A 288,358-nucleotide genomic window follows, 5' to 3' on the forward strand; every position below is an offset into this window, starting at 1 on the left:
ATCCCCCAAATATTGATTTGAAGAGTTATTTGACTGTAGTATTAGAAAGCGGAGATGCTCTAAATATTAAGTGACAAATGAGATCATTCTTCTTGATGACTTCAAAATGAATCAGCTGAACTGAAAAGCGACAAAGCAATTTCAGCGAAAGCACACCTGCGTTTCGTGAATCATCCATTCATAACTACTGCTCCCTCTGTTGTTCGTTTGTTACACAGACGATCCTTATCGATGACAATAAAAAATCTTTGCACTTATTTACTCATTTATTGTATTTCCATCGATATAACACTATACAATATGCCCGAACGTATTATTTGTAAGCTGAGCTACTACACAACCTCGAGTTGCTGTCTCCAAAACGAAAAACGCACACACTTAAATGGATATGCAAGTCAACACTGAGCGAATCTCACAAACAAACATGATATGCTTACAATATATTAAATGCAAATCGAATACTTTTGCCTAATATGTTAATAATATTATATTCACTCATTTGAAAACATCGTAGCCAGCTACAGATAACTTTGTAAAAAACTCGCCAAGGCCTAACAAATGTGATAAAGGAGACAACGCACTACGTAAATCTAATCTACAGATCATGTAAAATCTAATTATTACATAATGTCATACTCTTGAGGCTTATTCGGGTCGATCAGGTCCAGTGTGCGCAACTTCACTGTTCCGGACCAAAGAGGATAAACCCGAGAGAATCGCTGCTATAAACTAAAAATTCTACAAAGGCACAACGTGTCTTCTAAAAATTGTACGGATTCGCACCAGGAGGAAAAGTTGCGCACTTCTGCTAGTTGGGGTTTTGAACCAGTGTGCGTTTGTAGAATTTTCGGACTATGGCGAATAACAATTCTCTGGAAACGTTATTACAAACATTCGTTGCTCTAACAATCGATGAACAACCCACAATCTAACAATAAGTTGACGAAACGGTTACAGAGAGGAGTGCAGGAGCAGGATTACAATAATATTGTCATTTTACAATTGGTAAAAGTACTACTACAGAAGAGGGAAAGAGGATGTGTTCGCTTAGCCCCTTAATGTCTCACTCTATCCCATAACAAAACGTCTAATAACGAGTACACTGTTATACATCCAATTAACAACTAGGCTAAACATAACAAAGGTACTTCCCACAAGTACCTGGCCCTAGGCAGTGGAGTAACACACCTTTTATGCAGGTATATTGCTTTGACCTGTCTGCTTTTGACGATTCAAAAGCAAACAGTCGGTCTCTAGTCAGAGCGTTTACATGTCGCCAAATATACCAGCGAATGTTTTTCGTAAGTTCTTCATTGTGTCTTCGGTGTCTTCAGTTGTTGATTGCTGTTGACTGCCTTGGCGTTGGAATGGGCGAGGTGGAGGGTCTGGAAGACGGCCAGTGCTGGGACCGCTGCTGCTAACTGTACTGCTCTGAGATGCTGAAATAGTTTATTTGTTAAAAAATCATCAAGAAAAGGAAATAGACTACGAGGGAAAAAAACAAGGAAAAAAGATAACTGGCCATAGAAGACATAAGAAAATCAAGTGAAATATTACTTATATTATTAAATTATTGGAGAAAGAAAATTAGATAGAAATGAAAGAAGTGTAGTAGTAATTAAAAGGAAGACGTGAAGAATGAAAAGTCAATACAGGAAAGGTGCCTAAAGAGGACCCAATGGAAAACGAGAAGGGATATATGAGGGAGAAAAAGTAATAATAAAACATCGTTAAGTGCCCTACGAATATAATAGAATGGAGAAAAAGGAAAACAAAAACTGACTTCGAAGGAAAGAAGCGTAAGACAGGAAAATTGGACAAAGAGAAAATTACAAAATTTGATCTAATGAATTACTGGAGAGAGAAAATTAGGTCAGAATAAAAGAAATAATAAAATAATAGAAGATTTACTTGAAAATCATTAAAAAAGTAAAGAACGTAATGAAAAGACTAAAGGCAGGAAACGTGACTGAAGATGACGGAATGGGAAACGAGGATATATAACAGAGAAAAGATAATAATAAGAAAAGAAAACCATAGATGGAGGAGAAATTAAGTAAGGTCAACAGAAAAGCAGGTCAAGAAGTAAAGAATATACTAATAAGACTAAAATGGCTGAAGTGGACTGATTGGGAAACGACAAAGGATATTTGAAGGAGAAAAGATAATAATAATACGAAATCACCAAGTACCCTATAACAGAATGGATGGAAAGGAAAACGGAAACAGACTACAAAAGGAAGAATGGGGAGAAAAGAAAATTGGATGAAGGAGAAATTAAGCTAATGTCTACATAAAGGGAAGTCAAAATGATATTACGAAATTACTGCTAAAAAAAATTAGATAAGCATGAAAGAAGTAATAAAAGAATAAGAGATGTAGTTCAAAAAAAATTAGAAGGCTAATTGAAGAGGTCCGAATGGAAAACGAGGAGAGATACATGAAGGAAAAAAGATCATAATCAACCATCACCAAGTATTTTGCAACAAAATAAAGAGAAAAGAAAACAGAAACAGATTACGAAGGAAAATGGGAGAAACGAAAATTAGATTCAAATGAAAAAAGTAATGAATTAATAGAAAAGCTACTGGCAAACAATTAAAGGGAAAAGTAGAAAATGCAACAAAAGACAGAGGTCAAGAAAGGTGGCTGAAGAAAATGGAATGAAAAAGGAGGAATACATGAAGGAGAAAAAGTAAAAACGAAAAACATCCAAGTATCCTATAAGAGAATGGAAAGGAAAAAAAACGAAAACAAATTACTAAGGAAAGAAACGGGAGAAAAGATGTAAAAATTAAAACAATATCTACAGTAGAAATGTAGAAACGAATAGTAAGAGACGTAATGAAGTAGGTTCTTGTATTATGGAATTGGGTAGGTATCGAAAAAATTTAAAAAAAGAAGTAAAATTAGAATATTGAAGACAAGAAAGGCGGTCGTAGACAACAAATTATGTGGAAATTACGACTGGAAATGATGAGCAAAATAACAGAAATAAAATAGACAAAAAAAATTTAGATAAGAGGACAGGAAAATATAGTCTAAAAATGTATACAGGTGTGTGAAAATATAGATATAACAATTAGGTAGAAGCAAAAAATGTTCTACTGGGTAAAAGGTAGAAAATCAATTGTTTTGGGCTGTATTTGGCTTATTTATCTTTCTCCACCCTGACATTGAAGTCCTAAAATTCCTGTACAGTACTTTTTTCCTTCTTTCTCCTCTTTTTTCGAGATGTTTTTATCAAGCGAATGTTTCAGAATATAAACATTATTTGTTTGTAGTTTCTCTTCTACCCCTTTAGGACTTCAGTGTCAGGGTGGAGAAAGAAAAATACATTCTAAAGCAACTGATTTTCCGCTGGACTCAATAATAAAACCATTGTTTTCAAAACAAAGTTTAATTGTCAAATATCAAGGAATAAAGAAGAAAAAAACAAGAAATAAATTGGTGAGAGAGGCACTAGAAGCTATAGAAATGTTGGAAAGAAATTGTGCAAAAAAAACATTGTGAATAAAGAAGCAAAACATCATACACAAAAAAATATATTGGAAATGCTGAGGAAAAAAAGAGGTCAAGTCAGGTCACAAAATGGTTTTACAATATAATAAAAAACGAAAGACACAGAAGCACAGGGTAAACTGCCAACATACGAGGACCATGACAGGAAAAAAATGAGTGATAGCAAGCAAGTTAAAAACGTGAAATGAACTCGATGAAATGTTAAATGATAATAAAACCAAAAGGGTAAAATGTGCGGAAATAAGCAGAAGACAATTAAACACCTGCTAACTAAAAGTAACAAAATAGAAAAGAGGGCAGTGAAAGAGAGAGAATACTGACGAAACGAAGATACAGTGAATGACTCCTTTCAAGTGGAGGAAAACTAATTTTGTGAAGAATGAGTGTTATATTTTATAGTGTTCTTTATTTATACTGTTTTCGATGAAACCTTTGTAAAATATAAAACTAATAAATAAATGACACTACTTCTATATTAATATGTAGTGCTAAGCTAGTAGTATAGATATTCAGATAAACTGTAGACTTACGCACTTGGGAGAAATTTACATTTTACCACACTTTTAAGATTCTTTTTGAATCTTAACGTACTAAGTTACAAAAAGTGTTTTATGGTTATTTTTTTTAAAAGGGCCTATACCTACTGGTGTCAAAGTTGCCCAAAAAATCGTTAAGTGAATGGAAAATGGTAAAATGTTTGCCTTTTTCGAGCGTTTAAACATATCAAACTCAGACAATTTTTGTTAAAACGAAAAGCGCAAGCACTAAATTTGGTAAAAAACTATATTATTTTGCTAATTTTAATTACAAATACACCGAAACATTACAGTGTTATATCGAAAATTGTGTTATTTTTGCTTTTTGGTCTCACACGCAAAGTTTTATTATAATGGACCGACAAACTAAAGTCAAAAAATTCAATATTTTATTCTTTTTCGACCGTTTGGCACGTTTTTTAGCGAGAGAAACGAATTGTTTCAAAAATTTTCGTCTAAAATATAAATTTTGACTGATTCAAGCACAATACCTCGCTTTTTTAAAAAAGCAAATTTTTGCAAAATTTCTCAAAAATTATTGAAAAATAACTAACTTGGATGAAAAAATACACATTTTTTTCTTTTTCACTGTTTTAGTACTGTTTTAATTAGAAACGCGTTACTTAATTAATGAAATTTCGTCAAAATTAAACAAAAAATACCTAAATTGTTTAAAAACTTGAGCAAAATTTTATAAGCTTGTAAAAGAACATTATTGAAATGAAAATACAGATTTTGCAAAATATTGCTAAATCAAGCTATAATTTTACTATTTCTAGGTTAGCACGCTTTTGAAATAAAACCTCAGATTTTGCAAAACTAAATCAAAAATGATTTGTTTTGGCATTATGTATGAAAATTTTTCCATCCAAAAATTCCATTAGCAAAGTTTAAATAAAAATAAACCAAAAAATCGTTTAATTAAATCGAAAATGTTAGTTTTATTTTTTACAAACGGTCATCAACATTTTTCAGCCAGATACTAAGAAAAAGGAAAAGTAATCACTTTTATATTAGCTTTTTGGTGCATTTCTTGAGCCAGAAAGCAATTAGTTTCAAAATATTTTTTTCTTTTTTTTTATTAATACTTTTTCTTCATGAAGGTTTTTAATATGCTTAGAGCGACTTGTTTTAGAAGTTCTTGTAGGAGATTTGTAAAAGTAGGACTTTTTTACCTTGGCTGTCTCGTCTACCCACACTCGACAACGAAGGATGATCAGAAGCACTAGGTGGCGGAGTCTCTGAATGTGTCAAGCTGGTCAGGCTGCCCAAAATCCCTCTTGGCCCAACTGGGGGAGGTACCGGTTCCTCACTTGGCGGAGTCCTTGGTCTACAAATAGCCTGCATCCTTGACGCCACCAAATCGGCAATATGTCTCCGATCCTCCTCTTGTGAATCCCCCAGAAGAGTCAGTGCGCTGTCATTCACTTCGATTATGAACTCTCTCCCGTCTTTCCCCACCACGACCTCCAAAGCACAGATATCCAATCCTCCAAACAAATCAGAGACTTCATCAATCCAAGAACGGTAGCGTTCCGGCATCGAGATCTGTTCCAGCATAGCTGAGCCCGTGTTGGTCTTCCAACATCCGGAGATGGATTTGCGCATGAAGGCTTTGTAGTTGTTGCCGATTTTCTGGACATGGATGTCGTATTTGGAGTCGATGTAAGGTTCAACAGTGCAGTAGGTGTTCGCGACGGCGACGACGCTCGCCATGTCTTGGAAATCGTTGATGTTGTCCACTTTCACCTTGCCCAGACCGCCATGGGCGTGCCCGATTTTTAATACGACGGGAAAGCGAGGAGCGGTTATCTGAAAATGAAAGACAAGCATAAAATATTGAATAAACGGCTTTGTGCTATTTTTGTGTCATAATAACAAATTATGTTATTAGGAGTAAAAATGATGTGGTGAAGCTATGCCACATAAACTCACTTTTACTCCGAATAAAATATACAATTTTATCCAAATGAATTGATAAAAATTAGAATGATTACACTGCTACGGTCTTTGTCACATTACCATGACCTGACCTGAGCCAACCATGTCTAAACCTCCTTAAAAAAACATCGATCTTCAAAACTCTTATGTCTTAAAAGCAGATACTGTAATTTTCCCTTATAATTAGAGATCGGATTTTTATGAAGTTAAAAGTCTTGTTCAGGTGTCAAAAAAGGTTGTAGAATAACAAAAATTAGGTATTAAAATGTGGTAATTTATAGGATACATGTTTTATTAATTCCTACAACAGAAAAAATTAAAACATATTTTTACAAAAACAAACAAACAACACGCACTACGTTTTTCAAAATCTTAAAATTACCTATCACAAAAAAACTACAATGTGTTCAAAAATGGTTGTTCATCAAGTTGACTAAGGAATTCAAATTCATTGTGCCCTTCTTCTAAATAACTAATGTAGTTTCTCTGTCAAATTTTGAATTAGCTTTTTACTCACTTTTTACATTTTTCGGCAAAGTTCTTTCAAGGGTAATGTTTGTCATAATTTGTGTTTTATATTTTTGTGATTTTTTGTTGTGTAATCTTTCGTTTTTGGATTTGAAGCTTTTTCCATTATTTTGATGGATCTGCCACTTTGACGATATTCACAGTTTAAAGTAAGCGGCACATTACATTCAAAGTTCATTGGTGACTTGATGAACCACCATTTTTGTATAAACACATTGTATAAAAAAGTTAATAACTGTTGTTCTCAATCTGCTGTTGTAAAATTACTTCGTTTTTTTTTAAGAATTCATCACAACCTAGAAAATAAACTCTTAGTTAGGCACCTCTGCATTATTAGTATTTTTTTATTTAATTTACATTTTAATGTTCAGTAGATTTTTATTTAATTTTTTTTATAAAGTTTGTGATTTTTCCACAACTCCTAGAGTACATTTTACAAAAATTTACACTTTATTGACAAAATTAATTGTTTTAGCAAGTGACTGTTTCTAATTTTGTTATGCTATTTATTACAATTTCAGAGTGAGAAAGTAAGTCAATAGGTAAAATGAATAAAATGTAAGTCTATTTTTTACTACTACAAGTAAAAGCATTTACTTCAGTTTGTTTACACGTTGCTTTATTAAAATTGCATTTGGAAAGGCTTGTGTATTTTCAGAAGAAATCAGTAATAAAATGATATATGACATTCTAAAAAAATAAACAATACACTAAGACAGTGAAATGCTAAAAAAAATAAAAACTGGTATACAAAAAAAGTTTAAAAAATAGATTAAAATTTCTGTAGATCTAAAAGACTTAAAGGGTGATAAATTAAATTAAAAATCTATACTATTGCAAAGTAAGAACATTATGAAATTGGAAAACTGAAATTATATACAATGTGTTCAAAAATGGTTGTTCATCAAGTCACCAATTAAATTTAAACGTAATGTGGCGTTGAATTTAAATTGTGATTGTCGTCAAAGTGACAGATCCGTCAAAATATTGCTTCGAATCCAAAGATGAAAGAATACAGAACAACAAAATGCACGGAAATATAAAACACAAATCAAGACAAACCCTACATTTGAAACAACTTTTCCGAAAAATGCAAAAAAGTGAGTAAAAGGCTAATTCAAAGATTTGACAGGGAAACTACAGGGAAAACTTGCGAAATATTTGAGTTTAAACACAAACTAATTGCGAGAATGACTCTTTGTTAAAAATATTTTGATCCACAATTTATTTACGATTTTTGAACCCAAGTGTAATGGAAAACTTTAGATTTTTTTTGAAAACTGCGAAATTTCAAATTATCAAACATCTATTTTTTGTTCAGTTTTGAACGCCTTATGATAGGTCTGTTTTACAGTTGGTAGTGCAATGTTCCTCCGATAACCAATGGCAAACGCTTCAATCGTCTTAAAATTTTTTTTATGCACCAGATAAACAAGTGGGTGGTGATTCCTGAGACAAATGAGACACCAGTGATCCAGTTTTAGAGCTGGTCTTTCTCACAGAAGGAGATTTCTTCTTAGATGCAAATAACATAATCGATTCTGCTTACTTTTTGATCTTTTTTTTATTAAAACACACTTTTTTAAAAATTTACTACAAAAAAACTAAGAATAAAATCAAAATAATTAATATTTTTTAAATAAAAATTAGCAATTGACTAATACTACAATTTTGACACTCCTACATAAATTAATTTTTTTTTCTAAAATCAAGGCTAATACAAAAATTTTATAAGATACAAAAATTGCCAAAAATTAAAATATTATTTCATATTGGAATAGAGTATGCATATTTTCAATAATTAAATGTTCAAAAACTGACAAAGGAATTTTAACGCTGAGAAACTAAAAACACAAAAAACAAAAAATATTGAAACTGCAATTCTGAAGATCTAAGCGACTGAAAAACTAAATTTTTAACTGGAATAAAATTCATAATTTGAATATTACCGATTTTTGTAAAAATTTCTGAAACAGGTCGATTTTGGTTTTCTTTGCCTTATCATCTGGTGCATATGGTTTTTGCTTAACAGTTGTCAGAAATGCACAGCCACCTCTAACTTTGTTTCTCAAATTTAACCGTATGTCAAGTTACACCTCAGTGTTAAGCCACAGTGTTAAGTGTTAAACCACTTAACTAGCAATACACGCACTACTTGTTTTTTGAATATTTTTAAAGCCTACGTGATAAAAAACACAAAACAATTTTATAAGTTTGACAGTATTTAATGCAATAACGCAACAAATGTACAAAATGGATACCGCTCTTTTTTATTGCGTAGGCTTTAAATTTACAAATATTCAGAAAACAAATAGTGCGTTGCATTGTTTGCGAATTGGGCTTTTACAATAAGTATCATATTTGACATCCCATAAAATTGGAAAAAAAGTTAGAGGTGGCTGTGCATTTTAGACAGCATATTAACAAAAACCAGTTACACAAATGGGCAACGAAAAACAAAAATCGACCTGTTTCAGGATTTTTTACACAAATCGCTCACGTCCAAGTTATGAATTTTATTCCAGTCAAAGACTACACAATAGTAATATTTTTTTATCACATAGGTCTTGACAATATTCAGAAAACAAATAGTGTGGTTTACTGCTTTCAAAGTGCTCTTTAACACGTAGTGTTACTTGGCATAACGTTACATTTGAAAAAAAGCTATAGGTGGCTGTGCATTTTTAACAGCAGATACACAAAAATCATATTTTCTAAATAATAAAAAAATAAAGATCGGCTTGTTTCGGGAATTTTCACAAAAATCAACTATATCCAAGTTTTTTTCCAGTTAAAAATTCCACTCTGTATAATGGAAAGGCAAACTCGTAGGGAAAAAGTTAAACAGGCTGTGCAAATATAAATGGAAAAAAATCAAGAAGAAACGGCAACATAACTTATAAACATCATTTACCATTCGAGTGACAACAAAGTTTTGTTATTCTATCAGTGGGGCAAAACTTCACAGTACGTAAAAGATTTGCAATAGGCAATACATATTTCGTAATTTTTGACAAAGTTTACAAGTTGATAAAAAACTGTTCAAGAAATATTAATTTTACGATTTCACGACGGAATCAGGCTCGATATATTTGGGGAGTCATTCATTTTGCACCTGGCTGTACACTTGCTGACTTGAAAAAGGTAGGTAATGTGATTACAATTGTTCTTGTGTTTTTTTTTCCTAAAATTTATAAAGACTGAAATTTGTTTCTAGGTTTATATTTTATTTCTCAAACACTGAAGAGTTACTTGGAGTAGTTCCAAACTTGTAATTAATTAGTAAAAATTTCAGACAGACACTATGAATATTCAAATCACGTCGCAATATTATCGTTCATAATAACTCAAACATGAAGTAAACCCCTTTCAATTATTAAATTCCATTTGCCTTCTATGCTTATCATCGGAACTTCCTCCAAAGTTCCAATGAAGCCACATCGCGCCATGTTCTCAAGAATATTTAATAAAATTAAATTAAATTAGTTTTTTTTAAGAAATAAATCTATACCTACCTACTTTTCAAGCTTCACTAATTGATTCCAGTAACAAATTTTAATTATAAGTGGCTTTTCTATTAATAATCACGAAATGAGGAAAATATTTCAAGTAAAATCGTTTGAAATGTAAATATTTTAAGCGTAAAAACAGATGGAAATATTCAAGCTGAAGTGATGCAGCATGCAAATTGCTGGTATGCAGTGCATCATTTTTGACGCCCACAAAGCGTGATTTTTATCGCTTTATTAGGTGATTCAATAAGCGATTCATTACAGTTTTAAATGGCTACGACAAGTGCAATTTTGCACATTCCTACTGGTTTTCTATCTGAAATGAGATTTGTTTGTTACTGACAGCAATATATATTGCGTGGTTTGGGAATGACGCTGCTAATAAAACTTTACACCCCTTCGCTATTGAATATTGAAGTTTACTTTCGTTAAAACATTGCAAAACTTTGATCATTTCGAAGTTTTGGTATGTGACCGTGTAAGCAATGTAGCAAGGTTTGTTGTGTGGTTTCAGACATTTATTCCTCATATCTTAAAAAGCGAACATATTGTTAAATAAACCATCTCGTGTCAACACGATTTATTAGACGAACTTAAAGAACAGTCACCCTAAAATTTTATGGTTCTCTAAATCTCTAGAAACAAAGTTTTTCACAATGATTTAACCTTAATTTTGATATCTAAATCAAAGGGTAAACAATTTTGAAAAACTTTATTTCTAAAGCTTTAAAGAAACATCAAATTTTAGATACTTTTGTTATAGTTTACAAATCAGTATATATTCTAAAATAATAAGTTGAAAAACTATGGAGTTTGTTCGTTGTTGTTATCTTTATATTTTTCATTGAAATAAAGTCGTGTTTAAAGTTCCTTTCCTAGTGTTTTATGAGAAACAGACTGAAAAATCACTAAATTTAGCTGAATAGGATTAAACCTTTTTTTCCAAACTTTTGGATACAGTTGACAGCCAATAATAAAAAATTATCTGTCAAAATTTTGTAAAAAATGGAATTTCACTAAGCTCGAGCTCAAAATGTGTGAAACTTGCGTTTTTGAAGTTTTTAAACACGTTTTTCATATAAAAATACTTTTTTTTGAAAAAATTTGCTAAAAAAGGTTGAAAACTTTAGTATTGTAAACATCTCTAATGAAAATTGTTTTATTGAACAAAAACTTTACAACAATAGATCGTTTTTTTAAAGTAATTTTATTTCTGCTTTTCTTTTCTTTTCTTAATCACACTTTACATTTTACATTTTTTCTTTTTCCAAAATTTCACTAAAACAGACCGAAAAATGATTAGATATCTTATTTTTCGTACTAAAATCGGTGTTGGGTATTTTAGCTCTTTTTGTGCTTTGATGAGGTAAAAACATTTGTTTTTCAAAAAGCTTATCTAAGCTTGGCTAAAAATCATCGAATTAGATGGAAGATACTGCTCATCTTTATAAGCCGATTTTTTATTTTTTATTAATTTTTTTATTTTTTTAAATTTTTTATTTTTTTTATTTTTTATTTTTTTTTATTTTTTATTTTTTTTAATTTTTTATTTTTTTTTATTTTTTATTTTTATCTATTTATTTTTCAATGAAATAAACACGTGTAAGTTATTTTCTCAGTGTTTTATGAAAAACACACTAAAAAAATCAAAATTTTGCCGAATAAAACATTTTTCTCCAAATATTTGAATACAGTTGACCGCCAGTAAAGGGATTATTTGTCGTAATTAGATCGAAAACTATGTGGAAATTGCGTTCTTAAAATTTTTAAACACGTTGTTGAAATAAAAACAATTTTTTTTAGCAAAATATTGGTAACAGTAAGTGGGAATTTCATTATTTCAACCATCTCTTATTCAGATTTTTTTATTGGACAAAAACTCTTCACAACAATATATTTTTTTGAAAACTAATGTTATTTCTGTCATTTCTGAATATTTAATCATATTTTAGGGTTAAAAATTGACTGAAAAATATCAACAAATGTGAGTGAAAATATTAATTGACCTTATTTCAGGCAGTTTTGTTCATTTTTGAAACTGAAACTCCTCAAAGTGCTTGTTTCACTCGATTTCATTTGTCTTTGAACAAAATTTCGTCAAGAATAAGCTTATAAATAACAAAATTTGGTTTACTTTTTTTTCAACAGTTCAAACACATTTTTGAGTTTTTGACTAAATAAATCGAATTGAAGAGTCACCCAAAAATAAAATTTCTCAACTTTAAAAGAAGAGAAGAAACTTTAAAATTAAAACACTCCAGCGAAATTGTTATATCCCATTTCAGTTCATAGTTAAATTTTTTAACAGCATATTTGCATTTTTTTGAATGAAATGGAACACAAATTAAGAGTTTCTGGTGGGTCTTCTTAGCTCAAAGTGTGTCGCTGGAAATTAGTTTAACACAGTATTCTTTTCTTACAGAAACTTCCAATTTGTGCTTTATTTTTCACTCCAAAAAATTCAAATGCGCTGTTGCAATTCTACTATAAACTTAAAGGGATATAAATTCGAGGTTTTGGAAACACAAAAATCTGGACCAAATTGCTTTTGGTGTTTTTGTTTTTTAGTAGCCTTTAAATCAACTACATCATTTAATATAAAAATTTAATATGAAATTTTTTTAACATAAAAATGTATGATGCACCCAAAGTGCCAACAATAAAAAACAAAAATTAAAGAGGTTTTCTCAACTTCTCAACTTCTTCAAAGAATTAGTAATAAATTATTAATAATTTTTACAGAGTATATTAATTGCAGCTTGTTTATCGATTCGATTCCAATATGAAATAAAAAAATGTTATTCTTATTTATGACGTAAACAGGTGTGTCTTTTGTATTTTAAGCTTCTGAACAATTTCAATAATGCAAAGTGTAAAAAATTTACATAAGCTATCACGTTTGAAGCAAAAATAAAAAAAGAAACTTTTAGTAAATCTTTCAAATAATACAAAGACCATGAATCAGAATTTAATAGTTCAAATGAAATTTAATTTCATAATTGAATTAGGTAATAGGAAGGTAAGGTAATTCAATGTGAATCGGTGACCGAAATATTACGTCATTATGATTGACATCTTTCATTCCAGGAAAATAGATAGCAAACAGAGATTATCTTTCAATTCTTTATTGTTGTATGAGTCACATATTTTGTGATTTTGTGGCCATTTACACCGACTTGAAATTAAAGTGTGTCACAATGTAAAGGACCGTAGTCTGTGTTTAAGCAACAATTAATTTTCTGCATCACCTTGTAATTATCAAAAGTTCATTCCACTGGCTGGAGAAAAATTTGCAAACCAAATTAAAGTACTCCATCAAGTAAAAATGCATCAATAATGCAATATTTACGCGATGAAAACAACTCGTAATTGATCACCGGACATCGTAATTCAAGGAATGATTTATCGTGTGTCGATATAGTATACTTAAAATAGTGACCAACTGACTCACAATCTGCCAATAAAAACCAAAATATACTCCAAACGCCAACTGAAATTTCCTAAAAACTCGTTATTTTAAAAATGATTCGCATGTATTTGGAATGATGACGCATTGCGTTGTTATAAGGAAAATGTGGTCGTACAGCCCCTGCCTCGGAAAATGTAAACAACAAGTTATAATTATAGACGGAAAACAGAAATTGCTTAATCGGGTTTTGAAAAATACTAGGAGCAATTAAAATGTCATCAATATTCTGATATGGCATATTATAATTACTATCATTTTTATACTATGAGTAAGTAGTTGTAATTTTTAAATATTGGAATAACGGTCTTTCTCTTTTCAAATGTTTTGAAATCCAAGGTGAAAAGAAAAAATACCACAGTTTTAATTCAAACTGGTCTTTCTTACACAATTTTCTATGAGGAAAAATAATCTTTTTGGGTCAAGTGGGGAACGATTTAAGAAAAACACTGATCGAAATCACACCTGTTAAGCTTTTTTCGAGAGTTGGAGGATGCAGTAACAGTTATTGCATTTTCTAATAAAATTTTGTTAAAACTGCGTAAGTTTGTGTTTTATTGGCATTTTTATGTAGAAATTCAATTATTTCGCGAAAGGTCAAAAACTAATCGAAATTTGTCAAATTATTTTCTCATTTCTGGAACATCTAACCAGAATGGTAAATATTTTAAAAGTCAAAAGATCACAGATTGGTCAAAAATGGTGTAATTTTTTTTAATAGGTCTCAAAATCTTATCACCACCCCCCAAAAATTATTTATTACTTTTGATTATCTGATACACCTAGAAACCTAGAGTTTTTTGTATCCAAATGACACTAGGTGGATTGTGGATTAGATAAAACATTTATTTTTTGAAAGATTTTACTAAAACCGTTTGACAACTCATTGCCAACTTGCCAAGCATGTTCTTTAGCGACTTTGATTGTCTACACGACGTGTCAACAATTACATCGACAATGTCATAATTCATCAATAAGAATTTAAGGTTACGTTGTATTTTTCGTCACATTTTCTTTTGAAGAAAGTATTCTTTTGGGAATAAAGACGAAGAGAATAAAGGCTGAAGCGTAAAAAAAATGAAAAAAGAAAATAATTTGTTTTTTCTTACTGTTTTTTTAAAAGCTTATTTTTGTTTATTTTTTATACTTGTTTTATATCACATATTTTATATTTTCGAAAAGTTTTCTTCTACCCTTAAGTTTTAGTTTAAACAAATACACCAGTTTTGTAGTCCAGTACCGTCAATAAAATGTCAAATTTGATTATTTCTGTATTGTTGACATAGTTGACATTGTTGACAAGTGAACAACTGAATTGTCTACTTTGTATTGTTGACGTGCCCATCCCTGGATTTCGGTATTTAAACGTTTTTAAGAAAGAGCCGAAAAATTTACTAATTCACTGATTTACTAATCACGATAAAAATGACATATTATGAGTCTCTTGTAACGTCTTAGTACGTTTTCTTACGTTAGAAACACAATACTTATTACGAGTAATTTTGTCAGTGCCAAAGTAAATCCAAACACATCTTTTTTTACACTCACTTTTTACAATATTGGCAAAATTGCCCAAAATTATGTAAATTACTTCAAAAATGAAATCAATGTAGTTATTACCACATACAAATATTTTTCAGCCAGAATGGCAAATTTTTGATACAAATTTACTAAATTCGGTTAGAAATTATTCTCTTTTTGCGTTCATTTAAGAAAAAAAATCAGTGGTTTGTTACAAAAAATTCAAAAATTCGAAATATTAATTAGGTTAGATACTTGGTAACTTAAGTAATGTCCAAAAAATCGCTTAACTAAGTAGGAAATAAAATTACTGTTGCTTCTTCCGAGAGTTTTTGCACACAAAATTTCGTTAATGTTATTAAGTTGAAAAATCAAGAAATTTGTCCAAATACCTAAGAATTTCTTCATTTAAGTACACTTTTAAGCCAACACTTAGTTTTTCGTAGGACTAGAAAACTACTAATTTAAGTCCAAAATGACATTAGTGTTGACATAGGACTGTATTAAAAGTAAAAAGCACAATTATTGTAAAATAAATCTAAAATCGTTAAAATGGGTTGCAAATAAAAACAGAAACGCCATTATTTTAGAAATTTTAGTGAAAAATTTACTTAATTCGATTAGAAATTTGCTTCTTTTATCATTTTTTTTTCGGCGAGGTTTTACCAAAATTTTTTCGTACGTCGAAAAGTTTTTTTATTGTATAAGTCAAAAATTTGGAAAAATTAAGCTAGGTACTGTTTTAACTCAAATATTATAAAAACGTGTAAGGAAAAAACTGTTCCTTCAAGGAGATTGTGCCAAAATGGTCAGAAAATTCGCTAATTTAAGTCGAAAATAAATTTATTGTAGGTATTGTTGTCTTTTCCGAGCGATTTTGCACATTTGCACGTTTTTTTTGTTTTGTTTTTCAGCTAGAAACACAATTATGTGCTGGAAAATTGGTTATAGGTAAACGAAATTGTTTCTGCCTTTTTTAACCAGAAAAATTACCAAATTAAGTCGAATATAGCATTATTCTTGATAGTAGTAGTATACTTTTTTTAAGTTAGAAAGGCAGTGGCTCTGGAAAATTTTGTCAGCAATAAATCGCAAAATCTACAAATTGGGTTGCAAATAAAAAAACTTTTGCAAGCGTTTTCGAATTTGGAGCACCTTTTCGGCCAGTGACGCAATTATTCTGAAAATTTTCATCAATCAATGAATAAACGAGCAAATTGTTTCGTAATAGTTATTTATTGTATAATTGTTTTACAAAGCATTGTTTCCACGCAAGCCCGATCCTCGCGTCAGCCCGAGTGTTTAATATTCTTAAGTGGATAAAATGCGACTAAAACACGAATGCAGTACAACGTTTTATCCACAATCACCATACATACAAAATGGATTTAATCAAAGGCAAATTAAAAATATTCGTATTCGTAAAATGTAACTCGGCAAGTAAGTAATTTGAGATCTCATTATACTTCGGTCAATTTTCAAATTCCACGTATTTGCCACGACATTGCAAAACGTCTTGGACACTTTCAGAATACATTTGTACGAATAAGCTAAACACGGTCCAAATTATTAATTTCATTTCACTGTCTGCGCGCAAATGTTGTCAACAGCCACAAAATTTTCAAAATTTCGAAATTATTTTTTTTGGTACAAAAAGTGCGAAGTATAAAAAATACTGTATGATATCTCGTTTATAAGGCATTTTGTCATACTTACTCTATTATGGCTCTAAATTCGTGCGTGCGACAAAATGCGTCTTATAAGACTCGTCTCATAATATACTATTATTTTACTAGTGGATAATAGGTCACTTTATATGGTTCATAAGTGTGGTTAAAAATCCAATTATAATGTGATTGTTGATAAATAATATTGGTTTCTTCACGTTTAAAATATCACAAGATTAAGATCAAATTGAAATTTTCCGGATTTTAATCAAAACTAAGCGAAAAATGTTTTTAGTTTTTTCTAGCATATGAACATGATTTTTGTTTTTGTGGATTTCTTTACAGTTTCAATTTTCACTGAGATAGATTTTAGAGTATGAATTTCGCGTTGACATAACCGTGTATGGCAAACTCCTTATCCTTCATTATCTTGTGACAACGAAATGACAGAAGTGTCTAAAAATTTTTGCTCTACATTGTACAGTTGCAATAAAAACTGAAAATTGAGTTTTCTTGAGATTGAACCAGCTTTTGTTTATCAATTTGTCATTTGTCACATTCAAACAATGACGCAGTTAACTGCAATGTATAAGGCTGGAATGGTTCAATAATGTTATCTTAGGACCCTGATGAAAACTGTTGGCTCAGATAATTTGATGCTCTCGTAAAATTTGTAAAATTGTGATTAATTGTGAGTTCTAATGACCTTTTAGGCCCGTTATTTCAAAGTCGAGTTAGATGTAAATTTCAAGTTAAAGTCCAAAAACGTGTTTCCAACTTCGAAATAACTTAACTCTTTACTTAGCTTTCTTTAACCTTTTAACTTTAACTTACTCATACCTACCCAAGGTACCAATTAAGTTAGTTAGAAACATTAGTGTTAAAAGCTACATCCAAAAATGCATTAAATATAGGGTGTTCTATTTAATGTTTGAAAATAATTTAGTTGAGTCAGGGGGTTAGTATCTATGGTTTTCGTAAAAAAGTTATTAATTTTCTAAGATTTAAAGGGCAATAATGGACTTTTTCAAATCGCTGGGACATCCTGTATACAGGTATTTGCATGGTTAATTGGTCATGTAAGGTGTCTGTAAACCGAACGTGTTCGGGTTATTGATATCATTTATTATGAAATCTGCAGCGTGTTAGGGAATGGTTTAGGTAAAATTTAAAGGTAGTGAATGCTAAGGTAAATCGATTAAGCAAAATGTATGTAAATCAAAAATGCATAGTTTTCCCAAAAAATCGTTCTGAAATTAAAGTCCCAAATTTTGAGAACCGCTGAATTTGTATTATAAAAATTAGCGTAAATTTTAATATTATAAACTAAACAGCAGAGGTAAATTAAATTCTTGGTCGTTATTCTTCTATTTCAATTTGTTTTGTTATAAAATTTTACGAAAATTTTTTTTTTGCCAGGACCGGGGTTCGAACCTCCCACACAATTAAACATGTTAACCACAATTTTGAAAAATTCTCAAAACGATAACGCGTCGCTATCTCCATTTTGCCTAATGAAAAAATTAACTGCTACTAAACTACCATAAAGCACACAGTGGCTCTCGACAGAGGGGTTAATAAAATTTGTTGATGAAAGTACTTTTTGGAAAAATTATACAGCGTGAAATTTTTAACTGGAATAAAATTCATAACTTTGATTAAGACGACTTGGTGAAAATTCCCGAAAGAGGTCCATTTTTATTTTTTGTTGCCTACTATTTGGTGCATAAGGTTTTTGTTTACCTGTTGTCAGAAGTGCATAGCCATCTCTAACTTCTTTTTTTCAGTGTAATTGTATGTAAAGTTACACCTCGTATGAGAGCCTTTTTCGCAAGCAATACATCGCACTATTTGTTTTTTGAATTTTTTTAAAGCCTACGCGATGAAAAAATAAAAATCAATTTTATAAGTTTAACATTATTTAATGCAACAGTTGTTCAAATTGGGCACCGTTTCTCTCCTGGGAAATAATATCATGAATTTCTAACATTTTGCAACATTTCTAGTATGATTTGCATAATTTCAACTTAAAAAAATTGGTTTACATTTTTTTATCGGGTGGGCTTTGAAAATATTCAGAAAATATATAGTGCGTTGTATTCCTTGCAAAGTGCTTTTTCACATGAGTTGACACTTGACATATCGTTACATTTGAATTAAAAATTTAGAGGTGGATATGCATTTTTCAAAACAGATAAACAAAAACCGCATGCACCAAATAATGTAAAAATAATCAAAAATTGACTTGTTTTAGGATTTTTTACAAAAATCGCTTATATCCAAGTTACAAATTTTATTTTAGTCAATAATTCCACACTGCTTTAATTTTTTTATCACTTGGGCGTTGACAATATTAAGAAAACAAATAGTATGTTGTACTGCTTTTGAAGTGCTCTTTCACACGACATACCGTTACATTTGAAGAAAAAGTTGAAGGTGGCTGTGCAGTTTTGACAGCAGATAAACAAAAACCATATCCTCCAAATGATGAGCAAAAAAAAAACAAACAGCAACCTGTTTCTGAATTTTTTACAAAAATTGCCTGTGTCCAAGTTATGAATTTTATTCCAGTTAAAAATTCCACACTGTATAAGGGTTTTTAACTCGTCTGATCACGACAAATTTACATACGAAATATTGCTAAGCCATTCCCTAACACCCTGTATAATCCGAGCAGGCTTTGCAAACTTTCGGTTCCAATTATCCAACCATTACTATATAACTTACAACTTAATGTAAGTAAAAATTTCTCAAACTTAAAGAATTGTCACAAGAATGTTACTGTTTTGGTACAAAGTATTCGGAAATAAAATTAACTAGACGCCCTCTGGTGATGACTTTTGAACTATGTCGAAAACAGTAAAGAAATTTTCGTAATGCCACATTTAACTGACATTTAATGAATTGTTCAACAATTTTGCGTGTATAGTGTTAATTACTTACAATAGAAAGAATTACTTTAAAAGTACGTGGTGGTAAATACTAGCGTTCACTTTGGTTCTGTGGTTTTTCGTGGTATAAAGTGTTTATTGTTGGAACTTGAAAGTGGATAATAAGTGAAAAATATTTAAATTTTGATTACAAAGTGTTATCAAACAGTTGTCTAATTAAAGATTATAAGTAATGGATCACAGCGAACACAAAGTTTGGCTCAAGAAACCAATAAATTAGTGAAGTGTTATGAATTTTAGGTTAGAATTTTCCACTGAAAAAATCATGAAATGCTGCGGTAAATCTACAAAACTACAATAAAGATTAACAACTGCTGATACATTTAAACGTAAATTATGCCAAAAGGTAGGTTTTTCAATGTCTTTGTAATAATTTTCCAATAAAGAAAGTGAACCAAACAGTCATTCGTTATTCGTGTTTTCCTCGTCATCTCTCATTTGTCAACATAAGTTTCTTGCATCAAAGATGAAATAATCATTCCGCATAGGCAATGTAATAATTGTGAAGCCCCAAAATTCGTACAACGCTCAAAATATCCGAATAAATATTTTCCCGCCATTTATGGTTACTGTTTTCGACCTAGCTCAGTGGCGCCCCCAACGGTAATTTTACTTCCGAATTAATAGAAAATATTTGAGAAATGTCAATCTTATGGAACGGACCTCAACCAATTATTTTAACTGTAACCCAACCAACTCGACGTTAGATTTAACTTTGGGTACAGAAATTGGGAACATTTCAAAAAACGTTTTAAATTTTTGGTTGTCTTCCATACCAAAGTACAAACAGTAATAAAACTTTGAAACCGCAAAATTTTTAGGTGGGTCGATAACAAGTATAATTAAAATGTAAATTAATTAAATCTTGGACAAACTTACACAAGCAGATAACCGAACAAAAGGACTCAAAATTTCCAGGACGCGCTTTTGACAAATCATCCCAATGCATTAATCTTCTTCATCTCATAACACAAGCAGGGCGGTCTCGTTATCGACTTAATTAGCAAGGATGAGAGTGCCTTAAGACGCAACAAAAAAGGCGTTAAGAGTGCAAGTTCGGCAGATGAATCATCTCAATGTGCAATGTATATCAAGACATGATGCAATGAAATTCGGTCGGTGAAGAAACCAAAAAGCATACCGTGAGGTGGGATTGGTGTTTATAGTATATGTGAACTTCCCGTGGATAAAAGCGCCAGTCTGAAACGGTATTTGATCGGAGAGTACGTTATTTCAACGCCAACTGTGACCGCGCAACACGTGTGTTTGTGCCCATCAATTAATTAATTTTCTATTTAATTACAAGTGCCATAAAATTCTACAGTAAGTTTTTTTTTCGCTTAAATTGTGCCAATTATTTGTGCGGCCCAAAATAACTTGACCAAAAATTTCAGCCAATTTAAGTTTTCGTTTCGTTTCACACCTTGACTTATTTTATTAATGTTGACTTGATCTAAATATAAGATCTTGTTTCACTTTCATGTCGTAATTGAGTATACGATGTTGGCAAGTAGATTCGTTTGGCCATGTCAATATAAACAAAAATGAAGAAAAATTGTGCAAAACTTGGTCGTTTAACTCCGCCGAAACAAACATTAATGAATCTTAACTAAACGTTGTAAACAGTAAAGTACGCAAATATTTGTCTTGTGAGTAATCACAGATTCGGTAACTCAGTGGTTTGGAGTAAAATGACGTAGTGTCGGCATTTTCGTGTTTAAATTCATAGCTGTGACGTCACGACCATTTTACTATTTTTACAAGAGTTGGCTTAATTGGATGTGGTCAGAGCCGGCTTTAATAAACAATAGGGTTGTGATGTGTTTCTAACGCGGATCGTTATGTTTGGAGCACACTGTACATGTGAATATGCATACGAAATGAAATGCAAAATTTTCTACCCCTTTATTTTTCAGTGAAGTGATCAAATAATGCAAAAATTGCAATCTAATTTTACATTTTTTAATTTCGTTAAAATTAAACGGAAAAATCACACAAATGTGTATAATTGTCGTATTTGGCGAGCATTTAATGATAAACACAGTTTCTTGCAAAAATTTGCTAAACTGCGAAATTTTACAAAATAATTGGTGGAAAATGCAATTATCGTATTTTGGCGCTGTTTTATTGTTCCGTCGATTGGCACAGCTTGCACCCAGAAATGCAAATATTTGGCGAATGTTCGTCAAAAAATTGCCAAAAAATAGCCATAATGAGTGGGAAGTGTATGTCAAAAATTATTTAAGATATCGCTAAATGTGTATATTTAGTTTTCTCGAGCGTTTAAGGCTGTTTTCTTGGTACTTTTTTTTATATAAATAAAGCTTGAATCTACAGGATGGTCAGTTATTATTATTAATGTGGAAGTATTGATATTTTGTAGATATTATTTATACTCAAGGACACATTTCAGGAAAATATTTTGATTATACAGAGTGTCCCGCTCAACACGCCAACCTAACATGTTTTTAATGGCATGCTATTAGTTTTATTAGTTTTTTTGTGCTCATTAGGATGCCTTTTTGGCTTTTTACATGTCCCTAAAGTTTTTTTCCAATAGGTTCAAGGATTACTGTTAGAAAATAAAAATAAAAAAATCGGTTTTAAACATTTAGTTATAAAAATTAATAAAACGTAGAAACAGTGCTTTTTTGAAGGAATTATGAGTACGTACGTCTTGAACAGACTTATTAATTAATTTTAATTAATGTGAATTACTAAACGGTATTTACAATTGATTTCTAATTTTTTTTTAACCTTAGAGCAAATGCCAATCTTTGTTAATTTTTATATCATTCGATGCAGAATTAAAAAAGAACCATTTTTTCTTATTACAACCCTAATGCTAACACATTCGGAGTTATTTGGTCAACAACTTGTTTTGTCATGTATTTTACTAACAAATTTAATGAATAAAAATCGAAGATAATTATATGAAATTAAACGCAACAACCAAGACATACTATCTCTCATATCTTTGACTCATAATAGTCATAATAAAATTTTACAAGAGGTTCAAATCCCATTATTATAGTGATAATTACTTTACTTAGTTACGATATTATGTTGATTTTTAATTGAGAATAAATTTGTTAACGATTAAAATTCGTTGTAATTGTTATTATGATGTTACCTACAAATATGTAATCGGATTCAATAAATAACGATAAACAATAATAATTATAATAATAAATCGAAGATAGTCAACAGAAAACACACAAAAAATGTGTGTATAATTTGAGTGTCATGCTCCATTTAATTAATTTCTTAAAATGTCAAAAAAAAATTATTTTCAGTTGTCAGTTTCAACCTTATAGGTTAGCAATTGACTATTTGTGTTTTTTTTTGTGTGGCAGAATTTAAATTTAAATATTTGCTTTATAATTACTGTAGCATTTTGCAATACACTGTCTATAAAAATCAGAAAAGTTATTAAAGTAAGATGAAAATTGTGTTATTGAGTTTTTTTCGTAAAATTTTGATCCAGCGAGCCGAAGAAATACAAAAATTACAAGGTTAAAATAACTTTTTCTTTCTATCATCTCACTTAATTTTATGACAAGTTTGTAATTTTTTAATGTCAAAATGTGACTATGTTTTGTTAAAATTACCCTACACTATAAGTAAAAAAGTCAAAAATGATGCTTCGAAGGCTACGCAGCTACTGAATTTTACTCACACAAATAAATCGGTTTCTCTTTTACATATTTTGCAAATAGATATTTTGAAAATCAATTGTATTATTTTTAGTTAACGTCTCGTTACTAATTGTCGAATTTCGATTAAGTTAGGTGTGATTTTCTATAAACTACGTGCATTTTAGGCAGTGATGTTGTTAAATTGTAAAGTGTATTTTTTTGCAAAAAAATTGTAAGAATTTTTTTAAAATTGTATTTGTATTGTTAAAACAAAATTCTCTTGCTTATCAGCGTTTATGGTGTCATAGTGAATTTATAAATGCATTGTATGTGGTAGATAACAGTGATATTATCAAAGGTAAGGGTTTTGTGTACGTCGGGTTAGTTTAATACGTTATCTCTTATCAATTTTTGGAAGGCAACCAACTGCATCATATGCTTACACAAATCATGTTTTGGATTTTCTGATGACTCAGTTTTATATTATTACGAGTACCCATTTAAAAGTTGTTATATTGAGGATATATATGCTTTTATTTTATTTGTTTTTGTAAAGACACTAATTTGTTTACCTGCTATGACTATAAGCCACAAATTGGCCGGAATGTAACTCATAAGACTTTTCTGGAGTTCTAAATACTTATGATGACATTATGGAAATAATTAAAGTGTACAATTAAGATTACAGAAAAAACGTATTGTATGCCTACGCCTTTCATAATCGAATTTAAAGGAGCATTGAATAAATATATTCTTTATAATGTGCCGATTTGTTGACAAAACTAATATTCTTTATAATGTGCTGATTTGTTTACAAATTGCACCTATTCTAAATCAACATTAACATTAAAGTTTCCTTATTTCGATTATGAAACTGGCCAAACTGGCTTTTAGTTTTTAAATCTACAGAGGTTTGAGTCAAAGTCAACATTAAATTTAAATAAGGAATTAAATTTGTTTATGAAATCGGCCCTTAGTTCTTTTTGATCCAGAAATAGCGTAAAAACTTTCTAGTAGACTAGTCTTAGTAGAGGTAATATGTATGTTTATAGTTGGTTAACAGATCTGTTCTAAGAAAAATTCTTCACTATTTTAATCTGCTTGATCCAAAATTGTGTGTCCTCTACTATTATGCAGAGTCTAGAAAGGAATAAAAGTAATGGAAACATTTTACTTCTTTACAACTCAAAAATTCCGTCTTTACAAACTAGCAAACAATAACCTTGACTCAGAAATTTAGTTTACAGAGTCTTCCATTTTTATTGTTACAAATTTAAACGGGTGATGAACATTCCGTTTTAAGACAAAATTTTTATATAAACATGTATCGAAAAATGCTTCCTATGGAAGCTACACCCTTTGAAAGGGGTGATTTTTTAGTGAGTTTTTCTCAATATTTTAAAAACTAATCTAGATAAAATTACACAATTTGGCACAGTCAATAATCTTTACACGCTTAATCGAATTCGAGAATCAAATGTAGAAATTTTTAATCAGGGGCGTTCCAAACTGGGAGGGTGTAGGGTAAAACTACTCAAACCATTTTGGCTTTAGTTTTTTGACACTCCTTGCAAGAACTGGCAAAACGTCGACATTTTCTTACAAATTGATGCAGTTTAACCCCAAAAGACCCAGATTTCAATTGGTTCTAGTCATCCTTCCTAATTTTCATGTGGTTTATGGTCTGTTACATTAATTCTAAATCGCTTTTACTCAAAAACGGTGAGTTGTACCAAAACAACACAAGAGATGATTTTTGTGTAAAAAACTTGGAATACTGCCGAAAGTGTCAAAAAACTAAAGCCAAAGTTGTTAGGGTATTTTTCACCCTACTCCCTTCCAGTTTGGGACGCCCCTAATTAAAAATTTCTACATTTGATCCTCGACTTCGATTAGGCGTATAAAGATTACTAATTGTATCAAATTTTGTTATTTTATATGCAATGGTTTCGAAAATATTGAGAAAAACTCACTAAAAGAAGCACCCCTTTCAGGGCGTGTAGCTCCCTTACAAAGTATTTTTTGATACATGTTTATAAGAAACTTTTGTCTTTTAGAATGGAATATTTTGTCACTTGTTTAAATTTGTAACAATAAGAACGGAACACCCTGTAGAATGTAAATAATTCTTTTAGATTATGTAAATCAGGCTGGAAGTATCCAAGAATTATGTAAGAAACTTGACAGAAAAGAACTGTTTTTGTTTTACAAAAAATTGCCTTACTCCCAGATTTAGCATCGCCAGACCATTAGCTCTGTTTTTAAAACTCAAAAAGCAATAAAAAAAATAGATTTTCGACAATGACGAGTGATTTGCAAATCAGCACAGAGCACTTGATTGAAGAGTTTTGAATTATCTAATGAATACAGCATAAGTTGTTAACACCTCTTCATGTTTCTAGTTTCATTACTACAGTTTAAGAGTTGTAAAGTAGATATATTGTAGCTAATTATTAAAAAAAAGTTTTTATAAAATATCCATCTTGTAAAAAATATACTTTGGCAGTTGCGACCATAGTTTTAAAAACAAATGATACGAGATGATTTCAGATAGTGTCTGTCTATTCTTTGAATAATGGTTAGAGTATACTGAGATTAAGAGTGATCAATAATTTATCATTTTAAATCTCAACAGTAATATGGAGATCATGACAAATTTTTGTAAATAATTTTGAATAATATTTACCTTGATATTTACATTCATTTTTTTGTGAAATTACATAAAAATTCACTAACTTTTAGTTCTTTATATTATTGTTTCATCTTGAGGTTGGTACATATTTTTATATACCTACCTACAATAATTGTCCTGGACATAATTACTGTAAATAGAAAAAAAAAACTAGATATCAGATGAAAACATAGAGGTAGCTTGCTAATAATAATAAATACGAATAATAACGAATTAATAATCAGGAAGTTTTTATTTTATTATCATTGAATTTTCTACTGTAATTAGTACGCATTTTTAAATTTTAACAGCTACAGATCCCTATAAATAGATGTTCAAATTTCTACAAGGAACTGTTGAAAACTTTTTGTTTTTCTACTGAAGTATACAAGGTGTATCAGAAATACGTGGTTAATTTTATCACGTAATAAAACTCATCAAATAAAACAACTTTGCTGTATAACATTTTTTAAAATTCCTAATTATTATTTTTACTGTTTTCCTCCTTTTTTTGTCCGCTCAGTGTTTAATAATCAGTTTGTGTTCATATCAACAATTTTCATTGTTGTTTTAAATTGTTTAAATTGTCCGTTTCTATCACAACGAAATAGTACGTCTCTTTTATTTTGTACCCACAGGCGGGTACACGTTTCAGTATGTCTTCTTTTCCAGATTTTAAGTAAATTTGCATAAGTTTTACTGAAAAATTGCAAATAGAAAAAATGTTTTATTTGTTGAGTTCTGTTACCTGTGTTTAACACACGTATTTCTGATACACCTTGTATATTGTTTATTTTTTAGATATGTACATAAGTACATAAGTATTTCTATTACACGGAACATTTCAGTACATTTTTTTTAAAAAATCGTAAAATCTTCCTTAGAAAACTTATGTACTATACCTGTGGTTGAAAAAAATTAATCGGCAGTTTTGAGTAGAAAGTTTTTTTAAACTTAACGTAGAACTATTATGAATTTTTAAATCCAAAATTGTCGAGAATAAATTTTTCATTTAATTAAAGAGAGGGATTCAAAATAAATGTTGTTTTCACATTAATTGGAAATTATGCAGTGAATACAAGTAAAAAATTGTTTACGATTCTTCCTCACTGGATAAACAACAATTAATTATAGTAGCAAAATCCAGTATTGAATGAGTAGCGAAGCTGCTAACAAAAAAATTCCTTAAAATAATAATAATGAACGAAATTACTTTGCTTGTTTAAGTTAAACTTGTTTTGATAGTACTTTACCTACAGGGTGTTTCGCTTAAAGAGAGGCAACATAAAATTTTACTGTGGTAGCTTGTCAACAAGACTTATTTTCGGATTTTACGAAATTCTGAGTAGAGATACTGGAACATTTTATTAATCTTTAACTTTATTGCTGTTTAGCTTTTAAGACTTCTGGAATTACAGGATTTAGAGTGTCATCGAACTGAAAAATTGATATTTTTGGAAATATTGCTCTGTTTGTTTATGTTGTACTTAACTTGAAAGAGATTTCGCTTCCATTTGTTTATGAATCGTTATGGATTTTTTTATAAATGGAAGTCATAAAATTTGATACGTCATAAAAATGATACAAGAGTCTGCGGTTACTCAACACACAGAACAATTTCCGAATGGAATTCGCGGTCTCATAATTTATAAACAGTTTCATTTTCATCCTCATATGTCCATTCATTCCATAAAAGGTTGTTCACTTGAAATTTGACAAACTTTACGTGCGTATGTTGATTAAAAAACACATTTCTCTGTCAGGTTCCGAAAAGCCACAAATTTAATTAAAGCCTGTCAACATGTTCCATTTCAATACGATAAACTCAATTAAAATACCGAAAGTTCGCTTCGTTGAAAAAATAGTCACGTGCTTGTATGGCACAATACGTTTGAATGATCCGTTTATGATTTGCCTTTTAAATTTGCTCATTAAATAGCCGTAGAGAAACAGTGAAACTTGTCATTTGAATCGCCTCGTTTTTATGAAAAAACAATAAATGGATAAATCAACGTCTGTAATGTCCGTTTCGTATTGGACAAGCAATTAGTTTGTATTTCATGTCCATTATTTACTATTAGAAATGCCAAACGACGCTAAATTGACACGTACATGTGATTTATTGCGAAAATTCGACGATTTCCTGCCACAAGTGGTTTGAAAACCAACAGATCACAAGACTTGACGAGCTTTCAGGCTGTCGGTCGTGTTATCGTTTTCGGAAAAACCACAATTATTCAAACATCTTTTCCACAAATATTCGAATCAAGTCAAGTTAAATCACACATTAGCATGTTACTAGAATTCGCATTGGACAATAATGCAATAATGATATATTTGGTAATTTATCCGAGTAGGTACACCAACATAATGGATTTGTCAATATATCAGCTTGTATTTAGTGTGGTTTAATCTGTCCGGATGATATTTTGGTTTGAGTGTACTGCAATTTATAAGGAAATGTTCAAATTTACATTCTGCGGTTTGGAAAACTATTTAATATGTTGTTTTTGGTGGTTATTCGGAAAAATTTGTTTAGAATTTCACTGCTTGTTTGTTTTGTTTAATCAATCATTTCAAATAATATAAATGTCTATTTATAGATTTGGGAATAGCAGAGGTTTTTATTTGCTTATTTGATTAAGTACGTGGTTCCACTTCTGCGATATTAAGTCCTAAAATTTAAATTCGCTAGATTCAAGCTAAAATCTCGACAAACTAATATGTCTATTTAATTACTATATTTTCAGATTTGATCATTTTCGTAGTTTACTTAGAACTTAAAAGTTAAATTAACTACTTGTCAACTAAATTTGGCGAAAAAAAAAATAAATTCTTCGCTCAAAAATGTGTTCAATTTTCAAAGGGTAAAATAACAATATTTTAAGCATAATTTGAAAAATGGGGTTTCTGGCTAAAAAATTAACTAAAACCCAGAAAAGTGCAAAAATAGTGTAATTTTCGAACTTAATTTGGTAATTTTTCCAGTTTGTTTTGATTAATGTGGTCAAAAATTAAAAAGGTAAGAATAATACTTAGTGAAAGAATTTTGTCGTTTTTTGCTTACGTGTAACTAATGTAATTTGGTTCATTATTTTCGGTTTGTTTTAATAAACGTTCTGAAATCTTAAAAAAGCTTAACAAATATTGGTGCGCTGTTGGCATTTCTTCTATAGTTTTGAAACAGCAAGTAGTTTGTTAAAAGTTTTTTTTTCTCTTTAATGTTACAATGTCTGCTTGAAGTGTCAGACACTTTAACCAAAAATATTACTTTTAAAAAGTCTACAGGGTGAGTCTGTCAAAAGTACCTTTCACCATATCTCACAAACTGTACCAAATTTTGTAATTTTATCTCTAATGGCTTCTGAAATATTGAGAAAAACTCACTAAAAGAAGCACCCTTTTCAAGTATTTTTCGATACATGTGTGTAGGAAATTTTTGTCTTAGAATTAAATGTTCTATCACCTGTTTAAATTTGTAACAATAAAAACGGAACACCACGTAAATTTTATCAGAATTTTTCTATATTTTGTTATAATAAAAATAATTAATTAAAAATAATGATATCAATAAAATTAATTAAAAAATATGAAAACATTAATTAACTGAAATTTTATGATATAGTATAATGTTACAGTGGTATTCTAAAACAACGATGCTTAAATGATCTTTTCAAGCAAAAGAATCTTATAAACATTTTTATTACCAAAATTAATTAGGTACGTTTATGTGAATATTTAATTTTTCCTTAATTAATTATTTCGCATGTTCTTAGATGATACAAAAAATAACAATTGTTTTGTAGCTACTTGCTAGTAATTAATTAATTCATCTACTAATTAATTTTAATTATAAGGAATTGTAGAAAAATTCTGAAAAAATCACAGGCTTGGAGAAAAATGCAAAGTACCTATTTCTTTATCACTCCCTTTATCTCCCTTTATCACTCACTACCCGAGATAAGGTACGAGACTTTTGAATCATTATTGGGTTTCAGTTGTAATCACAGTTACACCAGTTTTTTTGTTCCCAAAAAATAACGATATTAGACTTTTTAATATTTCTTTATAAGATGATCACTGATCACATTAATTCTTATCATAACTTTCAGATCTGGTGAAATTTTATCAGACTTGGGTACACTGAAGATGTTAAGATTATGCATTACGAAAAGAAGGTCCAATAAGAAAAGGACCATTAGGCTATTTTAAAAAGTCATCTTGCAGTATTGTAATAGTTTCAGAAATATATTTTGAGAAATATCTAATTTCTAACTTTAAAATTAGATTCATATTCTTCCTAGTTGTGTGTCAGTTTTTGTTAAAACAAAAAAATTCCAGAAATATGAAGAACTTATTTTAAATTATGTTTTTTTTTATTTCAAATTATGTTTTTTTATTTCAGTAAACATAATACTTACAGTACTTAAGCGTAACATCTAAAAATATTTTTTATTAATGTATCACTCTGTCTGATGGCAGTTGATATGATCAAATTGTGTGTTAATCAAGCTCTTTCACAGATATTTAAAAACAATTGCGATTTATATTATCATATTTACACCTCATTTATTTTTCAAGGTTAAAATTCTTGTGTGTATGAATTCGTAGGATGGTTCTGACAAAGTAACGTTGGCCAACCTTAATTTGTGTTTCAAAACTACTCTGTATATTAAAATACAATACAGTACAGAAGAATTTTATCCACGAAAAAATAATTTTGGCGCACGAGACAAAGCCGAGTGCGTTAATATTTCTGCATGGATGATCAAATTCCTTTATTCACGTGTATCATACAATATTTTTTCCAATTCCCATTAATAATATGCTATTTTTTTATATCGGGTGATCGGTCTCAGGTAATTTTAGGAATATTAGGCAAGTCAAGGATAATTAGATTTTTTTTGATGAACAACCAGAGTTTACTTCGACAAAACGTTTTAACTGAAAACTAATAAAACATTCAACATTAAGAGTCGTTTAAAGGTATAGTATTCAATTCGTGTTTAATGGGCCATATTAGCACACGAATAATTTTAAACAATTCTTGTGTAATATGACCTACATTGTACTCTCATTTAATATTGTACTATTTTTTTCTTTATTCGTGTTTTCTATATGTCAGTAAGAGTGTTAATTTAAAAAATGAGCATTTTATTAATAGGAATTAAAAAAACAGTGTTTAAACGTAGGAAACATTGAACGTGAATTTTTGTAAGAAGTAAAAATATACAGAATAATCCAAAAGTAATGGGCAAACTGTCGAATGGTCTTTAATTTATTATCGGAATTCGCAAGTTTTTTAAGTGTTTTGTATATCGTTGGTGATTTTTTTCAATAGGTATCTGTTCAATGTTACAAGAGCTCTTGTTTTCGCTATTAATGTCAAAGAAATATGATCCGAAGCACTAAAAACTTGACTTAAATATTTAACTTTAATGAGATATATCTCCTGAAATAAGGCTCAAACAATTTTTTGTTAATTCAGTTTCTATTTCTCACCTCCCGAGAGATTGTCCGACACTTTTGAATCACCCTCTATAATAGTTCACTGCTACCAACTACTTTCCTTTATCACTAGATATTTAATACGTGTTTATGATTAAAATCTGCCATCAGAATTTTTGATTTATGATCACCTTATATTACAAACAACTGATAAAATTTCTCGATTAAAACGAGTTTTTTTCTAAAATAAACTAAAAGTCAGCATTAATACAGAAGTACTGAAAGTTCTAGTTAAAATATTTTTCTGAAAATTGGTACTCAGCCATAATCTGTTAAATTCTGGTTAGTGAAAATATTTTTAAGGTCGCGGAACTTTAAGTTACATCGGAAGTTGCTATCAACTTCAACTTTTAAATGAAAAATTATGTTTTTGGATTAGTTGATTTATTTTAAGTGAGCTTTCCCTTTACCTAAGTTTAACCGTTTTCCAGATATTTAAGATTTTTTGAAAATTTTTTGGATTTGCACCTGTCACTTAAAAAATCAGTAACTGTCTTAATTTTAGAGATTTCGAATTCATATTTGGAGAATTAAACAAGAAAGCCTATATCTGTTCTCCAGTGTGTTCAAAATTGGAAATGAAGTTATATTAACTTAACCCAAAAATTTTAAGATTAAGTTTGAACAACTTCAAGTCCCCATAACTTACTTTTTTCATATGGGATGACCCAATTTTTATTTTACTAGATGGAGAGAATCGTTTTCTGCATCGATCTGTATTAGCATGCCCTATACCTATCTGTGATTATTTTTTAAGTAATGTTAAATTTTTTGACATTGTGTAGGAAATTCCTAACTAACCATTGCTATTTTTGCATAGTTTGTCATAAAAACATTTTTGATAAAACAAACGACAAATTCTGTTCAAAATTGAACAATGGATAAATTCATTGGTAGAAAAAACTTTAATTTTTCAAATTTTAATTTTTCACATTTTTTTCTTTCGTTTTCATGGCAACCTATAAGAAAAGGTCTATGGCTAATCAATTTCTCAATTCCAACAAAAAGTTATTGTAACTTGAAAACTTTTAACATAAGTATAGGAAATGTTAATACAGATCGATGCAAAATTAAATTCTCTACGATTTAATGAAATAAAACTTCTGGTACTTCATTTGAAAAAATTGAGTTATGGGTGCTTAACGTTCTGAAAACTTAACTTTAAAAATTTGGAGTTTGTTATTCTTTTTTAGAAATTTGAAAACACCAAAGGAAAGATCTAGGCTTCGCTTTCTCTTTCAAATGAGTTGAAAAATATTTCAAAGTTTTTAAAAATGGCTGAGTTATCGATTTTTGAACTGGAAGGTGTAGATTAAAAAACCTAAATATTTCGTAAACGGCTAAATTTAGGTATAGGGAATGCTTATGAAAGTTACCTGAAAATAACTCTATTAATCCAAAAACTCATTAAAAATATAGCTTTCCATTTAGAATAAGGAAGATGATAGCGACTTCCGGTATAACCGGAATTGTCACCATCTTGACAATATTTTCATTGAGCTGGATTATTGTTGTATACAAATTTTCAGATGACAATTATTATTAAAGTTACCAATAATTCTAATTTGAGATTTAGACGGAACATTCTTTGTATTTCTCAAGAGCATTATTTAATTATTTAGGCTTTTGTCAACTTGTTACTTTTTATATATTTTATCAACTTTTTTAACAGAATTTTTAGTCTTTATCAGGTTTTGTGTACAAATATGGAAACAAATTTGTTGATTTACGTCCCCTATTCCAGGAGCTTGTTTGAAACATACCTATGTAATTTACTTTTGCAAGACTTTGCATTTTCACGGCTTTGAAATGCATCCAATCTGCTTATTTTAACGACATGAGTCATTTGGGACCTCAAAACGTTCCCCAAACAATGCGTTAAAGTGGTTTTATTTATTGCTTCTGGGCTTGTTTTGCCTGAGGTGCATTTAGAAAATTTATCGCTTACAGGTGATGCGTATTTTAAATGCCTCCAATCTTAAACAACATAATTAAATTCTTCCTTATCTACCCGTAAATAAAGAAGTTAAAAAATAAAAGTTGAGTTTGCATTTCAATTTGAAAACGCCAGTAAATTCTGGATTAACTCCCGCTATGCATAAATAACGTCTGACATCAGTTTGTCTTTCGAATTTACGACTACAGGAATACTCTCGCGTTTTACAACGTTGTCAATAAAATCAGCAATCGATAAAAGCGTGATTTTTAACAAGGGTGGTAGCCTTATTTGTTTAACTGTTTAAATAGCGAGGCGCCTCCGATTCGCACTTCACTCCTGGCCCAGATTACTCTCCTAGGTCAAACAGTGGCGTAACACAAGTAACAATCAGTTTAATAATTGACTAGACTTTGATGGACCACACCAGCTTTGTTCCTGAGGCTGAGGCGATTTCTTCGAAGCGATGTCTATTGGCAGATAGCATCGATAAATAATTAGGGACGGCGGACAGGCGTTACAAAATAAATTTTTAATGGTCCATCAAGTAAATTGCTGTAATTTTTTGGGCGGCTTTTTAGAGGGAATTCCTGTGGGGTTACTATGCTCCGAGTTTGGCTGATTTTATCGAGATGTTTGGAAGAGCCGCTTTGTGTTGTGTTATCAATTTATGCTCGTTGTGCTTCGAATTTGTTATTGTCCACAAAATACTTCACCAAACGTTTACTCTTTTACAAAGTGTTTCCCGGTTTCGCTTCTTTGAAATATATAGAATTTTCAAGGAGGTTTTCATTATTTTGCTTTGTATTTATTTGATTGAGAAAACAATAATTTCGCAGCTTCAAACTGTTAATAATCTCGTAAGGGTACAGTAGACCCTCTTTAATCCGAACTAATTATACAGGAGGACACAAATTTTTTCAATGAAAACGAGTAAATATAGGGTGTGTTATTACTGTATTACTGTATTACTGTACTCAAAAATTAATTAATAATCAAATAGACACTAAATTTTTTTCTGTATGCAAAGAATGTGTCAGAATTTTTCTATATATTAAGTAAAATTAATAAACTGAATAAACGTTATCCAGTTGATAAAAAATTAATTATTTCAAATTAAATACAAAGCAAACGATGCTTGAATGTTGTTTATTCGTTGTGTAGGTAGCTCACAATTAATTGTAATCTACTTCTAATTCGAGATTAATTAACTTAATTAGTTTAATTTTTTTAATATTTCTTTTGGGGCTATAACGACAATTTTTTTACGTTTGTTATAAGAAACACTAAAAAATCAGCGAGTTACTATTAAATTAATTAATTGTGAATCATAGGTAAATTAAAAAAAACATACTTTTAGTAGACTTACCCTGTGGATTTATTTAAAAAAATAATACCCATATACCTATTCGTTTTTTTATAAAAACTGTCAGTATCAAAATCGGATAATTGAGATATAAGATCTATATTTCATACCCCAATTTCAAAAGAGCAATACACGTTGTTCATAAAATTCTTCAATTAACGCCATACAACAAACATTTTTTCTGGTTTTAACACACTGCCAATTATTTATAAAAAACATGTGAGGTTTAGACTGATGGAACATCATGTATACAGGGCTGGTTCAAAAGTGTAGGACAAATTCTAGTATGGTGGTAAAAGGCGTTCAGTTAAACACAAAAATGAAGTACCAGATTTTTTTGAAGCAACTTAATTTTTGATTTTTAATATATTATATTTTTTAATTTGTTTTCCTTAACAACGATATCGATTGTTGCTCTTTTGTTTTTTATGATGTCAAATTTAATTTATTGTTGAATTTGTAAGTTTTTCAATTAATTAATTGTTGATTGCGCTAGCTAGTAAAAAAATATAATCTACAGTGCCAAAAATTTAATACAAAAATTTAATTTGAAGAACTATGTAAAGGCTTAGATATTTTTTGTCATAGAAACTTTTAATTTAATTTGATGTCCTTTATCACCACCTGAAAGGTTGTCCGGCCCTTTTGAGTCACCCTGTAAACAGAGTGAATTAGTCGAGATGGCTATTAGCTGTTTGAAAGCAATAAACCAGGTTGATAAAAATGTATAATACTTATTAATGGTTATAACTCTCATTGAAACTATAAATTACAGAAGTTATTAATTTTTTGAAGTGCTTAAATAATTTATAACAACAAATTTACGAGAAAATGCGACATTGGCGTTTACATAGTTTTGAAACAGCTAATAGCAATCTATTTTTTTAAATCTTAGGGTCGGTTTCACCAACGATAAATAAATCGTCAGTTAGCTATTTAACTAATTAAATTTACGTATTAGTTATTTAAGTATTAGTCACCAAATTTTTGTTAGTTATTAAGTTATTGTACAGTTAGTCAGCTGAATACGATGTTTTTAGTAGTAGCAGTACAAAAAGTGAAAATTGGGATTTCAATTTGTTAAGAAGAATAATACAATTCAACAGCAAAAGAGATAAAGCAAGAGGAGTTTAGCTTTTTTTAAAGAAGCAAAGGAATTTTTGTAATTCTAAAATAAGTGTCAAAAATGACAAGCGAATAAAATTTTGCTGCTCAATTTCGTCCAGTTAGTTTATTCGATGAATAAGTTCTAACTGAAATCGATGAAACAGTTAATACCACATTTATTTTACAGTTAACGCTATTGAATAGTTATCTTATTTAACTGACGTTGGTGAAACCTATCCTTAGTGTAAAATTTTGAAACTATTCAAAAACCTACATCATTTTGTTTTAATATGTACTTATTTAACCTCATAAAAAATACTAGAAAAACTATTCTACAATATAAAAAATATTTATTTATCAATAAACATAACCTGTTTACTGTCCATTAAAGTTTATTTTTGATATTATACAGGATTATACAGTTAATATGGCCATTTTTGAGAACAGTGTTTTTTGTTGAAGAATTTTTTATTAACTTGTAATTAAACAATTACATGGAACTAACTAATGACTTATCAACAAATTTGCCATTTTTTTAAACAGCGGAACGTAAACCAACCACCTTATGGTTAATATAATAATATAATATAATTTAGGATTAACTTTAATAGTTTTAAGAGAAAAAAAAAGTGAAAAATATTTGACAAAAATAATTCTTATGTAAAAGCTGTCTCTTGCTGAGTTATTCTGTACGAAATACGACAATTAGATGAAATCAAAAACTCAAGACATTCCAGAAATAACATTAATTTAAAAATTTTTGTTTTAATTTTATTTGTTAGACTTTCTTATAAAATAATTAAATTTCCATAAACTATGACCAATTTTCGTTAAAATAATTGTAAATAAATAATGCTTCTAAAGCAGAGGGTAAATTAGTTGAGACGGCAAGTATAATAGGTGCTAGATCTTTCTTTTAAAAAATAAATTGCAATTAGTTTCAATAACCCAAGAGTTAGAAAAACAAAAATATTTTAATGCAGCTACTATAGCGAATCATAATTCAATAAAATAATGAAACAATGAAAAGCTGAAGAATTCTTTTTAAATTGGCCATTTGAGAGCAATCCTACTTCTTGAATAATTCTGTATTGCATTGTATTTAATGAATTACAATAATCTAAAGTAATTATAAAAAAAAGTTAAAAGAATTCTTTTGCTGTTATCTGCAAAAGGCAACATACAATTAACCAAATTTTGATAGGTTCTTTCATTTAAGTCACGCATTTGTGTTCTAACATGTTTATTGAGATTTTCCATCAAATCTCACCAAACTATGGCCAACTTCTAGCAAGAATACTTTTAAAATGCACAGAGTGAATCATTTGGGATGACTGGACTAGCATTCCAGACTTTCCTAAACTGTAAAAAAATCTGAAAATTAGTTAATTTTTCTAACAAAAATTTTGTGCAGAATTTTTAAATTACTAAAAAATTGGAAAGGTAAAAAACAGATTTTGACATCTTCACTAAGTCACCCTAAACTATCCAAAAATTTAATTTAATTAATTTTAAATTAATGTGTCTAGTTTTAATTATTATTTAAACTAAATTGTGTCAATTTTTTTACTGTATAGATGTAATATACAGAGTGTCCCGTCTAAATACCACATTAAAAGTATTTGGACCTATAATAATGACATACATATGAAATTGTGTACGCAGCCATAATCCATTAGGTACCACCTTTCTTACTTTAAAGTTTTGTTTTTGTTTTGATTATTCGAATAATTTTAAGGGAGTTTTCATTGGTTTCCTCTATATTTAAGTACATAATACCTAATATAGCCGTTTTTCACATGATCTTATGTACTTAAGATTTTTTGAAAATTTTCCACTAAGTATTTTTAATGATTCTGAAATCGTATTTGGGCAATTAAAAAGAAGGCCTACTCGTATATCTTTCCTTCAGAATGTTAAAAATTGGAAAAAAGTTAACAAATTCCAAACTTTTAAGATCATGTTTGAGAAGTTCTAGTCAAGAACCTATCGATAATAAATGTTTTTCAAATTTTTTCAAGTTATTATTATTTATTTTGACATTGTTCGAAATGCCTTACTAGCCACAGCTATTTTTGCATAGTTTATTATAGGAACATTTCTCATTGCATAAAAAACAAATTCTCTTCAAAATTTTGTTGTACCTACAGTTGATACAAAATAAATTCATTGAATTTAGGTTTGAAAAATTTGGTTCCTCATATTTTTTCTTGTTTCCATGACATGCAAGAAAAACTTGCAAAAGTAGGAGGGAATGTTAATACAGATCTATATGCAGAATTTCTCATTTCTTATTGTTACCTTAAAAATTTGGAGTTTTTTAAGTATGTTTTTTTTTGAATTTGGAAACGCCAAAGCTTTTTTTTTTTAAAGCCCAATTACGATTTGAAACTCTTTAAAAATGACTTTATTACCAACTTTTGAAATTGAAGGTGTAAATTCAAAAATTAAATTAAAATTAAAAAGGCTAGATTTTGGTTTGGGAATAGCTCAGAATTTGAAAAATAAAAGGAAGAATCACCATATAGCTATATTGAAATATCTGTTGCATAAAAGCGGGATCAAACTAAAAAGGTTGTACTATATTTGTTGGCGCTTTATTATTTTTTAATGGTTTTAAGTAATTAACGCTTGCACCCTGACGTAATTAAAACTGACGTTAATTAAATATGTTTCATCAATTTAACACAGTGGTTAAAGCATGATATTACACTTTTTTTGCTGAAGTTGATCCAATTTACGGAAGCTGCAATAATCTGCTGCCAATTGAACTTCACATCGTTTGATGCGAAACAGAACCTTGCAATATCCATAATCCTCAGGGACTGCGGTATGACACTACTGCAGTATTCATTTCTTTTCACCACATTGCCAATCTTGCGATATTCCCACTTTTTTGACCCACATTTCTATTTATTCCTTGTGACAAGTGGTTAAAATAATGACTAGGTCGGGAATTTCAGGACAAAAACTAATTAAAAATTGTGTCCGCATAAGGTTTGTGACCGCATTTCACACATCTGCTTTGCATACGTCAGCCTGATATAGCTTTAGACATAACAAGGTTTTGATTTATTACCTACTTTTACAGGTATGAGGAGCAACGTGCTTATACTAACTTTGGCAGTAACGGTGGCGTACCTGCAATATTCAAATGCCTGTTCCTGTATGGGCTATCATCCGCAAACCCAGTATTGCAGAGCCGACTTCGGTAAGTGATTTATTTGCGGCCTCAGACGTCGATTTTTAATCAGTTTATCGGATCGACAGCGTAAACAAACAGACGCCAATTAAAAATTAATGATCGAACATTGTAATTGCAAATGATTCTGTCGTAAATTTATCTGCTAAGCGAATATACTCGTAATTTGACAGGTAAAGTCAATTATTGTTACTAAACCACCGATTACTTATTGGGTAGTATGAATATAATATGAATATGAAATGTAGCAAAAACTTTTACTATAGTTTTATCTCTTTCTCTCTCATGAACTATAAATTACGTTAATCTTTTACTATTACAAGTAAAAGCATTTACTTTATTTTATTTATACGCTCCATGGACTCGAAAGGTAGTAGGTACCGTCAAACAATTTGAAAATGACGTCTCAAAAATTAAAAAATAATGAAGTGGATTTTCATGTAGTATAACCTGATATTTTTTAAATTTTTCTAAATTTCATAGTGTATTTTGGGTTACATTTAACTTTTTATTTCAAACTGGGACCCTGCTCTTCTTTTCATAATTTGGAAGGCTTTAACTAAAATTTGTATTTTAAAAAATTAATAAAAGTTATTACAATCTTGTTAAAATAAAATCTACTTAACAGCTATGCTATGTTGCAATTATTTTTGATAAAATATGATTTTATCATTTTTTTTTATATTTTTTATTTGCTGCTTTTGACATAAAAATATTGGCATTGTCTTCTTTGATAGTAGACTAGATTTTATTAACTTCGGTTATTTTTATATCAATAATTTTTGTAAAATTGCGCATGTTAGTAGGTAGAAGGAAAGGAAAAATGTAGGAAAATTTTTAAAAATTTTTGATTATTGTTTTGCATAAAATTTAGTTCAAAACAAAGAACGTTTTGTACAAAAACTAAGTTGCTTTATTTTATTTTGAAAAGCAAAAAACTGGTATTAAGTTAACAATGATTTTTTTCGTTAAGTTCATCATCTTAATGCTTAATTTTCTTAAAAAAATGATTAGTTCACGCTTGGAATTTTAGTTAACGGTTAACCCAAAATAATTCTGGTTAAAAATCTATTTTCTAGTTTGCCGTATTTTAGTTTTTGGTTGCTTTTTCGTTGCCTGAGTTTTGGTGGCTTGTAATAATGCTATACGAAACATGAGTGCTATGGTTATCTTTTGTAATTTTAGGAAAATTCTACTTCTCCAATTGTCAGTTTTTTTTCATTGAAAAAGTTTTAACAGGTCTTTAAGTTTGCATAAATTTCTTCACTATTGGCCGGACCATTGAGAAAAGCAGTTAGTGAGCTGTAATAATTGTTTACAAATCGTTGTCATTATTTTAACATAAGATAAAAAATGCTTAACTGAATTTATGCAAACTAAAAAACAAAAAACAAATGTAGTTTAGTTTTGAATAAATCCATTTTAAGAATTTTTTAAAATATTTTTGTTTTACATAATAGTTATTTATTTAACGAGTTTCAGTGTAAACCGGACGTTTTATTTCACGAGTGAAAACGAGTAGTTTATCATCTACGACGTGAAATAAATGAATTGATTTACACGAAAACAGGTTTAATACATTTTATTCTTTTAATTGGATTCAACAAGGCTTAAAACTGCTGTAAATCTGTTAAAAATATTCTGACGTTTCGTATTGAGAAATCCCAATCTGTTGTCAAAGCTGTCTTACAAAGGAGAAAAACCGAAAATTTTGACAGTGTAAGAATAAAATATATTTTAAAACAGAGAAAGTTTAATTTGTACAAATATTCTGTTTATTTTATTTTGAAAAACAGTTTATCAAAAAACAGTGTACCTCTCAAATTAATAATGTTTTTTTTCGTCAAGTTCACCTCATTAATACACAATTTTCTTTAAGAAATGGTTAATTAACGCTTGGTATTTTAGTTGATAGTTAATCCAAAATATTCTGGCTACCAATTTATTTTCTAGTTTGGCGTATTCGAGTTTTTGGTGACTGTTTTTTACCTCTGGTTTCGGTGGATTGTAATTATTTATACGAAACAGGAATGCTATATCTTATATATTTGTATGAATAATACAATGTGTTTTAAAAGGATCCTCATCCAGTTAACTTTGATATCGGTTTATATGTAAAAAAAAATTTTGCCGATTGAATTTTCTATCGATAAATGTCAAAACTGTTTTAATTAATTTTAAAAATTTTGTTAAAATGCAACTAAATTGTTACACTGTGCAAAAAAATACTTTTATTGTTGAAGCTTATTTCCGAATGGAGAATTGTAATATTCGGAGTTTATCAAAAAACAAAATGTACTTATCACATTAATAATCATTTTTTTTTGTCAAGTTCATCTCATTATTGCATAATTTGCTTTAAGAAATAATTAGTTAACACTTGGTATTTTAGTTGACAGTTAACCCAAATAATTCCGGTTACCAATTTATTTTCTAGTTTGGCATATTTCACTTTTTGATTACCCTATTTTGCCTGTGTTTTGCTTGATTGTAATTATTTTATACGTAACATAAGTAGTATGGATATTCTTTGTATTTTTATGAAAAAAACTTCACCAAAAGTTGAGCAATTTAAACCATTTTTTTAACAAAAGTACTGAAATGTGCAATCTGAGTGAAAATGTCAGGTAAGATTTAACGACAATTAAATGCCTTGGATTGTAGCCGTGGGCGTAAATTTTTCACGAAAGAACTCAACACTTTTCTCTTAATTTAAGTGTTTTACAAATACCAAAAAAAATTGCAACTGAATTAAAAAAATTCAAATAATTTATTTTATTGAGGCATCATTTTCAAACTGTGTGACTGTACATGAAGGGTTTACGGAATATGTGGAGTATATTTTTAAGTGTTTTTGCAAAAAAGATACAATTATTACTTCCATTTGCAACTGCTACGTAACAGGAAAGGGCTTAACCTTTTTTACATTTTTTTCGCCGTTATGCAAATGATAATCTTGACTTGCAAACTGAAAGTTACAGTTCATTCATTATTTTTAACAGGAATGTTTGAGCCAGCAAAGGCGCAACGTAAAATTGCAAATTTGCAGAATGCATACTGAGAGCAATTAAAGTAATTAGTGCTGTGTGGACACTGTGTGCGTTTCTTTGATCTGGCAATTTCTGCATTATTTAAAACTTTTTCAAATTGGTTATAATTATAAAATTGTAGGTATCTTGTGATTGTAGGTAGTGGGTTACTGGGTTGCACTCTTGTGACAACAGAATAACAGATAATTGATTAGTCAGTTAAATAAATAGTGACTGATGTATTGGATGTATTGTGATCCAGATATAGGCGTGTAAGTTCGTGCATACATCACGTTACGTAATGTAGTGGAAAATAGAGAAGGATTTGTTGATTTCGTGTTTCTAGTATAAACAGAAATTCAATTAAAAAGTTACGGTTTGAATGGTTTGTTTTAGCGGATTTGCATTCCAAAGTGTTTGTTTGAATTTACAAAGTAGATAGTTAGATACGCGAAATGTGTCAGATCTGTAAAATTTTGTTGTGTTATGAAAATTAAACAAGCAAATCTAGATTATACATTTTATTCAGTGATTTTTTTTCGAAACGAACAGAAATGGACTTATAATAGTTTATACGGTGCGTTCAAAAAGTTTTTAGATCAATTCTTGCTGTGGAATTTATATTGACAGACTTGTTTTTGATAGATTATCCTTTTATTCTGTTGAAGTCTACTTGCGATTTTCTCCAACGCCAGTATTGTCCTAGGTAGTAATCGTAAGAAATCAACGTACATTCAAAATTTCACAGCAAGACATTTTGAACGCACTGTACGAAGTTTCATTATTATTTTTTTTAATATAATTTTGGTTCACTGTCCTGAACGTATATAATATACAGGGTGACTCTACAATAAGTATATTTTTACTTTATTTTACAAAATAATAACCGCATAGAATGCAGCATTTAAATAACAAGTGTTTAATAATTATTCTGGTCGTAGTTTGCTGTGATTTTCTCTTTCTAGCATGAATGTAGGTTGCGTGATAAGTTCATATGGTATAAATGTTGTTATATTTTTGCATTTAGGAGTTTTTAATAAAAATCACATTGAAAATCATAATAATTGTATGCAAACGTTTAAGAATTTACTTTGCAAGCTCAGTTGAATGTGTAAATTTTTGGCTGACACTGACAGCACTGACAGCTGTCATCTGTCATTGTTTTGTAATGTTAACCGAGACATACTTTTTTTGTAACAATTGCCATACATAGGCGATCTGACCAGAACAATTATTGAACACTTGTTACTTTGTAATTTTCGTTACGCCTGTGAATTTTTTCAGTATTTTTTCCAATATTCCTTATATTTAAAAAATGTCGCTAATTAAAAAAAAACGTAATTTTGTAGCAGCAAAAATTTTTATAGGGATTTTTGGTTCAAAGATATCATTTAAGCATTGTTGTTTTAGGATAACAATAGAGATTATAAAATTTCGATCAATTAATATTTCCATATTTTTTATTTTATTGATATTAATATTCTTAATTAATTAATTTTAGTCATAAGGAAACATTAGGTTGTAAGTAACTATTTCCCAGTTATTATAAAAAATATGTCAAAATAATTTTTAATTTTGTTGTTTTATTTTATGTTATTTTTTACAAAAACTGTTGTACCAAATTAATTAGGGAAACAATTTTCCATATTCGAAATTCAAACAAATTGGTCATGTGGGAGATTATACAATGTATTCAAAAATGCTTGTTCATCAAGTTGACCATTGAATTCAAATTCAATGTGCAGCTTCCTCCAAATGATTATTGTCGTTTCTCTGTCAAATCTTTGAATTAGCTTTTTATTCACTTTTTTGCATTTTCCGGCAAAAGTATTTTAAGTGTAGGCTTTGTTTTGATTTGTGTTTTATATTTCTGTGATTTTTGTTGTTGTGTAATTTTTCGTTTTTGTATTCGAAGCTTTTTTGCATTATCTTGACAGATCTGTCACTTTGACGGCATTCACAATTTAAATTAAGCGGCACATTACGTTCAAATTTCATAGGTGACTTGATGAACAACCATTTTTGGACACATTGTATTTTCAAACAGTTTAAGTAAATAATTATTTTATCACTACTTATAAGGAGAAACAACGAACTTTGTAATAAGTTTTTGTAAAGTTATAAGTTATTTTGGTTTAACAGAACTAACAAGCCAAACTTTTACTTTTTACTTTTTATTTTCCAAGCATTTATTTAATATACGTCACGATTTATTTAAAAAATCAATAACTAACATTGTACATGAAATGTCTTTCTAAAAGGGTGAAAAATTGATATAGGAAATGATGGCAATCCCACATTATTCGACTTTCGTAAACGGAGATAGAGCGGAAAATATCACATAATGCGTCTTTTGTGTGTGCCCAAAAGAACATAAAACTTGAAGACTAAGGGGAATTCCAGGCTTTAAACCTCTGGCAAACATGTACAAAGTGTTGTTCTTGTGTTGAATATTAACTAAATAAATGTACATTAAATTTTTATTCGCTTCATTGCATGTTTTTGTATTGATTGTAAAAACTCAATTTTTTTAACCGCAACGGGAAATTTTAAAATCGGAGCAGTGTCTAATAACACTAATTTTTTTTCGATCATTCTGAATTAGCTCAAAAATGGTGTTGTTACTGTCTACTTACTGAAAAATGCTTATTTAATTGATATTGTAAAAATGATTGTAACTGTTTTAACTCTTTTTCGTTCTTTCTTTTTGTAAATTTTTATTATTTTGTAAAACATAATATAGGTAACAATATTTTTATAAAATTCTAAACGGCAGAATCAGTGAGGGAAAAATTGTTTTGCAGACCTAAACAAAATACAAGAAAATGGAAACAAAGTGAGAAAAGAAGTATGAAAAAGAGCTGAGATATACGTTCCCACATGTAATAGACTAAACCTCACAGAAATATAAAATTACGATTTTTTAAACAAACATCTTCGGAATTCTTTTACCATATTTTAATTTTTAAAATACCTAAAAAATGGAAATCAACGGCGATTTTGATTAAATTGGGCACATATTTACTATATTTCCTGTTTTCTTTTTAATTTTCCCAATTTATTAGTGGATATTTTAAGTGATAGAGAAAAACTGTCTTGTGTTTGAAATAAATAGGCAAATAGAGTAAAAAACAATTTTTTTCACAGGCCTGGAAGGTTTGCGTTTTTACAATTTTCCTAGCTAATTTTTGTATATTTTACTATGCTTAAATTGATAAAAAATGTGAAAAAAGTTCATTAGGTACATACATTTTTTGCAAGTATGCGTTCTCAGCTCAAATTAGTAAAATGAAAACCAAGGAACAATATTATTTTGTTTATTATTGCTCTTTTGTGTATTTCTAAATAATGTTGAACATGTAAATAGAACAGTTTTTTTGCTGGAATAAAATAAGCCGAAATCGTCACACGGTTTGTGGTTTTTCATTTTGGTTCGTAAAACAAGGTCATTTTTTAAGTATTTATTTTGAAAGTATTTAATACTCTTATTCTAAACTTAAAATAACCTGAAATGTTTGGATTTTTGTGTGTTGTAAACTTTGAAAGTGTTGAAGCTTTTCATGTTATAGCGATGACTCGCTTACATTTCTCTCAACAAATCATTTAGTAATTAAATCATAATTCAAATATGCTTGTATTAATTTTTTTTAATCAGAATTCCTATGTAGAATTGAGCCACGAAACAATGACAAGATTTCCAAATATTTTCAGTTTTGATTGTAAATAAGAACGCGCTAAATATGGAAAAAATCTTGCTCATTGCCAAGGAATGGATGATGAAGTCGTCAACACATTCCTCCAAAATCTAAACATTTTTGTGCTATCACACTTTCGCCTAAGTATGCAGCTATTTGATTAAAAGTACAAAAATAGCTCGTTTTGTAATAGCAGTAAATGATTTAATGCGGCAATAAAGCTTTATTTATAAAAGAAAACAGGGTCTGTTATTTCGCAGCGCAAGATCAAACAGTTCAGTTCATTCATGACGCGATATTCGGCGCAAATGCATTGATTCTGAAAATATTTTAAGACATTACGTACATACATTATCTGACGTAACGTGGTCTAATCTAACCATATAAACGTAAGTTGTTTTCGAAACATCTCTCAGGATTAATTCCATCCGACGAAATTATTCCCATAGCCTATCATCGTAACAATAAACCGGCGTTTATTAACTGCAATAAGAGATTTCTTGTTGCGTAATGAATAGAGTCCGGATTTTAGTTTGTTTTGCCTTTTAATATTCCTTTCCGTATTGTACATGTTATGCATAAAAACTCAACTCAGTTGAGACTTTTGTTTTAATTATTACACGCTATCAGACGTGACGTCACATTTTCATTACGTTAGGTTAGTTATTTGAAACCAAACAAACACTATTTTGCACCTACTGTATACGTACATTTTTTTGGTTGTTTTAACGATCAGTTCAGGTTTAATTTTTAGAACGTTTAACAAGGAAAACATTGCATATCAAGCATTTAATTTTATATTTATAGTTTATTCTTGGAAGCAAATAAATATGCCAGCAAAATAGATTTTTTTGGTTCCTCCTTGTACAGATTTAGAGCAGATTGTGTTATGAATATGAAAGTGTAATTATTGTTTTTTTTTGCGTTACTTATGTTATTGTAAATGCTTCTTAGCGTCAATAACGTTATTATTATTATTATTATTATTATTATTATTATTATATTTTATAAACTTAAGTATATTTATATCTTATAAGTAAGTTTTTAATACAAAAAATGTACAACATTTGAAAGGCAAAACTAAGTTTTAAGGACAAATTTTGCAAAAAATTGAGCTAAATCTAGTGAAAAGAAACTGTTTTACAATTCCTAGTTTTGGAGATATTATACAAAATATGGTTTAATTTTTCCACTCTACTAAAATAAATTCAAATAAAAATAGAAATTGACGTAAAACGTCTTGTAGTCCTTTGTACTAGTTAATTATCTATTTTCGAGCAGGATTTTGTATGCCAATTGAGTCAAAATTTTACAAATATTTAATTCGTATGAAGAACTCTGTCAAAATTTATTATTCTATTTTATTTTATTATTTTCTTTATTATATTTATCTATCTATCAATAAAAAATCATAAAAGTCACATTAACCGTACATTTATGTCAAAATATGTCTATTTGGCATAAAATTGTCTAGGGATGTTTTTTGTTCAAGGATTCGTAGTTTTGGAGATATTAGACGAAATATTGCCGTTTTAAAAAAATAAAAATTAATTTAAAAGTAACTTATAGCTTTTTTACTAGTTAATTACCAATTTTTGAACAAAATTTTGTGTCAATCGAATTAAAATTGAACAAATAATTCGAATAAAATAATTTGGTCACAATTTCTACTTACGCACCAGCTACCATTAAAAATGATAAAAGTTGCAATATTCTAAAATTTATGTCAAAGGTATGCCTACTTGACGTAAAATTGTCTGAGCATTCAAAATCTGTCTTTGTTTTTGTTCTACGATTCTCAATTTTGAAAGTATTAGATGAAATTAATCATTTTTCCTACCTACCAAAAAAATAAAATATACTTAAAAAAACTGTAATTGATCTAAAACGACCTGTAGCTCTTTTCACTAGTTAATTGTCCATTTCTGAACAAAATTTAATCACACTCGAGCAAAAGTGGAAATAATCGAATAAACAACTTTGCCAAATTTTTTATTTACCTATCTATTAATTAAAAAATTATCAAGGTTACAATACTCAAAAATTAATGGCAAATGAATGCCTATTTGACGTAAAATTGTCCGAGGATTTCAAATCTGTCTCCATTTTTGTCTGAAAATTCGTACTTTATGGATATATTGGAAAAATATGGATGATTTTAATTTCTCAAAACTACCAAAAATTAAAAAAATTAAAAGAAAAAATTAAATTATTAAATTTAATTTAATTTAAATTTAATTATTAAATTGTGTGGTAATGGAGTCAAAATTGTGCTAATAATTCGAATAAAACAACTTGATCCAAATTGTTACTTACCCACCTTATTGTAAAAAAAATCATCAAGGTCACAATAATCAAAAATTTACGTCAGGAGGATGCCTATTTGACGTAAGAGTGTCTGAGGATTTCAAATCTGCCTTCGTTTTTGTGCTACGAGTTGTACTTTGAGATATATTTGAAAAAAGAGTTGTTTTTAATTTTGCAACTCTACTAAAAAATAGAAAAACAGAAAACAGAAAAAATTTAAGTTGATATAAAACGACCTGTAGCCCTACTAACAGTTAAGTGTTTATTTCTAAGCTATTTTTTTAAACATATAGTCAAAACCGTGAACATAATCTGAATAAAAGTTTTTTTCTTACCTATCTACCAATAAAATTATGCCAACATTTATGCCAAGAGGATGCCTGACAGAAAGTTGTCAGAGAATTTCAATTCAGTGTCGTCCATTTTGTTCTACGATTCGTAGTTTTGGAGATATTTAGTGCAATTTGAGCTAGTTTAATTTTTCCAATCTATACCAAAATTAAATAAAATATAAAAAAAACAAATTGCTTTAAAGTGACTTGCAGTAGATTGATTATCTACTTCTGAGAAAAAAATTGTAGTTGTTTAAATAATTCGAATAAAACTACTTGGTCATAATTTTTACTTATCTACCTATCAATAAAACATTCATCAAGGTCACAATTCTCAAAGAATGTATGTCTAAAGTACGCTTGTTTGTTCTACGATTCTTTAGTTTTGAAGATATTAGACGAAATATGGTCGGTTTAAACTTTTTCAAAATACCAACAATAAAAAAATTAAAACTGGTCTATAACGACTTGTTACCCATTTCAAATATCCTGACCTGACGATGATTTTGTTGCAGTTTAGTTAAAATTGTGCAACTAATCCAAATAAAACAACTTGATCAAAAATTTTATTTACTTATCTACCAATAAATAATCACCAAGGTCACAATAACCAAAAATTTCTAACAAAAGTATCTTAACATGAGATCAAAAATGAACTGAATTAAAGCAGGCCGTGCTTGCGGAATTTTAGCCCTATGTCAAAAACTGACCGATCAGGATATTAAAAATATTGATTTTTTGCCTAATTTAAATTATTCCGAAATGGTGTTTATCACTCAATGCCTAGCAGAATTTCGAAAGAAATTTCCCTAAGAATTTTTGAAATGTTTATTTGCTAAAATAGAACCAGTGGTTCTGGACACCACTTTAGTCTCCTTAGTCTCTTTCACTGTCTTGCAACACCATTTTTTGAAAAATAATCTGGTGAAAGTTATACAATGTGTTTTTAAATAATTCTCATCTAGTTAACTTTGAAATTGGTTTACATGTAAAAAATTGTGCCGCTCTGCACAATTGAATCCTCTGTCAATAAATGTCAAATCTGTCAGTTGAGGAATTTAATTCAATTTCTTTTAAAAATTTGTTAAAGTGCAACTAAATTGTTACACCGTGTAAGAAAACACTTTTATTATTGAAGCTTATTTTCAAATTGGAGACTTAATAAATGGAGATTGGTAATATTCGATGGCTAAATGCCTATCATTAGTTATATGAAGCGGCATTTTCAGATCTTACAGACGACTAGATGAGAATCATATAAAAACACATTGTACATCTCTTTCAAAGTTTGCTATAATTCAGTACCTTTTCGATCCCATGGTATTAATTTGACACAAAATTGTCTTAGGATTCCAGGTGTTGTTCATTTTTGTTCTGTAGGGTGTATCAGAAATACGTGTCTTAATTTTAACAGGTAACAGAACTCAACAAATAAAACGTATTTTCTACTTGTAATTTTTCATTAAAAAATTCACAAATTTACTTAAAACTTAAAACAACAATGAAAATTGTTGCTATGGAAATTATTAATAAGAATTTTGCAAAACCCTATATAGAAAAGTTGTTTTATTTGATGAGTTTTATTACGTGGTAAAATTAACACACGTATTTCTGATACACCCTGTATATGTAGTTCTGTAGATATTTGGCAAATATGGTTATTTTTATTTTTCCAATCCACAAAAAATAGATAAAATATAAAAAATATAAATTGATCTGCGTCTTGGGAAAGTAATGTTCCTACATTTGTCGCATTAAAAAAATAATAGAAATGATTAAGCACCCAATTTTTTTTAAGTTTTTTACGACCTTAAATCCGAACTTTTGTAATGAAACCTTAAACTCATCATTATTTTAAATTTCAGTGATCCTAGCGAGGGTAAAACGCTCAACGGTGCTGAACTCGCTAAAAGTTTACAAAGTCCGAATCCGGAAGACCTACAAGGGTTCAGACAAGGCCACAGTGGCTCTAAAATCCGGACGTTTGTTGACCGCATCTGAGGAAGCAATGTGTGGCGCTAATTTAGAAGCGGGAAGAGTTTATGCCATCTCAGGCCAAGTCAACAGTCTCAAAGCCCACATAAATCTGTGTGGAATGGCTATTCCGTGGAGGAATCTCACGAGGAGGCAACGCAAAGGCCTCAAATCGGTCTACAAGAAAGGATGCGATTGCCGTATTGAATACTGCGCGGGCAGGAAATGCCACAAAACGCCCGATACGTGCCTTCTAACCAACAGATTTTGTCATCCGAAACAAGTAAGTTTTAATTTTTTCTCTACGGACGACTGAAGGTTAGGAGACGAAACGAGATACAAATTTGCACCAAGAAAATATAGTACGGCGGAGTGACAATGAGGGCGCTTCGAGTGTTATTCTGCGCCAAATTGTTTCAATTTAATTTAAATTCAACTAATTCGCTATTTACTTGGGAAAATGTTAAGCTTTGCATTCTTAACAGACTGAGAAAAACTAACGACTAAAATTTTCATGAGAAACTTGAGAAAACATTATTTATGACTAAAAATTTTTGTTTGTTTCGTATTTTTCAAGACGCTGCGAATACGGTGAAAGATGTTAGGAAGAATTAAGTAGAGAATTAAATTATCTTTAAAAAAGTGCGCGAGACCATATTTCTATCTTCAATGGTTTAAGCCATAAAGACGTTTAAAGATTCTGCTCAAGCTTTATTTTACCACTGGTCAAGTATCGGAAATTTAATTTATACCTAAACCATTTAAGACAGAAATGTGGTGTCGCAACCTGTTTTATAAGAAATTTAATTCTCTACAACTTTGTTCCTAAGACTTTGTTGTATCTTTAACCGTATTCGCAGCGTTTTGACAAATATCACGAGGTTGGGCAAAGTAACTGAAAACATGAATTTTTTTATACTCTCAAAATTGACGACCGTGCTTTGGTAGTTTGATTCAGGGTGTTAACACAAATCGAAAATTAAGAGTAAACAATTTTCCAATTGTTTTTCGTTTTCGAGTTATTGATAAAATGTAAATAATAAGCTTTATGCTGTCTTTTCAATTATTTGTGCAACATAATTAATTAGTAAATATTAGCGATGTTAAAATTCTTTGAATTACTCTATCTAGATAGGAGTATTATTAATTTCCTTCGGTTTGTATGTCTAAATTGATACGACACTACTACATTAGTACATTCGAGATTTTGTCGATTGTTAAAAGCTTGGTTATAACTTAGAGGTGTGTATGATGACAATACCGCTGCAGAGGCTAGGGCATATGCGGAAAAGTTTCCAAATTGCATTATAGCACATTTTGTGACAACAAATTTGGTAAATTTGCTTTTAATAAAATTTAATGTTTAAATTTTAAATTTTAGTTTTTGATCAATAACTCGATAACGAAGCACAATCGGGGAATTTTCGATTTGTTTTAGTCTTCTGAAGCAAATCCTAAAAGCACGGGCACCCTGTATTGTTTTTGATAAAATGTTTACACTATTTATCATTATCACCGACTATGTATTAAGTTTTTAATTTAAAATTCTTACTTTCACTTTCAATGCAGTTTTTGTAGATGAAACTAAAGTATAAAGTTTACTTTAATAATTTCTGTTAAGTTAAGCTCCATAAACTTCTGTTACAACTACTTCTAAAATAAAACTTAAATATTATGAAATATTCAATATTCTTACAGATTTGTCTGACTATAAAATAAGATGCTTATTTAGTTAATATTATGTATTTTTTTATTCTACAAAGTTAAGACATTCGGAATAAACAGATTAATCTCACTAAAAAATAATCTGATAACTGTGTTTAATTAGTAATTACATTGTATAATTATTTTTTAATAAATATGAACGTCATTGAAGTCATCGAAAATTGGTATTTGGGCTTTTGCTACAAATTAACGGAACACGTATTTCATGCTTGTTAAAAATTTTACACCAAGGGGATAAGTATAAAAATCCGTCAGTTTTCAAGTTATATTATATATTTTTTCATTGATTTTTTAAAGTTGCACCACCTTCTTGGACAACTTGGATATAATTTACTTAAAAACGATGGATTTTTATACCTTTCCTTAGGGGTGGAATTCCAAAAATTCTAAAACATGCGTTTTTCAAGCACAAATACCAATGGATATAACTATAACTTCAAAAAAATACAGATATTTATATTTTAATAATTTCTGTTAATTTCCATGTTAGAACTACTTTTAAAATAAAACTTTAAACTATTATAAAACATTTAAAACTCTAACAAATTAAACACCTGTTTAACCCCCTTGGGGTGGAATTTTGAAAAAACATGTGTTTATTTTTTACCAAAAGTCCAAATGCTAACTTTTATGAAGATAATTTAAAAAACTAAAGATTTTAATTCAAACTATAACACCACATTTAACCTTTTTATAGGATAATTTTCCAAAATAATTTGTTATAATGTAATTTATGAATTATAATGTAACTGAACACAAAGTAATCAGATTACATTTTAATTAGATTATTATATTATTTATTGCATTATTAACTTAATTACATTAAAATCTGCTTGTGAATAAATAGAATTTTCTCATGTGCTCAACTAATCACGTTTGATTAAATTAGCAAAAAGTATCAGATGCTTTTGTAACACCTTATTGGAAAATTGGAATCAGCTTTCTTAAAGCATTTTGTTACAAGAAAAGGAGTAACTAGAGCATCCCAATGCCATTTGTTACGTAGTTGTCCAATTCTTGGTGAGTGTCTAACCGAAGCTGCACTAATTAGTTCTTCTCTTAATTCGTATTTTTTGGTAAAATTTTAAAGGAACTTCACAAAAAAGTAAAAAAGTTAAAGAAAGAATCTAAATTTCAGATTTAATAAAAAATATAGTTTTAGAATGTGATTTTACTTTTTTTACATTATAATTTTTTGATTTTTTTTTCAAGTAAAATGCGTCCATTTCAGTATATAATAAAAGAACTACTGAAATGGACGCATTTTACTTGACTGCAAAAAATTAGAAGCAATTATGAATTTACATCCTGCGTTATATTTTTGAGAATGCAAAGAATACAGTTGAAGGTACAAAGATAAGTAAAAAACAAAGTTGTAGAGAATCAAATTTCCTACGAAAAAGTCCGCGACACCACATTTTTATTTTCAACGGTTTAGGTTTAAAAGATTAGGGCTTTTTTGTAGAAAATTTAATCTCTAACATTTTTTATTGTAACCGTATTTAAGCTCTTTTAAAAATATGAGGCATAGTCAAATTCCTAAAGGTCTGAATTTTTTTATGTATAGTGTACTATACAGGGTGAGTCATTGATATGGACGTGCTCGATTGCTTCTGCACTGTTAAAGTTGAAGTGAACGTTCTAAAATTATTTTGCCATATACAGGGTCTTTTATTTTTACAGTGCAGACTTTGTCCATAGGTAAACAAATAGAGACCATACATTTATATTCTAGCATCACCTTGCTGTGACACAATCACTTTGGTAAATTTTAAGGGACTATAACTTGATTTTTTTAAATAGCACTCCCTGTATTTTTTTACTAATTATTATTCAGCGCCTCATTTTACATCTTATTTACCTCTTTAATTTTTTTCCAGAAGTGGGTAGTTAAGAAGATAATTTGGTATTTTTGAAAAATGGACACAAAATCTCTTGGATACTAATGTAGCGTGCTATGAAAAACAATAGGTTTTTTTGCCTTGTGCTATTTAAACACAATAATTTTTTTTTAAATCGTTGCTCTGAAAATTTAGACTGTAATCAACTGCGCTCTCTGGCGGCAGTAACAAAACTACTAAAAACGGGGACGTTTTATTTATACTATACGTTGTTTCGTATCCTAACCTTAAGTAATCCGTATTCTTTTTAATCTCTTTACCAAATATTATATGTTAAGTTTCATTTTGCCGTGATATACTAAATAAATTTTTAATTTACAACGGAATTAGAAAAAGGTTTATATAGCTCGCATAATTTTGCAGAACTTGTCCGCTGCGCTCATTCGTTTTGGCAAACATTGTGCTCGTTAAACAATTATTTTTTATAATTATTGTCTATAATTTTTTAAATATTTTTTCACAGGCGATCTGCCTCAGACAGAAGAGCAGAAAATGCATGTGGGGCCGAAACGACGACTTGAAAAAATGTCTCTTACCATTTCTCGGTGGTTCGGATAGAAGGTCTGTTCGATGAGTGGAAAGCTGTCTTTTCCAAGTCTTCTCTGGAGTTGGACTAAATGGCCAAAAACCCACGGTTTGTCCTAAATCGAGAGTTGTTGAGTGTTGTTATTTATTTTTAAATATTTTACGTACAGTAAGGAGAACAGATTGTTGCGAATTTAACTTACCTGGAAGTTGTAAATTGAGTTTAAATTATTGATGCTTGGGACGCCTCCAAATTTTAGTGCCAGTAACAGTTTCTTGTAGTTTTCGCCTGCGTCCTTCAAGTTTTGTCGAACCTGAAAATTGGATTTTTTTGTTGGAAATCAATCGAAACTCAATCACGCAAAGTGTGTCGTTGTTTTTATGTACTAAGATTTTTTACTTAAACCTATTTTTGTACCTAAACTTTATTGTTAAGTTATGTATACAAAAGTATTTTAATAATAAAACATGCCCAATGAAAATGTAACTTGTTTTATTAATTATTATTCCTATGGATTACCTACTACCTATAGAAAATTATCTTACCATTATAATTTACAATTCTAAAAATGCTGACTGAGACTTAGCTCTAAAGGACAAAGCAGAAAGAACAGTAAAGACAAGAGGCAGCAATTATTCTCTTTGAACTTTTTTTATTCGTTTCTTAATTTACGACACAAGACAAGTTATAACACAATTTTACGTCGGTGAGTTCATAAGAATAAAAAAACTCAAGCAGTTCTACTATTTAATTGGTGAAAAGTAAAGAGTTTAATGTAGTATTTCGTAACTGTGTTGTTACGTTAATATAACTGCTGAACCTTAGTTTTTAAAAAATTCGAAACAAATTATAAATGAAAAAGAGTTGCGAATATTTGTAGTAAAAAACAAATTGCTGAAATATTTTAAAATCGGAAAAATTTATTGAAAATGAGAGAAAGTTGGAGTAATTAATATAACGTGAAAATGAAAAAGAAACATGAGACAAAGCTTTAGGAAAAAATTAAACAAAAAAATCATTAAATAAAAGATCTGTTAGCTGTTTCAAAACCATAAAAAAACAACGTCGCATTTTCTCTCAAAATTAGCTGTTATAAATTGTTTATGCACTTCAAAAAATAATAGCTAATGTAATTTATACTTTCAATGAGAGATCATTGATAACTATTTTACAATTTTGTAACTTATTAAAAAATAATAATAATTAAATACGACGTTGTCGTTTTTATAGTTTGAAATAGCTAATAGACGCACTATATTTTTTACAGACACTAGTCAACTTTTTCGCATCATACTTTTAAAGTCATACGAGTAACTTGTAAAATATAAAATGAGATCGCAAATGAACTAATTTAGAGCAGAATTTTAGCAACGTGTCAAGAATTGATGACATTGATGAAAACTCCTATTTTGACTTTTCTCGTCATTATTATTTTGTAGTTCTTAAATGATAATTACTTGTTAAATCATTTTCAATTAAGTTTTTAAAATCTTTGCTTCTCGAAAGTACTGCAAAGAGTGTATAAAAACAGAAACGATTTCTTAATTTTCCCTTTTTTTAAACAATAGTTAGTAGATGCTCACACGTAGTAGTTGTGCTGTTGTGCACTTTTAAAAACCTAAATATCTTTATTAAAAATTTGATATGGTAAACCTACTGAATGGAACGAACTATTTAATGATGTTTGAATTATTGGGTAAAAAGCGTAATTCAAAAGAACTAGACGTTTTTAACTAAGACGTTCTTAAGACACTTTTTGACAAGGAGATTCTCATGGTGGAGCTCGAAAAATGGGCTCCTTGAATATGTAAAATTGCTTGTCCTGACTAACTGACTGATCGAAGAAACATGTGTTCAGTTTTTTAGAAATTCCATTCCAAGGGGGCTAAATACAAAGATCCATTATTTTTAAACTTATTTGTATACATGAAAATTAGCATTTGGTCAAAAATGACAAAACACGTGTTTTATAATTTCTAAAAATTTTGTCCCAAAAAGAGTTAAATATAACAATTCGCCATTTTTTAAGTACACTTATGAATATTGATATTTGAGCTTTCAGTTAAAAATAAAGAAAGGATTGTTTTTGGATTTTTGAAAGCTCTAGGTCCAAGGGGGTTAAATACTGGGTGACCCAGGTGTGCGTTCAAACTCCATAACCTCTAAAAGTATTTTGACTTGTATACAGAATGTTCCAAAATGAAATACACTACTATGGTCTGTTTCTTTTTAAATAAAAACCCCATATTTTGTTACTGTTTTCATTTCGCGACTAAATTGTCACTATAACACACCCGGTTTTTTAAGACTTATCTGTCATAGTTTTTGATTACATAGACCTATGCCAATAATCCGATTTTTTCAAATACAACACCCTATATTTTATTGTATCATTGTGTGGTCTACTTTGTAAATTTTGTGAGATTTTTGCAATAATAATAAATATTGATGTTTTTTTCGGTACAAATGTATCGAATAGGCCGTTGACATAACATTCTGAAAAGAATGTCTTTCAACAAATTGTACAGGTGTTCCGTTTTTATTGTTGCAAATTTAAACAGGTGATAGAACATTAAATTTTAAGCCAAAAGTTTTTTATAAACTTTGTAAGGGAGCTACATACCCTCAAAAGAGTGCTCTTTTTTTAGTAGGTTGTCCTCAATTTTTAAAAGATCTTTACAGGTAAAAACAAAATTTGTAAAAATGTAGGAACTTTTAATCAGGGGCGTTCCAAACTGGGTAGGGTAAAAAGTTATTAAACTATTTTGGTTTTAGTTTTCGGACTCTTTCAGCAACAAAATCGTAAATTCCATAGTTTTTTACACAAAAACGGTTTCTTGTATTGTTTCGATACAACTTACCGTTTTTGAGTAAAATTAATTTAAACGTTGTGTTACTCATAGACAGCATGGAATTCAGGGAGAACAGAGGCTTTCAGGACCAGAACCTGTCCTGAAGATACCCCTTAGAAGAACGGGCGAAACATTGACATTTTCTTACAAATTTATGTGGCCTAACCCAAAAAGACCAAGATTTCTATTTGGTTGTGGTCATCTTTCCTGATTATGAAAATCAGATGTTTCTGGTGTGTAACATAAATTTTAAATCGATTTTACTTAAGAACGGTGAGTTGTATCGAAAAAACACAAGAGAACATTTTTATGTTAAAAACTATGAAATTTAAGACTTAGTTGCTGAAATTGTCAAAAAACACAAGTCAAAATAGTTGGGGTATTTTTTACCTTCCAACCTCCCCCCCTCCTTTTTTGGGACACCCCTGATTAAAAATTTCTACATTTGATCTTCAAACTCGATTACGCGTACAAAGATTATGAACTGTATCAAATTTTGTAATTGGTTTCTGAGATATTGGGTGTAGCTCCTTTATGAAATATTTTTCGATACATGTTTATAAAAAACTTTTACTAAGAACTGAATGTTCTATCGCCTGTTTAAATTTGTAACACCCTGAATACTTATCGTTAAAAATATCTAAATAAGATATCTAGCATATAAGAAAAGTTATGAAATAAAGTTAGTATATCGCAGTTGAAGTTACAATTGTGAAAATTGATATTTGGATATTGAGTTTAAAAAAAGAGGCGCGAACTTTTCACCCAGACGAAGGTTAAATACAAAAATCCGTCACTTTTAACGTTATGTCGATGAGAAGTGGGGGTCACTTTTTATACCTTCGTTATTTTAAAGCGCATTGTTTATATAGCGTTATATTGGAGACACAAAAAATGCGTTTGATTTAATTGCCAAAAATAAATCTAAGTAAAAGTATTTTGTTTAAAGAAACTTTTGGCTATTTATTTAATGAAACAACTTTAGATTCGTAAAGACAAATCTTTGAGCCTATCTGTTAGCCCAGTCAAATTAGACAAATCGGTGGAATAAGTTCCTAGAGAATTGGAATTTGTTTTAAACGCTTTTTTTACACTTGTGTTGAAATATATTAAAAGTCCCCAAGGTGGGGGGCGAGCTCGAGGAGGGGAGGGAGTTAAAAATGCCATTTTAGTAAAAATAAGAGAGTTAAAAAATAAAGACGACTCTGAAGACTTCAGTGAACCTCATGTCTCCTCTTTTCTCCCGCAACGAAGTGTTGGACTCAATAAATTCAATTTATTGTTAGTTTTTCAAATCACAAGACATACATTTTTTTAAATGATTATATCTTTGCAGCCCTATAACTTGCCTATGGTTAGTCCTACAAGGACTTTTTTGTAGGAAATTTTGTCAGCTTTAATTTTGGTAAAATGCTAAAAACTGATAGGAGTGATCGTTTCCGAGATATAAGTAAAATAATAGAAAAAGTAATTTTTATCCCCCTTCCCCTTCTCGAGCTCAACCCCCACCCTAAGGGACCTTTGATATTTGTTTACACAAGTCTAAAGAAAGCGTTTAAAAAATCCAATTTTCAAGGAATTTTTTCCACCCATCCCCTTATTTTTGTCTAATTTGACTAGGCTATAAGTGAAACGTTTAAACTTAAATAAAAAGGTACACACTTATAAAAAAAACATTGCACATTATTTGATAAATACAGTGTGCTCAAAAACTGGCGCACCAACTCAATGGTGTGTGGTAGAGAACTGGTTACATATAAAGGTAAAAATAGTAAAAAAATTCTTTGTATTAAAGTTATTGATAAATAACGAATTTTAGATAAATGATATGTGGCAACGTTGTCTAACAGTCATGATCGCAATAGAATTTGAACAACAATAAAAATAAATTATTTTTGCAACGGTTTCCTAGGAAATAATTCTCAGTGTTGGCACATCTACACATTGTGATTTTTTTGATGAATTTTAATTTTGTTCAATTAAAAAAACTGCTAAAATCTGATAGTAAATTTAAAAATTATTATTCATCGTTTTGTGACGGAACAAATACCTGGTATGAAACATAAAAACATAAAAAAATAATGAAAACTAAAGAAGTTAACACAATAAGTTTGTAGTCCAGATTTTCTAAATTTTATGACTTTAGGAATTTTTTCAACATTTTTCCCATAATCTGCACTTGCTTCTCAATAATGTACCACTGAGTTGGTGCGCCAGTTTTTGAGCAGCCTGTATTTGTGTTTACTTATACAGGGTATCTCAGCTAAGACTTTCGAGCCTGATATGTTAGATATTTGTCAACGGATTTTTATGAAATTTAAAATGCAGATATTTTAGAATATAAAGATTAAAATCCAATTAATGCAAAAACTCAGGTTTTAAAAACGTAATTTTTACATGCCTTTTTAAAATGTTAAGCCTTTTAAACTTATATTAAAAAAATTATCGTCAGTGAAAAATGCTGTCAGAAAAAACTCTTTCGTGGAAAGCGTTTGTTTCGCGAGAAAAATGAGCAATACACTGTTAAACGTGGGTACAGATGCAAAAGCGTAGATCTCTATGAGACAAATGAGCACTACCATTGAATTTTGGTCAATCCTACTCGCAGAAACGTAACTGTCACGCAAGGGACATTTCACAATTACCTCTCACCCATACAAAGTTAAAAAAACAATATTTTTGACCTACTTTTGGTATTGGATGCTTTAATTCTTTCAAAAAGGACTAAAAGACTGAACAACAACTGAAAAATTCTAGACATCAGAACATTCAGGACTTTGGAAACGTTTCGTACACTGCTGATTGGATTCTCTTTAAAAGCTTGAATTACAGCTCCAACTATTGTTTCGTTTCCAGTGACGTGTTTTGTCCTCACTTGATTTAGTTCAGGTACGCTTCCTGTGTCTCCAAATTAATGACGATTCTTTGAACTTTAAATTTCATAAAAACATTTTACAAAAAGTCCAACGACACTTTCTATAGGCGAATATTGATTCCTTTTTCAACAGCACAGAAATTTCAGCCACTGTTGTTGGTAATTTCACCAAATTAAAACAATTTTACTTTTCTGACAGCGCGCACACTTTTGACAGTTTTTTAGTGGTACACAAAATGCCGCAAATGCCGCATAGAAATACTTCATCAATTGTTTCAAAAGGTGACTGCCCTAATTACTATCAAAATTTGGATTAAGTTTTTAACAACAAAATTTAATTTTTTTCTTGGATCAGCCGAGTGATTTGGTTATTTTTTTGTGTGGCCATTTGTTTTTCGGGGTTTATTGATCCAACGGTAATTTGGCTTAATTTTAAATAAAAGAAATGTGTTTTAAAATTTCATTTTTTTACTTTTTTTACTTTCCTAAAATATGTGCATTCTAAATTTCATAACATCCGTTGACAAATAACGGAGATATTAAGCTCGAAAGTCTTAGCTGAGACACGTTGTGTTTTACATTATTGGAAGGTGACTAGTTTATGTTGTTTTTTTTTGTGGGAAGTTGCTCTACAGGAAAAAATGTGAACATTACGCTAAAATTATGTGTCCCTACTTTTTTTTAAGTTTTGCTTTGTTTTTCTACGTTTCAAAATATTTGTGGACATGCGTGCAAGCTAGTAGTAATTAGGTTCGCAGTTTAATGTTTGGATTGTGTTTGAAAAAAGTCAATAATAAGTACTTAACTTACCAGCAAGAAATCGGGTCGGAATGACCTCCCAACTCTTGTCCCGCCTCTAAACACCGCCATTGACACATTAGCCCCCTCCGAATTGGCCGTGACCGTAATTTCCTTAAACTCGGCTTGCTCCACCCTAATGTCATAATCCCCAATCCTTTTCCCCCGGAAATACTTCGACCAGTCCGTGTTCTGGTCATCGACAACGAGCAAAGTGAGATATCTTCCAGAAACCGAGGATGTCACTCTAGTCGCACTAGAGACTGCAGCTCCTAAAATCGAAGCCCCTTGATCTCGAGCCTGTCCTGTCAAAGACTGCACTCTTTGTAGGAGAGACTCGCGGGACTTGGCAGGACTGCTTGGGGCACTCGTCGTCTTGGAGCCTGGTCGAAGATTGAGCGACAAATCACCGACGGTCGATGTCTGAGATGGGGGCGGTGGTGGAGGAGCCTGAAATTTTTCGTGAACGTAAAAAGCATGCTACCACTAATTTATCTTGTTTTCAATCGCGTGGGTCGAGTCACGCGACGTTTTAAGGGTGGAAGTAGGAAAAAATCGAACACGATGTCAACGAAGGGGTAATTAAAAAGAAGTTGGAGATATAAAGGCCATTTTCAGGCAGGTTGTTTTGTCACGAAGTTAAGTATTTAACGGACGGCTGAAAGGTGCATGAAATTAATGAGTATGCCACTATTTTTCATTGTGACAGTGATAAATTATAAATATTCAACGTGAAGTTACGTGCTAAGTTTTAAGTTTAATAAGTTTAACTAAGACGATTTGAAATTCTGAAGCCTCTGAACCTGAAAATTATTCACACTCGCATAAATGTTACTCAAAACCTAGGAGTTATTTTATATATACTTGAAAATAGCAATTAACAAAGACGTGTTATTTGGTTGGTAATAAATTTAACATTGATTTTTCGCCAGTCGGTTAAAAAGTCATTGAACACGACTAAATCTTTGAGTTTTAGGAGTTTGTTTGTAAATTATTAGTAACAGTGTTTTTAACTATCACAAAACTGACAATAGTACGATAGTACTGATAGTACTGATAGTAGTTACCTGTTTACGTGATCAGTTATAAAATTTCCGATTTTGTTTAACAAGAATAATGTTTGCCAAAACGAGTGAGCGCAGCAAATGAGTTTTGCATATCATAAGAGTTAAACAATAATAGGCTTTTCATAACGTATTACGTACAAAATTGTTTATAATTTTGACAAATTAATTAGCCTCGACCAATAAGGAGTAACGTAATAAGTTACTGTAGACATCATGTCAAAATTAAACATGATATCTAATATCTAGTGCATAAGATTAGGAAAATGTAATTACGCGATAATGTAATGTAATCATTTTTCAAAAATACATTTTTCGAAGATCTCCTTAATTTTTTCAATTTTTAGAGTTCTTTATTTTTTTAAAGGCTGCGATTGATTATTGACTTCTAAAATTTGATAATATTATTTAAAGTATTGTTTAAGTAATTCCAAAACAAAATGAGAACTTCTAATTAAATGAATAATATGATTTTCAAATTTTACTAACTAATTGCTAATTGTTAAAGTTGCATTCTGAGCTATACCGAAGATTTTCCGATACCGAAGATATTTTTTAAACAATTTAAGGCGGTCCTTGAGAACTGTCTTTATACTTTTATACATATCTCAAAAATAGACTACGGAGCAGTACCAAAGCAAAAACAAAATGATTAGAAATCAATTTTCTACAAAACTACACATTGTTTATTTAGTATTGAATCCGTTTTTTTGGTCTGCTGATCTGAGACTTGGGTGCAAAACGCAAGATACTGCACAGATCGGAAAAAAATACACCATTCATGCACAACATTATTCTAAATATGCTTGCAAAAATTGAAGCTCATACTAGCAATAGCAAGGAAAAAACAACCTTTAGAAATTTTTTTTGAAAATGAGATTTTTTAAAATTACCGTTTTCAAAATTTATTTGTCAGTTAAGTTAGAGGCGCCACAATGGATTCCGGTTGAAAATTGTTGTCGATTTTGATATACGTATAAAAGTAAAAAAGTGTAAAAACACATATTTTTTTGATTTGACAGTTTGATTTTGACAGTACTCGGGGGCCGCTTTAACCTTAGATAAATTTTATCGGTTGGATAGTTGCTAAGGTAAAAATGATCTAATTGATGTTTCTTTAGAAATTATGGAACCGATAAAATTTATCTATCGATAATTGGTTGAAGAAGTCAGGGGTTAAAACAGAAAAATTTTATGTAATGCTAATGTCGATGTGTAGTTCTTATTCCCTAATTATTGCTTTTAACAAAAAAAGTAGAAGGCTGCCATGGAAGCATAAAATGTTAACTTTTTTTCATAATTCAATATCAAAGCTTCAAATTGTAGCGTATTTAATCCACTATCGTTTATGCTTTTAATATCTTTTTTACTCAGCTGGAAATTTGTATTAGACACCGTGTACTTACTTGGGACATTAATTAACCTCCTCGATAATCCCTTTAAAAAAATCTTTAATTTGTTTTGTTGTGATTATTTTTACTTTGAAAGTAAACTCTTTTACATTTAATTAAAATCTTCATCGTTCTGCGGCTTATCACAAAGTTTGTTAATTATCGTATGTTTGAAGTAATAATACGCTTGTAAGAGTACGTTTTATAAAAAACACACGAAATTAAGATAAAAACTTTGTATGTAAAATTTTAATATGGCTATTTTCTTTAAGAAATAAATCATAATTGCTCCATTTCATCTTTTAATAAACTCTTTATAAGTGGACAAGAAATTTTAGGGATAAAAAAAGTTATGTTTAGAAGATTGCGGCTTTTTTTTAATGCAAATGAGATTTGTTTTATTTATTATGCAGACTACAAATGCAAAAAATTGCAAGGAATGGAAAATGGTTTTTGAAATTGGGAGTGCATTTTTTTGCAGAATTCTCAATTTACGTAAACATTTATGTAACAACTAAATGAGAATTGCTTTGAGATTAATATGAAAATTCTTACTCACCTATTATCTTACTATAGCAATGTGGTCGTGTGTCAAGGAACCAAATTTTTGAAACAGGTATCTGCTACTTTGTATTTTTTAATTCAACAAATTTTCAAAAACAAAAGACAAAACTTAATCGTCTTTCACTTTTAGTATAGTTAGCTTAAGACAACGTTATAGTACATATTTAGCCAAAGTGGTATTTATTAGAGTCCAACGCCGTTTGAAGCTATACAGGGTGAGTCTAATAAAAGTACATTTTTACTCAATCTCAAAAACTGATAATGGCACAGAATTCAGTGTTGCTATTAAATACTTCGTATTTCTCCTATGTCTGAACTTTTTCAGAAATTTTCTACAATTCCTTATAATTAAAATTAATTAATTAATTCCTATTAAAAAGTTGCAAAAAATTGTTAATTGTTATTTATCTGTGTCATCTGAGGACAAGAAGTGATGAAATGCTGTTTGTTCTGCAAAAAAGTCGTTATTTCCAGGAATTAATTACATAAAAATTTGAATTTGAAACAAACGTAATTTTATCACAAGCAACAATTTTTATAAAGATTTTTTGCTCAAAAAAAAAAACACTAGAATAATTGATTAAATAATATTTTCTAATTTTTAATTTGACTGATAGTTCAATTTAAAAAAGTTCAGAGGTGTTTAAACTACCGCATTTGTTTATATTATCCAGACCATACATACAGGCTGTTCCGTCTAAACCCCACATTTTTGGACTAGGTTATTTTAAGATAGTTTTCATAAGCTTACCCTAAATTTGGCCGTTTACGAAATATTTGGGGTCGGTTTACAGAAAGCAAAATTAAGATTTAATTAACAAATGTCAATTTAATCGCGATTAAAATTTAATTTTAATTGCAATCAAAATTTAATTGCGATTAACTTGACATTTGTCAATGCATTTTAAATGTAAACTTAATTCGAATTTGTTTAATTCGAAATTAAATTTTAATTTCGCTTTCTATAAATCGACTCTTAGGACCGGTTTATGGAAGCGACATTACTTTAATCTGCAATTAAATGCGTGATTAACTGACCACGTGACCAAATTGAAGCAATTTGACTGGTCCATTCGCGTTGTTAAGTTCTAATAACGAATTAAATTATAACAGAACTTTCTATAAACCGGACCTAAGAGAGTTATCAATTTTTTAAGTGTCAGTTGCAAATCCAAAACTTAAAAAAAATCCTATTTATCTCGAAAACGGTTAAACTTAGGTATAGGAAAAATGATATAACTCAACTAATCCAAGAACGCAACATAGCTTACCATTTAAAATAAGAAAGGTGATAGCGATTTCCGTTATAACCAGAAGTGCCGCCATCTTGAGAATATTTTCATTGAGCAGAACTCAACGGATTATGGCTGAGTACCAACTTTCAAATAAATATCTTTATTAGAACTTTTAATACTTCTAAAGTGGGGTTTAGTCGAAACAGCATGTATTGCTTTGAAATACTGTTTAATAAAATAATTAGGTTTTTATTATTTTTATTACAATAAGTTTTATTTCTCATTTTCGGGGAAATACGAAATAAATTTTGTCTAAACTAGTTCTTTTACAGAAGTATTTAATAAATTACTTTTTTATACATATTTTTAATAGCAGCAAATATAGACATAAGGTGTGTTAAAATGGTCTGTTTTATAGTTGGGAGTGCAATAATCGATATCCAGTGACAAACGCTTTAATCATCTTGGAATTTTTTGAGCGCTAAGTAACGAATTAGGAGGGAATTTTTATACTTTTATTGGTAAAATTATTTAGATAATGTAATACAGGATACGCTACATAATTAATTAATTACTTAATCAGGCTATTGTTCATACAGTATGTGCTCTATATCAATTATGTTGAAAATAATTATTATTTTGTGTATTATTTAATTAAAATGAATTGATTTATTGTTAGCATTTAAGTTGAAAGCTTTTTTCTTTTGGGTACATGGCCACTTTAACAAATTCTATAGGATAAACGAGTTAGCGGTCTTCCAATAACCCGCATTTAAGTTTCTTCAGACAATTTTCCACCCTATTTCGCCCGGTTGTGCAATTTGATAATGTTTGGAGCGTTTTTTCGCATAGTGTTCGTGTTTGATCTTTTTCAAGAAAAGATCTGCATACCGCTATAAAAATCAATGGCCTCTTTTAGATAAAAATTTTATCGCAGTGTTGTAAATGTATGTAAAGCAAATGCAGACATAGCAAATAAATTAATAAAATTGCACTTAAAAGGAGTAACAACGTATGATCAAGAGAGCGGTAGGAAAAGTATTCATGTTTCATGTTAATTCTTTAAGGAATTAAAAAATCTCTTTTGATTATTCATGTAATACGAACAGTATAAAGCGATTTCCTTGTCACCCTATTTTTTAGAATAAAGGGAAACCTTTCGATTCCTTTGCATGTCTGGTGAACCATAATTTAGGTTCATTAAAGGTTAAATCGAACCCCTCTATAAACGTCAAAGGTTGTAAATAATATGGGGCTTTAATTTTGCTTACATTAAAAATATTAAAAAATGGAACAGGTTGGACGAGCATTGATTTTTAGTGAGAGCCGCTAAATTATGCATAATAACCCCGTCAATACAATTGAAAATAAAACTGGTTGACTCACTACAAAAAATTTAGTTCATTTCGTTTACTTCCTCAAACACTAAAACAATTATTTCTACTATAAAATTACAACAGCGAATTTATGGCCTGACTGTGAAATAAATTAAACTCATCAACATTTTTTGTACCAAGCAATTAAGGGTACATGGCTTGAGCGCAAATAAGTTGCATTTTTTGTAATCCAGAGCTAATTTTGTTCCATATAAATTCAGAAAATTCCCAGTTAACAACAGACGTCAACTAAACTTATAAATGGGCCCAACGCAACATAAAGTAAAGGATTGTAATTTTTATTTGTGTTTATAAAGCTGGTGTTATTTTTGAAAACGTTTTAGCCTAAATAAAATTTATGTGTGTTTATCTTGTAATCGTTTATTAATTGCTTCTTCTGCTTTTGGATTTAATCCAAAGTAAGGTGATTCACTTTTAGATGGAAATAAGATAAGATAAACATTTTTTGGTGTTAATAAAACAAATCAGCATGTTCTACTAATTTGACTCATTCTTTGCGGTAATTTTCTGTTAATATAACTCGAGACGCGTCTACTATTGACTCATTTTCGATAAAAATTCATTAGGTATGATTATTGATCAGACTTGTTAAATGAAATGAGTAAATCACTGAAATGAGAGAAATAATTGCTCATTAGAGACCAACATAAAATTTATTTTTACTGACTGAAAAATATATTTGCTTTATTAATTATTATTATTATTAGTAAAATTTTAGTGAAAATAAGTATGTCCAAATAATGAATTACTACAATTTGTTTTAGAGTAAAAAAAGGTTTGTGGAATTATCGTAGATTATTAGGTATTTGGAAATGACTTACTGGTTGTATTATTCTGCCTGACAACCTGGATTTTCGCACTTAAAATGTACAATGTGTTTTTTAATGATCTTCATCTAGTTAACTGAAATTAGTTTACATGTAAAAAATTAATTTAAACTTCTGTCAATAAATGTCAAACCTGTTATGAAATTCAATAATTTTTTTTAATCTCGTTAAAAAGCAACTAAATTGTTACAATGTGCAGGAAACCATTTTTATTTCTAAAATTTATTTCTGAATTGGAGACTCAATATGGAGAATGGTAATATTTGATGTCTAAATGCCTGTCATTAGTTCTGTAAAGCGACATTTTCTGATTTTACATGATAAATTCACAGACGACCAAATGAAAATCTTTCCAACACACATTGTATAATGAGTTAATTATAATTATTAATCCTTTTTTTCTTAAAAAGGAGCAAGATCGTGTTATTTGGTCAAAAACGACAATTTTTGCAGTGGTTTGAAAAAATCACTTAGAGATAGTTCAGAACGTTTTATTTTGGTAAAAATTAAGATTTTTGCTGAATTAATTAATTATTAATTATTATTATTAATTCGTTAATACATTTTTGCAGTTTGAAAAAATCAGAAAAACATAATCACTTAGGCCTAACTGCACGGGTTCGGCTTATGAATAACGCTTAACAAAACTAGGCTTACAGATATAAGTGGAGTTTAAATAAGTCGAGCTGCACCGTGACATTTTATCTGTTAGTTAATCCTTATAATGTCTGTCAATTAGTTGTCAATAATTTACAAATACGTGAAAATGTTGTTTTTTTTTTGTTTTGTTATCAAGACTAAGATAATTTAACTACATTAAAATTAGTGAGTATTTATTTATTTTTTACTTTGAGCCAATTTTATTTAAAAAAATTTTTGCTGCAAGGATGACTGAAGCCAGAAATAGAGCCAAATGTGTAAGCTTTCTTGTTTAGATAGGGTAATGTACCAACAAAAAGATGCAAACGTAATAATTTTTCAGACCAAAAAGAAAAAAGCTTATTCTGCGACACTAATCCATTTTTTCAATAAAAAAAACAAAGAACATTACAACAATTTCAAAATTCAAAATTGTAATTAGACAAACTGAGTATAATCAAATAAATTTGAATCAGTCTGCTAATCCAAAATTATTTGGGAAAAGAGTGTGATATAGAAGAAGCCTAAAAATTCACACCAATTTCAAAGTAGTATTATGAAGTTACTGCCTTGAAAAAGCAACTATTTAGAATTCGAGAAGAAGAAGAAAGAAAGAATTCGAGCTAATGTCGGATGAACTCAAATTTATGAAAAGATCCGTGAAATTAAATATTCAGTTGAAAAAATTGAAATTAAAAAATCAGTTCAGTGCTACTACACACGTTTTTTTTAGTTAATTGGTAAATCTTGCTTTTATGTTCAACAATATTATTTATTAAAAAAAATAAAAACTATTAAAAAAGTTTCATAATTTAGCGCGATAATTATTATTTCGAAAATAAATAACTTTATTTTTATTTGGCTAAAATAAAATTTTACTATTTTCTGTTTGTTTATCTCATCTTCAGGTGTGTATTGAATTTTATTTTGCTGAAAATGTTTTTTGTAGCAATCGAATTCAGTTTATTATATTATATTCTTAAGTCAAGAATAACGCAATTTCTCATCGATCCCTTTACAAACCGTGCCTTTAAATTGTTTTTTTTTTTGGCGTTAAGCGCTATTTAAGCGGTACCCAAGGTACGGTTTAGTTTAATCCATGCTTTATACAATTTTAAGTTGCACTTATTTACGGTGCAGTTCACCTGACAAGCTTAAGCAGAGCTTATATTTTAAGCCATACCTGTGCAGTTAGGCCTTAGAAATAGTTCAGAACGATTTATGTTGGTAAAAAATGACGATTTTTGCTTAAGTGCATTAATTATTGATTTTTTTAAACAACATTAAAATGACTTTAAAACTAAAATGATTATTTTAAAACTTGTTTGACTAAAATACGGTGATTTTTAATGGTATGTTACTTAAATATCAACTAATTTTTGTGCTAGGTGGCTAAAAAGTATGATTAAGAGTTAAATATTTTCAGAATGGTTTAACAGAGCACTTTGAAGTTTGGGAAACAGTTAAAAATGTTTAATTTTTTTATAAGGCATGAAAGGTCAAATTTAATATTTTTTAAGAGAACATTTATCTTTCTGAATTCATTGATTTAACATAATACCCACCTTTATTTTTATTAAAAGGTAAAAACAAATAAAAATTCAAAAATTTAGTTATACATTTCTGGAATAGTAAAGCTAAGTTAGCTTTGAAAATACTGATATTAGCGATTTGCCTATTAGCCAAAAAATAAACTTGTGTGCAATAATTTGTTTAAGAATGGTGCATTTAAGTTAAACTGAACGATAAAAAAATCTCATATTGTTAGTCCTGACGACAGAAAGTCAAAACGTCAGTGGAAATCATCTTGAATATTTTTTGAAGTATAAAAATTATGTATTTCGTGTTTAAACTTTTTTTATTAAAATGTGTTCTTTTTCAGTTAAAAGTGTTGTTTTAGCAATTATAATTATTATTATTTGGTCCATGTGTAAGCAGCAAAAAGCTAACGATAGTAAAGACAACATTTTTATCACTAACAAAAATTGACATTTTTCAAAATTTGTTCGTTCGAATTTTTTTTTTAAATTTCGATTAAAATAAGATATGCATGTGTTACACCAGAGATCAGAAGCTCAAAAATGCTCTTCTTAAAAATGAACAGTTTGACTTCTTGCCATTTAAAAAAAATCAAGTTAGCCTTGTATCCTAAACATCTGAAACTATAAAATTTATATACTCTTAAGCATATAACAAATTTCAATAAGTTTTGATGAATAGTTTTTATAATGTTTAACTGTATCTATACTTTTTAGCGACCTGATATATTTTTGTTTGTTTGAAAGTAAAACAGAAAAATAAAACGTGGAACCTTTTTTGCAAAAGCCGTCAGTAAGGTTGTAAATATTTGTAAAACGTTTGTGAAGTTGAAACAGATGTTGACTCTGAATTATTTACACAGAAAAACACTTTTCATGCTGACAATTATCTAAGCTCTGCTGTAGAAACAGTTCATGGCTCATAAAAAATCTCAATCATTTTGTAATTGTGAATTATATGGAAAAGTTAAATCGCAGTCACAATTGGTGCTCACTTGAAAGTAATAAAATAGGAAAAAGTATGTTAGTGCAAGTGGTAGAAAATACGTCTAGAATAAGTTTTGAGAAAAGTTTTTGTTAATAATTTTATTAGAATTAAAGAATGTATTTTCTTTATCTGTTTAATTAAACGACACGTAATATTTTTTTCTCATACTTTTTTACTTTTTTATTGCTCAAGTTGAGCTTTAGAAACTCTTGGTAATTTCTCTTGTAAATTTGTTTTTAATGAAGAATCTATGGGAGTCTATTGCTTCAGGTGAAGAAAATGACTCCAAAGTTGTAAACAATAATAATAATTACTAAGTAAACATAAAAAATTAAGTGAAAAGATACAACAATGTGCTGAATTGTAATGTTATAATGTTAAATATTTATAAAAATTTATTTAAAAATTAGAAACTATTTCAATATCAATTAATCTTATCAAAAAATTACGCTTTTTATAGTTACAAAACAATCCGACTCTCAAACAGGCAACATTTACACAATTTTAAAGTAGTTCTTGGCTTTTCTGGTTATTTCTGATTAAATGCTTCAAAATAATTATGTTTCTTCTTGAACATCTTGCTAAAATCCTCGAAATAAGAAAAAATTATGTCGTTGTTTATTGATTTAGAGTTTTCTCGTTTTTGATTAAAAAAATTTTTGATGAAGGGTTCAAAAAAATAAAAATAAAAACCTAATGGTCATTATTGTCATTACCTTTGAAATTAGTTTTACAAATTTTTGGAAAAGTGCTAAGTTGTGTAAAATTAAGCAAAATTGCTTGAAGTTATTTGAAATTATTAAAATGACGTATTTTTGAAATTTACAAAATTACTTATGCAATTATTTTGCTGGAAATTTTTTCGGAATTACTAGAATTCTTACAAGTACTGGAATCATTATTGAAATTATCTGATACTACATGAAATGGAAATTACGTTGGAGTTTTTAGAACTATTAGAATTAATTTGGAAAAATAGGAATAATTTTAGAGTCACAAAAATTAACTTTGATTTACTATTAGATTTTTTTTTGTGACTACTGGATTTTTTTTAAATTATCTGAGATTACTTGGAACGGAAATTACATAGCATTTTTAATTAGGGCTCTCAGAAGTATTTTGAAATTGCAAAAATTAAGCTGGAGTTACGGGAACTAAATTAGAATTGCAAGATTTAATTCATAATGACTGAAATGAATTTGGAACTACTCTGAATTATTGGAATTTCTGTGAACGTTTATACAACTAGAATACCTACACATGTTTAGCAAGATTTGTTACAAAACATACGTTTTTATTTCAAAAACGTGCTCAAATGCGCGAAGAATTGATGTAATTTTTTGGGTTATTTTTGACGAAACATATAACTGCGTTTCTGGCTAAAATATGCGGTAAAAACGCTGGAATAGACAAAATAACGAAATGCCACAAAAACTTGGTTTAACGATCAGAAAAAAAAAATGAAATTTTGTGCAACTGAATAAAAAAAATATCTTGAACTATCTCTGCTGTTTTAATATTAAAAAAAAGAAATTTTAGGATTAATATCAACTGTACACTTTTACCCTATATTCTATATTTTCTATGTCAAAGTATTAATTTGTCTTAAAATGGCTCAATTTACCTAAAATTTTTGAACAATTATATTTTACTTTGGATTTAAGGCTGAAGGTGGCAATAAATCTTCTAAACCGTTTTAATAATAAAATGGCTTTGCCAGTATTATTTTATTATAGACTATGAGTAGATATGTGATTATTACGAAACAATATTCTGAAAGAAAAGAACTTTAAAGTTATTGTAAATAAAAATGGTTTCAGTAATTCAACGTAAAAAAATAATTATTTATTTGATTTTTAGTTTAGAAATTTATTTTTTTAAATGCGAAATTTTCGATTGAATTTCTGATTAAATAATATTAAAGAAACAAAGAAAAAACAACTAGTAAATATATTAAATTTATACGGCACATTTTTCTTTGATCGGAAATTTAATTGAATTAAAGTTTTAAACAATTGGTCCGACGTTTCTGGGTCATCCTACATTTGAATGTGCCAAACTCACACGTCCGTTATAAATTCCTAACAAACTTTTCTGATTACTTAGTACAAAAATCTAATCATCCAAAGACATAATAACGAGCGTCATAATTGTTACTTCATCATATTTATTTTCTCTTGAAGGTTGTAAGTTGTAAACAATATGGCTTAAGTTAACTAAAAACGTTAACTACGAGAACCAGTAAATACCTTATGAACTTGACCTAAGTTAACCTTCTCGAGCAAGATGCAGGTCAACGTTTTACTAACGGAGTTACAATTTTATTTAACGCCTAATTAAATCAATTGGCGCTGGACTTTGCAACAACTTTTTAGTAAATTAAAGATAAAGTCACTAAAAGACAACATATAATAAACATTTGACTATTTATTTATTCATTCATTTTTACGTTTTTATTCACAGAAAGTTCATAAATGTCTGGAGCTAGGTTAACCAAAATAAAATTTCAGTATGTAGTAATCGTAAGTAGGTGACAGACAGAATTTTTAATTATTGTTTGTTTCAAAATTTAATCCAGTTGCAAACTTCTGTTATTCAAAGTAATTTAAAACTTTGAGTTGAAAAAAAATCGATATCCGTCAAAGCATCAAACGTGACAAAAGTAAATCATTACGTTTCAATTAAATCTTGTTTAACGAAAGAGAAGCTTAAAAATATTTCTTTATTAAGCAAAATAAACACAACAGCATCGCTGTGTTCAAAGGATTTCTCGAAAGTAATTTAATCTCCGAGGTAACATCATTGAAAACGAAATGGCATAATTAAAAATAGATAAAAGAGAAACAGTTACAAAATTGGACGCTCGAACGTCTACATTTTAACCAATTTACGACGTTCTGTAACTACCAAAGCGTGTAATCCACGTTAATAAACAAGATTTAAATGTCTGTTAACTCCAGAATATCTATGCAGATAAGCTAAAGTGCATGTCACGAACAATAACAAAATCTTTTGTGTTCAGCAGGTGTCAGATATTTTGAAAATATCGTACAAGAAAAACGTACAATAGTGTTCTTGAGATTAAACGGCTTAAGCACACTGAAAGGAACTAATAACATGTTATTTACAGATACTTTATTGAGGCAATATTTTAGCCCCGATTTAATTAAATCTCAATTTACATAGCCATCTGCAGGTCTGTCTATTCGCCGGGTTTAATCACAGGTTTAATTAAAAGTTCTTCTTATTTTCTTCGCCTTCAAAAGGAATAAGTGATGCCCAAATATTATAGTAATTAAATGAATTAACATTGTTTCATTTGTTTATACAGTTTGCAATCATTGTCAAAAAAATTCAAATTTTTATTATTATAAAGAAGCAAATACAATGTGTTCAAAAATGGTTGTACATTAAGTTAACAATGTGCCGTTTCTTTCAAATAACTATTGTAGTATCCTTGTCAAATCTTTGAATTAGCTTATTACTCACTTTTTTGCATTTTTTGGTAAAGTTCTTTCAAGGGTAAGATTTGTTTTAATTTATGTTTTATATTTCCGTGATTTTTGTTGTTGTGTATTTTTTCATTTTTGGTTTCGAAGTCTTTTGCACTATTTTGACGGATCTGTCACTTCACGGCATCCACAATTAATTAAGCGGCACATTACGTTCAAATTTCATAGGTGACTTGACGAACAATCATTTTTGAACACACTGTACTTTTTAGGCTTAAAAATTTAGCAAATATGTTACTACACACTGCGGAACAGAATTTATCAATTTTCAATTATTATTTTGTTTGTTCAAAAACTGAATTGATTGATAATTTATACTCTTCTAGTAAATATTCTCTTTTATGGCCAACAATAATTATTAATTAAACGTGCTCTTACTATACAAGCAAATTAATTAAATTTGTAAAACCATTACATGGCTTCATAAAATTTTGTATATTAACAATTAATGATTTTGCGGATGCGCGTTTTACGATTTGTCGTAGATAATTAATTTTGTTTTTAATTTCATGTTAAAGCAATTATTAGAATTGAAAATACATTTTGTGGTGCACATTTTATTATGTTTTTGAGTTTTTTATTTGAGTGTAATGATAATGTCACCAGAAATTTAATCATGATAATTGCACAGTGGCATTACTGACTTTGGAAATGTTTGTCAAGCTTTTATTCGATATATTTTTTTACGAAATTAACCTTATAATCGTTTTTCAAGAGTTTAGTTTTTTTATTAATTTGTGATTTATCCGTTCACTTAAATCTAATTTTGTCTAAGCAAATATTTTTTTAATTTTATTGAACGTGTGTTTTTTCAGAGATTGTTGCATTTAATTTAATAAAACATTTAATATACTCGTATTCTGCAGAGTTCAGGTAGAACAATGTAATAATAAATGTAGCAATTCTGACCATTTGTTTTTGTTTTACACAAAATCGGTTTTAAACAATATTCAATATTGAAGACAAATATTGGAAAATTTGACACATAACTGACAGATGTATGATGTATTTTATACGTTTATGAACTGCAAAAGCACTTTTGATCACGTTATTATTTAACCATGATACTGATACTATTTTTATTTGTTTTACCTGCAGAAATAAATTAATAAACGTTTTTTTGATAGACTAGTTCTCACTGAACCAAATTTGAGTTAATAATTTGAATGATAAGTTCATGTGGATTTATGTGCACATATTTGCATTAATGACGATAATGAAAATTTCCTAAAAATGGAGTGTTATACTCAAAAGTAAAAGTTTTTAGAAATTGCAGATTCTGAAAGTAGACACAAAATGTTGTCTAGTAATATTGGTCTGAGTTATTTTAAATCGGTACTTTTTTAGTAATAATAGAAAATTTGCGCTGTGACGTAAGCAATGTTTCGACTAATGATTTGTCAGTTTTTCGCTGCATACAATTAACGCTACGACCTACGTTTGGGCAGCTAAACGTCAAATACAAACGTCAAAACCGTGCGTTGTCGATTGTGACTGTGTTGTGTGCTAATATTTTGCAGGAGTTTGTGTTTTGGTAAAATGACTACTCCTGTAGCATATCTGAATTCGTATGTAAAACAACAGAGGCAGAAGTAAAGAAAAGACGTACATCTTTCAAGCTATCTTTGTTGGCAAGTTTTCTATCTCTAGTTCTATGGCTGGCTGATTCAAAAAGGAACATTACTGACGTCAGATCAGTAATTTTCACCTTTTCAATTATTTTTCTCCAAAACGGTTGAGCTTTGGTTAAAATAAAAAAAAATATGGGTCGCCTATTTTGTTAAAAATCGACTTTTTTCCCTGACAATGGTATCGATTGTCAATAAAACAGAAAATTGTCGATTGTTGCTAGATTCTTATGGTAGTTACAACTGGTTTAGAAAAATGTAGTTACTTGTTATTCATGATTGAAAACAACTTTAAAGTAAATAAATATTCATTTACTCTTTCAGTTAGATTTATAGCAAGTGAAATAAATTTCATAAGTAAGTAATTAATCATTTTGGAAAAGGGTAAAGTATTTATGTATTAACAGCTTTTACTTAGCGATGTATTTATAATGTTACTCGTAGTAGAAAAATAAAAATTATGTTTCAGGATCAAATGGCTGTTAGAGATTAATAGTTTGTATACTGTTAATATATTGAGAGTCTAGTTTTACTTATTATGTGATAAGTTGATAAGACAGATGATGTGAGTGGCTACTTTTTAATACAAATATTTTACAAAATTCACATTTGACAATTGACAATTGACTCTGTATTCTTTTTTTTAACATTCTTTTAAACTTGCACATTCTGGCATTATGACATACAACTTTATTTTTGTGAAACATTTAATCAAAAATCAGTTGTGCAATAATTGTGTTGTAATAACTATTATCAGAATTGAGTGAAAATGCCTTCTATCATCATAAATAAAATCAACTGCAAATAAATTTATTTTTATATTTTAGTGGGTTGTAAACCCCTGAGCAAGAGTCCAAAAAGGTATTTTCGAGTGGTTTTGAGTGTCTTTATTAGCACTCAATTTCCTGTTTAAGAAAAAAAGAACGCTTAAAATGAGTGCCTTAATTCCATTTGTTGTTTTTGTGCGTTGTTTTTGTCGATTTTATTTTTTTCGTATAATTCATATCTTTCAAGCACTATTTTACTAAACTAGTTGTAATGCCGCAATTGTCTAGAAACCAAGGTGTAAAACGAACCTAGGTATAGGTTACATACAGTAAAACCCCAACTAATTAATGTAAGAGCTTCTCCGGATTATTGAATGTGTTATGGAATTAACTTATTCTCTTAGGTAAATTAAAGAAAGAAGAAAAATACATATTGCTACGTACATTTTTAAGTTTATACAAAAAATAATAGCTGTGACTATGAGCTGTGACGAGTATTAGATTTCGTATTATTGCATGGTATGTTCGTTGTCGAATTATAAATCGATGCATTTGTTTTTGAGATTCAGATTACAGAGAGTTGTTCGGATTAAAAAGGTCTTACTAACAATTCTCTCGACATTTTATGCATAACAAATGAAATAAAAACAATGTTTATTTATCAACATTTACTTTGAGTTGTGTGTTATATGTTATATGTACATTTCAATAAAAATTTGTTTAATTACCTGGAATGATTTTCGTCTGAGAGGAACTGCACTTATACTACGAACATAAAATTTTAGGTTCAAATACTTAATAAATTAATAATAAATTAAGTCAATAAGATTGATTTTTACCTCTTGTTTGCGTGTTTTACGAAGGGTAAAAATAAAAACCATTACTCAGTGCTTTTATAATGACGCATGATGAGTTACATGGGTTTTCTGGGTTGTATAAAAATGATAATTTTTACCTAATTTGCATCAAGATGGTTTTTTCCAACTTTTTCTTCCGGGTAGTAGTTTATTAGATGCGACGAACTTGCATCTCAACTCAGATTTTTTTACTTTTTGTTTTTTTTTTGTTACGTAAGTTCTTTATTTGATCTCGAACGCTTAGGAAATCTTGATACAATTTAAATGACTCGAAGTTTCTGATTTCAAGTTTGGTCGCAAAGTGCGTGGGGCGCAGTTGCATATCAGCAACCAATAACATTGCTAGATTTGAGCCGTTGCAATAACAATACCGACTTGCGTCGGTTGACTTACGACCGGCGCAAATCGGGATTGGCAAAGCAACGGCGCAAATCTAGCAATATCATTCGTTGCTACTATGCAACTGCGACCCGCGCAACTTTGCGTCCAAGCTTGAAATCGACCTCTTATTAGATGCGAAAATAAAAAAAGGGTGTTTTATTACCTTAATCCCAATAAACTAAAAGAATATATGCTTCAAGTTTCAACCATCTTCTTTAAAACGGTAAAAGCCCTACTTTTCCAGGTTTCTTAGTTTTTGTATAGTAACACATTTTCAAAAAGAATGAATTTTTGTCAAAAAATCAAATTATTTAAAAACTAAACAGAATCGGAAAACAACTTAACAAGCAAAAATGCAATAAAATATGGACCGTTTAATTAAAAAAAAATAATATAAGTTTATGTTGTTACTTATTTTTGAAACATCTTCTATAATTAAAAATAATTTTAGGTGAGGCAGAGAATTAGTAATTAGAATCTATGGCCTTTGAAAATATCAGGCACTGAAGATGAGACGGCCGTCGCGGAAGTGTGCTGCCACTCATATGTAAATTTTTTGTTATTAAACGTGTGGGATTGAAAAATTGTACTACCCCATGCTTTAAATTTTTTTTTGGGTTCAACTCAGCTCCCGTCTTCTGTAGCTCAATTATTATTTAAGTTCGAGTTTTGATAATTTGTAGTATATATACCCTAGGACACGTTTCAAGAAAATGTTTTTGATTATACATAGTTTCCCAAAAAAGTATGATGTCATAATAATAAATGTTTTTAGTGGCATACTGTTATTTTTTAGTGCTTATTAGGATGCCTTTCTAGCTTCTTACATACCCCTAAAGTTTTTTAAATTAGTTCAGAGATTACTGTTAAAAAAATAAAACCAAAAAAATTGGTTTTACACCTTTCGTTTAAAAAATTAATAAAAAATAGAAACTGTGCTTTTTAAAAAATTAATAAAAAATAGAAACTGTGCTTTTTGATAACATTATTAGTACATACGTCTTGAATAGGGTCTAGCAGACTCACTAATTAAGTTTGATTGATGTGAGTTACTACAGGGTGTTTACAATTTATTTTCAAACTGCGTAAACTTTAGAGCTTTTTATTGTGCTTATTTTAAATGGCAACCCCTGCTTATTTTTAAATTTTTTAATGTAGAATTAGAAAGGAAAAATTTTTCTTAGTACAATCCTAACACGTTCGGAGTATTCTCTAAAAGCTTGTTTTCTTAACTATTCTAATGACAAATTTAATGAATAAAAGTTGAAGATGGCTCCAACCCTATTTACTTTTATATATTTTGATGCGAATTTAAAAAAGCAACATTTTCTGTTATGTTATCACAACTTTATTGCAAATCCTAAAACATTTGCAAAAAAACTTTAAATCATTAGTCATTTTTTTATTGGCATAATAAGTTTTTAGCAAATAACTCCGAATGTATTAGGATTTGCAATAACATTGTAATAACAAAAAAAATTTGTATTTTAATGCTGCATCGATTGGCATAAAAAAACGGAGTTGAAATCATTTTCGATATGTGTTTATTAAATTTGTCATTAAAATACTTGGCAAAACAAGTTTTTATCAAATAACTCGAAATGTATTAAGATTTACGTTAGGGTTTATTAAGAAAAAAAGTTCATATCTTAATTCTCTATTGAATGGTGTAAAAATAAACAGGGTCTGCTATTTGAAATTAGCAAAAGGAAAAGGCTCTAAAGTGTAATAAATTTGGAAGTCAATTGTAAACACCCTGTAGTATACAGCGTGTTAGGGAATGGGTTAGCAAAAATTTAATGGTAGATAGAGAACGGCAAGACAAATCGATTAAGCAAAATTTATGTACATCAAAAATGTATAGTTTAATCAAAAAATGGATCTGAAATTAGTTCCAAATTTTGAGAACCACTGAACTAGAATTATAAAAATTTGCGTACATTTTAATATTATTAACAAAACGGCAGAGGTAAATTAACTTCTTGGTCTACTACGTTATTCTTCAATTGAATTTGTTTTATTATTAAATTGTACGAAAAAAAAACATTTTTTTTTTGGCAGGACTTGGTTTCAAACCTCTCACACCAGTGAATTAAAACTAAACGTGTTAAACCGATTTTTTCTGTTTTTATTTATTTTTTCAAAGTGATTTCTGAACCGATTTGAAAAAAACTTTAGGAACATGTAAGAAGCTAAAAACCTAATGATCACAAATAAATAATAGTTTGCCATTAAAAAAAGTAATTTATTATACAAGTAAAAAAAAGTTGTTCATTAACTGTGAGTGATGTGCAACAACATTATTAATACCTATAAGAAATAATGACTGTGTTGGCATTATACTTTTTTTGGGTCACTCTGTATTATCAAAAATATTTTCCTGAACTATGTTCTAGAGTATAAATAACGTCTACAAAATATCAAAAGTCTAACTTTGCTAATAAATTTTGTTTTTTTTACATTCCTCTTCTTGTGACTTGAAAAAATTGGCCCAATAAAAGGATGCTTCCTTCGAATTTACTAATGAACGTAATAAATGAGCTACAGAAAACGTTAGCTAGTTCCTGTTCCTACAGTTCCCTGTAGTTCTAATACACACTTTCACACACAACTAGAAAAAATATTTTTTTACTCAGCCTTTAGATAGCTTCTGTGGGAAACGGACTTTTCCGCACTGCGGTGTTTTTTACTTTATTTATTAGGTTGGTATCGCTACCATTGAGATGGAAACGATTATTTTTTTTAAGATACATCATAGTTCATGTCACTTTTTTGATTGTTTGACCTGCTACCAACCCATTAGCAAAAAAAACCAATTTTTTTTTGAGAAATTCGTTACAAAAAATATTTTACCTAACTTGTTTGGAAAGCAATTTTCCACATTTACACTTCTTGCGACCCTCGCTGCGTTCGTACCGCAAACAAAGTGCTCATGTGGGAAATTACACTTTCTAAACTCTGTAGGTAAGTAGGTAAGTAACTATTTCAAAATACATATCTATATTTAAAAAAATATATTAAATTTGTGTTGGTGGGAATGGATCCAGTTACATGGAGAAGAAATAAAAACAAAACTGCTTTGGTCGACTAGTTTCGTTCTGATTCGAACATCATCAGTGCTAAAGCATTAATTACATAATTTAAAACGTTTGAATATTGATATAGACATGTCACTGAGAGTGATGGTAAGGCAAGATTTAAATTTGTATATTTAGCACTCTAAAAAACATATCATACGTACTTTTTCGTCTAGAGGAACGAGAGTGACAATTTGTTAGACAGCGTTACACTTACGTCTCTTTGATACTTTGAATCTTTGATAAGTTAAAGATCATTTTCAAAGATTTATGATAATGTTACCTGTGGCTGCGCAGTGACGGGGGGCGCCTTCGAATACGGATCAACCGGCGCTTCGCCATCTTCACACTCCGAGGATAAATCCCCGGAGCTGAAACGTCTTTTCAGGTAATTGACATTAGAGGTGAAGGACTGTCTAAAGCTGCTGAACGAAATGGTGGGGCCGTTTGCGGTGGGGCCGCAGTATTTGCCGCACTCGGAAATTTTGCCGGCTCTCTTTAGCCGCCCCCGTTACACGCCGACGATCTAAAACAAAAAAAGAAATTGATCTTTCTGTCAATGCTGATAAAAGCTCTTAATAGAAAACACTAATCGCCCGAGCTTAATTGACGGCAAGCAATTCTTTTATATGGCATTTTTATCACACATAATCCTAGATGGAGTTTTTATGCGACTACAAATTACGATTAATCAGGATTGGATGAATTCTCTTAATTTATTTACTCTCATTGCACGAGATTGTAGACACAACCGTAAAAAACTAGAATTACACCGGATAATAGGATTTGTTGAGTTGTTACAACGTAACACATGGGAGCTTTTTAGCTGAAAATTCCGAGTTTCTGCGCTCTACTGACTTGATAATCACCGTTTAAAACCAGATTATTTGGGACAGGGGCGGATGGAGGTTTCTATTCTCATGCCAAATTACTAATTACAGTTTTAGGGCTGGCGTGAGGAAGTCCTTTATTGTCGTCATGTCGGAATAAAGGTCACGTTTGGTGTTTTCGGGTTTTTCTTAATTAATTCTTGAGTTAAGTCTTGTTATGTTTTTGAATTAAGAAGTTCTGAATGCGTACGGAAAAACTTTCCAACAAAAATAATGGAATCTTTGGAAAAATACTATTATAACTTCGTACAAGGGGAGAGAATGGATAAGAATAGCAAGAGTAACGACTTTTTCTTAGATATGTTTAAAATGTTAAGAGTAATATTTTCACAGCTTAGCGTTGTGTGGTGAAAGTATCGAACGCAAGGAACTGTTTTATTCGTTTTAGATTTATGTCGCAAAGTGTTTTCGACTAAAAAAAACATAACTAAAGACCAAATAAATTAAAAGACAAAATTCTTAGCGCGGAATTTTAACCAAAGTTTATATTATGAGTTTAAGTGGAATCCAAGAATAATTTGTGTTTTTAATACAAGATGTATCTTTTTTTACCAATTCTCTGACGAAGAGTTTGTAAAACATCTGTTTTTTCTCGATGTTTGATTAGTTTTTAAGGACTAACAAAACGTATATAACTTTGCTTTATTTTCTATCATCTCTCTCTCTTTTGATTCATATTTTTGAGAGGATGAGCATTTACACTGTGTTTTTTAATTTTTAGTTACAAAAAAGGTATAGATTTGCGTAGAACAAAATAATGCTTCTTTTGTTGTTCTAGAACAGGTAGGTATTTAATTACCAGTATCGAATGAACGAACCGGATTATTAATTTTAATTTAGTTAATTAATTTTAAAGGAAACGTCGAAATCCAATAATACACTAATTTGTTAATTTCTTCATTCGAAAATGAAAAGAAAATTTTCAAATACATTTAAAAAACCGAGTTTTTGAAAGCAACAAACATTTGAGTTGATGTATGAGTTTCGTTAACATTTTAAGACAATGTAATATTTGGAGTCCGGATTTATGTTTTTATATTTTCTTATTTCCTTAAGGCAAATTATTTTCTGAGATACTCGTATTATTTATGTCTATACGCCCCAAATGAAATAATTACTTCATTTTAAATTATTTTCTAAGCCCTACAATTTTTTTACAACGCAGAAAAATACAAAAATAAATTAAAAACAATTTTTAGTGGTATTGACAAAATAAAAATGGTTAAACTTCCTTTAATAAACAAATTAATAAAAATTGTAGTAGACATTTGTGTTTTATTATCTAATTCTAAGGTCAACTTCTGATAATATTTGCTTGCTACTTAAAATTTTGTGAAATTTAAGAAAGCAAATATAAGAAAGAACTTCAAAACAATAAAAACATTGGTCTTGAACTTGATCAACAAAATTACAAACAAAACAAATCTGATTTCTGGTAATATTTTAATCGCTTTCAATTATTTTTGTGGGAAATTGCATAAGAAATATACCAGAATTTTAAATCTTTTTATTGTTTAAAATGGTGTTATTCTAAATTTGTTAAAGTCTACTACCTGTAAATTTACGCAATTGTATCAAAATGTATTTATTTTAGTCTATTTTGCTCGACAAAGCCCGCTTTCAAACAAAAAATTTATTACACAAAATGTTTCAAAATAAATTTTGATAACAAAAGAGTTTTGCGAGATTTTGCCAGAAAAGACCAAAAAAGCACTTCTATTAAGTATTTTTAAGTGTATTATTGATATTATTATTAGAAACGTAATTATTCCGTGAAATTTCGTTAAAAGTAACATTTTCCAGATCAAAACAAAACTTTTTTGATTAATTTTATTAAAATTACACAATTTGATCCAAATTGATGTTATTTTAACTTATTTCGAGCGATTTAGTTGCGTTTAAACTTTATTTTGCAAAATCATGCCGAAGCTTTATTTGATTTGTTTGATTCGATTTAGCTCGTTTTGAGCGAAATTTCTTTATAAACCATTCAAGAAAATATAAACTTCGAAAAATGATATTTTTTTATATTATTCAAGTAAGTAAATACGTGTTTGGAATGTTTAAAATTTTTTTTACTAATGTTTAGTTACGTTTGCAAAAACCGAAGGTAAATTTTACTCAAGATGTGTTTAATTTCACTTTATTTCAATCACTTTTAGTTTATTTTTTACTCTTCAACATATACAGGCTGATTCTTTTGGGGTCTACATTAGAAACGTTTTATCTTCTAATATAACTAGAGCTTTAAAATTTTGTATACAAATTAAATCGACTATTCTGAGTTTAACTAACTTATTTTCAAAATTTCTGAGCTTTCGGAATTATGAAAAATTGGCGCCAAGTTTGAAATTTTAAATAGTAACCACACATTTTTATTGCATATTTGAACTCACCTTCTCAAATTGAGTAAAATTTACCTAAGTTGTTGGTATTTATCAGTTAGTTGTCTACATGTCATTTTTTTGTTAAAATTCTTATTTGCAAGAGTTTATCTAAGATTTCACAGCTCTTGAACTCTTTTCAATAAATGAATATTTTTTTCTGCATTCGACAACCGGGGTTTTAAAGAGTTTTCTAAAATTTTCAAAATTGTTATCTGTCAAAATTTATGGCTAGTATGATTTTTTCAAAATGGTTATAAAAAACTGTTGTAAGTCAGTTTTTTCAAATAAAATGGCCATATTTTTTTGACTGAAAACGAAAGAACTTTTACCAATAAGTCCTATCTATACAGGACTATCTATACAGGGTATTTGAAAAAAATCTCAAAAAACGGATTTAACTTTAGTCAAAATTTTTAATTAGTTTTAAGATGGTTTATTATTGAGTAAGCAGCAAAACAATAATATTTATTTATGGTTTATTATAACTTAGTGAATTATGTGAAGTAACTCACTTAGTCTGCCATCGAATTTTGAACTTTTTGAATGAAAATGGTAGACAAATCGAACAAAAACACCAAAACAAGGTCCTTCCATTAAAAAAACTGTTTTATGAACATTTTTTAATCATCATTTTCAAAAAATCATAGTAGTCTTACAATTTGAAATGCAAATGAAAATTTGTATAAAATATTGACATACGTCAAATTGTATGACAGATAAGTACTAACAACGGGGGTACATTTTATTCAGTTTCTAGAGGCTAATTCAAAAAATGCTATAAAACTGAGTGGTTGCTATTTGAAATTTCAAAGTTGGCACCAATTTCTTGTAGTTCCGAAGTTCAGCTATTTACAAAATACAAAATTATAAAACTCTAGTTCTATTAGAAGTCAAAAAGTTTCTAATGTAGTCCCTAAAAGAATCAAAAGATGCCTCAAAATCACCAAAATAAAATGAAACCAATTTGCCTGTTTTATTCAATTTCGTTTGTTTTTAACCGAAATTTCGTCGAGAACAAATTGAAAAATGTTTATTCTGAAAAGGGATTACTCTTACTTTATTAAGCTTTTAAACACGTTTTTGTGATTCTTGCTAAATAAACCAAGTCTGACTGAGTCAAAACTCAATAATAACATTTTTTAATTTTTGTGTTTGGCTACGCAAATTAAGGATTCCGCTAAAAATGTTAACATTAAGTCAAGAAATTATCGAAAAATTTAATCAGTCTGCAATTTTGTTTCTTAACTCCAAATGGTAGTTTAACAAACGAAAATAAAAATCCTTATTTTGCTGTGTTTGTTTGTTATACCACAAATTTTAGTTGCACATTACAATCTATTTTGTATCCACCAAATAATTATTTAAACGGGCTTAAAAAATTTCTATTATTAATTTGGGAAAATAATAACCCTATTTTTTAAAGCCAAACACTGCCTTTTTAAAGTTTTCATACTGTTAAGTAATTGTCGTTTTCAAAATATGCAAATTTATTTTAACTCTGAACAAGGATTTTATTGGATTGTGATGCCGAATTATTTTCTTTTATCATTAAAACCCACAATTTGCTTTGAGATGTATCAATTCCTTATTCTGTTTTATTCGTAATATTGTCAATCACTACCCAAGTTCTTTGATGTTAGAGTATCAAAACAAGAGGATTTCGAACGTAAGGTCCAACAGAATCCGTAAAATAAATGCTCCCACAAGGTTTTAAACCAAATTGAATTTGATTTCTTAATACTTTTTATAATTTACACAAAATATAAATCTGTGCTCCGCCATACAAAGTCACCACAGGAGTCTGGAACTAATTAAATAAAATGAGAAACTGATAGTGTTAGTGTCTGCTACGACTCAAATTAATTAGCAACTTGTAGTTAATTGGAGCGACATTTAGGAGCTAAGCTATAAAATTAAGTCGAAGCAAGACAATATAAGTGGTAAACAGATTTCAACAAAGCTCTCTGAAAATTTAATCACTTGGTAAAAATTGTACACAAATGGTGGATGCGCCGGGTCTACGATACTGTGATCGATTCTAGATTTAATAAACTTTTACCAACTGAAATTTCAAAGCTGGATTTTTTTTGACAAAAATCAAATATAATTTTAATCAAAATTGTATTTTAAGTTTTGAATCATCAAATTCGTTTCCAAAACTAGGCAACCAATTTTACAATCGTTTCGTATATGTGTTGCATAATCAAAATAGTGATTTACAAATCGATGCGTTTTAGACCGCTCCGAACATCTTTTCATTGGTTGGTGAATTTTTCAGTAGCAATTTGCATAAGGAAGCTTGTTCGTGCTTGGAGTTGCGATGAGAATCGCTTAAAAAAGTTCTTGTGTTTAATTTTCAGCACAGTCACACTACATGCAATTTTACAAAGATCGAGGTCAGCGGATACGAGAGGAACAAAAAGCACCCACGCAAAGACGAAGAAAGACACATTCTATTGATCCACACAGACGTGCGTTTAACCTAACTAGTTGAATGTTTCATTCACACGAATTAAAAGCCAAACTTTCAGGCCTGAATTGCTCCAAACGCAACTCATTTCACTTAGCTGTGCGTAAAATAATCTACACTTAAGGCGCTTAACAAGGTATACGTACAGTTCGTGAAGAAATCGGCGATTTTCAGTAACTGAACGGAGCTTCTGAAACCGACTGAAATGCGTGCGGACTTTTAGAGGGCGGCTGTAGTGGCGCTGAAATCGACAAGTTTGCGGTCGATAGACACAGCACTGCCTCTAACGGCTTCAGGAGCAGTTATTTTCAGCGCCCGTTTAATTCTAAATTTTCAGCAAAACTTGAAAAATTGTTTTTTCCTCTTTAATTCCAATTTTTCAGTCAATGGTTGTACGTAGAGGTGAATATGTTCCGTCCGGAAATGAATTTTGCTATTGTGGTGGTAAAGCATGGTCGTTTGCACCGTATCGAAACTACTTTCCGGAGATCCCAACGCTAGCACAGACGAGCAACTCTTAACTTTCATTCCAGTTAAATTAACACAAGAGAATGGTGCAAACGAGTGTGTTGTAGTAAAACAGTGGTCGTTTTTGAACATGTGATTGTTTGTTTACGTCGAAATGGGTGTCAAAAGTAGATTTTGTTCCGAGTGGTTGTTCCGGATTTTTGCGTTTTTGGCGATAGGATGGGTTCCGGAGGTGCGTATTTTGTTTGATTTAAATGAATCATGACTTTCTCTCTCAGTCACACATGCTCAAAAATGTGCGCAATTTTTTCCGGACATCCGGAGTTTAATCGCGATAGCGCCAAAAATTTACGTTTTGCGTAATGAACGCTCAAACGGGACTTTGGGCAAGGTGCTCTTTTTTGGGTTTCTGTCGGTATTCTGCACACGGTAGGTTTTTTGACAAAACGGGTTATGAACAAAATTAAAGCTGCCAAAATTTCCTATCAGAAAGCGTTTTGTGTTGTATCTCAAATCATTAACCTAACTCTCTAACTGGTGCCACTCATAAGAGACTTTTTGTTATTTTTGGTAATATTTTAAAAACGGTACATTTTTTTAAAAACGGGTAATGAAAAAAATCCAAATCCAAATCCAAAACGGTACTTAAAATTTTATTATAGTACTTTGAACAGATTTGAAGAAAAACTAACTAGATTTCTAAACAAGTGTCAGCAAACACTCAATAGGAGCTTTTTGTTTGTTGACTTTTATAAAAAGCCATGTTTGTAAACCAAAAGAGTGATAAAAAATTTGATTCAAGACGGGATTTTTTAGTTTTTTACTTCAATCAATTTTTGAGATATTCACTGACAAACTAACCTAATTTTAAAATTAGTCAAAAAAATTTTGGGGAACTTTTGTTGTTATTTTAAAAAGCGATAAGTACGTTTTTCGATAAACAGTGATGACTAAAACTAAAGACGATATATTTAATTTTTTTGTAACTTAAATTGTTTCTGAAGTAGTCTAACTAACCAAATTTTCTAATAAGTTAAAATAAATGATCAAAAAACACTTTTTGTTTTTTTGTAATATTTCGAAAATGGTAAGTTTTTAAACAAAACGAGTGATGAAACAACTAAATTTGTCGCAATTTGCTAGAATTTCAATCCGTTGTCGAAACAATTGTTGACAAACTAGCGAAATCTCTAAGTTAGTCAAAACGGACTTTATTTTTTTTTTTAATTTTGAAAACGATACGTTTTTTACCTTAAACAATTTTTAAGATAATCGCTGACAAATTAACCAAACTAGTCCCAATGAAGACTCAAAAAGGTGTTTTGACAGATCTTTCGACAAACGCGTAATAAATAAAACTAAAGCTGGTGAAATTTTGCTACAAGAGGGTATTTTTAGCTTTTTTGAAGTTTTTTAATCTCTTTTTGAGACGACATACTAATTACATTTTCCAGCTCGCCAATGAACACTAAATAGGGTCTTAGTAGTTTTTTGTTAATATTTCGAAAATGTTGTGTTTTTCGGAAAAACGGGGCGAAATTCGCTACAAGACGGCAAATTTAGTTTTCTGGTACTTCAGATAGTTTTTGACAAACTAACAGATTTCCTAACTAGTCAAAATAAACAATCAAAAGTGGGTTTAAATTTTTTTTCTAATATTCCGAATACTGTACGATTTTAGGACAAAACGAGTGATGAAATAATTTTTTGGCGCAATTTGCTACAAAACAGTCTATCACAATTCGTTTAAGAGATAATCGCTGACAAACTAACAAGGTTTCTAAATTAGTTGAAAAAGTCTTTTTGAATTTATTGTAATGGTAAAAAAAATATGGTAGAAACACAGTCAAAAGACTTTGTGTCTTTTGATATTTCGAAAACGATACGTTTTTTGATAAATAAAGTAATAGACAAAATCAAAGCTCTCAAAATTTTCTATCAGACAGTATTTTTAGTGTTTTTGTATTTCAAACAGTTTTTGAGTTAATTGCTGACAAACTAACAAAATCTTCTATCAAGTCCCATTAAGAAGTCAATAAAAAGTTTTTGGTTTTTTGTTGATATTTTGAAAACGGTATGTTTTTTTGTTTTCTTGGTATTATTTTGAAAAAGATACGTTTTCTGACAAATAAAGTATAAGGAGAGTTAAAGCTCGTAAAGTTTCTTCAAGATTGTAGTCTCTTTTGTACTTCAACTAATTTCGCAGATTTTCGCTAAAAAGGTTTTGTGTTTTTTTTCCAATATTTTGAAAACGATACGTCTTCTGATAAATGGTGCAATAAGCAAAATGAGTTTCCGCAAAATTTTCTATAAAATGGTAGTTTAAGTTTTTTGTACCTCAAATAGTTTTTGAGATAATCTCGAAAGCGATACGTTTTTTGATAAAAGGAGTAATAAGAAGAATTAAAGCTCGTAAAATTCTCTTCAAGACAGTATTTTTTATGTTTTTTTTTTGGACTTTAAACAGTTTCTGGATATTCGCTGACAAATTAACCAAATTTCCCAACTAGTCAAAATAAATGTTTTCTTTTTAATATTTCAGAAACAATACGTTTTTTGATAAATGGTATAATACGCAAAATTAGCTCGCAAGATTTCTTATAAGATAGTATTTTTAGTTTTTGCTTACCTTAAACAGTTTTTAAGATAATTGCTGAAAAGCTAACCATTTCCTATCTAGACCCAACGAACACCCAAAATGATTTTTTTGGTTTCTTATTGAAATCTTGAAAACGGTATGTTTTTACAATAAAGGAGTGATAAACATTAGTTTTGGAGATAGCCACTGACAAACTAACCTAATTTCTAAATTAGACAAAATCAATTTTGTTTTTTGGTACTATCTCGAAAACAATAAGCATTTCGATAAAGAAGTCATGTGGTAAGTTAAAACCGCTGAAATTCTATTCAGGATGGTATTTTTACTTTTTTGTACTTCAAATAGTTTTTGAGATATTCGCTGACAAACTAACCTAACTATAGCTCAAATGAACACTCAAATTAAACTGTTTGTTTTTTCTTAATATCTCAAAAACAATACGTTTTTAGACCAAAAGAGTAATAAACAAAATTAAAACTGACGGTATTTTTAGTGTTTTTGTACCTCAAACAGTCTATTACTGACAAGTATCATCTAATTTCTAAACTTGTCGAAGAGGACTTTTGGTTTTTTGATAATATCTCGTAAAGAATGCGTTTTTCTACAAAAGGACTAAATTAAATGAATTAAATTAAAGCTTGTAAAATGATATAGTGGTATTTTTACTTTTTTGTACTTAAATGACCCAATGTACATTTAAAAGGGATTTTTTGTTTTTTTGTTGATACCTCAAAAACGTTTTTCCACAAATTATGTGATGTACGAAATTTTTAGTAAAATTTTCCACAAGATGATATGTTTGGTGTTTTTATATCCTAATTAATTTTTGAGATATATTCGTTGACAAACTAACCAACGGACTTTTGGGTTTTTTGTTAACATTTTGAAAACGATACGTTTTTGGACAAAACCAGTAATGAACTAAATTTAAGTAGCTACACGATGGTGTTTCTAGTTTTTTCGTATCTTAACCAGTTTTTGAGATCACTGCCAAACTAACCAATTAAACGTAACTAGCCAAAAATTCTGTTTCTATTCTACAACTTGTAGACTGTCTCTATGACATAATAAAATTATCTAACAATAGCTTCGTGGAAATTGAGTCTTCCCCGCCTTGCAATTAATCTTCAATTTAATTATTTGCAATCGTGTGTGGTCACTTTTACTGAGAGAAAGTGGCGAATTTTTGAACGCTTTCGCTCGATTCTTTTGTGTCCCGTTATGGAAAAATGTTTAATTTTTACAAATTGTTTGTTGCTGGCTGATATGTTAATGGTGTTCGATCACGAGACATTCAAATTTATTGTAATTGCCGGCATTCCTGATACAATCTGTACAACACTCGAAATGAAAGGATCATTCGTTACTTTGCCACAAGGCGATCAAATCGTTTAATTAAAATAATAATAATAAAAAACTTCTTGTGGGCAGACTCCACCGGACCGCACCTTTTAAGGCCACACGGCAAATCTTTGCGATATATTATCACAATGATGACGCGTTGACCTATTGTCTTTTTCTCATGACTGTTATTATCGGAATTACTCGTTTTATTTACCAGAGTCGTGACAAATAAATTGTGAAATGTGAAGAGCCACGATTTTTCAAACGCCAACCAATTAACGGACGTCAGGCATTTGCATGCCAATGCTATTTTTTATGGAAGGTTTCAAAATATTGCAATAAAGTTTCAAAAACACCACTGAAAGCTTGACGGAGCTTTTGCCCAATTACCAAACATTGAAACAAGTCTCGCTGGAATTTCATTATTCGTTTCCTGTCACGTTTTAAGGAGAAATCCGATTTTTTACAACATAATAGATTACTTATACATGTCAACATTTGCTTCAAGGTTGGTTCTTCCGACGCATTCTTTCGGTTTTTTCTTCTGTTATTACACATTAAATATTATAATGGAGGTGGCAACCATATGATGCAATTAAGTTTTTGTATCCTCTCTGAATTAAAATTTGCGGCTTTTTGCACCTAGCAATTAGATGAAAGTAATTTTACTACAATTAGACACATTCATGCGTAAGATTACTTTGGTTGGAGAAACTTTTTTCAAGCGCAGCTCATTTCACTTTACAATTTCATTAATGCAGATTTTTCTTTACTTTGGCAAATTAATTACCCGAACTTTTTTATCAAGAAGTTATAATCAGCGTTTGATGAAATAGTTTTTTGTCCTCTTTTGCAGCAAAAACTGTGTCAGTTTTATTTGGATTCAGGAAACGTTTCTGTTTGGGTAAAACGAATACATTTGCTAGACGGAATTTTAATAAAATCTTGACTGCATGAATTTGTTCACACACAAAATGCAAGAGCTCGGTCAAGTGATTTTAAATTTGATCGTCTGGAAAAGCTATTTCCGGTTGAGTATGACGAAGTTTTCAGAGAAAATGTCTAAGGTTTTCTAAGAGTTGATGATGTCAAAATAAATAACTCTTATTTATGACTGTGTACCGAATAAATTTGCGCTAAGTCAAGGTCACAAATTGCACAAAATCAATGAGTCAAACTAATGTGTAATGAAAAATAGAACGTGAAAAGTTAAGTAAATTAATGGGCATTTACTCTAACTAAATGTTAAGTAATTAATAATTATTCTTGGAAATATCGCATCCTTAAGCATTGTTTTAATTAAATTAAGTAAAGTCATGCAATCTTAATTAATTATATAATCTTACATTTAAAAGCTTTATTACTGAAGTTAGTGACATATTTACGTATTGTTAAGCATTTGAAAACAAGTATTTTGTGCATATATTACAGGCTTAGCAATATTTCGTATGTGAATTTGTCAGACGAGTTAAAATCACATATAATTTTTCCAAAAAGTGGGTAATTTCTTCAGAAATTTTTATTAGCCCACCTGTTGGGAGCCACTGTGTGGCTTATGGTAGTTTATTAACAGTTAACTTTTTCATGAAACAAAATGGAGATGGGCGTATAGACGTTTTGAGAATTTTTTAAAATTGCGGCTAACAACTCCTTCTTTGCAAAAAAAATTTTTTTCATTAAATTTAATAACAAAACACAAATAGTGAAGTAGAAGAATAACGTAATGGACCGAGAAGTTTACCTCTGCTGTTTTGTCAATAATATTAAAATTTTCGCTAACTTTTATAATTCTTATTCAGCGGTTCTCAAAATTTGGGACAATTTTTTGGAAAAACTAGCATTTTTGATTTGCGTAAGTTTATTTATGTATCAAGTTGTTATTAAATTACTATTGTAATTAGGTAGTCACATTAGTACATGTCCAAAAATATATAACTTTGGTTCACCACCCAGTGTGTACCTAATAAAAATATTAAGTTTGTGGACTTTAAGTAGATCTATCTGATAATAAAAACGGCATGGCAATAATTCAAATAGCAAACAAGTTATATACCGATTTCTTGATTATCTGGTTAGATTTTATTTAATTTAATATATATATATATATAATTTGTTTTTATAGATGTTTGTTTTATTTTCGAAGAAATTTTTGAGTATGTTATTTTTCAACTAGTTTTAATATGCAGTTTATTTTTTTGCAAACATTTAGGTGTCAAACGTAGTCAGTAAAACTAAAAAAATAAATTATCTAATTTTACTAAATGCCAAATCACATAATAATATGTTTTTTACCTGTTTGCTGAAATTTCTTCAAATAAGCAAGGCAAAACAAAAAAATATGTACTTTTATTTTGATATTTTTGTATTTCTTTACTACTTTTGTTTATGTATTGTTTTTTGTTATTCTTTCCCGCCTTTTAAAAACTTTACGCCTTACTTATTTTGATGAAATCTCTTGAAATAAGTGAGCTCATGACTCAATAAAGAGCTAAATCTCTCAAAATTAGCGGAAATAAGGTAATTTAGATCTGCTTTGGTAAGTTTTTAGTTTGTTTTGATAAAATCTTCAAAATAAATGAGTTTTTGTTTCATATCTCTTTATTTTAATCGCTCAGAATTGTTTGAAATGACGTTATTTTTTGTAGTTTTTATGACTGTATATCTACTAAAGAATTTATATTTTTTTAGAGTGAATTTTTTTTAAGTCAGAAAGTTTGAAACTTTTGTTTAATTTTTCTTCGAGCATTGTACCATAATTTGTCTTCTATCAATTTCTCTGTCACGCCTACATCACGTTGTTTCATGAAACGCCATCTAAATTGTTTCTTGCATGCTTCTGAATTCCAAGCGATTTAATCATCTCTAAGCCCAAAAAAAGGTAGAGAATGACAGCAGTTATATCAGATCAGAATATTCATCGCATTCCTATCTAAACACGAGTTTACTTTACAGTTTTGTAGAGCTGATTTCTCACTCCAGGTTAAACTGAAGCGCTTGAAATTAGCTGAAATCGCGTTTTTAAACAACAATTTCATTAAAATTTTTCAACTTTAACCGATGTTTCTTTTTATAACATGTTAACATACTCTATCTTGGCTGAAATAACATGCTGACTGAAAACGAAATTTTTATTTTTTCGGCCAGATTATTTCCTCTAAAACGTGCTCAATCGCTGGCAAATACTTGGTTTGAACAAAGTTATTTTTTATTTCAAATTTGTTTTGCCAAATTCTTTTTATTTGCGTTCTAAACCGTTTTCAGCTGGCTTAAATGGCATTGTTACGACTATTATGAGTTATGACTTACAACAACAATTTTTGTATTTATTTCATTTGTGTTTTACCAATTTTTTACTTAGAATAATTTTTTATTCTAAAATTTTCCAAACTGTTTCGCAATCTGTGACTTAAAACAATGTTTTTTCTTGTCTCAACAAAATCGTTTGATTTGAATAAATTTCTGCCTCAAAAACTTGCTAAATGGTTGTAAATAGAGTTATTTTTAACATTTTATTATTCAATGTTTTATTGTATTTATATTATATTATTTTTTTTTGAGTTATTTTTTAGTTGTAATTAAAAGTCGTGATTCTATTTATATTCGAATTTTAAATCGTTTTCATTTGTCTGAAATTACATTATTATATTTCAAAACGATCTCCGTAATAAACATTTAAAATGTCAAGATTCTGAAAAAAAACAAAATTTTGAGAAAAACTAAAGATTTTGAAGAAAAAAATAGAAATAATGTTTAATGATTTCAAGTAAATTAAGACTTTAACCAAGACAGTAACCCAAAAACTTGACAAGATTTTTAAAAACACTGAAGATCTTGAAATTAAAATAATCTTGCACCAAAAAAAAAATGTTATAAATAAATTCTTAACATACTTTTTAAGGTTTTGATATGATTTTCCAACTTAAGGAAATATGACTTAAAAAACTTTTTTTGGAAAGAGACTACAGAAAGAATCTAAAATCCAAATCTTAAGCTCAAAATTTATAAATATTATTCAACTGTGAACAGGACGAATGAAAGTGACAAACTTTTTTGGAATTGCTTGAAATGGCATTATTTTTATTTAAAAACGGAGATTTTCATTTTGTTTCATAAAAATCTCTCGAACTGAGTCGATTTTTGATACCAAAATATACTTAATTACACTTTACTGGCTGATATAACGTTGTCAACTTTTAAATAAATTCAGATCTCAAGATTTATAATCGTAATTATCAGCTTCGGAGAAAATCAAAATTTTGAGCAAAGATTTTGGAAAAAACTTAAAATAGCATTTGAAGATGTCAAGAAAACAAAGAGTTTAACCACATCATTAACTCACACGAATTTGACAAGATTTTTAAAAATACTGGAGATCTTGAATTCAAAACAACCCTGCCTCAAAAAATTGCCATAGATAAATTTTGAACAATTTTCAAAAGCTGTTGATATGATTTTTAAACTCGAAACGTGGTTGGGAAAAAAATCTAACACTCAAATATTGAGCTCAAGATATATAAAGAAAGTGTTAAATTGTTGAAATTTGCTTGAAAGCGTTAGCTTTATGTAAAAACAACTTGTTTTGCCAAAATTTATCGACTTGAGTCAATTGTTGATTTTCAAACATACTTAATTATTCTTTCTTGGCTGAAATAACGTTAATAGCGTTGTTATAGTCTGAAACAACTTTTTTGCTTTTAGCTGAAATGGCGTTGTTATGAAGCACCAACGACTATTCACTTGCTAAAATTTCTCGATTTGTGTCCAAATCGTTTTCACTTAGCTGAAATGGCACTCCTTTGATCTAAAACAAAGCTTTGTGTTTGTAAATTTCTCAATTTAACTTTAAAGTAAGCAATATATTTTGCCTTGAAATGACCGAATTCAAATGTAACGGTGATTTAGTGACCTACCACCGCAGTGCATTAACCGTTTCTAGATTGCAGCAATGTCAACATTGGTTTGTTTGTTTTTTCTCTCTCATTTAAATTGCATTATTTAGTTTATTAATGGTTTCGCATGCAACAAAACGTAACAAATAACGTTTTGTGCATTCGGTACATTAGATCCCGCCGTGCGTTTCTAACGATTCGTTTCTTCCGCCATACGTACCGCAATTATTGAAACGATCTACATCTCTAATGAACAACCAATTAAAAGTCATTACTGTTGAAGCACAAACTACGTAAAGGTTTTAATGGTCACATGTTTCAAACGTATGTCAATTATAATACCCATATCTTTAAACAATGTCACTTACAATTTGATATCGGAACGCCTCCTGCTAACAAAGAAATTGACTTTAATCCGGGAACTGGTTTAGTAAATGGCATTTTCTAACCGCTTTCACCTTCGATTTGCGAACGACATTTCAGGAATGAATTGCAGGATAAACGATAAGATAATAAGTATAATTACCAACACAACAGCAACCAAATTTTTGAAAACATTCTTGGAGTTAAAAAAGGTCAGATGTGCAACAATAATGTTATGATGTTTGTGAGCAAAAATTGCCTCAAGTTGGTTGAAGGGACGTAATTTCGACCCAATTTGGTGATTTTTTTATTTTTACGTGAGATTCAAAAACTGAAACCTAATTCATAATGTTACAAGATAAGAGTGAGCTCAAAACCAATCTAGATTGTGCTCGAAATTTGCTGAAATGAAGTAATTTGCTCTGATTTAGCAAACTTTTAATAGATAACTGCTTGGAGATTGCTGATTTATATTTTTGATTAATATACTTAATTTAATAATATAATAATTATTTCAGAATAATATCAGGCACTTATTAGTGTTGTTATTTTTATAAGAAATTAAGTTGGAATACTGAATAATGCTGAGGCAGAGAATTTTAGACTCATCAATTTTTCTCATATCTTCTGAATCAGTTTCCAACTACTCTTAAATCAGCGGACGGAAAAATCAATTAGGAAATGTCACGTCAAAAAGTGGTTTACGTTTTAGATAAATCGCTTGAATTTGTTTGAAATAATATAAATTCGACGTAATTTGCACTTTTTTTTGTAAAATTTGTTGAAATATGTAGGTCTCTAACTAAAGCATGAGCTGCTATACATTACATTACCTAAAGTTAGGTCTGTAGATAATAAAGGAATAAGCAAATAATAAATACCTGTATGGGAGTATAGAAATGATTATTAGTTTGTTCCCATTGTAAGTATATTTCTTGATTTTTTCATTTAGGTATTTTTGTGGCTAATTTTGACAAAATAGACATAAATGGTTAAAATAACGTAACTTGGTCCAAATTTGGTAATTTTTGTGTTTGTTTTGACTAGAATTCGGTTAGCACGTGATCTCAAAAATATTTTTGATTGCTGAAAATTATTTAAAATCATGCATTTTGCTCGGAATTTAGCTAAGTTTCCACGAAGATTGAAATACGTATGGAAAACTATCTATTCTAGTTTGAATTTAAGTAGACAGGTTATACGAAACCTAGGAACAAAGTTAAAAACATTCTTTAAGTGAAAATAAAAAAAAGTTTTAATATTATCATATCCATTATCTTCCCATGTACGCATTTTTTTCTTTGATTTGCTCTGTTTTTTTTCTTCTTTTGACTATAGCTTGCCTTCTTTTTCTTCTTAATTTGTTTCTTTCTGTTTTTTAGTGGAAGTGGGTTTCTAATATTCTCTGTTATTTGTCTTCTTTAATCTCTGCCTTTTTCCATTCTTATTCTTGGTTTATGTATCACTCTTGACTATTATATCTTATTTTCTCTTTCTACTCCTTTTTTTTTCTCTTTGTTCAGTGTTCTAATTTTCCACTCATTATCCTTTTTTAAGTCTTACTTATATTATCTCTCCTGTTCTCTTTATGTTTTCCGGCTCTGTCATCGTTTCTGTCAGTTTTAACTTTCTTTCTTATAATTTCAGTCAGAAAAAAAATCAGGAAGCATTTTAACGCCTATAGAATTTTTTTTAACGTAAGAATCTGTAACTTAAGGAATGATTGCTTAAAATCTCTCAAGGTTTTTTTAAATATCTTGTATTGTGAATAATGAACTGTTTTTAAGATATAGCTTTCGTAAGCTCCAGTCAGACAAAAAGTACAAAATCAATTTTTGTAAAATTTTTATTTGACGTTTTGAAGTGAATTTGTCGAATTAATTTTTGTTCGGCCAATTTTGTGTATTGTGACCTAATAATAGACTGGCTGTGGATAAAAAATATAATACTATTAATCAACGTCAACAAGCAACGTTTTAAAAAGGCCGTTTTTATTCAGATAATTTTATTCTATTAAATAAATCTTCAAATGTGGTTTAGTAACAAGCGTGTAAAAATGATCGTAGTGGGTGTTGGCTAGATCAGCGTATATCTAAATTAAAGTTCCTTTATTGGGAGAGTTGGGACACTGAACGTCAAACCGAGCCAATTTTGTATTATGTGGATAAGGTATATATTTCTATCCTTTTTTATTAAAATTTTTGTTAGTAACTTATGTCAGAGGTTTATGTCGAAAATAATTTCAAGGTTATAATTTTTGTCAAATGCATAAAATGACATAATTTTACGTCAAATTTAATCAGGGATGTAGAAAACGTAGAAATTTTGGGATTACTATTTAAAAAAAGAAAATAATTGAATACCTACCAATATTAATGTTCACATTTCTGAAATTTTTCAATATTTATTTTAATATTAAATACATAACTTAAAACATACTTCAATGCTAAAAATGCTTTTCTTTCAATCACAATTTTTAGTTAAACATCTCGTTCCAAAAATTGGTCATCAAGAACCCTTCATATTTCCTGACGTCTTTTTAAATTTTCTAAAAAATGATATTGAAGATATTCTCGTATGAAAAACGTAACAAAATCGTGAATTCCCAATAACTTTATAATTTGAAACAGTAGCTAAAGTACACGTAGACAAGTTCAACTTTCCTAAAAATTAGAACCAATTTTGAGTTCAAGTACCTACGTATTTTGTAAATGCATAGACAAATTCCCAAAATCTCATAAATTTTGTACATAACATTATTTCGACAATCCACTTTTCCAAATGCTTGTTAATAATAAACATAAAACTTGGCAGGAAAGGTTCAGTTTCTCTTTCTTTCATCGATGATTACCATTTCTTAAATTTAAGGAAAAAATGTTTATGATGAAGAATTTAGACGTAAAATTCTTGTACTTACAAAGAAATCTCTTTTAAAATTTGGGGTTTATATAAAAAAAACTGTGAATTGACGACGACTGCCAGTCTAAACCATTTCTAAACGCAGTTAGTCGACGAAAAATGGAAACATTTTTTGACAAATTTATTTGGCTTTTCGCCAAATTTCAAGTGTAACACCACTGATTTCTATCCCAATTTGTTTTTTTATACATTCCAACCGACGTATATGAAACAAAATTTCGAAAATTGACATTCATTGTCCCAACTCTCCCAATATAGGAACTCTAATCTAAATTAAACTTACACTGGCGTAAGCAAGACACACTAGAATGTAATTTATTTTTAGACGCTTGTTGTAGTACTACACTTTTTCTTATTTTGTTGAAAGTCGATATTATTTTAAAAAGGATTCTTTACTGCTTTTTTCTTATTTCTTTTTATTTTTTATATCAGTTTTTGTGTTTTATAATGATTGTCAAACATAGATGTAAGAATAGTTATTACTATAGTAATTATTTATTATATATTCTGCATTTTTTGTAAAATTAATTAGTTACGTTTATTTATATTTCGTTTCACGTCATTAATATTATGTTGAATTAAAAAATTACATTAACGTTAGACAGTGCCATAAAAACCAAATTCAGTTTTTTGTAACGTTAATTAGGTACTTTAAACGTCAAAAATTGGTAAAACGATTAAAGATGTTTTTTTGTGTTTTTTTTTAACGTTTATGTTACCTATTACATTAAACGTTAAAAAAACGTAACCATACAACCAACTAACAACGTTGTAAATTTTAACGTACTCATATAACGTTTTATAAACCGTTGTAACGTTAAAAAAACTTCATCTCTACGTCTGTGTACTTGCTGGAAGTCTAGGTCTCAAAAAATTTCGGGCATGTACACGTATACTTACTTTAGATTGATATTTATCATAAAAAACTTGACGAAGCTTTCAGAAACAGTACTTTTATTTTTTTGTAACTATTTTTAATGTTGTTGATAAAAACTACATCCAAATAAGCAAAAAATACAGGTTGTTTCTTTTAAACATAAGTTTGAATTTGAATGTATTTGTGCAGTTTCTTGTACGTTTGAAAATAATATTAGTTTACAAATGTATAATATTTTAACATTTAATGCTGAGTAATGGAACTTACTATCTCGCTGGGAGATTCTGTATAGAGGAGAAATATATAAGACGAATACTAAAATCCATACAAAAGTAACGACTTACGACATTTTAGGAACTACCTGTATATGAGAAACAATTCAACATATTTTTTAGAAAAGTGTTTAATTCTAAAAATCTCAACAACTTTATGTAAAATAACCTTGATTTTAATTTTTAATTTGTTATTAATGACTGATTTAACAGTTAAGTGAAATCTTTTGGCATTTTTAACCAAATATCTGCTACGATTTAAAACTTTAGAATCTTTTTTTTTAGTTTTATTTTATTCATTTATTTGTCTCTTATGTGGCCTTTAGGCATAAAATTTGCAAAACCCTTTTCTGAACAAATGTTTCAAATTGTAAGGCCTTCAAAATAAAAATGTTTTTTTAAATAAGTTAGTTGCAATAAAAATCGTATTTACTTCATGCAAATATAAATAAGGGTGTTTTGATCACCCTGTGTAAGTAAGACGAGAGGAAAAATTCCGGATTCATTAGAAATTCCAAGAGTTGCGCTTCCTCCGAATCGATATTTGATTTAGTAGTCGTTTTACGATTGGTGAAAAGTGCAACAATTTTACAACAAAGTCAGGAGTCTTGCAGACTTTACCAAATACCTCCTACTTCCCCAGTTTATAAATGAGAAAACGTGAGTTATACCCGTCAGTAATTATAATTACGCTCCAAACGCAAGTTTAAAATTTTTTTAAACGATGTTGCGTTTTAATCACACAAAAACTGTTGCGGTATTAAATGTTGCAGTGGTTTGGAAATTAACTCAAGAAAGTAGAAAATTGCTTTTCTCTTATGACCACATTTTTTTTCTACTATTTCACTTAATTTTCCGATTTTAGCAACAATCTGAAAAAAGTGTGAAATGTTTTTACATGAGCAGACGCAACGAAGCGTTGGGCATAATTTTCTTTGGTTATACAATGCAAATGCTCTGCATTAACATTGATGTTCATTCAAAATCTGTTCTGAATACTTCGCTCCGTTCAGGTAATTATTTTACATGAATTGCTCTTTGTGTTAACAGCAGGGAATCATTAAATCAATGAATCAATCAAGAGATATTGTAAACATTTTAAACTCGCATCTCGGGGCATTGATTAATACAAGAAAATTCCGAACAAAGCCATCACGATTCAATCGATTCCAGTTGTGTAACAAAACGAAAATTCAACAATTTTTTATCGAAAAAGTTGTGTAAGATGATGAAGAGAGAACGGATTATTAGGAAGTTGAAAGAAAATGTTGTACAAAAACAGAAATTAGGTATAAAATCTGGTAATTTAGGTTACATTTTTTCGTAATTCCTAATACTGGAAAAATAAAAAGATAATTTTTATTGCAATAAATTCCATAACAAAACAAACAAACAAACAAACGACATGAACTACGTTTTGTCAAAAACTTAAAATTACCTATTACACAAAAAAAGCTATAAAGAGTTTAATTACCTAAATTACCTAAATATTGTTCTAAATTTGTTGTAAAATTAGTTTGTTTTTTTTAAGAAAAAAGAATTCATCTCAACCTAGAAAACAACCTTACTGAATGGAAATACATACAAGGTTATTCATATTTGTGCGACAAAAAATGAACCTCAAAAAGGACCTATAAAATGATGCTAATTGAGATTATAAGTCGTGTCCTATCGAAACTGATAAGAATTTTACAGCCCTGGGAAATAGGGGTATGGAAAGACGTTTTTGCACCATAACTTTGGAATCATTTGACCAAATATTACAAAACTTAGTAGACTTACTAAAGAGAACATGCCTTTTAATCTGGTAATTATGAAAACCGGATACATCCATCCAGTTTCCGGTTGCAGCATTTCCGGGTCACATTTTTTGTGTTTTTCTAATTTTTTACCCTCTTAACACTACTTTTTTATTGCCTAAATCGATAGAGTAATCAATGGCGAATAAAAAAGGTATAACCTTTTACACCGCTAAAATGCACCGTTTAATAGTTATTTTAATTTAAACAGAGGCATGCACTTGACCAAAATAAAAAAAGTATACATTTTGAGCAAACGATATCCGTAGCAACGAAAGTGCATCTGCACTCAAAGCGCTGACAAGTACTGTCACACACTTGTCAACTTTAACTTTGGACAATTTGGGGCTCTAAATTGAAAAACAAAAGGGTTTAGTTCAGTCTCTTAACCTAACCTACAAAAAATTTAAACCAATCTGGTAGCAGTTTTCATTGATTAATTCACCGAAAATTCACAAAAAAAGTATTAGTCGGTACCTGATTATTTGTTCCATTCTGTACGTTTAATACACCAAATTCCGAATAAAGACATTAAAACTCTTAAAAGCGTACCCCTACTAAGTGGGTGCATCTACTCGCTTGTCTTCCAGACGCTACAATATCGCTAAATGAACCACTCAGTTCACATTATTTTGTAAAAAACCAAATTATTATTTTTGTTATTTTTGACTGGATTTGCATTTTGTATTGTTTTTTTCTAAAATTTCGGCGTTGTTTTCAAACACCTGCGCTGGTTGTACGTACATACAAAATAACCTGTAAAAATTATCAACATCAAGCTTGAGTTTTTACAGGTTATGTCGTCCGTAAGACCGGCGCAGGCGTCCGTAGACATCGTTAGCTGAATTTCTAGAAGAAAACAATACAAAAAAAGTGCATGCCTCTGTTTAAATTAAAATAACTATTAAATGGTGCATTTTAGCGGTGTAAAAGGTTATACCTTTTTTATTCGCCATTGATTACTCTATCGATTTAGGCAATAAAAAAGTAGTGTTAAGAGGGTAAAAAATTAGAAAAACACAATAAATGTGACCCGGAAATGCTGCAACCGGAAACTGGATGGATGTATCCGGTTTTCATAATTACCAGATTAAAAGGCATGTTTTCTTTAGTAAGTCTACCAAGTTTTGTAATATTTGGTCAAATGATTCCAAAGTTATGGTGCAAAAACGTCTTTCCATACCCCTACTTCCCAGGGCTGTAAAATTCTTATCAGTTTCGATAGGACACGACTTATAATCTCAATTAGCATCATTTTATAGGTCCTTTTTGAGGTTCATTTTTTGTCACACAAATATGAATAACCCTGTATTAGTGCTAAAATCAGGCATTCAATTAATATTTTTATTTTGAGCAGATTTTTAATTTAGAATTTATTGTATAGTTTGTCACTAATTAATTTTTCCAATTCCTGAAGTTTATTTTACAAAAATTGCTTCAACAAGTGACAGGTCTACTGTTTATTGTATAGTTTGTCACTAATTAATTTTTCCAATTCCTGAAGTTTATTTTACAAAAATTGCTTCAACAAGTGACAGGTCTACTGTTTTTAATTTTGTTATGCTATTTACTATAATTTCAGAATGAGAAAGTTATTTGGTTTTCAAAGTGGCTCGACTATGCAGGGGCTTTTTAATCTTTAGAAGAGAAACACTAAAATGAAAAAAAATTTAAAAAATAGTATATAATAGTAATTATATACGAGTTATATGAAACGTTTTATAGTGGTACGAATGGTTTTGGAGCACGACGAATGAGTGCCATAATGAAGTCTTATAAAACGAGTGTAACATACTATTTTTTCTACTTTTTATTTTTGTTTAGTTTAACTTATCTAAATCTGTTCAAACTATTTTCTTTTTAATTTTGTTAATTATTCAGGCTTTATCAATAGAGACTTGACTCTGTTGTCAGATCGCACACTAAATTACAGTGATGACTGTTGAAACCCAGCCCAGCATTGCCAATACAACTCTTAAAGATTTACTAAAAGTAGTTGCATAAAAGTTCTCTTTATGAAACTACTTTCGGTTTCACACCATTTTGTGAAACTAAAGTAAGAAAAAAGAAATTTAAAAAACAGGAAGACTAATATTATGTAGATCAAAGTGACTGAAAGAGCGATTAATTAAAAAACATAAAAACTACGGAGTAAAAACCTTAAGAAATTGAAAAACTGAAATTATAAGACAGTGAAACAACAAAAATCTGCAAAATTTAGGAAATGAAATAAAATATGGGAAATTAAGAAACTAAAAAGCTGAAATACTGAGAACAAACTTAAAAACTGTATGACTGAAACACTAAGAAACTATAAGATTGAAAGACTGGCACCCTGAGAACATAAAAAAATAAAAAGTTTGTTAAAAGTTAAATAACTTGAAAAAGTTAAATGGAACATCTAACGTTTTTGCTTCTCAAAGATTATTAAACTGTCTAAATAAAAACCTAACTCATAAATTTCCATTAGCCAAGTTAATAACTATGAAGATATACAAATTTTTGACCTAATTTGATACTTTCTTGGGTTTGGTGAGGGATTCTTGCAAAACAATTGAGTTTTTGCTTAAAAATTTGCGAAATGTTTGAACTTAAACACAAACGAATTATGAGAATCAATATTTATTAAAAACAAATCGATCGGCAATTTGTCCACGATTTTTAAACCTAAGTGTAAAAGAAATTGGTAAATTACTCATTCCTGGGACAAATGAGACACCAGTGAACCGGTTTAAGGGTCATTTTTATAAAACGAAATTTTGGTTTACATGTTTTGAAATAGTAAATTAATTTTTTTGACGAAAACACACTTTTTTTAAAGTAGTTACACAAAAACTAAAAATCGTGGAAGAATAATACTTTTACACAATTACTTAAAATCTGTACTGAAGGTTTGAAAAACTTTATGATTGCAATAACTGAAATAAAAACAAAATAAAATTAAAAATTGACACTTCTATTACGTAAATTATTAAATTAGATAAGATTTTAAAATAAGGTAAGATAGTAAAATCACGAAAAACTGAAAAATTATGAAAATGAATAACATGACATACTATGGGAAAATTATGAAACTAAAAAGCTGAAATACTGGAAGCCCAGGAAACAAAAAAATCTTTACATGTAAAATAAAATAATTACGAAATTTAAAAATTTCATGTAATGATTTTCAACTAAATACTAATAAATAATTGAAACAAATATTTTATTGTAAATTATTAAGGATAAACACAACTGTAACATGTTTAAAACTCATTTAGGATACACAATTCATTTTAGACAGAAGAAATTGTTTTTGGTTGTTTAGGGCAGGGATGTAATTAAACTTTATATTTTTAGCGACGTTTCGATCATTAAGTTACAATTTCTTCCGTTGAATTTTTTAAGAACAAAAAAGTCATTTCAAAATTCAGTTTAGGTTAGGAAAAATAAAAGGGGTACAAAATATTTGCACTTTAACAAAACAAATTTATTTCGAGTTAAAAAAAAAGCCATTAACATTTTTCTAAAATCTGGTCTCTAATGATGAATTGTGGGAACAAGAGAGATTCTTTTAGCACCTGAGCAAATCAGCAAACACTATTTCACATAGTTTGCATTTTTTTTGCTATCTTTTCCTACCTGCCCCAAGCAAATATTTTGCAGAGTAAAACCTTGATTGATATCCATTTGCCCTCACTAAACCGACCCTGGAGCGCTTAGGTGTGTATAATGATTTTACAAACATTTGCATAAAATTCCAGCGAGAATCGTTTCGATTTAAGTCAATTCTTGAAAATGCGAGTTTCACAACGACTGGTTTCGGTAGGTGTTTAAAATGGCTGTGTTCAGTCCAAAGACCCGTTAATAATGAAACAACTTTCTATTTTATTTAGCGAATTATGAATCCAATTTGATTCTTTGACATAAATTGCAGAAAGTGAGTTACAAAAACACAATAGAATGTTGTTGCAGAACCTTGGTACTTATGGGTGCAGTTGTTAATAAACTGTGGTCACGTGCGCAGCTTGGAAATAGAGTGACCAATGTCAAATTCCTGTTTGGACATCATTATCATAATTTGGGACGAAACTGTGTGGGTTGACATAACACAACGAGAAGGTCACCGAAATGAAAAGTAACAACTGATTTCTTTTGAGCAAACACAATTTGTCAATGCTTATTGGCAGTTTTCACTTAAAGTGTCAAGATCGCAACTTCCGAAGCGTTAAATACACCTGAAAGTTTTGTGTTGAAAAAATATCTAATTAAATACCTCATGTCGAGAATAGAATACCTTTAATTCCTTGCCCAAGGTTTGACATTTCAAAAGGAGTTCCTCAGAAGGAATGTTTTGTTCCGTTATTTTAAATATCTTAATTGAGGAATTGTTAGGCTTGTCTTTGCTGCATAACGTGTCATATTTTTTAAATTAAAGAAAAAAAATTCAAACTCTAGAAAACATATGGTTTAAGATACACATACGTGAAGAATACGGTTTCCACGCTCTAGAACTATTCAGTATTCAGTTACCGGAGTTTGAAATTGTTTTAGTTCACTTTGAAAAATCAAAATCAAGTTTGGATTGGAAAATATCATGTGTTGACTTTACTATAACGGACAAACAAATTTGCATCGAATATAATTGCTGATACACAAAAAACGTTTCCGGCAAAAGCTGTTTCAAGCAAAATGATTTGTAGTAATTTTTAACAAAAGAATTTGGCTGTTCAGTTGTTGCCTTATTTTGAAAATTTGTCAAACAATATTATTGTCTCTGAAAACTTAGAGATAGTAACAACAAATAGACACAAATATTTCGCCTGCTAAAGAGTTTTAGAAAATTTGAAGGGTGAAAAGAGAAGTTGTAATCGTCAGCCAAATAATTTTTTTCTATTAGAAACTGCTTTTTTATTAAAATGTTTCTGGCTAGAAATTTTTTTTCGTAATATACTTATCTGCTGACTGTTTCTATCAATAAATCATAGCAAATTATAAAAATATTTACAGAGGTCGTGAACTGAAAACCTAAACTAAAATAAGAAAACAGGGGCGGATTCAGAAATTAACATGGGGGGGAGAGGCTTCCAAAAATTTTTTAGAATGGTGAAGCTATTGAATGAAGCTTTTACTGTCATTTAAATAGATGTGTGAACAATTAGAAAAAACTTTTTAAACAAAAATGTTTTTTGGTGTAACTCTATATTTTGTGCATTTTTGCATATATGGATTAACTGTTTTAAGAATATGTAAATGCCAACATCGCATATTTCAAAATTATTTTTTTAAATAAGGTTGATAAAAATGTGAAATATTTATTAATGATTAGATCTTTCACTGAAACTATAAATTACAGTAGCTTTAATTTTTTAAAGTGCACAAATAATTTAGAACAAGTAACTTTGAGAGAAAATGCGACGTTGGCGTTTACATAGTTGTTAAACATAATGTTTTTTACAAGTAGATTTTGCCAAGATTTTCAAATAATTAGTTCTCATTGTTGAAAATAACAAATCTTTTTTAATTAACAATTAGAAAAAAAACTACAACATAAAATACAACAGGTAATGTTAATTTACATACAGTTGTTTAAGTTATTAATTTATTAGTAAGTTTAAGTAATAATAATTTCTGTATATAAAAAAACTTTTAAGCAACTTCCTTGTTTTAATTTTTGGGAGTCAATGTTTTATAAAGTTACAGTATTTTTTTTTCAATACAAAGAAAGGTATTTTGTTTGTATTTCTTTTTGTACTCAAAGAAATAAATTTTTTTGGCAACGTTTCGATTTATATTTAATCTTATTAAAACTTGGTAATTAGTTGAAAGTTTAATTGTTTTTTGTTTTCGTTAGTTTAATTTTATTATTTGCTTAGCATTTTAGTAAAAAAATTGATTTAATTACAATTACACCTTTTGCGTAATTATCAATATTTTTTTATTTTTTTTTTAATTAATTGTCAAAAATCACTGTTATATCGAAAATCCGAATGGTTCTACCTGCAATCTTAAGAAAACTAAATTCAACATCTATAAATGTCTAATTTTTTAACGTTCTTTGCATCATAGACAATTTCCAGAGTGTTGTTTAATACAAGCAGTCTTGTTACCCGAACTTAAAAATTTAAATTCATATTCATTTTAAAATATTTTTCCAATAATTCGGATTTTTTGTTTGTGATATCTAATTGAATAATCCCGAAAATATTTTGCTCTCCAGCCTTCAGTCTTAGCGTAGGTAAACCGAAAAGCCTAAATGACTTTAAAGTTTTGAAAAACCTAAATAAACGTTATCCAAAAAATCCAATAAAACAAAATTTGAAGAAACAACATAGCTAGGAACTAATTATTTATAAATAGTTGTGTATTGTAACTGAAATGTGATGAAATTAAGTGAAAAACAATAGTCAAAAATTGAATAAAAAAAAACATCAAAGTCTAGAAAATCTTGAAAAACCAGAACTCAAGTTGAAATTTTTACACTTTGTGTTTTCTAATTTATGGTTAGATTCTTAATTTTGAATAATAATATTGTTATTAACTTATTACAGATACGAGTTTTGGATATTTTGTTATTTTGAAGTTAATAATTTTTATATTTTTTCAGTGATTTGAGTATTTTTTTGATTTATTTTACAATTTTTTTAATAGTTTAATTCTTATATATTTATTATTTTAATTTTATTAATTATTCAGGGAATCACTTTAACAAACCCAAGATTATTATAATTTCATCATTAACAAAACAGAATAAAATACAATTAAACCTAAGACTCAATACAACTTGATCGTTCTTTCTAAAAAAGTAGGAAAGCTCATGCTTAGGTAATTTATGTGCAAATAAACCCGAAGTAGGTATTTGAAATTCTGAAAAATTTAAATATACAACAACGAAAAAACACGGCCAAACACAATTAAATTGAAAACCAAAAAGATTTGACCATTGAACCTGAAAAAAATGCATACAAAGTCTATAAAAATCTAAGAATTAGGTATATTATGACAAAACTTAAACCTTTGCTTGTCAAGTCAACGAGTGTTTTTCACTAAGTAATTTGGGAGCAATTTCTGCAATACCTGTTCTGTTTTTTTTTGGATTTGCACCTTTCAGTTCAAAAATTGCTGACTGCAATTTTTAAAAATTTGGAAATATTTTTTCGCTCATTTAAAATGGAAAGTCTAGATCTTTCCTGTAGTGTTTTCAAATTTTTAAAAAGGAATAACAAACTCCAAATTAAGTTAAGTTAAGTTTGCAGAAATTTAAACACCCATAACTCAATTTTTTCAAATGAAATGCTACAAGTTTTATTTAATTAAATCGTAGAGAATTTAATTCTGCATCGATCTTTATTAACATTCCCTATACTTATGTTTAATAGTTTTCAAGTTACAATAGCTTTTTGTTGGGATTGAGAAATTCATTAGCCCTAGGTCTATTCTCATGCTTTGCCATGAAAACGAATAAAAAAATGTGAGAAATTAAAGGTTTTAAGACTAACATTCAAGGAATTTATTTATTTTTAGGGAATGGATAACACAATTTTGAAAAGAGTATATCGTTTAAGTTTGATCAGAAATATTTTTATGACAAAGAATAGAAAAATAGCTGTAGTAGTTAGTAAGAAATTTCCTAGAATGACAAAAAAACAACATAACTTGAAAATTATCATAGATAGGCATGGGAAATACTAATACAGATCGATACAGAACAAAATTCTCCTCTATTTAGTAAAATAAAAATTGGGACATCCCATTTTAAAAAATTAAGTTATTGGTACTTGAAATTGTCCAAACTTAACTCTAAAATTTTTGGGTTTATTAACTTCATTTTCAGTTTTGAACACACTGAAGAACAGATATAGGCCTTCTTTTTTAATTCTCCAAATATGATTTCGAAATCTCCAAAACTAAGCAAGTTACCGATTTTTTAAGTAACAGGTGCAAATCCAAAAATTTTCAAAAAATTCTAAATATCTAAAAAATGATTAAACTTAGGTATAGGAAAAGCTGATAAAAGCTTCCTTAAAATAACTCAACTAATCCAAAAACGCAGTGAAAAACATAGTTTTCTATTTAGAATAAGAAAGTTAATAGCGACTTCCGGTATATCCGCAAGTGCTGCCATCTTGAAAATATTTTTATTGAGCAGAACTCAACTATCTTTTAAATAACTTTATTCGAACTTTCAACACTAATAATGTGAGGTTTAGACTGAACAGCCTGTATAATTTAAGTGTGAAAAAGTAATCAGATCAGATCAGATCAAATTTCATATACTAATGTTTTTGTATCAACAAAAATAGTTTCATTTTCACGAATTCAGTGTCTAAAAGTTCTAAAACACCTAAACTGTGTCTGCAATTTAGTATTTTGTCCGAAAGTTGGTGAATAAAAAAAGCAATATTCATGTACTATCTTTTTAAATTTCTCGTTTGTTTGTTTTAGGTTTGGTCTCAACTAGTGGACACGGAATTCATCCCTCAAGTGTCAGCCACATGCAAAGCCGGCCACATGAACATCCGTGTCGCTTTCAACAACAGTTTTTCCGGTGCTGTCCACGCTAGGGATTACCGAACACCGGCTTGTATGGTCCATGGAGACGGTGGTAAAGTTGTCACTCTCGACATCAATCTCTTGGCCCAGCAAGGGGCCAGTGATTATTGTGGACTGCTCGTCAACAACGTAAGTTGCAACACAAATAAAATGCGTCAAGGATGAGTCGCGTTCCACAATTGGAAGCGCGAATCATCTTTGTGACACCGATTGTTTGGGTCTTGTCAAGGCTGATCAATGCGAGAGTGTGTGTGGAAACTTTGTAATGAGGTCCATTTCGAGGCTTGGATAAGGGAAAGCACTAAATAATGTTAACAAAGAACATACGTGACCAATAATAATAGAAGTATAGCCATGGTCAAGTAAAAACTTTAAGTAGGTACTCTTTTTATTATAGGACACACAAGTGTGTAAACAACAGATAATATATTCAAAAGGTAATAAATTTTGTTGAAACTATGCTATGCCAAAATATACGACGGTAATGGATATTTTAGTAATGAAGTCGACGTAATTTTAGAAACATTACTAAATATTTTGAATATGTATTTCCATAATCACAATATTTGGAACCCAGCGAAATAAGCAGCTTAACTTAAATAATCTTATATTTAGTTTCAATCTGATGATTTATTAAAACATTTTTTTTGATCAAATGTTTTCTACCACAAAACTGGTAACACTGGATAAAAATTTTAATAAGAAAATAAATTATTATTTAACTTTTTAGAGCATTAATGAACGATCAAAAATTGTGGTAGGAAAGACACTTTGTGACTGATTGTGTTTCAGAAAGTATCAAATGTATTACAGAAAAGATGAATTGTATTTACAAAAGATTTTCTGAAATTCATTTGGTATTTTCTGATTAGTGAACACAAAAAAAGTGGCAGTGCATTTTTATGGTTTTTCGCTTATTAAATTAAAGTTTGTAAAATTTCCTACAAGATAGTTATTTTTTTGTAATTCAAATAGTTTTCGAAACATCTACTGGAAATTATTAAGTTTTCAAAACTTTTTTAACATTTAATTTAAAATCCCTAATCAATCTATTTTCGTTTTCAACAAAAATGAACAAAAAGGTATATACCAAGCATCATATTTTTGGAAAAACAAATGAGTATAATATACAGGATGTTTCGTGTAAGTCCTATTTCAGAAGTGTTGATAGTTTTAATAATTACGGGGTTGTTCAAAAAAATGTTGGCAAACTTTAGGATGTTATAGAGGCCATTATAATAGAAAAATTTTGCAAATAAATATATAGTCAGAAATGAAGCGTTTTGCTTCTGGAGCCATCTATTTCCAAAAAGTGTAATGCCGACTTGTTCACATTAAAAGACTTTAATATTTAATTAATTTTTCTAAAAATAAAATAAAAATATTGAATTTAAAAAGATAAAAAAAAGATCACCAAAGGTCGAAATTCCATGATTCGACAAGTAAATTTATGAAGAGAAATAGGAGAATTTCGTTTTGAACCACTATTACAAACTTATTGTTTTTGTCTTTTTCATCTCATTTTTAAGGCAAAATAATTAAATACAATAGCTATATACCTAACGAGTATGGAAATTTCTTTCGGAACAAGTTAGGTACAATATTTTTTGTAACGAATTTCTCAAAAAAAATATATTTTATAATGTAGTTTTTTTTGCTAATGGGTTAGTAGCAAGTCAAACAATCAAAAAAGTGACATGAACTTTCATGCATCGTAAAACAAATAATCGTTTTCAACTCAACGGTAGCGATTCCAACCTGTTAAATGTCCCTAGCTATTTGCAAAGTAAAAAAAACACCACAGTGCTGGAAAGTCCATTTCCCACACGGTCAAGCTATCTAAAAGCTATGAGTACAAAAAGTCTTTTATGTGATTTACACAGTGTTACATTTTTGGACAACGATGGTTTCAGATACAAAACGGTTTACTTCTGACTATTTATTTTTTTCTTTCTTAGGGAACCTGATAACATCTTACGGTTTGGTAACATGATTTTGAACCACGCTGTATATTAATTATTTGCGTTTGTGGACTGTCCGAATTATTCTATATTTAAATTTGGTAGTTTTCGAAATATTTAAGGTTCTCTAAAAGATTTTGATTCTTTGGCGTTTTCACATTTCTTGCAAATTTCAAATTTTTAAAATTAAAATACACATAACTCATTTTTTTTCAAATGAAATGCTTATTTTTTTTTTTCACTTAATCGAAAAGAAATTTTTTGTTGGTAATATTTTAAGCTTTCTTTTTAATATTTGAATCGTAGATTATAAACACAATTTTAAAACACGTTTTCCATATCATCGTGTTTTTTTTTTTTTGATATTTCATTAGTCATATCTCTTTTCGTATACGTTGTCATAGAATGAGAAAAAATATAAAGGATCAAAGTTTTTCAAACCAAAGTTTAATGAAATTATTTTGTATTAATAGAAAGTGTAAGACAGGGAACAGTTGCTAATTTTATGAGAAATAACTTTTTAGCCAATTAGGCAACAATAGTTAGTAAATTATTGACTAGTAAGGAAATAAAGCAACATAAGCTGAAGATGATCATACATAGCTAATACAAATCGATGCAGAACAAAATTTTGTTCCAATTAGTAAAACAAAAATTGGGGTATTTCATTGGGAAAAATTGTGTTATGGGTACCAGAAGTTGTACAAATTTAACCTTAAAAGATTGGAGTTGTTAACTTTTTTGTTTTTAACGCACTAACAGAATGATAAGACTCTCTCTTGATTTTCCTAATAAAAGTTTAAAATTTTCAAAAATGGCAGAGTTACCGATTGTTTAAGCAAAACCAAAATAAAAAAAACATAAAAATTTCAAAAAATTTGGGTATAGGAAAACTGATGATTTTTTTAAAATAACTCGAGTAACAATTGATACTGACTTTTGGTATAATCGGAAGTGCATTCATTTTCAGAATATTTTTTCAACAAGACCTAACGAATTATGACTGTAAATCAATTTTTAAATAAATACTATTATCACAACTTTTAATACTGCTAATGGGGGATTTCTACAGAACACTCTGTACACTTACAGTATTTTTCAATGCACACAAAGTTTTTTCTTGATAATACAATATGTCAAGAATAGTTGTTCATCAAGTCACCTATGAAAATTGTGAAGCCGTCAAAGTGACAGATACGTCAAAAAAATGCAAAGGGCTTCGAGTCTAAAAACGAAAGAATACAGAACAACAAAAATCACGAAAATATAAAACATATATCAAGACAAATTCTTCACTTGAATCAACTTTGCCGAAAAATCCAAAAATTGCGTAAAAAGCTAATTCAAAGATTGGACATAGAAAGTAGGATAGTTATTTGGACGAGACGGCACATTAAATTTGAATTTCATTGCCGATTTGATGAACAAATATTTTTGAACACATTGTTCTGTTAGCACTAATAAATGATTTTGTCGAAAAAAATGTATTTTGTGACGTGATATTGGACTTTTTTATGACGTAGCTCTTTTATTGTTACGTTTAAAAATGTACTTCCTATATTAAGGTGCTTCTGTTTCTTAAAAAACACATTATCTTTCACCACCTATCTACTTCATGTTGGCAACTGTACATAAATTTACCATAACCATTGAGGTGCAATGTAGATGCAATTTACAAAAAACATTGCCATCACTTGAAAAAAAATGCAAATATTACCAAACTTTTACGGTTTTGCTTGCAATTAATTCATGATAGTGTCAAAGTTTAAACTGTAGTTGAAGAATGCATCATGAAGAAGATGAAATTGGTTTTAATTTCAAATTTGAACTCGTTTGTTAACTGGCGATTTAAAATGACAACTATTTGAAGCACTCATTCATTATGCTCGTTCGTGTCTTAAACAGTATAACAATTAGTTTTTGAAATAACAATTGTGCAAATTTTTATAATCGCTTTTGTATTAGGTTATCATTTTAAAAAATAAACTGGTAAACCAAATGATTTGGATCTTGATATTTTATGAACAGAAAAAAAAAAGAATGAAATTGATAGCACTATTTTGACCAAACAATATTGTAGAAGTGATTGAAACACGGTTAACGAAATTTGTCTTTCTCATATTCTTTGTTGTCCTGTTTTTTTGTTTTTTTTACTTTATTGAGCTGTAACAGATTGGATAAATAAGCTTGAAATTTACAATCTGCATTACTCCAGTAAACAGATATTACTGTATAACACTTTTAAGGAAGATAAGAAATTTATAAAGTACCGTTGAGGTTGTTGTATCGTAAAATTTTATAGATGCCGATTAACATCATCAGTCATTAACTCCGCAATGGAACGTAAAATTAAATAGTTTGTTTATAGAGTAAAATAACTTTTTTGACATGGTGGGAGATAATATCAGATTCATTCATCTTATTATTACTGTTAGATTACGTTAATTTGGCGTTGTGATAATCGATCAGTGATTAGTTACGAATGAATGAAATTTGTGCTGAGCTGTGTGGTGGTAATTATTATGAAAAAATTTGAAATATTGCTATGAATTTTTAAACTGTATTCGTAATTGGACCTAAAACAAAAGTTTGCACAAACATTAGTTAACCCATTCACATTCCTTAGCCGACCACGACTGTGCTTTAACACAATTACACATTCCATTAATACCGCCGTTAGTTTTATGCAGACACAGACTGTATTACATAAGGAAAGCGGTGACAAAATATATAAATAATAGAATTTTTAAATTCAGGTGATACATTTGTCATGAAAACAGGAAAATTTAAAATAAATTCTATAGTTTTATAATCCTTATTTCAATATTTCGTTAGAACAGATTTATTTTACAATATCTAAGTTCTTGACATTCCAAACATTCTTTCTTCTTTCTTTTTAAAGCAGGAATTATTATTAACTCTTTAGGTCACAGGATAAAATCATTGGATCGTTATTTTTTCAGTTGTCTACTTTTGAACAATCTAATAATTTTAATGTGTAACCCATTTATGCCGCATGATTTGTCAAATTTAAAACTAAACAAAACTTTTGTTGTTGGAGAAATAATTGCTAGAAAAAAAAATTAATTTACAGTAATAATATTCAGATGAGAGATTAGAATTTTTGTTAAATACTTTATTTAATGTTCTTTTACTCTATTCGGAAATTTACAAAGAAATATGATCAAGCTTTTACTTAGTGGTTTCTGAAGAACACGAATTATTTCAACGATTTCTAATTTTAATCCCAGTCCTTTACTATAGAGTAGAAATCTGGCATATTCAAAGACAGGCAGTTTTAATGTTAGTTAAAAAATAATGACTAATAATAAACTAAAATTTCACCTAAATGAGGGGGAAATGAAAATAAGCTTCGCTTCTTCTTTAATCAGTTAATTAAGAGAAGATTTTAATCAAGACCTGGAGTGACTCTTTACGCTCAGATAACAATTTTGTTTACTTTCTCTTTACATATGACATAAAAAAGAATGCACAATTATAGATACCTAAATGCGGAGAAAGGACTGTAATCATTTAACTAAGTATTCCTACTGGTAACAAAAAATTAAAATGCGGGTATTATAAATTGACAAGAATTTAACTTACTTTTTCCCAAAAAATTGCAAGAAATAGAATTTTGCGTTTATTTTAATTTCTGAGTAAAGTGGTTTTTGTCTCTGAAATTAAATACCACTAAACAATGTAAAAACAAAGATGACAAAGAAGTTTCTTTAAATTGTCCTTTCCCTTCTACATGATTCTTTAGTTCTATTATTTTTATGAAACTTAATGTGAATAACACAGCAAGATTTAAAGAAAATTAATGTTAAAAGGAATTAAAAAAAAAAATTAAAATTAAATTAAAACTTTTACGACCCACAAATATAGTTTGTTATATATTTTTTCTTTTTTTTTATTTATTGGTGTATAAATAAATTATAACTTCATATTTTGCATTTTTGGAATTTTTGGTTTTAACTTTTTTGTGTGTACTTTTATTGACTTTTTCTTTTGTTTCATTTTTGCTCACTTTTAAAATATTTATGTGTTATTGCGTAAAAGAAAGGCTATTTAATTGAATCCAAAACAACACAAAAAAAAACTTACTGAGTGGTCCGTCAAAGTGCAGATCGATGTAAGAAGGAAGAAGTAAGGAAAGAGGAAGAATAGGAAGAAAGAGAACCTTGACGGCACGGCACAATTAAATTAACAATTAATAAATCCACTGAGAAATGCGGCGTGTTGCTGCCACCCGATCGCTTCTCGACTACTACTTATCTCTTAGTAAAAATATTACAAAAAACCCCTAAATGAAAAGACGCGCTAACATTATGCCTAATTTTAATTTTTGTTGTTTTTCTCAAATTTTTTGGTTATAATTTTTGTGATTCTTGTTTAAATATTTCTGAAGATACTTTGTCATTTTGTTTGAAAAATATTCATAAGACAAAGTAAAAATGAAATACAAGACAATTGAGAAAAATAAGGAAAAATAAAATTTGGCATAAATGTTTGAAACGTAAACATATTTTTACAATTTCAACATCAAGGCTTCCTAAGTTTTTTTAAAACGCTGCGGTGTCAATTTTTTTACTATTTTTTTTTGTCAATCGTTGTTTTGTGAAACCCCTGAAGGGAATAAGATTATATTATTTATTTATTTATATTATTTTATATTTTTTAAACGTTTCCATTTTCTGTTGGCTGGCTACATCTATTTTACATCATTACTTTTTGCAAGTGTTATACATTTTTCTATTTTTTCTTTTTTGTGTTTTGTCAGTTTTAGAGACTTTGATATATGTAGTATTTTTTTCATTTTTCTCTAGTCGTTTTGCTTTTCAACGTTCTCCAACTTTAGGTATATATTTCTTCTTCAATACATATTTATTCGTTTTTCAATATTATTTTTCTCTTTCTTTTTATTAATTTTTACTATTCTTTTTATTGTCTTAGTCTTTTTTCTTCTGTCTTCAACATTTTGTTTTCATGTTTTCTTATTTATTTCAAGTTTTGTTTTTATTTTTTTAATGTTCCTACTTTTCTTTCTTAAGTACATATTTCAGTTTATTTTACTAAAAATAGCATTTTTTTACCATAAATAGTGATATTTATCAGTATAATTATCACTAGTTTAATTCAAACTATCTTTTTTTTTTCTTAAAGAAAACTAACATGTGTTTCAAACTAGCACTTTTAAGATGTAATAAGAACACTTCCATGAAATGTCACCAATTATTCAATTATTATTTAATGGCACGTTTCGTTATTGCAGAAGGTATATTTGCAACATTTTTACACAACCAAATATCAAAACATTACAATAAATTTATTTTGATCTAGTTTTACTTTCTCCTAAAAAATCATAATTTAGCCACATAGAAAGTGGAATTGAACCTGTGACGAAACACAAGAGATCTGAAAAAACAAAAATAAAAGAAAAAATATTTACTCTTTTATAGTTGTATTAGATACATTTAATTTAAGGAAGTGGTTTCTCTTCTTCTTGCGTTTTGTTTTCTTGTATTCTTCAAGTAAAATCAAAGTTTTTTAAACTTTTTAAGTACCTATATCTTCATCCTGATTAGAATCTCGGAAGCTGTTACTTTCACTCACTTTTGATTTTTTACTTTTACCAAACATCTCTAAACTAGGCTTGATTAGTGTTTAAATAAATGATTTTCAAGCATGTTATGTCCAAATATGCAAACCGCGTAGGTTTTACCGTGTTCCACGATGACGTGGACGCATAACTTTGGCTTTGGGTGTTTACGTCCACGCCCTGGAATGAAATGGCTTAATAATGTTTTTCCTGCCACTATAAATAACCAAACGCTATGCAAAAACTGATCAAATTTATTATAATTATAACACAATTATAATTATCGAGAACAAATGCAATGTCATCCAGAGACCTCGAAGACCGCATACATGGCTCCAGCTCAGGGTTTTCTCAACAACACACACACAAATCTTGGACTAATTCAACGTGATCTTGTCGGTTTATAAATGGCGTAGAAAGGTGAAGGAGAGAGGTATCGATTGCTTAGTTGATACACCGTTTGATTGATAACTAAAGACCGGATTTTAGAAAACTTTCCTAACACGCAATTTTTAAGAGCTTTTTTAAAACTACCTCGAAATAATATTGTTTTGCTAAAACAAATATTGACACTTTTTTATTTTTTCCTAAATTTCTGAAATGTATTATTGTATTCTATATGAGTTCTAAACATCTTACATTTGTGTTTAACCTTCCTAATTTAAAATAAGATGTTTTTTTCAGTTTTCTATTAATATTTCGTTTAAAATTATCACATCAAAATTTACAATTTTATAGTTATTTTTTTACATCTAAAGATTTTTTTATTTTATATTATTCATTTTCCCAATTTTTCAGTTTATCTTGGTTTTAGTATTTTTTATTATTAATGTTTTCACTTTGCAGTTCAATTGATTTGTAATTAGCACTCTTTTAGTTACTTAGATCTACAGAATTTTAATCTTACAGTTTTTAGTTTTCTTGTATTGCAGTTTTTTAGTTTTTTAGCATTTTAGTTTCTTAGTGTATTGGTTTTTTGTTCAGAATCTAATGTTTCAATTTATTAGTGTTTCATTTTTCTATTTCTATAGTTTTTTTAATTTCTCAGTTTTTCAATCAATTAGTTCTTCGTAATTTCAGTCTCAATATGTTTTATCTTTTTGTATTTTTACTCTGCGTTAAAGTTTCTTTGTCAGTGTTTAGTGTTGCTAAGATTCTTAGTTTTTGTGTCATAAATTTCTGAAAAAGTATGTTTTCTTCAAAAAAAATCGAACATTTTAATTGTATTTAAGCTTGAAATCCCGTTCTATGAGAAAAACTGGCCCTTAAACCGGTTCACTGGTGTCTCATATTTCATCTCCATCAGTATTTTTATTTGTCAGTTTTTGGGTTTTTAGTGTTTTTTTGTTGTTTTGGTTAACAGGTTAAGGTTTGGTTAACAATAGTTAACAGTTTTTTTTATTTTTTTTCCCTAATATTTTTGCCTCTTTTTGTTTTTTGCTTAATTTAATTATTTTAATTATTTTAAATTTTTAATTATTTTCTCCAACCTATATTTTTGTTTCTCTTAAACTTTTAATTTTAATTTTTTTCTATTTAGTTTTCAGTATTAATTTTTTGAAGTCACTCTTGCTATTTTTTATATTTTTCTCTTCCTTTTAAATGTGTTTAAAATGATCTATATTAGTTATTTCAAAACTATAAAAACGCCAAAGTTGCATTTGCTTTTAAAATTAGCTGTTATATAAATTATTCATGCACTTCAAAAAAGTAATAGGTAATGTAATCAAAACTATGCAGAATCGAGCATTTTAATTGTATTTAAGCTTGAAATTCCGGTCTATGAGAAACACAGGCCCCTAAACCGGTTCACTGGTGTCCCACTTGTCTCAGAAATGAGTAATTGACCAATAAAAATATAAATATCATCTCTTATTTGTTTATCTGGTGCCCAAAAAATTGCGAGACGATTAAAACGTTTCTCATTGGATATCAGAGAGATATTGCACTCCCGACTGTAAAATAGACTAATTATAAGGCGTTCAAAACTGAACAAAAAACAATTGTCTAATTATTATATAAATGTCGGTCCATCCACCTGGAATTTCGCTGTTTTTAAGGTAAATTTTAAGATTTTTATTACACTTGGGTTCATATTTGTGGAAAATTGTCATGGATTTGTTTTTGATAAAACTGATTCTCGTAATTAGTTTGTGTTCAAATTTAATGATTTCGTAAATTTTTCTTTACTTTTTTTAGTTTCACTTCACTTTTTTTTTATTTATTTGTATACCAGTTTTTACTTTTTTAGCTTTTCAGTCTCTGGTTAGTATACTGTTTTTTTTATTCAGAATGTCATGTTTTAATTTATTAGTGTTTCTCTTTTTTTGAAGATTCACAAGCTCTTACAAATACAAGGCATTCTTTTAGTTATGGCATTTTGAAAAATAATTTACTTTCTGACTCCGAAATTTTAGTAAATTTCATAACAAAAATTAAAAACTGTAGACCTGGCACTTGTTGAAGCAAATAAACTCGTGAATACAGTGTAAATTTTTGTAAAATGTATTCCAAGAGTTGTGGAAAAATTAGTAAGTAAAATAAAACTACTGAAAATAAAAATATTCATTGAAGGAAAAAATATTGATAATGCAGAGGTGCCTGATTCTATTACTATTAATATGAGTATTTCCATTTTGTGAGTTTATTTTCTACGTTAAAATGAATTCTCACGGATAAACGAATTAATTTTCATCAATTAATTAACTTGTTTATAGCTGTTTTCGTGTAATAAATTTAAATTTTTGACAAATTTATTGCAATAAAAATTGTGATTTTTTCCTGTAGTAGGAGTTAATACAAAATGTATCCTAAATTAACTAGATTTTAAAACCTAATTTATGATTTTGTACAATTTTTTTTTGACACCTAAATACGGTTTTTACTTCCTAAAAATCCGGTCTCTATTGATAACATGATAACAGTAATAATAATGATAAGTGATAAGGCACCAGATTTTTTTGTTCTAGTTGCTAGTTTATGAAAAAATCATTTTCATTGAGATACGATCGGAAATTTTAATTGCATACCAACGATTAAATCGCCATTTAATAATATCGTAGCCTTGCTGGATGCCGATCACAAGATCCTGTAATTTAATTGCCGTATTAATTCTCAATTCTCGCAAGTGAGGAGAACAGTGTGTGTTTTTTGTTCTACTGAAATCGAATCATTGACGTGGTCACGAAATATCTCATGTTATAAAAAAAGTTTATTAGGTCGAAAATGCAACCTTGAAGTTGGATTGTAAATTTTTCGGCTTCATGTCGTTCTGCTTCCACGTTTAACGACTTAAAAGTGTTTCCTGGTAAACATTGCGCGAGGTGTTAATTGAATTAAAGTTACTCACCGATGGGCTCGTAAAAGAAAACAAGAATGGTTGTACCCAAGTTTGGTCAAGAGCAGGTGGAAAGACATCATACACCTACCTACCTACTCAAATTTCAAGATTATACTTATTAGTTATTATTATTGTTATTACTTTATTTTTTTGTTAAACAAATACTTAGTTAATTTATGGCCTTGTTAATGCTTAAACTTATTTTTCATATATGTCAAGGAAATGAAGTTGTAATGCACATAACTGGTATACAATTGAGAGCAAAAAATTGGTAACGGATCGTCATCTGAATACTCAATACGTGCATTTTGAAGCACAGTCGACCAGTTACCTAATCAGTGGACCATAAAAGTTCAAGATAAATTTAAAGTTCTGTGTAAGATCTTAGTTTAATTTACTCAAAAATGTATTAGATAAAATTTCTGAACAAAGCTGTTTTATTGCATCTTGAAGCATAGTACAGGATGTTTTAAGTTTTAGTGCCAGTGAAAAAATAAATACTTCTAGTTGTCCAAAGGAAAAAAAATATATTTCAAACGACACGCTTCAATTTGATGCTTTAATATTACCCCAAATTTTCATGGTATGAGCGTGAAACCAAAAAACTGCATTATTTTTTTGTTTTCAAATTATTTCAATCTTTTTCGCATCATACCTTTTCTCCTATTTTTAGATGAGAATTCAGAAACTTTTCTATTTTTTTTCTTTTCTTGCTATCTAGAAGTATTTATCTTTTGACTGCCCCTAAAACTTAAAACGCTCTGTACATACATTCTTTAACTTCTATCGTTTTAGTTAGAACTTTTGGCAAGTTCTAAGATTAGGTAACGAATTTTTAGAGAATGTGATTTTAAATATTTTGTTGAAATACTGTAGAAGAAAATGCATTATTGTTTTTAGAATATTAACTTTTGTTCAGAAACAATAATGGAGAGAAGATCTCAACAAAACAATAAAAAAAATTTGAACAAGGCATAGTGGAACTTGAACATTATAGAACAAGTGTTAATTAATTTTGACTATGGTTCACAAAGTAATTCCAAAAAAGGATCTAAAGCAGAATTTATGAACAAGTTTTAAAATTGATTTATAAGTCCAGATTTTATTTCTGCATACGGGTTTAGAAAAGAATCAGGAGAAAACCTTAGGAAAAATCTTGAAAAGAGCTCATCAGATAGATGTTAAAAAATAATTTTCAACAAAACTATGAAAAGACGCATAGCTATAAAAGAATTTGTAAAACATAAGAAAAATTATAAAGTACTTTTGTGTAAAATCTCGAAAATAAATAAAAAGAAATACTTATAAAAGAATCTTAAAAAAGGTTATAAAATAATCTGAAATAAATTCGACATCATGTCATTATTCCTCATTAAATATTTTTGTCATCGTCGTTGTCTTCTGAAATCTCTGATATGCATGTGAAAATACTCCTACGTGCTTATAAAATATGCAAAAAATTATGTTAGTTTTTAATTTCTAAAACTTTCCTATACTTCGTTTGTCTGTCTATAACACTTTTTCCTACTTATATATTTTTCAGCTTTCGGGTTTTTAGTGTTTTTTTTCTTTTTTGTTGTTTTGGAATAGTCAATAGTTTTTTTGTATTTCCTTTTTTTTCTAATATTTGTGCTCTTTTTTGATTTTTGTTTAATTTAATTATGGTTTCTTATTTCCTCCAGTCTATATTTTTGTCTCTTAAACTTTTTATTTTAATTTTTTCTTATTTAGTTTTCAGTATTAATTTTCTGAAGTCATTATTTTTATATGTTTCTCTTTTTTTTAATGTTTTTTAAATTATCTGTATTAGTTGTTTCAAAACTATAAAAACGCCAAAGTTGCATTATCTTCCAAAGTTAGCTGTTATATAAATTATTCATGCACTTCAAAAAAGTAAAAGGTATTGTAATTTATACTTTTAATGAGAAATCTAATCATTAACATGTATTTTATAATTTTATCAAACTTATTTAAGAAATATTCTGTAAAATGCGACATCAGCATTTTTATAGTCTTGAAATAGCTAATATTAATTACTTATTTTTTAGATCTGTAATATATGGCTTCGTAATGATAACTGTCTCTAATTATTTTTTACTTTTATATATTGTTTTACATTCTATTTCTTTATAACTTTCAGTTTTTTTAGTTGTTGGTTATTCAATATTTTGTTTATATTTTATTAATGTTCTTACTTTTCTTTCTCATATGTCATTTTTTTTTTACTAAAAACAATTTAGTTATTACTTTTATTAGTAAGTAAGTACTACTAGTTTAATTAAAAGTATATTTGTATAAAGGAAGGTTCCATGTCCCTCAAACTAGCAATTTTAAGAATTAATAAGAAAACTTTAACAAAATGTCATCAATTATTTAATTATTTTTTAATGGCACGTTTCGTTATTGCAAGAGGTACTTGCAACATTTTTACACAACCAAATATCAAAACATTACTATCAATTTATTTTAACAAGTTTAGTTTTTTCTTGAAAAAATTAGAATCCATAAAAAAATTGTTTAGATTTTAAAAAGTAAATTTAAAGTAGTACTTTCATAGAAGAATTTTTTTAGAGAAATCAGAATTTTACTTTAGTACCTGCTTTAAAAAAGAATTTGAGAAGTCTTTCGAAAAATCTAGAGAAATGTACAGAAACAATTTGGAAAAACTCTAAAGCAAACATCAAAATTCTAAAAAAGGCGCAAAATTAAAGTAATTAAATTAATTAAATTAATTAATTTTAATTTAATTAAAATAACTTTAATAAAACACTTATAAAGAAATATCTAGAGAAGAATTTATAAAAGAAAGTTTATAAAGTAATGATAAGGATGGTTACGATTTTAGATGTAGACGCTCTAAACGAAACAATACGAGCAAATTGTTTAACAAGTAAAGAAAAGTGATGGTTTACTTTCGAGTGAAAACAGATGGATTAAGAAATTAAGTTTTTACGAGACAATTAACCACTTTTCTTACGAGTTGAACTTTTGTATCCTTAATGGAAAACGTAAAAAACCTAACATTATTAAAAAAAAAATTGTAACAGTGTACAGAAATAATGCTACGTATAAAATAATCTGGCAGAGTATTAAATAAACCTGTAGAAGTTTCAAACGAAGCAAAGTAGAATCTAAAAGAGTATTTGGAGAGTGTTTATTAAAGAATTTTAATGGAGCTTAAAAATTATGTACTTATAAAGAAAAGAAAAAAGTAGAAAGATTTCATAAAAGAATCTAATGACGGGTTTTTAAAATAATCTAAAAGAGAGACACGATTTCAGATTTAGAAATGGTTTTACAAAAGAATTTTAGAAGAATTTAAAGAAAAATTTTGAAAAGAGTACACACACATATACAATGCTAAATAAAGAATAATCAAGAAAATACTTAAACAAAACTACAGAATAATTAAAAAAAACAGAAGAAATTTAAGAGGGAATTTTTTCTTTGCTTTATTTTTTGTTTCTTATTTTGGTTTTAAACATTTTGTTTTAAGTTGGGTATTTAATTTTTTAATTGCCATCGACTACGATTTTTTGGAACACAATTTAATTTAGTGTTTGTGAAAAGTATGTTTATAATGATCATTTCACAGAACTAAATTACAAGATACAGTTTCACATTTTATACGAAAAACTATTTTGTTCTTTGATTACGAAATAAGATGAACTTTATGTTTTATGCATTGATATTTTATTAAGGCCCTTTAGTTGAGTATAAATTTTATGATAATTATTACAGTAGGAATGCATGTTGAGAAGTATGAGACCGGAATTACAAAAACAGTTAATGACATCAACAGTAAAGTCACGATGCATTTTAAGTAATTCATAACTGTGCCTCCTTCGCAGTCTTAAAAAGTAAAAAAAAGTGTTAACGCCCCCTGATTGGCCAACAAGCCTACGCTATTTCTATTTGAGGTCATCAAAACTATCGCCAATTGACGTAATGTGCGCGGGAAGATTGCAAAATAAAACTATCACAAGTTGATTAATTTTTCTGCAGGTTTGAGCTCCTAAGACAAAGGCCATTAGACGAACTATTAGCCCATGAATAATGTCATAGTTCCAGGCATGGACAATGCTGTTATTATACAACGAAGAGAAGATTTGTGGTAAAATTTTCCGGTTGAAATCTCTCGCAAATGTTTTATTGAAAAAATATTGTTGTAGTCGAATGGATATTTTTTCTAGTGCGTAAATAAGCCGGAGGGGCACAGGTGTTGATGGTGCAACGGGCTTTATTGATAGGGGTCACATCTAAGCAACCATCTCTAGACTATTAATTGCTTCTTCATATCCACGGCTAAATGCAAAAAAGTGCAAGCGGCACAGATCAGTTTTACTGTTGTTGTTGTTATTACAGGCCGGTTTACAATTGCTTAGATATTAGCATAGGTTTATACAATATAATAGCGATTGCAGAATGATCACTGCAATTATATTTCTCCAGGAGAATAAAGAAATCTCCCCCCCCATCTGCTCAACAACTGTTGCCAGGACGAATGTTCGAGTGAGCTTTTGGCTTGAGTGCGTTTAATGTTTCAAAACAAGAAATTTGAAGATTTTCACGAAAATGCTCTTTCATTTATATGCTATTCTATCACGAACCATGGAAATGTGTATTATAATTTATAACCCAATATAAAAGATAGTAATCTAATCAGAAATACTTCCAATACAGTTTCCATTTCGTTTAAACGCGTTACAAATGCAGGAATAATGAGTGATATGATGAAAAAAGTCTTTGCTTTTACTTGAAGTAGAAGCATTTACTCTGTAGCATTTATTGTAGTATAAACTATTACATGAAGTAAAAATGACTCGAATATTTATTTTGTATTTCAGACAGAATCAGTAATAGAAATGTAGCTAGATATGTTTCCAAAGCATGTATTAATTAAATATTAATAAAATTGTGAGCAAATACTGTCGATAAAGCGACGATTATTACATGGTAGGTATAGAGCGACATCACCTTGGAAGTAGGTACTAGAAGTTCTAATAAAATTTCGAATAGCGAAAATTTGTAACTTATCAGTTATCAGTTATCAGATAGATCGATGCAGAATTAAATTCTGTTCTACTATCTGTTTAGTAAAATAAAATTTGGGATACTTTATTTGGAAAATTTGAGTCATGGGTACTTAAAGTTATCCAAACTTGAGGTTAAAATTTTGGAGTTAACTTATTTCCACTTTTGAGTACCCCAATTAACAGTTAACGGCTTTTTTAATTGCCTAAATACGATTTTAAAACTTTTAATAATGGCAGAGATCGATTTTTGAGTTAGTTCGAGGTTTCCCATAAGAGGTAAATTGAAGAATTTTTTTAGCAGTATCATTTGATTATTACAAATGAAAAATAAGACGAAATAAATAAGTATTTAAAAATACATGAATTTTTTGAGAAACAGTAAGTAATAGACATAGTGGTGCAGCCAAAGATTGAGTTTATGGGGGTTTACATACGTAAATGTATATTTTTACTATAGAAACTAGTAACATAGTAACATTACATAGAAGTGAGAAATGAGCGTCTTTAGACTTTTAGAATTTTTTTACAATTCTTTTTCCAATGTCAAAACATACGGTTTTTCTTCTGTGTAAGAATATTTTGACAACTGTTTGGCATTTTTTAATCAGATTATTTTTAACAAATTTAAAAAAATAGGCCTTGTTGAATCTAATTCGAAGAATAAGATGTGGTATTTACCTCGTTTTTGTGTAAATGAGTTCATTTATTTCACCTCTGGGATGATAATGATAAAGTTCTCGTTATCACTCAACGTTTAAAAATCCACTTGGCAATAAAGCGTCCGATTTACACTCAAACTCGGTAAATAGTAGTAGTTTATTGTACAAGTAAAGAAAAGCTGTTTATCACAAGCAGATAATGCCAACTTTTCCGTACGTGTATAATACGTTTTCTCTTATAGGTACATCGAGAAATATTTGTTAAATTTTTTGACCGATAGAATAAAAAAATCACCAATAGAATAAAAAGCCACCAAATGGATACTTTATTTTATTAAATTTTTATTGTATGGCTTTAATTGAAAAAATTTCTTAAATAGTTGTATTGCTCATCTCAAATCCGGGTACGTAATGTAAATTTGATTTCTTAATTTTTTCTTTTAAGGCGATATAAACTACTTTTATACCCGATTTTGACACTGACAATTGTTTATAAAAACAGACCATAAGTAAATGAAATAATGTACTATAGTTACCACTTGTATAATAAAGGCGTACTACCTCTACTCGTACCTATGGAATAAGCAACAACTTTACTACTACGTAGAAGCTGTTTCGAAACTATAAAAATGCCAAAGTCGCATTTTCTGTTAAAATTAGCTGATATAAATTATTCATGCACGTCAAAAATTAATAACTATATTATAATTTTATTAATCTTATATAAAAAAAATTAATCGGTAAAATGCCACGTTGGCGTTTTTATAGTTTTGAAACAGCTAATACAAGAGAAATAATAATAAGTTAATTAATTAATAAATATGTCGCTGAATTTTTTTTCTAAAATGTTATTTTGTGCAAAAATAATGTAAAAAGTGTCTCAAGCCTAAGTTTATTTGTTGTGGGTATAGATCATACTTTGTAGCTACAAAAATTATTGGAAGTTTTACGCTAAAAGCTTTATTTTTCTGTTCCCTGTCTTATTTTATTGGTGGTGATTGTTTTTTATTTTTTGTTTAAGTGTTTCTAAAAAACAGTCGGCTTAGAACATAATGAAAGGACATGATAAGGCTTTTTTTGTATTTTTTTGTTTTGTGTAAAATTTATTTTTTTTTAATATTCTTATTATTACCACATAGATAAAGGTGTGTACTATCAGAAACAGTAAGCAATTAAAAAAGTTTGTTTTCATTAAAGAATGATATTATTACTTAAAAATTAATACCTATCATGGTATAAAAAATGTTGCATTTATTATATATTATATTATATTTATTATATTTATATATTATATATATATTATATTTATTTATGATTTTTCTGAAAAATTACAAAAATTTGAATTTTATAGGAGTAGAAAAAGTCGAATATTGATTGTTTTAAAAATGTATTTTTTGTTTCATTAACACCACTAAAATCATTTTTGCTTCAAGGGGGCGTTCAACCCTAAACCTTCCTCCCTTTGCTGAGCCACTGAATACACATACTGTGTGAATTTGATAGGTCTGCAAATAGTACAGGGTGTTAACGGTCTTGGAGTTGAAAATTAAAATAGGCTAACTGCGAAAAAACTCACGAAATTATTACTTTAACAACTGAAAAATTTTAGACACTCGAACATTCAGGACTTTGGAAATGTTTCGTACACTGTTGATTGGATTCTCTTCAAAAGCTTGAATTACAGCCCCAACTATTTCTGCGTTTCCAGTGACGTGTTTTGTCCTCACTCGATTTAGTTCAGGTGCGCTTTCTGTGTTTTCAAATTATTGACGATTCTTTGAACTTTACATTTCATAAATAACATTTCACAAAAAGTCCAACGACACTTTCCATAGGCGAATATTGATTCCTTTTTCAACAACACAGAAATTTCAGCTACTGTTGCTGGTTCTTAAAGTAATTTCACCAAATTTAAAGAATTTTACAGCGCACACACTTTTGACAGTTTTTTTTGAGTGGTGCACAAAATGCCGCATAGAAATGCTTCAACAATTGTTTCAAAAGGTGACTGCCCAAATTACTAGCAAAATTTGGATTAAGTTTTTAACAACAATTTTTTTTTCTTGGATCAGCCGAGCATTTTTGTGTGGTCATTTATTTTTCGTAGCTTGATGATCCAACAGTAATTTGGCTTAATTTTAAATAACAGAAATGTGTTTTAAAATTTCATTTTTTAACTTGAGGTCATTTTTTTGCCTCTAATTGAAAGACCACCTCCTAAAATATGTGCATTCTAAATTTCATAACAATCCGTTGACAAATAACTGAGATATTAAGCTCGAAATTCTTAGCTGAGACACTTTGTACAAGTGACAGATATCGCCAATAACAGTATTTTCAAAACTAACTTAGTTTTACTATTCTAGAAAATTTTTGAATTTTTATTTTTTTATCTCCTAATAAAACTAAAGGTGGGTATTATTTTACATCACTGAATTCAGAAGAAAATGACTTTTTAAACATCATTAAATTTGACCCTTCGCGCCATTTCAAAAAAATCAAGTTAGCTTTGTATTTTTAAAATAACTGTTAATAAAAATTTGAAAAGCTTTCAGATGATAGAATTTAAACACTTTTAGCTGTTTCCCAAATTTCAAGGTTCTCTGCTAAACCGTTCTGAAAATATTTAACTGTATCCATACTTTTGAGCGATTCTGTATATTTTCATTCATATTATTTTTGTTTCAGAAAACCGAGGAGCGTTCCGTCCCCATCGCCGTCCGCATCCACCGCACCCTCGAGCTCGCCGACGACAAATTCTACGTGATCACCTGCGGCAAAGCCGGCTTCCGCAACGCCCGGAACGAAACCTCCCTCGTCTCGTTGCGCCTCCTGGACGGCTCTCGCAAAATCACCCAAGCCGTCTACAGCAAGCCCTACACTCTCCGCGCCGAGATCTCGCGCCCTGACGGCACCTACGGCTTCCGCGTCAAGTCCTGCTTCGCCTTCAACAAGCTCAACAGCAGCGTGCCCCTCATCGACGACAAGGGCTGCCCTACCAACGGGGACGTGATCGGCCCTTTCGTCTACGACGAGAAGAAGGGCACTGCGGACGCCCAACTCAGATCAATGTTCCGCTTCCCGGAAAGCTCCGAGGTGCATTTCCAGTGCGACATCGGCCTGTGTCGGGGCTCCTGCCCGGAGCCGGTCTGCAATGACGGGGCGCAGTCGAGGGCGCTGACCACCGAGGAGGGGATTCTTATGGCCGCCACCAGTGTGTTTGTGCTGGATCCGGGCGATCCGCCACTGGTGCAGGAGTTGTGCGACGAAGGGGGTGTCCATCCGACGTGGTTGCTGTGGCTTTGTATTGCCCTAGGGGTGCTGTTTCTTATTATGTTGATCATTAATATTTTCTTGTGCTCGGCAATGACGTGCGCTTGTGCCAGGACGGAGATTATTGAGAAGGAGCCGAGTATTATCGAGGATTATGATCCTTATAGGTCCTGGCATGGGAGCCAGTACGGATCGAGGTAAATATTCTATTCACAAAAGGGGGTGACATTTTTCACATTCCAAAATTAATTAAAATGAATTTGAACAATATAATTTAGAAGGAAAAAGAAATTGAATTTTTGAGTTATCAGTTTATTAAGGAACGGACTTTAGCCCAGTGGCGGCTCGCTAAGCGAATTACAAAAAAAATTGAGATAGATTTTGCAAAATAGGGAGGAGTATAATTCTATAACTCAAAATTATTGGAGGATTTTATACCGGGTGCTCAAAACCGGCGCACCAACTCATTGGTGTTGGGTAGAAAATTGCTTACATACAGGGTGCTCAGCTCAGCTCCTGTCTTCTGTATCTCAGTTATTAGTTAAGTTGGTTTTATGGTATACTGTAGATGTTATGTATACTCCAGGAAGTATTTCTGGAAAATATTTTTGATCAAACAAAGTGTCACAGAAAAGTAAGACGTCATCTTTCTAGCGTCGTACATATTCTTAAAATTTTATTGTATATCGGTTGAGGGATTACAATCGGTTTTACACCTTTAGTTTTAAAAATTAATAAAAAATAGAAGCAACGTTTTTTGATGATATTATTACTAGGTGCGTGTTGAACAAAATCCAACAGACTTACTGGTTAAGATTAATTCATCTAAATTATTACAGGATGGTTACAATTAAATAATTTTACAATTAATTAATTACAATTATCAAACTTTTTAAAATTGTGAGCTTTTAATTTTGCTTATTTTAAACAGCAACCCCTATTAATTTTGATATCATTTGATGCATTATTAAAAAAGGACCATTTTTTATTATTACATCTCTAACGTAAATCCTAATACATTTGGAGTTATTTGCTAAAAACATGTTTTGTCAACTATTTTACTGACAAATTCAATGAATAAAAGTCGAAGATGACGTCAACCCTGTTTATTTTTACATCAATCGATGCGGAATTGAAAGAGAAACATTTTTTGTTATTACAGCCCTATTGGAAATTTTAACACAGTTGGAATTATTTGCCAAGAATCTTAACAATGTTCGTCATTTAATCATTAGTCAGTTGTCATTGACAGAATGTGTTTTTTGCCAATAACTCCGAATGTGTTAGGATTTGTAATAAGGTGATAACAAAAAATTTTTGTTTTTTAATTCTGCATCGATTGACATAAAAAGAAACGGAGTGGAAACCGTCTTCGATATGTATTCATTAAATTGTCAATAAAATAATTGACAAAAGAAATTTTTATCAAATAACTCGAAATGTGTTAAGACTTACGTCAGGGTTGTAATAAGAAAAAATCGTTCATTTTCTAATTCGCCATCGAATTCTTGAACCGATTTTAAAAAATACTTCCGGAATATGTAAGAAGCTAAAAAGGTATTCTAATGGGCATTAAAAATTAATAGCATGCCATTGAAAAAATATATTATTATGACGTCATACTTTTTAGGAAACTCTGTATAATCAAAAATATTTTCCTGAAATACGTCCTAGAGTATAAATAACACTTACAAAAAATCAAAAGTTCAACTTTACTAATACCTGAGCTACAGAAGACAGGAGCTGAGCGGACCACTTTGTATAAAATCTAAAATAGAAAAAAATTATTTGTATTAAAGTTATTGATAAATAATAAAGTTTAAATAAATGATATGAGCATATAAATGATATGTTGTCCAACAGTCGTGATCGCATTGATTAACAATAAGAAGAAATTATTTTTGAAACGGCACGTCTATAAATTGTGATTTTTTCCATAAATTTTAATTTTTTTAAATTAAAAAGTTTGCCAAAGTCTGATTGTAAATTTAAAAATAATTATTCATCGTTTTGTTAGGAAACGATTACTTCTTAAGAAACATAAAAACATTAAAAAATAATGAAAACTGAAGAAATTACCAGAAGAAGTTTGTAGCTCCAAATTTGTTAAAATATAATTTTTGGAATTTTTCAAATATTTTTCCATAATCTGCACATGATTCTTAACAACGTACCTACTACTGAGTTGGTTCGCCAGTTTTTGAGCACACTGTAGAAATTTTGAGCTAAATCTCTAAACAGGGCAAATTAACATCACGTTTGATTTAATAATTTTGTCATTTTTTGAGGAAATTTTACAAAATACTTAAGTGGTTATTAATTTCAACATTTTTGAACAAGTGATATAGGTGAAGTACCCAAAATCTCATAAAAAATGGAGGAAAAATTTTCCAATTAAGTATATCTGTTTAAATAATTGAGTTTTACGTCAAAAACGAATTAATAAATTTTTCTAACCTGATCAAAATAACGTCAATTTGATATAATATTTTCGTCATTAATTTCGTTGTATTTGTTAATATATGGTTAGCGGAAATTTCACAACACTTTTGGGTAAAAATCTTAGGTGATTCTTGAACTTTAAATAATTTTTAATAAAAGAATCAAGTTTATTTATTATTATTAATATTATTAGTAGGTAATTACTAATTAGATAACATTTCCGTGTGTTTTTCAACGAGCTAACTTAAGGAAATTAAAGTACTGAGACATGTATTAAAATGCGCGGAAGAAGCTAAAGTAATATAATTTTTAACCCTCATAGCTAATCTTTTGGTCTATTTGGGCAAAATTTTGCGAGAAAAGTAAGTTTTTAACTTAAACATAAGCTTGAACGTTTTGAAACACAAAAATTAAGTGAAGCACACCGAAATTTTGCAAAATAACGTGATTTTCGACCTAGTTGTTTTGTATAAAGTTGTGTAAAGTTTTTAGCATAAAGCAAGTTTAATTTATCTAAAAAGTTAAGAATTCCGGCAAATATAAAAATGTTTCGAACACTTTTAGCAAGAAAAATGATTTATTAGCTTAAAAGTATTATATTTTTTTAAAAACATTTTTTTTAATTAATTATCTACTTGTAAAGTTAGTAATTTTTGTTGTGATCAGGTAATTATTCGAACTGTTTAAACAAAATTTTGTTTTTATGTTTGTACGTGTTCGTGTTTATTTAGTTTTTAAAATTCGATATTGAGCCGACACAGCTGCAAAAAGTGTTCAAAGAGCTCAGTGTTATCGAACGAACTCCCGCAAAGAACATAAATAGAATTGAAGAATATTTTTTAATTTTGATTTTAAGATGTGCTTATTTCGCCAATTTACATGCACCTAAAGTCCGATCTTTATTAAATATAATTGCATAGAAAAATAACTTTTATACTCTTTTGTATAAACCTCACTTTATAGAAAACATATCAAATACTACAAAATATTTTATAGGAAGTAAATTAATGATTAATAAGCGATTTCGCTTCAAAATTTTATCAAAAATTAAAGAAAATACTACCTAGAGCCAAACTTGTTTACGAATTTTTAAAAAATAAACTTTTCCTTGCTACATTTTGGTAGATACCTGTATGGCTACGGTCGTCAAATAGCGCAATTATAAGAAAATTGTCAAAAACTGAATAATTGGCGCAGTCGGTAGAATATTTCTCAGTTTCTTAAAACTGGGCGTTTACTTTCTTTGTATTTATAACTTTTTTTATATATCTAAGAAAGTTTTATTGGTCTTTTTTGTCGCTAAGTTTAGCTGTGTTCAAAATATTTATAAGGATTTTTTTAAATCATTAGATTTGCATCTGCTTGTTCAAAAATTAATAATCTTGCCTACTTCAACATTAATTAATTAGTCTTGGGAACACTAAAAGCTATTTTTTTTATTTTAAAAGACATATTTAAAAATAGGAGTCAACGATTTTTGAAAAAAGTTTCAATAGTCTAATAAATTATGGTTCCGTGAGTCCGTACAAATTTTCAAATAAAGATCAGAACTAACTATATTTCTAAGTTGTACAATCAATATACAGGATGAGCTAAATTCATACACACTTTCCTGATAAAATGAAATTTTATTTTCTTAAAAGTATAGTTATAATAAACACACATTTTTTAATCTATTCATGCAGTTTTCTGTCATAATACCCCTAAACTAAATTAAACTTTCTCATTTAAAGAAACTCAATTTTTCGGTAACCCCCTAAACCACTAAACCACTAACCCTTTCGAGTTTCAAGGGTTGACGTCAGAATCTCAAACTTTCCTTTTACACAGCAGTGTTTCAGGTACTCATTAAACGGGGCTCCGCAGAACCCCAAAGGCTACACTTCTGGTGGTTCGACGATGAATTCAACCAGATCAGTGTCGTCCCACAGCGACCACTACGCTATAGTCCACTCGCGACCTGGCAGTCGCTACAAACACAGGGGGCCGCCTTCGCACGTCGGCAGCCACTACAGTGGAAAATAATATTGTGTTCACCTACAAACTTTCGAAGTGTAGCATAAGGTCCATATTAAGTGCAATTACCATATTACGATAAACGATATTTATACGACTTACTTTACTGAAAAACCGTCCAGGAAAATATCCAGTTTAACAATAGACTAAGCTTACGATTCAGTTAACTGTAGCTTTAATTTTGTAAATTCTAAAAGTGGAAATTGTAAAGAGAACTGATTAAAACTTATTGTAAATATAAAAATTATTTTGAAATAAAGCTTTCGTGTTATTTAGCGCCGGAAGAGCCAACATTTCAAGTATTTGTCAAGTTGTTTCACGTTTTAACGAAGCGAAAAAATGATGAAACAAGCTTTCACCTCACGTTTGTTTGTTGACACTGTAGTCTTTATTGTAGATAAGAACAGATTGAAACATCAAAAGAAAGTTGCTGGGTGTAATCCGAGTTAATACACTAAAAGTAGGATATTAAAAAAAATTGTTTTGGTAATTAATTCTGACGTAAGTAGTACCCATTTGCTTAAATTAGTGATTAACTGATTATGAGTGTTGGAATTGCGTTATATTCCTATGCCCACATATTTTAATTACCTTTGTGTTCCCGTTATTGTGAGCTCTAATTGTTACCGACCGAATGTGGCAATAAACTTTGTTACGATTATTGACAAACTGTAATTTTTAATTAAACACATTTATTTAATGGATGAGTAAAAATAATTACGTAATTTGTTCACTGATGTAATATTTAATTATAATTTTCTAATTGAATAATGCTTTAACTGGCAATTTGTTACGTATTTTGATTCTTGACAATTTTTAAGTGTTTTTCTACAATGAAAAATTTAGCTGTACCCCATTTCACTTTATACTAGAATTCTGCAACAGTACATTCGAATTTTTTTGGAGTGACACAAAACATAGATAAAACACAAAAATTTCGAAATTATAAAATAAAGAAAATTTGTCTGATCTCTGGTCTATAATTTTTTATTCTCAATTGTCAAAGAGCCGCATTACTATAAACATTACTTTTTTAAATTAAGGTTGGTACTAATTTTTACCTGGCAAAAGTAATTTAATGATCTTTAAGTTACGACAAAGTAAAGACATCGACTTATTAATTTAAAGACTAACGAATTCAAATGTATAAGTACAAAATATCAGTTTCAAAAATGATTAGGTATGAACTTTTAGGGTGATAAAGTCTAGTCTTTACCAGAATTTTGACAATGAAAGTTAATTATAAAAAGTTTAATTAATTTAATTAATTAAAAATTAATATAACATGTGGAACGTGAGCTGAGTCCATTAATAAATAATTGAGCCCTGTAAAGTATAAGTTATCAAATCGTACCAAATCTACAAATGTACAAAATATCAGTTTCAAAAATGATTAGGTATAAACTTTTAGGGTGATAAAGTCTAGTCTTTACCAGAATTTTGACAATGAAAGTTAATTATAAAAAGTTTAATTAATTTAATTAATTAAAAATTAATATAACATGTGGAACGTGAGCTGAGTCCATTAATAAATAATTGAGCCCTGTAAAGTATAAGTTATCAAATCGTTTCAATAATACAATATCATTTATTTTAGAAATCTTAGATTTTTAGACTATTCTCAAAGGGCAGTGTATTTTGTTATTTTTTCTATGTGGATAGAAATTTGGTTTATTTAATCTCTAAAAATCAGTTAAGTGTAAATTGGTGTAACTAGTTTGTTTCATAGCGCTTTAGAAAAGTAATTTTGAAAAATTTTAATTTTGGCGCAAAAAGTTTTGCCTTCTCTTTGATCATCAAAATTTAGAAATGTTTTGAAATAAAGTTGCGCTGTATTGTTTGTAATAAATTTTTATTTGTTTATTTAAAGTATTGAACTACTTCTCGAAAGATAACTTAAATGGATAAAGTCGTAAGAAATATTAGAAGTTCAAGTTTAAATATCGGTTTAATACTTAATTAAATCTAAAACGAAATGTAAAGTAAAATTATTATTATATACCTCAAAGTACGAAAATATAATATTTTTTGTCAGAGCTACCAGTCGCAATGATGGTAATATAAGATTATTTTTTTCAATTTTTGTTTTTTTTTGGAAAGAAGCAAGGGAAAGTAGTAGAAAATACTAGTTTTATAAGATTTTTTCAATTCTTTAAAGCACTCATCGATTTGATGTTGAGTCCTAACCCCTTCTTAAAGTGTTCAATACCTATTCTACAGCTTCAGTTTTACAGAAGTCACATCATTTTCATTGACTGCATCAGCGTCTGCAAAATTTAATAAAATTTTGTTACTGTTATTATCAACTTCTTTATACCACGCAATTGTCTAAAATTTTAATCAGGTTATTCATGACAATTACATTAACCCGATGTCCATTACGGAAATAAGATTTCAACATAAATTTTTTATGTTCTTCGGTGAACATTTTGGCCATATTGACAGATAAAGCGATGCTGAAGTTATTTACCTATTTACGCAAAAAACTTTGTTTTTGCTTGGCTTAATGATTTTCGGACGATGGTCTCTGGCAACTGGGAAGCCCCCAGGTAGCGTTAAATAAGATATTTTTGGTTTTGATAAATAGACATTTATTCTTTGCTAAAATGGAAGCTACTTAGGAGCTGCTTTTAAGATTGGTTGTAAAGTTGAAACTTGAAATCAGCTCGTTAGAATCAAACAGACACAAATAACTCCATTCTTTATTTCTTGCAATAATTAATGCTTTTTAAACTGAATACAGGTTTAAAAAAATAAGAAATTGAACTAAACAGACTGAAATAAAATACATATTTATAAAACATAATTTTGGGGTTTGGTTTACGATTTTTTTACCGAGACTGGTTTTCGTTAAAGGAGAGAATCCCACAATAAAAGCGTCGATTGGCAAACATTTTCCTCATTGTTTTACAGCCGTTTTAAGTAACATTTTTGATACCTATTCACAGAATACATTTTTCTACCCCGGCTCTTTTTTAAAATGCGGTCAGTGATTTATTTAATTCAAAAAGAAATCCTAAAAACTGAAAAACATAGTGTACTTCAACCGTTTTAAGTAACATGTTTGATTTTTATTTGCAGAATACATTCATCTATACAGCGTGTTAGGGAATGATTAAGCAAAAATTTAAAGGTAGATAGAGAATGGAAAGACGAATTGATTAAGAAAATTTATGTAAATGACAGATGCATAGTTTCCCAAAAAATCGTTTTGGAATTAAAGTCCCAAATTTTGAGAACTGCTGAACTAGAATTTTAAAAATTAACGTTAATTTTAATATTATTGACAAAACAGCAGAGGTAAATTAACTTCTTGGTCCACTATGTTATTCCTCTATTTCAATTTGTGTTTTGTTATTAAATTTTATGAAAAAAAAATTTTTTGACAGGACCGGAATTTAAACTTCCCACACAAAAGAACATGCAAATCAAAATTTTGAAAATTTGTCAAAACGCCCATGTGCCTTCATCTCCATTTTGTTTATTGAAAAAATTAACTCCTAATAAACTACCATAACCCACACACTGGCTCTCAAAAGATGAGTTAATAAAAATTCCTGAAGAAAGTACGCACTTCTTGGAAAAATGATATAAGGATTTTGAACTTGTCTGATCATGACAAATTCACACACGAAATATTGCTGAGCCATTCCCTAACACCCTGTATACATCAGGATGTAGGGGAGAGTCTTTTATTCCTCAATGCTATTAAATTTTTTCACTTTTTTAACTGGCGATAGCTGCCATACGTTTGGTAATAATTTCCAGTTGAATAAGAGTATACTTTTATTTAATTTATCGAACAAACTCCTGGCACACCTTTTGATATTTGGTGGAAGACCGATAGTGTTTATAGCTTTCAAGCCATTATTCCACGGTTCTTCCTCCTCTTCTTATTTTCTGAAAATGTGGAACTTCTGTTCTTCAAATTTGGACATTTGTAGCATTTGGTTCTGCAACATTATGTTGTATTTTTCTTCATTTGTTTTTTTAAAGGTGAAATTAAATAGAAAATGCATTATTAGATAAAGAACGGTTTAATAATTATCAGATGATTTTTAAGGTCGCGGATTTGATTTGATGTTTCACAAATTTCTGTGTATTACTTTAGCCAGTTCCTCTTGTTTAAGAATTAGTTGTCTCTGAAGAATAACTTCTTCTTGCTTACTTGTTTGTTGTTTTTGAACAACAGGAAGTTGTAGTATATAATAATTCTTATTATTATTACTATTACAAAAATATTGTGTTCACTTTGAGTTTTCAGATTCTTTTTCTTTTCTAATTTTTTTAATATTTTTGAATCTGCTTTTTATATTTATTTAGTTTAGAGTACAAGACACATATTTGGTCCATCGTGGCGCAAATAAAGATTTATACTTTTTTCTGTTTGGTCAAGCTGTTGCCGTAAGGCTTTTACTATGTTCTTCAGTTTATCTTTATTTTTGTCACTGAATCATATTTGAGCTGTTGAAGAATGAATATACAGGCTGTATACCAATTGGCGTAGAAACTACTAGAAACCCTACTTCGCAACAATCTCTAGAAAAATAATAAAAAAACTCCCTTTCAAATATTCTTAGCATTATTAAAAAGTAAACTGGAGATTTTTTTGTTAATTTTTTAAAATCTTTTTGTCTGGTCTACAAAACTAAAAATTATAGGTAATCATCAACATTAAATTTTCAAAATTGTGAATTTATATCAAAAAAGATAAAAAACTGATTTGGCAACATAGTAAAAAAATATAGTTACAATTATTGTAACTATTCCATAGCAGTTAATAGAGATACGGTGAAAACACACAAGTAGACAGGTACTGACAATAGTGCCAATTTTACCAAACTGTATTGGGTTAACAAATTTGTTGAAAATGACGATGAATATTTTCTTACATTGTTTAGAGATTTCCTGAAATATTTCCTATAACGAGAGGCAGAGAGCTTATGCGATTTTTTGAATACACTCTGTATATGATGAATTAATAACTTTTAGTGGTGGTAATACAATGTGTTCAAAAATGGTTGTTTATTAAGTCACCTGTGAAATTTGAACGTAATGTGCCGCTTAATTTAATTGTGAATGCCATCAAAGTGGCATCCGTCAAAATAATGCAGACGGGCTTTGAATCTGGAAACGAAAATATAAACAACAACAAAAATTAAGGAAATATAATACACAAATGAAGACAAACCCTACACTTGAAACAACTTGCCGAAAAATACAGGAAAGTGAGTAAAAAGCTAATTCAAAAATTTGACAGAGATGACAATACGCAGACTAGAGTAGTCGTTTGCACATTGAATTTGAATTCCATAGTCGACTTGATGAACAACCACTTTGTACTTAAACTTAAATAAACAATAATCTATAAGATTTACATTGGTATATTTAACGAAAATGTAAATAATTGTGTTTTGTCTTTATTAAGAGTCTTTGTTTTAAACCATATTTTGATTTCTTTTTCCGATAATAGGGCAATATTATTTAATTATTTATTTTTTACTGTGACTATTTACAATTTATTGTGATATCGTCTGTGAATAGTGTTGCGTTTATTTGAACGTGTCGCCCTGAGAAGATTAGGAAGATCATTTATATACACTAAAAACAATATAGGTCCTAATACTGATCCTTGAGGAACATCATGTACTGGCAGTTGGGAACGTTATCTTTACATCGAACAAATTATTTACGATCTTGAAGGCAAACCAATACTATAGAAGAAAAACCATAGTGTTTCAGTTTACCTAAGAGAATGCTACGTGTAATGCCATCAATGCCTTAGTTAAATCAAAGTAAGTAACAAAAGCGTCACAGGAGTTGTAAAGCAAAAATAGTTGATCTATTACATCTACACACATTTTACATACATAAACATATACATTTTCTATTTCAGTAGGTAAATCTGAGTAAACAAACTAAACCTTAAAAACCTAATCCGTTTGGTATAACAACAATGTAATGAAAATATACTCTACAAAATATAAAGAGTTAAGTTAAGAAAATCGGGAGAAATAAATCAATTATCTAATTATCATAAAAGCGAAGAGTAAAAAATAATTATTTATTTCAATTTGGACAATATAATATTTTATTAACAAACACTATAAGATCACACTTGAGTAGGTAATAACTCAAAGTTGTTAGATAGCTTAACTATACACAATAGAAAAACTATATTACATACACAGAAGAGTGGGTGTTTTCTATAACGTCCAACATAAGCACAAATTAGTTTAATTCGTTGAAAATTCTTCGTAACAGAAACATCTATCTAGTGGACACTTTGATGGGTACACGAGACATTCGTCCATACATTGCACATCGGCTCCTGGATGACCCTCGTACTCTCCAATGGCCTCACAAGTAGTCCTAAAATGTTATGTTCTTTATTGCGATTTATTTATTTATGGCAAAAATAGTTTTCATTAGCCTTTAGTCATTTTCAAGTAATTTAAACTTTGGATTGATTTGCTTCTGTTTTTTCAAAAATTGACAACTCTGCTATTTTTAACAATCGTGAAATTGTACTTGAACATATTATTAGAAAAATTCTGTAAAGGTTACATTTTTACTTTGATGTATTCCTCGTAAAAAATCCAATGAGCAAATTATTATGATGACATAAGATTATATTTAAAAACTTATTTCTTTGAAATCAAATGTATCATAGTTTTCATATGAAAAAACCTGGAAAAACTAAAAATGTTCTCAAAACGAAAGACTAGTTTTTGTTTAAAAAAAATAAAAATAAAAAAGACATGCCCTTCCCATCGTCTCTTCGGATTTTTTTTTGTTCTTTTGGTTGTAATTCTTGGAGTGGCTCATACTTTTCCACCGTTACAGTTTATTCTCACAACAGTAAGATTTTTTTTCATTTTTTGCTTTCGTTGCGCTTTTTATTGTTTGCCTAAGTTTGTTTCCATACTTTCTTTCTTGATTCTTTTTTGTTTCTTATTTTTTTGAGGATTATTAGCTTTTTGTAAAGTTTAAAAACATAAAAAAAATATTTTAGCTTTTTGTTTTAACTGTCCCTAGTACGATGAAAAAATTTAAAAAATTACAGAGTTACTGATTTCGAAATAAAAGGTTCAAATAAGGTTTACTTACAAAGTAAGTTGTCCAAAATCAAGTGTAAATTTTTAGGGTTTATTACCTTTTTCAAAGTTTGAAAACATAAAAGGAAAGATTAAAAAAGATTAAATTTACGTGGGATTAAAAAATATTTAAAAATTACATTTACCGATTTTCGAAATGGGAAGTTCAAATAAAGTTCTCTTGCAAGCAAAGTTCTCCAAAATCAAATGTAAATTTTTAGGGTTTATTACCTTTTTTAAGTTTGAAAACATAGAAGGAAAGGTCTAGGTTATTTGTTTCAAATGTAAAATTACATTTACTGATTTTCGAAATAGAAGGTTCAGAGAAGGTACTCTTATAAGCAAAATTTTCCGAAATCAAATGTATTAGAGTGTATTACCTTTTTTTAAAATTTAAAATCATAGAAGAAATGGTCTAGATTTTTGGTTTCAATTGTCCTAGTACGATTTAAAAATACCTAAATATTATAAAGTTACTGATTTTCGAAATAGAAAATTCAAATAAAGTTTTCTCCAAAATCAGGTTTAAATTCCTAGAGTTTGAAAACATAACAGGAACAATATAGGTTTTTGTTTCTAGAACCAACTATTAAAAAATATTTAAAAATTCTTGAGTTACTAATTTTCGAAATTAAAGTTTTAAATAAAGTCCTCTTACAAGGTAAGTTCTCCAAGATCAAGTTTAAATTTTTAGGGTTTATTATTTTTTTCTAAGTTTAAATACATAGAAGGAAAGGTCAAACTTTTTGTTTCAAATGCCCTAGTACAGATAATAAATATTAAAAAAATACAGAGTTACTTATTTTCGAAATACAAGGTTCAAATACAGTTCTCTTACTAAGGGAGTTTTCCAAAATCAAGTTAAAATTTTTAAGGTTTATTACATTTTTTCAAAGTTTGAAAACATTAAAAGAAAAATCTAGGATTTTTGTCTCAAATGCTCAAGTACGATTAAAAATATTAAAATTGAAATAGAAGGTTCAAATAAAATTCACTTACAAGGTAAGATTTCTAAAATCAAGTGTAAATTTTCAGGGTTTATTACCTTTTTTTAAAGTTTGAAAACTTGGAAGGAAAGGTCTACGTTTATTGTTTCAAATACACAAGTACGATTAAAATTACATTTACTGATTTTCGAAATAGATGGTTCAAATAAGGTTCACTTACAAGGGAAGTTAAGTTTCCCAAAATCAAGTGTAATTTTTTAAGGTTTATTACCTTTTTTCAAAGTTTGAAAACATAAAAGGAAAAATTAAATTCAAGTAGGATTTTTAAAAATATTAAAAATATATAAACCGATTTTCGAAATAGAAGGTTCAAATAAAGTTTTCTTCCAAGCGAGGTTCTCTAAAATCAAGTGTAAATTTTTAGTGTTTATTACCTGTTTTTATATTTTGACTTTTTGTTTTAAATGCCCTAATACGATTAAAAAATATTTAAAAAATACCGAGTTACCGATTTTCGAAGTAGAAGGTCCCAATAAAAAAAAACAAAAAATCCAAATGTTTCAAAAAGGCTAAAGGTAAGCTAAACTAAAGTAAAAAGTAAAATCAACTTACGGGCATTGACAGATTTTGGCCGGACAATTCGGTGGATACCTCAAGCAGTTGCTTTGACACCACTCATTAACTCCCGGAATACTCTTGTAGAGCGAATTGGGGACACAGACTTGTTCACGTACCACAAGTGGGTACACATTATATGGAGCAGGTTTCGAAAAGTCTTTATAATACAACAAGTACGGATTATTAACTCCAACAAACAGTGGCGGAACAGCAGATCCAGCACTCGTATGTATAGCAACATCGGCACAATTTCTGAAAGTTTCCGATTTTCCACACCCTTGAGCCTCTGTACCGTTTGGACAAGTGCCCCATTGGTTCCCCGTGTAATAACTCCACTGCAAAACACATTGCGTGCATGTAATATATGGTGGTAGTTGCACTTTGTATCTAAAAATGGCTTTCTTTTTTCCGTCTTCTGGAATGTTGTAGACGAAGTTGCGAGTTCCACTGAGATAAAGGGGATATCTATCGAAACAGTCTTGTGTTGCGACTTGGTTTGGGTTGTTGTTGGGACATAAGAATATTTCAAATCGACCGTAATGGTTAGCTGTTAGTTCGACTTCGATGTCGATTTCTTGGCCGACGCTGTAATGGCGTGAGATTATTCCTTTGGCGTATAAACCACCAGCTTCGTGAGGACGGGGTTCTTTGACGTGGTGTGGATCGCCACAAAGGCCGCATTTGCCGTTGTTTTGCTCCCACTGCACTGGAAAAAAAATGTATAATTTTTTGTCTTTAATTTACCATTTATTTTGTAAAAAAAATTACAACCATACCGCCTCTTAATATGTTTGTAAAACACGAGGAAGTTATTTCCTCTCATTTAGCTGTAAACTGTAACAGAGTAAGTCAAAATGTTGTAACTGATTCATTGGAACCTAGTGAAATCAGTAACCGCCAAAATTACCTTTCAGTAGTATGGAATTCATAACTAACTATTTTGTATAAAAAAAGGAAATTGTAGAATTGTAGAGTGCAAAAATTGTTTCAGACATTCAAAGTAGTATAAAACAAAGTGCTTTTAATGCAATTTTTTTAAGAATGTAAGATGAAAATAGAACTTAAGAAAATGTTGCAAAAATGAACTGGAAATTATGAATTATAGTGAATTGAATATGAATTATCAAATTATCATTAATACGTATGTACTCTGCCTGCTCCTTCTATATATTTATTAGCTCTGCATTTGACTGCGTTGATCACGAAATTTTGCTAGATAAACTACGCTTCTATGGAGTAAGGGGAACATGTCTAAAACTGTTTAGATTCTATTTTGAAGATCGACAACAATACGTGAAAATCAACACATCACTAAGTAAAGCAGGACATATAAAATCCGGGGTACCACAGGGGTCCATACTGGGGCCTGTTCTCTTTCTAGTCTATATAAATGACTTAGAAAATTCTATGGACAAAAACATCCTAACAATAATGTATGCTGATGATACGTCATTAGGTATTCCTATAAACAAGAAGAATAACGTGGTACCGATTAAGGAAAGAATGATCAGAGATACAGATGAGTGGTTTGCAGCCAATAAATTAGCCCTAAATAAAACAAAAACAGTTACAAAAGTATTTGAACTTCAATCGCAACTCAAACAAACTGAACACATAAAATTTCTTGGATTGGTTTTAGACAACAAACTCTCATAGGCACCCCATGTTTATGAAGTTTGCAATAGGTTGTCCACGAAAAATTAGAATAAGCGTTAACGAATATGCCGCTTCATCAACATATTATGCCTTGTTTCATTCCCAAATAAATTACGGTATTTTATTGTGGAGAGACGCAGCCTACGTTCATCTCCATAAGATTCTTGTTTTACAGAAAGCTGCAGTCAGAGCAATAGCCGAAATAAGTAGTGATGTTAGTTGCAGAGCATATTTCAAAAAGTACAAAATTATGACACTATTTTTTCTTATTATATTTCATACAGTTTACGATGTTATAAAATATATCTCAAGTTATCCCTCTTTAGCAGACGTGCATAGTCATGACACAAGAAACAAACCAAATCTTGTTAATCCGCGTTTTCGGTTAGCAAAAAGTGACAATCTAAGTATACGGCTTTATAACACTCTACCTCAAAATCTAAAAGATCAACATCTTCCTTTTAAAACATTTAAAACTAAAATAATAAATATGTTAACTGAATGCGGTCTATACAGTATTAATGAATATTTTTTCATGTATTAAAGTAGATAAATGTAATGTGGCCCAATCTATATAGTGTGAGTGTGTGTGTGTGTTATCATTACATTTTTATCTTACTGACAAGTCGATGTATTTCAATATCTTACGACAATAAACTTAATTTAATTTGTAAAGTTCTGCTCAATAAAAATATTTTCAAGATGGCGGTACTCTCGGTTATACCGACAATCCCTATCACCTTTCTTATTTTAAATGGAAAGCTATGTTTTTCACTGCGTTTTTGTTGATTAGTTGAGTTACTTTAAGACCATTTTTATCAGCTTACCCTATACCTAAGTTTAACCGTTTTCGAGATATTTAAGATTTTTTGAAAATTTTTGAACTTGCACCTGTCACTTGAAAAATATATTTGGAGAATTAAAAGAAGAAGCCTACATCAATTTCCTAGTGTGTTCAAAATTAGAAAAAAGTTAATAAACCCAAAAATTTTAAGGTTAAACTTGAACAAATTTAAATTCCCATAACTTAATTTTTCAAATAGGATATCCCAATTTTTATTTCACTAGATGGAGGAGAATTTTTTTTTCTGTTTATCGGCGATAATTTTCCAGTTATGTGGGTTTTTTGACATTGTAGAAAATTTCTTATTAACCACAGCAATTTTTTTATAGTTGGTCACAAAAACATTTCTGATTAAACAAACGGCAAACTTTTTTCAAAATTGGGTTGTCCGTCTTGTGAAAACAATAATATATTAAAATAAAGTTTAGAAATCCGACAGACCAAACGTTTATTTGAAACACTACGCGTTTCCACCACAAAGTGGTCATCCTCAGGTAAGAATATTAACTTTGAATATAACTTTGTTACTGTTTTTTAGAAATTTGAAAATTCCAAAGGAAATATTTAGCTCCCTCTTTTAAATGAGGTAAAAAATATTTCCAAATTTTAAAAAATGACAGAGTTATTAATTTTTAACCTGGAAAGTGCAAATCCAAAACAAATTAAAAAACCCTAAATATTTCGTAAAGGGCTAAATTTAGGAATAGGAAAAGCTTATAAAAATTTTTTAAAATAACTCTAATAATCCAAAAACGCATTAAAAATTATGGTATAGCTTTTCATTTAAAATATGAAAGTTGATTACCACTTCCGTTATAACCGAAAGTGTCGCCATCAGGAATAGGACCTAAAAGATTATGGTGGTATACAAATTTTCAGATGACTATCATTATTAGAACTACCAATACTTTTAAGGTGGGTTTTAGACGAAACACTCTGCTATTATCTATAGTTTCAAATCAAGTGTCTTAAGAAAAACTTAATGAAATAATTTAGAAAATAACAATTTTTCTTTAAATTTCGATCATAACGATATTAAACAAAAGGTTTAAAAAAAGAAGCACACAAAGAGAAAAAGTATCAAATTCAAATTCTTGCTTTAAAACTAAAAAATGACTACCGAGAATATCTGTTCACAGATGAACCTTTGCTTATAAATAAAAAAACACTCATAACACACATAAAAAGCTATTGTAGCTTAGAAAAATTAAGCGCTTGCTTATAAGCAAATTTAGTACTATCAGTATTATTACTATTACTGTTATTGTTATTAACATGATTATTACCCAGTCAAATTAGACAAATCGTTCGAAAAATTTTATAGAGAATTGTTTTTTTTTAACTTTCCTTTACCATTGGTTAGACTTATATCAAAAGTTTCCAAGGTTGGAGGTCGAGCTCGAGGAGGGGGAAGAGGTTAAAGCAGTTTTTTTATGGTTTTTTGCTTATATCTCGAAAACTGTTACTCCTATCAATTTTTGTCTTTTCACCAAAATTAAAGCTCATAAAATTTTCTACAAAATAGTTATTTGCATTTTTCTTGTAGGACTAACCATAAGCAAGATATAAGTTTGAAAATAATTAAGAATTTAAAAAAATGTGCTATAAAAGTAAATGTCTTGTGATTTAAAAAACTGACAATACACTAAATTTATTGGATCCAACACTTTATTAGAGGAGAAAGGAGGAGACAGAAGTCACTGAATTCTTCAAAGTCGTCTTTAGATGCTGCATTTTTTAGTTGGAAGATGCTTTACACACACTGTTACCATATAAATATTTTTGGTATACTAACGTTTAATTATGTAGTGTCATGTAGACACTAAACTTCAAAAGCTAGTAATTGCTTACGGTTAGGCGAGCTCGAGGAAGAGGGAAAAAGTTAAAGCAGCCTTTTTTTGGTTTTTTGCATATATCTCGAAAACTGTTACTTCTATAAATTTTTATCTTTTTACCAGAATTAAAGTTCATAAAATTTTCTACAAAGTAGCTATTTGATTTTTTCTTGTAGGACGTACCATAAGTTTTTCAAACATTTTCTTTTAAACCAAATTTTTTTTTAAAGATTATTTATATCCAACCCTATAACTCGCTTATGGTTAGAAAAAATTTGAGAATCGTTGTTTTGTTTGATTGTTTGTATTTTTTTTTATTAATGCATTTTTTATAGAACAAATTTTTTCTTTTCCTACTTATTCCCGAAAAACAAATTGGTATTCCAAATATGCGGCACTTCTTATTAAACAAACAGGCAAAAGGAAAAAGCACAAAAGAGAAACAGATATAAGTATTTCACAGAAAACAAGTCAGAAAAAAAATCGATACTTAAACTTGAGAAATTTCTTATTTTGTAAGTAAAAAACCTAGAATTCAACAGTTCGACTGCTTTGGAAAATACAAAAATATTTTTTGTGTTCACCAAAGTATGAAAAAGAGTGTCTGACAATTGCAGAAAGAATGGATTTTGAAGATGAAGGAAATATGGTAGAAGTGGTTGCAGAAAACTTATTTTGATGATACTGAAAGTTCAGTTGAAACTGACAAATAAAACAAATTAAAACAAATAAAAAAGCAGTGTTTTTGAGGAAGGTAATAAAAAAGAACAATCTATAAGAAATTAAAGAACAAAGAAAAGTGGTGGAAGTAAATATATTGTTGAAGTACTAACTCAAATTGAAGATTTTATATAAACAAATCAACTAAAACAGTCGTAAATTGATTCTACTAAATTAAAAACTATAAGATTTCATTATGTGACAATACAATAAACAAAAAAAATGTGTAGCTATAAAAACGATTCAATTATCTTAGTACTTTGATGATTTCAGATTGAATAAAACCAGTGTTTTTATTATTTTGACGTTTTTAATTTTTGTTTTTAAAGTAGTTTTGCGATTACATTTTTTTTTGGTGTAGTCAATGTAAAATATTAAATTATAGTTTCTTAATTATTGCATGCGTATCGTAGTGTTTTGTTCTACCTACTGTCTGCATGCTAACAAGAATAATTTATTTTAACACTCCTGTCGGTTCCTCCTACGATACAAAAAACATTTCCATTTAGCATTTATCGCTTAAGAACCTGATGGTTTATCGTTAATCACATGATTTGTCCGGTCACTCCGGTACTAATTTGTTCGATACTGCATTCTTGGCAATTTACGAAAATAACAACTTTTGTTTGGTGACGAACGATTAAAATACTCACCAGCGTATCCACCGCAGAAGAGTTCATTGTCATTATAATTAACAGGATTAGGAAAACCAAACCTCCACATTGAATTTCGAGCAGGTGGGTCCATCAGTCTTCCATGTCCTCGGACGAAATTATACAAATGCAAGAGAATGAAAAATCGTGATAATGGCACTAGCATCTCGAGGAACTTTCTGCAAAAGAGAGTCAATAAACTGACGATGAAAATAAACATCGACTCGACGTTGTGCATTTTAATTGAGGAACTTCACCCTTTAGCTTTAACTACCTACTAGGTGGATTATTTGGTCTTAACATTGTCAAATGTTGAAGGAAATGTCAAGGATTTGGGTTGGGACAGATCGATTAGATATTAATTATTGTTCCGGGTACTGTGCTTTCAACAGCCAAAAAACTTGGTGACCATCAAAAGATTGATAAAACAATAAATGACCCTTAATGTCTTTTACCCAAAAGATGAATTTCTGTAATTTAACTGCAATAAAAATCATATTAAATTATTTACAATTCATAATGCGATCGCCGGACTTGGATTTATTGTTACGATATTCAAGTATGCATATTTGTTTTTTGTGTGGTTTCCTAAACGTGTTTCTCACAACTCGATTACCATCAATCAACGATTTTTAAAGTGACCACAATAATTTAAAGTGTTGGAGACTATAGTGTTCCCGAACCGAGTAATTCTTTGAAGATGAGTGAATCAGGGGATATGGCGTGCGTCACTAATTCTTTGATATTCAACACACAATGAAAAAATTATAAAACAATTTACGACTAACTGATGCTTTGCGATGTATTTTTTTAATACAGCGTACACTATAATTTATTTTTCAATTGTGTACTAGAGGTTTAATAACCATTTAGTTTGTAGTTGTTTAGACAAACCTATACTTAGGTAGGTTATGGTTCAGTTAATTTAACTTGGTATAAATTTTGTAAACTTGTGTAACTTATGCAAAAAAAAATAATTTTAAAATCTTCGTTTATATTTTTGAAACTCCTTACAGGATCTTTGCACTCTAAATACTTAGAAAAAAAATTCTCTACCTTTAACCCATATTTCTAAGTGAGTTAATGTACAGCGTTGGACAAAAGTATGAAACCAAACATTTTGTGTCTAAATTGTATGCCCTTTGAAAAAACTAATTAGTACATTATCAACCATTTACTTTAAAAATGTGATTATTTTTCAAGCATTTTTTTTCGAAATTCCTTTTATTTTTCGATTTAAATTCGATTAAATAAACGCACTTTTTTACTACGGCGATTTTTTTGGTAAAATATTATGCTTTAAAAATTACTTCTAATTCAATAATTTTGTTTTGAAAACAGTGTTTTTTTTAACTAAATTACTAAAGTTGCGTTCTGAGCTCATTATGACAGTTTTCTGAAACTGATTGAAAAGGTTGTACCATCCATGGTTGTCTTTATCCGAGTAATTTAGTTCGTCAATTTTTGTGCAAATATGAACATCCACGGATACAACCACTTTGAATTAGAAGTAATTTCTAGAGCATAGTCTTTTACCAAAAAATCGCCGTGGTAGGGTGGCATTTTTAAAAATATATTTTTTAATAACTTAAAAACTAAAAGCAATTTCGAGAAATTTTATTCTTAAAAAATGATCACATTTCTTTTAATCATTTATCAAAAATTTGAAAAAAAATATTTTTTAATAACTTAAAAACTAGAAGGAATTTCAAAAAATTTTATTCTTGAAAAATGATCACACTTTTTAAGAACTTGGTGATGTACAAATTGTTTTTTTCGTAAAGTACATAGTTTAGACACAAAATGCTTTGTTATGTTAAAACGTTGTTATGTTGTTATGTTAAAAAATAAAGGTAGGTATAGAAAAATTTATAAAAGTTTCCATCAGCAATTTCAGATAACTATTATCGTTGAAATCTACAAACCTTGACTTTGTCTCTTACATATTTTAAATGTGATTTAAATAAATAATCAAAAATTCCTCTTTGAGTTTATGAACCAGAATAATTATTTCTTTCGACTACTTTTTTTTATAAAAAGTATCATCTCATGTATTAAAGGGAATAAGACGGAAAATTTATTTGCAAGAAAAATACAAGATTGATAAAAACTGTTGTCCAACATGTTTGTCTGCAGGTTAACAATTCTTTGGTGGTTCAAAAAAAGGGTTGATAAAAATCACAAAATTAAATGATGTCATGTCAAAAACTAGTTTACTTAGCAACTAAAATAGAATGAGTAATTTTGTAAATATGTGTGGCAAAATTTCTTCAAATAAAATGAGATAAGTGAGCTATTACATGGTTGGAATAAATTATTTAGATTTCTTTATATTTTGCTCGAAATTGATTGTAAAACATGTCTTGCACGTATCTTGTCGTGACTTCATTTTTTTTTTAATATGAGAGAAAACATAACCCTAGTAGTACAGTTTTACTCAGTATAGGGTGCGTCTGTTAAAATTACACTTTTACAGTATTACAGTATGCCAATTTATATAAAGCTTAATTAAAATGTAATTCGTTACAATTAAATGGTCACAATTTACGTGGTCATGTTACAATTAAATTGGTTTTATTTGATCACGTAATAGTTAATCTCACATTTAATAGCGGACTAAGTTAATGATGCTCCTAAAAACCGACTCTTTGTCGCTAACATTTATTTCTTTTTCAATTAAATTTAGTAGCCATTTACTTTGCAAAACTCAAATTTATAGAAAGATTCAAATTATTGTAATTACAAACATCTAAGCTTTATGGTTTAATATTTTTTGGAGCTAACACTTTTTTTTGGTAGTTTGAGCACGTTAATTAATTTCAATTGTATAAGTAATTGTTGATTAATTTAAAAAAAATTAACATCAACATAGAAAAAAATTAATAGTAGACGCTGATTTCTAAATGAGTATAATTTTTGATACTACCTACACCCTGTTATTCGAAATTCTCTTTCTCCAGGCCAAATAGTTGATTGCTTTAAGAAATATTAATTTTTACATCTAATAATAAATAACAAAATAACTGAAGACAATATTTTTGACAGATCTGTGTTTATTTACTTTTTATTCTTAATGTATATTTTTTTAGCAAAAATACAGTTTTGTTACAGGGTCAGTCTGCGAAAAGTATATTTTGCTATAGTATGTCAAAAACTAATAGTCTCAGCGTTTGCTAATAGGTAAATAGGTAAGTATTTTTCTCTGTACATGTGAATTTTTGTCACAATTTTTGTATCCTTCTTATAATTAACATTTATTAAGAAAGAATATTATACCTGTTTTTACTAGCACGAAAATGAAAGCAGAGGTTTTAAAACATTTCACTTAACAAATTTTGTATGTTTTAATTTTTATTTTGGTATACTGTAAATTTCACTGTTTACCTTTGAAATGCTTATGGAATGCTTATTTCACAAACAATCTAAAGTTTAAATTAGAGTTTAAATTAGTAACTGTCTATTATGTTTGCAGTTAGACATCTGTTATTTTATTTTGGTATTTTTCATAGTATTTATGATGTTATTTGTTTTTGACAACCGACAATTTTATTTACTGTTTTAAACAGTACACATCCTTATATGTTTGGTGATAAAAAAAATTCCAAATTCAAAATTTAAAAAAAATGTAATTAAACATGATAGGCTCATCTTTTTGTTCTTTGCTCATTTTATAAACGGCAATTGTTTTGTACAATATTTTTTATATAATACTCTCAATAACTTAAGTCACTTTTTTATTTTATTTTATTTTTTTGAATTTTTTTATACTTAAGATAAAAATGTCTCCTATCTTAAACACTAACCAAAAATTTTACTTGTCATTAAAAAAAATGAAAATTGGTGTCATTACTCAAAAATGAATGACGTCATAAATGGCATTATGGTGTCAAAAAATTAAATAAAATCGACATTCTACAAGATTTTTTTGAAATATGACTCATGACAAAGGTATGAATTTTGTACGTTATTTTTAGCTCAGTCTGTATGTTTCAGTTACATGTTTTTTTAACTTTTGAGTTTGTTCCTGAAACAAAATTATGCAAACTCGGAATTATGAGTGAAATAACCGAATCCAATTAGGTCATCTTCTTATCGACGAAATCTCAAAAAATAGGCCAGTTAAAATTTAATTTGTTTGAAAGTGTCATAGGTATAAAGGTATTTTGCTCGTAACTTTTTTTTAGTTTGTTACGAGAAAATCTTGTGAAATAACCATTGACTTGTCATTTCGATATGCTGCTCTTGATATTCCTATTCAAAATCATCTTTTTTTTTATATAAGACTGTTGATTTCTTCTTGGAAAGTCATTTGTTTTCTCTAATAAATACGAAAACATTTTTTTACAATAAACAAATACAGTTTCTTCAGTATTTAAATAATCATATTCATGCGTCAGTTGTGCACTAGATAAAACACGTTCTTAATAATAAATTAGTAAAAATTAGATGAAAGATAAATAAACCCAAAAATGATTGTCTAAAAAAATCGTTCGCTAAGAATATATGTGTATTAATTTAAATTGTATTTTTTTGTTTACAGAATCATACTATAATACTATCCCATTCTCATTACTTTGTTAGGGATTTTTTTGTGTTTTTGTATTTATTAATACGTATTACGTTGAAATAGTTATTTAATAAGTTGCCTAAGCATAAAATAAATGTCAGAAAAAATATTTTTATGCAGAAGACAAAAGAATACAAAAAATACAATAACAAAAAACCGAAACCAAACGTGTTAATATCGAGTGCATTATCAATATTTATCATCCTTTTCAACGTAACAAACTTATGAGTATGAGTTTTATGAGTATGAGTACTTCTGTTGGCTGATTTTAAACTTAAAAAAAATATAGTGTGCTTAAAATATTATAAAAATAATTTAAAGTTAATAAAATTAAAATGAGAGAAAAGTACAATTTTATTTGTCTTTGGATATTTCCATTATCATAAATAAATATTTACATATTTAGACACAAAATTTACTCAAACCAAAGTAAAAAAAATTACAAAAACTGGAAAATAAAGATTAAAGAGTTCATTGTCTTTAGAAAGAGCAGTTTAATAAACGAGAAATTAATTACTACTGATTTTAAACTTAAAAAAAATATAGTGTGCTTAAAATATTATGAAAATAATTTAAAGCTAATAAAATTAAAATATAAGAAAAGTACAATTTTATTTGTCTTTGGATATTTCCATTATCATAAATAAATATTTACATATTTAGAAACAAAATTTATTCAAACCAAAGTAAAAAAATTACAAAAACTGCAAAATAAAGATTGAAGAGTTCATTGCCTTTGGAAGGAGCAGTTTAATAAACGAAAAATTAATTACTACCTATATTCTCTCACCAGGTGTTAAAAACCCATGTAAGCTTCAATGGCAGGTGTTATTTAGTAACGTACCTAATTTATGAGGTAATAAATCTAAATTAATTCACCGTCGTTGAATCGTGTTATTTCTTCAAGTGTACGGATATTTTTAAGTGTTTTACAACGATTTTCAAAAATGTATCCCATAAACACGATTGTCCGGTTTTACCACATAAAGAACATAACAGACGGAGAAAAACAAGTGGCTAATTTAACTTTATCACAAACTAGCTTTATTCACCCCATAGTCAAAAATTTGTACCCAATCGTTATTGAAAATGTAAATAACAAGTAACCATGACCTTAACTTGGGCACACCTCGACCAAATGCCAGTAGTTTAAACCGAAATAATTTAATCTACTTTTTGTGCGGTCAAAACAAGGGACCTACCTGGATTTTATTTTTACCTCAAGATGCGTATTTTACCAATTTGTTGTTGATTTGGTAAAGTCTATCGACCCCAGCAAGGTTAATCGAGCGCCGAAGGCGACAGACAAGTCAATTTTTATTGAGTTTTTGACACTGGACTACAATAAATCTGATTGTTCCAAACAAGGGCAATCGGCATTAAAATTCAGCCACAAACTTTCGGTTTCATAACACAAACGTGTGTCACAAATAAATCGGCCTCATACGTGATTACTGATTAGTTAACAGTTAGGACAATTATTTTGGGCTCGGGTACAGTTATTAATTAACGGAGACGAGACATTGGCCTTTTTCGAAAAAATAACAAAATTTATTAACAATTAAGTACAAGTGATTAACACAAAAAAAAATCAAGAAATCAAGAGCTACTCACAGTGAAACACAATAGAACAGTTGTGACGGCAGCGCGCACGTTTCCGAACTGAAGACTTAATCACGAGTAGCTCTTGATGTTTAGGTCGATGTTTGAGACCATTAGCCGCGCTGTCTGTGTCATCTTTGCGATATTTTAATGCCTCACCAAGGGATCAAATTAACAAACAATACATCGAAAAAGAAAAAGTTGGTATAGCCTTGACGAAAATTATTATTAAAGCTTCTCCTCGGGCTTAAGTTTGGTCAACTCTTCGCTTTTTTCCCAAATTTCGGTACAAAACTTCCTGTTCCAAGCTTTCGGAGGTTGGATGAAAGTACGGCAATCCCAGAAGTGTTTCCCGGTCACGTTTTGCAAATGGTTTGAGACGGCCAGGGCTATGGTGGTTTGGGCACCTTCTTTGGGGCTCTTTAACAAAAAATTAAACCATTATTCAATCAAAATTTTGGAGGGTACACAAATTACATAAAAAATGTTCTAATAAAACACCAAAATTTGTAATTTGTAATTTTTTATTTTTAAGTTTTGGCTAATTTTAGCGCGGTTTAAACGTGTTTAAGAGTTTGGCAAAAGCAGGAATAACTCGCATTATTCGGCCAAAAATCGCTTATTGTTGACCCAATTTTGCTCAAAATCCAACAAAATTAGATGAAATAAGCAAAGTAATTAATTTTATTGTATTTTTATGATTATGAAGCCTGTTTTGACAAAATTTTAAACCAAATAAACAAGTTTCAAGTTTAAAAACGAACTAAACTGACGGATATTAATTTTGATCAATTTGGTGATTTCTTCAGCCAGTGTTCGAAAGAATAAACTTAGTGTTAACAATAGTTAAAAAAATGGAAAAATAAAAAAATTTGGCTTGGTATGCATAAAATTGTGCGAATATTTTCGTTTATTGTTGAAAAACGTGCCCAAAATTTACATAAAAAACACTCAAAATTTTCGCAGTTTATCTCTAAACCAGAAATATTAACTAAAAACAGAGAATTATTCTCGACCAAATAATGTTTGTTGTTTTACGGTGACAAAATTGTAGGTACTTAAGCTAAATCGAGAAAAACTAAAATTTTGGGAGTGTTTAGAAAAGTGTTTGCAAAATAAATTAAGCTAAACCCAAAAAATAAGATTGAAGCATCAATTTCAATCTGATTCCGATAATTTCTTATACACTTATCCAAATTTTTCGAAAAAATTTAATTTTTACCTCAACATAACTCGAAGAACCTTAATGTAACACCCCTTTTATACATAATTTAATGACTTTTTGGTCTTTCTAGCAAAATCTCAGAAAAAAAAAACAGATTTGTTAGCTTAAAACATGCCTGAATGCTCAAAAAAGTAGAGGTAACATCACTTTTAACTAAATTTGCTTTTGTAAGAAGTTTCAGTTCTGGTTAAAGACTAGTTGAAATGATTATGTTGCCTAGCTTTAGCAAAATTTTTTTACAGAAACTTTGATTTCACTGAAAATTGTCTTCAAAAATTTGAAAAACGTAGATTTCGCTAAATTTTTGGACAGATTTGGTTTTCATTTAAAAAAATTTTTACACATAATTATTTATGTGTTCTATTTGACTAAATTTATTGATGTTCAATTAGTCTGAATAAATTGAAAAGATTATAACTTCAAACACGTATTTACTTGCTTGAAAAATAAAAAAGTTACATATTTTTCGAACTTGACAGTTTTTTTCTGGCTAATTTTGAAGAAATTTCGTTTAAGAACAAGCTAAAGCTTTGGTATTGCAAAATTAGTTTTAAACAAACTAATAAGGTTTAGTTTCTAGAATCATATTTAACGGAGTATATTAAATTTAAACCTCAGTTAAAACATAGCAACGCCAATCATATACGCACTTCCTTAGCAACTAACTGAAAGATAAAATTTAACGGAAGTTTAATCGAACCAGAAACCGGTATGAAATAAGCTAAAATAAAATCAACTTGAAATATTTGAACGAATTTTGTCATTTCCAACCAATGTTCACGAAGTTAACACAAACATTTTTGCTTTAATCTCAAAAATGAGCGTAAACTTTTGAAAATGAAAAGACTTTTCTATTTTCATTCTGTCTTGATGATTTTACGGATAACTTTTAATAAAATGCGAAATAAATAAGTTTATGTTTAAAGTATGCTATAAGGTTACATGCTACATATTTTGACTGCTATAACTCTGAAAAAAAAACAAGTATTATGTAGCGCTAGACTTACCTAGCCGCATTTTTGATCTTTTCTATCGAAACTGAGTGTAACAACATTATTTACTAAAATTTGTTTTGATAAAATCTTGTAAAAACGTATCAAAAAGCGACAATTTATTTTCTAAACACTACTAAATGGTTAGACAGAAAAACTACAGAAAAAGAAAAAAATGACAAAAGCTAAACAGTAAAAAAACAGAGGTGGAGAAAATTGACATTACAGAAGAAAAAGATTACACTAACTCACTTTTTTTTACTTAAAATTAGCCAGGATTTTTGCCATTTAGGTTATCTGTCTTGGTTGGTTAAATTTCTGTTACACTAATACTGACTTAAATATACCAATCGAATTAAATTAAATCGAACAGATCACCGTTCCGCAGAAAATGCACTTTGTCCTAGCTTTTACCTGTTTTGAATAATCTTGAAAAAACACTTTGATTTAATTTTTTAACTCCTCCTTAATAATTCAAAAAAATTTTTGATCTGCGTTTGTCTTTCACAGTAAAATATATAAAAGTTTTATTTGACTGGACTATACAGTGTGTCCGCTTTTCGAGCTCCACCATGGGAATCTTAGTTGTTATAAGAGATACGAGGGCAAAGTTGCGCATTTTTATGCTGAACAATTATTTCAAGGAAAATTTGATAAATTATTTTTTGTTTTTGGATGATTGAGGCACTTTTCTACAATGCATCTAAATCTGTTATCGTATTTTCCAAGGCGTTGTTGATGTCAGAGTTACAACACTCAACTTTGGAAAAAATACAAACAAAAATTGCAAATTTAATAATAATTGTTCAGCATAAAAATGCGCAACTTTACTCTAATTTAACCAACCTCGTATCTTTGATAATAACTGGGATCCCTATGGTGGAGCTCGAAAAACGGACACCCTGCATGCTTAATTATACTTACTTTGCCGTACAAATACAAAATCGTATTTGCGAATAATTTTCCAAACGTTTCAATTCCTAAAATCCTGGCCGATTTGAGATGAATTTCAGTGTTGACAAGACCCGGATGGAGTGAGTTAGACGTAACACCAAATTGGCTCAACCTTTCGGCAAAGCCATTGGCCGCAATGATGTTGCACAATTTTGAGTTGCCATAAATGAAAGATGATCGGAAGAAAGTCATCGGATGGTCACTTGGGTAATTCAAATTCTTTACTGTTAGATTGTTCCAGAAGAAAGCTGTGGCCGAGCTCACGAAAATAATTCTACTTGGAGCAGATTTCTTCAACAAATCTGTAATTAATTTTTTATTTGGATAAATTGATGAAAAGCTGGAGGACACAATTACCGGCCAATAAATGTGTTAAAAGGAATGGACCAAAGTGGTTGACTTGCATGGTGATGTGCAGGCCATCGTCAGTGTGTTTGTTTCCAACTGATCCTGCGCCAGCATTGTTTATTAAAATGTCGAGTCGATCTTCAGTTTCGTTAATTTCTTTAGCAAAGCGTCGAATTGACTGGAAGGAAGTTAGGTCGAGATGTTTTGTCTCGATGTTTGTGTTGTTGGTAAGGTCAATGATTTTGTTTTTAGTTTTGGTGGCGTCTTCTCGGTCTGCGATTATTACTCGACAGCCGCGGGAGGCCAGTTGGAGAGCCGTTTCAAAGCCAATTCCTGAAAAAATATTGAAGATTCAAAAACACAAAACTGGAATTTTTTGAATTTCTTTTAAAACAGGTTTTCGCGCGGTTTGAACTTTTGTTTAGGAAAAATTCACAAAATAATAAATCTATAATTAACAATACAACGTGTTCAAGAATGGTTGTTCATCAAGTCACCTATGTACTGTGCCGCTTAATTCAAATCGTGAATGCCGTCAAAGTGACAGATTAGTCAAAATAATGCAAAATGATTTCAATCTCAAAATGAAAGAATACACAACAACAAAAATCACGCAAATATAAAACCCAAATCGTGAAAAATCCTCCACTTGAAACAATTTTGCAGAAAAATCCAAAAAAATGACAAAAAAGGTAAAAAGGTTTTGGCAGACATGACAGTACTTACTACAAGAGACATTTAGATGTAGCGGCACATTGAATTTTAATTATTTTTGAACACTTTGTAGTTATTTATTTAACGAGTTGAGTGTAAATCGGATGCTTTATTTCACGAGTAGAATATTAAACTACTAGTGAAAACGGGTGATTTATCAACCACGAGGTGAAATAAATGAACCGATTTACACGAAAATGAGTAGAATACAACATTTTATTCTTTGAATTAGAGTCAACTAGGTTCAAAATTGTTTTACTGTTAAAAATAATCTGAACGTTATTTCGTATTCAAAAATGTCAAAAACAGTTGTCAAAACTTCCTTACAGAGGAGAAAAACCGTAAATTTTGACAGTGTGGAAGAATAAAATTTTGAAATAGGGTTACCATAATACAGGGTGAGTCATTGATATGGACAGGCTCGATTACACCTACACCGTCAATGATATCGAAAAAGTCAAAGGGTACTGCACACGGGAGATTATAGTGTAGATTCAAAAATCATTTTGCTCTATACAGGGTGATTCATTTTTACACTACAGCCTATAACATAGTTTGTTTAAATTGCACCCACTGTATATAATTATACAGCGTTGAGCAAAAGTATGGAAACTAGCGTTTTGTGCCTAAACTATGTACCTTAAGAAACAATTAATTAGTACATTAGCAATTATCTTAAAAATAATGATTTTTTAAGATGATTTTTTATAGGAATTTTTTTTAGTTTTCGAGTTTTTGATTATGGTCTGAAAATGACGTCTAATTTAATAATATTGTTTTTGAACCAATGAATTTTTTAAATAAATTATTAAACTTGCGTTCCGAGCTAATTACGACAATTTTCCGAATTTGTCCAAATTTTTCGCAAATATAAACATCCAAGGATACAAACCACATCAGGCAAGTTTGAAAAATCTTCATAATCCGCTGGTTCAAAATCAATATTATTGAATTAGAAGTAGTTTTTGGAGCATAATGTTTTATCAAAAAAATTGCCGTATTGGGGTGCCATTAAAAAAACTTTTTTTTGTATAACACAAAAACTAAAAAAGTGGTTTCAAAAAATTTATTCTTGAAAAATGATCACATTGTTAAAATAATGAAATAAAAATTAATGAAATTTAAAAAAAAACAGTCGAATTTCTGGTCAAAATACCTTTCATGTGAGGTATCATAAAGGGGATGACGCTACAATGTACATTAAAAGGAGTTCCCCGTTTAAATAAAAATTGACCTCTCTCGTTTTTTTTATTTTTTTGTTGTCTATTTTTGGAGATAATTAGGGTGGCTGGTTTTTAAAACATCTGCCTGTATAGTATTTTTTATATCTTTATTTTTTGTATCAGAAAATTACATTTTATGATTCAACAACTATGGAACCAAGGATTCTTGTTTAAGCTATTCGCTTTCAGAAAATAATAAATTTTACATTATTATTCTTTGTAAAATCCTTCTAGGATCTTCGTTATTAAAAATACAAAAATTAAATTTCAAAGATTCATTTTTGGTTTGGTGTACTATTTCTGTCATATGTGAAACTAAAAAATTGTTAGTTAATTACATTTAAAGTTTCGTTAAAAGGCAACTAAAATGCGTGCTTTAAAATATTTTAAATTATTTAAATATTTAAAAAAATATTAAAATATTTTTATATTTTAATATAAAATATAAGAATATATGAATTTAAATATTAAAATATATAATAAATAAATTTAAATACTAAAATATTTAAATTTTATTATTTCATATTTAAGTATTAAAATTTTCAAGTTCCAATGTTTCGAGAATAAAATTTAATTTTGCTTTTGAGTTTTGCGGTGTTTGTTCGTAAATGTAAATCTATTATGAAATTCTTTTACAAAAAATAAATGAGATTTAGATGGATGTATGCATTCAATAAATAGTATTTATTGTCAAAAAATGTAATGTGGTGGGTTACTATTAGCTGTTTCAAAAATATAAAAATGCAAACGTCGCATTTTACAAAATTATCTTTTCAAATAAGATTGATCTCTCACTGAAGGTATAACTCATATAACCTATTATTTACGTAAATAATTTAAAACAGCGAATTTTGAGAGAAAATGCGACGTTGGCGTTTTTATAGTTTTGAAAGAGCTAATATTTACAATTCAAAAAAAGAAATTATATCTATTTTCGAAAAATGATTGCATTTTTAAAGTACTTTATCATTTATTTATTTATCAATCAGTTTTTTTTTAAAGAAAATAGTTTAAGAGAAAACGCGTTGTTCTACACTTCTATATACTTTTTATTCACCTTGTATGTAGATAGCTGTTTTTTCATTGAACGAAAATCTCAAACAGTATACGAACTTTGACAAAAGTTAGGAGTTCCGATTTTTCATTTATTTTAAAATTATTAACTGTTAAAAATGCCAGCGTCGCATTTTCTCTTAAAATTAGCAGTTATAAATTATTCATGCACTTCAAAAAAATAATAGCTAATGTAATTTATACTTCAAATGAGAGATTTAATCATTAATGTCGGCGTTTTATAGTTTTGAAGCAGCTTATAGTGTCTGCAATGTACAGTTGGTTGCAATAAAAACGAAAAATGTCTTAATATAAAAATGTCAGATTTTTATATTTTTCTATAGTTTGAACAAGGCTTTTTTCTAAAAGGTTAAGTTAAAACTGACAAATAATCAGGGTTTGACAAATTTAACTCAGTCATCCTAAGTGTATTAAGATAACATTATGAAACCATTCCAGCCTAATAGAATTAATTTCAGTGCCATTAGATTAAAAAATCATTAAAAAAATTGCTGATAGCGATATGTGTATCTTTTATAATAAAGAAGATATTAATTTTTTAAGATTTCGCTAAGATGTCAACTTTTGGTTATAAGTCGAGAATAAAAAACGATAGCAAGATGCTGTTTTGATCAAAATTATGTTCTCAAAAAACGGACCTGAGAATGTGTTACTTGTTTTTCTCTAAATCTTTTGGTTTCGGACATCCAAAATGCAGCACCCTGTACATAATATTCAAAAAGTGCAAAACTCTAGATTGGTCTGGTATTTTTTATTTAGTTCAAAATTTACAAAATTTTAAAAACAAACATCAATTTGTGAGTATAAAAATTTTGACTTTTTATTTTAGTTTAATTAAAAACCGATTTTATCTACATGTTAAAATTTGAAAATATTGGATGACCTCTATTTGTTTTATTTAATGTAATTATGGACTATTGTAAGAATTTTACGATATTTACAAATTTTATTTAATTTGTCGTAAAAAATGTGAAATTGCAATTATTGTAAAGTTTGTGACAATAACTTAATTACCTGAACCACCTCCCGTAACAATCGCCGTCTTTCCATTCAAACAAACCAAACTCTTGCACCTGCCGGTAGTAAACTTTTGAATAATCTTCAAAACAATCAATCCTATGATGGGAAAAGTGACTGTAGCTACCGCAAAAGCGACATATTTGAGATACGCGTGATAGACAATCATCTTCGAAAATCTGATGAACGACTGATCTTAGAGAAAGCCACCAACCCATTATATCCAGCTTTCATTAAGAGAAACGGTACTTGCTTTAAGGTGTTGTTTAAAAAAACGTAGACTTTCCATCGTTTATGGGGCTTCCAAATATCCATCGATTTTCCACTTTATCTTTAAATACCCACAAGTTTGTATCGATTCGTTGCTAAGCAAATTATTTCTGAGTCACACAGTGGGGTGGATGGGTTTGAACAAGGTCCTCTATTTAGTCCATTAAAAACCGAAAAAACAAGAAATTGTGCATTGATGCGTTAGCCGGAAACGGAAAAGCATTTGTGCCATTGTATTTCCATATAACACACACAGACGTGAATTTAGGTGTCAGTGAAATGAGTTCGAGTTTTTTCCACTTTATCTTAGTCCTCTTAACGAATTTGTGTGTCACACAATCACATGTTAGTGTTAAGGAAGTATTCAAAAAGGACGGAGACGTCAATGTAGCCCTTATTTTACACAACGATTGTAACAGCACAACAGTTCTAACACAGCAAGAGCAATCGTTGGTTAATTCGGCGATTTGGACAGTGCACCAGTTGAATTATTCGGAGATTATCACTTTTGGTTTGTCGATTTACAAGGCTTGCAACGAGAAAGAAGAATACCAAACTGTGTTTGAACTGTTCCAAAAACAAGACGAAAATTTTCTTTTGGGACTAATTAGCACGTCGTTAAAGCCACAAATTCGCAAACTTTGTGATGCACTAGATTTGGTTATTCAAGCGACTGTGAAGTGTCCTACACCGTTAGTTGAAGCTTCAATTGAGTTGTTAAAACGTCTAAATTGGATTGAAAATGTGACCGTGATTGCTCCCAATGAATTCATTCTAAATGAGTTTGCAATTATTTCACGGAAAAAGTGGATCTGCGTTAGAGATTTTGTAACATACAAGTGAGTATCTTGTTAGGAAAGAACGACCCTACAATAATTATTAATTGTTAGAAATTATTTTTTTATAATTTTATTTTACTTAGTCCTAGACTTTTGTAACATTATAGACATAACAATAGTTTTGTTCAATAACAGTAGGTAGTCACTTAGTCAAAATAGATACACAAGGCCACGTGTTTTGATTGACCTTTTTTTCAGGAATTTTTTTTTATTAAATTAAGAAAATATAATTATGCTTAGTAATTTCCGATTTAGCACAATTTCAAAAAATATTGCATTTCTTCTCAATACCTTTAAACTGAACTGCTTTTTGGGTTCAATTTCATTGAAATTTGGCAAATAGCGAAGTAGCTGCAAATAAACTAAAATGTACTGCAATTTTTCTTTTTTCGAACAAATTGGTGCTTTTTAAGATTATTTTTCAACGAAACTTTGCAATATTATTACATTTGTAGCTGTAGATGTAGTGAAACTCTAGATACTCTTGAACAAGTTAAAAAACTTAACCAAATTTCCTGTACAGACAAGAATTACATGATTTACAATAAAATTTGCAAAAAAACTCGTTGACATGTAAAAATTGAATATTTGGTGGTAATTTTTTGTTTATTTACTTAATGCTTAAAATTTGCTTTTTTAGCTGTAATAGTAATAATAAGTAAAGTGCTCGTAATAGGCAAAATAATTTATTCTACTTGCAAACTTTTTAACTTTTGCAAAGAAATTTTGAGAAATAATTGCATATTTGGCCGAGTTAAGAAGCAAAAAGTTTTTTTTTGAACTACATAATTTGACTCTACTAGTTTACTTTTACCAACATTTTGCTTCATAATAGCATTTCTAACCGCGAATGTGCTAAAAGACTCTGAAAAAGTATTTTTTTATGATAATTGAAAGTTCTTGGCAATTTGATGATTGTTTAACCTGTTATCAACACTTTTTTTTTGAGACAGTTGCTATAAAAAATATTGTACTTACTTAACTTAGTTGTTTGTAAAGCAATTCCCCACATTCGCACTTCATGCAGCACTCGCTTAACGCTCGTACAGCAAACAAAGTGCTCATGTGGGAAATTATACTTTTCAAATTTGTTAGGTAAATAGTTATTTTTTTGACTAGATATAGTAATTTTTGCAAAAAAATGTTTTTGGCTAATTCTTAAAAAGAATTGTAAAATATTCCGTCTGAAAATGCAAAAATTTTATTTTTTGAACCAATAATTTGGCGTTTTTGGCCTTTAGTATTAATATAATCCAATATTCTAACTTGAAGGTTTAGAGTCAAATGTCATTTTGTTATAATAATACATAGGTGTTTTCATTGTTCTCAGAAATAAACTGGTGAAAGAAAAATTGAAATAAAAATGTAAAGTTAAAAAAAATTTTTTTTGCAAAATAGTTAAATTTCATTTAAATTAAATTTAATAAAATATGAGTAATGTGACAGTATTTATAAATAAATAAATAAATAAATAAATAAATTGAGCATATGTCACTGAATAACGCATCTTCTAAACATTTTACTCATTTTCTAGTCATGTTTAGCAAAATTTAACAAAATACATCATTTATGTTTCAATTGCAATTAAAAATGTAAACATTAGTCAATTTTCTCTCGTATTGTCCACTTTTAAGTGTATATTTTGCAAAATGTGCTAAAATGGAGATTTTTTACTAATTTTTCAACTAATTAGACGCTATATGAATATTTTAAATAAAATTTTCTATTACAAACACCTATCGTTTCTTTAGCTGCAAGTATGCTAAAATACTCAAAAAAAATGTCATTTCAAACATATTTATTGATTTTTACGCAAGAATTTAACTAAAGTCTTAAAAATGTGCTTAAACTACCTAGAGAGTATATTGTTTATGACGAAATTTAATGATTTTTTGCTCATTTTTTAAGAAAATTTACGAAATAATTACATTTATGCCTGAAAAATGTTTTTCATGTTTTTTTTAATAATCTTCTGTCCTTTGAATTTATTTTGTCAAAAATTGCGTTTCTAGCTGTAAATGTGTTCAAAATGTGGAAAATCGCAACACATGGTTTGGAAGAATTATTCATTTTTAAATTTTTAACATTTTTTGACCTAAATGAATAATTCTTACGAAAAACATTTAGAGATTTTGCAGTTGCTGTTAAAGAAATCTGATAGAAATTACAACTATTAACTACTAAATAATTGGTATTTAAGCACAATACAAAAGTACAGAATGTGCTAGTTTTGTTCTCCTGTACTCTTTGTATGTGACACAATTTTTTCATTTTTTGTCTGGTCAAAAACTTTTTCAAAAACTAAGCTTTAATCTTAAACACTCGAAAAAAGAATACTACTTACTTAACCATTGGAGATTTTTCACATGTTTTCAATACAATCTCGTAAAAAACATGGCAATAACACAATTTTCGACCGAAAATTTGTATTTCTTGGAACATTATTAATTATGCTTGACTGAAAAATGCGCTTAGGACGATTTGCATTTGGCGCGGTATTTTAATCAATTTTTGCAAAATTATGGTAAACGTATAATGTAGTTTTTCAGCATATAATATTATAAACCCTAATACTACCTCATTACAAACTTTTGAATTTAAATTTTTAGTCATAACCAGACTTAGGATGTTTAGGTCTCGTCCCAGTGCAGTGCCTAAACGTGAAAATAGGAATGGCGATTGAGCACCTAAAAGTCTCAAATGTTCACGATCTTGGTTGTTCTATAGCTGTACTTAAAGTATAAAACTTCTATTATTTAGTTTTCGCGACAAATTCACGTCGTAATTTTTTTTGATGCCGTTAAAATCTAGCGCGCCAATGTTCGGTCAGTTTTCGCTCGCTCGCAGTTGCACTGCTTGACTGTGCTTCGGGACCCAACATCCTAGGTCTAGTCATAACAGAGAAACAAAGCTGATCCTCACACATAAACCGTCGTGAAGTGACTCGTTGCTTTAACAAAATCCAAAAAACACTGCTCTTGTTCAATACAGTTACTTTTACTTTTCTATCCATTTCTCAAAATAATCACGTTTTTCAAAGGTTTAGTGACTTGGTTTAAATATAAATCGTAAAAAACTGCGTGTTTACCAAAAATCCGTTTATGTACTTTCAAAAAGTTGCTACACTTATTGATTTTTTGTTTAATTTTTTGAAATCGAAACAAAAAAATGTCATTGCGTTTTCGGCGTTTAAACGTGTTAAGACGTAAAAAACACTTCTAGTTCAAACACGTTTATAAGCGTGTGTACAATGCATAATATTATGAAAGTATAATTCCGTCAACTTCATTTAAAAACATAATTGTACTTGCTGATTTAAGCAACATTGTCCTAATCTGTTAAACAATTTGTTCAACTGAATAAAAACCAACTGCGTTTACCGTTTCTCCAAAAAATATTTACGCTTTTATTCTTTACTGCTACATTTCGTTATATTTTTAATCATTTACAGAACAGTTCTTCAGAAAATAGATAATTTAATCAAAAAACACTTGGATCTATTTTATATTATTTTTCCAATGTAGTATACAGCGTGCTAGAAACTGAGGCACCAACTCAATGATGTGTGGTAGAGAACTGGTTACATATAAAGGTAAAAATAGTAAAAAAATTCTTTGTATTAAAGTTATTGGTAAATAATTAATTTTAGGTAAATGATATGTGGCAACGTTGTCTAACAGTCATGATCGCAATAGAATTTAATCAACAATAAAAATAAATTATTTTTGAAACGGTTTCCTAGGAAATAATTCCCAGTGTTGTCACATCTACACATTGTGATTTTTTTGATGAATTTTAATTTTTGAAATTAAAGAAACTGCTAAAGTCTGATAGAAAATTTAAAAATAATTATTCATCGTTTTGTTAGGAAACGATTACCTAGTGTGAAGCATAAAATCAATAAAAAATAATGAAAACTAAAAAAGTTAACACAATAAGTTTGTAAGTCCATATTTTTTAAAATATGACTAGGAATTTTTTCAACAGTTTTCCCGTAATCTGCACTTGCTTCTCAAAAACGTACCACTGAGTTGGTGCGCCAGTTTTTGAGCATTCTGTATGTAATGTATGTACGGACTATTTATATAAGAGTGTAGGGTTTTAGATGGTTCTATAATTTGAATTTGCCGCATTTAATTATTTTATTTGTAAAAAAATTCTAAAAAGTACCAATTTTTTATCTACTTAGGCAACTAGTAAATCCAAATTTTTTTTATACTAACATTGTTCGTTTTTTGAAAACAGCGGCAAACTTTAATTACCTACTACGATCCTACATTCAATTATAGACAGATTGTCGTATACGAGCAGGTGTCACATAAAATATTTTTTTTACTTTAATCCTCTTAATTATTATTAATTTTAGGTCGTTTGTACCCTCACGGAACTACACAAACGAATACATTGTAATTTTTGCAAACACTATAGTTTTCAAAACATTCGTTGAAAATTCCAACACATCAAATATCATATTTGTTCCTGAGGACGATTTTGTTCAAAATGGTACCAATTCTGACATAATCAAAAGATTTTACATTTTACAAAATCTTTTTCCAGATCTACCCGAAAACAGCTACGTCATAAGCAGCAAATCCTTCAACACCGAACAAAATGTTTACACGCCCACACCTCAACTATTCGAAGTCGCAATCCCTCTTGTAAACTACGCTCAAAACTTAAACAATGAAAACTGCAATGAAACGAATTACAAACAGTGCCTCAAAACCAGTTGCACTGTCCCCCAAACATTACTAGACCCAACTGAAATCGCAAGACTGCTCAAAATTGAACCGTCCAGTATTAATTATTTCATCTACAAGTCTGAGAACTTGACACTCAACAAACTATTCGCCTATAACATCTTTACGAACAACTTAACAATGCTAGAACCCATCGATTTGAACCAAACGATGTTAAGTTGCCTTGCGGTCAAAGACGGTTGTCGACAACAATGCAAAAACTTTCACAGCCAAATGAAACTAATTTCCTCGAACTGCGATATTCGGATACGAACCGAATCGTGGATTTTTGCCTTCTTGTCACTATCTCTACTGGGTGTTTTGTTTTGCATTGCAATTTTAGTTTTTCTCTTAGTTTCAGTTTGTCGTAAAAATGTTCTTGAAGGCAATCCCGTCTTGACAATTCTACTGTTGTTCACTGTAATGGTCATGTTTTGCTCAATCGTTCCGTTGTCTTTAGAAGGCAATAAGTGGGCCAAACGTTCGATTTGTATGGCACGTGCTTTGTCCATAACGCTCAGTTTTGCAGCAGCATTTTCCCTAATGCTCAGTCGCAGCATTGTTTTAGCAACAGCTTCCAAAGAAATCGGGTTCATGTCACACGTTGCTGGTCCAGTTCAGAGTTTTTTGTGTCTTTTTATTTTTGGGGTCCAAGCAGCTTTGAGTTTGCAAGTCTTTAATCACTGCGAGGATATTTTCCGAGGCCAGTCGTTCATTTACATTTTATCATACAATATAATTTTGCTTCTTTTCCTCTTGTGTTTCTGTCCCTTGATTTTTAAATGTCAGAGGAACTATCGCGAGGGCAAATATTTCACGTTCGCCACAATTATCACCTCCCTTTTGTGGTGTTTCTGGGTCCCGGCTTATTTACTCCTCGGTGATTATTACAAAGATTCCGTTCTTTGCTTCGGTTTGGTGTCCACAGCCAGTGTTCTCCTGGCCACAATTTTCGTTCCACGTACTTATTTGATGACAATTGCCGCAGCTCGTGACAAGATCACAAGCACTTTACCGTCTCTTGCTTCAGCTACAAGTGCGATGGATATTTACAGGACCGGAGCGCAGGTAAAAGCTTGACTTTCTTATTAGAACTTGACACACTCTCCCACTAACTCTTGATTTTTTAGCCGGTTTATGACTGTGTCAATGTGGCCGCAATTAATGCGGTAAGAGTGGCAGCTATTCAGCATCCAGATCTCTATTCTTGTCCGAATTTGCCGGAAGATGAGTTTGATTTGAGGTGCGAAACGCCGGTTGCGGATGATAAAGTGACGAGGTTTTGAGGTCATGAATTGTTTGCACAATAATGGAAAAAGGACAGGATGTGTAATTTACATTACGAACTGTTTCCGTCAAAGGGATCAGATTAAAACTTTATTTTATCGTGGCATCAACTCACCCTGGAGAAAGTATACAGTGTTATTCACGTGAGACGTCGAGCGTTTTAAAAATTAAATCAATCTAACCTAATTTTTAATAAATTTATTTTTCGAGCGTTTTATATAAAGTTACGTAAAGAATGTATTTTGTTTGTATATTACCTACTTTTCTAAGGCTCGACATGTTACGCAAATAGCGGTGTAGATAATTGTCAAGGTCACAAATCCGGATTTTAGGTTGAGAAGAGTAAATTATTTAGGGTGTGTATATTATTTAAAACCTTTATAAAATAAGTGTCAGTACTAATTGTAAAAATAATACAAATTTTATGTGAAAAGATTACAAAAAAATCTAAATAAGTTATAACAATAAAAAATTTCTAAATTACGTTGACATTCATTAGTTTATTACACATCTATACAGAGAGATTTCAGAGATTCCTTACTTTTACAGGCTGATTCTTTTAGGGCTTACATCAGCAAAATTTTAACTTCTAATGCAGCTAGAGCTTTAAGATTTTGTATACAATCTAGATCGACCATTTTGAGTTCAACTAAATTATTTTCCAAAATGGGTGAATTTCCGAAACTACGAGAAATTGGTGCCAACTCTAAAATTTTAAATTGCATTTTTGAATTCGCCTCTTGAAACTGTGTAAAATGTACAGCAGGGTGATTTGAAAATGTCATGCCAATAAACCCCAGCTGAGGATTCGGTAGGTACTCAGACCGCAACCATCTGTGGCAATAAATCATTTTGTCGTGAACTTCGAAACACGAAATAATTTTACTTTTCAACTGCTTAAAATATGATTTGACTTTATAATGATTTTAGTCACCAATACTTTTACTTCCAATTTCAATTGCCATTTAATTCGTTTTTGTGAAACAAAATTAATTTTGAATTTTAAATTTGATTGCATCTAAAGGCATATTTGAGAATAGTGCAAATAAATGATAAATTAATTAATTACAATCAAACATCGGATTAACTGATTACGTTATCAAATTGAAGCCATCTGATTCATTTTTTAGTCGCGAATTAACTTAACAATGAATTAAAATATTTAATTCAGGATAAAGCTAATTCGAATTAAGTTGCCATTTTTTGTATTGACAAACGTCAAGTTAACCTCGAATTAAACCTGCCCATATCAGGTCTTTTAAACGTTCAGTAAACCGGCCCTTAAAGTCCCCACTAATTATTTTTGTTCCACTTAATAATTGTCATTTAATTTGCTTTGTGAAACAAAATTAATCTCGAATTTAAATTTGATTGCCACTAAAGGCATATCTAAAAATAGTGCACAAAAAAGGACTATTCCTTTTGACGTTTCATTCAATGAATATTAATAACAAAAATTTTATTTGGTTCTATCAAAAAAAAATTTTTTTTTATTCCAGAGCTAAATTTTTATAGAAAAAAATCTAAACAAATCAAGAATAAATATTTATTTATACAAAGTTTAATATTTGGTATAATAGCCATTATTATCTATGCATTCTTGCATTCTTCTTCTCATACTGCCAACCAAGTACTGACAAATATCTGTTCTTCTCAATCGATTCCATACATTCAGAACGTTTTCCCTCAATAATTCCACTGTCCTTACGTGCGCTTCTTTCTGGGCAATCGTGTGCCATTCCCTCACCATGGCCCCCCATAAATTTTCAATCGGATTTAAATCCGGTGACCGTGCAGGCCAACGTAATAATTGGAAGAGTACTCTAGTTGTTGGTACTTATACCTATATTTTTTATATAAATTTTTATTTGCAGGGGTTAATTTAAAATATTACAGCTCGTGAACCTTTCACAATAAGTGAATAATTCGTTATGCATTTGATAGCCAAAAGTTCAAAGGGTCTTCTCAAGTCTTCAGTATTGTCAACTGTCAAATTGCAAGGCTACTATAATTTTTTTTTTAAAATGATGATTAAAAAATTATTATAAAACACTTTTTTTCAAATGGAATGGCTCTGTTTTTTATTAGCAACCAAAAGAACATCAAATTTTATGCAGACTTTTATTAACACTGTCTATTTCTACAGTTTTTGAAATAATTGCAAAAAACAGAATTTTACCTCAATATTTTCATTTTTAATCAAGTAAACTTTTGAAAAGCACGATAAAAGAGTACTATTAATTAAAAAAATGTTCTATTTGTTCACCATTTTCATTCAAGAAGTTCAGAATTCAATAGCAAACAGAGTTACTTTACAAAATTCACCAAGTTATAATAAACTATAATTAAATTGTTTATTTGATGATAAACCAGTTAAAAACTAAATTAGATATTAAAGTTTGACAATTGTTGACGATTTTGCAAGACCTACTTGATTAACTAGAGAAATTACGAAGTGAAATCCGTTTCTTGTCATTTTATTCAAAAACTAAGGATAAAAGTCACCATAAATATCGCCATTGTTTCGATTGCCGTTAAGAAAATAGGATCGTTCCTTTTAAAAAGACTAAGGTCTAACAGTTTTTTAAAAACCATTTTGAAAAAATCGTACTAGCCATGAATTTTGACAGTTTGACAGTTGCAATTTTGAAAAATTTTAGAAAACTTTTCAAACCTTCGGTTGTCAAATGCAAAAAAATATTCACTTATCGCAAAAAGTTTAAGGGCTGTAATATATACAGGACAGGGTGCTCAAAAACTGGGGCACCAACTCAGTGGTACGTTATTGAGAAGCAAGTGCAGATTACGGGAAAAATGTTGAAAAAATGCCTAAACTCATATTTAAAAAAATCTGAAGCTACAAACTTATTGTGTTAACTTTTTTGATTTTCATTATTTTTTAATGTTTTTATGCTTCACACAAGGTAATCGCTCCCTAACAAAACGATAAATAATTATTTTTAAATTTTCTATCAGACTTTTGCAGTTTCTTTACTTTAAAAAATTAAAATTCATCAAAAAAATCACAATGTGTAGATGTGCCAACACTGGGAATTATTTCCTAGGAAACCGTTTCAAAAATACTTTATTTTTATTGTTGATCAAATTCTATTGCGATCATGACTGTTAGACCACGTTGCCACATATCATTTATCTAAAATCCGTTATTTATCAATAACTTTAATGCAAAGTATTTTTTTACTATTTTTACCTTTATATATAACCAGTTCTATACCACACACCATTGAATTGGTGCGTCAGTTTTTGAGCACGCTGTAGATACACCCTTGAAATTTTGAAAAGTTTTATTCTTCACAAAAATCGACTTGACAATGTATTAATTACTTTGATCTTACAGGTGCAGTTTTTTAGGTACATTATACTATTGTTTTTAGTGAGAGAAATCAAATTTCTTTTACAAGGGAGATAAAGTTGTCGGTTGTACTCACAAGTTTGTAGTAAATCAGGGGAAAATTGAGGAAAACAATGACACTGTTTATTTCACAACTATTGCAACACAGGTCACTACGAAAACTGATACATAAAACTATGCTAATGTTACAGACGGATATTTATTTGAATTTCTTGGATTTTTTTGCAATGCACTTGTAAGATAAAACGTATATCACACGTGATCGCTATGCCATTATAAAGCTCGTGAGAAGTGTCTAAATTCTCACTCCAAAATTTTCCCTGTGATTTTCCTTGATTTCCCCAGATTTCCCATGGTTTTCTCTAGAGTTCCTTTAGATTTCCTCAAGATTTCCCATATTTTTTAAAAATTATTTCCCGTGAATTATATACTTATTACCTGTTCACCGCGGATTTTTCTTCATTCTTTCAAAATTTAATTATCATAATATGTATTTTTTAATTTGTAACAATAATAAATATTAGAGATGTTCATCTTATCGAAACCAAAAGACAAGTCAAATTCATAAACTTTGAAACGATCATTTGAGTTAGTGATTTTTTTATTCTACTGGTAAAAAATTTATCCCAAAAATTTATGAATGTATATAATAAAAGAAAACGTTGAATTAAACACGTAAAGAAAAGGTGGCACTATCTTCTTGTGATTCTTTTATAAAACTAGCGTTCCGCACTCACTTGCAGAAAATGATAAACATTTTTTACTTGTATAATAAACTACTATTGCTGTCTTGCAATATTTATAAATAAAGCGTTAATTAACATTGAAAAATTAAAAACGGCGTTGGTAGGAATGATGTGTCAAATAAATTCGAGGATAAAACATAATCGGAATATCAACAAAAATATTAGTGCGTCTAACTTATACATACAATTTATATGATTCTAAAAATCGTTCGTGATCTATTGTGTTTTGGGTTTATTATACAGAGCGATTTTTTAAGACGAGCTACCCTGGATATTTCAGAAAATAAACAACTTGAACAATTGCCAGATTTTCTAAATTCATTGTGAATAAAACATTGTAAAATTGTTAGTTAGTCAAAAATTACTAATTTTTCTGTCTCATTCTAGTTCGTAAAATTGCAAATGACAAGAGCGTATTTGCATTTTTTTGGGGTGAAATAGAGCACCAATTAGAAGCTTCTGTGTAAAAAAAGAATGTGTTAAATTGAATCCCAATAACAAATTTACAAGCAAGAAAACCCACTAATTCAAAGAAAAAAATATATTTGAAAATTGTGAAAAGTGGTTGCTAAAGGATGAGAGAAGTCATTTTTACATTTTTACATCAAAAAGCGCGTAAACATTATTTTTAACAGCCTCAATTCACAAAAGACGTTTTTCTCATATAGATTTTATTAATGAAAAAAAATTGTTTTCATGAGCTTCTTCACGCTATAAGCAGTGTATAGATTGTATTCTTTATCATCTTCATCAGTGAGTCATAAACATGCTGAAACATGTTGCCGACAGGGCTCACAAAATCTCAACTTGCGCATGCGCATTATTTGAAGATTTTTTCTAATTTTCCCAAGATTTCCCCTGATTTCCCCAAGGTTTCTTCCGATTTCCTCTATTTTCTACACCGATTTATCCTGCGATTTACCCCTCACATTTTTTTTTCAATTCCTAAAAAGTGACCAAGCGATTTTTAAAAATTTTGATCTAGTTACCCATGACAGTTACCTCAAAAGTAAAATGTATTGCGTAAACAACTTCAGCATCACTTTATCTGTCAAAATGTCCTAAATGTTCACCGAAGAACATAAAAAAATTAAAACCTTACTTCCGTAATAAACATCAGGTTAACTTAGTAAACGTCATGGATAACTAGATCAGAATTTTAGAAACTCGCACGGTAGTAATAAAATAAGTCAGTTGTTGTACTTAATTATTTTTCAATCTTCGTATTACAACAAAATTGTGTTATTTTAGGTCATAAAAGTTAATTGTTTAATTATTAAGATAATTTAAGGATGTAAGTATTTTTTATTTAGTCATTATCACTACTGTTGTGTAAAAAAACAAACTTTTTATGCAAAACCTAACTTGAAACATAAAAACAAACCTAAAATCCGATGTTTAACAACAATCCTTTGAATTAAAACTTTGAACATTAGTTAAGTGTTTAATTTAACGTTTAAACAATTCTTGTCCATCTACGTAATTTATTGTACCTTATTTATGTTTACTAGTCAATAAATTTTTTACTGTCTTAAACCTGTGTATAAAATTGAATCCCTGGCCAAGGGTGATAACAATGTTAGCATCGGAACTAACCGAAGCGTTAAATTTCTCATTGAAAACCACTTTATACAATTTCCAGTCTCCTGCGACAGATGCTTCTCGATTACCATCCCTTGGAAAAGTTTAGTTTAAAGTTGGTGTTCCGACAGAATGCAAGCCCTACAATCTATACGAAAGTCAAATATTTATTTATTTGTTATCATTTATTTATCATTTTTTCTTGACAATGTGCTTCTTACTGTAGTTGGTAAGTTTTCAAACCTTCCTATTTTTTCTTATTTGTTACTATGTAATTGTAGTTCCAATTATTCCTGATTATTTATTCTCAAACCAACTTAAAGCTGATTCGAGACTGGGTCTTAAGTCATTAAGTCCTCTGCAGGAAAAATTTGAAGTTTTAGAGAACGATAATGGGCCTTTAGGAACTCTTCTAGCATCGAAGGCTTTTGTCCAGTTGGCTTTTACTCCCTTCATTGGTTATCTCACTGAAACTGTGGGTTGTTGCATACCATTGCTACTAGGATCGTGTAACATGCTTGTGGCTGCAATTTGTAAAACTATTCACTCTCAAAAGATGATTTTAATCCTTGGTTTGTAGTGTTTGCTTATGGTAACTCATATGGTGTCCTAGTTCTAGCAAGGGCTCTCCATGGTAGTTCTTCTGCAGCAATAGCAGTGAGTGGTATGTCAATTCTAGCAAAAAACGTCTCTCAGGAGTTAAGAGCAAAACTGATGCCTCTTGCTTTTGGAGGTATAGCACTTGGAGTTTTGATTGGTTACCCACTTGGAGGAGCCGCTTATCAACTACTTGGAAAATCAGCCCCGTTTTTATTGATTGCGTTTTTAATATCAGTCAGCATTGGTACAAATAATTTTTATTTTATTGTCGTAGCAATTAAGATGTTTTTTACAGTTCTTCAGATATTGTATATTGAGGATGGTACAAATGATGTTATAATTGATGAAATTAACTGTAGTCAATTTATAAGTCTTTTGCAAGACAAGCAAATAATAATTACAACTTTTACGATTTGTATTTGTACTTCTACAATGGCAATTTTGGAACCTTGTGTACCTATGTGGTTATTGGCCCATTTGAATCCTCCGCCATCACGATGGCAGTTAGGGGCTGTTTTTATACCGGATAGTGTTGGTTATTTTATCGGATCTCATTTTGCTGGTAAATAGATTTTTTAAATTACACAATTATTTAAACTATTTTAGCAGTATTGTGAAACGAGTGTCTCAATATGGTATATTAAAGTATAACTGAATATTGAGGTCTTTAAAACACGCACCATTTTTCGAGCACGACGACGTAGTGTTTTAAAGACCAGTCATCAACAAATACTTTACGTTATTTTTTTGGTAGTATACTTTGAAATTATAAATACTGATAATAACATTACAAAAATTGGAAATAATGTAATGTGAGATCATTATACCTTTCGTTGTCATGGCATTGATTGGCATTACACTAAAAAATTATTCAAAAGTTGCTATTTATCTTCACGTTTCTGGGGTTATTGATGTTGCCATGAATACTGAAAAAAACCCGCATTTATGAAAGTTGAATTTATACATATAGTCGATTTTTTTATAATCCACTGTCTAAGAGCCGTCAGGTTGGCATTATCATAAGTAGTTATTTTTTTGATTTAAGGTTGGTGTAATTTTTTACCTGGCAAATTCTCCAATTTAAAACATGTATAACAACACATATAGTTATTTTACACCACCTTTAGACTAACGAATTAGCGGTTAACACTAATGTCCAATTTTCAAAAATGACAAATCTAGTGTTCAAAATGTTAAATACAGAATACAGCCAAATTTAAAAGTGGTTGGACATGAACTTTTTGGGTGATATAGTCTGGTCTTTCTCAGAATTTTGACACTGACAGTTGATTATATAAAAAATGAACTGTACACCCTGCTGCGTGTTTTAAATAAGTAAAATAAATTACCAATAAAAAAATTATTTAAAACTTTCATATTTTATGAATCGCTTCAATGATATAGGTTTAGTAAATTTCACTAGTGTTGACTATACAGGATGTCCAGTGGTTTGGTAAAGTCCATTAGTCACCTCTAAATGTTAGAAAAAAAATTACTTCTGTTTTGTAAGCCATAGATACTAATCCCTTGCCTTACCTAAAATTATCTTCAAATATACAGGATGTTTTGAAAATGAGCTACAAACAGTAAAGCTCCAAACCTACTTTTTAAATGAAACACTCTACATTGTTTTACATTTTTAGATGTAGGTATTAAAACTAGTGTTTTTGACCGAAACTTTTATTGGTTGATTTTGCTTAGTTTCTGAAATATTTTATTTTTTTTAATAAAAACAAGAGGATTTGAAAATTTGCCATAAATATTAAAATTTTAATTATTTAACTGTAAAAAATTGACGAATAATGGCCTTAGAGTAATATTATTACCATTATTACCTGAAATTTTCACTTTTTGATTTTTTATGATTTTTTATAGTTTAAAATTAAATATCTTTTAAGTAACCAGCAGAAGACACTTAACTATTATTGTTTTTTTAGATGAACAGTTTAAAGTTTTTTTAGATGCCAAAATAAAAAATAGGGTGTTTCATTTAAAATTTTTAAGTTATTTAACTTTTAACAAACCTCTTATTTTTTTATTTTTTTTGACCGAAGTGAGATAAGAAAAACTACATTTTTAAAGTTTAAATCAAAATCATTAGTTTTAAAAGCTACATCAAAAAATGCAAAAATATAGGGACTTTCATTTAAAAAAACTTAAATTGTATTATAGCTCATTTCAAAAACATCCTGTATATTTGAAAATAATTTTAGGTAAAGGAGAGGGTTAGTATCTACGGCTTAGAAAAATAAAAATATTACTTTTTTAATACTACTCGCTGGGACAGCCTGTATAATATGTGGCGATTTTGTTGCTAATCTTATGATTTTATCAAAACTTTTGTAGAAATTCTAAAATCTGAAGATTGTTTAAAAATATAAATTTTTACAGTTCATTTTAAACACTTCTTTTGAAAGTCTAGTATTATGGGGACTATTTAGTAGGACTAGCTTTTCACTACGCAGTATTTTTTTCGCTAATTGAAATGGGCAAACAAATTAATTCAAGAACATTTTTTAACTAACTTAATTTTCTTTGGGAGAGTTTGAAAAAATGGTTTGAAAGTCACTAAATAAAGACAAAAATAGTATTATTTTTTATTTAAAATAAGCATGTTTTTAGTGAATTTGCAAAATATAAAAAAGAAAGTAGCTGAAATTTTTTCTAAAAGGTCAGTTAGCGAATCAAATTAAAAATAAACCAAAAAAAAACACAACTTGCTTGAAAATTGTGTAATAGTTTTCTTGTCAACATTTATTCAAAACACGTTTAAAAGATTTTGCTCAACAGGCTTATAAACCACCGAGTCAAGTCAATATGTTATTATTTTTAGTTTTTCCAGTATTTCAGTAAGTTTTTTAAACTGAAGCAAATTTATTTCTCAAAATTTTGTCAAAAATAATTAGAAAATTTACGAATTTGAACTAAAACTAATGGTAAACTTGCTTTTTTAATTAATGTTTGACCTTGTTTTTCAGTAAAAGCCGGTAAAAGCTAAATTAATAATACAAAATTTTAACAATGTATACACTTATTTGCTTCCTTTGCTTTAACTGGTTTTTTAGTACATTTTTGCTAAAAATAAACTAAAAATCTACGAAATTTTGTTAAAAAGTAGTGTTATTACTTTTACTTTTTCTTCATTTTTAAGAACTCTTAAAAAATTTCTTTAAAGTAGTCTTAAATGACAATAACATTGTTTTCAGTTTTTTGTGGGTTAAAGTAAATTTTCCAACAAAATTTTTGTCAAAAAAATTTACAAATTAGGTCATAAATGTTTTGTTATTTATTAGAAGAATAATAGTAGCTTGTGTGAAACACGATAGTCACCTATTTATGCATTTTTTATAAATAGCTTTTTCTGGAAAGTTTTATATTGTTGTCTGTCTTTTTTACTTTTTGTTCTCTACTTCCCTGGTTTTATAAAAACTACTAGAATTGTTTTCTTTGTTTACAATTTGTTAAAAGATTCTCTTTTTAAAATGGTATGGGTGTGTTAAATTTTACGACAACATCCTATTCGATTTTTTTTCGCAAAAATCTTACACATTTTATAAATTAGACCCCATAAACTTTATATCGACAAAAAGCTCATAAAAAATGCCATGCTATGGTGCAAAAAAATATATGTTATTCCATTTGAATAAATCGAGTTACTGTAATTTGTAGTCTGTCATTTTCAGAAAATCGTAGTAAGCGCTGGAATATCGACTTCGAGTTGGCATCGAGTCTAAAATCATTGAAGTCAAAAACTATGACAGACAATTTTATAAAACCTGGTACGTTTTATCGACAATTCATTCGCGATTTTAAAAATGTAACATAAAATTGGGGTTTCCATTAAAAAAAACAGAGCTTAATTGGGTGTTTTATTTTGGAACACTCTGTATACTGATTAAAATATTTTTAGAATGTGCCTTATTGCAAGACTTATCGTTAAAAAAATTATAATTGTTGGCTTGCATAGAAAAAAAGTTATGGAGATGCACGCACCCCTGAGTCACCTTGTATAATAACGATAAATAACTGCAGAAAAATATAACAAATTTCTCCACAACATCACTATAGACAATAGCTATTAATGTCAATATAATTAATCTACATCAGGAAGAAGAAAATGTTTGCAATTTTTACGATAGTTTTCTCTTTTTAGGTCTTCTTCCTATTGCGCCTTGGCGAATAGCTTTCAGTGCATTGGTTCTCGCAGGTTTAAGCTGTTGCGCTTTGCCTTTAGCCGTCTCCATTTATCAACTATCGATTCCCCATTTCGGACTTGGACTAAGTGTGGGCGCTGTAGACGCAGCCCTAGTTCCATATTTAGCTAATTTAGTTGACAGTAAAGGGAGCAATCAGTACGGAACAGTTTACGCCCTTCAACAAGTTTTTGTCAGCTTGGCTTATGCTTTTGGCCCTTTATTAGGAGGACATGCTGTGCGTGTTTTAGGCTTTCCGTGGTTAATGAGACTGATTGGGTTTATGAATTTGATGTTTTGTCCATTATTGTTGGAATTAGAGAAGGTATAATAAATAACATAACGTTAAACTTTTTTTTTAATAAGTAATAATTAATTTCTAGGATCCTAAAGTTGGTTTGCTTGACGATGTCTACAATACTCCAAAATCGTACTCCACACTTGATAATACTTACTCATCTTTAGAGGAAGAAACTTACTAAACTGTGTGTTGTATCTTGATTGTTATTCCTCGTGAAATTTATTCGGCCAATTTATTCGTAAATCTGATGTAATAAATTGACAGTGTTTGAGTAAGGGCTTGCTTATTTCCCGGATGGCGCGTTCTAACTTCATTATATTAACACACCATCCGACTAACTCGATCTCTTTGTTTGGTTTGTAAGTTAAGAAGGATGTTCTCGTGTTTATTTGCCATTTACCTCCATCTACGACGAATACAATACTGACACGCTTTCGGAATTAATAAAACCCCATTCTTTCAAGGGAATAAAGTTGCTTTAGCGAAACAAAGCGTGTTTTTTTAGGTAAATATTTTAACTTGAAGCTATTTAAAATACTTTCGGCACCCATTCTAGGTAAGTTATTGCTTGTAAAAAAGAAAATATTAAAACACCAGAACTACACAAGACTTATTTTTTTAAGTATTAGCCCGTGTGGCAAAGTTTTCTTGTCATTTGGAGAAAATAAAGCTTATCAAATTTTTTTTAAAAATTGTAAACCGACTGGTATTAGCTAGGTTTCTCAATATAAACTTAACTTTATTTCCAAATGTCATTACGTTTAGCGATTTTATTATTTTTAAGAAAACAATGCATTATAAAAGTATCTTTGATTCTAAAAGACGTGAGAATTTACAAACACTAGTTACAGCCTTAATCGTTTTTTCTTTCTCAAAATATTTTCACTTTTTTTTCAAATGTTATACTGTTTTAAAATTTTGTTCAATGATCACTATTGACTGCCAAAAATATGGTAAACCGACAATCACTAATAATAATTAGCGCTTTTAAATTTGCATTAAAAAACATAATTTTTACTATAAAATTATAGTTTTTTTAGTGTTAAATTCTTATGATTTTTGCAGAAAAAAATGCTTGTCCAAAAAACCTTTGACAGTAGAAAATAATGAACCAACAGTCAATCAACGATTATTTTTATTTAGGTTATGTAAAGGGAAAAATCAATTAATACTTTTTCTCAAATTTTATTAGGAAGCTACGAGTATATGTTTCAGACACTCAGTGCGCCATCTTCAGACTTAAGTTACATGCAAAAATTATTTTTTCTAATCACCAGCATTTTGAGAAAATTAAATTTGAGTACAAATTAAATGCACATTATTTTATTTAAACGACATGCATTTTTGTTCAGTAAAAATGCACAGTAAAAATAAAAATGCACAGTAAAATAATAATTGCACCGTAATAAGTCAAGAAAGTGGTATTTTACACGACGAGCCGATTGTTTGAACGTACGAGGCCGATAGGCCGTGTTTCAGTAGCCGGGTTTCTTTATGTGTCATGTATACAATGTTTTCCGAAACCCCGAAATTGCTTAAAATGAAACTAGATATTAAAGAAATTTAAAATGATTTATAAATTTGTATTTTTTTCAGAAGAATCACGTAAAGTATTTTTGTGAGAAAGAACAAGGCACAAAGTTTCCTTGACTCCAAGTAACCAGGGAAAATGCTATTTTTGTGACGGTTTCGGTAAAAAATAATAAATACACAGTAAAAATAATAAATGCACATTAAAAATAATAATTACACAGTAAAAATGATAGATGCAAAATAAAAATAAAAATGAGCTCTAAATAATAGCATTTCAAAACTAGAGAGTCAAGAATCCCACTGAGCGTTTATTATTATTTTAACAGTGCAAACTGAAACTGTATACTGTACATTAACGATTTTTTTACTAGGCACTTCATACTGAACAAATTTTAATAAAATACTGTGCGTGGTTGACATGTGATTTAAATCTCTTACTGTGCAAAATATTACCTATATCATATCAATCACTTTTAGTTTTTTATTGTGCAAAAATTAATTAAATACTGATCATTTAATATCTTTTACTGATCAAAATTGAATTTATTACTAATTGCTTTATTACTACCCATTAAATTTACATATGTAGCTTAAGTTTGAAGATGGCCAATGATTATGTATTAGCACAAACATATAGCCTTATAATAACACATCTAAGGGAAAAAGACCAATTTATTTTTTCCGATACATTACTGTAAAAGATCTCACACAAAAATGGATGGAGATTTTTTTCATTTTATTAATTTTTTTTCAAATATTATTTAAGTAAAAATTGGTCACAAATTAAACTTTTTTTAAATAACATTCCGTGTAGTGTAATAAAAAAATTGTGTTAGGGTTTTAATGATTTTTTTGTTTCTTGAAAATATTTTTACAATAAAAAAAATTTCAAGTCTGACGATTTTCCAGATTTTATGCAAAAGCAAAAGTTTATTAAAAAAGCTTTCAACACAAAATGGTGAACCTATTTTTAACCCACGAGTTAAGAGACTTGCTGAATATATAGATGTGTAGACACAAGATTAGCAAACTTTTTTTACAAGTTTGCCATGCCCTGCAGCGAATTTACTGATTTTTTTAGAAAAGAAAACTTGTCATAAGGACCTTGGACTGTAAAAAATGATTATCCATTAATTACTAGTTAGGGCCTTAATAAATCTTTTTCTTTCTCAAAATGTTTTCCGATATTTTCATAAGGAAAATGTATGGCAACTTGTGTTACGATTTTTCTGATTTTGCAAAAAAGCATACACTGCATCACTGAGTTTTTTATTTATTTTTTTTTTAATAAAATGTCTTTATAATACAAACTTTTTAATTTTAAAGTCCTTTTATTATAGAAAAAATGAATTGACAGTCACTAGTATAGACCTTAATCAATTCTTTTGCTTTCTTATTACTAATATAAATGTGACAAAATATATACCGATTATTTTTTTGACATTAGTGCTAATTTTGTAAAACCATTAAAAAGGACTCTGTATTGTAAAAACGGGCACCCACTCTTTAAGACCTTAATGTTTTTTTTAATATCTTTTATCAAAATGTTTGACTGTTCATAATGAGAAGCATTATGTCACCTCGTAGCGGATGTAATGAGTCTCATTAAATCATTAATTATTCTACAGAGTGAGTTTAAAATAAACCATACAAGTCATATTTTTGATGCGCTTTAAATAAAAAAAAATTGAACATTTCGATTATATTTTTATAAATTCTCTTCTATACTTTGACATTGTCGTTTGTTAATTTTTTAAATGGTAACCGACATTCTTGTTTTCTGTTTTTGCTAGTCACTCTTTCAGCTTTCTGGTAAATATACAAAATTTTTCGAAAAATAATATATCTACGTACAAATAATTGGAAAAAAAACAAATAAAATAAAAAAGTTTAAACAGTTTGGATAATTGTACACAAGGTAGATTATTTTTCTGTTTTGTCTTTATTTTAGAATTCATTTTATTTATTTTATGTCGATTTTGTAATATGTGCTCTCATCCTAATATAGAAAAATAAACGGCCGTCCATTACAAAATAAACCAATAACAAAAAATATTGCCTTTTGCGAGTATTTATCTAATAAATATTTTTTTATTATTATCAGAAAAATAATGGAGTGTAATATCAAAATTAGTAAACAAAAATGTTAGTTGTCAATTGTAGCATTTATCAAAATAAAATCATACTGTTCCAGGATTTTCTTGAAAAATGACTTTAACAAAGATATACAATTTTATGTGTTATTTTAAACTCACCTTGTATAACAGCACAATAAAACATCAAAACCAGGCGTTAGAATGAGCAATCATTAATTAAATTTTAGCGCCACTAAAGCAAACTTTAAAAATTATATTTTTTTCTAGAATGAAATTACGTTTTACATTTCACTGCTACAATAAGCTTTTTGTAAAACAGTCAAATATAAAATTTTGTATGTACTTCGTGCATAGTACATCTTTACTTGACTATGAAATAGTACGTTTTTTGGAGACTTGCATAATGTAACTTATACCAACATTAACGGTATGTTGGTCATTGGGAAATATATTAATACCTAATCATTTTCATTACATTTTGTTACAAAAAAATGTCGCTAACAGAAGTTAGCATGTGCTTTCAATGCTAACAGCTGTTTTCTATCACATACCACTAAACAATTTTGCTCAAATCAGCAAAATATTGGTCCTATAATAGTACGGCGAAACTAAATCTCAGAGAAAAAGACGTTTAGAATAAGTAAAAACTAAAAAGCAATAATTAAAAAAATAAAAAAAAATTTTTTTTAGAAAAAAGCTTTTATTCAAAAGATGTACTAAAAAGGAAAAATAATGTTTTTCTTGTTAGGAGAATATTTTTGCTTACAATTAGGATTTTAAAATTTATAAATACTTTGAGAACAGCCATACTTATGTCATAATAATACGGCATTACAGAGTTACTTTCTAAAATTGAGCACTGTTCCCAAAGCTTTTATAATTTGTAAAATCCTAATTTAGTAATTTGTAAGCAAAAATATTCTCGTCTGATAGAAAAACTTTATTTTTCACTTTTTAGTTCATGTTTTAAATAAAAGCTTTTTTCTAAAAAACTCTTTTTCTTCAAGTGATATTCTGCAGAAAACAAAGTGTGTAATGAATTTTGATTATAAAAAATGGTGAATCAACAATTTTATGTAACACACAAAACAACAAGCAACAAGCAGCAGAATTTTATGATTATTCTCAAGATTTTTAAATTATTAATTTATGTCAAAAAATAAGTTTACACTAAACGTGTAGTAAATTTCTATGTAAATACGTTCTGGTGTCAATTATCAATTATCACAATTGACACCGATACCACATTTTTGTACAATCAGGTAAAAAGTGGGCAGGGTACTGAAAAACATATATTTAACAAAACGATTCCTAATAATTAAAACAAAAGACACATTAATTGCTTGGGTATACACGATGTCACATTCAGAGAATTATAATTAAATGTAAATAAAAATACTCAAAATCTACTCTCTATACAGGTTTTTGTAAAAGTGTTTGGCATAATAATAGTTTTATGTCTACAATTTTGGATTAACCTGCCTTTGTATTTCTATTGCACATCGATTTACTGTCTAGGTTCCAACCTAGCGTAAAGACTATGTTTACACTGCTCACATTCGCAAAATCCTGGAACATAAACCGGACTAGGTAAAACAGGTTGTGGGTTAAACAACGGCAAAAACGGATACAAACTATGCATGAAAACCTTGCTTCCAGAAATCAAAGGCAAGGAGTTTTGGTGTGGAGTTGTGAAAGGTTTAGGTTTGTTCGCTTCAACCGGTTTAAAAGCTGAACTATTTTCCTCTTTAGAGCTAGATTCAGACTCCGAAGAACTACTCTTCGAGTTGGTCAAATTAAAATGTTCTATGGCTTTGAGTAAATCGTGATTGCAACGTTTTAGGACGAGTTCCAAGACAGATCTTTTTTTATTAGGGAAAAGTTTGCTAAGCATATCGATGGAGGCTGGACTGACTAGGATTTCGTCTTGGGTTTCTTGTTGAGCCGTTTGTTTTTCTTCTTCCGGCTCAGGGGATGTGACTTGCATGCCGTAGATGCGTCCAGGAGGGAGGTAATCATAAGTGGTGCCGTTTTCAGCCGAGGCGAGATGAAGGGCGATTGCGTCTTCAGCCGCTTGTTGACGTTTTAGGGCCACCTGAGAATTAGGGGAATTTAATTATTGATTTGTGGGGGTTTTGGTGATATCAGATTTGCAATGATTACCAATGGATGTTTGGACAAGGTTATACGATACTTGGTTAATGGAATATCGATCAAACACTTCAGTCTGTCACCGGATTGAATTACGAAATCATCGAAGGTTTTGTTGTAAATAATGGTAGTTGAGTCAAGATGACATCACTTTGATTCGAATTGATTGTTATCTAATACATTTATCGTATTGAAACTTAAAATATTCTTATGCAAAGTAGTAATTTCTAGAAACATTCTTAACCATCGTAAAAGTTTCGTTTATTTTTTATAATAATTATGATTTATTTAAATTACCAGTCCTTTACAGCTACTTGTTCAGTATAACTACATTTACAAACTAAGCATTTTTTTAAAAACGAGAGCAATTTGTAAAAAAATTGGTAGTTATTATAAAAATTACATGAACAAAGAAATTTTTTGAAGAGAGAACGCAAGGGACAATTGGATATTGAAGTATTATTATAAATAAAGAAAGAAGGAGTTAGGTTTCAATTAAGCTGATGAAGTATAGGAACCTACAATGTTCTTAAAAAAAAGATGCAGTTACAATAACTTAAATTTAAAATTTAAATAAAAAATAGAAATAATGTGTTCTCAATTACTTACATTTATTTTTGTATCGACAGGCGGGTACACGTTTCTCTTCCAAATTATAAGCAAATTGTCAAAATTTTTATTGAAAAATTACACAAAAAATGTTTTGTTTCTTGACCTTTGTTACCTGTTAATAAAATTAAAATTAAAATTAAATAATTACGTATTTCTGATACTCGCTTTTATCCCATTTCAGTTTATAGTAGAATTTTGCAATAGCGTATTTGGAGTGAAATGGAGCACAAATTGAGACTTGCTGGTGTTTTTTTTTAGCTCAAAACATGTCGCTAAAATTTAGTTTAACAAAGTATTCTTTTCTTTTACAGACACTCTTCCTTTTCACTCCGAAAAATTTTAATGCCCTGTTGGAATTCTACTATGAACTGAAATGGGATATACTGATATAATGTGTTTTTTAATAATTCTCATCTAGTCATCTGTGAATTTCTTATGTAATAAATCGATAATAAAAGAGTTTTTTTGCTCAATGTAACAATTTAGTTGCATTTTAACAATAAAATAATAATAAAATTTCTCAACTGACAGATGTGACATTTATTGACAGATGATTCAATAAAGCAAAGCGGTACAATTTTTTTTACATGTAACCAATTTAATTAGATGAGAATCATTTAAAAAAGTATTGTATAAATGAATACAAATATATAAAGAAAGTTAGCAAATTGTTAAAAATAAACTGCGATGAAAGTAATAATTTTCTATTAGTTCCAGTTTAATTTTTGTATTTATTTTAAAATGATGGTGTTTAATGAAACTATTCAGAGTGACCCAGCTTAAATCCTGTCTTCTGTAACGCAGTTATAAGTAAAGTTGGACATTTGATATTTTGTAGACGTTATTAATACTCTAGGACGTATTTTAGAAAAATATTTTTGATTATACTGGAATGTTCCAAAAAAGTATGACGTCATAATAACATTTTTATGGCATGCTATTATGTTATAGTGCTCATTAGAATGAGCATTATAATTATAAGAATAATGTTATCAAGAAAGGACCGTCTCTATTTTTTATTAATTATTAAATCTTAAGATGTAAAACCGATTTTTTTTCCTATTTTTTTGTACTAGTAATCTCGGATCCGATTAAAAAAAACTTTAGAAATATGTAAGAAGCTAGAATAGGATCCTAATGAGCACTAAAATATAATAGCATGCCATTATAACGACATATTTTTGGGACACTTTGTGTAATACAAAATATTTTTTAAAATACGTCCTAGAGAATAAATAACACCTACAAAATATCAAAGGTCTAATTTAACTAATATCTGAGCTAAAGAAGACGAGAACTAAGCTGGGCCAGCCTGTATATAAAAGTCTTTCTGATTAAATTTTTGATCGTAATCCAATAAGTGCAGTAAAAAACACATTAGTTTGTTTCTGAATATCAAGCTATGCTCTTTATAGCAGTAAAAGAGAAAATCATACTTACAAAAAAAAACTAAAAAACGAAGTTTTCTTCCCTGGCTTTGAATGTCAACACAAAACTGAACAAGAACTTTACGGATCAGTTTAATTCTGAATTAAATTTAATTTCAGTAGACCGTCCTTAATAGAGTCGGTTTACAGAAGCAATTAAGTTAATTACAATCAAACGCCTGATTAACGGATCACGTGACAAAAGTCGCTAACTAAAATCGCTAAAATTTTAATAGTCGGTTTACTGAAATCAAAATTAAAATTTAATTCAGGATTAAACTAATATTCGAATTAAGTTGCCATTTGTTTGCTAGTTTATTAAGAATTAAAGTTTAATTGCAATTTAAACTACATTGCGATAATTGCGATTTCTGAACTACAGTAGGTACATAATGTTTGTATTAAGAATGGTCTGCTTTTGCCAAATTAAAGGCCGGTTTATAGAAAGTTCCATTAAATTTTAATTTGTTTTTAAAAGTTAACAACGCAAATGAATCAATGAAATTAGGAGAATTTGATCACGTGATCAGTTAATCACGCATTTAATTGCATATTAATTTAATGACGCTTCTGTAAACCGGTCCTAAAAGTGATTTTTCTGCGATATTCTAAACAATATATTTGACTGGTTTCAGAATTAAGCATTTAAACACTCATGTAATGAAAAAGGTTATTTTACGAAAAAAAACCGAACTAAATTAATGACTCTTTTATAAGCCGGCTCTTAAACTATTAAAATTTGCGCATTTGCAATTTAATTTGAGAAAAATTACTTTTATTATGTATTATATGTGCATGCATTTTATATTTGTAAGTCGTATCAGTTTACGTGAATCAACTGATATAGCTATTAAAATATCAAGGGTGATATGTTAAATCCACTTTCTACTACAGGTAGATCTCAAAAACTAATAAACTTTCAGAATTCAACGTTTGCCATTAAACATTTTTTTTCTCTATGCATGTAATTTTTTTCAGAATTTTTTGAGCAAAAATTCTATAGAAAATTCGTGTTCAAATTCAAAATTACGTTTATCTATTTAAATTTTTAACATTTTTTAATTAATCATTTTTTGAAGATGGCGACATTTTTTGAGAACTTTTGCACAAAACAACATTTAAGCACCGCTTGTTCTAATATTAATAGGTATGTCAATGTAAAGAATTGTAGAAAAATTGCGAAAAAAATAAAAAAAATGGATTTAATGGCAAACGCTGAATTCCTATAGCAAAAATATATTTAATTTTAGCTGACTCACTTTGTAATTTGTTCAATTATAATAAATATTTGTAAATTTAAAAAATGTTCATTTAACAACTTTATTCAAATTTTTAATTAGATTAGATGAAATTTTATATATGTACAAGTACGCAAAAGTACATGTACGCAAAAACTTATTTATTACAAGATCTAGTACTTCAACCGGTGCTTAAAAACTTTAATTGAAGACGGAACTTAAAACACTTGACATTAGTAGGTATTCAAATTGCAAAACACTGTTATCGTTTGATAATCATTGCTATCAATTATTTTTTAAACGCATGTTTATGTTTTTTCCTAAACTTATCCAAAACATTAAATAAAATCGATAAGATAAAAATTGATCAAAACAAATTGAAACTTCCTTCACCTCAAAACACTCGAACTTGAACAAATAAGTTTACTATTTATTTTTACTATTATCAATTAATCACAAACCTGAGCCGCCATAATCCTTTGCCGCTCCTTAATCAACCCACACTTAGCACACGAACAATTTTTATAAATACATTGCTTCTTGTGTCCTCTCAAAGTCGAAATCATGCCGTGATTTCTACATCTTGCACATTTCGGCACTCGAGCCGATCGACTATTCGACAACATTTTAAGAATTATTCGGAAATAAACATTTGCAAACAGAATAACGGCAACTCTCGAATGAATAAAAGAATACAAGAATAGATAGATACGAGCCGAAGATTTCAGTCGTGACAAAGATACAGCATCTGATACAGCCAATAGGATAAAGCTTTATCCTGTCGAGGTCCACATAGGATGCGGAAGCCACCAATCGGAGCTCGTTTTGTGCCCAACACCTGAAAGATACGCCCTGAAAAATCATTTTCATAATTTCAGGTGGAGCTTTCAGAGACTGAAATAGACTGTTGTGTTCGAAAAATGCAAAGTCATGATGGGTGACTTGAAATGTTTAACAGATTTCAAGAGTAACACTAATTGACTGTGTTACTCACAAATAAATCGGTCTAATTTCAGAAATCCTTCTGTTACTTAGCACAGCGCGATTACTATAAGTTGCAACTCGCTGAAACATTAACTAATTGGGAATTTAATTTAATTAAATAAAACGTTTGTTAACTTATTACATTTTATAAATGTAGTGCCACTAACTAGTTCATTAAATACAGACTGATTCTATTAGAGCTTACATTAAATACTTTTTAACTTCTAATATAGCTGGAGCTTTAAGATTTTGAACACAACCTAAATCAACCATTCTCAGTTCAACTAAATTATTTTCAAAATGGCTGAATTTTCGGAGCTACAAGAAATTGGCGCCAACTTTAAAATTTTAAATAGTAATCATGCATTTTTGAATTAGCCTCTTGAAAATGAGTAAAATGTTCTCTAGTTGTGATACTTATCTGATATAGTTTTTGACGAATGTAAAGTTTTTATACAAATTTTTATTTGCCGGGGTCATTTAAAAATATTTAAAATATCGTAAACCCTTTACAATAAGTAAATAATTCTTTTTGCATTTGGTCTTTTCAAGTCTTTAGGATTGTCAACTGTCAAATTCAAAGGCTACTGTAATTGTTTGAAACAAATTAACAAATGATTATAAAACATTTTTCAATTGGAAAGACTATGTTTTCTTTAATGGCAATCAGAAAAACATCAATTTTTTATAGATTTTAGAAGATTTAGAGGAACACTTTATTGACCACACTACAATTCAGGAACAATAAGTTCTATAACTGAACAATCTAAAAATCTAATCAAACATAGAACTATTTATCTAACATAGGACACACTTCAGTAGTAAATAAAAAGATGCACTGCCATCTAACGAGAAAACTTCAAACCTCTACAACATCTTCAGTATCTATCTCTTACGGTATTTGAAATAATCACAAAAAACTGAATTTCGGCTCATTATTTTCATTTTAACTTTTGAAAAATACGATAAAATTGCGCCATTAATTGAAAGAAATTTGTACACCATTTTTATTCAAGAAGTTCAAAATTCGATGGCAGACTGAATGAGTTACTTTACATAATTCACTAAGTTATGGTAAACTATAATTGAATATTATTGTTTTATTGCTTAATCGATAATAAACTAGCTAAAAACTAAATAAAATATTGAACTTTAACAATTGTCGACCATTTTACAAGGTCTACTTGATTAACTATAAAAATTACAAAGTAAAATCTGTTTGTTGTGATTTTTTTCAAAACTGTAAAAGACAGATATAGGACGTATTGATAAAAGTCACCATTAATATAAATATTTATTCGATTGCCGTTAAGGAAACAGAGTCGTTCCATTAAAAAAAACTGAGTTATAGCAGTTTTTTGAAAACTATTTTGAAAAAAAAACATACTAGCTATGAATTTTGACGCTTGACAATTTTGAAAATTCTAGAAAATTCATCAAACCCTCAGTTATAGAATGCAAAAAATTATCGCAGAGGGTTGAAGTTATTTATTTGAAATAATTTTGTTGAACTCAAAATGGTCGATTTGGACCGTATACAAAATTTTAAAGCTCTAGCTATATTAGAAGTTAAAAAGTTTCTAATATAGTCCCTAAAAGAATCACCCTGCATAAAGTAGGACGTTATACACCTTAATTAATAAAAAATATATAAAGTGCTTGGTTGATAACATTATTACTACGTTACGTGTTGATCAATATCTAACAAACTTATTACTCAAGTTTGATTTCTCTGAATTACACAATTTATTTCTAAACTTTTGAGCTTTTTATTTAGTTAATTTCAAATGAAACACGTGTTTATTTTTAACTCATTCGATGTAGAATTAGAAAACGAACATTTTTTCTTATCACGAGCCTTAACAACTAAATGTTAACTAAACGGACGGCACAGTAAAAGTTGTAAAGATAAAAATATACTACTTATCAATTTACTTACGAAGTTATATTTTCTAAACTGCCGGAAATAAAAAAACGCTTTAGAAAAATTATTAAACATTTGTAGAAAGTTAAACAAGGCCGACAAGGCCTTGTATTTAAATTTCAAATTCCGACGAATTACTTCAATTTAAATGATTATCATCTACCAAAAACTCTTTTGTCGCAAAATGCACAAAATATAAATCGTGCATTTTGAAAAAATCTTAACATTACTAAAATTATTTTCAAATGTTGGTGTCACTTTGCATTTATCCTGGAATGGTTGAAATATTACAGTGAAACCTCCCTTAATGGACACCTCTCGATAACTTTTTACAACAGACATTTTTGTAGGAATGGAACAAATGCATTGGAAAATAATGTAAAATAACCTCTCTACAACAGACAGACCGAAAAAGTAGTGATGCAAAGAACGAACATTTGTTTGATGAAAGATGAAAAATTAGATGAAAAGATTGATGAAGACGATAGTGATAAAGAGAAAACTTTTTTTAACTCTACTGTAAACTCATGTTGTCTGAATATTTTAAAGCTTTTTTCGTAAAAAAAAATTTGCAGATGTTTTAAATTTGAATATCTTTGGAAGGCAGTTTATTGAATGATGTCTTCCTACGTAGTTCTATAAATACAATATTTTGAATTTTGTGGCGTTATGTTGAGTAATTAACAAATCCAATATACCTTCTGTGGTTACTTTGTCGCACTCCTATGTCACAGTTACACCCATTTGTTAAATAAAAAAAAATTATAATTAAATAATTGTCCATAACAGACAATTAAAAATTCCTCATCGGTGTCCGTTGTTGAAAGGTTTTACTGTATTCTTGTTTTTTCTATCTTATGCTACTTAAAAAAGTTAAAAACAAGCGTATTGCTTCAAAATGTATTGTTTTTATTGAAATAAATATTCACTAGCTTTATTAGCATGAAATTTGAAAGATTTTTGTACATTCTCGTCAAACAACTAAGCACTATCAAAGTAAATTCCTAATTTTTTTCTTTACTATGTCCAGAAAGTTTTTGGTTATTTAAATTCAGATGTTGATTATTTTTAATTAAAGATCGCTATCTATTTGTTCCGAAGATTGTAGCTGTAAAGTTTTATTTGCACTTAGGTTAAGACCGTGTTTTTTATATATAACCATGAATGCTGCTTAAATCTTTATTTATAAAACATAATCAGTAAATGGAACTGACAGACACAACAGTATATCGTCAATGTATATGTGAATTTTGCAATTAGTTATACAATTAAGAATATCAAAGTTAACAGAATCGGACCCAGAATACTACACTGTGGCACTCCAGCTATAAAATTTTGAATTGTAGATTCTATGATATTATTAATAATTAATTACTTATTGTTTCCTTTCTATGAAATTACTATAAAACCAATTCAAAACATCTTCTTGCTTCCTCTGTATTTAGTTTTAATAATAATAATAATAATTCATGATTTACTAGATCAAAAATTTTGCTTTGATCAAGCAGAACAACAATAGTTGGTTAAAAATTTTCAAATGCACTTGCGATTTCAGTAGTTACTTGTTACATTGAGTCGCATGGTTAGTTCAAAATCCAGATTGAATCGATATCAAAATATTATTACTGTCTTGTGGGCATATATTTTCAACCGAAATAAATTTTACAACCGAAGAACCACTAGTAAGTCAAAAATGTTGATGCCTTTGGACGTGAGAATAAAATTAAAGAACAAATGTTAAAGAATAAGTTCTAATTAGTTATTTTATAAGTAACCCAGCAAAGTGCTCTGAAATTAAAATATCTCTAACATTAGCATTTGCGTCTTCTTTTTCTTCAAAAAAACTTCGTTCTCTATATCATCCTTTTCATTCATACTTTCTGATCACTATATTTTATGCAGTTTTAAAATTTTGAAAAAAACTCGTAGGCAAATTTAGAGGTAATTTTTTCTCAAATTGTATTTTTTTTTATCGACACAGTCACACATCATCATTTTCACACCCAGAAGACGACCTGCTCCTTTCAGTTAGGTTTGGTTCATTCATGTGTATTTACAATTTTTTTACATAATTTTATTTAAGAACATTTATTTTTAAATGTACAATTAAAATAATTATGAAACAGAGTGTACAGTTAAAGTCGACATTAAGTTTAAACAAAGAATTCAATTTGTTTATGAAATCTTCAGATTTAATTTTCTATAGTGCGAGACGAAAATTTCAGGTGCATTTTCCTACGTGTGTTGTGCTGTAGCCTGAAAGCGTCTCGCTGTGTTGCGTGTGACGTATTACTGTCAGTTTGTTAAATAAACATTAGTCCATTAGATTGTTGCATCACATATGTCACTGCGACCACCCACTAACACCTGAAAAAAACATCACTGCAAAAAATTACATACGATCTACCCACTGTTTATTTTTTCAGGACCACCTCTTCAGAACCTCTCTCGTGTCTCTTTGCCATATTTAATCACAAACCAGTAAAGCCTCAACGTGAAAAAATACACGATTTCGATAAAACTCAACACACTGCAGCCTAAAAATAGGCCAGCCATTCCGCCAATGTAAACTGTTCAAGTCTGAATTAATTTTCGTTTTGTTTGAATTTTTGTCATTACCGAGTAGGTCGGAAAAACCGAAAATGATGTCACGGCGTAAACGCATTTTGGGGTATTCTTTAAGGCCCCATTGCAGGTTTGAGCCCAAAAACCATTCCCGGGTGTCCATGTCTTCGATAATGTAATTGACTTCGTCGCAGTTGGGGAGACAGGAACATTCGCCTTTGAGGAGGATCAGTTTTTCTTTGTGTTTTGCCAGACAGTGGAGGCCAGGGACGTTACATATTTTTTCACCTTCTAAAATGTGGTACAACGTTAAGAAACTATGCGTGTAAAAAGTAGACTTTTTCGCATTCATTTGTATAGATTTTGTCGTTTTTAGTCGACGTAAAAAATGTTTGCACGTTAGGTGATAAGAAAAAACTCGAAAAGAACTAAATTTAACTTTATACGTATATAAAATAAAATTGCAAAAACTAAATCAAATATTATTATGTGTTTTTAAAAATTATTCTTATCTACTTAACTGTGAAATTGGTTTACATGTAAAAAAATTTGTGCCGCTCTGCTCAATTGAATTCTCTGTCAAAAAATGTCAAAACTGTCAGTTGTGAAATTTACAAATTGTCAATCAATTAATTTATTTTAAAAATCTCGTTGCAATGCAACTCAATTGTTACACTGTGCAAGAAAACACTTTTATTCTCGAAGCTTATTCCTGAATTATAAACTTAATAAATGGAGAATGGTAATGTTCGGTGTCTAAATGCCAGTCATTAATTTTGATTTTACATGGAAAATTCACAGACGACTAGATGACAATCATTTAAAAACACATTGTACTTAATACAGTCAAAATCCGCGAAACTTAAAGAAGAAAATAAAAAAGGTCAGAAGAAAACTGTCAAGAGAAAAGAAAAAAAGGAGAAATAATTTAAAACAGTATAACCGTAAAAATTATAAAAAGTCTTTTATACACAAATGAAGGAAACAAGAAACAAAAAGTTTTAAGAAAGAAAACAAAAAAAAAGAAAACAAATCAAAGTTTAAATTAAAAACTAAAAAATTATTTTAAATAGTTCACAAATGTTTAACTTGTTTGAAGAGTCCTTAATGATAGAAACATTTGAAAAGCTTAACAAGAGCGTATTTACAAAAAAACAAACAAACAAGATGGTCAGCAAATTTTAAAGTTGTGAATGTTTTTACAAAAATCTTTTAAACATTTTCTATTCCATTCTATCTATAAAAAAATTGAAATTTTTCTGTAAAAAAAACGATTGTTCTAAATAAGTTGAATTGCAAATTTGCAACGAAATTTCTACGTTTATTAATAAAGCTCCGTCAAATTATATTTAACTAGGTAGGAAAGGTAGGTATAGGTAAGTAATTAATTTTTGAAATTTGTAACCTCTGCACAATCAACCACTTCTTGAAATTTTAAACATAATTTAATAAACCAAAAGTTTAATTATTATTAAATACAAACCTTTTGGCTTAGCAACTTTTGTACGTATGGAGAACATACCTAGTTACTGCAAATTAAATAAACGAGCAATTATTGTAAATGAATTGAAAAACGCACATAACAATATACACATAGGTAACAACAATTAGCAATTATTAAATAACTTTACAGTTATTCCACAATTGCTAATCACTAATTAAAAGGACTTCTAATATTAACACCTACAAATAAAAAAAATATACCCATAAATTAACCCTTCCTTCTTAAAAAAACAAGTCAGAATTAAAAATTCGAATACCTTAGTACTCGTTTATCAGAAATATAAAAAATCTAATAAAAAATGTAATGTAAAGCTTTTGTTGTCAATTAAGGAATAAAAAATACAACAGAAACATTGAATTGATGGAAAATAATCAAATGCTAAGTACGAGTATTGTGAGTAATGTATCAATAAAAATTTCACAAACTGACACAGACATTCTCTTATCTACAACCACAAGAACACAAAGCTATTTTATTAAAAAATTTAAATTTACTGTATATGAACAGGGTGAGTTTGCTAAAAGAATAATTTTTCTGCATCTCAAAAACAAATAATATTACACAGAAATGGGCATTTGCTATTATACTTTATTTGTTACCTTAGGATAACATTTTTTATTTTTTTTATTTTTTAATTATAATTAATTAATTAAATTGGGTTTTTTATTGAAAATATTTTTTTATCAATTTGACATAAGAAATATACGATGTTTATATTTTAATGTTTTGCTTATCAAATAACTACCTATTTTTAGAAGTACAAAAAAGTGTATTTGTTGTATAGCTTACATTTTCCAACAAAAATTTAATTGTATTAAAATTGTAATTCGTAATTATTTTCCAAATTAGCTATATTTCGATTTAAGTTACCATTTACTTGGTAGTGAATAAATTAATCATGAATTTCTAATATCAGTACAATTAAATGTAAGAAACGTAGTAGACTAACTTATTTTTTTTTTTGGTTTAGAGCCAGTTTTTACGTAATTTTTACACAAAACAATCAGTCATCAGAAAAACATAATTTAAAAATTTCAGCAAATTAATTAATTAATTTTAAGCATAAGAAACTGTAGAAAATAATGCTGAAAAAATGTACGTATTTAAAAAAATAAAGTATTTAATAGCAAAGTCTCGTTTCTTTGTGATTATAGATAAAAAAGAAAAACTGGAATAAAAAACAACAAAATTATAGCGTTAAAATGTGTCAAACATGAAATATGGTTAAAGTCACAACGGTTTGTGTGTGGGGAGAGCTGTTATTCATGCCAGAATAACTAACAATTCAGCTGAAATATGTCTTTACATCTATCATAGCTCCGCAAAATTTATTTAAAATACATGCAATCCTTCGTGATTTTACCCATATTTACATCCACAAGCAAAGAGACAACAGAAAGTTAAATATACTACAGACAAAAAAGGAATAAAAAACTTATGTACAAATGGCAAAATTAAAACCAATCTAGTTACTGTTATAAGTTATAAGTGCGTTACAAGCAAAAAATCCAGCGCAACTAAAATTTTGAATAAGTATATCCAAATTTAAAAAATATCTTAAATGTACAAAATTCACCGAATAAAATTAAGAAAATTCAGATATTATTAGGAAAAAAAGGGCAAACCGCAAAAAAAATCGGCGTAAAATATTTTTAAAACAATTCTGAAAAATCAATTTAAAAAAGTAAGAGAAATCTTTAAAACACCAGTCAAAAAATCCGGTAAATCAAAGAATTTCTATATTGAGAGAATCTGGTTTACATGGTTTACAAAATTTGAGGTACAGTTTAAGTACTAAAAAAAAAGAAAAAAATAAGAAATAAATGAAAAAAAGAAGAAAAAAAGAAAGAAAGAAGACAACCGGAAACCGGAATAATCTTGCGTAAAGAAGCCACACTTTTTACCATAAATACACGGCAAATTTAATTAGGTTTTATTTAGGGAATTTTCTTAAATATAACCAAAAATACTAAGCAGGTACACTTAACACTAGATATTGCTTTGGATTATTAAAAAATTGATTGAATTAAAATTGGCTGCTTGTTTTTTAAAATAACGCATCCTATTTGGATTACCTAATCAGTTTGAAATTTCAAGTTTTGTATTTAGTGAAAAAGCTCTGCAATCAAAGCATACCAAGACGGATCATCATTCTATATCGAGAAATTGCTTTAAGTGGATTTTAGTAGGCAAAAGTATCAATATGTTTAAAATATTGAGTTTTAGTTTTATTTTTGACCAAAGATTTTAAAATGCCCTTAGATAAACATTTAAAAAATGCAAAAAACAGTCAATTGTTGTTGACAATCCTTGTCAAAATGTTAAAGACTTGACCCATCATTTTTTTTACTTAGCAAAACTTCAAAAGCATTTTGTGTCCTTTTATTTTAAAAACACATTTATACGCACAATAAAAGCAAAAGTTGCCCAATTTTCGTAATTTGTCATTTTATGAAATGGATAAAACACTAGAAAAATGCATTCCATTTAGTGATTTTGCAATAAGTAATTAAATTTAATTCTGACACAAAAAACGATTACATTCTTACCCAATTTTCTATAAAAGTGTGGAACACAACCACACAACCGTTTGGCCAACGCAGCCCTGCATTCCATTCGACACAAAACATAAGAATAAGCAGGAGAGTGTTTCAAATTGCTTTCGTCGTAAAATCTACATTTTCGTTGCTTGATTGTTAGGAACTTAATATTCTCACTGCTAAAAATTGTCAAACCAGATAAAGACATTTGTAGGAAATTGCCATTTGGTGAAGTAATTTTTTTACTTGCAATATCGGCAACTTCATATGGGCCATGAACATAAATCTGAAATTCGCTCAAATGAGATTAAATAATTCATAAATTAATTTTCAACAATAATACATCAAAACCGGTAGACATGTTCATAACATTTGCAAAAACTTCACCATCTAGTGGATTTACGTAAAAAGTTTCGTTACCTTCAACCAAATCCCAGTTTCCTTCGTCCCAGTAACTTAATAAATATATTAATAATAAGTTAAAAAAATTGAAGCACAGACACACAAAAAACTTACTCAGGTGAATTGTAAATAGCCAATTTTGAATTAAAACTGTAGCAAATGCCCATTTCGGAAACAATTTTCTGCAAAGTATACATTTTGTCGTTACCACCCGAATTCGAAACAGCTGGTTTAAACTCGAACTGCAAATCCAACAAAATATCCAAATAGTTTTCCTCAGCTATACCCTCATATTCCACAACAGTGTCAAAGTTCGTATAAGTCGCTCCAGCTAAAGTTACCAAAAACTCCCTCAAAAGCGTCTTATTCTTCTCTGTCGAACTTTGAACGTACAATTCAAGCAAAGGCTCGTTTATTTTATAAGTGGGGCAAATTGTAGCCGCTGGGAAAGTGGTGTTCCAGGAAAATCGGTCCCTTTCCATCGAAATCACAGTTGGATTTTCCGTATAACGCCTCAAAGTTATACTGCTAAGGACCACAGCTCCATATATTGCAGCTCCAACGATCACTATCCAAATTATAAGTTCGATGGGGTGGCGTTTTCGTGCTGACATATGGGGAAAGCCATGGATTGAGCTTTGGGCAAAAAACATTTTGATAAATTCGATCAACATTTTGCCTCTGACTTTGCGTCCTGCCATGGTGGTGGTTGAACTTCAATAGGCGTAACACTCATCGGTTTATGAATATTTTATTTGCAGGACAAAGCAGTGCGATATAATCAGTATTGTTTGTAACAAAAGTTGGATTTGAAATGTTCTTACAACCGCAAGAGCAGCAAAAAATTTGAATATAGTATCAAAAAGAAAATTCAAATTCAAAAGATGTCATTTTTTATATGGACTGTTTATAAAAGAGTGTTAGATTTCAGGTGGTCCTGGAATTTGAATTTGCCGCTTTTATTTATTTTATTTTTATGAAGTTTTTGAAAAGTACCAATTTTTATCTATTCAGGCAACTAGTAAGACCAAATTTTTTATATACTTACCATTGTTCGTGTTTCCTGGAAAGAAGCAGTAAACTTTTAATACCTACTACGATCCTACATTCATTTATAGACAGACTGTATTTACAATTAACAAAAGCAAAACAAAAAACAATGACTAAACTCAAATAAAAATTTCCTAATTTTAATCATAAGAAAAAAAACTAAATAGCAAAAATTAAAATAAAGATATCATTGTTCATTCAGATGCAAAGAAATATAATGAAACAGAACATTTAAACAAAGAAAGATAAAAAAATAAACACAAATTCTCGGCTAAAAATTCTATCAATATAAAGCTATTATAGATATTCTGAAATGAAGCAAATAGCCAAAAACACAGAATACAGTATGGTGGAAAAAACCCAAAGGAAGTTTACAGCAAAAAAAAGAAAAATCAGCACAACAAAAAACTTAAATACGTCAGTAGAAGATAAAATAATTATAAACAAAAAATATTTTGGAATGAAAAAGGGTGTAACAACAACTTGAAAAAAGAAAATGAAAAAAGAGCAAAAAGAAATCAAACTTCAAACTAAGTAAATCTAAAATTTGATTTTTACAATGTTGCTAACATTAACATACATATTTTTTAACAGTCACAAATAACTCAGTATTTCAGAAAAAAAAAGAAAGAAAAATATATAATTCAATGATTTAAAATTTAGCAATGATTACAGTTTTTCTACTTACAATTACGAATCAGCCACCAAAACTAACAAATAAAAGAATTAAAAGTAAACAAAGTAAGAAAAGACAAAAATATTTTTTAAAAATAATAACGCTTAAAAGTCTTTAAGTGAAAATTACAATTTTTTAGCTGAATTCGTTAGTAAAAAAAACAAAAATTTTCCTTTTTAAAATCACACTAAGAATCATATATACTAAAAAAGGATAGAAAATAGAAATGTCCTGTTGCTATACACTTCTAAAACTGAAACAAAAGTTTTTGATTTATGATCGCATTTAAGGTATAACTCTTGACTGGAAAAATTAAAAATGACAAAAGGAGTGATGGAAATAACAAAAGAAAAATTAGCTAAAAGTATATCATAAAATTTCTAGATTGGAAATAAAAATTTTTCTTATATAAAAAAAAACGCACATGGAGCCTCGATGAGACTGAAACAAAAAAAATTTCTTTATATACTCAGAAAGAAGATAATTCAACACAACAGAAAACGTACACATTTCAGAAAAAAATACTCAAAAAAAGAAAGAAATCCATACCATCAACATGTATAATAATTCCAACTTATTTTGACAAAAATTATTGCAAATATTAAAACACAAGAAGGAAACAACAGAAAACTTTATTGTATCGAAAGAGTAAAAGAACACATTAAAGACACATATAATCAATCTAAGGATAATAAAAAAATATTCTTAATTATAATCAAAATTACAGAAAGAAAAGAAAGTAGGTAAAGGTAAAAAACTGGATTAAGAATGAAATTAATTATCTTCACAACACACAATAATTTTACGAATATTTTATTTGTTCGTACAATGTGAAAGAAGGCACCTGAATTTTGAATATAGTCGTTTGGGAAAAAAAGAAACAAAAAAAATATTGATAAATTGAATAATTAAAAAAATATTTTTTATTACATTTGCTACAGTTCAAGTGAAACAATTTCATAGAAAATCTAAGTAAATCAGAAAAAAGCAAAAAAGAAACAAAAAAAATATTGTCAAATTGAATTTTTTTAATTACAATTTTAGAGAAAGGAACACAATATAAAATAAAAAGTTTAGAGCAAAAAGGCACAAGTAAAAAATTGAAATAAATACCTCACTAGCTGCCATAAAAACGGAAGCTTAGTATTTCGGAGAAGACTGACAACTAAAAATTATATTAATAAGAAGTACAACTTAAAAAAATGTTAATTCAGTATATTATGCTTTCAATCACAAGCACCGAAGGAAAGGAAAAAGGAATAATCATAAACGACCCTCATAATAGAGGATAACTATATGAATAATTTATTTGCAGAACAAAGCAGAGTGCGATACAATCATAGCATTGTGTGTTGTTTGTAACAAAAGCTGTAAATTTGTTACAGCTGAAACGTGGGTGGCCTCTCACATGTGCGTCAGTAACAAGACTAATGGATTTTTGTTTATTTAAACCTTCTTTCTCGTCGCATTATACGGATCATAGGAAATGCCACTTAGTCATTAGATTGCACTTTTTTCTCTATCTTAAAAAACCAACTTTCGATATTTAAAAGCGGCAATTCGTAGAAAATTGTGAAGAAAAAACTTGCTGTTACGACTAGCACCAAATCAGCACAACTGTCATAAATCTAAAAATTATAATTTTACAAAAGTTAGGTGTTCCTACAGCGATTTGAAAAAGCCCATTACTGACCTTTAAATGTTAGAAAATTATTTTTTCTTTAAAAGTCCTAGATAATAAACCCCCTGCCCCATCTAAAATTACTTTCATGTATACAATACAAAGTTATGATTTTTTTGATAGAACATCCTAATTTTTTGCGTTTTTATATATAGCTTTTAACACTGATTGCTAAATTATTATTGTCAAATTTTGCTTATTAGTTTTTGAAATAAATTGACTTTTTTGACTAAGAAACTAAGAATCCTAAAAAAGGATAAACCTTCACTACTTTAAACAAGAAGATTTGAACTTAGAAGATATATTTTTTTAGCTCACTGCATCATAATAAAGAGGTTTGTTGAAAATTGATTAACTTAAAATTTTGCTAAATAAAACACCCTATTTTTTATTTCTCAGAACACCTTTAAATTGTCTCTGTAAAAACATTGTTAATGCCTTTTACTGATTATTCGAAAAAAAATAATAACAAAATTTATTAATTATTATTTCACTGAATCGCAAATAGTTATTTATCCACAATTACATTATAATTAGAGTTTTATCCACACTTATGAAGCATATAAAGTGACCTATAATCCACTACTAGAATAAAGTAACATTATTTCACTATTGCCATAGCAACTAACAATTATGACTACCAGACAAAGCCTGCTAAGTTTCACTTTACAAATACGAATGTTTTTAATTAATTTCGAATAATTCCATTTTGTTAATGTATAAAACGTTGTATGCATTCGTGCTTTAGAAAGCAAATGCGCTGTTGCAAAATTCTACTATAAACTAACATGGGATATAGTAGCGATATTATGAATTAATAATAGACTGTCCGTAGATAAATACAATTCTCAGTTAAAATAACTTTAATGTTACCCTTAGGCCATTATTATTTTATAAGTAAAATAACTAAAATAATAATAGTATTAATAGCGAATTTTTAAATCCCCGAGCAAACTCCAACAAATAATTCGTGCTTGAGTTACTATAAATTAGGGTAAAGTAGGGTAGTATCGGAACTAGGGCATGTCCAGACATTTTAAAATTAAGGGCTTTTGCTAAGCCTGAGCGTGCACAATTTAGTGAAGTAGTTCGAAACAATTAATTAATTAATTAATTAATCTTTGTTGTCTAGTATTAGCTGTTTCAAAACTATAAAAACGCCAACGTCGCATTTTCTCTCAAAATTAGCTGTTATACAGGGTGCTCAAAAACTGGCGCACCAACTCAGTGGTACGTTATTGAGAAGCAAGTGCAGATTACAGAAAAAATGTTGAAAGAACTCCTAAAGTAATCTTTTAAAAAATCTGGAGCTACAAACTTATTGTGTTAACTTCTTTAGTTTTTATTATTTTTTTATGTTTTTATGTTTCATACCAAGTAATCGTTCCATAACAAAAGGATGAATAATTATTTTTAAATTTACTATCAGATTTTAGCAGTTTTTTTAATTTAAAAAAATTAAAATTCATCAAAATAATCCCAATGTGTAGATGTGCCAACACTGGGAATTATTTCCTAGAAAACCGTTTCAAAAATAATTTATTATTATTGTTGCTCAAATCGTTGCCACATATCATTTATCTAAAATCCGTTATTTATTAATAACTTTAATACAAAGAATTTTTTTACTATTTTTACCTTTATATGTAACCAGTACTTTACCACACACCATTGAGTTGGTGCGCCAGTTTTTGAGCACGCTGTAAATTATTATTTGTGCATTTCAAAAAAATAATAGCTAATATAAATTATACTTTTATTGAGAGATTTAATCATTAATAACTACATTAAAATTTTATCAATCTTATTTAAAAAAATAATTCGGTAAAATGCGACGTCGGTGTTTTTATAGTTTTGAAACAGCTGTCTCAAGAAAAATTTTCATGCTTAACATTAGTTGTATGTGTTATTTGTAATTGCAAGAATATCCTAATATATTTGAAAGTTGCTTTAATTTCCTGCATAAGGTATGATAAATAACCTTATAAAGCTGGTACGTTGACTGCATATAACAGTAACTGCACATTGTTCTGTTTTCCTAGCAGAATGGGGTAGGTTTGGACTACGGAGAACTATAACTTACAAGTAGAAACACAAAACGAGATACAATATCGAAAAATTTTTTTAAGAAAAAAAATTAGGGCGTTTTGAGCGTTATACTGTTTCGGTGCCAAATCGTTTAAAATTCATTTAAATCCAATCTGTTCATTAATTATTTGAAAAAAGTGCTAAAATGTTAGGCTTTGCACTTCTAACAGACTGAGATAAACTGATGACTAAAATTTTCATGAAAAACATATGAAAAAAATTATTTAATATTTAAAATTTGCGCTTCATTACTTCACTTTTAGAGAAAATGCGACGTTTGTATTTCTTTAGTTTTAAAACTGCCCATAGTTAATTGTTTTGGCTTTTGAAAACTGCAACCGTTCAAACTGCAAAACAATTTTAAAAATTATTAAACGGTTCTAAAAAAAAGTCCTCCTAAACTACTTCACTTTTTTAGTTGCTACATTAAGACATTTGAAACGTCACGTTTTTAGATAAACAATTTAAGCAAACTTTGAGATGCAAGCAAAAAATAAGATGTTTTATTTTACTTTTTCAAGTTATTCAACTTTTAGCAATTTTTAATTTTTTAACGTTTCTATAAAAATTAGTGCAGGTTTAAGTAGTTAAATCCTGCTTTTAAAAATTTTTAATTTTTGAATAATAAATTAAGAAGAAAGTGTTTTTTTTTTAAATCATTGTATATTAAAAAATAAGTTTCATAAGACCAGTCATAAAGCATGAAATCCGTTTCAAAAACGAGTGGCGATAGCCATGAGTTTTTTAAAGAATGAGTGCTCTAAGATCTTATGAAACGAGGTTTTTATACTATTTTTTGTATATATGTATATATATTATATAACAATATATATATTGTTGTATATATTCGTATGACAGAAAAAAGGACAATAATGTAATTGTTATTATAATTGATTTAGGCATTTTTGTTACAGTTGGTAATATCTCAATTTTAAAGGTAAAATATTGATTTAAAATTTTTGTTTTATCAAAGTTTTGTCAAAAAACAAGAGTTTGAATGACAATGAAAGAAATCTTGCGTCAACGCCCCTTAAAATTTGTAAAAGTGTCTGTTCCCTATACCTGACCCCCAATCCAGTAATTGTAGTAATACCGCAGTGTTGTAAATCTCGAAGATTTACAAGCTCTTTGTACTCACCGAAAAGCCCACCCAATGCTTTTCTTATGGGACAAATCTTCACTTTGATTGCAATTTCCCGCGTTCTTGATTACGCTACACGTTTGGCGCAATGATATGATTTGTTCAGCTTTTTAAGACACATCGATTGATATAAAAATTACTCAGTTTAAGTGGTCCCTTAATTCTCATAAGAAGTCTGCCTAGCTTCTTGCTAGCCTAAAAATTTTCGTAAAATGTTCCGTCAAATAATAACTATTATGACATCGCACTTGATGACGTTGAGTGCTTTAAGATGCCTATTAAAGCATCAAAATGGCGGCAAATTACAAAACAAACTAAGCAGAATCGACTAAATCAAGTTTAGCCATCAGTATTAAAAACTACGTCCAAAATTGCAATTAAATTTCGGCTTTTCCTTAAAAAACAATAGGTTTTATTGCAGCTTATTTTTGGAACACTTTGTATATTTGAAAATAATTAATAATTCAGGGAGTGATTATCCACACCTTTAAGAAAGTAAATATTCATTAAGTCAATAATAGATTTTTTCAACTCCCTGGGACTCCTTTAGATGATTAGAGTACCGCTGCAAAATTTGAAAAATAAATCGGCATTTTGTTGGCCCCATTTTTGAAAATTTGTAGAATTAAATGGAGAAGGAAACATCCATATGATATTCTGCCCAATACTCGAAACACAAACGAGCTCAAAAAATCGTTAATCAGTCCTCCGTAGCCATTGACACAAGTCCATATTATCCAAATTAGGCCAAAAGTCCAAGCTGAGCGAGAACATGACAAAAACAGCGAAGCTTCAAGTTGATTATAATCATGATTTTCCATTTGAAAACTGTAAGATCCGACCACAGATACACTCATAAAAATCGTAGCCAAAAACCAGCCACTCAAATTCGTAAAAAAATTCATTTTTGTTTTCCTGTCTTTTAGAGTGAAGAGACAATATCCGAAAAGCACTCCAAGGATATAAGGAGGTGCTCGAGTGTGAGGAGCGATGTAATGTTGTTGAAAGTATTTTGTTTCAAACAATTGATTAGTTATCGGCATTCCTCCGTCGTATTCATTAATCCAAGCCAGATAGAAACTAACTGTGACCGATAAAATGTAAAAGAAAACACACACAATCAAACCAAACATTCGACTCTTCCAAAGAGGATACAAAAGGACCGGAGAAAAGTAGAAAAAAATCATGTCGCAAGTTAGTGACCAAGTTTGCAAAATACACTAAAATTGTCGTTTAATTTGCTTAAAAAAACGAGAGGAAAATCACTCTTAAAAATATGGGCACAAATACACTTATTGGGTTTGTTAGTAATTTTTAGTGTTTCAAGTAATGTTCAACAACTTTAAAATCAGTTTATATCTAATAAATGTATGACGTTCTGCTCTTTTATTTTTTTAGTATAAAGAAAATAGAAAAAAAAAATAAATAAAAAAGTAAAAAAAAATTATAACAAATTTTACACAAGCGGCTTTATTAATCTATTCTTAATTTATTTTGTGTTATGGTTCCGTATATGTAGAAAACGAAATTAAAATATAATTCCGGATTAAACTAATTCTACATTAAGTTGCCAGTTAAAATATATTGACAAGTTATAAGTTCTTAATTTCAAATTAAAATTTCGTTGCAATTAACATGTTCTATAACACAGCCCTAAGTGTTTTCATGCTAATTATTTAAAAAAAAATATACATAGTGTATTTGCTAAAAATATATTTTTACTACATCTCAAACAGAAAATAATAATCACAAGAATTAAGAAAAAAAACACAGTGTAAGAGAAAACTTAATAAAAAAAAACAAACGTAAAGAAAAAAAAAAGAAAAAAATTTTTTCTAAAAATTATGACGCTTAAATTAACTTTAATTATAAGCAAGCAAAAAACAAATTACTAGGCAAATATAAACAAAAATCGCTTTATTGAAAAATACATGCAAGGAAACAAGATTTTAGGCAAAACGTAAAGAAGAAAAGACAAAAAACAAAACTATCCTGTCGAGATAAGTTACTAATCTTAAATTTTATATAAAAAAGCAAAAAGAAAGCGGTAATAGAAATAAAACAAAAAAATATCAACTAAACATCTCTAAAATTAAAATACATACAAAAAAAGAAAAATTCAACTTAAACATTTCGAAAGAAAAAATTCAAATAAAGGAAAAAAATAATTAATAAAAGTCATAGCGATTTAAATGTTGTTTCGTGCAAATAATCTCTAAAAATTGTAATTAGCTTTAAGAATAACAATAATTAATTAAGAAAAAATTAAAAATTTAAATAAACGTAATTTTAGTGCTAGCAAGTATTAGCAATAGTATTAAGAATTTTTTAAACAAAACATTATTTTTTAAACGTTTATCGAAATATCACAAATTTCAAATAATTATTTTTTTATATTTTTAATTTTATTTATTGATGGTAAAATTTTTTAAGAAAAAAACAAAGATTTAAAAAAATGGCATGCATAGAGAAAAAAAAAATAAAGTACTTGTATTTAAAACAGCAAACGCTGATTTCTGGGCGACTATTAATTTCTGAGATATTGTAAAAAATACTTTTCACAAGCTCACCCTGTACATACAAGCTGCTCAAAAACCGGCGCACCAACTCAATAGTGTGTGGTAGAGAATTGGTTATATATAAAGGTAAAAACAGTTAATAAAATTTGTATTAAAGTTAGTGATAATTAACAAATTTTAAATAAATAATATGTGGCAACCTGGTCTAACAGTCGTGATCGCAACAGAATTTTGATCAACAATAAAAATAAATTAATGTTGAAACGGTTTCCTAGAAAATAATTCCCAGTGTTGTTACATCTGCACATTGTGATGAATTTTAATTTACATTAATTCAAAAAACTGCTAAAGTCTGATAGTAAACTTAAAAACAATTATTCATCGTTTTGTTAGGGAACGATTACTTAGTGTGAAACATAAGAACGTTAAAATATAACGAAAACTGAAATAGTTAATAAAATAAATATTGTAACTCCAATTTTTTTCAAATATAACTTTATAAATTTTTTCAACATTTTGTGCGGTTTTGGAGGTGTCATTTTTTTGATCGTGACTGTACCACAGAGTTGGTGCCCCAGTTGTTGAACACCCTGTATACAAAACCGTCAACCCATTTTCAATAAAACAAAAACAAAAAGATAAAGTTTTTATGTGTAATTATTGGTAATTTATTTTACTTTTATTTTTAAATCTATATTTAATTTTTTTAGCTTTACTACAAAGATAAAAGTATGTGCTACGAAAATCAGGCAACAAAAAATTCCGGTTGTCACAAAAAAGTTAGCTTTGTTGCTTCGTAAATAAATACTGTTAAATGAATTCAACAATATTTATTTGTAACTATATTGTATTTTTTGTATTTGTCCACATCGGTTTGTGATACAGTGATAAACAATTGATTTAAAAATATTTTTTAATACCGATACACCATTTTGTACAGTGACTTTCCTCTCGGAAAAATATATTCAATACCAAGGCGTGTGGGTTGATGTAACTCTGAACGTGTAAAAGAGTCGACCACCAGTAATACTTGCATGGTTCCAAGTGTGCCAAACACGTGTCGTACCATAACGGTCCGGAACCCAAAAATTCGACCAGAGTTGCGTAAATCAAAACCACAATTGCAAGTGGAGGGGTTATTCGAAAGTACCGATAAAGGTAAAAGGTTAGCACATTAAAGGTACCATTTTTGGTAACATGGTGAAAGAAACTGACGCTTACTAGAAGACCACTTAGCATGAAGAACGTGTCGACGCAAATTGTACCACCAATGATTATCGTGCTGGAGTAATTCAAAATCCACTAAAATTATTATTTTCAGAACTAAATTAATTAGAAATACAGTGGCTCCAGCAAGGTGGTAACGTCTGTTGGTTAATTACTTATATTATTTTCATAACTATTTTTTTACATTAGTTATACCTACTAATTTACAAATTAAAATAATTTTTTTTTGCTAAAATATGCTAAAAATATTAATCAAGAAAGAAAACCTTCTCTGCGAAAGTGTCATTTTTTTTTAATTTATCTGTTATTAATTGGACACTTAATAAATATAAAAAAACCTAAATTAATCTTTTGATTTCTGGCAAGTATGACGTTTGAGGGAGATATTTAGAATCTTTTAGTTCATGTAAAAAGTAATTTTATGGATTTCAGGGTTTAAAACGAGACTTTTCTAGATTTCTCTTTTTTATATTAACTGATAATGATTATTGCGTTTAAGTTTGTTAAATTTTAATTATTCGACCTAAAAAAACATTAAAATGAACCGATAATAATCCTATTTTGTCGTTTTCAAGCATTTTAGTACATTATTCAATCAATAACTCGATCAGTTTATTGATATCAAGAATAATCTCGACAAAAATAAATAAAAAAAACACAAAATTCTTAGAAACATTGTCTTACTTTGGCGCATTTTGGACGAAAGTTTGTTAAATGTATAAACTAAAAAATTGGTAGAACATGATGTTATCCCTATTTTTAACGAAAAACACAAATCTTTAAAAATTTGACTAAAACCAAAAAGGTGGTTTCATGTATCAGATTTAGAACTTACGACAGTTACAAAAATTAATCAAAATTGTTAATTATTTTTCATTTTTCTCTCACATTCGCTGTTTTAAAGTAAAAGATTTGAAAAATCACATTTGATTTGTGTTTCTTCAGACTCTTCCAGAATGATTTTATAAAAAAAACAACACAAAAGTTTGTGCTGTAACTTACGTGCCAAAAAAAAAATTTCATAGGATGCAATAGAATAGATCGTCTACCAGGTTCGTTATAAGAAACTTTTTATAGTCGATAGTAGACACATTAAAGTTTATGTTTTTAAGACAACAGTTTAAAAACTTCCACAACGCTAATACGAAAAAATAAAACGTTTTCTTTAAATAGGTTAAATCTTTCTAGACGTTTATGTAAGAAAATACTTTACTTCGCATAAACTTTTGTTCCTTGGCAAGTCGAACAATGTAAAGCGAATAAAAATGGTAATAAAAAATTCAAAAAGAAACATTTTTACCTATACATCATTTGAGGATGGTATTTTAAAATGTTAAAAATTATAAGTGATAATTTGTTGAATTTGCTAACATTCCCCTAAAATTAAAATTCTAAATAATTCAGTTTCAGTATGAACCATTGTTTAGTTTTTTTGGTTTTTGTGTAACCAATTAATACAATAGCATATTATAGTGTTCCGTCTAAACCCCACATTAGAAGTATTTGTAGATCTAAAAAGGAGTCATTTGAAAATTTTTATTCAACTATAAACTCTTAGGTCCTGCTCAATGAAAATATTTTCAAGATGGTGACACTTCCGGTTTTACCGGAAGTCGCTATCAACTTCCTTATTTTAAAAGGAAAGCTATATTTTTTAATGTCATTTTAAGTTAGTTTTCATAAGCCTTCCCTATACCAAAATTTAGCCTTTTACGAAATATTAAAGACTTTTAATTTTTTTTTTCGGATTTGCACCATTAAGTTCAAAAATCGATAACCCTGCCGTTTTTAAAAAACTGGAAATATTTTTAGCTCATTTAAAGAAAAAGCCTAGATCTTTCCTTTGGTGTTTTCAAAATTCTAATTTCTTTAAGCACTTATAACTCATTTTTTTCAAATGAAATGCCACAAGTTTTATTTCATTAAATCGTTAATAATTTAATTCTGCATCGTTCTGTATGAGGATTTATTATACTTATGTTTAATTGTTTTCTAGTTACAATAAAGTTTTGTTGGGATTGAGAAATTCATTAGCCCTAACTTTTTTCTCACAGATTACCATGAAAACAAGAGAAGTAATCACAGGTAGGGAATGCTAACACAGATCGGTGCAGAAAAAAATTCTCCTCCATCTAGTAAAATAAAAATTGGGACATCCCATTTGAAAAAATTAAGGTATAGGTACTTGGAATTGTTCAAACTTAACCTTAAAATTTTTGAGTTTACTAACTTCTTCTTTAATTTTGAACACACTGGAGAACAGATATAAGCTTTTCCTTTTAATTCTCTAAATATAATTTCGAAATGTCTAATACTAAGAGAGTTACCGATTTTTTAAGTGACAGGTGCCTCTCTAAAAATTTTCAAAAAATCTTAAATATCTCAAAAGCGATCTTAAAATAACTCAGCTAATCCAAAAACGTAGTAAAGAACATAGCCCTAGGGATTACATATGAACCGAACTTTAGTCGCGTAAGTGCAAAAAATAGTTTTTGGCAATAAAATCTAAATAAATTCCACAACAAAAACATCAAAATTAAAAGTTTAATTTACAAATGCAGGCAAGAAAAAAAGAATTATACCTGTGTAAGACAAGTAATTTTGGGAGATGCAAACAGGTCAGGTCAAGTCATTTAAATATCAAATAAACTTTACCTTACCAACTCGCTGGACCCTATCGTAGACTTTATTACATCCAAAATTTCTAAACCATTAATCACTGGTGAAAACATAGCCATCAAGTACCGATGTCCTACAATCACATAACAGGTGCTCAAAAAACGCAGTCCGTGGAGACAATCTAAATCATTTGGTCCTCTCCTTGCCACTATCTTTTGATAATTGGAAGTGATCGAAAATGCGGAAAAAAAAGAATTCGTTGGTAGTACAGTACTAACTACACTCATTGCCATAAAAAAGAGCAAAATCGCCCTACAATAATTTAAAAATTGCAATTCACCACTAAAATATTTCTTGTTTACTCATTACAAAGAAACATATTGTGGCAAACCCATCTGGAGTCGGTTCTCTTCGCTAAAACAGTGATGCTCATCTAAACTTACACTCAAATTCAAACCCTCGGTCATTTCGAGAATAATTTTTTTAAAGTGTCGTAAAATATTATCAGTTGGACACGAATCAGGTACACAAATTGACCAAAACAGGGCAGATTTTTCCACAATTAGCTTAATTTTAGGAAACCTTTTTTCAGTGATGCTTCGAAACGAGAGAATTTTTTTGACTAAGTTCAAATTTGGAGTTATTTTAACCGAACAGTGTTTTCCTCTGATTTCACCAAATCTGGTCTGGATGCATTGTTTGAAGCTTCCAAATTCGAATAAGTTTCCGAGGAGAATTCCAGGCTGAATTTTGGATGAGGAATCAAACACTGAAATTAATAAGTGGACTAAAAGAAACGAAAAATTGTGACAACACTGTTTAGAGCCCATGGTTCGAATGATCTCAAGCCATTTCTGTACAAATTGGAGTGGTTTTTGCAAAATGAATCTTGGGCGTTGTCTAGAACATAAGTGGCTAGAACTTGATTCATTAACAATCCTTGTTTCATTGTTAATTTGGCTGAAATGGCTGGAATGAGAAATAAATTGCAATACAAAACGAAATACATGTAGGGAGTCATTTTTGTTCTGTTATTCCCTCTCTTACTTCCTTAATTTTATACTCAATTTGATTACAAGTCTCAACCATCTATCAATAAGTTCCAAGTGACACGAGGGAAATGTTTCCAAGAATTCCGCCAACTCCTGAAGAAATATCGGTTTTTTCCACAGTCAATTTCGATGATCCTTTATCATGTTTTTTCCCTGTTACTATCTGAGTTTGTCGACGTTACGCTGGTGTTGTAATTGCAAAATTATCTGCTTATTTCTGATCGGAAAACAATAATACTTAAAGTGTTCGATAAAAATCAGGTCAAGGGTTAGTTACGTTTAAAGATATCTTCTCATTTTACGGTTGTTTGTTTAAAAATTGATAAATATTCTTGTAATCTCCCTTGAAGCTTTAGTTTATTGAAAATGCTCGGTGGGAGCTGTGACACACTCCATAATCAAGAACCGATCGCAGGAAGTAAAGAAGAAAGGAACAAACCAGAGAAAAAAAGCAAATAGGAACACTGGGTCTGAATAATTTTTGGAAAATTTTCAAAATGTTCCGAATTGGAAAATATTTTTCGCCTCAGCGTGAATCGCTGATGAGGACGTATGTAAGTGCAGAAAAAAATTACGAACATTATTATTCCAAAACTGATTCATTCATTTACTTCGTTATTGTTATTACATCATGTTTGAAAGCGATAAAATTGTCGAAATTTTGATAAAATTTTAAAAACTTCCTAATTGCACTTAAATTAGTTTATTTATAATCTCACTCACATGGTCCGATAACACTTATCATAGGCTTAAGAATCTCAATGTTAGTAGATAAATCATGCTAAAAATAGATATTATTTTTGCAATGTTTTTAGGACACGAAGAGAACTATATTTAAAACTCAAGCATTTTTGCTACTGTTGGTTGTTCAAAACCTTTCGTTAATATTTTTAACTGGTGTTTTCACAAAATTTACACTCACTACAGTAAAATTGTTACATCTTTGCTTCCAAAATGTTTAACAAAAGACTTCCTGAATGAAAATTAAAATCCCAATTCACTTACGCCTCCAATAAAAAATTTGAAAACGAAAACATTACAATGTTCGATTTTTTCAAAATTTTAAAAACGTTTCAAAATAATTCATAATTTTTCAATTTAAAAAACTTTTGACTGATGTCAAATCCACTGATGTCGAGGGATCCTATTTCGGAATTGCCTCTATGACCTTCAGAGGTCTAGATTCTAAAAATTTTTTTCGGGTTAAAAATTTTAAGTTTTTCATTTGTCCAAAAAAAAATTCAAAACGATGTCTCTGTTTTATCCACTGCTAACAATATAACTTCGAAGTCAAAAAGTCTTGTTTCGAAATACAGTGAACTGAATATTAACTACGAGTATTTTTCGAAATTTTGTATTTACAATAATTTTTCTGTATAACATTTTGAAAAATGCTTGTTCATTGTTTTCCTGTTTTTCTCCTTTCTTTTGTGTAAACGAGCCGGTCAGTGTTTAATAATTAGTTTATACTCATAGCAACAATTTTTATTGTTGTTTTAAATTGTTTAAATTGTGCGTTTCTAAAGTTAAAGTTCGGTACATTTTGTTTTTGTACCATAGGCAGGTACACATTTCAAAATGTTATCTTTTTCAAATTTTAGGCAAATTGTCAAAAAAGTTACCAATAAAAAAATGTTTTATTTCTTGAGCTCTATTACCTGTTAACATTAACACACGTATTTGTGATTCACCGTGTATTTACCTTATGAATGAAATTTTCATGAACAACATATAATAATAACATAGATAACTATACATATTCCTAAAACAGCAATACCTAGGTGTAATATCAGGTATTTTAATTCTTGTAAAGGGAATTTAAATATTTATTTATTAAAGAAGATACCTTGGCGAATTCATTTGCTTTTCTCCAAGGTTTGATAAAACTTATCAAGAATTTCAATGTTAATAGTCAGATTTATTATTTTTGCAATGTTGTTTTCATGTATAGAGAAGAATTACGATAAATTTTAAACAGAGGTATTTTCATTATTACCTACTGAAATATTATTGGAGCGATAAAATCTATCAAATAGTTATTTGAAGATCTTATATAAGAAGAAACTTTAAGGTTATCTTTTTTAGTTAACTGCAGTCAAGGAGATAAAATAAAAATTAAGATGTTCATTGAAAGTTGAATAACTTGGAGCAACCTATTTTTTATTTTTGCATAAATTTTTTTTTTAATTGCAACTCTAAAACATTAACAGTTCTCCAATTTTATTAAGCACCGGTTTTTAGAAATCCCCCAGGGAGTTGGTATCTAGATTTGTAAGAAAATAAATATTTTTTATATTTTTCAATTATTTAAAAGTCAATAATGGACTTTTACCACCCGCTATGACATCTTGTATGAGTTTTTCGTCTTGCTTTATAGAAAATATTTGAAAGTGCAAAGTAAAATATCTGTTCTTCTCACGGGAGGTAAAGTAGTACGTGCAAAGTATGTCTCTTCCTACCGCAGCAGGTAAAATAGGCAATAGTTCCGTACAGAACAAAGCAGGAAAAAATATTTTATTCAGAAATTAAGGAAAACTTTACAAACTTTGAAAATAGACAATTCTTATTGACAGGGGAACCTTTTTTTTCGTATTTTAGAAATTAGCACTTAACCCCTTTGTATTATAAATTTTTCTTCAAAATTTTAAATGGGAGGTGCTACTCCTTTTATGACTCCTCAAGTGAACTGCTATATTACATAAATTATTCGAAAATGTTTTAGGGATATGGGTGTTTTATTATACACTGCTCTACAACAGTTAAGGAGTCCAATTATTCTAACGTCAAACAACAAATTATATCAATTATCGAGCATTGGAACCTGACAGAAGCAAATCAGTTAATATGTATTTGCTTTTAACTTCATTCTGTTTATCAGTTGATTTTCCCTAAAATTTAGTAATGTCCTTATATTTTTTAATCAGTTTATTGTATGAAATAGCTAACCCAGTTCTAGCTCTAGTTCTCCAAAAATGCAAAATAGTTCTGAAAATTAAATTAAAAAATCTGAAAAAGTTGTAAATGTTTTATTTTTTAGGACATCTATTGAAAATATCCTTGGGTTTTTTTAAAAAGTTTTTGTTTTACACAAAACGTAGTCATTTTTATATTTTTTTTTCTATAATATTAAGTTGTCGTTGACATTTTTCTGTATTGTATACAACTTTGTCTTTTTCTATCATATATTAGATATTATTCATTTTGAATCTTCTATAGTATAAATTGAAACTACTAAAAACTTCTTAAATGTCATTAACCAAACAATTAAAAAATTACGAAGTTAAAAAATACGACAAAAACTAAAAATCTATTTTTTTTAATCAAAATAAATTGTCGCCCTAGGCTATAGCCTATTAAGTCCATATGTAAATGAGCCACTGAGGTAAAGACATACCTTGCTCCGTCAAATTTAGGAGTAACCAGTTAAATACAGCATTGGGTAAATGGAACCAAGCATTTTTTGCCTAAACTATGTACCTTACGAAAAAACTATTTAGTACATCACTAACTACTTTAAAAATGCGATCATTTTAAGATTTTGTGTTCGAAATTTATTTCAATAGTCGAGTTATTAAAATTATTTTCGAGTAATAAAGTTAATTTTTTTTATGCCCGGTTGCACAAAAGATAATTGGGCATTAGCAAAGGGTTAATCGTCCATCAAGAATTTTGTGCAAGGCAAAACACCGTTGACGGCTAATATAACTCGAGAGCTAAAAGGAATTTAGAAAAAATTTATGCATGAAAAATAATCACATTTTTAAATAAACTGGTAATGTACTAAATGTTTTTTTTTTTCGTAAGGTACACAGATTAGGCACAAAACGCTTGGTTTCATACTTTTGTTCAACGCTGTATACATAATTTTCTATAGAGCGAGGCGAAAAAATTGTTTAAGCCTTTTTTCCAATGTATAGCACGTAGTGTACAGAGTGACCCTACGGTGCGTAAACAGTCTATCACTTTTTTGCTTTTTAAAATATTGCAATGCCGTTTCATTATACGTAAAAAAATACATGGTTTTAGCAAATAACCGACTTTCACTTGAAATTAAACACGCAGATAATGTACAGAGTGTGCCAAAACTCAAAAAATTGAGTAACCCATAACTCATAATAACCATATATTTTTTATTTGTATCGATAGCATTTTGCATAAGTTTTCTAATGATATATAGGGTTTGCATAGCAAATTAAAAACATTTTTAAAAATTAAAAAAATATATATTTTATTACAAGAAAATTTATTATCCCAGTCCCAAAATCAAATGGTAATTTATTTTTTGATATGTTCTAATGTGACTAATTACATTAGTAATTTAATTATTACTTGATACATAAATGAATTTTACTCATGAAGAATTAATAGTAAAATAAATAAAAAAAGAAAAAAAAATTGAACATTTTAAGAAATATTGCTATATAAACTGCATATCGTTAGAAAGCTTATAAAAATGCCATCAAGACGTATAAAAAAACACATGGTATTCCATTTGAAGAAAATGAGTTATTCAACTTTTTACGTGTTGGCACACCCTGTACATTACCTGCGTGTTTCAAGTAAAAGTTAACTATTTCTTAAAACTACAAGATATCCTAAATTTTTTTGTTGCAAATTTGCCAGAAAATATTCATAGGCAACACTGTAGTGATTTTTTTAAAATTTGTCATTTTATAACAAAAAGTTAAATAATTGCGAAACGAAAAAAGATAAACACATAGTAGTTTAAATAAAGTTACATTATTTTTTGCGTAGAATTTAATAATGCCCTATGGATTCCATTTAAAAAATTATAATTTTGGTTCACCTCCCTGTATACAACACCCTGTGTATAATAAAAAAAAATCTAATTTGTAGTCTTTAAATCGATCTATCGGATAATAGAAACGGCATGGCAATTTTTAAAATAATAAACGAGTTATAGACAGTTTAAGCACCCCTGGGTCACCCTCTATGTTTAAATTTTCGAATCAAGTTTCTAGCATTTTAGATATTGTTTCAAAAAAATCACAAATTTGTATCTTGAATTTCACAGACTCTTTAGTTTAACTTATTCACAAACTTGGCACCGTATTGTTACGGTTTATATTAAAAAAAAAATGAATCACCCTATATACTTGATTACTTTCTATGAAAAACGTCCTAAGTAGAGCAAAACAACTAAAAATTCTTCGTTTTTTTGCTTTATTTTTCCAAATTTTCAAAAATAACGTATTTGTTGCTAATCCAATTCTAAAAAGAAAAGGCTTAATCCGAGGTTGTTTTCAACTAGACTTCCAAATAAGTAATTACTAATTACATATAATCGTTCTTTTTTATCACAGAAGATCGTTGGCAAACGCTACCGGATTTGTTTTGTGTCCAAGGTCTGATAACACTTATCGTATCTTCAAGAATCTCATGTTAACATAGTTAGTAAATAAAATTATCATTTTGCAATGTCGTTTTCAGGCCACGAAGAAAATAATCGCCATCCGCCGCGAAGACCAAAGCGTCTGGGAACGTCGCGCCCCTTTCTCACCCTCACACGTCCGAAAATTAGTCAAAACAGGCGTCAAAATCATCGTCCAACCGAGCAATCGTCGCGCCTACCCCATGCAATCCTACCTAAACGCAGGAGCCATAATCCAAGAGGACATCTCTGAAGCAAACATAATTTTTGGAGTAAAACAAGTACCAATCGAGCAACTTATCCCCAACAAAACCTACTGCATATTCTCACACACTATCAAAGCCCAAGAGTCAAACATGCCCCTCCTTGACGCCATCCTCGAAAAACGCATAAGACTGATCGATTACGAAAAACTGATGGATGAGAAAGGCCAAAGGGTTGTGGCGTTTGGCAAAATGGCCGGAATTGCAGGAACCGTGAACATTTTTCACGGACTAGGTTTGAGACTACTGGCCTTAGGACACCATACACCTTTTATGCACATTGGACCAGCTCACAACTACCGTAACTCAAGCATGGCCAAGCAAGCTGTTCGAGATGCTGGATATGAAATAGCACTTGGTTTGATGCCAAAATCAATCGGACCGTTAACTGTGGTGTTCACTGGATCAGGAAACGTGTCTCAGGGCTCCCAAGAAGTGTTCCAAGAACTACCACATGAATACGTAGCTCCCGAGTCTTTGAAAAAAGCGGCAGAACATGGCAGTTTAAATAAAGTCTATGCTTGTGAGGTGAGGAGAAGACACTACTTGGAACGTGCAGAAGGTGGTGGTTTTGACCCAGTCGAGTATGAGGAGCATCCAGAACGTTACATTTCCACATTTAGTAAAAAAATTGCACCGTATGCTTCCATCATCATTAACGGAATTTACTGGGCTGTTAACAGTCCCAAACTTTTGACTATTCCGGACGCTAAACATTTGTTAAGGCCTGCACACACGCCCTGGCTTCCTACTTCAATAGGTGCGCCAGCTTTGCCTCATCGGATGTTGGCGATTTGTGATATTTCGGCTGATCCTGGAGGTTCGATTGAGTTTATGAATGAGTGTACGACGATTGATACGCCGTTTTGTCTCTACGATGCTGATAGGAATAAAGATACGAAGAGTTTTAACGGACCGGGGGTTTTGGTCTGCAGTATTGATAATATGCCGACGCAAATTCCAAGAGAAAGTACTGACTTTTTTGGGGATTTGTTGTTCCCGTATGTGCAAGATATTATAAAGTCTAATGCGCAGCAACCTCTCGAGAGTCATAGTTTTTGTCCAGCTGTTGATGGAGTGAGTATACTGAATTGTAAAGTGTGTTGTTAGATTTAGTTAGAACATTACCGTAACTAATTAATCCTGGACTAGTTCCGGATGAATTTAAAAAAAGAAATTCTTGTACAAATTAACACTGAGTTAGAAATCAATTGTAATATGCGTTTAACTTGACGTTTATTGTTAAAACAGAAAATTTGGTTTTATATTTATGTATAGTCAAATTTTGCAAAAAAAAAAAAATGATCATATGAGCATCCAATAATTTTGCCTTCATAAGTCTAGTTGATAGGCTTCTGTTCGATACATGATTTGTTAACAAAATGCTTTGAATCGATAGGAGTATTGTTTCTCTTTTCGAGAAAGCCCGGAAGAATAAACCTTCTGAAATTTTCAAGCTACAAATTTTAGAAAGTAAGTAACTCAAAAACCTAAAAAGTATACCACTATTAAAAAATAAAGTCAAAAAAGCAAAGAAACTTAAGAAAAATAAACGTGGAAGTACGAAAACGCTTAAAAACTAAGAAACTTCTGAAACCCTGAAAAACTGAAAGAAAGTTAGAACTCAAAATCCACAAAAATTGATATTCTAAATAGGTAAGACATTGAGAGTCTGAATCGCTGAGAAACTTTGAAAGTGAATATACCTACTGTCCTACTGACGAACTGAAACACTGAAAAAGTATAAAGAACTGAAAATCGAAAAAAATTACGCTGAGAAGCTATAAAATTAAAAAACAATAAAATCATAGAAGCAGGTAAACAGTGGAAAGAATAATAACGTGAAAAATTGAGTTTAAAAAGCTAAGATCACTATAAAAGACTAAAAACCTGTAAAACTGAAAAATTTTTAAACTCAAAACTTAAAAACCAACAAAAGGCAAAAAACGTTTTAGAACTGGAAATTTTAAACACTGGTATTTTAAATATTCGAAAGAGTGGAAAGCAAAGATACTCTGAAACTTAAAAAAAATAGTTTTGTTATGGGAGAAAAAAAACTAAGACATAATAAAGGTCTAAAAGAGTAAAATACTTATAAAACAAATTTTAATATTTCGAATATTTAAATACATTTTAGAACTGATTTTTTCAAAATAATTTACCAAAACCGACTGCCAAGATCTTGACCTTGTTTTGTTTCGAATATTTAAATACGTTGTGGAATCTACGATTATTTTGAGAAATTTTAACTAAAACTGAAAAAAAACACTAAACAGAAATTGACAACATCTAAGCCTATTTTGTTCGTTTTTGTAACAAAAACTTATTCATTTTTTTAAATACCCCTAAAAGTCAAAAAAATTAATCAAAATTAATGTTATTTTGTATGTTCCTTTGGACTTGGTGCTTTTTTCGTAAATTCTGTCTAAAGTATATCAAATAAAACCACATTTATTCAAAGGTATGTCTTGAAGCACATTTTGAGCTAAAAATCAAATTTATCCGACATATCTCAAAAAACACATTAAAAATGAAACATTAAGGTAAATAATCAAATTATATTTGTCTTTGGAGAGCTTTTAATAGTGCGTTCAGCAAAAGATCATAGCAGGGACTTATTTCATAAAACTTTTTACAAGTGATTTACTTGTCACTTGTAAACTTTTTCTATAGATAGTAATCTGATGTAAATAATAAACTTGTCTCTTGTAAAAATCAACTTAGAACATTCCTGAGATGATTTTCCAATTAAAATATAATTAATTAGCACATAATAACTAAATGATAAATTGGGAAAATAGACCTTTTTTCAATTAGTTTAAAAATGGTGTTATTTGGTGCTTTTTTAGATCATTCTTATGCGTGTTTGTAAGCTAAAAACTGAATTTTTCACGCAAGAATTTGCTAAACTGAGGAGAACAATCACCCAAAAATCTGTAATTACATTATTTTTTCCTAAACCAAACCGAAAATTTATCGAATCATGCCGAACATGATGTTAAATTTACATTTCGATTGCTTAAATAAACTAGCTAAAAAAGACCACATATTCAATCTAGTTAGTCTTTGAATAAATTACATCCCTAAAAAAATATATAAAACTTAAATATCGTCAAAACTATAACAAAAATCATCCTTTGATAATACTAAGCAAGATATTAAACTAAATTTTATTTTTTGCAAAGGTTGTGTAGACAAACAGAAAAAATAACAAATCAAATCAGTAATTGTTTGTTTTTTATCCCAAAACTCAATTACCATTTCAAAAAGTTTTGTTAAAAACAAGACAAAAACTTTGCAAAATTATTGAAGTTAAGTCTGAAAAATTACTAAAATAGATTGTAATTGATATAAGAGAGAAAAAATCCATGAAACTGAAAAAATTAAAAACATGAAACAGTTAATCCCGAAAATAAATAACATTAGAACTGGAAAGCCAAAAAACTAATATTCATTGTAAGACACTGAAAGTCTAAAATACTGATAAAAAAAGAACTACAAAATTTAAAAACTAATAAATCGAAAAACTGACTTTCTAATAAATAGCAAACACTGGAAGAGAAACAAGAAATTAAATGCTTAAAGACCGAAAAACCTTGGTCTATTTTAAGAAACTAAAACTGAGACAAAACTGAAACTGAAACTGAAACTGCAACTAAAAACAAAGACATTGCAAAACCAAGGAATTTAAATAGACGAATGAAACTTTAAGTAATAGATTAGGTACAGAGAAAATGAAAAACGAATAAACAATAGAAATGAAAAGTTTAAAGTAAAACCGGCGTTTTATGGAAATGGAAATTTATGAACTGAAAAAAACGAGATTAAAAGCAGAAACTAAACCTCCGAAGTATTGAAATCACTAAGAAACTAGTTCTAGGATACTGAAATATACCTAACTTAGTAAAGTTGTTAACAGAAAATTGTGTTGTAGTTATTAGTTCGTTTCGTTTGGAAAAAAATGATTGTATTTGAGCCCTAAACTGGTTCAGAATTGTTACCGCAAAGTTAATATTAAATAGAGTGTCACATCTCTGACACTTTTCTCTTGGTTGTGTTAAAACTTTACTGTAACTGGACCTCAATCAAAAATCTTGAGTGTGACCTGAATTATGAGCTCTTACTAATTATTTCGAAATAAATAGTTGTTTCGGACGACCCACAAATTTCGTAAAAATTTTCCGATTACCTTCAGAGGTCAATAATAGACTTATCAACTCGTTGAAACAAACCGTTAAGAGATAACAGCGTCTTATCTCACTAATTGTTTCCAGGCAATCATCGCCAGCAACGGCAAACTCACTCCCAACTACGAATACATCCAAGAATTGCGAAAATCAGCAATGTGAGTACACATTCCTCGGCCAAATTTCCCAATTAAATATTAATCTCAGTAAAAGCAGGCACAAAGCAAGTAGCGAGTCCTCAAGCGTGGAAAAACAGGTCGTTATCGTGGGCGCAGGACGGGTAGCTGCACCTTTGGTGGAATACCTCCACAGGGACAAATCCGTCGGTATCACCGTCGCGTGCGAACAGAAAGACTTGAGCGATAACTTAGCTCGAGCTTTCCCCGGCATCGAAAGCCTCTACTTGAACGCTGTGGAGAACTCTAACACTTTGGAAGAAATTGTCAAAAAAGCAGATGTTGCTGTTTCAATTCTTCCAGCTAACTTGCACCACATTGTGGCCCAGGCATGTATCAAGGAAGGCACCCATATGGTCACGGCTAGTTACATGAGCCAGGAAATGAAGAATTTGCACCGGGAAGCAGTCGATGCCGGTATCACAGTGCTTAATGAAGTAGGTTTGGACCCAGGAATCGATCATTTGTTGGCTCTAGAATGCATCCAAGAAGTGCAACAAGCTGGAGGACGAATCACCTCATTTGAGTCGTTCTGTGGAGGGCTCCCGGCACCAGAATTCAGCGATAATCCTTTGAGGTATGTTGTGTATTTGTAAGAGCGAAAACGCACTAATTTCTTCATTCTAAGAATGAATAATTTATGTATTATTCTTACGGTTTACTACAAAGTAATCTTTTTTCCAAAATTTCTTTTAGTTTTCAAAAAATTATTGGTAAAAAAAATATGACACCGTACTGCGGTAATTTTTTGGTAAACAATTTTGCTCTAAAAATGTTAAAAACTGTTGAAGTCTATTTAAAAAAATCAAAATTAAATTTTTAAATTAATTTTTGAATGCTTCAGATCATATTTTTTGACTTTGAGTAGTGAAACGACAACTCTTGCAATATACTCGTAGGACAGCATTACCTATTAAAAAAAATTACCAATTATTATCATCTTATGATGTTCAAAAGATTTTAAAAAACTTGCAAATTCGATACATAGGAAATAAAAGAGCAACAGTAGATACTGCTGTTAAGGAAAACAAAATATATCGGGTGTGTTAAAAGTCGCGGACATGCTTTTGAGAATGGATACCAGTAGCGTTACTGACCACTAAAAAATAATAAAAAAATATTCCTCCTTACTCAAGATGCAGCAGCTCGCAAATGTTGCAAAAGCAGATCTGTCAACTTTGTTTTTAATGATTTATTTTTATGTTTAATTGATTTATTTTCTAGTTTTTAAAAAAGAATTGTTGAAAAACCTTTCTTTTCTCTTTTAAAATAAGTTAAAAACAACAGTTTCAAATTGAAGCAACATTTGGAAACAACAAGTAATGTTACCATGGTAATCCTTTTAGTTAACATTTTTCTAAATGTGTAAGAGTAGGTATAGTTGAGCAGCGTTGCCATTTTTTGTTTTTGACTTCAGTCTTTGTTTACAAAACCAAAGGTTTTGTAAATTTTTTTACCGAAAATAGTATTTTGTTTAGCTCTATCTATTAGCTGTTTTAAAACCATAAAAACGCAACGTCTCATTTTACCAAATAATTTTTTATAATAAGATCCATAAAATTGTAAAATAGTTATTAATGATTGGGTCCCTCGTTGAAAGTAAACATTACATTAGCTATTATTCCATTGAAAAAAATGAATAACTGATAACAACTAATTTTGAGAGAAATGCGACGTTGGCGTTTTTATAGTTTTAAAATAGCTAATAGCTGCTTTAGAGAGCCTATCCGCGACTTTTGACCCACCCGATATATTAAAAAGTAAGTTGCTTGACAAAAATCTGATAAACTGAAGGTCTTTTATCACCATTCGATAGTTTGACCACGTTTGAATCACCCTGTGTTTAAATAATGGTTAAAAACCTTAGGCAAAGGCAAAGCCCGAAGGCCTCTAAGTCAGGCCCATGGGGCAGTAGGACAGTACGTTGCCCAAGGTTATTAACACCCAATAATTCTCGTGACAGATAAATAAATTATAGAGAATTGAATTTCTCCAAAAAAATCAGAAAATCTTCAATCGCTTAGGTCTTAAAGCCATTTAATCGACGGATTTGTTTTTCTTTACCGGTGATCAAGAATCTGAAAATTTAGTAAAACCGTAACCGCTGAAGATACTTTTAAATAAACTTCACAAACAAAACAAAGAAAAAAACTAGAGTTAAAGAAAAAATTACAATTTTAGGTTTCATAGTAGTATATTAACAAACAAGTTTCATAAGACCAGTTTTAAAGTATCAAATTAATTCCAAAACCGAGTGACGTCAGCTTTTTTTGTCGTTTTTAAACAAAAATTGTTATTTTAGTCGATTTAGAGATTTTTATGACAATTGGTAATATCTCAATTTTAAAGTGAAAAATTGATTTAAAATTCTTGTTTTATTAAAGTTTTGTCAAAAAACAAGTGTTTGGATGACAATGAAGATAATCTTGCATGAACGACCCCATAAAATTTAGGCATTCGCAAAAATAAATATTATGACATCGCACTTGATGACGTTGAGTGCTTTAAGATGACTATTAAAGCATCAAAATGATGACAAATTACAAAAAAATAAAGCCTGTTCCGATTAAACTCCACATTAGAAGTACTGAAAGTTCTAAATGAGTTCTATTTGAAACTTGATACTCAGCCATAATCCGTTGAGTTTTGCCCAATAAAAATATTGTCAATTCTCAAGATGCACTTTTGGTTATACCGGAAGTCGCTGTCAACTTTATTTTTTAAAGGAGAAGCTATGTTTTTCACTGCGTTTTTGGATTAATTGTGCTATTTTAAAGCCGTTTTAAGCAACTTTTCCTATACCTAAGTTTAACCGTTTCTAAAATTTTTAAAAATTTTTGAAAATTTTTGGCCCTGTCACTTAAAAAATCGGTAACTCTCTTAGTTTTAGAGATTTCAAAATCATATTTGGGGTGTTAAAAGAGAAAGCCTATATCTGTTCGCCAGTGTGGTCCAAATTGGAAAAGAAATTAATAAACCCAAAAATTTTGATGTTAAGTTTGAACAACATCAAGTACCCATAACTTTTTTTTAGTACCCATAACTTTACTAATCCAAAAACGCATTAAAAAATATAGCTTTCCATTTAAAATAAGGAGGTTGTTAGCGACTTCCTGTATAACCGAAAACATCACCATCTTTAAAATATTTTCATTGAGCAGGACAAATTTTCAGTTAACTATCATTATTGGAACAACCAACACTTCTAATGTGGGGTTTCGACGGAACACCTTGTATTCAGGAGAGCCTGAGTATAGCAAATGCCTTTAATAATTATAAAAAAGACTACAAATGTAGATAAATTACAATAAAATAGTAAAAAGTGTTAGAAAAAAAGTTGTAGAATATTAAATTTTCTACAAAAAATTCTCGATACCTATCTTCAATCATACCTGTAGCTGAGAAGCTGGTCGGAGTCCTTGCTGTTGACTTTTTTTTTAATTTTGTCTTATTTAAAGCTTCGTTCGCTAAGGCCCTGTTGACCGCTTGATAATTTGAAGTTCAATCTTGATTTTGAAGTTGGCATGAAATTCTTTCTAACAACCGAAGACAAACTAATTCCTTAAAGGTGTATTCAGGTACAATTCAAAATTACAATGAATACTCTACTTCTGCAAGTCTGTAATAAAATCTTGTACAAATTCCCCTTCATATTGCTTTCTCTGGTAAAAACGGAAATTTTCTGCTATTGCTAATGTTTGTGGGTTGATGTAACTTGTCAAACTTTTCTCTATTTCTACGTAACTCAATGTGGATGGATACCTTGGAACACTCTTATTGCAAAGAATATCAAAAGCCTTTATAATCCCATAAAGTGTTATAAGTAGGAAGTTTTCAAATTCTCTTCAATTTTGAAACTGTTGAACGAACCTTTCAAGGTAACCACTATTTCCATTAGATTAAACTATTGTAAGCTTCCATTTGGAATTTGAAGTTGCTTCTCAGGTTTAAATAAGATATAGCACATTTTCGAGAATTTTCTTGTATTTCACTCCTCTTTTTGTAACTATGTAAACATTTCCTATTTCTTATCCAATAGGTACAAGTTTTCGTGGTCACCAAGAGGCGCTCTGTTGAACACGCTATCGTCAGCACGGTATTTGAGCAAGGGACAAATTGTTGAAATTAGCGCAGGAGGAGAGTTGATGAATACAACCAAAACGCTTGATTTTCTCCCTGGTTTCAACCTTGAAGGTTTCCCCAATCGAGATAGCACAATTTATGGAAAATACTACGGAATTGAAGACGCTTTAACTGTTTTGAGAGGCACCATCAGATACACGGGTTTTGCCCAAGCTGCAAGGATGTTGCAATTTTTGGGGCTGCTAGACCCAGAACCACATCCAGCACTGCATGCTCAAGGGCCCGAAATCACTTGGAGAATGCTCATTTGCAACCTCCTAGGCCTCGAAAACCACAACATCTTCTACGATAACCTCAAGAACCAAATTGTTGAACGGACAGGTTCCGAGTTTTCCGTCGATTTGCTTGAAGAATTAGGTTTGTTGGACGAACATGGTGTGATTAAATGTGGATCTCCATTGGATACTCTCACTCATTACCTCTCAACTAAATTGGCGTTGGGTAAGTCAATGTTTTGTGCAAACAATTTATTCGCACGTTTATTATTTGTTTTTAGAAAAACATGAGCGTGATTTGGTGATTTTGCGTCACGAAATCGGTATTAATTGGCCAGACAACAGGAAAGAGATCAGAGGTGTTAATTTTGTTGTTTATGGAGATGCTAATGGCTATTCTGCCATGGCAAAGACTGTTGGGTATCCAGCGGCTATTGCGACGAAAATGATTTTGGATGGTGAAATACAAGATAGGGGAATGATTCTTCCATTTGCCTCCGAAATTTACAGAACGATTTTGTCCAGATTGCGAAATGAGGGCTTGAATAGCACTGAAACATCGAAATTTATTTAAATTATTATCGATAAGACTTTTTTATTTAATAAAATGCTTTGGCAAATTCACAGACTTTAGATTTATTTCATTTACGAGTAATGCTCCACCTGACTCGAAACAACAGTCACCCCCTCAAAATAATAAAAGACAACACCCCACTTGTAATATCTCAAATAAAGAGTAATCCTATCAAGTGCACAGTTGCAGCGGTGGTGTTAGAAGGTATGGTGCTCCAACTCCCTTCATTTGTTTTAAACTGGAACGAACTGACGAGGTCGGAAACCATTTCATACAATGGCCATTAGATAGCGCTTTTTGAATTTGATTTAAAGGTATCCTTATTACCGATCACATTTTGAACTTCAAAAATGCTTCAAATTTGATTTCAGTGACAGTAGTATTTTGGCAGATAAGATTTAATTTACTGAAAAAGGGAAGATAGTGATACTATTACCAGTCTTTAACTGAGTGACGGGCACATCAAACTGATATTTTGTGATGGTTTGTGTTTTCAGTGGTACTTGTGTATATAAAATTTTTGCAAAAAGTGGCACCCAAAGAAAAGTTCACACACTTACATACCTAAGAGACTCACACCCAACTGTAATTAATTAAAAGACTGATTTTGCTAATTGTGTATTATACTTCTCATCTGTAGTTTTGATTAAAAATATTAATATCTTTATTAATTATTCTCATTTCTTATGTTATGCGGAATTTCAGTTAAAATCATTGAAACAAGGCTGGTTCCTACATCCAAATGTGTTTGATTACAAAGATTACTCGATGGATTGATGCTTTTTCTACACAACTGCAAATAGTACATAGTTCAAAATCATTTTGTCTATGGGTTAAGCGATATAATTACCTTGCTGTTTTTGGCGTTGCTGTATTCTAACACTTTCGAAAACTCAAGTGCAACTACCGTTTGTACAGACATCAATCACCTTATAATGCGTTCACAGTTGTTTTCGGGCCTCCGATATGAATTTATTTATGTTTATGATAGCTTATGTCTCTACTCAAGAGATTATTGTAGTGAAACCATTTTACTGCTAAATAAATCAATTTCCCTTTAAAGACCATACTTGCGATTCATTAACTAATATAATTCCTGGCACAGGTTCGTAGATAGTCGTAAACACCGTAAACATCCTTAGACCACAGAATTTAATATGATGTGTCATTATGACGTACATTTGAAAAATAGTCAAAAATTTGTAGAACAGCTCCATCTGCTGAACAATGTTCAAAAAAGTTCCCGACCTTGCCATGTTGCTAGCATTGCGTTCAGTTGACATTTTTATATGGGGAATTAAAGGGAGTTGTGACACCATATATCATACATCATCGTTGCAGCTGTGCATGTGCTTTTGGGTTTCCATGACTTTTAGTTAAAATTACGAATTAGTTGTTTCAAAACTATAAAAACGCATTTTACCGAATTATTTTTTAAAATAAAATTGATAATATTATTACTAATGATTAGATTTCTCATTGAAAGTATAAATTACATTTTTGCACGACTGAGCTCTATTTGATTGTTTACTACGCCTGTTTCCAAGACAGTTGTGGTGTTTACTAGTTGCTACGTCCAAAGGCGTCAGTAAGTAAATTAAGTTGAATGTCAATTTTCGAAATTTTGTTTCATATACGTCAGTTGGAGTGTGTAAAAAACAAATTGGGACAGAAATCAGTAGTGTTACACTTGCGAAAAGTCAAATAAATTTGTCAAAAAATGTTTCCATTTTTCGTCGTCTAACTGCGTTTAGAAATGGTTTAGACTGGCAGTCGTCGTCAGTTCACTGTTTTTTTTATATGAACTCCAACTTCAAAAGAGATTTCTTTGTAAGTACAAGAATTTTACGTCTAAACTCTTCATCATAAACATTTTTTCCTTAACTCTAAGAAATGGTAATCATCGATGAAAGAGAGAGAAATTGAACCTTTCCTGCCAAGTTTTACGCTTATTGTAACAAGCATTTGGAAAAGTGGATTGTCTAAATAATGTTATGTACAAAATCTATGAGATTTTGGGAATTTGTCTAAGCATTTATAAAATACGTAGGTACTTGAACCCAAAATTGGTTCTAATTTTTAAGAAAGTTGAACCTGTCGCTGCTTGGCCGCCTTTAGCATCTACATGAACTTTAGATTCTGTTTCAAATTACAAAGTTATTGAGAATTCACGATTTTGTTACGTTTTTCACACAAGAAGACCTTCAATATCATTTTTTAGAATATTTAAAAAGACGACAGGAAATATGAAGGGTTCTTGATGACCAATTTTTGGGACGAGATGTTTAACTAAAAATTGTGACTGAAAGAAAGCATTTTTAGCATTGAAGTATGTTTTAAGTTATGTATTTAATATTAAAATAAATATCGAAAAATTTCAGAAATGTGAACATTAATATTGGTAGGTATTCAGTTATTTTCTTTTTTAAATAGTAATCCCAAAATTTCTACGTTTTCTACGTCCCTGGTTAAATTTGACGTAAAATTATGTCATTTTATGCATTTGACAAAACTTATAACCTTGAAATTATTTTCGACATAAACCTCTGGCATAAGTTACTAACAAAAATTTTAATAAAAAAGTATAGAAATATATACCTTATCCACATAATACAAAATTGGCTCGGTTCGACGTTCAGTGTCCCAACTCTCCCAATAAAGGAAGTCTAGTAAATTAGGCGTCTGTAAGTAATTTTGTTGACGCCTTGGACGTAACGACTGGTAACCATAAGCTGCCGTTTTGACAATTATTTTGACATTATTTAATAAATCTTTTAAAAAAATTAAGAATCGTGCAAAAAACGCCATAAGCATCTCGATTGCCGATCTATCTCAGACAATAATGTCGTCGATCGGTAAACTCTCCTTACCGTTCTTGATGCTTATTATACTATAGCTATTACTTTTTTGACGTCCATGAATAATTTATAGCACCTAATTTTGAAAGAAAATGCGACGTTGGCATTTTTATAGTCTTGAAACAGCTAATAGATGAAGTTCTAGCATAATATCTCTAAAAATGCAAAAAGTATAAACAGAAAACTTAAAACAATACTTGTAAAATTATCAAACATGCTTTTTTGTGCTATATTAAATCTTTTGTTTTGGTTGCTGATTTTAAAGACGAATTTTGTCAATAAATAATACACATTGTTCTCAAAAATAAAACTAAATTAAAATAGTAAGAAAACCTTCTGCTTGCTGAAAAGGTTAAAATAGTTTCGATTGTGGTAGCGCCATTTTTTTAATAAGCTTTTAATAAACGACACCCAGATAAACACATAAACCATAAATAATAAGTAATAAAATTAAATGAAGTTTTAAGAAACTGCAAATAAATGCAAAATAAAAATCAAAAGTTGTTGATAATGATAAAGCATTTGCTTAATAATTAACTGGACACTTTAAATATAAGCGTCTAAAAAATGAAATTGAATTAAAAATTTGATAAAAAGTTGTGAATTAATTTAGTTACAGAATTAATTCGTTCTTACATAAAACACAAAAATATTACATAGAAACACAGCAAATCAGCACTTAACTTTCCAAAAGACTAGCGTAAAACAGAAACCTTCTAAAAGCTTGCAGTTTATATCATCATTAGTTTCATTAGTAAAGCACTTGGCCAACAATTAAAAAAACGTTGGTTTAAATCAGAATCGTACATTTTTTTCTACCTCTAATAAAAGTGACAATAGTTTTTCTGCAAGTTAAGTGACAACTACTTCTTTTATTTGCATTCCTATTCCTATTCCAGATAACGGCCAAAATTACATTACATTAAAATTTTTAAAATTCCTTATTAATAAGGTTACACTATAAATTATGAGTTGCTAATTTTTGTTTTATTTTTAATTTCTATTTTGTTTGTAGCGAATGTCGCTTGTGTTTGTGTGAAGTTTTTGCAAAAATTAGGCAAATTGTCGCTAGTTCCAAAATAAATTTTAAATTAAGTTAATTCAGCTTCTTTCTCTGATTTCCTTTGATTTTCTTTGATTTGCTAAAGATTTTCACAAAATTTCCCTTATTTTTTTAAAATGATTTCTCGTGATTTCCTCTGATTTTTCTCAATTTTGTACATCAATTTCTTCTGCGGTTACCCCTCAAGTATAATAAAATGCGATATTTAGAAAAGTCTGGTAAAAACATACAACTTTCCCCCTCCACGCATATTTCAGTTTATTATATTTGGTTTAATATTATATAGGGTTGCTAATAAGTATGGATACAGCTAAATATAGTTTGTATTAAAATATGTTCTTTTTTGTTAAAAGTGTTATTTTTAACAATTATTACTTTACTTTTACTTATGTTTTTGTCAAAGTACAGGCGGCAAAGAGTTAACGTTATACAGGGTGTCTCACCTAAGACTTTCGGGCATGATATCTCAGATATTTGTCAAAGGATTTTTATTAAATTTAAAATGCAAATATTTTAGAAGGTATAGATTAAAATCCAGTTAATGCGATTGTTCCTGATTACAACGATGTATCACATGATTTACATGCTGATCAAAATGAAGAAAAAAGCATTTTTGCAAAGAGTGCTTTGCAAAAACGCTAACATTTTTGTTTTTAAACAAAGATGATTTTGTTGAATTTTTTGTTGATTTTACTTGAATTTGGATCTGAAAAGTTCACATTTGCGCCAAACTTACTTATTTAAAAACTAAACGACATATCTAATAAGTGTAATAAGCTAGAATTTATCTCTCGCGAAACAAAACGAGACAAAGTTATAAAAATTTTGATTACATATTTAATAGAACTGTCAAAATTTAGTTTGTTAAATAGCATTTTTGACGTTTTTTTCCAAAGCACTCATTGCAGAACTGCTTTTTTCTTAATTTTAATCAGCATGTAAGATTTGATTATATCATGTGATACATCATTGTAATCAGAAACAAAAAGACTTTTCAAAAGTATAAATGTCAATTATGGCGTCTCTAAGAAAAACCAAAGTTGAGGTTGTAATTCTGACATTAAAAACGCCTTGAAAAAGACGACAGATTTAGATTTCTTGTATAAAAGTGCCTGGAGAATGTTTAACTTAAAAACGCCTAGTTCGTTCGTTTTTTTTTTTGTTTAAAAAATATAAACAAAAATTACAAAATTTTGATTTTTCTCAATAATTGTTCAGCATCAAAATTTGCAATTTTGTCCTAATTTAATAGACCTCATATCTGTTATAATAACTGTGATCCCCAAGGTGCAGCTCAAAAAACGGACACCCAGTATATTCCAAAAAGTAGTAAAAGTTTACATACAGCAAGTTGATTTATTTTGAATTTTTTTCAGTTAGTAATTCAATAATATGTACATCAGTTCTTCAGTTAATACTCAGTCAAATCTAGTTCGTTATATCCGCTAGTTTGTTATAAGCGGGTTCGTTATAACCGGACTCCACTGTATTTGCTTCCCAACATCCCAAGCACTTAAAACTTAGACGAGCTGGTGTACTTACAACTTTTTAGGCGCCTGTTGAATAAATACTTCAGGTTTTGTCCGTCTTAGTTGAACAAAGATAAGTCGATGGGTACTCGTTGCAATAATAATTAGTTCTGATTATAGAGGTTGTACTGTATTTTCTTTTTCGCTCTGAGACACTGGTGATAGTTTGCAATCAACGAACAACCTAACAACACTCAGCGAACACACTACCAGCTATGCAACCAGCAATACCAGTGAAACAATCAATCATTAATTATTCACAAAATAAATGAAATTAAAAACTCAATTAGGTTTGAAACATTACACAAGTATACTTACAACAAAATTCAATAAATTAAAAAAATGTTACAATTGACAAGACTCAATTAATTGTATTCATTTTGTATTAAATATTTAACGACAAAAAAATGTAATTTTTCAAACATACGAGTACCTTGTTCAGTTGTTCTCAAAATATTTCTGTTTATAAACTATTTAATATTAAACTCTTTGAATATTAAAAAAATAATAGACAATAAAAATTGTTTTTTTTTCTATTAGTCAGTGGAATTAAATGTTGTCTGAAATAAACTGAGCCATCGTATTTCATGTGTCGTTGTTTTGGCTATGTATTTTTAGTTTTCCTAATGCTCCTTTCGTGCCAGAGTGATATTTGAATAGTCCAGAGGTCTGGTAAAATCAATTGTGTAGTGGTGTTCAGTAGGTGGCACATTATCAATATAAAGTGAACAAACCAGCTCTCGGGACCTTCGCCCGTCTCCTTCTACCTGAGTTGCGAACCCAAACAAAGAAACCACGCCGAAAATGATCCTCGAGAGTGAAAAGAATCCGAATAAAATCGTTTCATTGCGGGGGCGATCCCATACCTGCTGCTGCCTGCCAGGTGTCGAGTATTGAACCTGCGGTGTAGGCAGCCCACCATACAGCCGTCTTGCTTTGTGCCATACCCCCACTTGGTCTGGAGCGCAACCAAACTTGTCAGAATCCGGAGTTGCTACATTACACAGTACCGTAATACCACTGTATTGTTTTTTTGTCGGAGTGTGCAATCCGTGGGTTCTGAAATGGTGTCTGGTGCAGCTTGGGCCCCCCGCGACGCCGCCCCAGCTTTATAGTGTCTCAGGTGACGTCGGTGCGTGACTCGAGGACTAGCCCCCAATGGAAAACAGCTCGCATTCGTCCGCTAACCCCATTTCGCAGGGGTGTGGCCCACATTCGCAGATATCTATACATGTGAGCCCCACCACAGGGGGCGACTTCTACCTCACTGTGGAGCCGGACATTAGCGTTGATAATTTCAAGAAACTCGTCTCGAAAAGACTCAAGGTGCCCAGGGACAGGATATGTCTGTTGTTTCGCGATAAGTGGGTTTCATTATTATTTTTACAGTTACGATATATTTCGGTGATTTTGGGTTGTTGCAGGCAATTGCAGGACGGGAGTTTGTTACAACATGGCATCTCGGACGGTTCAAGAGTCACTTTACTGCCCAACGTCGAAACGGGGCTTATCGTATGTTATTGAAACATTTTTTTTTCTTCTTGTTGTAGACGTACTAATTCATGCCGTGCATGTGCTAATTATAGATTGGAATTACACTCCAAAACACAACTGATCAATGTTTACTTTATTGTTGTTATTCGTTAGCTCTTTGCTTTGCATTTAACAGCAAACAGAGGTGGAGGGAAGTGATAAGGAAGCACTTTTTGTTTCACTAAAGATTACATCATTATTACATCCTGAATGAAGGTTGAGAGGGTGGGGCTCATTAAACTACCATTTTGCACAAATATTGGCACTTGACTTGCCTTAAAAGAGTTTGGAGTTCCAATGTTCATGGCTAGTACATATTTGGTTGTTAACTACTTCATGAATTCACAGTAACTTACTTCAGTAATAAGCTCAGTGTGGTAGTTTGTGCCATAACTTTAAAATAAGGCTATGTGGCCAATTGTGACAAAATTCTGTTGGCAACACTTAGCTAGTATTAAAGTTCATTCTATTTTTAAAACAATAAATTGTCATATTGGTATGAGCCACTGGCATCCCGTAGTTATTTGGTGGTTATTAGGTTGCTAACAGGAGCAGATTAATTAATTACCCAACCAATTCACTGGTTACTTGGAAAAAAATGCAGGAATGTTGAGCTTTGAACTCTAAAATTAAATTTTTTATAAGAAGCATGAAGAAAAATTACACAAAAATTAGTTTACAACGTTTTTTACCAATAGATGAAACCAGTGTGTTTCGGTAGAATAATTAACCCTAAGTGTGATGTTAAAGTCGAAAAAAATTAAGACGTCAAGTTTTTTTAAATATAAACATTGCAACATAAAAAATGTTAGAGACTACTTCTTCTTTTATACTAGAAATCTTAATATAGACTACAAGTAAATGAATAACTTGGTTTTAAGATTTTGAATCTTGATGGAAACATTCACCATTTTTCTCGCTTAAACTTCACAGGTTTTGTTGATACAATTTAAATACAAACATAGAAAAAGTTGTTTGGGCTTAATTTATGATTAAGCTTAATTTATTCATCTGATGATATTCTATAGCAAATAAAATATTTAACAATTTGTTAATTACGTCAATAACGAATGCTAAAGACACCATAAAAAAATCGATCCAAAGCTTTTGAAAAATTAAAAATTACGCCTACTGTTTTTTTTTTACTGATTGGTGTCAGTTTCTCTTCTTGTAACCAGCAGTAATCGGATAACATATTTTTATCCCAAAAACCTTGGTATACCCCTTTTCATAAGACTAAATTTTGATGAAAGCGTTTACCAATGATTGCTTAAGTTTCCCAGGTTTTATTAGGATAATTTTACCACAAACAAAACAAAAGTTGTTTGGGCTTAATCTGCATTCACTTGACGATATTTTAAAGAAAATAAAATATAAAATGTTTAACAATTAGTTTGTCACAGAAACGATTGCCAAACTAGTCAGCAGAAGCAAATTTGAAAAACTTTTTCCAAAAAACCAGACGTGATAGGCAAATATTTTAATTATCAGTGAGTAAGCAGAAAATAAATTATCTTTTGGTAAAAAAATGTAAACTTGTGTTATTTAAAACTTAAGTTTTGCGCTTCGTCCTGTATTTTTCAAGCCGCTGAGAATACGGTTAAAGATACAAGAAAAATGTTATGAAGAAATTTGTAGATAATTCAATTTCCTTCAAAAAAGTTGGCCAGATCATATCTCTATCGTCAACGGTTTAGGTCCCAAAGACGTTCAAAGACACTTAAGGGACGGATTTGTTTCATTTTATCGGTGGTCAGGTAACAGAAAGTTAATTTATACCTAAACTGTATTAGCTGTATCAAAACTATGTAATCGCCAACGTCGTATTTTCATATAAATTATTTATTCACCTCAAAAAATTAATAGTGAATATAATTTATAATTTCAATAAGAGATCTAACTTTTAATACGTATTTTACATTTTTATCAACCTTATTTAAAATAGTATATTTAAGTGTAAAAGTGGATATTGAGGTCTGTAAAACACGCGCGATGTCTCGAGCACGACGGGGTAGCCGGAGTGCACGAAATAGAGCAAGTGTTTTAAAAACCAGTTATCCACGAATACTTTACGTTATTTTTTTTATTGGCACACTTTGAAATCATAAATACTGATTGTCAAGTTGGCATGAAATTGATTGTCATTATAATAAAAAACATTAAAAAGTTGCTATTTATTTTCACGTTTCTTGGGTTGATGTTGCCATGGACACTTTAAAAAACGGGCGTTTTTGTTTAAATAAAAAAAATAGATTACCAATAAAAAAATATTTTCAAGTATACTAGGTGTTTCAGAAATGAGCTACAATACAAAGGTTTTTTTTGTATTGAGATACCCTAACGAAAACACATTCTTTTTAAAAATTCTTTACACCAAAAACAGCCTAAAAGAAGATAGCATCAACTGTGGTGCTTTAACATTTTTTACAGAGTTGCAGTCGAGAAATTATAAAAATAGAAGAATTTCCTTAAAAATTAGTTAACATACTTTTTTAATGAAACCCTATTTTTTATTTTTTTAACACTTACTTCTGCACATACAGTCAAATGTCTTTTTATTTATTAACTTTAGACAATTGAAACGCAAAATGTTTTTAGAAAGACAACGTAAGAAAATTTCGTCAAAAGACATTTTTAAAAACCAAGCAAAATTTAATACATCAGTAGGGATTATAAATTCAGCCCATTAAAAAAAAAACATCATTATTTTGTGTTGTAACTGATTCCTGAAACATTGAATGCAATTTTAAGTGATGCCGGTGATATTACTTTGAAATGTTTCAATGTTAAAGGTCAGTAATCTGTCTTACTTAATCAACTCTCTAGGACACCCTGCTTAATTTCTTAATTTCTTAATTTTTAAGAATATATAATGTATACTTTATATTACAACTTGCTAGGACATCCTGTATTTTAAACACAAAATGGGTAAAATGAAAATTCTTTTAACTTTTAATACTGATCTAGTCACTCTCCATTGTTCAGTATTGCCAACTTAATTTCAATTCACAAGTAAAAGTTAGCAAGAATTTTATAACGTTTTAAAGGAATTAACTAGATCTTTATTTCGAATTTTGAGATAGATAAATGTTGTTTGAATGTGGTGGCTATGATGGATTCGCTGATAAAAATGTTTATTAATTCAGCATTTGAAATCAACCCTAAACCACAAACCGAACTTTTTATGATGTTTTACTTTACAAATTTAATTTATCTAAAAGAAATTATCTTCAAAATCCATTGTCTCTCGTTTTTGTTGTTGATTGCAAAGTTAAAAAGTAATAGTTTTGTTTTAATTTTCTTGCTGTTACAGTTGTAACAACACAATAGGTAATCGGTGCAATACATGAATCACTTGGGTATGAAGTTGGGAGTGGAATTCATGTCTATTTTATGTATTACCGTAATATTACGCTTTAGTGACTGTACTAATGTAGTGCGTTTAATCCGGTCGGTAGTTCTTTCTTTCATTGTGTAAATATTTTTGATCTCTTGCTTTCGTAGTATTTTGATGTGGAGTTTGAATTTCTCGTGTTATTGAATTATCAGTAACAATATTCTTAATTTTATAAATTTTAGTTTATTGTTAATTTAGTTTATGTAATTTCAAACTCTTTTCAATTTGATCCAATTTTTTAGATAAAAATTTCAACCTTCTAAGTTAATTTTTTAGTGCGTTTCGATGCATGTTCGTTGATCCTCTCAAGGTTTTGTGATAAGAGAAAAAGATAAATTTTCTGTGTAGTAATAATAATACTAATTAATTGTAGATAGCGACGAATTCAAACTTGTAGTTGGGTATTAATTTGAAAAATTTTCGTTACAGACTCAACGTCCCGAAATAGGAATAATGCAAGCCTTAGAATCTCTGAACGACACCCAAGTAAACGAATTCTTGTGTGGAAAAGCTCCACTAAATCTAAGCATGCGCTTAGGTGACCATATGATGCTAATCCAGCTGCAGTTAAGCACCGTTTCAGGAACAAAACCACCGATTGTCTCAGGACCACCACCAACCACCAGTCCACCAAGTCTCCTTCAAGCCTCCAGAAACCTCCAGCACACTTTACGAAGACTGTCTGCCGACGTCTTCTCGGGCCGCGATAAAGGTAAATTTTTATATCATAAAGTTAGTCTGCTAAAAGTATTTTTACTAATTCTTAAAAATTAAATCACACACATTTCACATCTCACATTAATCATACAGAAATTAGCGTTTACTATTAAATACTTCATATTTACAATGAATAAAAAATGTATAATAACCTACCTTTTGCACCGTTTAAAGTTCTATCAACATAAACCAGCAAAAAGTATGAATTTTGAGTAAACGATATGCTTAGTAACGAAAGTGCATATTCTGAACATTTTATTGATTCAATTTGGTAACTTAATGACGCTTTCATAAACTGCCCCTTAAGTTTTAAAAAAAAATTGTTCAGTGTATGGTATATTTTTAACGCTTAATCTGTCAAATTCCATTTAATTTATTATAATGGTAAGTATTAAAAGAGAATAGTGCTAAAGTTGATGGTTCTTGAACAATTAATTTTCTAATTTGGTGTTATACCGTAAAAATTGTAAACAATATAAAAGCACCAAATCGTAGCCGTAACTATAGTTTACGGTATTTTTTTACTAATCGGAAATAAAATTAACTAGACGCCCTCTGGTGATGACTTTTGAACTATGTCGAAAACAGTAAAGAAATTTTCGTAATCCCACATTTAATTGACATCTAATAAATTGTTTAACAATTTGCGTGTATAGTGTTAATTGCTTACATTGCATAGAATCACTTTAAAAGTACGTGGTGGTAAATACTAGCTCTGACTTTGGGTCTGCGGTTTTTCGTTAGGATTTGAAAGTGGATAAAAAGTGAAAAAGATTTAAATTTTCATTACAAAGTGTTATCAAACAGTTGTCTAATCAAAGACTATAGTAATGGATCACAGCGAACACAAAGTTGGGCTCAAGAAACCAATAAATTAGTGAAGTTTGTGAATTTTAGGTTAGAATTTTTCCACTGATAAAATCATGAAATACTTCGATAAATCAACAAAACCACAATTAAGATTAACAACTGCTAATACACTTAAACGTAAATTATGCCAAAAGGTAGGCTTTTCAATGTCTTTGTAATAATTTTCCAATAAAGAAAGTGAACCAAAAAGTCATCGTTATTCGTGTTTTCCTCGTCATCTCTGATTTGTCAACATTCGTTTCTTCCACCAAAGATACAATAGTCATTCCGCATTGGCAATGTAATAATTGTGAAGCCTCAAAATTCGTACAACGCTCAAAATATCCGAATAAACATTTTCCCGCCATTTATGGTTACTGTTTTCGACCTAACTCAGTGGCGCCCCCAACGGTAACTTTACTTCCGAAAAATAGAAATTCTGTACAGGCTGTTCCGTCTAAACCTCACGTTGAAGTATTAGGAGTTCTAATAATTATAGTCATCTGAAAATTTGCGCACAACCATAATTTTTTAGGTCCTGCTCAATGAAAATATTTTCAAGATGGCAGCACTTCCGGTTATACTGGAAGTCGCTATCAACTTGCTTAGTTTAAATGGAAGGCTATATTTTTTAATGCGTTTTTTGAATTACTATTTTAAGGTAGTTTTCATAAGCTTCCTCTATACCTAGCCGTTTACGAAATATTTATGGCTTTTAATTTTTTTTGAATTTTTTTGGTATTGTAAAAAGTTTCGCTAAAATGTTAAAAAAAGTGAATGCAGAAGACGAGTGCAGATCAAGGCAAAGAATATCCTTGTTTATTGAAAAAAAATCACATTTTTTGTTTTGAGATAATTTCTGTGAGATCTCGTGTCCGATTAGGTAAGCAAATTGAAATCGAATTATTTTATTCTGTGCTATACAAAACGCAAAATAAATAAAAGGGAGAAACAGAATTTGGAAGAAACGAAATAAGTATTGAAAGACAAAAAAATTTAATATGAACTAAATAATACTAATTAAAAAATCTATGTTTTATTTTCATGGAATAATGTTTCCAAAATGAAGAGTACACAGTGTTAAATTTTTTATTTATACAAATTTTGGTTCCTGACGAATTTTAAGTTGTGTTCATTGCCACTTAGGATTGCCAAAGATTACATTTGCAACATTATGGATAATTATCCCAGTTGATTTTTTTTCTAAGACCAGTCTTATCCCCTTTCTTCGTTTCCTATACCTCAAAAACCAAAGGTCGAATTGTACGAATTTAAATAACAGCTGTAATTTTTACAATAATAGAGCAATAACATAGTTATGTAACAGAAGTTAGAGAATAGCACCATTAAGCACCCTTAACTAATTTTTTTCAAATGAAGTGCCACAAGTTTTATTTCTTTAAATCGTAGAGAATTAAATTCTTTATTAACATTCCCTATACTTATGTTTAATAGTTTTTAAGTTACAATAGCTTTTTGTTGGGATTGAGAAATTCATTAGCCCTAGGTCTATTCTCATGCTTTGCCATGGAAACTAATGAAAAAATGTAGGAAATTAAAGTTTCTTAAACCAATATCCAATGAATTTATTATGTTTTAATGGGACGGACAAGAAAATTTTAAATAGAATTTGTCTTTAGCAAGTTACGCAAAAGTAGCTGTGGTTAGTAAGAAATTTCCTACAATGTCAGATAACCAACATAACTTGAAAATTATCACAAACAGGTATAGGAAATGCTAACACAGATCGATACAGAAAAAAATTCTCCTCCATCTAGTATAGTAAAATAAAAATTGGGACACCTCATTTGAAAAAATTAAGTTATGTGTGCTTGAAGTTGTCTAAACTTAAACCTAAAATTTTTGGGTTTATTAACGTTTTTTCCCATTCTGAACACATTGAAGAACAGATGTTTTAATTCTACAAATATGATTTCGAAACCTCTACAAGTTAAGCAAGTTACCAATTTTTTTAAATAAAATATTTGATAACTACTTACGGTATAACCGGAAGTGCTGCCATCTTGAAAATATTTCATTGATCAGATCTCAACGTATTATGACTTTCAGATAAATCTTTATAAGAACTTTTAATACTTCTAATGTGGGGTTTAGACGGAACACCCTGTATATTTTTGCGCGGAATACCGTGTATATTTGGACTGTATCTCAAAACTAATAAACTCAGAATAAAAAATATTCAAATATTAATATTTAATTTAATGTATATTCGGTTCACTTTCATAAAAACCACTGTGGTACAAATAGCGAACTCTTGGCATTGACTTTTATATGCGATGTCATGGTAACAGGTTAGTCATTTGCACCACCATGGTTTTTATTAAAGTGAACCGAAAATAGTACAATCTCGAAAGTGTGAATACAAATAAAATACCAAGATTTTTTATTACATTAAAATTACGATTTAAATTTCATAGTTTTTTATATAAAAATGGTCACTTCTGTTGTTTCGATACAACTCACCTCTATTCATCCTTGATTTTCGTGCTGTATATGGTCTGCAACATAACGTTTAAATTAATTTTACTTAAAAACGGTGAGTTGTATCGAAATTACACAAGAGACCATTCTTGTTTAAAAAACTATGAAATTTACGATTTTGTTGCTGGAAGTGTCAAAATATTAAAACCAAAATAGTTATGATATTTTTTATCTTACACAAAAAAATGTGTTATCCTAGAATCTGATTAGTCAAATGATAATTTATTTTTTGCCATGTACTAATGTGACTGATTACTTTAGTAATCTAATAATTACTTGTTACGTATGTAAATGAATTTACTTATCAAGAATTAATAATAAAAAAAATAAAAAAATTATATTTGAAGACTCTAAGAAGTATTCCAAATTTACTATACAAACCACATATCATTAGAAAACTTATGAAAAATGTTATCGATATGTATAAAGAAATACATGGTGTTCTATTTGAAAAAAATGAGTTATTCAACTTTTTGTGTTTTGACACATCCTGTACATTATCTACGTGTTTGAAGTAAAAGTCGACTATGCTAAAACTACAGGCTATACTGAGTTTTTCTGTTGCAAAGTTGTCGGAAAATATTCATAGGCGACTTTGCAGTGATTTTTCAAAAATTGGTCTTTTTTATAACGAAAAGTTGAATGATTGCGAAACGAAAAGAGATAGACCCATAATAGTTTATATAAAGTAACATTTTTTTGCGTAGAATCTAATTAAGCATTAATATATAGGGTGTTTCATTTAAAAACATAACTTTAGTTCACTTTCCTATACTTTCAAGACTTTAAGTCAATCTACCGTATAATGAAAACGACATTGCAATATTCTAAATAACAAAAAAGTTATAGACCGATTACGCACCCCTGGGTCACCCTGTATATCCACACTGACAACAAAACTTTGTTGCCGCTATTACCTCTTCACAGAAAGCCTACACATTTAATGAAAACATAAAATTACCTTATTAGATTAAGAGAAAATTAATATTAAAGTGGGAACTTTGTAGAGATGTATCGATCTCAAAAAATGTTTTTGAGATTTTTCTTTTGCATATTTATATGTAACTGAATGGTTTCTAATCAGTACGGGCTTTTGAATCACGCTGTATAAATAGGTAATATCTCATAAAACAAACAAAAAATGGATTTAGCAGTTATACACTCTAACTTAATTAACTAGGTGGTTAAATGATTGATTGAATTAAAGTCACACAAAAAATAAATTAATAGGTTCTTTGAATTTTAAAAAATTAAAATGTCCGGAATTTTTGACCGGCAGTGTATTAATTTGCGTACATCAAGTGTATCCACCGCATGATGAATGTATCAAATAGCAAAACAGTTATACAGGCTGTTCCCTCTAAACTCCACATTAAAAGTATTGGTGGTTATAATAATGATACTTATTTGATAATTTGTATACAACCATAATCTCTTAGGTTCTGCTGAATGAAAAAATTTTCAAATATCAGCACTTCTGCTTATACCGGAAGTCATTTTAGAGTAGTTTTCATATACTTTACCTATACCTAAATTTAGCTGTTTACGAAATATTTAGGGTTTTTAATTTTTTTTAATTTTCACCTTCCAGTTCAAAAATCGATAACTGCCAATTTTTAAAAATTGCAAATATTTTTTACCTCACTTGAGAGAAGAAGCCTAGGCCTTTCCTTTGGTATTTTTTGGTATTTTCAAATTACTAAAAAAGAATAACAAAATAAACATTTAATGAATTTACTTTGTTTTCACAGGACGGATAACAAAATTTTGAACAGAATTTGTCGGTTGTTAATCAGAATGTTTTTCAAACTATGCAAAAATAGCTGTGGTTAATAAAAAAAAATTACAATGTCAAAAACAACAAATAACTTGGAAATTATCACAGATAGGTATAGGGAAAACTATTACAGATCGATGCAGAAAAAAATTCTCCTCCATCTAGTAAAATAAAAATTGAGACATCCCAATTGAAAAAATTAAGTTATGGGTACTTAAAGTGGGACGAGTCGAATTGGTTCCCAAAATTTTGTAATCCTCTCTAATTATAGTCGAATTGGTTCCCGGGGATGGTCGAATTGGTTCCCATCGGTCAGGTAGGTCAGGTAAACAGATTAAAGTATTATGATAACAGAAATGGCGTTTGTAAGTGTATGAACAAATTTACAAGTTCCAAAACGTTCAAAAACAAATCGTATTTTAACAATTTAAAGGCTATGGATAAATATTTTTTCGAGTATTCAAGTACTTCCAAAACGATGAACAAGGCGCATAGAACTTAATGGGTACTATGTCGAAAAATGTTAAAATTATTTTTGTAATTTGTCTCTATTTTGATGCTTTAATATTATTAATAGACATATTAACGAACGCAACGTCATCATGTGAGATGTCTTAATAGTCATTACTTGACGAAACATTTTACGAAATTTACAGGAGAGCATTGGGCTTAAAAAATTACATCCTCCTTTTTTTAAATAACTAGTTAGCCATGAATAAATGAAATTTGTTGTTGGATTTTGTGCCAAGAAAATAATTATTTGAACATTTCTACCAGCTTTAAATTTAAAATATTAACATATATTTGGCTTAATCCTTTTTACCTACCTGCTCATGTGGGAACCAATTCGACCATTACCTTTTACAGAATTATACTTATAGAGATTATTGGGAACCAATTCGACCACGACCCTTAAAGTTATCCAAACTTAACCTTTAAATTTTTGGGATTATTAACTTCTTTTCCAATTTTAAACAAACTGGAGAACAGGTATAGGCTTTCTTTTTTATTCTCTAAATATGGTTGCGAAATCTCTAAAGCTAAGAGAGTTATCGATTTTTTAAATTGTCAGGTGCAAATCCAAAAATTTTAAAAACATCTTAGCGATCGAAAACGGTTAAACTTGGGTATAGGAAAAGCTGATAAAAACTTCTTTAAAAATAGCTTTCCATTTAAAATAAGAAAGTTGATAGCGACTTACGGTAGTATAACCGAAAGTGCAGCCATCTTGAATATATTTTCATTCCGCAGAACTCAATGTATTATGACAGAGTACCTTTCAGATAAACATCTTTATTAGAACTTTCAGTATTTCAAATGTGAGGTTTAAACGGAACAACCTGTAGTCCGATTCACACCCTGGGCCATGCTGAAAATTTTATATACTTTTGTTTTCAGGTCGGCGCGAGAGCGTGTACTCGGGAACGTTCAGCGGTGCTCTAAACCCAGCCTTACAGGACCCGAAAGGGCGTCCGCGTCGCGACGTCGCCACAATAGTCCACATCCTCAATGATCTCCTATGCTCTGTTCCTGAGTTCCGACGGGTGAGTCGGAAAGGATCCGAAGAACCAGTACCTGTCCCCGAACAAGAAGACGAACCGTCATCGTCTACATGTAGTGAGGACCAAAACCTGCGCACTCGCGGCAAACTCGAACAGCTTCGTCTCGTCATGGGGGAGAGACGCGAGCGCAGACGACAACGTAAACAGAAACCGTATTCGTTGCCTCCTAGTGATACCGACACCGTAACTGCATAAAAAATTACTTTTTTTTCCTTTTTTGTACATAGTTTTATTTTTTTCTCTCCTTTCTCTCCAAGATTTGATTGGAAGTTATACGCTAAAGCTCTTGTAAGTTATAATGAAGGAAATACGTGGCTGTGGCTGTGGGTGGATCAGAGACGGCGGTTCTTGTTGTTTGTAATTTAAAAGAGTTTTAATGTAAGCAGCTCTGTAATGTGCATTTGTAAGGTCTTTCTTTAAGTTTAGTGAATTACTATTAGCATAATTGTTTCAATTCTTCCTTTGTTGTAATTACTTTTAGACACAAGCAATTTAAACGTTAGATGTTAAGACGCATTCGTTTAATCAAAGCGATATAGGCAGCAGCCTTTACTGATCATTCTGTTTTGTTCCATTTTTGGTATAGAAAAAATATTCATTGGTTATGTTTAATAAAGTATTTTCCAAAATTCCTAACACTTTTATTTATTCATTGTATACATACGAGTACAAAGTCATTAAAAGTGAGCTAAACTGAAGCGAAACACGATTGGTTGCTCCAGAAAAACATTGGAAAATGGTCAAGCACGTTTGTTTAATGGGTGGTTAACACACGTGCAATCAAGCTGATGATACTCATGAAGAACTATGACGAATTTTAACACTCTGATGGGCGATTTCATTTTGTGCGCGAGTGTGTACAAAATGGTCAGTTGTGTGTCAAACATGTGAACGGTAAAAATCTACAGGTGTTTCGTTTGTATTGTTACAAATCTAAACAGGTGATAGAATTTTAAGACAAAAGTTTCCTAACCATATGTATCAAAAATACTGCTAAAGGGAGCTACACCTCTTCAAAGGGGTGCTTCTTTTAGTAGGTTTTCCTCAATATTTCAGAAACCACAAAAGATAAAATTACAAAATTTGGTACAGTTGATAACTTTGATACGCTTCATCAAATTTGAAGATCAAATGTAGAAACTTTTATCCAGGGACGTCCCAAGCTGGGGGGGGGGCTAGGGTAAAAATATCCTAACTATTTTGGTTTTAGTTTTTTTACACTTTCAGCAACAAAAACGGAAATTCCATAGTTTTTTACACAAAAATGGTCTCTAATGTTATTTCGATTTCCTGTTCTTGAGTAAAATTCATTTAAACGTTGTGTTACTTTCACAACCAGAACATCCTAAAGATACCCCTTACGAGAACGGATGAAACATCGACATTTTCTTACAAATTCATGCGGTCTAACCCCAAAAGACCTAGATTTCAAGAGACCATTTTTATGTAAAAAAACTATAAAATTCAAGATATTGTTGCTGAAATTGCCAAAAAACTATATTAGGTATTAGTTGGGGTATTTTTTATACTACACCCCCCCCCCAGTTTGGGACGCCCCTGATAAAAAAAAACTACATTTGGCCCTCGAATTCGATTAAGCACACAAAGAGTATAACTGCACCAAATTTTTTACTTTTATATACCATGGTTTTTGAAATACTGGAAAAAATTCACTACAAGAAGTACCCCTTTCAGAGGGCGTAGCTCCCTTAGGAAATATTTTTCGTTACATGTTTATAGGAAACTTTTGTCTTAAAATTCAATGTTCTATCATCTGTTTAAATTTGCAACAATAAAAACGGAATAGCCTGTATTTGCCGACATTTTGACAATTTCTCTTGTACATGTGTCCGGAAAGTCGCGCACCGCCGTGACACTACATCATCGGCCGATGGTCTAGATAACCAGAAAAATGTTAAAAAAATCTTAGTCTTTTATTGATGAAGATATGACGAAGTAGTGATTAAAAATTCTTTACTAAAAATGAAGGTGTTTGCACTACCATTTCGAATCCAAATTCATTTGTGGTATAAATGACATTACATAAAAGGACGAAGTAACATAAGAACTGAAGAAACCTTCCCAGATTCTTTAAGAAATGTTAACAAAATTTTTGAGTCAACAATGCTAATAAATCTGGCAACACTTGGCACAAACCATTGTTGTTCAGATGAAACCATGGTTACGGTGATTGCTTATAATGTCATTAAAATTTTTGTTTCGTCTGTCAGCGGTAATTTTTCAGTTTCAAACAGTGTCAGTGAAGGATTAAAATGTTTTCCCACTATGAATATTGTGACTTGTGTTTGCTGTTTGGTGAATACGCTGGAAATGCAAGTGAAGCCGCTCGTCAGGATGCCGATCCAGACGAAAACTCGAATTTCCATTGACTGGACCAAAGAATGCGATCAACTGGTTGTTTGGATCTTTTACCAAGGGAATTTGGTCGGCCCAGAGGTAGGAAAACCGTTACTGCGGAAGAAGCAATTTTAGAAGAACTCGTGAGGAGTTGGTGAACCGAAATCATGCCGCTAGTGCTACGATCACTCCAGAAACATTACAAACGGTGCAAGCCAAACCTTTGAGCATTTATTACAATTTTTTAGTGCATTGTTTGTTCGGTTTTTAAGTTGGTTAAAATATTATTACAATAAATAAAGCTGTTCTCTGCTCAGTTGCATTCAATAACATAATTAAAAATTACGATAATGCGCGAACTAATCTGACTAACAACAATGGCGTAACCATGGTTTTAAAGACTAGAAATTAAATATGTTCAACACCTTGTAATGGTATCCAAGACTTTAACTATAATTTTTAATGTCAGTTTTCACGTGTATCTTTGTGCAATGTTGCCTTTTTCCATAATTTGTTTAGGCTCTGATATAAAAACAGAGCATGTGGAATTTTTTTAAACATTTTTTCGGTACCTTGGGGGATTATCCAATTACTCCCCTTCAATGAAATGCGCGACTTTCCGGACACCTGTACAATTTAAGGATCTTTGTAAATTGTTGGAATTTGTGGAGGACACAATTTTTTAAATTGATTCTTATGCAAAATTTTCAGCTGATTTAGAATCCAAAGTTCGACGTTAGAACTGACTTCATTATGAAAAAAGCGTTTCTGTGAAAATTTTTGAAAAACTAAAAATTTGTCAAGTTTGTGTTTACATCGTCTATCTTCTGTATAAAGCTAGGAACTTTTTTTGCAAAAGATCCTCAATGAATGTGGATTCTAAGACAATATTAGGATCAATTTTAGAATTTTAGTTTTAGTTGGTTTGTATTTTTTTGCAAATTTTGGGCCAACAAAACGCATCAAAATCTTAATTTGTGTTCCATTTCACTCCAAGAAATTCAAATGCGCTGTTGCAAAAATCTACTATGAACTGAAGTGGGATATATTTGAAACACAGGAAATCCTCCCCTTAAAGAGTTTTACGAGTTAACTATTGACAATTTCAAGTTAAAACAAAAGCTACTAATTTCCCCACGAGTCCACTTCAGGGCCAAAAGTATTTCATTTTCTCTTTAACACTAACTGTTGGAGGGAAATAATGTTCAAAGAACTTTTTTCAGTTTTCACGTTTTTTGTCTGAACTAAATAAAGCACTAATAGCATTTTAAAACTCTTTCTCCCCTATAGCCTGAGTAGAAGAATGTATCCTGTAAATACCTTTTAAAATCCTTACTTAAAACGGCTTTAAAACACCGAGGAAAATAGCTGAAATTCGACGCTTTTACAAAGAGTGCTTTGGAAAAAAAACGTCAAATATGTTAAATATGCGAGCTGAATTTTTATAATTTTGTTTTGTTTTGAGAAAAATACAATTCGTCGTTTAGCTTTTAAATAAGATATCTTGGCGGAAACCTTCCAGATCCAAATTCAATTAAGCCTTTAAAATCTAGTTTGCTTAAAAACAAAATTTGTTGACGTTTTTTCCAAAGCACTCTTTTTTTCTCCATTTCGATTATATCATGTGATACATCAATGTAATCAGGAATAAAACACTTTTCAAAAATACATAAAGCGAATATGGCTTTCATAAGAAAAAACAAAATTGGGTTTTGTAACTCTCACATCAAGAACGCCTTGGAAAATACGATGACAGATTTAAATTCCTTGTAAAAAAGTGCCTGAAGAAGGTTCTAATTAAAAACGTCTAGTTCATTTGTTTTTGCTTAAAAAAATAAAAACAAAAATTACTAACTTCCGTTTTTCAAATAACATCAATTTTTTTGCAGATAATTGTTCAGTATAAAAATGTACAACTTTGTCCTAATTTAACCGTCCTTGTATCGCTGATAATAACTGAGATCCTTATGGAGGAGCTCGAAAAATGGACACCTTTTATTCATTGATTTATAACTGACTATTAAAAAAGTAAACAATTTTTTGTGGTGGTGGGGGGGGGCTGAAATTACCCCATTTCTTCACCCCCCTCTTGTATACGCGATTGTTTTAGATTAAATGAAAAGTCACTTTGATTTTAAGGAGAAGTGTTGAAGTAGCTTATGCTGAACAACAAAAAGCTGTTGATACATTTTTTGTTCCGATGGTTTGACTTTAGCCTTATAAATAAAACTTAACAAGTTTTTCGTCAGAGTAGGATAATTCTTATTCCAAAAAAAAAAAACTTAAAAGAACTCGATGCAGCCACTTGTCATTCATCATTACAAAAAAACACTATAAAATAAAATGTAAAAAAACTAGTGCTACAGTTCAGTATTGAAAACATTTATTAAACCGATAGTCACTAGCTTACAAAACTTAAATGTAGACATAGATAAATCTAGAAAATTAGTCTTAGACATAAATAGATTCTACTTAAAATATTCATCTGTAGTATTGCTGGCTACCGGTGGTCCATTGTGGCGGAGGCGCCGTGCTGTAGTCATACTGCGCGGCCCTCCCTTGCGCCCCCTGGCCCCCATACTGTCCCGCAGCCGGCGCTCCGCCACTATAACTATAACTCTGAGCCGGACTATAAGCCGGAGGCGCAGCATAATACTGTGGCTGCTGAGGTGGCGGAATATGCATTGGAGGCAAGCCCTGATTATACGTCGCAGTCTGTTGATAATTGTAATAACTATGTTGCGTAGCGCTAGTCTCGTGCACTGTCGGTGCCGAATCCTGAATTGGCACCGTGATCAAATTAGTCCGAACTCCGGAACTTTGTATCGGAGTTGGGCGCTGTCTCACATTTGATGATATTGAAATGTTCGATCTGGGATCGTTCGTTTTAGCGCGGACTGACACTCGTTCTGGTTCGACGGGAACAACTTCCATCGGCTGGATGGTGTTGGACACGTGGCGGTGGTTGATGTGGGCTTGGAGATCACGGTGTGATAAGTAAGTACGGCGGCAGCCAGAGGAACCGTAACGAGTCCCTCCGTGAGTACACATGAAAACTGTCCCTAAACCTGTTTGCTCCACTCGGGATACTTTCTCCAAACAGCGCGGGCATTGCTTCTGCTCTTGTTTGCCACATGACAGACAGAAGACGTGCTTGCACGGAATCTAGGAGGTAAAAAAAAGTCGTGTTTCAAATACCTAGTATTTTATAACATGAGATCGAAAGTGAAATTAATAAGAGCAGGCCGTGCTTGCGGAATTTTAGCCACAAATCAAAAATTGACAGATCAGGACTTTTTAAAAATTGATTCTTTGCTTATAATCAAAATTATTCTGAAATGCTATTTTAACAAGTAAAAAGTGGAATAACTCAATTTTTGATGTCATGGTATTTTACGCAATATGCCGGACAGAACAGTTAATAAATCCGCGCTAGACAAATTTTACGTGGAAAAAAATATAGAGAGTTGGGCAAAAGTATGGAATCAAGCGTTTGGCACCATATTTATGTACCTTACGAAAAAACTACTTTAAGAATAAATTTTTCAATATTCCTTTTTGTTTTCAAATTAAAAAAAAATCAAATGACACCTTATTATGCGACTTTTTTGGTAAAAAAAGTGTGCTCTGAAAATGACTTGAATAATATTCTTTTTCTACTTCGGTTTCGTACTGAGGTCATTACGATACGCTATTTGCGTATCGTAATACACAAGGGAGTGCTATAATAATTACACTAAAAACCAGGGTAATTTAGTTGGATAATGTTGACAACCTGGTTTTTTGACAATTATCTGAGAGAACTGTCAATGTCAATCGGCATCTGTTTCAAGTGCATAATTTAATCAAATTAATCAAATACGAACCTTTAGAGGCTTTTGTACCAGCCCTGATACGTGACCCTTTCGAACACCTTTCGAGTAATGTACAAACGAACTTTAAAAGCCTGGGCAAGTAAGTAATTTGAGATCTCATTATCCTTAGGCTTTTTTCAAATTTCACGTATTTGCCAGAAAAGCCCGTTCTTGTTAAGGGGTACATTGCAAAACATCTTGGACACTTTTAGAATACATTTGTACGACTAAACTAAGGATGATCCAAATTATTTATTTCATTTCACGGTCTGCGCGTAAATGTTATCAACTGCCACAAAATTCCCTAAATTTAGAAATTAATTTTTTTGGTACAAAAAGTGCAAAGTAGAAAAAATACTGTATGATATCTCGTTTATAAGGCATTTTGTCGCACTTACTCTGTAATGGGACTCCTCGCTGCGCTAGTCGTGCCCTAAATCCGTACGTGCGACAAAATGCGTCTTATAAAACTCGTATCATAATATACTATTTTGAAAGTGTTTTTTTTTTAAATAAATTATGAAAGTTGCGTTCCGAGTTCATTATAACAATTTTCCAAATTTGACCGAAGAGGTTGTAATGAAGGTAAAATTATTGTAATTCAATTAAATAAACACAGCCAATTAAAATAAAACGTTTTTACTTGTTTCATAAATTTATTAATTGGAAAGTCATTTCGTAAACAAAACGGGAAATTAAAGTTTAAAAAGTCCACGACACTGCATTATAAAAATAGTTCCATAGAAACGGCAAAAATTAAAATAGGCTAAAAAAATATGAAAACTGGAAGGGCCCCCTCGTCACCGAAAATGTGTAGCTTTTACACGACTTCCGATTACACCACATCAAAGAACGTCCTTTTGTCTCTTGACACGCAATGTTTCATAATAATATTAATAATCCGACAATAAAAAATATACAGCGTGATCGGAAATGGTTTAGCAAAAATTTAAAGGTAGGTAAAGAATGGCAAAGCGAATCGATTAAGTAAATTTTATTTAAATTAAAAATGCATAGTTTTCCCAAAAAATCGAATAAAAATTAAAGTCACAAATTTTGAGAACCGCTAAACTAGAATAGTAAAAATTAGCGTAAATTTTAATATTATTGACAAAACAGCAGAGGTAAAATACCTTCTTGCTCCATTCCGTAATTCTTCTATAACAAATTGTTTTGTTATCAAAGTTTCAAAAAAAAAAACAAACGAAATTTATGGCAGAACTGGGGTTCGAACCTTCACACAAATAATGAGCATGCTAACTACAATTTTGAATTTTTTTCAAAACGTCCATGCGCCACATGTCCACTTTGTTTAAAGAAAAAAAAAACTGCTACTTAACTACCAAAAGCACACAGTGGCTCTCAACAGATGGGTTAATAATTTTTTTTTGAAGTATCCACTTTTTGGAAAAATGATAAGGGTTTTTAGCTCGTCTGATCATGACAAATTCACATACGAAATTAAATCATTCCCCAACACCCTGTATAGTTCAAAAAATCGTTTTTGCATACCGATTTTTGAAAAGCTGAAATTGTTCTATTTTTGGGATGGGTCAATAAATACTGTTCTATCTATTCTCATTTGTAGAAGGTATTCATGGTTAAAATTATGCCACACATTTTGGATCACCCGAAATATTATAAAAAGTTTTTATAATCAAAAAGACCCACACGATTGTAAAAAATATTAAACCTGTTGCAACAAATTATAGTTTTAAAAAAATTGCAGAAAATATTGTAACTATTAAGTTTGTCATCTTTTAACTAATGATCTCAATAGTCAATGCACTAGCTATGCTCGTAATGAAAGTACCTACCTCATTTATAAATTTCCAATCTAAGTGACCTGTCACTATGATATTAAGTTGGCAATAATTAATTATTAGCTGTTTCAAAACTATTAAAATGCCAACGTCACATTTTGCCGAATATTTTTTTAATACGACTGATAAAATTGTAAAATAGTTATTAATGATTAGATCTCTCATCGAAAGTATTAATTACATTAGCTATTATTTTTTTGATGTGCATGAATATATAACAGCTAATTTTGAGAGAAATGCGACGTTGGCGTTTTTTTGAAACAGTTAGTTTTGAAACAGCTTATACAGGGAGTCCGTTATTCGAGCTCAACCATGGAGATCTCAGTTACTATAATAAGAGACACAAGGTTGGTTAAATTAAAGCAAAGATGTGCATTTTTATGTTGAAAAATTATCTGAAAGAAAATTTGATGTGGCATTTTTAGTTTTTGAATTATTGGAAATAATTGGAAATTTGTAATTTCCGTTTTTAATTTTTCAAGGGAAAACCAAAAGAACTAGAACTAGAACATTGTTCAGAAATTTTTTTACAAGAAATCTAAGTCTGTCATTCCATTTTTCAAGGCGTTCTTGATGTCAGAGTAACAACACTCAACTTTTTTTTTCTTATGGAAGCCATATTCACTTTTTCTATTTTTAAAAAGTGTTTTTATTTCCGGTTACAACGATGTATCACATAATATAAATGAATCATGTATACTGATCAAAATGAAGAAAAAATCATTTTTGCAAAGAGTGCTTTGGAAAAAAACGCCAACAATTTTGGTTTTAAACAAACTAGATTTTAGAAGTTTAATTGAATTTGGGTCTAGCACTTTTACATATCCGTCAAGCTTACTTATTAAAAACTAAACGACATGATAAACTAGGAGTTTATTCTTCGAAAAACAAAACAACACAAAGTTATAAAAATTCTGCTCTCATATTTAATAGAACAGTCAAAATTTAGTTTGTTAAACAAAGTTTTTTTTGTTTGCGCTTAATAAAATAAAAACCAAAATTATAAATTTTTGATTTTTCTCAATTCAAAAACTAAAAACCACACATCTAATTTTCTTTCAGATAATTGTTTAGCATAAAAATGCGCAACTTTGCCCATATTTAACCAACCTCGTATCTCTTATAATAACTGAGATCCCCATGGTAAAGCTGGAAAAACGGACACCCTGTATACTGTTGCCCACTTAGGTGGCAGGAAGTTGAAATTCCAAATTTTGCATCAGTTATATCAGTTATATCTTGAAAAATATCGCAGTTTGTGCAAAAATCAAATTTCAAAAAAAGCGGTTCAAAATCGTTCAGTAGAGGGCGCAGAGTAAAGTGGATAAAAATGTGAGATTTGATTTTGGTAGCCACTGTTGCCAACCTAATTTCTAGTTACAGAGCAATTTGATTAAAATTTAATAAATCCCCGTTTTTAGATTTAAAATGATCAAGCCTTGTTTAAGTACATTTTTGCGGATATTTTAGTAGAAAATGTATTAAAAATAAAGAGTTTACCATTCGTCCATAGATTAAAATCGGCTTCAAACACTTATCACAGCAATGAATCATGGGATTGAGCACTTTTTCGCCAATCAAATTCACTTTATGTGACCAATCTAGCCGCAACATTGGTTCTGGTGGCCCTCTGTTAATTGTTGTAAAAGTCGGTGCTTCCAGTTGGGAGATGTCAGCTTCCAAATCAACTATAACATTCAATTGTCATTCAAGGCTGACTTTAATTCAATTAAATTTACTTTTAGGTGCCACATTTTCGTTAGATTCACTTTCAGTTTGTTGTGCCTCTTCGGACGATTCTTGCAGTTGGGAATTATCCAGTTCTTCATCGCTTTCTATCACTTTTATGGCCTTTTTACCACGTCCGCGACCTCGGCCTCTTCCCCGACCTCTGCCTCGACCACCGCGACCCCGGCCGCGGCCCCTCTTGGGGGTACCATCGTCCATCTATGGGCAGAGTTATTGCAACAAACCCAACAAAACACTAAAATAGATGCGGTCAAAGTTATTACCTTTTATTTACTTGATCGTTGACGTAAGAGCGTCCATAATTTTGAGGTTAAGACTTTGTCAAATGAAGGGATACCAATCCACTTGGTACATCATTCAAAATTGAATACAAACCGCAATAAATTAACTTAATCAATAAAATTATCAATCCCTATCAATATACCGCATAAAAATAACACAACTGTGAGACAATCTAAGCCAAAATTGTATTTTATTACTAATTTTTTTAAATAATTTGGGGGATTTCGTTTTGTAACCACCTTACCTGACTTTGAATAGCGCGCGATTGAGGTTATGTTGTGAAACTTGAGTGGTATTTATTTAAAATTTTAACAAATAAAATGGAAGATATCAACGAAGTGGATATAGAAGAGATTGAGACTGAGAGGCAGCCCGTTACCGAAACGCCAGAATTCGTAGAATTAACCACAACATCCCCCGAAAAACCCAAATTAGTGAAACTACCCCTAGCTAGAATTAAACACATTATGAAAATGGACCCAGACTGTAATTTAGTGAGTCAAGATGCCCTATTTCTCGTGACCAAATCAACGGTAACAAAAAAAATTTGAGTGTTAGCTTAGGTACTCAATTAAAATTTCAGGAGATGTTTCTGGAGCACCTTGCTAAAGAGTCTGGCAAGTTTATGGGGATGGGGAAAAGGAAAACTGTACAGAAGCGAGACGTCGATGCCGCAATTGATAATATACCTAGTCTTTGTTTCCTTGATGGTGCCTTGGAATAAAATACTTTTAAGATTATTTTCAGTTAATTTTGGTAAATCTTATCCTATTTTCGTGTTTGCGCCTTCGCAGTTATGTTTAAAAAAAAAACAAAGAATAAATAGCAGATCTCTTTTCGAATTTGGAAGTTTTTTGTCTTTTCGGCAAATTATTCCTTTCATTTTCACTGAAAAATGTTTCTAAATTCACAATAGAGAACCTAACTAAATTAAGGATTTTCCAATTAGCTTCGGAAAAATCATTTGAATTTACATATTCGACGTAGGTTCATATGTTTTCTCTTTTTTGCCAATGTATTTCTAGATTAGTGAGTTTCTAATTGAAGAACACTCGCAAAATTCTCGAAAAATAATAGGAGTAATAGAATTAACATATTTGCGTCAGATTTACTCTAACAAGTTTCCACTTTATTTAGAACAAATCTCACAAAACGGTGAAATATGTTTTCAAATAAAGTCATATACAGGGTAAACCAGGGGTGTCCAATCGGTCCATAACATTTTAGCTAATTGATATATTGCCATGTCGTTTTTATTATCCCATATAACATGCTGATTCTTTTAGGACCTACAATTAGAAACTTTTTAACTTCTTATAGCTAGAGCTTTAAGATTTTGTATACAATCCAAATCGACCATTCTGAGTTCAACTAAATTATTTTCAAAATAGCTACGAACTACGAAAAATTGGCGCCAACTTTGAAATTTTAAATAGTAACCACCTATTTTTATTGCATTTCGCCACTTGAAACTGAGTAAAATGTTACTGAGTAGTTGTTAGTACTTATCTGTCATAGTTTTTGACGTACGTCAAATTTTTTACACAGATTTTTATTTTCAGGGGTTCATTTAAAATATCACAGCTTGTAAACCCTTTACAATAAGTAAATAATTCTTTTTGCATTTGATAGCCAAAGGTATGAAGAATTTTCTAAAATATTCAGGATTGTCAACTGTCAAATTGCAAGAATACTAGGATTTTTTGAAAATGATGATTAAAAAATGATTATAAAACAGTTTTTTCAAATGGAATGACCTTGTGTTTTCAATGGCAATCAAAATAACATCTATTTTTATGCAGACTTTTACTAATTAACATATATATTCGGTTCACTTTCATAAAAACCATTGTGGTGCAAATAACGTACTCTTGGCATTAACATTTACATAAGTTGTCATGGTAACAGGTTAGTCATTTGCACCACAATGGTTTTTATCAAAAAACAGTATTTTAGCTCATTATTTTCATTTTTAATCAAGTAAATTTTCGAAAAATACGATAAAATTTTACTATTAATCAAGAAACCATAATTAAATATTATTGTTTTACTGCTTATTCGATATTCGAACCACCTAAAAACTAAATAAAATATATGGAAGTTTGACAATTGCTTACGATTTTGCAAGGTCTACTTGATTAAGTATGGAAATTACGAAGTAAAATCCGTTTTTTTTGTGATTTTTTTCAAAAACTGTAAGAGATAGGTATAGGACGTATTGATAAAAATCACCATAAATATCTATGTTCTTTCGACTGCCGTTAAGAAAATAAGGTCGTTCCAATTAAAAAACCTGAGTTACAGCAGTTTTTTGATACCCATTTTAAAAAATCATACTAGCCATGAATTTTGGCAGTTGACAATTTTGAAAATTCTAGAAGACTCTTCAAACCTTCGGATATTGAATGCAAAAAAATCATTCACTTATTGCAAAAGGTTCAAGGGCTGTGATGTCTTAGATAAACCCTTGCTAATGAAACTTTTAACAAAAAAATTGACAATGTCAAAAACTATGAAATGAAAATGAAAACTATGAAAAAACTAAATTCAGTTCAAACTTATTTAATCATTTTTAATTGTCTTCTAGCAATATTTCGCAAACTGTGACAATACTTTCGTAAACTCCATTTGACAAAATCTAAATTCTTAAGTTTCTCGCTGTAAAGTGAGAACTAAAGTTCGTAGAGAGTATTAATACATTTCAAACTTAATATAATATTTTTCTCTTTTTCGAATTAAGTGAATTCTTCCTCGAAAAACGTTCTAAACCTACTAAAACAAATCGCAAATAATTCAGTTTCGGTATTTTTTGCTTTTTTTTTTGATAAAATACTAATTTAGTGTGTTGCTCATTGAAAAAGGGTGCTGAATTCACAGAAAGTAATACATGTCAAGCCCGATTTAATCACTTTCTGTTATGTTCTGACAGAATTTCACAAACTCTGCGAGTTTCTTGCTTAACATTTCAGACGTAACATTTTGTTTTCATAAAGTCGTTAGAATTAAATGAGTTCTTTTAATCAGTAAAGGACGTTCTAAAGCTACGACAGGAAGCAAATATTTTCCTTTTTTGTTCTTCAAAATTCCCAGAAAATAAAACATTTTAAAACTAATTTAGTCATTTTCTATTCTATTTCTATTTTATTTTAGCAAAACCGTTCGACTTAAATGAGTCTTTCAATAATACATATATACGGGATGTCCCAGCGAGTTAGTAAAGTTCATAATTCACTTTTAAATGTTAGAAGAGTATTTTTTCCCTCAGCTGTAGATACTAACCCCCTACCTCACCTAAAATTATTTTCAAATATTAACAAAAACACGCTTTTTTTAAAACTTTATTACTAAAAAACAGATTCCTAGAAAAGTGGGACTTTTACCAATTTAAAGAAGAATGTTAAAACCTTAAGGATATATTTTTTTTGCTCAGAAAATAAAAAATTAAGTTTGTTAAATGTTGAATAACTTATAAAATTTAAATGGAACACCTTATTTTTGATAACCAATAACCAAAAAATTATAGGCTCTTCTATTTAAAAAAAAAACATTAGTTTGTATTGTAACTTATTTCCGAAATACCCTGCATATTTAAAAATAAGTTTAAGTCAGGCAGGGGGTTAGCTTAGGAAAAAATATGACTTTTTTAACATATAAAGCTGAATAATAGACTTTACCAACTCGCTGGGACACCCTGAATATTCAAACATGAAAAATATTTACCGCTTCCATGCTTTGTGTTGGTAAAATACTTCAAATTTATTAATTTCTTGACAAAAACTACAATTTATTAAAGTACGCGTAAATATCTCAAACTTAATGTTTCAATTTTTTTGTAAAATAGGTAAAGTGTCTCACTGAAAAAATCCCTAAAGTCACAAAACAGGTAAAAAAATCATATGTATATCATTAGAGACATCTTCAGGAAAAAATACTTGTTTTTTCTTCCTTGATTTTCCTCTTTGTTGCGAGTTTCTCAATAAAAAATGTGCTAAAACTATTGTAAGAAACATTTTAGATCTAGTTTAGCGATTGTCTGCATTGTTTTTAAGGTTGATATGTTGTGCGTGATTGATTTGTGACAAGTGATAACAGAAATCTATCTTTGTTTAGTGTTTGTTTTTATGAAAAACAAGTTTTATTATGAATTCATTTGTTAATTGTAAAGACATCAAGAAAATATCCGCATTTTGCTAGTTACAATTTTCAAAATGCCTTAAATTCTTTTGGAATTGCTGTTAAACATTTTTCCAAAATGAGGATTTAGCAGAAATGAATAAAAATCACTTTTATGGGAACAAATTTTTGTAAACATGATTTATTTTTCAAGCGCATTGATTTTATAAATTGATAGCACATACTCATAGCGAAATAAAATACACAACTTATGCATCTAGTGCCAAATCACTTTCCTTTTTTACTCCTACGTTTCTGTCCTTGTTGCATGCAATCGGTTTGTCCGTACAATGTGTTAAGTAAATTTTCGAGATCGGGTGGTTTCTCATTCCGCTGAGATCCGCTGTGTCTACGAGGTTGACTATTTTGTTTACCTAAAGCGATGCGATATTGTACTTGATGCGAGTCTGGTCTTAGGTGTTTGAGACTGTCCTTTTGACAACCGGCCCATTCCGTTATATCGTACACACTGCCTTCCATACAAGCGTAGTAATGCCACAAAAAGCCGAAACAGCGAGCTTCGGCCCAAATGTCACCTTCTCGAGCCGAATGATGGATTTTACAAGAGGAACAGTTCCTTGCCGCGTAACAAGGTCTATCCACTTTGATTCTTTTGTGACGTAAACCGCAAGCACTGCACCGAATTGTGTTAGCGGCTGCTTCAACCTTTTGCTGCAGCTGGGCCAAAAGCTCCGTTAATTCACTCCAGGCTTGCTCCACTTGCACGGACTCCACAACACCTAGAAAGAAATCATTAGCTAGAAGTTTTTCAATTTTAGAATTAAGGCAAGAGGTGGGAAATATTAGACTAATAAGAGTAATAAGTGTTAAAAATATCACAATAGGTACAGTCACCCAAAATAAAAATGACACATAAACGGATGCCATTGACTGCAACCTGACACGGATAGGTCGTAGCAATTAACTGAGTATAGTATAATTTTTATAATTTTGGCCGAATGTCGTATAAATGTATCAAATAATACTTTCTCATCTGCTACTAGTTTTGTCTTTGTTGTTACTATGAGAATGAGTGAAACAAAATACAAACCATCAAGCGTAGCGTAAAATGGGAGTATCTACCAGTCGTTCTTTTAAATCTCAAAGATTTTTAATGTAAACAATTTGTAAACAGAATTGTCTCTTATTCTCTTAAAACATTGTTATGTTCCATCTGTAATTACTTAATTTACTGCCCCAGCAATTTTCTAACACATAATGGTATTAATATCATGAAAGATGAAAATAAGATTAGTCTTTTAGACACAAGTGATTGATTGTAGATAAGACTTTTCACTTTAGAAAGTTGGTTTTAAGGGTTTAAGGGTCATTTTACCCTTATTCCACTCTCACAAAGTCAGTTATTTCTACGTCTGGTAATAGATAGTAAATATCAGTTATTTTGAAAAAATGTATGATAAACAGTGTCGTGAATTAACAAAAAATGTTGTTAAGTTTTTGTAAACTAAAAAAGAAAACTTGGGGACATGTTTAGGCATTAAGTAAAACTTTTTTTGTACTCATAGCGTTTAGATAGCTATTTTCAGACGGATTTTTCCGCATTGCGGTGTTTTTTACTTTGCAACAATGGCTAGGGACATTTAATAATATGATATAATAATATTAATAATATTTAATATCGTTGAGATGAAAATGGTTATTTTTTACGATGAATGATGAAATGATGAATCTATTTTACAAATGTGGCAAAGTGCTTTAAATCAAGTTACACCAGAAGTTTGGAGCAATACAGTCAACCATTACGACAAACTAATAGAGGAAGTTATAAAAAATAAATGTGTCTTGACCAGGTTCAAAAAGACATTATAATTAACGTGAATTGAGATGATGATGGTAATAGTGACTTCGACGAATTTAACGATGCAGTTAGTGAAAGTGAGATTGAAATATAAATTAAATTGTAAATAGATTTGTAAATAAAATTTACTTGTTGTCTGCACTTGTTGCATTATGTGAACATGTTGAGAATCACTGATATATTTTGGGTGGGTGACGTAGTTGCGCTTGCGAAAGTTTCCTGTCTCTTTTAAATGACCTAAGTGTGAGAAAGACAACATAGATTAAAAAAAATTAAGTGAATTTGTCAGAAAAACCAAATTATCTTCCAAACTATCAACTTTTGGAAAAAAACATAAGAGGTAAAAAAAATGTAAAATGAAACACTAAATAATACTTACTAATAAAATATAATGCCTCCTTAATGAATAGAGACAACTTCGTTGTCTATAACGAAATTATCTCTATGCATTAAGTAGGCCATGCTCCAAAGTAATCAACTGATAAATAAAATAAAACACCAATGACGCCAATTTGTCACCTATCTAACAAAAGAAATATGGACAATTTCTGTTCGTATTTCGAATTAAAGTTCCAATTTCCCGTGGGCGCCGGAGACAATTCGGGGGCAACCACCGTAACATAAAGATTTTACAACAAACTCCAAAATTTCTTATTATTAAATTAAGTTACAACAAGAGCTGAAAGTGTTCGCTATTAAATTCCAAACACTTCTGTACTCTTCTTCTCAGGTTATCAAAAACATTTTCAAGAATATGAGGAGAATCATTGACTTCATCGATTTTTGACGAATTCGATTGGTAAGTTTATCTAAATTGTTTACCGGAGTTTAAAAATCGAAATTTTCAAGTAAGGCCAAACAAAGAAATCCAGTTAAATCACAGGAACGTGGTGAATAAGGAATTGCTGTGTTTCTACTTATTAAACGATCATAAAAAAATTCACGAATAAACCGCATTGTTTAATTGGTATGTGATGTCGCATCACTCTGCTGGAAAAATCTATACCGCAATTCATCATGCAATTCATTAAATAAGGGTTGAAGAACTTTTTCACGGTATGTTGCTGTATTAAGGTTTCCTTGGAAAAATATGGCTCCTACTGACATGCGACGCACAGTGGTCTAAAATGCTTTAATCCCCTCCCCCTCCTCGAGCTCGCCTCCCACCCTCGAGGACTATTGATATATGTTTGCCCAAGTGTAAAGAAAGCTTTTAAAAAAAACTCCAACTCTCCAAGAATTTTTTCCACCAATTTGTCTAATTTGACTGGGCTATACTGAAATTTAGCCGTTTTCAAAATATTTCACGTTTTTTGCAAACTGTTGGATTTGCACATCTCTTTTCAAAAAGTGGTAACTTTTTTACATATTTTGACATCACAATCGAGCACTACTGTAATCTAAATGCAGTACGAATTGTATTCATTACGTTAGACTTACTCGGTATAATAACAGAACAAAAAAAGTACGAACTTAACTATAACGACGCACATTTAATATGTTTTTAAACAAGTAAATGATTTCATTTATGATGTATTATGTTATTAATTAAATGTAGAGTAGTTATTAGCATTTGCTCGAAAACATATCAAATAGCCTCTTCAAAAGCACAAGTTTACTCCTACAGCAGTTCGCCTACAGTACACGCGCCCCCCTGATTAAATTTCTCAATTTTTGATCATATAGTGGCGGTCAGCTCGGTTTGCGTGTGCGTCATCAATTTCATTTTTTCATTACCAACACAAAGCTGTAAAAAAATTATCAAAAACAATGCAAATTTAAACAACTAAGGGGTATCTAAGGGTGGTATCCTTGAACATTAATTTACATATGCACTTCGACAACACCATCAAGTGTCACGAATTTGTCAAACTGACATTGACAGTAAATTATAGACGTCATCGCATGGTTGTCGAAAGTGTTATCGGTGTTAATCGCAAGTATTTTCCGTTCGTTTATTGTGTTTTGTGATTTGCGTTTCGTTAGGTTTTTGATTCTGCGTTTATTAGTTCTTGTTTTGTGAATCTGTATTTTTTGTAACAACTCATAATTTAAACACTTCGTAACCTCAAAAAATATTTGATAGATTGTCACCGCTATGCCCCTGCTATGTAAACGTAGTGACAGAAATGTCAGATGACGCACACGCAAACGGAGCTGAGCGCTACCATACCAGTAGATTCTACACTCCAAAGTTACCCCAGATACAAATTCTTATACATCTCCTTCAACCCTTTTCTAAGAGAAAACACATCTTTGGCTTGCAATCTTCAGAGGGCTACAGCTCTCTTAGGAAGCATTATCTGCCAAACGTCCATAGGAAATTGTTCTTGTATTTTGGTCTAAGGGACCAGATTTCAAAAGCTTTTAACGGTTTTTCGAAAAAACTCTATACTTACAAAACTCCTTACTCCAAGTTAATCTACATATTATTTACATCCCCACGTATCCGTAGCTGAATTTGGGTTTATTTGTTCGCAATTCGTCTAAACAATTGCAAAACATAAAAATTGGCGTGTACCATTTTTTGTGTTTGCGATTAAGTGACAATTTTAAGGGATTTAAAAAATTACAGCTGTTAAGTTTTTAGGAACATTTATACACTCTGCAGTCAAACTGTCCGTACAGCCAAAGAACTCTATAATGGTATAATGAAAGTAGAATTTTTTAGAGTCCTTTTATACAAGGTGTCTCAGCTAAGACTTTCGAGCTTAATATCTCAGTTATTTGTCAACGGATTGTTATGAAAATTAGAATGCACATATTTTAGGAGGTGGTCTTTCAATATATCAAAATATCAAAAATGACATCAAGTAAAAAAATCAAATTTTAAAACACATTTCTTTTATTTAAAATTAAGCCAAATTACCATTGGATCATTAAACCCCGAAAAATAAATGGCCACACAAAAAATTAACCAAATCGCTCGGCTGATCCAAGAAAAAAATTAAATTTTGTTGTTAAAAACTTAATCCAAATTTTGATTGTAATTAGGGCAGTCACCTTTTGAAACAAATGATGAAGCATTTCTATGCGACATTTTGTATACCACCGAAAAAAACTGTCAAAAGTGTGCGCGCTGTCAGAAAAGTAAAATTGTTTTAATTTGGTGAAATTACTTTAAAAACCAGCAACAGCGGCTGAAATTTCTGTGTTGTTGAAAAAGGAATCAATATTCGCGTATGGAAAGTGTCGTTGGACTTTTTGTGAAATGTTATTTATGAAATTTAAAATTCAAAGAATCGTCAATAATTTGAAGACACAGGAAACGTATCTGAACTAAATCGAGTAAGAACAAAACACGTCACTGGAAACGAAGCAATAGTTGAGGCTGTAATTCAAGCTTTCGGAGAGAATCCAAACAGCAGTGTACGAAACATTTCCAAAGAAAGACCTGAATGTTCAAGTGTTTAGAATTTTTCAGTTGTTGGACAGTCTTTTAGTCCTTTTTGAAACAATTAAAGCATCCAGTATCAAAAGTAAGTCAAAAATATTGTTTTTTAACTTTGTATGGGTGAGAGATAATTGTGAAATGTCCCTTGGGTGACAGTTACGTTTTTGCGAGTAGGATTGACCAAAATTCAATGGTAGTGCTCATTTGTCTCATAAAAATCTTTTAACATTTTAAATTAATAAGCAGTAGAACTGACAACACAGCGGATTTTTGACAAGACAACGTCATAAAGACAGTACCTGACAGGACCTGAGGCCAACCTAACAAAAATATATCTACGCCTGCTGAGAATTTAAAACAATCGTGAACGGATAATACTTTGCAACAATGGCTAGGGACATTTAATAGATTGGTATCGCTATCATTTGAAACGGTTATTTTTTTTACGATAAGTGACAGTAGAGTTCCTTAGTGACAATTGATTTTTTGTCCTGTTACCAACTCATTAGCAAAAAACACTAAATTATAAAAAACATTAATTTTTAATTTTTTTTGAGAGATTCGTTACAAAAAATATTGTACCTAACTTGTTTGGAAAGCAATTTCCCACATTTGCACTTCATGCAGCACTCGTTCAGCAAACAAGGTGCTCATGTAGGGAATTGCACTTTCTAAATTCGTTAGGTAAATAACTACTAAATACTGTCAATTTTTGACATGTGGCTAAAATTCCGCAAGTATAGCCTGCTCTAATTGTGTAAATTTTCGATCTCATGTCATGTAGAGAAGATAACACAAGTACAAGCTATATTTCTCATTAAAAATTGCTTTCACATGACAGAAATGATAACCACTAAGGTATTATTATCGAATTAATTTTATGGCATCAAACTTTTTGTTATCAGATTAAATTTAAGTGTTGGTAAAATTTTATTACCTTTATCGTAAGCGGCCCTTCTTTCCGGTTCCCCGATCATATCGAAGGCATGAACTAATATTTTAAAGGCTTCTTCGGCTCCCGGTTGTTGGTTCTTGTCAGGATGGACCAAAAAAGCTTGTCTTTTATAGTACCTCTTAATATCATCGTCAGTACAAGTTGGAGTAACTCCCAATATACTGTAAGGGTCCTTGCCTTTACATGCTAAAAGTCTTTTCATTGCTTCTTCGCCAGTCGTTGGCATATTAATGTTATTCTGTAATCCACTGTGAATAAAACTGCGATTATTGTCTTTAGTTGTTGGTTTTTCAGGTTTCTTGAATTTCTCCCAAATCCACGATAATATTCGAATACGTGAGGCGATGGTCACTACCGTATCCAAAAAGAGGTTCCAATGGACACACAACCAAAGCCAAAAATTCGAACCCCTGTCAGATTAATATTATTTTTTTTACTTAAAATTTAAAGGTTTTCTTACATGTCACGGCTAATGTGAACGCTCAGGCTGCAAATATCGGAGATAAGGTGAATGAGCCAGAAGAAGAAAACGGTTAAAATCTTCCACCATCCTTTCAAGTAATGTTTCAATTTTTGGCCAGCAATTCCTGAAAACAACAAATTTTAATAAAAAATCTAATCCAAACCAAATTAATTTAATATAATCCAATCACGATGTTTTTGGATAAGATTCCACTTTGTGTCTATATTGAATATAAAAATAAGAATAATTTAAACTGTAACATTTTTCAGTGTATAAAAAGGTAAATAACTGCGCAATCAAAGGGTTTAAAGCTGGAAAATAACACCACTTTTGACACAATGTAGCGCTTTTTTGACTTATTTTTGACAAAGTCTTGCGATATAATTTCATTTTTGTGAAAAGAAAAAAAAAAACATGTTAAAACGCTCTTGAAGGGTTAGACTAGTATCTTTTTGACTAAACTAAATTGTTTTTATCTGAGATCCGGAGAAATCTTTTCAGTTTTAAGCTAAAAAAATATTATTAATGGTTAACTTCATTTCGTGATTTTTTTGTCCAGATCTGTGAAACAAAACATTTTCGACCTATTATGTTGTGATTTTTCAAAAAAGTGCCATACCCACATGTTTCGATTAGCAAAATTTCGCAAAAATTTTCCATTTTTGACATAATTCCGTAATTATTTTTATTGAAACTTCGTGCAATTGGCAACAAAAGCTTAAAATCGTATTTAGATGTTCAAAAGAAGGCAAATGTTACAAAATTTTCGATATAATTCAACTATTTTTTTAATCCAAAAATGTGCTTAAATATTATAAATATTTATTAAACATAGTTGATTTAGCGTTTTTTGTGTCTGGTTTACCAAAAACCGTGGATTTTATCTCAAAACATACTTAGTAAACGTTCGAAAAAGGCAAAAATCCATAATTTATAGTCTAATTGGGTGAATTTTCAGCTTATGATTGAGAACATATTTTACGATATAATCTGTTGACTTTTAGCCTAGCTTTTAGCTTAAAATCGTCCTTAGATGCTCGAAAAAGACACAAATAATGTCATTTAGACCAAATTTCGTGATATTGTCGCCAGCTTTAGCGCGAGTCTTATTTAGCTCAAAAACGAGTTTAAACGCTAGAAAGACAAAAATAATACAAAAAATAATTGCATCTCTGGTTGAAAAACGTGATAAAATCTCGAAATAATTTAACAACACTATTTGGTGCTTTTTATTGGCTTATTTTTTGCATAATTCCTCGATTTAGAAGAAGATAAAATAATGCAATTCTTCGTTCAAGAAATGTGCTATATGAGCATTAAAATAGCAAAACTAACACCTAATACAAGTCTCGATCTAATTTATAAATAATTTTTCGTCTTATTTTTTTGCATTTCAGAAAGAAATATAAATAACACAACTTTCAGCAAAAAATAATACAATCTTTGTCTTGATTTGATGTTCTTTGGCTTTGTTGAAAAACAATAATCAAAAAACATTACAATTCTCTAACACACCAAAAATAACGTTATTTTTCAATTTTGCAAACAAACAAAAAAAGGTACAAATTTTTCGACTTGTTCTTGACGAAACTTTGCTTTGCGAAATTTTTAATTTTTTCAGCAAAAATAATCTCCAACTTAATTTGGTATGTTTGCCGAAATTTATCGAAAAAAAAGCATTAAAACTGTCAAATAGGACAAAGATAACATAACGTTTTTTTTTCAACGCGGCTTTTTGTTGTAAAAATGAACAAGAAAGAGTGTGTAGTGTTATTTTCTACCTATAATAATTTGATGTTTCGTGTTGTATTTTATCGAAATTTCCCCAAATGCGTTTCCAGCTAAAAAAAAACGTGTTATAATGCTCGAAAAGAACTCAATTTTTAATTATCTAGTGGTTTTTGTTCGAATAGATCCTCAAACACTTTAAAAAGGCACAAAGAACATCATTCCCCATCCAATTTAGTAATTTTTCGGTCCGATTTAAAAAAAATTTAAACTCAAAAATCTATTTTCGTGATTATTCAACTTATTTCTAACAAAACTCCCAAAATAATTTGCTGTTTTGAGTGTTGTAGTTCGTTTTTCACTTGAAAGGAAACACTAAGAAAGACAGAAATAATGTATTTTTTTTTATTAATTTAATAAAGTTTGACCAGTTTTCACATACAGGCTGACCTAACTTGACCTGACCCAAGGGTGTGTGTGTAATCGGTCTATAACTTTTTTGTTATTTAAAATATTACCACGCCGTTTTCATTATCCGATAGATCGACTTAAAGTCCACAAACTAAAAATATTTTTATTATACACAGGGTGATGAACCAAAGTTATATTTTTTTAATGAACATCCTATATATTTTTCCATAATTACATTCTACGGAAAAAAATAATGTAACTTTATTTAATCTATTATGGGTCTATCTCTTGTCGTTTCGGAATTATTTAAATTTTCGTTAAAAAACGACTATTTTTTGAAAAATCACTGCGAAGTCGCCTATGAATATTTTCCTATGAATATTTGCAACAGAAAAATTCAGAATACCTTGTAGTTTTAGCAAATAATCGACTTTTAGTTAAAGTACACTGATGGTATACACAGTGCGCTAAAACGCAAAAAGTTAAATAACTCATTTTTTTAAAGGAACACCACACGTATCGATAGCATTTTTCATAAGCTTTCTAATAATATGCATTTGTATAGCAAATTTACAATATTTCTTGAAGTGTTCAAAAAAACAAAAAAACATTTTTTTTGCTATCAATACATAAAAAAAATACATGGTGTTTCATTTGAAAAAAATGCGTTATTCAACTTTTTGCGTTTTGGCACAGCCTGTATATCATCTGCGTGTTTTAACTAAAACTGGACTACTTGCTAAAACTTCACGGTGTTCTAAATTTATCGGAAAATATTCATAAGCGACTTTGCACTGATATCGAAAAGTTGAATAATTCCGAAACGAAAAGAGATATATCCATAATAGTTAATATAAAGTTTTATTATTTTTTTACGTAGAATCTAATTATGAAAAAATAAATAGGGTGTTCCATTTAAAAAAATATAACTTTGGTATACAAGATACAACACTCTCTGTATAAAAATATTTTTAGTTTGTGGACTTGAAGTCGATCTACCGGATAATGAAAACGGCAGCTAATATTCCAAATAGCAAAAAATTTATAGACCGATTACGCACCTCTAGGTTACCCAGTATAAAAACCTTCGACTCAAGTGGACGATTTTCTGGTTTATTTTTCCTAAAATTTCAACCCCGTGAATTATTAAGAAAACATAATTATGCGGATTTTGACGAAACTTCGTTTTAAGTCACACGTTTCACGAAAATAATGAAGTTTGCAAAAATCTAGTTTTAAAAAATATTGATCAAAATTTGTTTCAGTTTGTCCAAGCTTACTCCCTTACCCAAAAACATCCAGAATAGATTCTACGACTCAATCACCAAACATAGCTTATTTTTAAAACCCACTTAATTTAAAACAATAGTGAAATTTGCTCGTTAAAAAAGCAAGAATTACCAACAATAAAACACTTTCCGCTCCGCCGCCTTCAATTTACATCTTACCAAAAAAAACTTGATTTTCTCTCTTGCGAGTCCGTTGGTTTCGCTTCCCTGGTGGCCTCTCATTAGCTTCCAAATTTTTGGTTCTCGAATTATTAAACTTGCTCGTCTTCTTCAGCCCATTTTTGCTAACATAAAGCGTCTCGTTATTCTTACCCACAAAAGTTTCATTCTCCGGAGAATCCCCCGGATTTTTGGTAACTTTTCGAAAATTCGATTTTTGGCTCAAATTTTTCGTACTGTTGGTAACCTCATCCTTCTTCTTTTTACCATCATCAACCTTGATATTGTTGATGGGTTCGTTGATATTATCAAGCGAGGCCCACTTGCGGTTCAGTTGCGTGCTTCTGGGACGCTTATCTTTATCGCTGGTTTTGATGAATTGGGTTTTCTCCGAAATTGGAATATCTTTAATGTCCGCGTTCGTGTTGCTTCGGTTCAAGGAACAATTCACTTTTTGCGTTTTCTCAATTTTTCCGTTCTTTTTGCCACTTTCTTTCTTCACTTTGGGGTCTTTAGTGACGGTTGGTTTGGCCGTATTTGGGGGCACAGCCTTTGTCAGAACATCAGAGTAGCTGGGGCGCATTGGTTTCACCTCTGCCACCATTCTTGGCTTGCGATTGGTTCGAGAAAAATTAAACTGTTTCTCTTCAAGGGGTTGTTCAAGTATTAAGTTTTGTTCATTTTCTTGTTCGAAAGTCTTAAACGGCTCGACGTTGCCAAAGGGCGAGTACGTCCCTGTGGTGTTGGGCACCCAATTGCCCACCAAATTCTCGATCAAGTGGGCATGGTTGCTGGTCTGGGGCAAAGGCTCCGATTGGTGCAAATTCGCATTTAGGATAAATTCGTTTCGAAAAACGCCACCATCGCCCCCATTTTGCAACGGCTCGTACATGTATTTCAAATTCTTATTGTATTCGTTCATGTCGAACGCGTGGGGCTGTTGCATGTAATTGAAGGGGGTTGCGAATTGTTGCATAGGTACATAGCCTGAGGCAGGGTTGTACGAGTAGTTGTTCACGTAAGGGGGCTGGGTCCAGTTCAGGGGCTCGCTCGGGGGCGGCGTGAAACCCAAGGGGGCATACTGACCATCTGCATTTTGCATTTCCGCTGTCATGTTGCCTATGATTTTTTCCACCGCTTCGTTTGAACAGTTCCTCTCCTTTTCACTCATTTTGCACAGTTTTTCACAAAACAACGACCAAATTTACTAGTGTACGGCTATTTTTGTAACATTTTGGCACATAAACATATTATTCAACGCTGTCACTTTTGACGTGCTGTCAAAAACTCGTCAAAATGGCAATGCGCGGTCGGTGGAATGAAGCGCTGAATTACCGGCCTTCAAATTAATTTTAGCAAAAAAATTGTTTTGTACGTTTTATTGCCACGAAAAATTGCTTAATACCCAACTATTATAAAAATTGTCTACAATATTGGCAACTTTAGTAAAGATTTGGTCAGGAATCAAAATTTTCTGAACGTATGTCGAGACTAAATTTACCAATTATTGAACACGTGTCGCGTTAAATATTGAGTAAACCCTTTTTATTATTAAAATTAACTAAAAATAATTACAACTGACTGTATTAAGCATTATTCATGGTATAATTTAAATTTTGTCTATTGCTTAAGCGCAACAGTCTATGCCCGACATACGTTTGTCACCGTTTTGATTAATTCATTCGTGAAAATTCGAATTGTAAATTATTTGCGTCGTATTCGTAAAGTTTATAATTTCAAATTTTAATTTTTTGAAATTGTTTTCTACAATTAGCGCACCTACCAAATGCAAATGTTGGCGATCTCCCGCTAGATGTCGCAGCCTGTATGATTGCCACAGCCAACTCGTTTTAAAACTTTATTTTCTAATAATTGCATTTCTAGCTGAAAATCGTTGCTCGAAAGATTGAAAAAGGTTGAAACTACTTGAATTTTATTTATTTTTAGTCCAAAAGGTAAATAACAGATGAAATCGGTGTTTAAAATTTGAAATCTGTAGAAAATCAAGAGATATCCTGAAAAACTAAAGGAAAACATGATCATTATTTAAATAATATAACTCTTCCAATTAAGAAAATAATCTTCAATCTAAATAATTAAAAAAAACTTAACGAAAAAAGAAAACAGATGTACAATCTAGTGGGTGGTTAATTTTTAGTTTAACTCATTAATTTATAGTTCAGCCTATTTTTGTCAAAGTTTCTTAAAAGGATTTTCTTTCTATCTAAAATCATATGCTTGAGAAACTTAGTTTTTGTGTGGGTTAGGAAATTTTTGGAAAGTAACTAAATTTTTGTTCTCAAACATTTGAATAAGAAAGACTTTTTTACAAAATACTCACTGTTTATCACTTTTATAAGCTTGTCTTTATCACAGTTTTACACACTTGTAGCTAGAAAACTCAGTTTAGTTTTAAAAACCAATATTAATGTCCGAAAAAAAAACAAAAAAGTGATACAGCATTTGCAGGTGTTTATTAATGATACATTTTTAAAGTCAAAAAATTTGGATTCTGTTTGAAAACTAGCTAAAACATTAGAAAATGGTAAAATACCACAAGTTTGGTGGTTTTTGGATTATTTTAGACAAATCTACTCGTAACAATTTTAGTTTTAACTTTTAAATTATAGTTAGAAAACAAACTCTGCTTCTCAAAAAAGCAAAATTATGTATTGTTTTACCTCATTTTTAGAACAATGTTTGACCTAAAATGGTAATTTTTGGAATTATTTTAGCGAAATTTTTATAAAAAAGAGCAATTCTAATTAATTTTTGATAGAATTTAGTAAGTTTATTTACCAGAATATCGCAAAATAACGATAAATTGAGCGTTAAAACTTTCAAAAGAACACAATTTGTACTTTTCGAATCAATTAATGGGACGATTTTACAGAAATTTTATCAAAAGATTGCTCAAGGAATTATCTAAAAAACATTTTTACCAATTCGACCCAATTTGTGTTAAAAAAGATAAGTTTATTTAACTCACAAAACTCACGAAAAGGGTAAAACTTAGCATCCGATTTATCACGTATATTTTTTGGTTTTTGGTAAAATTTTTACATACAAAAGAAACTACAATTTACGACTTGTAAAAAAACATTGATGTATTTTTAATCAATTATCCAGTAAATTTTCGGAATGGTTTCTTCCGGAATGTTGCGAAAAGACTAAATTTTTACTCAAAAACATGTTTCAAAATGTTTAAAAAGGTAAAAATTACACAACTTTTGAGGTAATTTAAAAAGTTTGTTTAGTTTTTTTTGAGGAAGCTATTGAAAAAATTTGAACTGATGGTTTATTAGTTTTAACTAAATCCCGTATTTTTAGTTCAAAAACGTTTAAAAATTTAATAATGTTATCTTTATTTTTGAAAAAAATTCCTGCAACATAATTAATTGTAGTTATGTACGAATAACTGAAAGTAATTAATTTTCCACATAATTTATGAGTTTCAATTAAAGTCCCACAACCTTGGACGTATAACTCAAAAACTGACATCATTTTGGACCGACTTTTTGAACTAATTTAAAACTTGGTGATTCGAATTTTTGGTGTAAAATTAGCGATGCAATTTAACGATTTTTCTGGTCAATTTTACCAAACTCATGTGCAAAAGAATTCAGTTTCTATATGTACTTCAAAAATCTAACTAAAAGTAAAAAATTCGGTTAAAAGGATAAAACTTAACCATTTTTGACTTAATTGTGGCCCAAATGTTAAGATCGTGTTTATCTGATTGGTGCAGTTTTATGTTTTAACTGTGGTTTAAGTTTATCTCTCCGTTAAATGTTACAAAAGTATTGACTTGTATTTTTATCAAAAAAAAATGTAATAGGTATAATTAATTGCATTCCCAAACCACAAAAAAATGGACAAAAAAATTGATGTACGAGTATTTAGTTTAGTACCAAAATCTCACAGTTTCTAGGCTTAAAAGTGTTCTTTTATGCGTTCAAAGACACAAAAGTGGCTCCACTAACTAATTTCGTATTTTTATGTGCTTTCTTTCAACACATCTGTCCGAAATAACTTTGATTCAGATAGTTGAAAAACTCTACTAAAATTTTGAAAAAAGGACTAAGTTTTTGAGTTTTCTAATTTCGAGGAGGTAAAAATTGCACAATTTTCTAATTTAGTAATTTTTTAATTATTTTTGAGAAAATAATTGTGGCTGAATTTTATTTGAAAAACATGCTAAAACGCATTTTTAACTTAATTTAGGAGTATTTCTGGTTTAACACAATCATGCTGCACTGATTTTTCAGTTTATTCTTTCATAAATGAGTTTGTTACAAAGGGAGCAAACTGCACAGGTAGGAATGAATATTCTTTCATGCCACCAGATGACACCGCGTGTCCGATTACACAGCCAACTTCTTCGAAAAACTGTAATTAATTTAAGCGATCTTTTTTTAAATTTGAACTTGCAGTTTAGTGTTTGCATGCAAATTTAGACACTTGGATTAAATTAAGCATTTTGTGTCGCTGTGCTTTTAATTAGTTTAATTAGTTTAATGTTATCATTTGAATGATCTAAATTGTATAATTGCGCTGAGCATTTGCAGTTGTGGGTGGTCGAACTGAAAATATAATATCTTGGGCACACTCTTACGTGGAACATGTGCATATAAAGTGCGGCATCTTTTGACAAATGCTCGGTTAACACCAAATGTTGTGTGTACAATTTTCCAACGCATAATTAGACAAGGTATAAAAAATTGTTGCGGAACCCTCTGAGACGAATGCGGCGCCAAAAAGCGGCGCCGGTCTGTGTTCACCCTCACGGGTTATTTTTACGGAGTTGGGTCTAATCGACTTGTAATAATTATTAAAATGTTATGGGAAATTACTATTCATAGACAGGAGCAGAGTAAGTCATTGCACATCAGTCATGTGTTGTAGTAGTGGAAACTTTGAATAATGGATGAATTATGCAATCTGGGCTATAGCGTATGCTAATAATGGTGAGGTCCTTGATTAATTGCATTTTGATTTTCAGATTATCGGGCATTTGCTATTCATATTGGGCCATAATGCGGCCCGGACCCAATGAATGGAAGCTTGTTACTTCATTTACATTATAAACATCGAGATGCAAAATTTGTTTGCTTATTAGGCGAGGATTAAGGTACCTGAAACACGTGAGGCTAAATTATTTTATGAAGAAACATTGTTTTCATGTATTTAGCCTTAATTTATTTCAGTATTGCAAATTTTCTACGAAATGCCCAACAGTAGGCTAGTTTATAGAAAGCTTTATTAAATTTTAATTCGTTGTTAAAAGTTAACAACGTGAATAACCTAATCAAACTCGTTCAATTTAGCCACGTGGTCAATTAATTATGTATTTAACTGCGGATTAAATTAATGACGCTTCTATAAAAATTATTAAATAAATTAATAAATAAATACTTTATTGTCCAACAGAATTACAAAATTCCAATAACAGGACAATTACAATAATAAAAATAACAACGCAATAATAGAAATTATCAAATAATTACAAAACAGTATAAACAAAATATTAGATATAAACTGTAAAAAAGAAAAATACAAACATACGATATAATAAGAAAAAAAGTTACAAAAAAATACATTATATTAAGAGCAAAGACGCAGCAAGTTAGACAAAGAACAACAAAAAATATCACAAATTTGATTACAACACATACACATGGCAGACACAGGAGATTTCGCTAAAAGGTTTGATTTTGAATTTGGCAAGTAAAATGCAGTATTGGCACGAGCGGATAATCTTGGGGTAAAGAAATTTAATTTACCTAGAATATAAGAACAGTCAATCTGGTTGTGTATAAGTTTAAATAAAAAAGTTAAAGCAAGTTGTTTTCTTCGCATATCTAGAGATGGCAAGTTAAACATTAGCAAAAGCGTCTCATATGGAAAACCCCTATAAGGATAATTCCCCTTAGTTTTAAAATATAAATATTTAAAAAACTTTTTTTGTAAATTTTCCAAATGTAATTTATGAGAGCGCAATATTTAAGTTTTGATCTTATTAATGTAAAATAGACAGTTTTTAAAGTTACAATATTATTAAATTGTTTACAGTTGCATAATACAAAACCTAAGATTTTGGCAGAAGAAGAGGATAACGAATTTATATGTTTTATAAAAGAAAGCTCTGTGTCAAATAAGATACCAAGGTCAACTACCGTATCTGATCGCTCCAAAACTGATTGATCTGCTCTATAGTCATATTAAGTGGATGTTTTTTCTTAGAATAAGTAACAATTTTGCATTTAGAGATATTAAGTTTCAGTTTGTTTAAATTACACCAGTTAACTAATTTTGAAATATTGGATTGTAAAGTGAGACATTCCTGTAGTGTTTTAATTTCAGAATACAATTTAACATCATCAGCTTACATGAGTGTTCCGCAAATAAGACATTCCGGTAGGTCATTTTTAAACAATAAAAAAAGAATTGGTCCCAAGTTAGACCCTTGTGGTATACCAGATGGGACACTACACTTCTTAGACGTGAAGCCATTGTATGACACAAAAAATTGTCGGTTATGTAAATATGACTTTAAAAGTTTTATCAAAGCATCAGAAAAACCAATGTTTCTTATTATTCAATACTATTTTTTAATCTTGTTTTAAACTTGCATTTTTTAAAACTCAGATAATGTTCGTGGTAAAATTACTTGATATAGTTGCAATTAGGGCTTAAATAATAATTAATTATTGATTAATAATTTTTATAGCAGCATCATTAATTTAATCCGCAGTTAAATACATAATTAACTAACCACGTGACCAAATTGAACGAGTTTGATTGGTTTATTTACGTTGTTAACTTTTAACAACGAATTAAAATTTAATAAAGCTTTCTATAAACTAGCCTTTACTGTTTTAAAAATTACCGATTATTTGATTAATTGGAAAAATTCATTAATTGATGACTCAATGAAAATCAAACAACAAACATTGGGCATTACTTTACGGAATAACTAACTAGTATATCTTTAAGTATACTTTAAAATTGTGATCATTTGTCAAGAATATGTTTTTAATGTTTTTTTATTTTCGAGTTTTTAGAAAAAAATAACGGACGGGACATCAAAATTTACGATGTTAAAAAAGTCATATTACTATCAATGTACTTACTGATTTCTATACTACTATTTAAACTACTACTATTCTAAACTATTCTAAACTACTAGGAACACTCTTCAAAAATTATTCAACAGTTGTAGTCCATCACCTGTCAACGGTATTTTATATTATCGCCTACAATGCAATGTATGTAGATTTTAAATTTAAATTATTGCTCTCTTTCATTTTAAATCCCCAATAAAAAAACTCTTGTCGTAAAAAACGTTAAATAAAATGAATCGTGTATTTTGTAAGAAATTTTACATACTAAAATTATTTTGAAAATTTCTGTGTTTCATTATTCTTAGAATGGCTGTTTAAAACAATATTATTGAAGTAAAAGTAATGTTTAGCGGATAATATTTTTCTCAATATATCGCCGTAGCAGTGTGCCATTATTAGTAAATAAAAATAAATAAATAAAAATATATTAAAAATATAAAAAAAAATATTAAAAATATATTTATAATTATATTCTCACTTGAGGATGACCACTTTGTGGTTGAAACGCATAGTGTTTCAAATAAAGTTTTGGTGTGCCAGGTTTTTAAACTTTGTTTTATTTATTTTCCACGCCAAGAAAATCCAACAAAAAGTTGCCATTATTAGTAGTTTATTATACAAGTAAAGAAAAGTTGTTCATTATTTGTGAGTGATGTGTGAGTGCGGAGCACGAGTTTCAGAAAGGAATCAGGAGCAGATAATGTCAACTTTTCTTTACGTGTATAATACAACGTTTTCTCTTATAGGTACATTGAGAAATTTTTGTTAAATTTTTTCACCGACAGAATAATAAAAACACCAAATGGCTACTTTATTCTAACGAGTAAGATAAAAAAATAACTAAATCAAATAATGTATCATGGTAACTACTTGTAGAGTAAAAGTGTACTACCTCTACTCGTATATATAGAATATATAATGCTCACATTTTTATAATAAGTGATGATGATGATGTACTAATTAGTTTTTTTTTGTAAGTTACACAGTTTAGGTACAAAATGCTTGGTTCCATACTTTTGTCCAAAACTGTACCTACGTATTTAAATTTAAAAAAATCAGACATATTTGTGACAACATACTTAATGTACGTATTTTATTTGTTGCCAGTTTGTATCATGATTTGTGAGTCAGGACCCTAAAATAACGCAATTTGTTACATTATAAACAAAAAAATTCTCTTGAATCTACTGTCTTCTTCATGTGGTAAAATAAAATATTATCGTCACTGTAGAATTTTTTGTCGTTTATAATTATTGTCAATCAAAATAACTCAGTATTCAATCGAAATGATGGAGAAAGGAATAAAATTTTGCATTGTACTCGACGATAAAATTCACTATTATCTTTTGAGGCGTTTCGTTTTCTCGGCTTACGCCTCGAGACTGAAAACAAAAATCACCCTCGAAGATAAAATAAAATTGTATCGTCTTGTAAGTAGGTATAACGCATAACTAGTTTTACAAATTTGTACTACTGGTTTTTTTATTAACTGATATTGATAAAATTTGTTCTTAATTTGAAATTTTATTACATGATCACTGATCAGTGATCAGTTATCGATTAGTTACATTAATTTATTCACTAATAATAATTTATCAATTAATCGTTTTTTTTACAACTGTTGGAACACAATTTATTTCACAATTTATCTCCGAGATAAAGTTATCCGACGATTGTAAAAGCGCCTTTAGTTAATCTTATCAGTATCACAGAACGGTAAAATCGTTTATAACGTACGTCATAAAGATGGGCACAAAATGCTTACTACAAAATGATGATATCAAATAGTACGATAGGATATTTTTCCTACTTGCAAAAACAGGAAAAAAAGACAACTTGGTAGTGTTTTAATACTTGTTGCTGCACAAAATATTACTTTAAGTCCTTCTAAAACAAACCAAGTTTAAGTGTTGTTTCGTATATTACTTATTATTTAAGCATCGTAGTTGTTTAGGAATAACACTAGGAATCATCATAATATTTAGACTGAATTGTTGATTGTCCTTAAGTCACCAGTTCGGAAATAAACTTTAATAATAACTAATAACAGTTTTCTTTCCCAGTGCACAGTGTAAGACTATAAATGTAAACATTTAAATATAATTAACTGAATTTTATAGTATATTAACTGTTATAGTTATATAGTTATATCAGCAGTTAGTGCAAAAATTACTTTTATTTATTACTTATTAAGCCAATAAAATTTCAACGGTTTTACATTGCAAGAAGTCACTTACAGAACTCAATCAACGTTTTATATTAAATACTTTGTACTTTTTTTGTATTCATGTAATCTTTTTCAGAATTCTTCTACGACTCTTTATATTTAATAATAAGTAATAAAAAATACGAATATTAATAAAATTAATAGTTATTTATTATACAAGACGATAGAGAGATCAATAGTAACGAAGTCATGACTAGGTAAACAGTATTTATCGTCGTTTATAATGCTACAACATTTTTTTCTACAGCAGGACTTCAAACAACCCTTCAAATTAATATGTTGAAATCTACAAATCTAATAATAAGAAAAATAAAAAAGAAAGCTAAAACATTTTATCTATCCTTGAGGTTATAATGCTATTTTATCTACTCAAAAGAGTTGATAAAGAAATAGTTTAACATCTGCTATAGAATAAAAAATTAAGCTATTGATTAATCGAAATTTCTTGATTTCTACTGTCAAATTAAAACAAATGGTGTCTTAAAATTGGCGAATTCCGAGTTCAAAGCATTGTAGAAAATCACCTCAGCAGCCCAAATATAGAAAAATTGTATTGTTTTTTTTATCATTGTATTCTCTCTTTTTCCCTTTTTCTTTGGAATTTGTGAATGAATGCCTGGCTAGTAAATCAATCTAGCAAATTATACGAACAGGTTTTATCAATAAACAACAAAATTTTACTCAAAATATTTTAAAAATACACATCGCTTGCCGGAGAGCCAATGTTCTGTAGGCCAATACACTGTTACAATAGGTTTGTTTTCACCTGACAAATTTCTTCTTATTTATTATAAAAAATCGTAAAAATACAAGAGGTTAATTATGAAACAATTAAAAATAGCAAAACAAAACTTCCTCGCCTGCAAGCATTTTCCTAACACAAAACAAGTCTCTTAAATAAATCTAATTAAGTATTTATTGGTCGCCTTTTAGTCGTACAATGCTCCACATTCTTTATTGTTTACGGACTCTCGGTAAGAAGCAACTTTTGAGTTACCTACCTTCTTTTAAAAAAGCTTTAATAAAACTAAAATACGGAACAGTTGTGCGAAATTGTAATAAGAAATGATATCTATAACAAAACTTTTAACTTGGGTATTGAGATTCCTTACAAGATTCAAACAAATGGAACTTCAAAACTAAAAAGTGCAAATTTAGTTAGTGGTACGGACGACTAAGAAAACAATACATTAAGTTAAAGATTTGCAGAATGAATAAGACTGACACAAAACACCGCGGTTACCATTCATTACAACATAGCTGAGCTCTAGTAGTAATTGCCGTTTTAAATGATTAAATATATTTTTATTAAAATTTTAAACAAATAGACGCATTATTTACTGAATTGAACATTAGAAATCTATTTTAGCAACTCAAACAACTCATTTACTTGAACGTACAGTAATGATAAAAAAGAATGACCCCCTACCTATCGACAAGGATAGCAAAAGTCCGACTAAAATCTTTTGGGTCATAAACAGGATAGTTTACAAACTGTCCAGCTAGTTTATGTACTAGCCAAACGTACTCATTAACCGTATCATGGGCTGCTGTTTTAGGGGTCTCATTCTATTTTATCGTGACGGTACCTTTCTACATATGTTTATTTCGATCATTAACCTGTAAATTAAATAGAATAAATATACAAATCTTTAAAATTTTTAACCTGTAGTCCTACAATTTTAGTGCCCTAACTGTCTTTTACAGCCCGAAATTTTGGAACTCGAAGTGAATAAAAAAATTATTATTCTATTGATCGGTAGATTTTGTTTGACGATCTTTTGATAACAAATTTGTTCGCTGTTCGTCGATAATCAAGTAACATTTTTTGAGTAGAACAGAATCGTTTTTAAATTATCGATGTTTCGAGAGAAAATTATATCATGAGATTAAAAATGTACTCGATTAGAGTAAGTTTTGAAAGTAAAGTGTAACTATAGCCACATCATATGCTGTGTAAAATCAGCATAAGACAACGTAACTTCGAAAGTGCGGATAAATTGTAGCTAAAGTTCCGCAGGCCCAGCTTAATCAAATTCAGAACAGTTTCGATTTTATGATTTTAAGGTTTTTTGGTGTTGTTTCTGTATCTTATTATTAACACTTCCAAACAATCGAATTATTTCTGCATATCTTTTTACCTATCAAATATGAAAAGGATATTTTTTTAATTAGCATCTTTGCATTAAATAGAAATAGTCGTTAATTGGTAAACTAGTATTTACATATTTTTCTAAAAATCACATACGAGTAAATCTATATTTTGTACAAAAATTCTTCTTATTTGGTAACCTAATGTAGCCTAAAGTGTATTTTTTAGAACTATAAACAGATAAAAATGTATGAATTTTAGTAATCTAAAAGTATACGAAAAGAAAGCAAAATGAAGCTGAAGAATAAATGAATATCTACATGATTCAATAAAATATATTCAGATGATGCTTAATACAAATCATTTTCTATTTCCATCCTTTAATTGGTTCGCTAAATGAACTGTACTTTAAGATTCAGATTTTTCATTAGGTTAAATATTGTACAGTTACGATCAAAAAGAATGACACCCCCAAAACCGCATCCACAATTTTTTTCGATGTAATACAATTAATTTGTACGTTTGGCTAGTTTATAACCTAGCTGGATATTGTGTGTAAACTAGTTGGACAATTTGTAAACTGACCTGATTGTTGAAATTTATGATCTAACAGATTTTAGTCGAACTTTAGCTATCAAGTCCGTTTGTAGGGGTCTCATTCTTTTTGATTGCGACTGTACCAAGCATTTAATTACTGTTAAGACACTCTGCTACGGCTCGTTGCATAAAATACATAAAATTGTATTAAACATATTATTTTAATTGACAATCAATAATCAATTAATATTCGTAGCTTCATCACAGAAAGTTATCACTTTATCAGTTATCACATTTCAGTAAGCGGCCCATTGATAATTTTTGCTCCCTATTTTAATCCGCTCTGTGATAATGCCATTCGGTAACAATGAGGGGAAAATGAATTAGCAGTTTCAGTGAGCACTAAGCTAATTTAAATATACCAGAAGTGTTGGAGGTATAGTAGCACAAGGGCGAGTGCTTGGCGCTAATCTATGCAGCATTTATCGCTCAAGTACTGTTAAAGTTTCGTAATATATGTAAGGAATCGTCCGTGTTATAAAACGATTTGAAAACGTAGCTACCGGCTAATTTCACGTTATACAGTGTGAAAACTTAATAACAATCTGTGTAACAAGTTCTCGTTTTTCGGTGCATGTCCTTGGCGTTCTCCAATGGCATAATTGCGCGTTGTCGGGTGTAATTTTGTTGTGACCGTTTCATGTTCTCGGTGAATTATTGACGTTTCGTGTATTTATATCAAAGAACGTTTTCTGATCCGGTGCTGGAACGAGCAGCTAACAGCGCACATGCACTCGCGTTAAAACCGGAGATCTAATCTAAATGACGTATTAGATTTTTAAAGTTTTATCCGCACATATAAAAAACGCAGCCACGAGCCACGCTGTAGATTACCGCTTTAATTTATTTTCATTTTTGTTGCGCCGTAAAATACAGGGTTGCGTTGTGAGTTATGCCCAGAGGGGGTGGGAGGATCGAGTCCTGGCTATTCCCTCTCCGCAACGCGGTTAACATTTCATTTATCTTACACGTTTATTTCTCGTGTTCTTTTTATTTATTGCTGTAATTTGCAATGGAGGTCTCGAGGAGAGTTCGCTCTTCTTTTAGCAAACGAATGGATCCGACCTCTTCACATCGAAAGTGGCTGTCCATTAAATTATGCCCAGATACCACCACGGCAAAGTAAATCATTCGGACCGTGGTGTTAAGTGTATAATTATTTCCTTTAAATATGTTAATGGCATGCCAATAGATTACGATCCAGATACACCTCTGGCTCCACAATTTATTGTAACAAAGCCAGTGGCCATTTTTAAATGCTTACCGCGTGCACTTTATACTATAGGCACAAAACAAAAACAACATTATTTGTGCCTGTAATATCCTAACGATTACAATTCATCAACAGATTTTTTTTGCAACATACCGTTACACCCGCTGGTGCAATTGTTTGCCGAAAAATAAATCTAGCACAAACGATATAATTTTATTTTATTTTTAATTTTCATTCTCTTTTAATTTTAATTTTTTAATTCCATTCGTTCTTGATCTGTACAATTTCAAGTACCTAATCAAATAAAAACTGATACTGATCGTTATTATAATTATAGTGAATTTTTAGAAAACTGCAGATAGATACGCTAGTTTTGACTAGATTTTTGAAAAATCATACCAACACTGTTTGTTAAGCTATTTTGAATCTATCAATTAAAAGTTTCTACCCAGATTTTATGGTGTTATTTTAAAAAAAATCTTACTTTTAGTTACCTTCAGGAAACCCAAAGTAACTCCTCTAAGTTTTAGAAAAGTAGGAAACATGTCGAAAAGAACCAGATGAGAAAACAAAAAAATTATAAACATAAAAAAGCGAAAATTTTGAATAGATTTCTAACTCTTCAGATATCCAACAGCCCATACCTAACCAAAATCAGAGATTAATGGCTAAAACACTAAAGGCCGGTTTACAGAAAGTGAAATTAAGATTTAATTCAAGATTAAACTAATTGGAATTAAGTTGCCATTTAAAATGCATTAATAAATGTCAAGTTAATCTCGAATTAAAATTTGATTGCAATTAAAATGGTTTGTAAACCTGTAAAAAGTGTATCAGATCATCGAGAGAGCTAACAAAACGAAAGAATTTCTGAATAGATGCAAGCCATTCCACACAATAAGAATGGCTTTCTTGGTCCACCATTTTAATGTCCAAATAAATATTATACAACATTGGAAAAAATTATGGAACCAAGCATTTTGTGCCTAAACTATGTACCATACGAAAAAAGCACATTGGTATTAGTACATCATCAACTACTTTAGAAAAGTGATCATTTCTCAAGAATACATTTTTTTCAGAATTATTTCGATTTTTGAGTTTTTCAAATGGCACCCTTCTAAAATAAAACAAAATCTGAGAAAAAATAAATAACTAAAAAAGCTGTGTAGATTTTTGTAAATAAATACTAATATGAGTTACCTCCATACCACGAAAAGTGAAGTTGATAGAAAAAATCTGTTGCTTGTTTTGATCAACAATCGTTCAACAACAACAGAAAAAACCTCTGAGGTAACAGATAAAGTAAAGACGAAATGTTGTGTTCTTTAAAGAAATGCTAACTTGAGTTACCTATATCACAAAAACTAGAGCTGAACTTAGTGAACTTAGTGGTTTACTAACAATTTCTATGTTGTATTTGTATACTTATTTCAATGAATACCTAGATTTTAGTGTTGACACTGTTTTTGGTTTTTTAATACCTACCAAAAGAAGTTTTTTTTTGTTATTTAAAATAATGGTATATGATGAACAACAAAAACGTAACCAATATTTTTTTTTGTTTTAGCTAAGGTTGGAAAAAAATTGTCCGTTTATGTTTAGACGACCAAAAGACCCTCAAAAAAAATTAAAGCATCAAATTATAATTACGAATATACCATATAGAGAGTGATTGAAAAGTCATGGATAGATATTGATCCAACTCATTTAAAAATCTTTTTAATAACAAAATAGTTGTTTGAGTTTCTTTTCACGAGCTCTCTAAAGATTAGACTTTTTGGCAATTCATACTATTTTTTCTTAAATTTGGATAACGAAAATGGCAAATCTTGCAACTTTAAAACATTGAAAAATCAAATCAAATCAAACGAAAGAACAACAATTACACCGAATTACATAATATAAATTAATAGGTAATAGCTGAACACACGTCTTTATTATTATTCAAAAGTTGGTCCTACATTTTTGACTCACCTTGTAGATACAATGCATTGATTCTGTGTATTGATACATACAGGGTCGCTAAAAAGTGTGGATACAGCTAAATATTTTCAGATCGGTATAACAGAGCATTTTGAAATTTGGGAGACAGTTAAAAGTGTTTAAATTTAACCATCTGAGATCCTTTTCAATTTTCTACAATCATTTAGTTTGCAAATACAAGACTAACTTGATTTTTTATGGCACGAAAAGTCAAATGTAGTAATTTTTAAAAGAGCATTTTTTCTGAATTCAGTAGTGTAACATATACGTACCTTTATTTTTATAAAAAGGTAAAAAAAATTCAAAAACTTAATTCTGAATTTCTGGAAAAGCAAAACTAAGTTAAGTTTTGAAAATATTGTTATTAGCGATCTGTTACTTGTATATTAGCAAAAATTAAACTTATGTGCAATAATTAGTTTAACAATGCTACATTTAAGAGTAACTGAGCTTATAAACATTTCTATGGTCGTTGGTTAACGCGACAAAAAGCTAAGAAATCAATGAAAAGCATTTTGAACATTTGTTAGGTAAAAATTACGTATTGCGTATCTGAACTTTTATTTTTATTAAAATGTGTTCTTTTCCAGTTAAAAGTGTTATTTTAACGATTATTTTCAACTTTTACTTGGTTCTAAAAATTTTTGAACCTTAATATTTGTTTTTCTGTCAATATGAAAAGTGTTGTGACATAATTTAAATTACAAAAGAAAGAAACAAAGCTGAAATCAAAACATATTCAAGACTTCTAGTTTATGAAAATGTTTTCTCGTGATCTAAATTTAATCCTTTTCCAAAAACTAAAGAAAATTTAGAGAAAATCATGAAAAAGCAATTTAAGGGATTTTGAAAGTTACCAAAGTAACACTGGGTGATGAACGAAGTAAATGGTAATAATATTCCAAATATAAACAAATAGTTTCTTTCATGAAAATGTTTAAGATTTTTACAAAAAAAATTAATACTTCGGCTTTGCATCTATTTGAAGTACAGTTACATTCACAAAGAATGAGCCGTTTAGGAAAAGTTTTTTTAATAATGAAAAAGAGTGTTTTAGGTGCAATACACTTTCATTATTGAACTCCAACTTTTGTAAAACGGGAAGATTTGCCAAAAAAATTGAAAACTTAAAAAACCTGCAAAAGCTATTTCACCTAGAAATCAGGCTTTACTGATTAATAAATTTTTAGATGTTTTTCTGCAATTTTTGAGACATCATACGGAGAAACCTCATATTTTTGAAGGTAATTTTGTCTTACCTACGATATTTTGTTATTTGGTAGATTTCGCTCGTTTTTTTATTCTTTTTTTAATCAATCACAGTTAAACTTTTGCTGATTTTACTATACTACCTTTACACATTTTATGTTTTTTTTTGGTTTTAGGTATCGCTATTTGTGCCAAAAAAATGTGTCTTTTATGTCACATCATTAAAAGTTTCATTAAAAGTTTTTATTTATAAATTCTTGTCTTATTTCGTAGTGATGTAGTATAGGGAAAAAACCAACAAGTATGTTCTAATTAAAAAAGTGTTAAAAGTGTTATTTTAACGATTATTTCCAATTTTTACTTGGTTTTTGGTCAAAGTCCATGCGGCAAATAGCTAACAAGAGATAAAGGCAACATTTCCAATGCTAACAAAATTTTAGATTTTACGAAATTTTATCAACACTTATGTGCAATAATTAGTTCAAAAATGCTACATTTAAGTGTAACTGAGCTTATAGACATCCTTGTGGTGGTTGGTTATCGCGACAAAAAGCTAAGAAGTCAATAAAAACCATTTTGAACA

General features: G+C 29.7%; 14 protein-coding genes across 22 annotated transcripts; 6 read left to right on the plus strand and 8 right to left on the minus strand.

The window, feature by feature from the left end:
* Nucleotides 1-247: 247 nt before the first annotated feature.
* Syn (Synapsin) lies at nucleotides 248-81,462 on the minus strand (the record flags this gene model as incomplete). The annotated part of the gene is made up of 6 exons (XM_008200909.3): nucleotides 248-1,439; nucleotides 5,234-5,870; nucleotides 54,572-54,676; nucleotides 54,764-54,874; nucleotides 61,099-61,536; nucleotides 81,235-81,462. Coding segments are annotated over 6 exons (1,692 nt in total), but the record flags the coding sequence as incomplete, so codon positions are not given.
* A 5,698-nt stretch (nucleotides 81,463-87,160) lies between these two features.
* Nucleotides 87,161-135,348, plus strand: LOC659947 (uncharacterized protein). Of its 2 annotated transcripts, none has more exons than XM_008200949.3 (4): nucleotides 87,161-87,398; nucleotides 110,653-110,889; nucleotides 130,047-130,828; nucleotides 134,904-135,057. In XM_008200949.3, exons 1-4 carry the CDS (start codon nucleotides 87,321-87,323, stop codon nucleotides 134,923-134,925), a joined length of 1,119 nt encoding a protein of 372 aa, XP_008199171.2. In that variant the 5' UTR covers nucleotides 87,161-87,320; the 3' UTR covers nucleotides 134,926-135,057. The 2 variants fall into 2 exon arrangements, with proteins under 2 accessions (XP_008199171.2, XP_971306.1); XM_966213.4 differs by having other exon boundaries at nucleotides 87,175-87,398; nucleotides 134,915-135,348.
* A 5,791-nt stretch (nucleotides 135,349-141,139) lies between these two features.
* Nucleotides 141,140-155,757, minus strand: LOC660010 (uncharacterized protein). The gene is made up of 4 exons (XM_966274.4): nucleotides 155,641-155,757; nucleotides 149,460-149,638; nucleotides 143,746-144,457; nucleotides 141,140-141,461 (listed from the first exon to the last, which is right to left on the minus strand). Exons 2-4 carry the CDS (start codon nucleotides 149,623-149,625, stop codon nucleotides 141,326-141,328), a joined length of 1,014 nt encoding a protein of 337 aa, XP_971367.3. The 5' UTR covers nucleotides 149,626-149,638; nucleotides 155,641-155,757; the 3' UTR covers nucleotides 141,140-141,325.
* A 99-nt stretch (nucleotides 155,758-155,856) lies between these two features.
* On the minus strand, nucleotides 155,857-163,530 carry LOC660073 (retinol dehydrogenase 13). Its single transcript, XM_008200910.3, has 4 exons — nucleotides 163,173-163,530; nucleotides 159,157-159,480; nucleotides 158,770-159,101; nucleotides 155,857-156,048 (listed from the first exon to the last, which is right to left on the minus strand). Exons 1-4 carry the CDS (start codon nucleotides 163,342-163,344, stop codon nucleotides 155,857-155,859), a joined length of 1,020 nt encoding a protein of 339 aa, XP_008199132.2. The 5' UTR covers nucleotides 163,345-163,530.
* A 194-nt stretch (nucleotides 163,531-163,724) lies between these two features.
* On the plus strand, nucleotides 163,725-170,793 carry boss (bride of sevenless). Its single transcript, XM_008200951.3, has 4 exons — nucleotides 163,725-164,284; nucleotides 168,651-168,787; nucleotides 168,842-170,091; nucleotides 170,154-170,793. Exons 1-4 carry the CDS (start codon nucleotides 163,725-163,727, stop codon nucleotides 170,307-170,309), a joined length of 2,103 nt encoding a protein of 700 aa, XP_008199173.3. The 3' UTR covers nucleotides 170,310-170,793.
* Nucleotides 170,794-176,064: 5,271 nt separating this feature from the next.
* On the plus strand, nucleotides 176,065-181,375 carry LOC660202 (synaptic vesicular amine transporter). The gene is made up of 6 exons (XM_008200912.3): nucleotides 176,065-176,239; nucleotides 176,292-176,543; nucleotides 176,591-176,854; nucleotides 176,906-177,172; nucleotides 180,764-181,128; nucleotides 181,187-181,375. The coding sequence occupies exons 1-6, from the start codon at nucleotides 176,143-176,145 to the stop codon at nucleotides 181,283-181,285; spliced, it is 1,344 nt and encodes a 447-aa protein (XP_008199134.3). The 5' UTR covers nucleotides 176,065-176,142; the 3' UTR covers nucleotides 181,286-181,375.
* Nucleotides 181,376-186,018: 4,643 nt separating this feature from the next.
* Nucleotides 186,019-190,833, minus strand: LOC103314548 (doublesex- and mab-3-related transcription factor A2). The gene is made up of 2 exons (XM_008200913.3): nucleotides 190,623-190,833; nucleotides 186,019-186,828 (listed from the first exon to the last, which is right to left on the minus strand). Exons 1-2 carry the CDS (start codon nucleotides 190,785-190,787, stop codon nucleotides 186,241-186,243), a joined length of 753 nt encoding a protein of 250 aa, XP_008199135.1. The 5' UTR covers nucleotides 190,788-190,833; the 3' UTR covers nucleotides 186,019-186,240.
* A 4,101-nt stretch (nucleotides 190,834-194,934) lies between these two features.
* LOC660323 (sodium channel protein Nach) lies at nucleotides 194,935-201,249 on the minus strand. 5 transcript variants are annotated; one of them, XM_064355002.1, is made up of 6 exons: nucleotides 200,195-201,249; nucleotides 200,022-200,133; nucleotides 199,688-199,964; nucleotides 195,689-195,925; nucleotides 195,502-195,649; nucleotides 194,935-195,436 (listed from the first exon to the last, which is right to left on the minus strand). In XM_064355002.1, exons 1-5 carry the CDS (start codon nucleotides 200,779-200,781, stop codon nucleotides 195,537-195,539), a joined length of 1,326 nt encoding a protein of 441 aa, XP_064211072.1. In that variant the 5' UTR covers nucleotides 200,782-201,249; the 3' UTR covers nucleotides 194,935-195,436; nucleotides 195,502-195,536. The 5 variants fall into 5 exon arrangements, 4 of the variants coding, with proteins under 4 accessions (XP_064211072.1, XP_064211071.1, XP_064211070.1 ...); XR_010333135.1 differs by having other exon boundaries at nucleotides 194,985-195,436; nucleotides 195,481-195,649; nucleotides 200,195-201,241; XM_064355000.1 differs by having other exon boundaries at nucleotides 194,985-195,436; nucleotides 195,502-195,639; nucleotides 200,195-201,232.
* Nucleotides 201,250-203,059: 1,810 nt separating this feature from the next.
* Nucleotides 203,060-214,129, minus strand: LOC103314549 (nose resistant to fluoxetine protein 6). Of its 2 annotated transcripts, none has more exons than XM_015984898.2 (6): nucleotides 213,898-214,129; nucleotides 213,444-213,850; nucleotides 213,156-213,393; nucleotides 210,208-210,537; nucleotides 207,280-207,936; nucleotides 203,060-203,434 (listed from the first exon to the last, which is right to left on the minus strand). In XM_015984898.2, the coding sequence occupies exons 2-6, from the start codon at nucleotides 213,512-213,514 to the stop codon at nucleotides 203,300-203,302; spliced, it is 1,431 nt and encodes a 476-aa protein (XP_015840384.2). In that variant the 5' UTR covers nucleotides 213,515-213,850; nucleotides 213,898-214,129; the 3' UTR covers nucleotides 203,060-203,299. The 2 variants fall into 2 exon arrangements, with proteins under 2 accessions (XP_015840384.2, XP_015840383.2); XM_015984897.2 differs by having other exon boundaries at nucleotides 203,066-203,434; nucleotides 213,451-213,850; nucleotides 213,898-214,128.
* A 329-nt stretch (nucleotides 214,130-214,458) lies between these two features.
* Nucleotides 214,459-229,137, plus strand: LKRSDH (Lysine ketoglutarate reductase/saccharopine dehydrogenase). Of its 3 annotated transcripts, none has more exons than XM_008200952.3 (6): nucleotides 214,459-214,687; nucleotides 219,585-220,865; nucleotides 224,063-224,133; nucleotides 224,183-224,728; nucleotides 228,191-228,735; nucleotides 228,791-229,137. In XM_008200952.3, exons 1-6 carry the CDS (start codon nucleotides 214,631-214,633, stop codon nucleotides 229,081-229,083), a joined length of 2,793 nt encoding a protein of 930 aa, XP_008199174.2. In that variant the 5' UTR covers nucleotides 214,459-214,630; the 3' UTR covers nucleotides 229,084-229,137. The 3 variants fall into 3 exon arrangements, with proteins under 3 accessions (XP_008199174.2, XP_008199175.2, XP_008199176.2); XM_008200953.3 differs by having other exon boundaries at nucleotides 224,189-224,728; XM_008200954.3 differs by having other exon boundaries at nucleotides 224,192-224,728.
* Nucleotides 229,138-235,273: 6,136 nt separating this feature from the next.
* Nucleotides 235,274-247,501, plus strand: stx (stuxnet). The gene is made up of 4 exons (XM_966677.4): nucleotides 235,274-235,897; nucleotides 235,958-236,045; nucleotides 239,893-240,175; nucleotides 246,707-247,501. Exons 1-4 carry the CDS (start codon nucleotides 235,692-235,694, stop codon nucleotides 247,063-247,065), a joined length of 936 nt encoding a protein of 311 aa, XP_971770.1. The 5' UTR covers nucleotides 235,274-235,691; the 3' UTR covers nucleotides 247,066-247,501.
* A 4,093-nt stretch (nucleotides 247,502-251,594) lies between these two features.
* Hakai (hakai) lies at nucleotides 251,595-257,069 on the minus strand. Its single transcript, XM_008200955.3, has 4 exons — nucleotides 256,918-257,069; nucleotides 256,645-256,852; nucleotides 256,406-256,593; nucleotides 251,595-252,393 (listed from the first exon to the last, which is right to left on the minus strand). The coding sequence occupies exons 2-4, from the start codon at nucleotides 256,850-256,852 to the stop codon at nucleotides 251,710-251,712; spliced, it is 1,080 nt and encodes a 359-aa protein (XP_008199177.1). The 5' UTR covers nucleotides 256,918-257,069; the 3' UTR covers nucleotides 251,595-251,709.
* A 79-nt stretch (nucleotides 257,070-257,148) lies between these two features.
* PolE4 (DNA polymerase epsilon subunit 4) lies at nucleotides 257,149-257,676 on the plus strand. Its single transcript, XM_015984893.2, has 2 exons — nucleotides 257,149-257,469; nucleotides 257,520-257,676. Exons 1-2 carry the CDS (start codon nucleotides 257,257-257,259, stop codon nucleotides 257,658-257,660), a joined length of 354 nt encoding a protein of 117 aa, XP_015840379.2. The 5' UTR covers nucleotides 257,149-257,256; the 3' UTR covers nucleotides 257,661-257,676.
* A 3,544-nt stretch (nucleotides 257,677-261,220) lies between these two features.
* Nucleotides 261,221-272,630, minus strand: LOC660628 (uncharacterized protein). The gene is made up of 4 exons (XM_966844.4): nucleotides 271,328-272,630; nucleotides 267,738-267,864; nucleotides 267,260-267,687; nucleotides 261,221-261,849 (listed from the first exon to the last, which is right to left on the minus strand). Exons 1-4 carry the CDS (start codon nucleotides 272,496-272,498, stop codon nucleotides 261,338-261,340), a joined length of 2,238 nt encoding a protein of 745 aa, XP_971937.2. The 5' UTR covers nucleotides 272,499-272,630; the 3' UTR covers nucleotides 261,221-261,337.
* Between the last annotated feature and the right edge of the window lie 15,728 nt (nucleotides 272,631-288,358).

Source organism: Tribolium castaneum, chromosome 2 (genome assembly GCF_031307605.1).
Source record: "Tribolium castaneum strain GA2 chromosome 2, icTriCast1.1, whole genome shotgun sequence".
NCBI lineage: Eukaryota > Metazoa > Arthropoda > Insecta > Coleoptera > Tenebrionidae > Tribolium > Tribolium castaneum.

Bases quoted from the DNA above. Each gene is read 5' to 3' on its own strand.
- LOC103314549 (XM_015984897.2), bottom strand. From the start codon at position 214,102: ATGACTCCCTACATGTATTTCGTTTTGTATTGCAATTTATTTCTCATT. The intron at 213,394-213,450 runs GTAATGAGTAAA...AAATTATTGTAG, and splicing joins TTGCCACAATATGTTTCTTT to GGCGATTTTGCTCTTTTTTA. The intron at 207,937-210,207 runs GTATTGAATATA...CGACAATTTTAG, and splicing joins ACATCAACCCACACGCCTTG to TGTATTTTGCAAACTTGGTC.
- stx (XM_966677.4), top strand. From the start codon at position 235,692: ATGGAAAACAGCTCGCATTCGTCCGCTAACCCCATTTCGCAGGGGTGT. The intron at 235,898-235,957 runs GTGGGTTTCATT...GGGTTGTTGCAG, and splicing joins TGTCTGTTGTTTCGCGATAA to GCAATTGCAGGACGGGAGTT. The intron at 236,046-239,892 runs GTATGTTATTGA...TTTTCGTTACAG, and splicing joins ACGTCGAAACGGGGCTTATC to ACTCAACGTCCCGAAATAGG.
- LOC660202 (XM_008200912.3), top strand. From the start codon at position 176,143: ATGCAAGCCCTACAATCTATACGAAAGTCAAATATTTATTTATTTGTT. The intron at 177,173-180,763 runs GTAAATAGATTT...TTCTCTTTTTAG, and splicing joins TATCGGATCTCATTTTGCTG to GTCTTCTTCCTATTGCGCCT. The intron at 181,129-181,186 runs GTATAATAAATA...ATTAATTTCTAG, and splicing joins TATTGTTGGAATTAGAGAAG to GATCCTAAAGTTGGTTTGCT.
- Hakai (XM_008200955.3), bottom strand. From the start codon at position 256,852: ATGGACGATGGTACCCCCAAGAGGGGCCGCGGCCGGGGTCGCGGTGGT. The intron at 256,594-256,644 runs GTAAATTTAATT...TGAATGTTATAG, and splicing joins CGAAAATGTGGCACCTAAAA to TTGATTTGGAAGCTGACATC. The intron at 252,394-256,405 runs GTAAACTCTTTA...TTTACCTCCTAG, and splicing joins TTTTAATCTATGGACGAATG to ATTCCGTGCAAGCACGTCTT.
- LOC660323 (XM_064355000.1), bottom strand. From the start codon at position 200,781: ATGGCAGGACGCAAAGTCAGAGGCAAAATGTTGATCGAATTTATCAAA. The intron at 200,134-200,194 runs GTAAGTTTTTTG...ATATTTATTAAG, and splicing joins GCTATTTACAATTCACCTGA to TTACTGGGACGAAGGAAACT. The intron at 199,965-200,021 runs GTATTATTGTTG...AGCGAATTTCAG, and splicing joins ACATGTCTACCGGTTTTGAT to ATTTATGTTCATGGCCCATA.
- LOC660073 (XM_008200910.3), bottom strand. From the start codon at position 163,344: ATGATTGTCTATCACGCGTATCTCAAATATGTCGCTTTTGCGGTAGCT. The intron at 159,481-163,172 runs GTAATTAAGTTA...ATATTTTTTCAG, and splicing joins TGTTACGGGAGGTGGTTCAG to GAATTGGCTTTGAAACGGCT. The intron at 156,049-158,769 runs GTAAGTATAATT...TTTTTGTTAAAG, and splicing joins TTTTGTATTTGTACGGCAAA to AGCCCCAAAGAAGGTGCCCA.
- LOC660628 (XM_966844.4), bottom strand. From the start codon at position 272,498: ATGAGTGAAAAGGAGAGGAACTGTTCAAACGAAGCGGTGGAAAAAATC. The intron at 267,865-271,327 runs GTAAGATGTAAA...TGTTGTTTTCAG, and splicing joins AGAAAATCAAGTTTTTTTTG to GAATTGCTGGCCAAAAATTG. The intron at 267,688-267,737 runs GTAAGAAAACCT...TTAATCTGACAG, and splicing joins GTTCACATTAGCCGTGACAT to GGGTTCGAATTTTTGGCTTT.
- LOC103314548 (XM_008200913.3), bottom strand. From the start codon at position 190,787: ATGTTGTCGAATAGTCGATCGGCTCGAGTGCCGAAATGTGCAAGATGT. The intron at 186,829-190,622 runs GTTTGTGATTAA...CCTAATTCTCAG, and splicing joins AAAGGATTATGGCGGCTCAG to GTGGCCCTAAAACGTCAACA.
- LKRSDH (XM_008200952.3), top strand. From the start codon at position 214,631: ATGTTCCGAATTGGAAAATATTTTTCGCCTCAGCGTGAATCGCTGATG. The intron at 214,688-219,584 runs GTAAGTGCAGAA...TGTCGTTTTCAG, and splicing joins AATCGCTGATGAGGACGTAT to GCCACGAAGAAAATAATCGC. The intron at 228,736-228,790 runs GTAAGTCAATGT...ATTTGTTTTTAG, and splicing joins CTCAACTAAATTGGCGTTGG to AAAAACATGAGCGTGATTTG.
- LOC659947 (XM_966213.4), top strand. From the start codon at position 87,321: ATGGGTGTCAAAAGTAGATTTTGTTCCGAGTGGTTGTTCCGGATTTTT. The intron at 110,890-130,046 runs GTAAGTTGCAAC...TTTTTGTTTCAG, and splicing joins GTGGACTGCTCGTCAACAAC to AAAACCGAGGAGCGTTCCGT. The intron at 130,829-134,914 runs GTAAATATTCTA...GCAGTGTTTCAG, and splicing joins GGGAGCCAGTACGGATCGAG to GTACTCATTAAACGGGGCTC.
- LOC660010 (XM_966274.4), bottom strand. From the start codon at position 149,625: ATGCTAGTGCCATTATCACGATTTTTCATTCTCTTGCATTTGTATAAT. The intron at 144,458-149,459 runs GTGAGTATTTTA...TTTTTTTTCCAG, and splicing joins CTTCTGCGGTGGATACGCTG to TGCAGTGGGAGCAAAACAAC. The intron at 141,462-143,745 runs GTAAGTTGATTT...ATAACATTTTAG, and splicing joins GCCAAAATCTGTCAATGCCC to GACTACTTGTGAGGCCATTG.
- boss (XM_008200951.3), top strand. From the start codon at position 163,725: ATGAGTTCGAGTTTTTTCCACTTTATCTTAGTCCTCTTAACGAATTTG. The intron at 164,285-168,650 runs GTGAGTATCTTG...TATTAATTTTAG, and splicing joins AGAGATTTTGTAACATACAA to GTCGTTTGTACCCTCACGGA. The intron at 170,092-170,153 runs GTAAAAGCTTGA...TTGATTTTTTAG, and splicing joins TTTACAGGACCGGAGCGCAG to CCGGTTTATGACTGTGTCAA.
- PolE4 (XM_015984893.2), top strand. From the start codon at position 257,257: ATGGAAGATATCAACGAAGTGGATATAGAAGAGATTGAGACTGAGAGG. The intron at 257,470-257,519 runs GTAACAAAAAAA...TTAAAATTTCAG, and splicing joins TTCTCGTGACCAAATCAACG to GAGATGTTTCTGGAGCACCT.